This window comes from Argopecten irradians, chromosome 4 (genome assembly GCF_041381155.1).
Source record: "Argopecten irradians isolate NY chromosome 4, Ai_NY, whole genome shotgun sequence".
NCBI classification, from domain to species: Eukaryota; Metazoa; Mollusca; class Bivalvia; order Pectinida; family Pectinidae; genus Argopecten; species Argopecten irradians.
The window spans coordinates 49016308-49228985 of record NC_091137.1 but is presented as its reverse complement, the minus strand read 5'-3'; the positions used below and the strand labels follow the sequence as shown (position 1 = coordinate 49228985).

The 212678-nt window shown below is 35.6% G+C and overlaps 7 protein-coding genes and 1 long non-coding RNA gene across 21 annotated transcripts; 5 read left to right on the top strand and 3 right to left on the bottom strand.

Moving 5' to 3' along the window:
• Positions 1-1283: 1283 nt before the first annotated feature.
• On the top strand, positions 1284-28608 carry LOC138321911 (ral guanine nucleotide dissociation stimulator-like 1). Of its 4 annotated transcripts, none has more exons than XM_069265941.1 (16): positions 1284-1455; positions 12309-12401; positions 16315-16520; positions 16943-17011; positions 17144-17328; positions 18283-18416; positions 18542-18763; positions 19001-19104; positions 19920-20004; positions 20181-20270; positions 21623-21864; positions 22130-22198; positions 22617-22740; positions 23049-23192; positions 23373-23481; positions 24187-28608. In XM_069265941.1, the coding sequence occupies exons 1-16, from the start codon at positions 1429-1431 to the stop codon at positions 24336-24338; spliced, it is 2055 nt and encodes a 684-aa protein (XP_069122042.1). In that variant the 5' UTR covers positions 1284-1428; the 3' UTR covers positions 24339-28608. The 4 variants fall into 4 exon arrangements, with proteins under 4 accessions (XP_069122042.1, XP_069122041.1, XP_069122043.1 ...); XM_069265940.1 differs by lacking the exon at positions 1284-1455 and adding an exon at positions 7780-7969; XM_069265942.1 differs by lacking the exon at positions 1284-1455 and adding an exon at positions 9549-9700.
• Positions 28609-41519: 12911 nt separating this feature from the next.
• On the bottom strand, positions 41520-87342 carry LOC138321910 (uncharacterized). The gene is made up of 4 exons (XR_011208362.1): positions 87091-87342; positions 84752-84990; positions 47400-48485; positions 41520-44253 (listed from the first exon to the last, which is right to left on the bottom strand). It is a non-coding gene; the product is annotated as an uncharacterized lncRNA (long non-coding RNA).
• On the top strand, positions 50804-56045 carry LOC138321906 (uncharacterized). Its single transcript, XM_069265928.1, has 5 exons — positions 50804-50953; positions 51719-51828; positions 54766-54930; positions 55745-55791; positions 55927-56045. Exons 1-5 carry the CDS (start codon positions 50901-50903, stop codon positions 55963-55965), a joined length of 414 nt encoding a protein of 137 aa, XP_069122029.1. The 5' UTR covers positions 50804-50900; the 3' UTR covers positions 55966-56045.
• LOC138321909 (A disintegrin and metalloproteinase with thrombospondin motifs 6-like) lies at positions 65025-98060 on the top strand. 7 transcript variants are annotated; one of them, XM_069265931.1, is made up of 35 exons: positions 65025-65217; positions 69547-69610; positions 69990-70127; positions 71799-71938; positions 72869-73019; positions 73473-73633; positions 74580-74788; positions 75418-75561; positions 77198-77332; positions 77460-77625; positions 78020-78130; positions 78571-78722; positions 79010-79073; positions 80152-80248; positions 80715-80845; positions 83777-83897; positions 84266-84343; positions 84848-85002; positions 85491-85629; positions 86534-86663; positions 87572-87776; positions 88506-88662; positions 89604-89735; positions 90246-90359; positions 91166-91312; positions 91932-92111; positions 92747-92926; positions 93145-93324; positions 93523-93855; positions 94550-94723; positions 95016-95186; positions 95831-96004; positions 96253-96375; positions 96683-97354; positions 97649-98060. In XM_069265931.1, the coding sequence occupies exons 1-34, from the start codon at positions 65155-65157 to the stop codon at positions 97351-97353; spliced, it is 5490 nt and encodes a 1829-aa protein (XP_069122032.1). In that variant the 5' UTR covers positions 65025-65154; the 3' UTR covers position 97354; positions 97649-98060. The 7 variants fall into 7 exon arrangements, with proteins under 7 accessions (XP_069122032.1, XP_069122034.1, XP_069122033.1 ...); XM_069265933.1 differs by lacking the exon at positions 91932-92111; XM_069265932.1 differs by lacking the exon at positions 94550-94723.
• A 2038-nt stretch (positions 98061-100098) lies between these two features.
• LOC138321908 (zinc finger MYND domain-containing protein 19-like) lies at positions 100099-114886 on the bottom strand. The gene is made up of 7 exons (XM_069265930.1): positions 114692-114886; positions 107193-107252; positions 106282-106388; positions 105650-105854; positions 104726-104783; positions 104028-104127; positions 100099-103423 (listed from the first exon to the last, which is right to left on the bottom strand). Exons 1-7 carry the CDS (start codon positions 114740-114742, stop codon positions 103321-103323), a joined length of 684 nt encoding a protein of 227 aa, XP_069122031.1. The 5' UTR covers positions 114743-114886; the 3' UTR covers positions 100099-103320.
• Positions 114887-116012: 1126 nt separating this feature from the next.
• On the bottom strand, positions 116013-134622 carry LOC138321907 (serine/threonine-protein kinase TNNI3K-like). The gene is made up of 23 exons (XM_069265929.1): positions 134344-134622; positions 133570-133653; positions 133312-133420; positions 132772-132875; positions 131836-131933; positions 130633-130746; positions 130302-130400; positions 129753-129897; positions 128391-128529; positions 127884-127988; positions 127327-127421; positions 126297-126452; positions 125868-126011; positions 125397-125547; positions 124773-124899; positions 124458-124525; positions 124044-124201; positions 123510-123559; positions 123220-123352; positions 121633-121742; positions 121121-121341; positions 120704-120762; positions 116013-120454 (listed from the first exon to the last, which is right to left on the bottom strand). Exons 2-23 carry the CDS (start codon positions 133607-133609, stop codon positions 120279-120281), a joined length of 2601 nt encoding a protein of 866 aa, XP_069122030.1. The 5' UTR covers positions 133610-133653; positions 134344-134622; the 3' UTR covers positions 116013-120278.
• Positions 134623-140381: 5759 nt separating this feature from the next.
• Positions 140382-186776, top strand: LOC138321904 (uncharacterized). Of its 5 annotated transcripts, none has more exons than XM_069265924.1 (58): positions 140383-140831; positions 144514-144733; positions 145378-145608; positions 146315-146389; positions 147063-147167; positions 148024-148149; positions 149689-149807; positions 150454-150499; positions 152071-152301; positions 152812-152886; positions 153610-153717; positions 154473-154526; positions 154772-154906; positions 155361-155444; positions 156590-156681; positions 157091-157142; positions 157253-157483; positions 158414-158488; positions 158908-159036; positions 159318-159485; positions 159836-159919; positions 160760-160854; positions 161346-161421; positions 161587-161817; positions 162536-162610; positions 162947-163009; positions 163501-163584; positions 163881-164020; positions 164999-165074; positions 165734-165973; positions 166377-166451; positions 167377-167445; positions 167920-168003; positions 168513-168619; positions 169025-169076; positions 169423-169632; positions 170915-170995; positions 171443-171517; positions 172040-172146; positions 172718-172790; positions 173160-173399; positions 173822-173896; positions 174442-174510; positions 175003-175086; positions 175357-175463; positions 175834-175885; positions 176685-176894; positions 177612-177692; positions 178139-178213; positions 178731-178837; positions 179427-179499; positions 179867-180106; positions 180675-180749; positions 181131-181199; positions 182573-182656; positions 183247-183355; positions 185330-185381; positions 186397-186776. In XM_069265924.1, the coding sequence occupies exons 2-57, from the start codon at positions 144647-144649 to the stop codon at positions 185335-185337; spliced, it is 6078 nt and encodes a 2025-aa protein (XP_069122025.1). In that variant the 5' UTR covers positions 140383-140831; positions 144514-144646; the 3' UTR covers positions 185338-185381; positions 186397-186776. The 5 variants fall into 5 exon arrangements, with proteins under 5 accessions (XP_069122023.1, XP_069122026.1, XP_069122025.1 ...); XM_069265923.1 differs by having other exon boundaries at positions 185911-186776; XM_069265922.1 differs by lacking the exons at positions 185330-185381; positions 186397-186776 and having other exon boundaries at positions 140382-140831; positions 163881-163936; positions 163973-164020; positions 183247-185303.
• Positions 186777-186859: 83 nt separating this feature from the next.
• Positions 186860-193709, top strand: LOC138321905 (uncharacterized). Its single transcript, XM_069265927.1, has 4 exons — positions 186860-187508; positions 189224-189456; positions 191371-191570; positions 191939-193709. Exons 1-4 carry the CDS (start codon positions 187308-187310, stop codon positions 192091-192093), a joined length of 789 nt encoding a protein of 262 aa, XP_069122028.1. The 5' UTR covers positions 186860-187307; the 3' UTR covers positions 192094-193709.
• The last annotated feature ends 18969 nt before the right edge of the window (positions 193710-212678 follow it).

The window sequence follows — 212678 nt, the reverse complement described above, 5'->3', positions numbered from 1 at the left end:
GAAAAGAGCAGTCAAGACACATTTCATTTGCCAACAAATTAATTATACTAACGAAATTGGTCTATAATTAATTACAACATAATGTTTACTTTGTTTTCTATACAGATTTAGATTTGTTACAACCAAAAAAATGCAGTAAATACGAATTCCGAAATCAAGAAAAGATGAAAAGTAAATGTACTTACTTGTTAGGTCGAAGCCATAGGATATAGGATTATCGTAGGACATCATTGAATGACAAGAACGTTTCATAGGAAGACATTACGATTTGCCAAAAATACCAGTACATGGGAAAAGTTTGTGATACCTTGGCAATGGTATCCATATGTATACCACGTATACCACGTGTCTTCCTCATTTCCATTGATTCCGGCTTTGGTAGGCTGTTTTGAAACACGAGTTGTTAATTAAAACTTTTCATGAATTATAAATGTTGCTTTCACCCTTTTAGATTAGATAGTTGTTAAAATTAAGTAGTTTTGTAGACCTTCTTAGTTAAATCTCTGGGTGAAGTCCAAAATTATGATATGATTGCAACAATCTCGTCTGTAAATTCTTTATCTACTCATCGCTTACATAGGTTTCAACCAATATTTTCAAGATTTTTTATTCACAGTTATAGCGTGACAAGAGGTTCAATGTATAATACAGTTGATACAACATGTAGTACATGAGATACACACATATACGGTATAGAAATAGTATTTTGTTTGCAATTGTTATACATAATTAGTATTAGAGACAGAAAGAACAGTGTATAGAGCGTTATATGAGTAAAGACAATTTTTAGATAAATGAACAGCACCAAATATGGCGTGAAGCATCACTGGGAGAGGACAGTCTATCATTTTATAAACGAGGCTGGTCTAATCCCCGGGGGGCTAATTACTAAGGTAGGGGCGGTGCTCCAAAAGGATATCTAGCTTTAATATACTACACTAGTAATTGGCTTTTAATCCTATATTATTAATAAATAAAAATAACTGATCATACATGGGGACAGCATCGATGATTAAATGATTTCAATGGAAACCAAATTACAAGCAAGGAGCTGTAGGCCTAATTATTGTGGGTTTTTTTCTTTTTCTTTTAAATGTTAGAAGACATGTACGCGCATGATTAACATACATCAGTGATACATATGTATGTCAGTACATCCCTAGTACTAAATATTAATTATCATATAAAGTTACATGATATCTAGCGCACTTATCGATGACTCATCGTTTCCCCGTGGGGAACCGCATGCTAAATTTTGCCGAAGGTAACCGAGTACTTCCGGAATCTAATGAGGAATCATCATGGCCGACCGGAAGTAGGCTGCTGTGCATCATCTCAGATTCTTTTCTTGAGTTTTTCGATAAAAACAAAGCCATGTATTGGCGCTGTGGTCCGGTAGATATTGTGATGTGTTAAGATGTTGGAGGTATGGCCATAGCACGCCAGGAAGGCCAGGTAAGTACGTCATAATCAGTCTGTGAACAGAGACATTCATCCCCAAATCTGTCTGTTTCACTCCGTCCATCTTCGGTTCATCTTCACAATAAACTGTTATCTAGGCTTATGCTGTTATGTACAGTACTGTTAGTCGGTTTCTGTGAATTATTCAATGTAAATGTCAAAGTGTACGTTCGTATTTGCATTTTGTGTCTTAATTAATTCAAATTGATTATGATTTAAATATTTGTCTTCATCCCTATGACTATCTTACATGTAGGCTACAGTAAGCCAATAACAGTTAGGCCCATGTCAGAGTATATATTTGGACTAGACTTTATCCTTATATTGTCAGTGTTGAGTAACTTACAGGTCTATTGTTTGTGTTTGACAATATAGTTTTACTATCCTACCCGTGACACTATAGATGTAGTAGTATAGGATGGTTTATAACTTATGTTTTATTTAAAGAACCTTGGCATCTATAATTTCAATGAAAACTTTATTCAATGTGACATCACATTGAAAACAATGAAACCATCAATGGATGATATGGGCTTATTATGGAGGAAATAAGCATTCAAAAATTGCTATTACAAGTTACATCAACCGTTTATTTATATATATCGGAAATATTGAACTGAAGCTTTTAAGTAATGCACAGGTTTAATTTCATGTGGCTCAAGACTTATTCCATTCTATCATTTTTTTAATTTCAAATTTTGATGTTTCACTAAATTTTAGTCTGTTTTCAGCTTTGATGTTGAGTTATTGATCTAATTTGGTGTTATCATCATTTTCAATTTATTGCACTTTACATTGTAAATATTTAATTTGATATAAGATGCAACTCTTCAATCTGTTGTGTTTACAGAGAAAATAAGTAGTTTCATTGTGTATAAACTTTTTTTCGGCTTCCTGATTGCTGTGAAACCACAATTTTTTTTTTATACTATATAGTCCTAGCATTGTCACCAATTTTGATATACGGTAAACCTTCGGTTAGTTCGAACAAAATTGAATAAATATTGATGGACCAGTTCAAATTATCCGAAATTAAGCTTCAGGAAAAAATCGTGATTTCGAACTATCCGAGTTGAAATCGGTAAAAACCAGTTTTGTACCGATGTACCTGGCATAAGCAATGTAAGGCAGAAAATCTATAGTGAAAGTATTTAGTTTCCTGAAGATATTATATTCAACCATTTTCTCGTAAACATGAGCATTTAATTGGTGAATTTATAATTAATTGCGTAGCAGAAGCCGCATGCATATGTGCACGTGGACAAGGCCCCAAACAGCACCGTTCACGATCGTGGCCTATAATTTACATCGACGTCCGTTAACTGAGATAGAAACTTTATTTAAACCACAGAAAATCTAGTTAGATCTTTGTTATATTTCGTAACAAACGTAAATTTATTTATTTACTTTTTTAGTTAAAGAAAATCCGGTTGCATTTACGAAACTGCTGTTGAAAATATTTGTTTACATTCATTTCGTAAAATTAGGTCACAAGCGCACTGTGACTGTCAGATTGTCCAAAATCCGATTGCATATTGTCTGCTTCTAAAATTATGTAACTAGTTTTAACCTGATGAAAAGCTACGTATCTATTGTTCAATTACCCAACACGTGGATTGCTTTGGCTGGAGCTGAATATGTAATCACACTCACTTGCTGTGACCCAGCGGCTGGCTTTTGATGCTCGCTGTGACACCTCGTAACTGGCCTGTCCAAGCCAGCGTGAGGCACGTGTTTACAGGTAATTTAACACCTTGATTGGCTGATTAAAGATAGATTGAATGCATATTTTAATGTCGACTTAAACTGATATCCGTATCTAGATTGGACTTAACAAACATTGGCGATTTCTTCCACGTGTTTCCATCAGGTACAGCGAATTTAAATATACATTGTCGGGGCCTAAGATTAAACATTTGGCCTTGCTGCTTTGTGTACGATATATCGGCATAAATAATTTTTATTTATGGCTTAAAATGTTCATTACTTATCTGTCGTATGGTCATTATAATGATCATTTATACAATCTTTATTCCAAACATCAAAACTGTTGCAATATGCAAAATATATCGCCATTTTTAGGGACCCCATTGCGCCGGTTTGCCGACAAAAATCTTACTTTTACGTTCATAATTTGACGTGTTCGAACTATCCGAAATAGGATTGATTATAAAAAGTCAGTGTTCGAACTATCACTAGCTAAAAAATTACCGTTTTTCTGGAAAAAATTGTGTGTTCGAACTATCCGGCGGTTCGAATTAACCGGAGGTTTACGGTACTAAATCGGTAAATGTTTGTAGAAACAGGTTTATAGTTAATTCTTGTTATGTAATTTAGGAACGGGTAATAAAATTTTACTTTAGGATTAATATGCACAATATTAACTAATTATGGTCAGAGGGGAAAATAATTTCTTAGAGATGCTAATACCTAGGTAATTATTTTCACTTGTTTACTTTAAAGATAAAGAAAGCTAGATGGTCCAAATCTCCAACTTTACAAGGATGGTAAAAGTTTTAATTAAAACTTATAAGCATGCATATATGGTAAATGAAGACCAAAAAAAAATCAAATTTCTCCTTGTTTTTATTTCATAAAAATATAATTTGCAGTGTAGCATCTGTGTCAAAACGACATACATTAATTATCATATAATAGTTACAGAAATGCTGTATAAAGACAATGCTATTTCTGCTGTTCCTAAAATGATATCCGATTGTTGTGTTTCTAGATCTTTGACCTGAGATAGTTGGAGACAACAGTTTCTCACACTGTAAACGTAAAAAAGCTGAAGTGTCTTTTGGTGTTGTATGTAAATCCTGACACTTAATCACATACTCAAGTACATGGGACAGTGCTGTAGTGGTCTGTAATTGTCTCCCCTTATTGTACATTGATGGCACAGATTGAGACAATGTTTGGTCCAATGGACATGATGGGGTAGTGCTACACTGACCTAGAAACATCAGTATACATGTAGTTGTCTCCCCTTGTAATTATTGTACATCAATGATACAGATTGAGACAATGTTTGGTCCCATGTAGTGGTCTTGAAACATGGGTCAGTTGTCTTCCCTTATTTAACATTGAATTTGATGGCACATATTAATATTAATAATATGTTCTAATAGATGTATACATTAATAGCACAACACAGTATTGTTTTCCTTAATTCCTGTAAACTCTAGTCTTTTAATGTGTAAAAATGAACAAAAATGAAGTATAGGCCATCCATCTCTAGTAGAGCATTCATTTATGTAAACTAAATAAGTTAGCCATTTGTACTACAGTGATAGGTGTGGGTGTGCCAATGGTGTTAGTTATCACAATAGATAATTAATACAATGGTGCTGTGTTGATATGTAACACCTTATCAGGCCATAAAGGCTATACAACACCTTGTATCTGTTTACCTGTTAGACATGGTCGCACTGGATGGGTACATGATCAAACTTTAATTCCTTATTTATTTCTGAACTTAAGAAGTGTATTACATTGTATTTCAACAATATTTGTATATGATTTAAGTTGACAGATAAACCTCCATGCTTTCAGTTATCTTGCTAGTGATTGCCAGATTGTATTATTATTTTTGATGTTCATATGCGTGTGATCATGTCATTTATTTATATACCCCGGCCCTCCCCATGCAAGAAGTTAGTAGAGGGCTGTGTGTCTGTAGACAAAACATCAACTCCACAACTCCAAATTTATATTGAAATTAAAAGAAACAGATAGAAAAACTATTATTAAATTCCGTACATCTAATTTGCATTTGTCCATATAAACGGGGCGATGGGCAAATATATCTTGTAATGAAAAATTTGCCCTTTATGTTCAGATGGTATTGGTGACGAGTTTCATTATTTATTTCCCGGTACTTGTACATCAAATTTGGCAACTATATATACCAAAATATTATTTTACAAACTCAAATCTAACAAAAGGACAGGGGAGTACTAGTTACACCTATTACTTTGTTATTTGTTATAATGCATAACATAAAGTGTCATTGGATATCAACTTACTGTAAAACCTGTCTGAATAAAAACCATTGTTAATTAGGCCACACTTTCTCAGGATTCCAACTAAAACACAATTGATATAGATAGGTGGTTGATACTGACATCTATGTATAATTATATTCACAGTGTATCTTGTAATGATCACATTCTTTGTTTTGGTCTTTGTAACCTTATTTTGTAAGTTCATGACCATTAAGGTAACGACATTATCATGACTTTATATTTATGGTATATTATCAGTTATAGCTGACAAATTTGTATGGACTGGTGTTATATGATGTATACACCTGTAAATCTAGTTCAGAGTGTGATACAGGTAAAATGGGAGGTAATGCCGTCGTTAGTGATCTTGGTGTGACGTACATTCTGGGTTTACATGTGGTTTTGGTAAACAAGTTTTTAATGTAATTGATGTGGTTGATACTGATGATGTGGCAGTTTCTGCAATGGACACACCTGGCCTACAGGTAACTTATTAATTAACGAGTTTGACACACCTGTCGAGTCAGTGGTCGTGGGAGGTGAACTGTTCCTGAAAGTAATAAATATCAATGCAAGCATTAAATATTATGAAAAGATATTATAAAAACTTGTTTTTCATTGAATATGGAAATCTTTATAAACCACAATAGTTAAGTGACATCATACAACATTTGTTGACAATATTAATGATGTAGATCGCAATGTTGTGGTAATAAACTTCTGTTAGTCCTTATAAGTTTATTATATCCTAGAATGAAACAGCTAATTCAGTGGACTAAAGGAACTGCCTACTTAACTATTGTTCCCTTTCATACTAGGAAGCTGTTCCTTAACTAGGTGAAGTGTACACTTAATATTCACCAAGGGTCAGGTGGTCACTTGTAGGTCATTCCCTAACTAAATGCTCTGATCGTGTTAATATTATCTGGTGAAATTGTCCCCCAGCAATACTGAGAAATGTTACTAGTATATGTTTAATACTGACAGTGTATTAGATATAGTAGGATGCACATGTTGTGGGTGTCAGGTTTTGATAAGTATATCTGCAGTATTTCAAGCCCCCAGGACTGGTCTTTATAAGGTCACAAAGGTCAGGGTCATTATCAGCCAATCTAATAACTTCACAGTTTACCAGGTTCACAAAGGTCATGGTCATTATCAGCCAATCTAATAACCCCACAGTTTACCAGATTCACAAAGGTCAGGGTCATTATCAGCCAATCTAATAACCCCACAGTTTACCAGGTTCACAAAGGTCAGGGTCATTATCAGCCAATCTAATAACCCCACAGTTTACCAGGTTCACAAAGGTCAGGGTCATTATCAGCCAATCTAATAACCCCACAGTTTACCAGATGATGTCACTTATCAACACCTGATAACTTTTATCATTTCACTGATAAAAATATATACTTATTAGAGATAAATGTGAGACTTGTGAAAAGTCGAACACATAATGTTTTATTATGATGCAAGCTGTGACTAGATAATTTGTTTTTTTTCAAGTTAATTATGAGGAAGCAAATGGATGACAATTAATGTGTTGCGTGTTTGGGCAAAGAAGGGAGACAATTTATTCTGCAATTTAAATGAAAATTGAGAAACTGATTGGCAGTTTGAGTTATATATGTCAATTAAGTGAATAAAGAATTGTGACAAAAATGGAGATAATTTGCTGCCTGATTAGAAACATTGAGCTAAGATTCAAGTAGGAAAGAGATCATAGTAGATTAATTCCTTTTCCTATTTTACAATATCGAGTTGGAGAAGGGAGATAACTTGTTGGCTATATTTACATAGCAGTAACATACTTAAATGTGTTAAGGTGCAAACCTTCATAATAATAGCTGCATTGTTCATTTACAAACAACACATTCTTTACAATTTTTTTTTAATAAACAATTTTTTTTTAATAAAGTTAATTTTATCAGCAGGAGAAATCTTGATCATTATCTTCACATCACTCCCTTCCCACACAGCTTGTACAACATTGCAGAGACAAGCCTTACTATTAAACATTGACATTGTGTAGGCTTGCTGCATACACCTCCCTTTGATCTGCAGGTAAAAATTATTATGTAAATGGTTTACGATTTCAAAGCATCATCATTGCAATTCCACATAGGTATTAATGACAAGAAACCAATGTAGTGTCAAATTACCTGTTTTGATTGAGTTTGTGCAGTCAGGCTTGCACCTTGGAAAACAGGGTAGTTCATTGGCATGAAACTGTGATAGTTTTGTTAGGAATGACTCACGCTGTACAGGTAAACAGGTGGGTGTTTGGGTCGGGGTCACTGGTTGAGGGATTTGACAAATAAATGTTTAAATGTCTACATTAGACGTGTTGTGAGTGTGGCGGGACAGACATGCTCAACAGTCTGAAGTCATTCATCTTTAAAAGGGATTTGTTTTACTCTTTACTGTGTGGATCTGATAAGAGATCTGATTTGGATGAATATTCCAAACCACTTCCATGTGATTCTGCTGAATGTTACGCTGTAAGTATCACACAACGTGTCACAGAATAAAGATGTCACACAATCTAACATTACATACACCTTCCGATATCTCTTTGTCATATTTCAGTATGAGATTTTATGAATGCCCTACCACTACATCATTTATTTTGTAGGTTCTGTACTTAAGACTTAATGACTTATATACACTGTACATGGTACAATACAAAGTTGACAGTTTGCATTGTTATTAAGAAGGTCTGCATATGTTTCTTTCCAGTTTAATTTTGTTATTGTGGGAGGAGGGTGCTATATCCTCTGCGACGAAGTTAAGGTTTCCGGGGAGTTATACTGGAGTCAGGTTGTCCTTCTGTCCATCCATTTGTTTGCTGTCTGTGTGTCGAGATCTGTCTGTCTGTAAACACAACTTTGTCCGTCAAATTTCTCCTAAGCTGCCTCACAGATTTTGATAAAATTTGGTTCACTGAATCTTGACATAAAGGGGAGTTGAGTAACCTATACTGGGATCTGCAATGTCCCCTATTAATTGCATTATTACTAAATTTGTGCAGTTGTCCACTCTGGCGACTGTTCTAGTTACAGAAAGGATGCATCTTCATATCTAGGGGTATTTAAAATGTGCTGATGAGAAACTGAAAAGCATGCAATATGTCAGCTAAATTGTCTGGGGAGAAGAGTACAGTATTTAAAAAGTAACTTACATCACCATTATACATAGGTGTCAATTGACTGCACAAAGAGGTACTTATAAGGAAAACCTGGGCCAGTTTACAGGATTTCCCAGATTATTTCATTGTTTAAATGAATATTATCTCATTATGACGTGTCTGCATTATGTTGACTTTCAGTTTCAGTATACTTTCTTTTCCTAAGAGCTGGTATCCTTCGTTGGTATGGTGCACACCAATATAATACAATTATTTTTACCAAGTGACAATGAAACGAAGGGAATTATAGGAAGTTTAAAGTAAGGTTGAAATATATATGGCGATCTTGTTTTACATTGTTTTAATTTCTACATTTATTAGACTTTATAAGTGATTTATATAAGAGTAACTGGACATTCAAATCATGTCACCGTTTCATTATTTAAGCAGAGGTAAATTTATGTGGTCTTAACTAAAATGAGGAAAGTAAATTTAAGGTTTTAATTTTTTTAGATCTGGCTCTCAGATTCAACCATTTCTCAATATTTTGCTGAAAATGTTTTAGCAAATTGCAAAAGTATCCTTGCAAAAATAACTGGTTATAAGGTATGTAGACATATGGTATATCTTAAAAAACTAAAACACAATTTGACAGCTGAATATTCCAATCCTTTATGTAAAATATCAGTCAAATTTTGGGTGTGATGTGAATTGGAGCTAAGTACATTTAGCAAGTAGTTGTTGACCTTTGACCTCAAGGTCATGAGGCAGAATGTAGTCGGTTGTCCAGTATCGTTTAGTTGTCTATAATTACATCTTAAGTGGTTTAACATGTATGCATTATGAAGAAGAGCAGTCTAATCATATCTCAGTTTCGCTGAGTTTAAGTGTTAAATATTTATAAAGAGGTTTATAATCGCTATCAAAATTAGTGATGCTTGTAACTCATAGCACACACAGTGACAGTGCACATGTACTAGTGTGTAAATACTGGCTATTATTTGTTGATGACGAGCAGTGGGATATTTGTGACTTTCTGTTTCTCTATCAGACATTCTGTAGCTGGTGACCTATGTTTTAGATATCCAATATGCCATTCTACATGGTAAGTTATGGGAATTAGAAGCATGTTATACACAGAAGAGTATATTCTTTACATGAAGATGTCAAGGTTATATGCTATTTCATTACTGTTAACAGATCCATATTTATCATATCACCAAAGGAGAATGCTTTCTGAAATGGGATTTAATGGTAGTTTTATCAGGTTTATGTCTAGACAGTTAGAAAGTGTGTAATATATGTTCTACTTCACTAGGATATATAACGGGGTAACATGAAACTGATGTGTACATGTGTATCATATGAGTAAAACACTTTAAATACCTGGGTATTGAATATGTAAATTAACAAACACTTTAAATACCCGGGTATTGCATATGTAAATTAACAAACACTTTAAATACCCGGGTATTGAATATGTAAATTAACAAACACTTTAAATACCCGGGTATTGAATATGTAAATTAACAAACACTTTAAATACACGGGTATTGAATATGTAAATGAACAACACCCAGGTATTCTATATATAAAAACAATATACACATTTACATTTACACAATGTCATCATTCAGTGTTTCACTTCAGAATCTTTCTATTCTAATGGATTCTATTGATAATTATGTTATTAATTGAAGTTATATGGGTCAGTTTGTCAATGTCCTGGAAGCTTTAATCAACTTAAATTTGTTAATTGCTGTCTCAGATTTGTTTTAATTTCATTTTAATTATATAATTGCCTGAAGAAGACAACTTCAATTGTTATTGTCATACAATTATTTGTTTACTAATTACATATTAAGTATGATTGGTATAATTTGGTGATATCCTGTACAGGTATATATACCTGGTGTGATAACTGATAGGAGATTCACACCAAGGTGTGATTTACCTGGTGGTCACTGGTCAGAGTTAGTGACCATCATCAACACCTGGTGGTCAGTGTACCATCTGGTCAATGATTACTGACCACTGTCACCTGTAATGGTCAGTTAGCTCAGTGTACTGGTCAATGGTAAACTGGATCAGTTGATATATACACTGTCAGCTGTACATGTGAACGTCAGTGTAAATGTGACATATGGTGTGCTTCTGTAGATCTACAGATTTTCGTGTGGACTGCAGTGTTCAATTTCATAGACTTTCATCAGGCTAAAGTGTTTAAGACTTTACAAAGTGTTCAAGTTTATCAATATTCAGGACAACATATATACAAGTGTTAAGGATTATTTATGAAGTGTTTTTCGATTGTTGATGAAATGTTGAGAACATTTTTAGAGTGTTCAAGATTAGTGATAAAGCATTCAGGAATATCTACAAATGTGGAGGACTACATATCTAGTGTTTTAGGTATTGACAAGTGAAATTGACACACTAATTAATCACTTTTAATTAATCACTTTGTAAGATTGCTCTATAAGGACCGATACTGCCCAGTACTGACCGTTTGACCGACCTAGAACTTGTGATGGACAGGAGAAAGTCACACTTGTATAAACGCAGTGGAAAGATACTGAAATATACTTCGCCGTATAAGTCTTCCAAAAAAGCCTTCTCTGCTATCATTAAGAAGAGACTGAAAAAGCACTGCTCTCTTTCAGTTCTTAGTTGGGTAAGATCTTGATTATAGTGTTAAAAGTCAGGTTTACTTATTAGAGATTTTCTTTAGTGAAGTACACAATTTCAATTATGTCTACTTCAGTTGATTTTGAAAATTTTATGATTGTTTGTGGTGTTTGTTTTTGTTTCATATTTTATAAAATGTAATTTATTTTCAATGATTCCTAAAAATGCCTGGTAGCCTACTGCAAAAGGTACATGTGAATATATACATATCATGTATAGGTATGTTTTTAAAAGGAAAAAATTTGTGGATTGCAAATTTCGGAAAAAATGAAATTAAGTGGAATCTATAATTACCGGGGTATGTTATATTTTGAACCTATCATTGTTAACATACATATACTTTGATTATAAGAAATCCTCTTTTCTCAGTCTGTACGTGTAGAGTTTTAGTGTACCTGTTAACCCAGTGGGATGTTTGTCTAGCCTCTGTAGTAAATGGTACCAGTATCTATAGAACTCTGTAATTTTATATATCGCTATGTAATGTGGTGTGGGATGGTTTGTATGAGGTATACAGGGTCAGTGTATGTGTGTGATATAGCTGGGGATGTTTACTCAGACAATAGCAGGAACAAAGTCTTCTATAAGTGGCTCAAGTCGCCACAAATATGATACCAAATAAAGGATACTAATTATGTAAGCCTCGCATGTAGTGTTATTAGACTCGAGATTTCCGTACACAGATTAAATCAAAGTGGACATTAGATCTCATGATTGTGTCTTCGTGTAAGATATTACAGCTGAGGACAGAGTAAGTTATAGGGGCTGCACTTTAACAGAATTGATATCCTGACCAATGTAGTCCTGTTGGCTGTGAGGTTAGGGTGTCTGACATTTGACCACTAACACTTTATATCTAGATTGATGCCTATATATATATTAACAATAGTTTTTCCTTAAATGTCCTTGACTGTTGATAGGAGGAACATCAGATTTATATACCAAGTTGTACACACTGAACAGAATGAATTGATGTATGCTTATTGCTTAACACACAATGATTAACAATAATTGATCTTTTATAGGATGATGTAACTAGATTCTGGCGAGAGGAGCGAGAAGAAGGGGCCGTGTACAATGTCTACCTCAAGAAAGTAACCTACCACACATTGTCAGATGTAAGTATAGAGTTATCTCCCCTAGTGAGATATAAGTATAGAGTTATCTACCCTAGTGAGATGTAAGTATAGAGTTATCTACCCTAGTCAGATGTAAGTATAGAGTTATCTCCCCTAGTCAGAAGTTAGTATAGAGTTTTCTCCCCTAGTCAGATGTTAGTGACAATAAGACAACAAGATTGATTTATATTGGTTGTTGTTTTATAACACAAAAAGTTTATGTGCACTAGTGAATAGTAAAGGCAATCAAAGATCTCCCAGTTTTCGTATGTTATTGTAGTCATCTCCCTTGGGTCCTAGTATCTCTCTTTGTCCTGTGAATGTGTATCCTATGTGAGTGGGATTATCTCCTATTGTTATATTTCTTTATGTCACATTTATATCTCCCCCCAGGTGTTTACTTATCTTTTTAAAAAAAAAAAAAATTTATCTCCCTCTTTAAAGTTATTAGTCATTAAAGTTATCTCCCCTGATCATGCGTATAAGTATAATAAATTCTGATTTTTTGCCCATTATACCATGTTGTCTACTTCTTATACCTTCATCTCAAAGAATAAAGATTATTCCATGATACAATCTAGACTTTTTCTGACTTATCTTAAGGAATATTTATCTGGTTCAAGATAGATAAATATGTAAGGTCACATGTATATATCCATAATGTGAATGAACATTTTAAGGAGGGTGAAAAAAATTTGGATGGGACCAAAGGTTTAGGCACACATTTGTAAAATGTACCAACAAGTATTCTAAGTGATGATGTTCAGTATGTGCCTTAAAATGGCAGAAGTCTGGTAGGTGTGGGAGGGTTCCATTAACTACATATAATGATGAGCAGGTCTGATACAACTTTGATTGGGAATACAGCCTGTGTATATATGACTCACAAAATCCAACGAACCCATCACCTTAGTTTTTTGTGTGTTGTGGATTTCCCAGAAGATGTAGCACAAGTTTTTTTTAAAGAAGAGCAAACCACAACTAGCACTCAGTTGGAGCTTGCTTCAGCTTTCAAGTTTTGTAGTCGACCAGACGCTACAAATCATGCAACATCACACATCACAACATTGAAAAGTCATTTTCTGTATGTGAAGTGTTGCTTCTGACAGTTGCATGCTGAGATTGTCTAGTTGTGTATGTGTGCTACCACATCAAAAAGAAGTTATTTAGTGGTATGTGGGTAAATTATAAGACTGTCAAGACAACTTGAGGACAAATTCACATGTGTGTATATATATGATAGCCAAGAATTAAAATGATTAACTTTTAGCAACCCACGCTGGGTTTGACCACTCATTGAAAATTCTGACTGCGTTCACGGTTCTATGGTGTGGTATTTGTGATGATGTAATCAACAACACATGCTCATTTCATACCTCTGTTTCAGCTCTAGATAATTACAGGAAACCCTTCTATCTCTCACTACTGTTTTAACCAGCCAATCTCCAGCCACAGACTTTATTGTGGTGTATTACTGTGTCAGCTATATAGATTTATCAGGGGCGTTTGTTCATCTGTCTGTCATTCATATACCACCTAGGGGTGCATGGCTGTCCATTTGTCTGTCTTCTATTTCCCTTTTAATATACCTTATTCAGGGTGTTTATTAAGACCCTTTTAACTTGTTTGTTCATCTGTTTAGGGGTCGAAGTGGTTGATTGGTGAAGATATCTTGATATCTTTATATATGTTATATAACTACCACAAGCCCTCCACCTCTGTGTCACATGTTCAATCCCATATGGGGTAGTTACCAGGTACTGTCTGCTGGTCGATGGTGTTTCTCGGGGTACTCTGGCTTTCCTCCACCATCAAACTAAACCTGGCATATCCTTAAATGACCCTGGCTGTTCATAAGATTTAAAACTAAACAGAATAATCTGTTCATCATTTCAGGGGTGCTTGTCTGTCTATCTGTCTGACATTTCTATATCTGTATATTATATACTTTACTGGAGGTATTTGTTTGTTCATTTTGTCTATCGTTCCTACATGGTTGAACGTATACTCCACAAGGGGTGTTTGGCCTTGCATCTGTATCTCGTTTCTTGTAATCTTGTCATTTTTGCTCATCTGTTGGTGTGTTTCTGAGATACAATGTATCATGTTTGTACAGCGTGATAGCAAATTTTATCCTGAAATATTTTCAAACAGCACTTGTAGGCCTAGTTTAGAAGACCTCTCCAGTCTTGTTTATAAAGTAATTCAGCGTCTGATTTGCTCAATTTGACAGATCATTTTAAGATTAGACTTAAGTACACTTATTTTTGAGGGAAAATAAATAGAGTGGCATGTATATTTACAGTTTTGATGTGTAAGAGGACAATAAAGACTTCACTGTGTGATGTATGTGTGTGTATCTGATAACTCCCGGGCTGAGCAGTGTGAGGTGGACCTGTACAAGCTCACACCCTGGTGCAAACCCGTTATACTTGTGTTGTAAGAAAACCTAGATTATAAAGATAGTTAGGAAGAGTACAACAGGTTCACCGGCCCAATGTGGATACAGTAACCTGTGTGTACGCAGCAGCCTGTGCCAGTACATCTTATTCTCCTCACATTCTTTTTATCTGTGATTCTTCATTTCTTAGGATATTTTACAGCGTCTATTTATAGAAACTTAAGTAATCTATCACAAGTTGGTATATCATATATCTGGGTTTTCCAACGTTATTTTGAAGTCTGTTTTTCTTTTTTCCCCTTGAATATATGTTGTTGTTTTGGTCAAACATTGAAGTAATAAAAAGGGGTTTCCAAGGGGTTAACTGCAATTTTTGGGAATTTTGCCAAAAGTTTTAATAACACCGGTATTATCATGATGTAAATGACTTTAGAGACACCCTATTTCTAGATAGAACTGTTCGGTCACTCACTGTTGTGAGAAAATAAATTATAAAAGTTGTATGATATGAACTTTATCGAGATGCTTTATTCTGGTTAATAGTTAAAAGCCAACCATGATTATTATTACACCCCAACAACAATGTTAAGGGGGAGGAGGGGGGTATACTGGAATCTGTTTGTCTGTCTGTAAACACAACCTTGTCCAGCGAACTCCTCCTAAACTACTTGACAGATTTTGATAAAATTTGGTACACAGAACCCTGGCAAAAAGGGGAGTTGAGTAAACTATATAGGGTTCTGCAAGGTCCCCTATCAATGGAGTCATTTCTACATTTATGTAGCAGGGGTATTAGTCTGCCACTTGGGAGACAGTTCTAGTTGGTTCAGTTTTAACTCGCCTTACTACAGAACAACCTACTGCAAACAACTTATTTTCATGATGAGTTAATTTTGCATTTTCAGGGCTGAAGAGTTTTTCCTTAGAATTTAATTTCACGATTTAAATGCATTTGGTTCTACTGTACTTTAAAGTTTGATACATTTTTGCTGTGATGGAAGTTCTATCAAGTTAAACTAATAAATGATTGACCTCATCTTCAATTCATTCAAGGTTTTTCCACCTAATGTTATTTTAGGCTGAACAAGGCCATGACTTTAACCTGATGTTATTGTAGGCTGAACAAGGTCATGACTTTGACCTTATGTTATTTTAGGCTGACAATGAACAAGGTCGTGAGTTTAACCTTTATTATTTTAGGCTGACAATGAACAAGGCCGTGAGTTTAACCTTTATTATTTTAGGCTGACAATGAACAAGCTAGGCCGTGAGTTTAACCTTTATTATTTTAGGCTGACAATGAACAAGGTTGTGAGTTTAACCTTTATTATTTTAGGCTGACAATGAACAAGGTTGTGAGTTTAACCTTTATTATTTTAGGCTGACAATGAACAAGGTTGTGAGTTTAACCTTTATTATTTTAGGCTGACAATGAACAAGGTTGTGAGTTTAACCTTTATTATTTTAGGCTGACAATGAACAAGGTCGTGAGTTTAACCTTTATTATTTTAGGCTGACAATGAACAAGGTCGTGAGTTTTCCCACCTTATGTGGGAGACTCAGAAGATGCGGGTCATCAAGGTCGGGACTTTGGAGAAGCTGGTAGAGAGCTTGGTCACAGTGAAAGGTGAGCTGGACTCCACCTACGTTAATGTGTTCCTGGCCACCTACCGCACCTTTGCCACGCCAAGAGAGGTGCTTGACAAACTCATCGAAAGGTCAGTATCGTTTAAGAGTGGGAAGATGGTGGTTCAATCAGAATTCACCTTTTGTCAACAGTAGTTTTCTTTTATTAGGGCCTGGTTGTTCAAAGGGTGATTAGCATAATTAGTTTATTTTCACTTCTCTTTTGTTGCAAAACCTGTGGTTACATCTTCTCTAAAGTCGTTGAGCATTCATTCTGTATAAAATTTGGATACAGATCGGCAATGTATTGGAATATTTTGGATGAGTTAGTGATTTAGGAAATAAAAATCCATCAATATTGATTGTACCTCAGATGTGTTCAGTGTTAGATATACCAATTATCCCAGATTACTGTGAAGAATAAAACATAGCCTAAATGTAATAATGAAGCCAATAAAAACATATTGTTAACTTCATGTTTCGTATAACTCCATTTTGACCATTTATTTTCCAGATACAAATGGCTGAAAGTAAGTGGACAGGAAACAACAGAGAGAAAGGAACTCCAGGAAATTCAGCAGAGGTAAGGAGTTTTAGATCATACTTTTCTAAGTATAAAAAGAATTTGAGAATGTTCAATTTTAACATGTTTATAGTTATTTCTAAGGTAAATGTTTTCAAAATAATTTATGACAGGTTTATTTTTCTGTGACAGGACGGTGAAATCCGTGATTTCGGTGTGGCTGGACACATATTCGGAGGATTTCCGGGAGGAGCCTGATTATCCTTGCCTCCACACACTAGAGAAGTTCTCTACCCAGTACATTCCCGACTCAGACCTGGCTATGCGAGCCAGACACAAGATTGAACGCTTCCACAAAGAGGCTGTGGGGAAGTCAGGTATAGTCTTAATTGATGAATACAGAATATGAAGGGAAAGATCAGACACAGCTATATGAAAGAAGGAATTTTTATGTCAGAAAAAGTTGATAAAACTAGGGTAGTTTAAATGGTTTAAGGAAGTGTTTGTGTCAGGGCTACTGTGGCTGTGTTCCACATTACCTCAGTAGACTGTCATGCCAGGGATTGTCTTCATGGTACTGATTGTAGGTCTGTGACTTTTTCTTGTATACTCTGGCTTTACTCCACCACAATTAAGATGCAAAACAAAAATAAACCAATGTTTGCTGTTTTTGTTAAGACGTTGACTGTAGACCATACACTGAATATTTGTGTGGTTTGACTGTAGACCGTACACTTGTAGACAGTACACTGAATATTTGTGTGGTTTGACTGTAGACTGTACACTGAATATTTGTGTGGTTTGACAGTAGACTGTACACTGAATATTTGTGTGGTTTGACTGTAGACTGTACACTGAATATTTGTGTGGTTTGACTGTAGACTGTACACTGAATATTTGTGTGGTTTGACTGTAGACAGTACACTGAATATTTGTGTGGTTTGACTGTAGACTGTACACTGAATATTTGTGTGGTTTGACAGTAGACTGTTTTTGTTAAGACGTTGACTGTAGACCATACACTGAATATTTGTGTGGTTTGACTGTAGACCGTACACTGAATATTTGTGTGGTTTGACTGTAGACTGTACACTGAATATTTGTGTGGTTTGACTGTAGACAGTACACTGAATATTTGTGTGGTTTGACTGTAGACTGTACACTGAATATTTGTGTGGTTTGACAGTAGACTGTACACTGAATATTTGTGTGGTTTGACTGTAGACCATACACTGAATATTTGTGTGGTTTGACTGTAGACCGTACACTGAATATTTGTGTGGTTTGACTGTAGACCATACACTGAATATTTGTGTTGTTTGTTCTTACAGATGCTGGAATAGAGTTTCGATTTTCTCTCTGTGATGAAGTTGACCATATGATGGATACTGATTACCTCAAACCTCTCCAATTCATGGATATCCCCAACCAACGGCTTGCTGAACAGCTGACCTGGAAAGATGCAGTAAGTCATGCCTATTGTATTAAACCTGTACATAAAGTTTCATCAAAGATTAAACATGTTTCTCAATAGTTTAGAAGTAACCAAATGTTTTGTGTAATCACATGTTATATTGTTCTGTTGCTCAGGAGCTGTTCAAGCGTGTCGTGCCACATCACTGTCTTGGGGCAGTGTGGGCCCGTCGAGCCAGGCGCCTCGGCAAAGGAGGAAATGTTGCCGCTAGCGTTCTTGCCACCATAGACCAGTTTAATCGAGTTTCTCTCCGAGTGTCGGCTACCATACTCAAGAATCGTGACATGAAATCCTCTCAGCGATCCCGCATTGTACAAAAATGGATAGACATTGCTCAAGTATGATTTACATCTAATAACATCTGTATTAGTGTTCAATCGTTGCAGAAAGTGAACTACAAATTTTCATATAGTTTTTGTTTAGGTGTTAAATGTTGTAGTTTCATTTTGACCTTATTTTGCAAAATCGTACTTATTAATTGAGGTGAATAAAACGTTTTAACTGCTACTACTTTGTTGAAGTGTTTGATGTGGGTTTGTTTGTTACTTACCATAACCTCATGATTTCATCAACAGGAATTACGACATTTGAAAAACTTTTCGTCATTGAAAGCAATAATTTCCGGCCTCCAAGCACAAGCAGTCTACAGATTACGAAGAACATGGTCCTCTCTTCCAAAGTAAGAGTTACGTCCCCTTGTAATTGTCATAGCAAGAGTAATTTTCCCTCTCAATCATCCCTTCCTACTGAAAAAATGCAATCTTCCATTCCAAAGTAAGGGTTATGTCCCTTTATATTCCCATAGCCAGAACAAGGTCCTCTGGCAATCATCCTATTTTACTAGAAAAATCAAGAGTTATGTCCCCTCTTGTGATGTGTTCAGTTCTGTAGGATAAATATTATTGTCAGTCTTTGTCTCCCTTACAAAGGACTTCCTCTCCCCTCCCTTCCCCATTACAACCATGAGAGGTCTTCCCTAGCTATTACTCAATAAAAAATGGGCCTAATTCATGCACCACGTGATACCTGATACTGTTTGTGAGGGACTATTGTGTCTATTGGTGATGTAATGATGCCAAAAGATGATATCCTGCACTAGAATCATTTCAGCGGGAAGATTACAAAGGATTACGTTCCATTTTCACTGGAGATGCTAGTATTGTGCAAACGTTTTTGGGTATCACGTGGTACATTAATTATGCATATCATAAGGTCAAAGGTTTCCATTGCTTTCACATCATCTGTCCTCATATGTGTGTATTGGTATGTAACTAAATATAAAGTTTGTGACAGCGGAATACCAGGTAAACCTGAATAACTTGATGTGATGATGCTGTATACTTACTGTTTTAGTGACTCTTAACCATAGCATTAATATTGTGTGTTCAACTATAAGTCTGTTTATATTCTAAGGCAAATCGAGAAATATTGAAAGGTATCTATTGTTGAAGATGTTTATCCTATGATGTTTACCTTGTAACTGTTTGTTTACAGAGAGAGTATAGCTCTATTCCAGGAGCTGGCCGACATCTTCTCTAACGAGAACAACCAGATAGCTTCAAGGGAATTACTAATGAAGGTCAGTAGAAAACATTTGTGTATCATCACTGAAGTTATAATCTTAAATGTTATAGAATATCAAGCAAATCTTCCTCAATAGGACATCTGCTGTCATTGGTTATCTGATCTCAGTTTACTGGTGATAAAGAAATGTGTCATCGCTCACCTGTTAGTTATAATGTTTGTGTGTTACAGGAAGCCACAGCGAAATTCCCTGATGTTGATTCCAACAACAAATCACTACGCAGAAGAAACCTGGCGAAGCGACAGTCTTGGATAGAAAACGTGAGTGATGGTGTTGTGTTATTGAATTCAAGCTTGTGGAAACATGAAGTTTAGATTTTAGTCTTGTACTGTTTCAGAGTAGTCTATTTAGTGTTAGGCCACTGAAGTAGATGTTGTATGACAGCTGTCTGCACCAAAATGGCAGCTCTGACTGCTTTGAGCAACAAAATGGTAGCTCCAGCTACTGTTAGCGGAAACTGACAGCTCAAACTGCTTTCACAACAAATAGTTTATCCAACCTGCTATTAGCACCAAAATGATAGGTCAAGTTTTTCACAAATGAGTTGGAAAGATAGGACCTATTTGAGAAAGCTGGTTCACTCTGATTGTGAATTTGGTATAAATAATGATGTTACAGGGTATATTCATGGGTACCGTGCTGTACCTCAGGTTGTTCCTCACCACTCTGGTTGTGATTTTGGTATAAATATTGTTGTTACAGGGTATAGTACAGGGTACCGTGCTGTACCTCAGGTTGTTCCTCACCACTCTGGTTGTGATTTTGGTATAAATATTGTTGTTACAGGGTATAGTACAGGGTACCATGCTGTACCTCAGGTTGTTCCTCACCACTCTGGTTGTGATTTTGGTATAAATATTGTTGTTACAGGGTATAGTACAGGGTACCGTGCTGTACTGGGCGTCCCAGGTTGATGATATTGTGTTACGGATACGGTACGCTGTACTCAGGTTGTTCCTCACCACTCTGGTTGTGATTTTGGTATAAATATTGTTGTTACAGGTATAGTACAGGGTACCGTGCTGTACCTCAGGTTGTTCCTCACCACTCTGGTTGTGATTTGGTATAAATATTGTTGTTACAGGTAGTACAGGTACGTGCTGTACTAGGTTGTTCTCACCACTCTGGTTGTGATTTTGTATAAATATTGTTGTTACAGGGTATAGTACAGGGTACGTGCTGTACCAGGTTGTTCCTCACAGGTAATACAGGTACCGGCTGTACCTGGGACGTCTCACCACTCTGGTTGATTTTGGTATAAATATTGTTGTTACAGGGTATAGTACAGGGTACCGTGCTGTACCTCAGGTTGTTCCTCACCACTCTGGTTGTGATTTTGGTATAAATATTGTTGTTACAGGGTATAGTACAGGGTACCATGCTGTACCTCGGGTTGTTCCTCACCACTCTGGTTGTGATTTTGGTATAAATATTGTTGTTACAGGGTATAGTACAGGGTACCGTGCTGTACCTCGGGACGTTCCTCACCACTCTGGTTGTGAATTTGGTATAAATAATGTTGTTACAGGGTATAGTACAGGGTACCGTGCTGTACCTCGGGACGTTCCTCACCACTCTGGTTGTGATTTTGGTATAAATATTGTTGTTACAGGGTATAGTGCAGGGTACCGTGCCGTACCTCGGGACGTTCCTCACAGACCTGACCATGATAGACACAGCTATACCCGACTGTACAGACGATGGACTCATTAACTTTGACAAACGCCGTAAAGAGTTTGAGGTGCTAGCCCAGATAAAGCTGCTCCAGTCCGCCGCCCAGATTTACAGTCTCTATGAAGACCCCCAGGTCTGGCTTTGGTTCGACGCCGTCAGGGTGTATGATGAAAGTGAAAGGTAAGTTGACGTAATTTAAGATAATATCAGGCAGATATGTTTATGTTGTTAAATGTAAACACTTGTAAAAAGAACTTAAAAAATCAGTGATATAGTATCTGTATACTGTCAGTGAGAGTTAAACTCTGGAAGCTGCTACTGTATATGTATATGTAAATTTGTGACATAAATTTTGGTTTGTCTTATCAATAACATTACAAATAGGACAATAACAAATATCAAACTATAATGCAAAGTTAATCATTTTCACAATCTATTTTTCTAGCCATGACCTTTCTTGTGCAATAGAACCAATGAAAGATGACTCTGCCAAAATCAAAAAGAAATCTTCTAGGTAAGTGTTGAGATATAACAGTCTGATAATACCATTCATTTTTTTTTTTAAATTTAGTTCAAACATGTTATTAATGAAAGTAGAATATAGAAAGTATTTCATTACCATGCTACTTCATTCCCCCTCCTCCCCAAGATGCATTTTGTTGTGGCTGAGTGGTTAATGTGTTCTGAAATATTGCCACTAGCCTTCCACCTTTGATTTGTGAGTTTTTGAAACCCACATTGGGCTGATGCCAGGTGTTTTTCTCCAGTACTGTGGCTTTCCCCATCTCTTTGCTTTAGCATACACTTACATGATCCTAGCTGATATGATGTTGAACTGATTTACATTTTTATGCCAAATATTTCCAATTTGTTGTATTTCACTAAGTATTCCTTGTCATATGAAAACATTTCGTTACCTTTTGTTATTTCAGTCTAGGCCACAAGCCTGCCAAGTTTGATAGTTCACGGTTTGCTATGTTCGCGTGTGGACTAGATGACCGGTCCAGTGTGTGTAGTAGCTCCAATCTCGACTCACCGGTATCTCCCACACCAGGGGTAAGTACAGCACACATATTCTAATGTCTAACAGAAAAGAACACTGTAATGTCCTTATGCCCTGGGATAAGTCATGTCAATTATAACACTGCTGGAGAAGGAAAACCTTTAAAATCAGAGTTTTCAACAACAGGAACTCCTACTTCCATACTAAGCTCATTCTGTTTATATGTAGAAAGTACCTAGATTAACAGTTTATAAATGTTGTAATTTCAGATGTCTCATTACCGAAATTCAAAGTTTACAAATGTTGTATTTTCAGATGACTCATTACCTAGATTAAAAGTTTACAAATTTTGTAATTTCAGATGTCCCATTCTTCATCTACATCATCGTTGTTGTCATACGACAGCGACCCAATGTCTCCATTCAAGTCCTCCGACCACTGTGTAGTCCGAGTCAGCTTTGAGTCAGGAGCCAACGCTCAGACTCATGTATACAAAAGTATTATGGTATGTATTCTTAACAACCCCCTTGTCCGGGATATAATATCTTCAGGTTTTGTTGATACATGAGTAAATGATGTACACATTGATTTGAACATTGTTCTATACATTCAGCACTACAGTATTGTGTGAATTAATTTGGATTGTGTAATGATTTTAACAATGTCAACTGATTCTGTTAAATAGCTTCACAATGCTGACCACACCAACAATGTGATCGACAAAGTCCTGGAAAAATACTCAGTACAGGGAAAGCACAAAGACTACTGTCTTCTCCAGGTTCTACCTGACGGGGGTGAGTAGATGTTGTAGATGGCTGTAGATACCAGCTGGTATTAGAATGGATGAAATACATAACATACTACAAGTCTTATTATCCTACATGATGCATGTATTGTATCATATTCTATACTTTTAGGTAGGTCTTTTACAAGTACCTGAAGTAACCAGGTCTGAAAATGTGTACCCTGGTACCCGTCAATATAGGAAACATTCTGACATATGTCTGTGTATACGTAAAATTCAAAGTAGTACAAAGTCACTGTCCGAATTAAGATTACGTCACTCTATTGTAGTTCCTATTGGACTTGTGCATGAAAATAGCATGCGACGGACATGCTGGGCTCTGTCAACTGGGCCTTGTCAGCTTGTTACATTAAGATTGTCCAATGTTACTGATCGATATTTAAAAATGGATGCAACAATATCGTTTATCACATTGAAGAATACTTCTCTCACATATATTATGATTACATTGAATTTTGCTCAATCAAATATTCGCCCCAAACAACATCAGTAAATGTACCATAACTCACGAAGTTGATATGTTCATAAATAAATGTCAGGTACTAAAATTTGGGAACTGGGGACAAACTTTAATACCCGTGACAGCCCTATTTTTAATTAATAAACAGTGTGCAGAAACTTTACATTACCTCCCGTACATCATGTTTATTTGTCTTTGTATTGTATGTTTAATTTACTTTTCTTTTCCTTGTAGAAATGCTGATCCCAGATAAAGTGAATGTGTTTTATGCTATGAACAATAGTGGTTCTGAACTGAGCTTCATTGTCCGCAGTCGCGAGGAACAAGATGCACGCAATCACCATCGGAGGCGTGGGCGGCGACGACTGAAAAAACTGAGCTTATGACAAAGAGCCAAATCCTCATTCTTCCACTGCTGCTCTCGGCACTAACTTTTGTTGTGTTTGGCCGGGGATACCGATGATATCTTTTGTTGTGTTTGGCCGGGTTACCGACGATAACTTTTGTTGTGTTTGGCCGGGTTACCGACGATAACTTTTGTTGTGTTTGGCGGGGGTTACCGATGATGTGTGACCATGCGGATAAACAACATCCCTGAGTGTTTGAGTCAGGAACTTCTACAGATGGGAATTACTTGGTGGCATTTGGTCCTAATTAGTTTGGATCCTCTGGTCATGTGACCATGCTGCTTCATGTCATGTGACAATGTAACTCCTGGAACCATCATCATCAATAGGGTCCATTGGTCCTGTGACATTAGGGTCCATTGATCATGTGACATTAGGGTCCATTGGTCATGTGACACTAGTGTCCATTGGTCATGTGACAATTAGACTTCCTGTCATGTGACATGCTGCTTCATGTCATGTGATAATGTAACTCCTGGAACCATCAGCATCAGTAATCATAGGGTCCATTGGTCATGTGACATTAGGGTTCATTGGTCATGTGACAATTAGACTTCCTGTCATGTGACGTGTTCACATCTGTCTTTTGGTTAACCTGTCATCTTAGGTCATCTGGTCATGTTATAATGGAGTTCCTGGTCACAAGATATGGAGTCCACTTGTCATGTGACTTTGGTCTATTTGTCATGTGATTATGACCCCTGTAGGGCCTGGGCCTCCTACAGCACTGCTGGACAGTCTGTGGCCCTAGGATAGTGTAGTGTCGGTTGTGATATGTCAAAGTCCCTGTAGAGACTTTAATAGCTTGTATGGCATACATGTATTAGATTTTTTATGTTTCTGTTTTATTTTGTTTATTTAAATGATCCCCTTTTTATCCACCTGTACTATTGTTAAGATATACTGTTGTTACCCTAGATGTGTTCCTGTGAGCAGGGAGATATAATCCATGTGAAAGGGGAGATAATCCATGTGTAAGGGGAGGTAATCCCTGTGTAAGGGTAGATAATCCATGTGCCAATGTTGTCTTGATTGTAACTTTATAATTTGATGTATTTTACGGCAAGAGTATACAGGGTAGTTTTTTGTAACAATAGAAAGGTTAGGTCTCCAAAGTATATCTATAAAGTTAGTCTCAGAATATTATTTAGGCCAAAATCTGTATCTATATTATCCTGAAGTATATTCACACATAAATATTTATACATATGAGTATCCATTTAATTAAAAATAATAATTATTAAAAAAAAGTAATTTGCAGGTTGCTCATTTTTAAGAATTAAACTAAAAACATTTGCATGCATTGTAACATGTTTTATTAGTAAAAAATACTTTGTTATGTGATTTTTAATTAGAAGGTTGTATTTTATTGATAATAATTTTGTGGTTGTTACTATCTTATTATTACTTTAGATAGTCTTGTTGACTTTCTCTTGGTATTGCATTATACAAAGTTAAACGAAAAAATTGTCAAAGAATGCGTGAAACCTCTTTTCTAAAAATTATTTTGTATCTTCCTATTCTGATTGGACGAGTGAAGTTTGTCTGATACCTGTGGGATTTATAAAGTGTGCCTTGAAAGATTGAGTACACCTTAATAGTATATCCACTATGTAGGGACAATTACTGATTGAGATCACACATACGATAAACACCCTATACCTCTCTAGCTGTTCTGGGTAGACACTCACCATGGAAAATGTCAAAGTTGGTAGTTATGTACGATAAAAATAATTTAAAAACGACTGATGTGTACATTTATGTATTAATACCACAGAGTAAATGTGAAGTGTTGGTTTATACATATACAGTGTCAGGAAATAGTCAGGTACTGTATTTGACCCGATAAGCTCCCAGGGCTCTTAACAAAAAAAGGGGGCGCTTATTGTGTGGAATACATTAACTGATACTTTCCTGTTGGTATACATACAGGGACAGGAGTGAGCTCATTAGCTAACTGATATTTACATTTTATGTTTGTATTGATGACATTAGTGCTTGTAAAACCCTTCATGATGCTTTTAGTGGAGGCTGCAATATTTGCTGTAAAAGCTAATGAAATACTGGGCTACATTGGTCAAAGTCGTCCAATACAAACCATTTCATGTGTTCACGTTAACAGTAAAATCTTATATAATTTAGATCTATCTGGTTATCTTCATGATTTCTTCATCATCTTCATCTGTCACACTCGTTAATGATTTGATTTCCAGCATGCTTTAGACGTATGTTGCATGTTGGGGCTAATATGCGTACCATTACTTGCAATGATTTTAAATAAATATTGAATATTTTTATTGCTCAAAATATTTTTCCCTATATATTCATCAGACGACTTTGATCAATCGGCCTGTGCGAGGTCAGTATGCTATTTATTGTATCTGTATTTTAATTAGCTTCTTTCAACTCCTGTTCTACTTTTTATTTTTGGAGGAAGAGGATTTGAGATACAGAACCTATATATATATATTTAAATATATTTCTCAGTGATGCCCAAGTTTTACAAACATTGGGTTTATTTTTATGAAATATTGTGTCATTTCTATGCTAATTTATTACTGGTTTGGGAGTGATATATGGGGTATATGTACTACAGCTCGTTCCCCTGTGGAACTGCTGAAACTATCACTATTGAGCTTCCTATTGACAATGTATTATCTAGTCGGTCCATGTTTCTGTCTCATTGTGACATTGTAACTTTCCCATCGGCCTGTATGTAACAGGACTCCACGTGGAGATTTTATAAACTCATGATATAAAATTGTTCATATTTTTTTTTCCGTTTTAAATTAAATTATGATTTTATTATTATAATGAACCATTTCTTGAGATTGTAGTCTGTTGGAGGAATTTTCAGGACCAGTAACTGTTGTTAACAGTAGTAGCTCAGTCGCCTCCCTTAGATACAGGTGTCTCAATGTTTTGTGATAGAGTAGCATAATAAGGCAGCAAAGACCTATAGTTGTATTATCATTTCTAACCAGTTAACAAATTCACCCCTGAAATTTCGTAATGAACTGTTCCAATCTTTAATAGGAAGGGTTCAAACGTGGTCGACGGGGGTGAATAGGTTACACTAATGTCCGGTATCTCTGCAAACTTATTACAAAAAACTAATTAGCCTTTTGGTATGGTTAAAAGAAATCATGACGTTATTAAAACAAAAATAATTTTACTCTTAAAATATATTATAGTATGTGAGGCTCCATGAAGGGATATTTTGGTGCAACATAAAGTTGAGGTTCCTGGAGGGAAATTTAAGTCATGTCTCAGGCAAGAGAAGTCAGGCTTTGATTGATATTTAAAATAATTCAGATGTGTGATGTGTTCACACCTGTTGTAGATTATGTAATTCTATGTGTTAAAAAGAATCTTGTTGGAAATTGTAATAATCTGTTTTTCATTATTAGGAATCCCACTGTTTTATCTAAAACCCTAATCAAAGAGATACAAACAAAAGGAAATACAATTTATAAATTCTCTCTGGAAGAATATAATGTCAATAGATTGTTAAAAAAGTTTTATTCTGAACTATTACCATTGCACTCCATGGGGTGTGAGAGTACTCTCCCTTTAATTTGCCACTATAAAATTTGTCAACAAGACTGTTACCTAGCCCTCTGGGAGCCTCAAATCATGCCCTGTACACGGCCTTATCTGTACATTGTATACTGAACAATACTCAAGCTTATTGATTTATAAGTGTTTAGTTGTGTAGAGATCTAAAGCTCATTGCCACAGTCATAATACACTCATCAGTATATCCGTACCGAAAAGTTGTTCACATTTTGGTCTCTTAAACAGGGGCAGGTATTCATTTTATACAAAAGTTTTGAATCAGGTCTCGTTTACACATACACTTAAAATGCTAAAAATGATTGATTCGAAATCCTAGTGAAACTATTGGTTAATGATATTTGACACTGTCCGACCATCACAATTTTTATATTACAATTCCTCACAGCGTAAAAAAGCTGTCTTACATTTAAATAGAGAAATGTTGGTACTAAAACATAGACTAAATTATACAAAGCTGTTTACATGACAATCATAATTCATTATCAGCATCATCATCTCATTACCATGCCACCTGTCCAGTATTTTATAGCTGGGATGGTAAAAAGGCTAGTTTCATGTAATTTTTTTCTGAAATAATGACAACTTTTGTAAACTGTTGATGAAATATAATCCATGCCCATTGTGTAGATTTAAGATAGGACTAATGCTCCCATTAAATACATGAAATAAGTTTCTTGTCTTGTTATTTTTGGAATACATTTTACAGTAATACAAAACTAAATTTATATTTAAGTTTAGACTGGCCACCAGCCTCTAGAATATTGAAAAATCACTTAAAATTGGCTTGATTATTTTTGTCTCCACTACATGTCTGATCGTATGTTTAAAACTAGGGGGAGATAATCTAGTAAAGAACTTCTGAGAAAGTCTTATCAACAATTTAGGGTCTGGTGGTCGGTCTAATTTGAGCATAAAACTATCTTTCTTATAAAAGATGTCTGAGGTTTGCAGACAATCGCCGTAATTTCTTTTCAGAATTTTTTGTGAGGAGAGCACAGTTCCAGACTATTGTAAAGACAGTTTATCTGTAAAACTACACTCATGAAATGTTACAGAGGGATCACATTCTTTTTACATCACAGTCCTGAACCGAAGCACCATTAAAAGAATCAAAGATCATTCATATCTTATACTTTGAGCCTTACTGGACGAGTTAAGATATAATATCTTATTCTTGTAGACTTACAGGACGAGTTAAGATATAATATCATATTCTTGTAGACTTACAGGACGAGTTAAGATATAATATCATATTCTTGTAGACTTACGGGACGAGTTAAGATATAATATCTTATTCTTGTAGACTTACGGGACGAGTTAAGATATGATATCTTATTCTTGTAGACTTACGGGACGAGTTTAGATATAATATCTTATTCTTGTAGACTTACGGGACGAGTTTAGATATAATATCTTATTCTTGTAGACTTACGGGACGAGTTAAGATATAATATCTTATTCTTGTAGACTTACGGGACGAGTTTAAGATATAATATCTTATTCTTGTAGACTTACGGGACGAGTTAAGATATAATATCTTATTCTTGTAGACTTACGGGACGAGTTAAGATATAATATCTTATTCTTGTAGACTTACGGGACGAGTTAAGATATAATATCTTATTCTTGTAGACTTACGGGACGAGTTAAGATATAATATCTTATTCTTGTAGACTTACGGGACGAGTTTAGATATAATATCTTATTCTTGTAGACTTACGGGACGAGTTAAGATATAATATCTTATTCTTGTAGACTTACGGGACGAGTTTAGATATAATATCTTATTCTTGTAGACTTACGGGACGAGTTAAGATATAATATCTTATTCTTGTAGACTTACGGGACGAGTTAAGATATAATATCTTATTCTTGTAGACTTACGGGACGAGTTTAGATATAATATCTTATTCTTGTAGACTTACGGGACGAGTTAAGATATAATATCTTATTCTTGTAGACTTACGGGACGAGTTAAGATATAATATCTTATTCTTGTAGACTTACGGGACGAGTTAAGATATAATATCTTATTCTTGTAGACTTACGGGACGAGTTTAGATATAATATCTTATTCTTGTAGACTTACGGGACGAGTTAAGATATAATATCTTATTCTTGTAGACTTACGGGACGAGTTTAAGATATAATATCTTATTCTTGTAGACTTACGGGACGAGTTAAGATATAATATCTTATTCTTGTAGACTTACGGGACGAGTTAAGATATAATATCTTATTCTTGTAGACTTACGGGACGAGTCAAGATATAATATCATATTCTTGTAGACTTACGGGACGAGTTAAGATATAATATCATATTCTTGTAGACTTACGGGACGAGTTAAGATATAATATCTTATTCTTGTAGACTTACGGGACGAGTTTAGATATAATATCTTATTCTTGTAGACTTACGGGACGAGTTAAGATATGATATCTTATTCTTGTAGACTTACGGGACGAGTTTAGATATAATATCTTATTCTTGTAGACTTACGGGACGAGTTAAGATATAATATCTTATTCTTGTAGACTTACGGGACGAGTTAAGATATAATATCATATTCTTGTAGACTTACGGGACGAGTTAAGATATATATCTTATTCTTGTAGACTTACGGGACGAGTTAAGATATAATATCTTATTCTTGTAGACTTACGGGACGAGTTAAGATATAATATCTTATTCTTGTAGACTTACGGGACGAGTTAAGATATAATATCTTATTCTTGTAGACTTACGGGACGAGTTAAGATATAATATCTTTATTCTTGTAGACTTACGGGACGAGTTAAGATATAATATCTTATTCTTGTAGACTTAGATATATCTATTCTTGTAGACTTACGGGACGAGTTAAGATATAATATCTTATTCTTGTAGACTTACGGGACGAGTTAAGATATAATATCTTATTCTTGTAGACTTACGGGACGAGTTAAGATATAATATCTTATTCTTGTAGACTTACGGGACGAGTTAAGATATAATATCTTATTCTTGTAGACTTACGGGACGAGTTAAGATATAATATCTTATTCTTGTAGACTTACGGGACGAGTTAAGATATAATATCTTATTCTTGTAGACTTACGGGACGAGTTAAGATATAATATCTTATTCTTGTAGACTTACGGGACGAGTTAAGATATAATATCTTATTCTTGTAGACTTACGGGACGAGTTAAGATATAATATCTTATTCTTGTAGACTTACGGGACGAGTTAAGATATAATATCTTATTCTTGTAGACTTACGGGACGAGTTAAGATATAATATCTATCTTGTAGACTTCTTGTATACTTATTTGTAGACTTACGGGACGAGTTAAGATATAATATCTTATTCTTGTAGACTTACGGGACGAGTTAAGATATAATATCTTATTCTTGTAGACTTACGGACGAGTTAAGATATAATATCTATTCTTGTAGACTTAAGATATATATCTTATTCTTGTAGACTTACGGACGAGTTAAGATATAATATTATTCTTGTAGACTTACGGACGAGTTTAGATATAATATCTTATTCTTGTAGACTTACGGGACGAGTTAAGATATAATATCTTATTCTTGTAGACTTACGGGACGAGTTAAGATATAATATCTTATTCTTGTAGACTTACGGGACGAGTTAAGATATAATATCTTATTCTTGTAGACTTACGGGACGAGTTAAGATATAATATCTTATTCTTGTAGACTTACGGGACGAGTTAAGATATAATATCTTATTCTTGTAGACTTACGGGACGAGTTAAGATATAATATCTTCTTGTAGACTTACGGGACGGGACGAGTTAAGATATAATATCATATTCTTGTAGACTTACGGGACGAGTTAAGATATAATATCTTATTTCTTGTAGACTTACGGGACGAGTTAAGATATAATATCATTATTCTTGTAGACTAATATCGTAGACTTACGGGACGAGTTAAGATATAATATCATATTCTTGTAGACTTACGGGACGAGTTAAGATATAATATCATACAGTTGATAGATTAGTATGTAGATTAAAGGTTACACCCTTGTGCACACGGAGTGCACTACGTTTAGACTACAGGTAGACACAGGTAGACACGGAGTGCACTAAGTTTAGACTACAGGTAACACGGAGTGCACAATATTTAGACTACAGGTAGACACGGAGTGCACAAGATTTAGACTACAGGTAGACACGGAGTGCACAAGATTTAGACTACAGGTAGACACGGAGTGCACTACGTTTAGACTACAGGTAGACACGGAGTGCACTACGTTTAGACTACAGGTAGACACGGAGTGCACAAGATTTAGACTACAGGTAGACACGATAGTCACTACGATTTAGACTACAGGTAGACACGGAGTGCACAAGATTTAGACTACAGGTAGACACGGAGTGCACAAGATTTAGCCTACAGGTAGACACGGAGTGCACAAGATTTAGACTACAGGTAGACACGGAGTGCACAAGATTTAGACTACAGGTAGACACGGAGTGCACAAGTTTAGACTACAGGTAGACACGGAGTGCACTACGTTCAGGAGTCACTACACAGTAGACACGGAGTGCACAAGATTTAGACTACAGGTAGACACGGAGTGCACAAGATTTAGACTACAGGTAGACACGGATGTACTACGTTAGACTACGAGTGCACAAGATTTAGCCTACAGGTAGACACGAATGCACAAGATTTAGACTACAGGTAGACACGGAGTGCACAAGATTTAGACTACAGGTAGACACGGAGTGCACCACGTGTGAACACGGTGTCCACTACAGGTGGACATGGTGTCCAGGTACTTTGAGACCTAGACAGATAAGGTGATGTGTTACAGCTAGGGATCGGGGGAAGAATACATCCTTCACTTTGAAATAATACATAATTACAATTTTTTTAGTGTTTATTTGTTAATTATAACATCTACAATTTAGTGTACATTATATATAACAATATACGCTATTTTTCTTAGTAAATACATCTCTGTACATAAATAATCATTAGTTTCCATTTCATATCTAAAATATATTACGTTTTCAAAAGTCAAGATTTTATGGATAAATTGAATTAAATATATATATATCATTTACATGAAATACAAGTATTTTCACCAGTCAAAAATAACTTTGAATTGCAGCAAAAAGCAGTCCTGTTGTGCTTTTGAGACACTTTTTATTTTATAATAAACTATCAGTAATACAATCATATACCTTGTGATACATAGCTTTTAAATAAAAAGATTTGATTCATATCAATCAGTTATCTAGCGATACCCTTGCAAATCGTCTTTCATTAAAATATATACACTTGTTTATTATTTTTCTTTGCTGTTTAAGTTCTAAAAGTAGTGTACGTAAAAATAGCTGAATTATCCCTTATTAAAACTGATTGCTTATAATAGATCATGCAGAATTAAGTCCACTTCAAACTATGTAACGTCTGCCACTTATTGCAGGCTAGTCTACCTAAGTACCAAATTCTGCTTGTTTTAATTTTTTTATAATATATATATACAATACTGTGACAGTGTTACATATATATAGAGAGAAAAATATCTATGCAGCCAAACACCTGTGCATTAACTAAAAATCTAGTCAGTTCTTTGATTGGGATATGCTTTATTACTATTTTATAATAATTTTCTGCCATCTTATCAAAATTTGAAAGAAAAGAAGTGGCTGCATAAATCGTTTGAATGGTGAAGAAACCAACTTAGCTATTTATCGTTAGATATCAGCATGCATCTTAGAATGACATCTACAGTGCTGGTTACAGTAGATTTATATAAATCTGTAAAAAGACTTTGGATAGGTCTGATTCTTGTGCGTGTTTCAAGCTTGTGAAAACATTGTTTTAATTGCAGAAATTGGGAGGATTTAAAACCCAAATTTACACCCCCTCTAGATAGATTTTTTACACAGTTTAAAACCAAATATCACTGCTGCGATAGCGGGAATGAGCCTTATTAGATTTAGATTATACATTGTACATTAACCTTTTGAGCAATCTTATCTCACGCCGCGGGTATCAACTTCTAGACGTTTTTCGTTTTACACGCACATTCGGATACCCTCTGAACCATTAATCTCAAACACATTTTCTTGTATTTCTTCAGGCAAATTTGAAGCCATCATAATACTCTCAATATTAAATGCACCAATTTTAGGACATATACATTTTCTAATTTTTATGCATATAATTAAACAGGGGCTTTCTGCTTAATAAAAATCTCACCATTCGGTCTTACTGTACACTGCTACCTCAATATTATATGCACAAATTTTAGGACATACAAATGTACATTTAAAAATGCATGTATTAAAATAGGGGCATTCTGCTTAACTATCAATATCACCCATGACCAGTCGGTCCTACTGTACACTGTTACCAATGGCTCAAATCACGTCACGCGAGATTACAGATTATCCATGACGTCACAATGAATTAGTAACTACGGATGACGTCATAATTGATATCCTGAAAATCAACATACACACTGACGATATATCTATCAGCGACCAAAAATGGGCTGCTTTGACTTTTTGAAGTGTTTCAAGCGCAACCGAAGCACAAAAATACATCCATACATGACCGAGGAAGAAATGGAAGGGATGAAACCAGAAAAGCCCTTTGGAAAGAAGTGGTTTCGTCTGGAAATTGCCCCACCGCCGCGTGGACTAAGGATATTATTTACCTTACCTTTCACTGTACGGGAAATTAAACCCACTTGCTGGATTGTGGACAGGAACCCTACAATCTATCCGTGTCCGCCACCACCACCACCTTCTCCACTTCTGAAAAAGGAGAAGTCTGATGTTCCGAAATTATCTTCGATTCCACGCAAAAACAGACCTAAGAAGAATCCTCTGCTTCCGCCAGGTGAACCCTCCAAAAGACTGCGGTGTGTGTCCAAGACTCATGGCAAGACAGTATGTCCCTGCCAGCAATTTGATGTAAAGCAAAAGAAATGAAGGGACAGAAACAGCAACAGAACACCAGAAAAAAACCCGGTAGCAAATATCAGACGAACAACTGATGACTTTGTTAACTTACATAATTGATAATTAGTAATAATACAAATGCTATTCACTTCACATAAATATTTAACATACATCTTATATACGTTGTGTTTTTGTTATTTGATTTTCATACGTATAAACTTCATGAAGTTTAGGTTTTTTCGGTGATATTAATCACAATCGCCAAATTGTCTTTCATTGAATCCGGTCGTTTTTTTTTCTGTCAGATAAGAGTGTAAAATGACAACTTAAAATATCAAATTCTTGAACCACATAAAATATCAAATTCTGATCGAGGCATTATTTTTTTTACATAATACATATGAAGGTCTTTTTGAAGGGAATTTATGCAAGTCCACAAGTTGTGAATTTGACGTCTTGTGAGCGGTACGGTAGATATTAGGAATGGTGTAGTTACGTTTATTTTGGACAAAAATAATATGTAAATACATGTATACGCATAAAATAATTGGAAACCTACAAAAATGTATAGAAAACTGTGCCCGAGTGATTTTCGGAGGCAGTGCTCCACTACGACACATAGGGACCAATTCGTACCCGGCCGAAAGGTATAGTAGGCCGGGTACGTATATTCGTTCTATATTCTCGACAGTGATATTAATCCATGGATTATCGGGCAGCGGCGTAGGAAGCGGGGGGGGGGGGGGGGGGGGGGGGGGGCAACATGTCTTTTCGCCCCCACCCCCTTTTCGCCGAGTGAAATGTTCTAAAAATGCACATTTGAAAGAAAAAAGGGTCCTCATGCACATTTTTGTACTTCATATTAGAAAATTTTCGCTGCGCGGCGCGTTTCCTAAGCACGTAATGTTCAAATCTTTAAAGATGCTCCAGCGCCGACAGAGCATAAATGATATTCATCATATGAACAATGATTGGTGTTTAATTGTGTATATATATGTCTAATTAACACAAAAAATAATATAAAATAATTTATTTCGCCTTTGGTGCATGCTCCATCAGTGCTTCATTCCATATAGGATATAGTGCCACTCACTGATTTTTTTCGGGATGCAATTAATTATTCTTCATATTTTTAACTTGAAGTAAAATTAGAATCTCAAACTTTTCAATGGTGGTAATGGTGTGAAGTAAGTAACTTTTGTAACTGAAGCAAAATACTAAGTCGTCTGCTCGTGTTTTTGATAGTGAAAAAATATCATTTGTCAGCGGTGGAGCATCTTTCATAATGAGAATTCAATACACACGAACTAGACTAAAAATGTCCATCAAGGGATTATACTATTTCAAAAAATGCCTGTTAAAAGATTAATTTGTTTAAATGTCTTAGCAAGACAATCAATTAATTATTATTTTGAGTTACACAACAGTGTGCCGATGGTGTGAATCCGGTATGTTCAGATCGAGCTGGGTTGCATAATGGTATGACGACACTCACAATTATCATTTCTAAATGCAGGTAACTTTAGATAAAAAGTATCATGTTAAGAACGCTTTAAAATCATTAAAATACATCGTTAAACTCATCACAGCCATTCTAAATCGTCATATTTTCCCGAGGGAGACCCCCGGACCCTCAAACACCAAATTCTCGCGTCTGTGGCGCTCGCAAATTCATCAAAATGCATCGTAAAACTCATCTTAGCCATTCTTAATTGTAATATTTTTTTCTCGTATGAGACTCTCGGACCCCCCCCCCCCCCCCCCCCCCAAACACCAAAATATCGCACCTTCGGCGCTCGCCTGGTATTTTGCGTATTCATTAATTTCCGTTTAGGGACGCCAATGTCTATAAATATGTACAAGGATTCTACTGAACGATATATGAAAAAAGTGTATAAAGTATATAAGGTTGTGTGTTGAATTAAAGAATTAATCTCCTCCTGTGGGTGCGGGGCGAGGAGGGGAGGTCCAAATATTGAGGACATTTGCCCCCCTCCCCCCCCCCCCCCCCCATTACGTTTCATCTAATGTATCGGCTATAACACTTAATCAGGCCAATGTAACCGATAACGTATAAGTCTATATCCATTAGCTGGATGAGATTTTCAGCGACTTTTCGAACTCAGAGATGCACTCGGTTCTTTCCGTTGTTTCTTGTTGTGTTTGGCGATATTTTAACGTTGATAAACATTGCCAATATTTCAAATAAAATCTTGTAATTTTGAAAACTTTCTAATTTCAGGTATAAGATTGTTTGAAGGAAGTCTAAAAACCCTAAGAAATATATGTAAATCTAATGATTTAGTAACTTTAACTATATACCACAAGCTAAGAAAAACAGTTTTTACTGGGGAAAATGCGGGTTGAACTATCCATTGATGAGACATAACCAGCAGTGGTTTACCGTAACGACCTGTACGCAGTTAATTTGCTACGCAATTAATTTGTTTTTATATCAATTATAACTATTAAATGTCCACATTTATAAATTAAATAATATGATAATGTACTGATACATTTTACTTTATATGTATCAATTCAAATAAACATTACAGTACGAATGATTTTCAGTAATTAACGGCAATTTCATGTGTAAAATATTATGTTTCTGATCGCAATAAATACTTCTTTCTGTCAAAGTCTATATAGACTACAGAATAAATATATCTTTTCTCATATCTCCCAACACATCATCTAGTCTGTCTGTGGTCTGAATGTAGTGGACATATTACCTGGACACGATCTCCACCTGTAGTGGACACCGTGTTCACACGTAGTGCACTCCGTGTCTACCTATAGTCTAAATCTTGTGCACTCCGTGTCTACCTGTAGTCTAAACCTCGTGCACTCCGTGTCCTCACTCGTAGTTCATACCGTGTGCACTATGTGTAACCTTTTTCTACTACCAACTGAATTCTTGTAGACTTACGGGACGAGTTAAGATATAATATCTTATTCTTGTAGACTTACGGGACGAGTTAAGATATAATATCTTATTCTTGTAGACTTACGGGACGAGTTAAGATATAATATCTTATTCTTGTAGACTTACGGGACGAGTTAAGATATAATATCATATTCTTGTAGACTTACGGGACGAGTTAAGATATATATATCATATTCTTGTAGACTTACGGGACGAGTTAAGATATAATATCATATTCTTGTAGACTTACGGGACGAGTTAAGATATAATATCTTATTCTTGCAGACTTACGGGACGAGTTAAGATATAATATCTTATTCTTGTAGACTTACGGGACGAGTTAAGATATAATATCTTATTCTTGTAGACTTACGGGACGAGTTTAGATATAATATCTTATTCTTGTAGACTTACGGGACGAGTTTAGATATAATATCTTATTCTTGTAGACTTACGGGACGAGTTTAGATATAATATCTTATTCTTGTAGACTTGAGACTTACGGGACGAGTTTAGATATAATATCTTATTCTTGTAGACTTACGGGACGAGTTTAGATATAATATCTTATTCTTGTAGACTTTCGGGACGAGTTTAGATATAATATCTTATTCTTGTAGACTTTCGGGACGAGTTTAGATATAATATCTTATTCTTGTAGACTTACGGGACGAATTAAGATATAATATCATATTCTTGTAGACTTACGGGACGAGTTAAAATATAATATAATATTCTTGGAGATTCACTGATGAATGTAGCTTATTCAAAGAGAAGGTTGATTAATTAATTGTTTTATATACTGAGCGCCGATGAAAACGCAACACCTTTTAAGCGAATATTTTTTATAAAAAAAAATTGGTTCGAACCGAATAGATTATTAATATACAACCTTGAGCGCCTGATCCATGTAGCCAATAGTGATTCGCATGACTGAAATCGGCCCCGGGCCGTGACGGCCAGTTGTCGAAAACGTACCTTTCCGCGCGTGCATTCTGTATTAATGCACGTTTGGTCTATCTACCACACGTGTCTAGTCCTTGCTGATAGCAACTCTGTATTCCATGCTGAGATTTTGAAAACGCAGGTTAGTTTGGGAAACAAAGCCAGTACTTACGGACAACCAGCGTCACGAAGTTAGAGGTATGCTGGCAGGTTGATTTTCACGGCGTGTAATTGCACGTGTGCCGTCCATTGTTGTAAGACTTCCTTGAACGGTAGACAGCGTCCTTGGAGGCAACGAGTGACGTCGGCTCGACATGACCGCTATATACGGGTAACCCATCTCCTTGACCACTTCTAAACAGCTGCCCAAACGGCCAGAACAACGATTGGCATCAATGGAAGACGGATTTCCGTTTCTACCGTCCGCCGCCGTTTGCGACGTAGTGGTGGTTTAAACGCGCGCATACCTTTCCACGGAAACATGCTAACACGTCGACGTCAAAAATCGTCTGACTTGGACCAGACGTTATCGTCGATGGCTCATGTGGCCATGGAGACGTGTCCTGTTCACGGACGAGTCTCGCTTTCTTCTTCTCTGTGATAGTGACGGCAGAATTCGTGTTTGGAGGCGACGGAGAGAACTCTACGTCGATTCGTGCGACAATGAATGTGACAGGTGGGGTGTGGTAGCGTGATGGTGTAGGGAGGGATTTCACACGACCACGGAACGCCTCTAGTGGTCGTAGATAGTAATATGACGGCGCGACGTTATATCGACGAAGTCCTGAAAACTTCCGTCGTACCGTTCTTTCGAAATCATCCATGCCGTTGACGTTTACAAAATACAAGTATAAATATCTACCAAAATTTTAATAACTTTGCATTCAAAGTGCCTGTCATGATTTTATTTCAGAATGGGTTTTATTGATGAAAATGAATTTCAGAAATCGCTTGTACTTTCTGCCTTTTCATAGGTTTATTATAATGATACATTAAAAAGAAAAAATAAACTTAAAAAACTGTGTATTGTTTGCTTTCTTTAGTTTACCGTCAATTTTACTACGGACATATATATATTTTTCCGAATATTATGGTGTCGTTGTATACGTATTATATACAAAGGAGTCAATCTTACTCTTACGATGCACGAAACCCCCGTTTCTCCAATATTGATTGAATGTGCTCCTGTGATCCAGGCCCCATGCAGCCTAAGATGTAACAAACCCCTGTGGTTTCATACCCTATAACGCTCTATACACGGACTCATGCTGATAACCAAATACTAACTCGCGCACGTGCTCGAAACAATTAGTATTCAAATACTAACCTGTGTTCGTGCATTATAACAGGCAATACGTTTAATAACAACTCTAATCAAACAGAGGAGCTATACGGTAATGTAATACATACATGAGGTTTTGAAATAGCGTTACATGGAACACCTGTTTCTATGTGCCCCTGGGATCCAGGCTTACGATGTAACAAGTCCCTGTGGTGTCAGTCATGTACTATACCATATAGCTATGCACGGACGAAGATTGATAACAAAATACTAACTCGCACACGTGCTCGAAACAGGTTTAAAAATATTCTTGTAATATTAGATAAAATGAAGTAGTTTCATGATTTTAGTTTTTTGCCGCTGTGAATTTAATTGTACGTCAAGGTCATTCATATGAACAAACTTGGTAGCCAGTTATCCCAGCATGCTACATGCTCAATAACAGGTCTGTAGGTCTTCCAGAACTTGAGAAGAAGATTTGTTAATGATGTTTTTCGAATAATTGCACTTTTGAACTTTGACACTTATTTTAAACCAGAGGTTGACGTTTTACAGAAAAGTGTCACGCAAGGTGTTCCATTTTAATTCTACACAACATTTCCAAAAAAATGAAAGGAATTCGTCGAGCCGTTACTGGATTTTTGACCAACATAAAAATACCGCTGTCACACCTTCAACTCATGCCATACACTATGGTGACACGTCTATTGGCATATCACTTATTATTAAGGAGATTTTTTATGTACAACTTTGGACGTAGAATAATAATAATAAAAGAAGAAGACCATAGGCATTTTCATCCATAAGGCCTAATTACAAAAATACTAACCAGTCGCCCAAATGCTTTTATGATTAGCTTTTACCAGGAACAGAAACTATTACAAAAAGCAAAAGGAAACCAATCGTCTCATTCCTTTCATGCTGAATGCTATGCATATGTTGTTAGTATTGTAGACTTAGGTAACTTCTATTGTTCTGACGCTGATAAAAGTAGTACAAAGATTAGATAATGTTTTAATATGGAAATTTGTCCCATTTTTAGTCTAATAACATACGAATTTATATCTCTTTAAATTGAACACACCTGCTGAATCAAAATGACGATAAATATGTCTCTGGTTCCGTTGACGTCAGAGCTTGACCAATAAAGTAAAGGCTAAGTAAACATTGACAGTTAGCAACAAGAGGGATGGATTCGATGTTATATAATCGAACATTGTAATGCTTTGTTAAAATCCATTAAATTTTATATAAAATGTCAAATTGAATGAATTAGGAAGTGTTGCTAATGTGATATTTATTGATTTTCTAAATTATAAAAGTAATTACATTATATAATGGTATTGTAAACAATCCTCTTCTTTCTTTTGATAAGAGAGCCCTTTGTTCTATCAATAATGTCTTTGTAAAAGAGACGATGATCAATGCGCTTATAAATGGATTTCTTTTTTTACGTGTACAGTTTCAACACAGAACAGGAGACCAGTGAATTGATATTTTTTTATCAAAAAGCAGAAAATTACAGCCTTAAGTATGGATAAAACCCATATCTATAAATAGCACAAAATATACACATACAGATATATTAAAATATGCTTTGGCCTGACCCTATAGTGATATTGTTTATAGAATAAACAACTTTATAATCAGGCTAGCCTTAATACTACTATGGTAATGATTTTATAACACAACACATACGATAAACCATCTGTCTTTTGCTGCTACAAAATTTCACACGAACGTAGATCGCACGCGAAAGAGAAATGGTTTGGAAAGTAACAATACTGTGACCAATTCAGTCCATCAACAGTTTGTTTATAGATCTTAGATTATCTTACTTAACTAAATTCTGCTTCAGCAACAACAGTCAGACTTTATACTTAATTGTTACATCATTGCGTATTCTCAGTTGGTCGGTGGTTTTTCTCCAGTTACTCCGGCTTTCCTCCACCAACAAACGTCCTTACATGACCATGGCTGTTAATAGGACGTTTAACTAATAAAACCCAAAACCTGCGTATTCTCAGGTTTCACAAGCATCTTTCAAAGATAATTAAGTTTTTAACTATGTATATCGACAAAAACTCTAAAAAAGTAAAACCTAAACTTTTAAATAATGTCTAATATAATTTTTCATCAATTTCATCGAGCAATTGGAAATTGATTTGCCCCATTTTTATTGCTTATCATCATAGATAATCAAATTTTGTAAATACACTGTAGGTTGTCCTTCAACTTTTCTTCCCTTGTTTATCATTATACTTCAACATCTGAGGTTACAGTGCTGTATACACATAAACAGATTTATAAAAAAGCCTCGCCTACTAACACCGCATACACAATATAGTTACACTTATACCCGACATACAGACTTATATAAACTAATGTTAAAATAGGGAAATAGCTATGACGGTAATGTAAGAAGTTTTTTTCCCCATCTATACAAGAAATGCATAAAGAATACAAGCGTATAACGAATTCATGTGTATAACTCCCACTAGGTTAACAACATAACTTTCTTGAGAACCAAAATTGTCAAAACGCATAACACATTGCCTATAAAGGCTTGGCTATAAAGACGATTTTTAGTTACCAGTACCAGCCGAAATATTGAAATATTTGCCTGACAATATATGCATGTTTTCAGTTAAGCATCTGTAGCAACATTCAATTAGTTTGTACAGAGAACCAAAACACTGCCAGATATAATAATTTAGTTGGTATTATAACACTGCATATGTACTTTATACACATCGCACGAGGAATAAAATTAATTCTATAATTCACAATGGTTTGTTTAATATCTAGCTTTGTATTAGAACAATCGTGTATGGTCGCGAATAAATATTTGGCAAACATTCATTGTAGGCATTATGAGTTTAATGTCTTGATTCAAACTTATCTAAACTCTATAATTAATATGAAATTACGGGCGTGTCAACCATAACTCGACAAACAACAAAACACACACAAGCTTATATTCCTTCGCCATCACTTCACTCACAAATAGATTAACTTTCTCTCATTATCTTATATCAGGAAAATATTAAATCAGAAGGAGAAAAATGAAAACGATGTAGTCGTCGACGTCAATTACAATCACATCATCGTCAATCTATTCTCATGCGTGATTTGCTTGTCAATTTAAATTACAATGCTGTGCACTTTCTGTTTCTTTGGAGGAACTTTCCTGCTCCCCCACCTAGTGTATTAAGGTAGAGGGATATTTCATTAAAAATGAAATATTATTTCAAATTTTTTTCCCCATCTCCTTCCGTTATTATAGATTTACATTATCTTTGCAGGTCAAAACTGAACAAATTATTCCATTTTATAGATTGATTTTTTCGTTGTAATCTACTTTCTCTAGTTACAGCCATTTATCCTTATAAATATGTATATCAACATCAGAGTACCACATAATAAAGTCACATAACAACAAAACATAATCAGATTGAAGCGTCTCCGAGACTCTTATATGTTCTTTGGAAATTACATAGGGATATATATATAAAGTTCACTATTTGCTTCTACAGTTTCTTGTGTATTTACCAGTCATAGGTAAAATGGCAGTCCGTTTTGTGTCATAAAGAAAGTAAACACATAAGAAATGTAATGAAACATTGACACATTTTCTTATCCCATGCATCCCATATGCACTAGCGTCACTACTCGACACTCACAGCTGTGTAGACACCTGTCAACTGTATAGGCACCTGTCAACTCTATTGACACCTGGCAACTGTATAGACACTTGTCAGTTAAGAATACCAGCTTTATAAATCACCATTCTTGTTTATTTTGGAAAACTTTTTCTCACAGTACCAACCCCCGTCCACAAATGTGCTTTATAGTCCGTGTACAGTGGAAGGTTTCGCCAGGTATAGTTCCGAAAGTCGACGTAGTCATCACTTCTGTACCACCTCCAGCGTTTTCCACTGCTGGAGTGGGTTTCCCGACTCAGTCTATTGACAATGGCGGGTATCCGGGGGAAGGTCAGTTTCTGTAAGCCATGGTTTTGTGGAGGGTAGTTGGTGGTGTTAGGACGGGCATTGTATACAATATTTGCGGGAGAGCTTTTTTTTGGGACAGCGAGTTCCGCATCCGTGGTCCTGCCACTCGGGAGAGTCCTCTGGATCTGTGGTGTGATGGGAAGGGGCGGGATGGTGGTGGCCGACTTAGCAAACGCGGCAGCCATGGTTTTGTGGTGTTTTAATGGTCTGAAAATAAAAACACAAATTTTAAATGAAATAAACATAAAAAATAACATGTGATCACGAAGATAGGAAAATATCGACTAGGCCTAATGTTAGATAGATCATGACCGAAATCTGACAGAGCGGTGAAAGTGTGACTTGCTATCTAAATACTTTCGTAAAGAGGCTAGTGTACGGTGGAAATGATTATACTAAAGTCATATTTACAGCCAGGGCCAACACATCCTACCCAGTCACATTATATTGACAATAGACAAACTAGTCGTCCCACTCCCTTTACGCTTAGCAGAAGCAGAAACTACCACTTTTATAGATTATGGTGGGCCTCGACCACGGGACAGAAACTTTAGCTTTCTTTACAGGGCCGATCACTTAACTACAGGCCAAAATTGAGACGGTGTCAAGGAAGACGTTAGGTTAGGGAAAAGAATATCAGTTAGAAAGAAGAGAAAAAAATAAGATCCAAGATTTTGTCGTCTTTCACGATCGTGCAATATGGATAGAAAGTACGTTTCTGACGCCCATCCTTTTTGTGTCTACAATTGGCTTGTATGTGTACTACACATGAAACACAAATGTAAACTTCATAGATGCATGAATTCGCGATCGAATGGCATTTGCATAACTTACATAACAACATTTGTTTCTGAAATGTTATGTTAGAATTTGTTGGTTAGATGTACGACGTTCTTGTTATGTGTGTCTGTATTTCATTAAATACTTTTTTTGTTTTTGATCAGTTGCTTTGATATTTTGGGTTAGTTGCGTTGATGTTTTGGGTTAGTTACTTTGATATTTTGGGTTAGTTGATTGCAAACGCTTGCTTACCGTTGCATCGACCCCGGCTTGCCTTTCCTATATAGATAAACATTTTCGGGATGTTGCCGTATGGGGGACCACATACCTCTATCAACTGGTTTAATCAAATTAACACTATAGATATCTCAAATATTCTTCACACCTCTGCCAAACTATAAAGTTGGCACGACCCCTAGACATGTCACCCTGATCCCGTATAGCAACTGGTAGGTGGAACTCAATAGACTCAAAGACCAGTTTCAGTAAACTTGCCAAATGTTTCAACACTATTTCTCAAACCCTGTCAGTAGGAAGTCGTTTAGATTTCATCTGTGGTCCAATATCAATATGTACTTTACCTCAGCAATGAATGTTTTGTTTCTTTAATCCAACCATTTAACAGGAAAAAACCAACTGATTTACAATTCTCTGTTGACAGAGAGTGGTGTTCCTCCATCAATAGTTTTACTGTCTTATCTAAATATAAAGGGCATGGGACATTTAATAGTTATTCTATTATAGAGAGTGATATTTAATCGTTAAATGCCTATTATAAAACGTTACATTTAAAAAAAAAATACTAGAAGATTGTCACTGAGTGTAGTCGGTGTTCAAGGATTGAGAAAGCAGGATTATACAAAGAAATCCAATCCTACCTTACAGTCAATACCTAACAATACCGATAGTATCTTCACGACCATTAACGCAATAGTGGTACATTGTCATCGTATCCGACTCGTTTTAAGACGTCAAACTATTGCATTGACATGTGTTAAAACTTCCCATTGTTAACTGCTGTTTGATAACCAGATTTATAACCAGATCTACACAGTGTTATGTTTAGTGAGATTATCAGTATTTTATATAATACAATTTGTTATTTAATCATAGATCTATCTGAACGCATCACCGAGTTATGTATCTACTTCGCTTATTGTCCTGTCAACACCGGTAGGTGGTCTGTGATTGTCCACATTGATTATTTATCGGACTGGAATTATCTGTAATGTATACAGTTGTAATTGATTTGAATGATTATCGGCAGATTAACTAGGTGTATACGGGGACTACATATATCAGGTTTAGAGGGTTACTGTACAGTCTAGTATGTATACCTAAAACAGACATTCGTAATACGACAGGCGAACTCCTAACATACTGCGAGTACCGTCACTTCTCATTCTTATATTTGAATCCTGCATTTAGGATTTTGCTTTGTTTTACATTCAATTAATGGTAATTTTAAGGCTTGATAGGTTGTATTTATTGGCGGAGAAAAGAGTTTCCAGCGAAACAAAAACCATTAAAATATCACACCTAGATACCAAAGCCTTCATCCAGAGGTTTGTTTGTGGGAGAGATGAGGGATGGGTTACTAAGGGAAAGTTAAACCTTTATGTTATATTGCCAGCTATTTATCACTTTGTACAAAAATACATTACATAAACACTTAAAATCAAAGGCAGTGTCTACAGGATGTCAAGGGCCACCGGCTATTCCAAACTGAACACCTAGCTTCTACCAACATCCATATACGATTCTTACTGTTTCATAATTTCATCGATCGATGCAACACATTTTTCCAAACTCTAATTACAAGGGAATTTGTATTTTTGATTAGCTATCTGGACAACATATGTTTTGTGGCACAGACATAATACAATGGATGGGTCACACAGTGACAAACTCTTTGATGTAATCCAATAATTTTCCTCCATTTTCAGTTTAGTTATGTACATTATATCTTGGTTGATGTTTGTTCAGTAAAATAGTGCATGAAATACTACAACAGTATATCAGTAACTATGTTGTGGCCGATCTGTGTATGAATATTTACGACGATTTTTTATAATGATTGAGTGAAAACGCCTGTAAGATGATCTATTTACTAGGCATTATCATAAATCATCACTGATCACTAAAAACAGACATAGAATATAGGTTTATTACCTTACTTTATGATTTTCATTGTTTGGGTACCAGGTGCTAACACATCTTATATGATAAAGTTGACGAGGCAATTCAAAGTTTGGAATAAAATTATGTTAGATTTTACAATGATTCACTATGTACTTTTAAAACACAACCTTTTATACAGAAAATGTATCAAATCAACATAAATATTACATTGTATACATTTATAATATTACACTTTTTATGCATATCATTGATTTTGCATTGCATTTAGCAAGCAAGTACAAACTACATTTATGAAATTTATGAAAAAAATACTACAATATAAATGTGAAATATCACACAATTTAAAGACAATATTACACTTTGTACATATAATGTCATAATGTCTGTAAATAATTACATTATATAATCATATGTAAAGTGAGTGTTCCTACCTGATTCGACACCTGCTGTTATACCATTATCAACTCGCTATAGGTGGCCACGACTTTTCTCACAAAGTAAATTTATCAACTGGATTCCAATATATCCAATCCGCTACTGCAAATATTTAAACAAATTAAAGATTTACTTTAGTTTTTTAATCCTATTAACATTCGTCTGCTTAATCTCCTATAAACGGAAGTTGATTTTGTGAATGCGCGCGCCGCCCTGGTAACGGCATGAGACACAAAAGAGCATAGCAGCTATTAGCAATTTAGTTACTGTTGTAAAGTACATTATATGACATGCAGGTGTATTATCTATCAGATAATATTACGAGGTCACATGGGGTCACCGTTTTCCATACCCGGTAAGTCACGTGACCTCTCATTCACTGATTAGAGGCGAGACTGCGTAAAGTGACATATAGTTATGTCTGGATACCTGTACAATGAGTTAATCCTACAATAGCCATGAAGATTAACAACAGTTCGCATGGGGCAGCCAATACACCCCGCTTATCAATCCGTTATTGACGCTTAAGTGGGTTAAATAAAACACAATTGTACTTATAGCATGGTTAAGTGATTTACCGGTCAGAATAACGTGTGTTCTTCTAAATGTTTAAATATCTCTTGTAAATGTCAACAAATTACCGAAGTTCATTGTAAAATGGCAATATTCTATTATTATCTACACGTGCATAATCAAGTAAATAGCAGCCAAAACCCTTATTCTTAACCAGGCTTCATTCTATGGGGGAGTGACTTAAGAAACTCTTACATACACAAATACATTAAAAGTTTAACGTGCCAATTTTTTGATTAAGTTATCATAAATTATCAAATTTAGCTTAGACTGTGTGCATGAAAAAGAACAATATGTGGGACGAAGTATTTATGAATATTGATAAGGACAATATCGATGGGACGGATAAGAGAGGTATTGTGGCTGAGCAAACGACTTGATCTATAGCACATATATCTACCAACTTTGTAGCGTTTCTGATACAAAGAATTAACAATACTTATCCACTGACCCACATCGGCAGATCTTCGTTACGGTCGGGTGATATTCAATTTAATATCAAACAACACCTGTGAAGTTGTGATAGGGTTATATTCAATTTAAGTTGAAACAACATGCGTAATCAGGCCTGGGTTGATTTTTTATTCTACAACATTAATGTTTAATTGAAATATATATCTTTATTTATACTAATAAGGAATGTGTTTTGTGACCTTGACATTGTCGTATGGTGAAATGCAGTTTATAACCAGAGTTACAATGAAACATACATCTAACATCTAACATATATTATGTAAGAGAAGGGACAAGATTCACTAAAAAATCGCGACTTTATAGACCCCATGACTAAGGCAAATAAGTCTGCTGGCCAGTTGCAGGATATGATGGTCTGATAGCTGATGGTCATTGTTTCGCCTGCAACGCAGGGGCGACACTTAGGTATCACTATGTCGACGTCGGCGTCCGGGATATGGTTTCCGTGCGATAACTTTAGTACTTATTGTCCGATTCCAACATAATTTGGTATATTGTTTTATATTAATGTGATCTCGGATGAGGTCGATAATATTTAATATCCGTCAATATTTGAAAGAGTCACGGGACTTAAAATCGTCCAAAATATATGTTCATGGTTTCCGCTCGATAACTTAAATATTTATTGTCTGATTTCACCAAATTTTATTCATTGTTTTATATCAATGAGATCTCGAATGAGTTTGATAATGGTCAACATCCGTTTATATTTGCAAGAGTTACGAGGCTTTATAATTGTCAAAACAGATAAATCCATGGTTTACGCTCGATACCTTTAGTATTTAATGTCCGATTTCAACCAAATTTGGTATATTGTTTTATATCAATGAGATCTTAGATAGGTTCGATACTGATCAAAATTCGTCAGTATTTGAAAGAGTTACAGGACAAAACAGATAAATCTATGGTTTCCGCTCGATAACTTTAGTATTTATTGTCCGATTTCAACAAACTTTGGTATATTGTTTTATATTAATGAGATCTCGGAGTGTTTTGATACTAGTCAAAATTCAGCAATATTTCGAAGAGTTACGAGACTTGATAACTTCACCTAACTATTAACAATATTTTCAACTGTAATTTTTTAGTGATGCTTTGCAGGCGACATATCCACTTCCGCGGAATTCTTGTTTTGGTACTATGGATGACATAAGACTACTGTCAGTTGTTAGTAGTTATATAACTATTGTGTGTAATATGGGACTTATACCTAATTTCGACATGCTATTTTTTTCTTAGTAAATCTATTGAAAACCATAAGGTTTGGTGAATTAAGCTGTGAAAATCATTCAAATGGCTTCAGATGCCTTATAAACGTTAGTTACAACACAAAAATTACGTACTGTAAAATTGTTGTTTTTATGTCTGAAGTATGTTTAGATGGAAACAAATTTACAGACATCACTTTACCATAAATAATAACACTGAACAATGTATAAGGAAGTTGTAGACCACAATTTTGCTTCATGGTCTGGCCGTATGTACTCATTTCACTTCACTATTGATGTAAATATAATAATTTTGGCAGTAAAGAAATCATTTTCAGCTCTTATTTGTACGTGTGAAATTACAATCTTTGTATTGAAAGTACTGTAATTCTCCAAAGGTTGTAATTTGGTAATGAACAGCGCATTAAAAGCTCATCATGATTCGTGAATATGAAGAATACGGCACATATAACTTAAATAACATAAATAAGTCAGTGTCGCTTATATGTGCGGTGATTTTCATACTGATAAATCAAGAAGTTACCAACATTTTGAGAATTACAATTCGTACAATGCATAGGTTTTAATTTTACGGATACAAGTAAGAGCTCAAAATAAATTTCAGCAGTACTGCCAAAAATCATTATATTTAAGTCAAATGTACAGTAGAATAAGTACAATGATATGATCAAATCATATTGTTTATGACTTCATTTCATAGTGTTATTAGTAATTGTAAAGTATTATCTGCAGGTACATCTTTATCTAAACATACATAAAGTACAGAAACAAGAACTTTAACAGTACATGAATTCTGTGTGTTGCGCACGTGTTTAAAATTGTAACTGCTGCCTCTATTGAATAATAGTAAAATCAAAAGATAATTTCAAGTTGTTTCACAATGGTTTTTTTTATATTTACATTTTTTTATGTTTTCATATGAGTATGCTTTTACATTTTGTGTTTACGAAATCATCTGATTCTAGCAAACGGCTGCATATAATCAGTAGGTGCAATTGTGAACCGTCGGAAAGTGAAACAGACGTGCATTGCTGTGTATGAATATCGCAGTGCTGTCGTACATTGTCCATTATTGATATCTGAGGGTCAGATATTGTGTAAGAAGGTTAGCAATGAACGTCACGACTGCGACAAAGCTAATGATAAGACAGACTTCTTATATCTTGTTCTAGAACTTCACATTACCATTTTGACGATCACAACACCAACACAAAGGACATAATGAAGCTGCTTGTTATTCTGGTACTATGGATGACCGAGGTCTACTGTGTTTCGTTAGTATCTACAAAGTTACTCTCTTTACTACAGAAGCCATATTTTATGTCTTTTTCAAGCATTTTTTTCTGGATGATAACTTTACATTCCTATCCATGCCGATGAGGAATTATTGTTTTACCATGCGATACCATAAGAAGCAAGACGTCAAAGTTCTTTTCATATATTATCTTTTTAATGTACCACGAAAGACATTTTTCTAGCTCCGTGCTAGTTACATATTGACGTATCTTTTATCTTTTCCATGTTGTGAATTCTATTGCCTTCAGTTAATTCTACTCTTGATTCAAACGTTTACCTACCTATAAGTCCTATATTAACAAAACAGCTGTGATGAAGTTCATTTATACAAGTACTGAATACCATTTGTGTGAAGAAGAATAAGAAACGTGAAGAAAACAATTGGTCTTTTCACCATTGGTTAAAAGCCCTAATAATGATTATGGTATAGTGATTAAATAATGGTAAATTCTGTAATTAATTTTATTATTTCATTCAATTATCCGTCAGTTTCAGATATGTATTGTGGAGTGTATTGATTTGGATTTATTACTGGTTGTTTTGCTTGGCCTTAATATATTAGTTTAAATTAGCATTTTTTTATACCAATAGATGATTTTTTGATCAGTGACCTACATTGATATATCGATGGTTTAATCACAACGTATGCGCGCAGTGAACATAACACAACATATTCCATCTCTAGACATAATATTGTTATAATCTAAATTAATAGATAAACTAAAATTTCTATTTGTGATCAGGGACTTTACTCAGATGGCCACTGAGCTATTCACTACTACCGACCTAAATGGTGACTTGGAGGTATCCAGGACTGAGATCGAGAGCAGCTTCACAAAGTACGACGAGAACGGTAGGTAATCAAGTAAGCACTATATCAGTATTTAAAGGTAAGCTACTTCTCCAGTGAGCTCGCTTCAGTAGTATACGTAAGTAAGATATCATAATAGATTGGGAAATACAAAGAGGTTTTTTGTTATGATAGACGCACCACGTACCACAGCCACCCAAAACACATACACTCGCTAATCGCAACTATAGACGCACCACGTACCACAGCCACCCAAAACACATACACTCGCTAATCGCAACTATGCTTTTGATAGGACCTTTAGCAACACGTCTCCATAAATTAAGGAGCTAGTATGTCCACAGTAAAAATAGATTAAGTACGCCACTTTCCCCGTCATCACTTTACAGGTGTAAGTTTGGACGTCATTCGGGGATATATTGAATGAAAAAATGTGAATTTATATTTATGCATTGTAAAATAAGCATTGATAACAGAAAACTAGTGTTTCCATTCAAAACCTCAAACTGGAAGCCAGGATGATATACATTTGTAGTAAAGTATAGTATATGATAAAATTATCCCTCTGTCGGGTAGAGTGTGAAATTGTTTGCCTGATATCTTTGTGGAGTGATATTTTATATAGTTATGCCTTAATATTACGTCTTTCAATCACTTCCTTTCAATTATGTTGTAGTGACATTTCAAATTCTACAAAAAATATTGATTACTCATGCTTGATTCATTGCCATTCACTCAATACTATACAACGCTACACGAGCGCAAGGACAAATATAATGTGTTGATTATTAAATAGATTTAACCTATACTTTGAGTGTTAATAGGAAACTGATTCTAAAATGATTGCTAGCTTTACTGGGGGTTGTGATGAACAAAGGAAAAATGTCAGATCATCAGGCATGAATGTAGTGTACCAATTACAAGTTTAAATACTTTACAGATTACAGGTGTAATACAGGTTATTAGGTTTAAGCTGTTACCCAATTAATGGCTACAAAGATGTGTTATAGAATTACTGGATACAGCGGATAGTGTCCATGGTCATACACCGTAAAGAATTTTATTTTATTATATGAAAGCTATGCACTGTGTACACGAGGGGAATTTACCATAAATACTCAAATGCCATTCAGTCGCAAAAATAATACTAGTATCATGACGTTTGGTACTTAATGTGATAATTCATTTATAAAGACTTTGCAGATGTATCGTTTGCCGAAAAAAATCCGCATGCGAATAGTTCACTAAGTCCGAAAGTCGCGAAATTACCTTCGTTGATATATTAATTGTCTTGAAATAAGGTAAAATGGAAATACATGTATATGATACAAGTAATTAATTTTACATTAGGTATTGAAGAAACCAAAATGTCACTGTAACATGTCAATATATAAGACGATAAGCAAAATACTATATACAGTCAAACTTTGCTATAACGAAACCCATTGGACCAGACGAAATAATTCGTTAAAACAGAAATTCGCTATAAAGTTAATTAAAGTCATAGGCTGACAGCACACCGAATCAACGTTGTTACTAAGCTCACTCACAAACTCCGAAGTTGGCAATAATATCTTCTTCGGCAGATTATCCATTATCAATATTGAATTGTATACTTGTTTGATTTTATTTAGTTTTCCCCTTTTGGCTCCAAGTTTCACTTTAAATCAAATCTACATCAACACTCTCAGAACAACATTATGGAAAAAATTGCTATAGAGCAAATATTTGCTTGACGGGACCACGAAATCACTTCGTATAAATGATAATTTGTTATAAGCAAATTCTTTATACAAAGAAGTTTAAATAAAGAGGAGTCAAAGCCGGGGATTTGAATTTACTTCGTAATAAGCAAGAATTCGTATCTTACAGATTCGTCTGAAGAAGGTTTTATTGTACTACATATTATTTTTCCGAAAATGCATATGAAACAACCCAGCGAAAAGATGAATCCGTGCTTTTACCGTAATAATACAATAATTAAGTAATATGCCTTGCAACAAAACAATAACGTTTACATGATTTATTATGCATGTGCAAAGAAAGAGTAGACCAACGTCTGGGACTCTAAACTAAATAACGGCATCACATCAATGTCACCTTTGGAGTTCTACTGGATAAATTTCTGTTTATTATTATTTTTTGTTAGATGGTAGAGAAATGCTTATAACACTGATTGATTAAGTATTGATTTCATTTGTTTCATCATCCAATAATTCAATTTTGCTTGTAACAAGAATTTTCAATGGCTTAAAAAATACTTTTATCAGTCAATAAAGGAAAAAATGGCGTCGCCGTTTGTAACGTTGCTTCTGATTGGCTAATATAACGGCGTAATGATTTCATAGAAATAAAGAATCCATAAATTAATTCGGAATTTTGAATACATTATCGTTAGTAAATTGAATTATAAGAATTTATTTGAATGTATTTTATAATATGTAGATATAACACAAAAATATCGCTTTGCGATTTATTAAGAGTACACTCAGATTTTTGTTGTTATGTGTCCATATCATAAAAAACATATTCTATTTAATCCTTAATTATCAACATATACATCCTCCATATAACTGACCGGTCAGGAGGAGATGATGGTATCACTGTTTTATTTGAAAGTATTTGTCATATTGTCCAGAGCAACGGCGCATGAATGCTGAAGAGTCGGAAAGCCCTTTGATGTCGAACCTAACAGTTTTTGTTATTTTTCTAAAGTAGCTCATCCTCTGTATGTGAATTACTCCGTTTGATCACGTTTCAAAACCATGAACATTCCTCAATTTAAAGAAAATTCCACATGCAATTTTGCGAAGCCAATTGATGTAATTCATAAACATTGTATTCCAGCAAGGAAGTCTACAATTATGAATTATATTTTTGGTTAAGACATCATGAGCTTCGTATGTATGGTTTATACTTGGGCAATTCCATAATTACTGTAAACATTAATTAATTATTTCTTTTTTGATATATCTGTAGGTGATGGCCGAGTAAGCCGAGTGGAGTTTATGGACTTTGTTGACCGATACACGCCTGATCTTCACGATCTCGGACGGGAACTGTATATTGATTACGATAGTAACCAGGACCACCACATAGACTTAGCCGACTTCGAGGCTTACTTTAATAAACTCGACACGAGCGGTGAGTTTATTGTGTTATCTAATCTTAAGTGTAATAGCCATTTTCATTGGCTGATCTTGACATATGCTGCAGTTTGTTTAAAGTCACTTTTGATTGGCTAAATCAGCGGAGTAATAAGTTAATTGAGAAAAAACTCAAAAATCAATTAAAGTTAATTTCTACAGAAATTTTGAGGATAATCATATCGCTGTAAGGAGTAACTTACAAAATGTCTTTGTGATGAAATTAAAGATCAAGATAAGACTTTTTTGTGATGACAGTGTATATATGTAGATGAACAAAATGTGGAATTTTAACACAGAAAGGGAGATAACCTCTAGCGTGAACCTCCTGATCTCCTAACAAATGCATATTTTATCGCTCGACACAATTTCAGAGTAAAATGTATCAGATAAGACGGAGACAAAATGAAAAAAATTTCATCGCTTCTTCTTCTGAAAGAAGTAATGACGAAACTCAGAAAATAAATTTCGTAGATGATGATGTCGACCATAGATATCAAAAATTGGTAGTTGACATTGCAAAATAAAAAATATAACTAAATTACCTAATGCAAAATAAGTAATGTATTTAGAAAACTGTAGACAATATTGTACATGGTTATTCTTTGTAATGCGACTCATTAGTTGAAATAACATTATTATTAGAATGTTTAAAATATAACAAAAACATAATTTGGAATTCTTTTCCAAAGAAATATAAATATGACAACACAGATGATGTTACAGATTGCAACTGTTTATTTTATTTGTTTATTTTGATGAGTAATATCAATGTTCCATAGTGTTGTTAAGACGTGTCTTTACTCTTCCAGGGGATGGTCGTGTGACCAAGGACGAGTTTGTGAACTACTGGTCCAAGGTAAATACACATAACTTAGACATTCCAATGTCAACTTACAAACGTTATCGTAAATAATATTCGTGAATGAAGTCAATAGACTTTCGGAAGGTTAATTCTTACTTCTGAAAACAACTTTCCTTTTTTTCTTTACAGCTGATGGCCGCCACTGCCCATCTGCACCCAGTAGGATAAACACACCAGAAGTTCAGGATCGGGAAAAATAGTTATCATATACCATGTTGTCATTATAATATAAAATATTCTGAAACTAACATTTGAATGACTCGTCATTTGCTTGTTTTATTGGATAATTCCAAAAATATGTTGATGCTAAGGAGACATCATAAGCTAGGATAAGTACGTCCATAAAAACATCAACAGTTAGGGTCGGATATGTGGAGGGTTGTCAGACACCAATACCCAGGATATTATGAGGATGGTTTCCAAGTGGACCAAACCGTTGGTGTCATATAGGACTGGTACCAAAGTAACATGAATAAGGTTAATGAAGGACTGGTGTCGAGGAAACATAAACGGCTAGGGGGACATATATAAACGAGTTTCAATGAGGTACAAACAACTAGGGCATATAACGTAGGATTTAAATGAGGCACACACATGACTGATGCCAAGGTGACAGGAATTAGGCAGAGGTAGTAGAAGACTGGTGTCGAGAAAGCACAAAGGCTGGGTGACATAAAAACTTCAATGTGGCACAAACAGGCGGCGGCTAGGGGCATACCAGGAATGGTTTCAGTGTGGATGGGTTTCAATAAGGCATCCAGAGAACAATGATTGACAACAGACAAACGTCTGTGACCACTCCTAGATTATAAAGATGTACCCTTACTCTCGGCCTCATCAAAGTTTAAAGATGCTCTACCGCTGACGAATGTTATCTATCAAAAACACCATTATCATCATTTTATTTCAAGATTAAATATTACAAAAAAATAATTGCGTCCAGAAAATATTCTATGGCATTATGGCTTATATGGAATGAAATGCTGATTGCGCATGCACTAAAAGTAAAATAGATTGTTTTGTATTAATTTTTGTGTTAATTAGATATAAATATACACGATTAAACATCAATCATTGTTAATATGATGAATATCGTTTTTGCTCTGTCGGCGGTGGAGCATCTTTAACATTAAAACTAACAAAAATATGGCAGGACAAAGAAATATCTTTCAACAAAGAAGAAAAGGTCAATGGAACAAACAAAATGGGTAATTATATACACAGTTAGTTTTGATGCATGATTCCGATTCTCCAGGGGTTACTGTCACTGTCGTTATATCCACCCCTGGACTATATCATAGTAAAGCTTAAGGCAAGAGAATAGAACAGGTAATTTAGTCCTTTGATGTACATCGAAACAGTCGTACTACGGTACACTGTGGTTGACTGTGACTTAGAAGTTTGAGTTCGCTCTAACTGTAGTATTCAAAGGAAGTCTTTGCAAAACCTGTTATTTTTTTTCTTCTGAACTGCATTCAGGTTTACTATGATATAGTCCAGGGGCAATGTAACGTCAGTAATAATTATCCCTGGAGTATCGAGGGTAATTTTGATCCAGGAAGAGACATTGACCAGTATATGCAGTAAAACGAATACAGGAACTTCAAATAGTACGGCATAATCCCTTCAACAATGAAAAATAAACCTAAGCTACTAACTGTGTACATGGGTAATAATGTAAATTAGTCACGATTTAATGAAGGAGAGAAAGAGAAAGTGTTTGGCGCGGCGGACACACAGACAGACATACCTTGGCCTGGAGATGGTGTGAGTTATGGAGAGACGATCAATAGTGCACAGCGATACCTTATCTAGCCCGCCTCTGAGGGACGACGGGTAGGCCCAGTATTTACGTCATCACATGCAAGTTATGATAGTGACAACCATCAAACGAGTGTTACTTGTCATTTAGAACTATTATACCCTCGTCCAGCGCTGGTCATCAATGGGCTCTAGGCGTGGTACTAGGCCATTTAAACCGCTTTGATGTTTTTCTCCACATTCCTTTCCTGATCCTCCCCGGACGTATATGGCAGTGAACAGTAATACCTAATGTAGTGCTTATAAACAAATTAGTATCACTCATCATCAGTCTGCTTTCATTGTCAGATTATCGTCAGTATGATTACGTAAATATGTAATCGAGAAGTTAGGACCCGCTTGTTTTTTGTTGTTTAAATTACATTTTTGTACAAACATTTTCAATGACGCGCGTATGTAATATTTGTAAACAAATGCAGTTTACACAACAGTAATTAACAAAAATAAAAGTTATTTTTTGTATTTACATTTCAACAGAGATTTTTTTTTTTTAATTTAAAACAATTTTTTTTCAGCGTTATGCGATAAATGTAACCGCACGTCAATCTATGGAATCCTAGAACAGCTGAATTCAATTTGGCAGGAAATGTTGTCAAATTTAGAGAGTTAAAAATAATCTTCCACAACAATCTAGTTAATTTTTCACACCTGTTTCATCACTTTCATTAGGAAGTCCATTAAGTCCGAATACCTTTTAAATTGTTGGGCATTAAAGTTACAAACAGCATCGTAAAATTAGTTTCTCTATTTTTGGACATTTATTTTTTCCTATTTGGTTGTTTTTGATTTCTAGAACAAACTGTACGTGAAGGCGTTTGATGTACCCTGTTAAACTGTTAATGGAAATTAGATTAAAGTTGAATTTGCTCTAAAGCAAAGCTTACTGCACCAATGCGAAGGAGTGATTTCATCGCATGAACTGCTAAATTATTATTACCAATAAGCATATCACATGTTTGATTTTCATTAATAGATAACAATTATATGATATAAACTTAAGACTCCCACGAAAACATTCTGGTACATTTTATTTGTAACAAAGGCGTGCATAGAATTATCATACCTATTTGGCGATTTAAATATTTAGTGTGTAATAAATTGCGAAATATTGTTTCACACGAAATTTCAGACAAACATGGATTATATTTGTCAAACTTTGTGGTTATGTATTTCAACAACACACCCTTATAAAATACTAAAACACCCCATCTCCACTTACTCATCGGTTCACACCCATCTTTGTTGTTGCCGCAAAGTATATCAACCTGAATTATTATGGTTTGATTTTTAAAAAATATCAAAACAGATGTTTGTACCTATGGAAGTACACCTACATATAATAAAAGCAGAGGGCTGGGAACTTTATATATCTCTCTTTGTGGTATGGTTATTAAAATATAATGCTGGACATTTAACGTTATTAATGAAATAATATTAGCGATATCGGGGCTATATCACGATTTTACGATAATTTATATTATTTCAAGGGAATATGTCACGATTTTTCCGATAATTTAAGGGGATTATATAACGATTTTACGATAACTTAAAGGGATTACAACACTATTTAACGATTGAAAGTGCACCCTGCCAAGCAATCTCTATCCTTTTATAATGTTTCGGTCTATATAAAGTATATTGTTGGAATTAATAGTACATGTACGTGTATGTCTTTTAGTATATTAAAAGTCAACTACTTTCCGAAACAAAAAATGAAATTTCTCAAAAAAAAAAATAATAACACTAGAAAACCTATTTCGATGGAACAACAAGTCATCTGCCGCAGTGATACGGTATTTAGGAGGACGGTGGGAAACGTAAGACGACCCGCGTTATGAAAATTAACATTTGTTTTATTTTGATTTAATTGTTCAGAAGGTGATGATTAGTGTAGAATAAACAGTAAGCTAATAACTTTTGCGACTCCACAAAAATATCAATCTCGTTTAATATTCCCATTTTGAAAATTATTAGCCGTTTCGGAAGGGTAGTGGTCCTTTCGTACATTTAAATTTAAATGAATCCAATATTTTGCCTGAAACCCAATATTGACATCTATTTCCGACAGTTCAAGATTTACACACATCGTTCGACCTACATATGAAAAATGTCCAGTCCTTCTACCATAGAATAAACAGTCTACAACACAAAAGCGTCTGACATACAAAAGTGAAGACGTGAAATTCCGATGTGAGTTTATCACCATTTTGTTTGTAGATCTGAAGTTGGTACAATGTTAAATGAAATGAAATCGCCTCACTATCAGCTCTATGACTACGTATCTAATACATTGGCGAGATTAACAGTATTATTAACTTTCTGTCCGATAACTTAGCAGACTGATGTTTCAACCATATTGTCCTCGATGGACACAAGACTATATACAGGTAGATGTGTTTCCGTGGGTTCTTCTAAATAGGGAACTGACCATCTAGATAGTTCTAGAAATCTCATTTGTCCTTAAAAGGACTCGCCAGGTTTAAAGTTTGGACTAGAGGCTCTTGGTTTTAGATTTCAGAATTCTCTAATGTCTTCTACAAATTCTACTTATAAACTGGAAAACAGAAATGCATCTGTGTTTATAACCCACTTCAATTAATACTGCATAAAACTAAATATGGGTCAAAGGACGTTGTCAACAGTATATCCCGAGTAACAAGGGGTCCTGACAAACGTATGTCTGTAGGATACGAATTACTTCATATAGTAAATATACGGGGCAATGAAGTTATTCTAACGGTGTAGACAAAAATATCAAAATTTCAAGGCAGTTTTCCACACATAACTAAAAGTGGTAACATGATATAAATATTATACAAATGTGGTATTTTTATTGTACATTATTTATCATGTGATCGTGATTGTTGCACATGTGTCCTATACAATAAATAGAAAAACAAAAACCAATAACTCAGCGCCCTACAGCAATTGTGTCCATCATGTTATCTTATATCATGTAAGTGTAATCAAAGCTTGGGATAATTTTAACTATCATTATAATCATCCAGTTACAAGTCACCTCTCTAAAACGCTACGACTTAAAGAGATCTCAATAATCGTAGAAATGTATGAAGGTCGAATCATAGAGGATAAACATTTGTTTTCCACGAAGAAACAATGATACATATAAAGTGATAAGGTCACAAGAGTAAATGTTAACCTCGTGTTTTGTCTGTCGAATTAATCATAACCAATGAATCACGATTTCTATCCCTTTGAAGTTTTGTTAGATACTAACTTCAACGTCATTTAAATTAAATAATATTGTGCATAGCTATTTTTTGCACTATTAACTTTTTAATGTGCTAAAATTTTGTGTTGTGTCCTAATAGAGGGGCGCCTGTATGCCAGTGTAAATGTGAAATAGAAGGACATATCTCTGTGTAAAGGAGATATTTGGTGGATTTGTTGACATAGATCTAACCAGATTGTTTAAGACAGACTTGTACACAATTTAATGCATTTTAGATGACCTGCTGCGCGTTATATTTATGTTAAAGGTGTACCTTATACAAGACAGTCCTTTTAACGGATTAAGGGATATAAAGTCAACTACGCAGGCTAGTTTGTATTTGTGAGTTACCGAATAATCGTAAATAATGTACAGCTAAGAATGATATGGTAATCCTTAAGAAACATATGAACACGGACGTCCTTTCGTAAGAAGGAAAAATACAGTTGCATATGTATTTATAACAAACATATGTATCTTCTTTTACGGCTTAAATGTGAGGGGGCCAAATACATTACCATCGTGTGCGTTTTTGACATTTGAAAAATTGACCTCTGTACTTTTGTGAAGATCACAGTTGGTATTTGAATTGCTGGTTGAACAAATCCATTATCAATTTCTGAGTGCTTAAGAGAGAATAAATTACCTAATTTCAATTTTAGAAAAAAAATATGGGTTTTGATTATCCACTGTGCGAGTGAAAAAAATGACCAATTTTGCATAACACCGCAGAGGACCTTGATTGCCAACGTTTAAAACGGTATCTATATGGTTTAAAAATCTATGCAGAATCACAGAAATGTACAAGAAATATTATCGTTTTTACTATGACCTTGATGGCTCAATGCCAAAAATGCTGCATATTGAGTTTAGACGATGCAATTATACTGCGAGTTTTATTGATGTGCCATCAGCGATTGTGAGCGGGTGGAACAAAGAGGGCAATATTAGATTTCAAGAATTCGGAGACCGTGGAACAAGTACCTAAATGACTGCTTCCTGGTCTAAGAAGAAGATACATTATGACAAGAAAAAACAATAAGAAGTGATTTAGAAAATACTAAAAACTCAAGTAGTATAACAACACGTAAATTCTTTCTTGGGAAATAAAAACAAACGGAATAAAAAACAACATCTTATTACACAGTAGCTGTAGGTGACTCGAAGAGGAATTATTGAACTTATTATACACTATTGATAACAACATGTAGTTAGTCAGGTTGAGCCGTTGGCTAGTGAAAGACATTATGGCAACACTAAATATGACTGTCGCCATCATATCTATACAAATGTATTCACATTTGCGTTTGTACTACAAGTCGCAATTGTCTGTACATGTCTAAAAGACATTTTCTAATTAGATATATTATTTAGCCAATTGTTAAGAGTTTTTAAGTTCCAAGTGTATATTGTTATCTAACGTTTACGATCAAATTCACTTCGGACGGTAAGAGGTAAGACCGACCAGTTGTTAAAATCTGAACGACGATAAATAACGACTTCTGACCCTCCATCACTGCTAGTATCTAACTTATTCTATTGCAACGGTAATTATTTTTAATTATAAATTTATCAAATAATTACGAAATGACCATGTGGGTTTATGCCCTTTTTGGCCAACAGATCTGTCATATTTTCAAACCTGATATTTAATGATTGAATTGTTGAATTTTAAGTATCGAGAATTTCTTTAATACATTAGGTATGGTAGCTGTGTATCATTGTAGCTGCAGCTGCCATGGTATCCATAAATAACAAGCATCAATTATGCAAATTGACATTTAGAAATTTTATATCATATTGGCCCTTTTTAAATATTGGCTTTTTAAGCAACCTATATTTTTTACTAAAGATGTAGTTAATGTATCAAAATTTCAGTAAATAATTCATTCAAGGTTGCAATCTATTGTTTTTAGAGACAAAATTAATAAAAAGGCCAAAAATGACAAAAATTAAGTTCTTAGTAACAACGATGGATTCAGAGGCTAAAAAGTGTAAAAACTATATACATAACCCTGTCCAGGTATTGTCAAAACTCGAAAATCGTTCTTTCTGTATCAAACTCGTTATATAACCTAAGAAACGTTACTATTTTTTGAAACCTGGAAATCACAATTTTTAAGACGAGATATATTTTGTTTCATTTGGCATTAATTTCGGGCACCTGAACAAACCTATAAACCAAACCTTTTGACTATATCTTTGAATGTGTTACAGTTTTTATCACCCACTTGTGTACCACTGAATGCCTGTGCACTCCCTGCATCTTTCAAATACTCGTAAACTCTAGTTGTTTATTTGTGTTCGTGTAAAATATGTGTTAACCTGCTTGACTCACAAAACTCATTTCAGAACCATTACGACAATAAAGTAAATACAAAAGCCGGGCTGCCTCGCATAAATTTACAATACAAAGGCGCCACACAAGAGAAAAATGCTTGAGTCAAAACACTAAATCCAAAACAAAGACATTAGAAATTATAATTTGATTTTCAGTAAAAAATGAAATTTATAACGCGAATGCGCAGGTATAAATGATTTGATAGAAGTGGCATTTGGAAAACTGTAAAGGACTTTTCTATGTTTTTGAAATACTACGCCATTATCGTATACTTGGACAGGACAGATGCGATGAACGTCAACAGAAGACAGTACAAGTATATATTTTGATAGCATGTTTAGGACACGTAAACTTTTGTTTTTCATCGAAAACTTTTAACAATTCCATATCCTAAATGTACAATCTTAATTTTTACAATGCAAAATTCAGTTCTGTGTTAGAAAACCTAACATAAACAAATACATGTTTTAAGAAGTGTACAAAATGTTTGTTTACACACCCGTTCATTGCACTACGTATTGTCATCTTGGTATGAAAAAGTAAAAAAAAGTCATTTTTATATATTAAATTTCCGTTGTCAATAATCGACATACAAAAAGTCAAAGGACGTTGGAAATCTTCAAAATTAAAGGATTATATGTAAAATGGCGATCAATAGGGTACATATAAAACAATTGTATCAGGGAGTAAAAACCGGAAATACTGACGCAACGCCAGCAAAATCTAATCTTTAAATTAATAAAATCGAGGATGAAGTAATAGGCAAGATTCTTTTATCTAAAAGGGAACTACTACAAGGAAGTATCGTAAATCTCCTTATAGATCTGAAAAATATTGGTTCGGAAAAAAAGAGTCCTTATTTCATCAATCAAACGAATCGGGCTGAAATCAGGATTAAGTCATAATTTCTAACGGAAATTACGTAATGATGACCGAATCCCTGAAAGGGGAACTGAATAATTCTGATGAGACAACTGTAACGTTTTTGGTGATCAGATTTACATCTTTATCAATGATATCGCGACACATCCGATTCGCTTAACACAATTTATTTCTACATGTTATTTTTTTTTCCACTTTTCGTTACTATTATGTTAATGTCAATAATTTTCTATTGCATGTTTTTACGTCATTCCTATCAAAATACATCCTTACACAAACGAACTAGAAATAAGAAATATGCTTTAATATTAATTGATATTTAAACATTATAAGATAAAAGCGCTTTATACTTGACAGAGGACAGTAACAAAAGTTGTTTAAAATTTTGATAATAGGGGCAACAGCAATATTCTAATCCTTAGTACTACTTCGTACTTCTAACACAAAACAAAAAACAATTGATTGTGTTAACAGATAATGGCATAATATGAAGCATCGTATTTCCACTAACAAGCAAGCGTTAATTCCGAACCATATTGATTCCTATGAATTGGACCAACTATATATAATTACCACAGCTTGTACAATAGAAACAATTAATTCAGAATTTAATTTTACAAAGTGAACCACTGAGAAAACTTTATGGTACAAGCATACTTTAAATTATTTTTCAAGGTTTTGAAAACAGGTTGTATCGTGATGATACCCCACGTTACGTATGAAGGAGTGATGGGGAAGAGAGATAAGGTGGGTGGGTGTTTTATGCTGAATGGACCAATGGACAGCAAGGAGTGTTAGGTTTGATATAAGGAATAGCCTTCTGTGTGACGGTGGTACGCAGGGTGCCGTTATCTTACCCCATTATTTACAAACTGATATGAATGAGCATTGTTGAGGAATTTATAGCCTTTAATTAACGTCTTACATATATATAAGACCATAAGATGCCTCACTACTCCAGTGAATTGGCCTAATACAGTCAGAATCATCAGACACTTCTCCCGGACCAGGGAAGAACAAGAACATTGTTCAGTGATTCAAATGCACAAAGGATAATTGATTTTTCGTTTTCGTGACAAACATGAAAAGTTTGCAATATGCATTAGTGATGATGATTCTGGTGTTAGCAGAAGGTGCTAATCAGGTAAGGAAATACGGCATACCGCATACTGGTTTATTTTGTGGGAAACAAAGTTAATGTGATTTCGGAAAACATCAACATGACCACGAAATATGAGCCGTGATCTGATAACAAATAAATTGTGTAGGTTTCATTGCAAGACCCGGTCAATTTTAATAAATTCAAAGTTTAAAAAAAAAAAATCAGTTATACAATTATTCCTGATGGCAGAAGCGTGGAAACTGTATCAAAATCTTAAAATCTGTTTAATAACTATGAAAATGAATGCATTAATACTCTCTAGTACACAGTACATTTTGATTTTTTTTTAAATTCAATTTCATCAAACAGTTAAAAATTGTGATACTGTCAGAACTTGAACAATGCAGTTCACATCATCCTCAATTCCCTTCTAAATAGTTTGGCCTTAAGAGAATCACTAAATGATCCTAGAACGATGTAACTGTTATTTAGATATATGGCGCAGACTTGTTGCAATAAACAACGCAAAGTTATTTAGATAGGATCTATTTTATTTTGTGTTTTATCCTCTGGCGGTACTAAGTAGAGGTAAGATGATTTTCTGTTTGTAACCTTGATGTATGTTAGCAGTGTAACGTTATATAAGTGTAACGCGAATGTAGAATTTAGACGAGGACGCGTTCAAAATAACCTCACTTTTAGAATCCCCATGGGTGGGGCAACCCATGTTTGCTAAATGACATACATTTAATTTAATCATATCATTGAATTGATCCCATTGTCATTTTTTGTCGGTGGAGTGTTGTAGGTTATCTTATTTTAATTAAGCAATCGCCGGGAATCGCTTATAAACTATAATTCTTTCACTAAAGCATTGATGTCACTATTTTTTTTTAATTTCATACCCTTATGATATTAAAAAAACCCATTCAATGCTTGTAATTATTTTTTCAAACTACTTGATGAAATACGATACGTTTAAACATACGACTCCATTGATTTTCTAAGGGATTATTTTTCCAAAACAATACGCAAAACAATTGTCTCTATTGTGACGTCACGATAACTTCGTGTTTTCGCGTCATTCTCAGATCTTTCTTCATATAAGCTATGAAGAAAAAAAAACATTCGGTCAACCAGGTCGGATTTGGTATAAAAACAAAGAAAAGATATTATATTGATAAATCATTGTAATTCTTTTTATGACTTGAAATTGAAAAAAAATTAAATGAAAATAAAAAGTCATGAAAGAACAATCACAATTTTCCTCCATTATACGCATGAAAGCGTTACCAAGATCTCCTCTGTTCATTTAAATTTAGCGATAATAATTTTCTAAATCATTTTTAATACAAAGCCCCGTAATTTTATCATAGTTTTTCATTAAACCTATTTATATTTCTTTTCTCTTCTTTTTTCTTCTCTTATTTCAAATTTACAATAGTTGCTATGACAAAATTATCGTTCGTATAAAATATCTCTATCAACGTTGGATATGATTCTTCGTTGTATTATCACTGTACTGTAGGTTTGAAGTACTGTAAAGGAATCCCATATTTATATCTGTCCCATCTAACTCTACACAAGGAAAACTGATCACAATTATCACTGCTAAAGAAATGGCGTGTACCTAAATATGGTAATATGAAATTTAATTAATATGAAATTTTGTCAGAAAATTCTGTGTCATTTTAAGAAATACTTTGTTCTTGGTAGTTAAAACTTTGGAAAGCTGTTAATAGATGTTACGTATTCTGTAGAAAAAAGGTTATTGCTTTTGACATTTCTTAAAATGATAGTTAATTGAAGAAATCTTAACGTGCTTTTTTCGGACACAAATTCAAAATAAAATAAATAAAATACTTCTAAGAACAGGTGATAACTTTATCTGCTTTAATAGAGGTGTATGCTTTCCGGCGTCCATTAATATACCCATAACTATACAAAATGGTAGTGTTTCATGTCATATTCTAAGGAATGGCGTTTGACTCATGACACCAAAATTATCAATGATAGTTATGTTACAGTTTGATGCATGTTCGTTACCTTTGTCCCAATACGTTTCTGAATCAATTCCTAAACCTGGCACGTCTTTAGATGACCCTAGATGTTAATGGAACGTAAACAAAATAAACCTAAAATACCTACCATTTAAATAACAAATTGAAATTTAAAAAAAAGCCAGTCAAAAAGTTAGTTCGTATTAGGACTAAGCGGTTATCATAATGACAGCACTAGTGAATACAAATGATATAGAAAAGGGATATTGATTCCCATACTCATTACATATTACGATTATTCATTTCCATGACTCCACATGTGTTTATTGTAGTAAGTATACATTTATGTACTATAAAAGTGAAAATTTGAGTTTTGTAAATATATAAGATGTCAAAAGGCCGAAGTTATATCTAACGTGAAAAATACACAGACGCAAATCGCGAAAATACGTACTCGCAAAAATATCAACGTTTACAGTAATACTACTAGGCGCCATAAACAATAGAAAAAAAAAAATAACAAAAGTTTTAAAAAATTATATATAAATATAATAGATCAATATAAAAAAAATAAGTAAAAATGTATCAATGAATTGTTTTACTTTTGTTGCATAGTCATGTTTTTCTAAAAGTTTTTATTTTAGAATTTAGGATATTTCATTAATTTCATTTTATCTGTCCGTTTTTATTCGATTGATACATTCATAACAATCAACATTTAATTTATTTAACCTTATCATTAATATTCAAAACTCTAATTTAAGTACCTTTAATCACTTTCGGCATAGAAATATGCAAAAAATTACCATTTTCAATTTGTTACGTTATTGCCAATCTGATGACGTCACAATAACGTTTATGTGTTTATGAAAAGTTAAATGTCTGGTGACGTATACTTTAGTTGGGCGCTGTGCGCACACACACGTATGTAACCAAACATTAGAATGACGTATTTATTTCCTAAATTGAGAACAAAAATATTTGAAATGATGTGAAAGTTTCCATCAACACATTATTTATTCTACCCGATACAATCTGACGTTGAATCGTGGACCAATCTATGTCTGATGAGTTGAAAAATACCACAAACCAATGATGACGACAGAGAAATTGTTGAGGTCGGAATCATTACTATTCTACTCCCGGAAGGATAGTTGGTTAGGTAGGACTATCGTGCGTCCTAAATCTCCGTCCATATATCTCGGGTTTAGCTGATTAAACCAGGCCACATCAAACGCTGCGTCAGTCAATACGAGTAAGCTTAGTTTACTTACACTAGTTAAGTCAACACGTAGACATCTGTGGTGACAAGGGGACGGGATAGCGACCTAATTAGCATGTCAGGGTCCTGTCCCTGGTGACGATGAAGTAGGATAGCAGACTGACTACGCACTACAATTCATGACTTTATTTACCTGTCAACAGGAACAGTTTTACGACAAGTAAATCACCGAAATTTACAGATTATCAATGTGTGCATTAACGTGAAAATCCTCATTTTAATCTTCTTTTGTATTACCTGGTTTGTATAATGTAAAATTGACTACTGAAGTTTTCTATAATGTAAAAAATTGACAACTGTAAGGTTTTTTACTTATAACCATGACTTATTATTATTCCAAACTTATTTTTATAAAATTTACTTATTTTTTAAATGAAATAATTTCTACAGATAATTTCATCCAAGCTGATATGCTATAACTTTCTATCGTCTTTTTAGAACTTGCCAATAACTCCTTGCACTTAACGTGCTGAATTGTATAGCGAAGGTCGTCGATAAAGCAGTTTAAGAGTAAAGATATTGCAAGATAAAGAAATGTTTACTTTTTTCAAGTCCTCTGATATTATTCTTATAGTAACCGTTTTATATTATTGTCAATACAGTTGAATCACTGTTTGCTTTTCCAGCCAGATATATTTCTATATTTGATACAAATATAATGTTTATTTAGTTTTGTCATGCTATATTGTAAATGAAGAATACGATTTAATGGAATGGCTAGAAATATGGAGTTTTTATATGACCTATTGCAAATGCCAAAGTATCTATTGTTCCTCAAATCCTTTGTATTCAAATTTGGTTTTCGTTTTATAATTAGTTTTTTGTTTGTTTTTTTTTTTTTTTTTAAATCTGTGGATGCTTCTGTGATATTTCGTTTTTTCCAATCTCACATGTCTTGGAATGAGAAATAGTATGGCTTGGATGTTATGTACGATAACAAAAGTTTAAATACCATTGTCCATAACATCACATTTGCGTATTATGTCGTACATATTACTTGTAAGAAACACACTTTCCTTAGGCAGCGTCATCTTAGGTCACGGCTATGTTTATAAAAACAGTTTAATGGACTGTTATCTATCTTTACAGTTTCATGAAGGCCTTACAGAGGATCACTTGACACATTATTTCGGCGCAAAGTCAAAACATGAAGGTAAGAAAAGTCAGTTTAAGTATGTATTCGTCGGAGGTGTCCAACCGAGTCCATCAATACTCAGAAAACGGTACATTGCCGTTAGTAAATTGGTAACAAAATTTCTGATTTGAAGAAGCAGATAAAAGAATATTATACTTTCACTTTATAAAAAATAAAGTTAAGACAGACACTAAGCAGCCTCCATTTGTCCGAAGATTAATGAGTAAAGCTGGTTTGCCTTGGTTCGTGCAAGGTATTTTAGGATGTTGCAAGGTTTTAGTTGAAAGCCAGTGTCTTGCCGGAGTAAACAACCATTTTTTTTAACAATACCAGACAGTATTGGTAATTTTTATTGATGGTTCATACCATTACCTATATATGACTTGCTATGTTTCAGTACCAGATTATGAGATTACCAGCCCAACTGACGTGACGACAAAAACCAAGTCATCGGCAGGGCCTCAGTATACGATTAAAGCTTTTAACAACAGCTATCATATAGTTCTACAGCGAAATGAACATCTCATAGCACCAGGTAAATATGTAGTTCTACAGCGAAATGAGCATCTTATAGCACCAGGTAAATATGTAGTTCTACAGCGAAACGAACATCTCATAGCACCAGGTAAATATGTAGTTCTACAGCGAAATGAACATCTCATAGCACCAGGTAAATATGTAGTTCTACAGCGAAACGAACATCTCATAGCACCAGGTAAATATGTAGTTCTACAGCGAAATGAACATCTTATACCACCAGGTAAATATGTAGTTCTACAGCGAAATGAACATCTTATACCAACAGGTAAATATGTAGTTCTACAGCGAAACAAACATCTCATAGCACCAGGTGAATATGTAGTTCTACAGCGAAACGAACATCTCATAGCACCAGGTAAATCTGTAGTTCTACAGCGAAACGAACATCTCATAGCACCAGGTAAATATGTAGTTCTACAATGAAACGAACAGCTCATAGCACCAGGTAAAATATGTAGTTCTACAGCGAAACGAACATCTCATAGCACCAGGTAAATATGTAGTTCTACAGCGGAACGAACATCTCATAGCACCAGGTAAATATGTAGTTCTACAGCGAAATGAACATCTTATACCACCAGGTAAATATGTAGTTCTACAGCGAAACGAACATCTCATAGCACCAGGTAAATATGTAGTTCTACAGCGAAACGAACATCTCATAGCACCAGGTAAATATGTAGTTCTACAGCGAAACGAACATCTCATAGCACCAGGTAAATATGTAGTTCTACAGCGAAACGAACATCTCATAGCACCAGGTAAATATGTAGTTCTACAGCGAAATGAACATCTCATAGCACCAGGTAAAATATGTAGTTCTACAGCGAAACGAACATCTCATAGCACCAGGTAAATCTGTAGTTCTACAGCGAAACGAACATCTCATAGCACCAGGTAAATCTGTAGTTCTACAGCGAAACGAACATCTCATAGCACCAGGTAAATATGTAGTTCTACAATGAAACGAACAGCTCATAGCACCAGGTAAAATATGTAGTTCTACAGCGAAATGAACATCTCATAGCACCAGGTAAATTTGTAGTTCCACAGCGGAACGAACATCTTATACCACCAAGTAAATATGTAGTTCTACAGCGAAACGAACATCTTATAGCACCAGGTAAATATGTAGTTCTACAGCGGAACGAACATCTTATACCACCAGGTAAATAGATGATGCACCAGGTAAATATGTAGTTCTACATCGAAACGAACATCTTATAGCACCAGGTAATCGTTATATGACACAAGCAACTAAATTATTACTCGTGACGTTTCGATGACTTCACACTTATCTTCATCAGACGTAAATGACCAGTACATTATGTTTTACACTGAGGTGGTATGTTGGTACGAGATGGAAACCTCACTGCGGTAGCGTGTACGAGATGGTAAAAATTGTCGACAGGTGAGCACATGCTTGTAGTAATAAAGTAAAAGCACTCGGTCTGCCCTTCTCAGTAAGTCAACTCGGCGTCTGGTGAAGATAACAGTGTAGTTATCGAAACGTCACAATTAACAATTTCGTTGGTTGTGTCAAATAACCATTTTTATATATTTAAAGTCTTACATGGACATACTTCTACTTCAGAACTATTTCTTAAACTGAAAATTATGAATATTATCCAATAAACATACAATTCAGACTAATGATTATTTTTAGGTTGTCTTGTGCTAGAAAAGCAGGCCAATGGTACCAGTGATCTCTCACCGTGTCATCCAGACGGGGATCATTGTTATTACCATGGTCACGTGATCGATCAGACCGACTCAGCAGTGGCTGTTAGCACGTGCACAGGAGTGGTAAGTTGTAACTCAGTTGCATAGGTGCACTACTTTGCCTTAATTTTTGGGCTTATTTAGCAGATTTTTTTTATGAATCTGCGAATACCTCTAAACCAATATAGCCCTCTGAATTTTACACTCTTTCACCCCTATGTAACTTTAGTAGACTCTACCATGCATTGTCTTGGCGTGTCCATTATGATCTACAGTGGGGATATGGTTTTGTTTAAGGATGATAAGAGAGATGTTCAATATTTCTTCTTAAAACTAAAATCAAATATCGAGCCTTTTAACGTACTGTGAATGATGTTTCAATCAAAATCCCGTTACTAATTTTGCGTCGCCTTAACACAATTCCGCTCTTAGCGTCTGTTTCTTAGTATAAAATAAGTCGACTTCGATGGACAAAAGAGGAGTATCACTTTGGGCCGTTTTACGGCCACCCAGTGATAAGCAAAATATTTCGCATGACGATACCTTAGGAGCAGCTGGATATTGTATACTATTAAGAACATCCATTTTTTTCTGTGAATATGTGGATGAGAATTCTCTCAATGTACCAGAGTTATTGAATGCGGCCAGTTCTTAATGTCTGTCAAACCATATACACATGATATTTTGTAGAAATTATATACGATGTCCTTGTACAGTTTGGTTTAGTGTATTAGTTTTAATTAACGTCCTAAGCCTATCTTATGACGGCCTTCCATGTATGCATTATATCGACGGAGGTGGATGGCTAGTCAGTGAAATAGACATTTCAGTTGCATAGTCTTCATAGCTAGTGTTTGTCGTTATAGGTTGAACGTTGTGTCTGTGTCTTGAAGTTAAGCAACGTTAAGCTTTCATTGAAACCCTAGCTTAAGTTATAATAGTTTGAAATAGGACTTGGATAAAGGCTAGGGTTAGGGTTAGTTAGAGTGATGTTCATGTATTCTTACCTTTCAGCAAGGACTGCTACAGATGGTAGATCACGATCTGGTGATCCAGCCAATCAGAGAAGAGCACGTTCACCGTGTCAGGAGGAGTGATCACGTGGGACTTCCACATATCGTATATAAAAGACGACGATCGTCCTCAAACACATGTGGAACATCAAGTAAAGCTAACACACCTCATTATATTAGAAATATATTGCAGGAATATTTTATTCCAAACGCAGAACATTCCTATGAAATATCGCGTCACAGATTACTGTTAACCGACTTCTTTTTGTAGGACTTCAATTTTTTGCGTGTTTCACGAGTGACGAAAAGTCGCGAAAATAAGTTGGTCATTAGTACTCAGATTTATGTCTAGTAAGTTATAGATGGATTCTATTTTGCTTACCACGCTTTACTTCAAATAAATAACGTCAATATGAAGATTTCACGTCTTAAACCATAATGCTATTTAATTCAGGATTAAAAATAATCTTTACAGGAAATATTATTTTCTTTAATTGACTTCAATCGATGATTTTTTTTCTGTAACAATAGTTATGAAGTAAAAAAAGCTGCATGGCAATCTTTTTCATTCACAGTTTATAAAGTGTCCTTTGTTGTATTTGTAGAATACGTAGACAACGCGCCATTTGAACCCGTCACTGCCAGAAGGACAAAGAGAACTGCTGGGGGCGCTCACTACATGGAACTACGGGTAGTCATGGCTCCCGACGCTACCAAGTACCACGGCTCGGACGCCAGAAATTTCGCTCTCACCTCTCTCAACATCGTAAGCACTAATACACTAAAACATTGTAAATTACATTGTATAGCATAAACATAAAACAATGTCGGTTATTTAATATCTAATAACATTAACACCCCATCATTCTAAGTTACTAATTAATCATTATCCCATTATTATTAGATGCTAATTAATTATTCCATCATTGTAGGTTACTAATTATTTTATCATTGTAAGTTACTAATAAATCATTATTCCATCGTTGTAAGTAACTAATTAATTATCCCATCGTTGTAAGTAACTAATTAATTATCATTGTAATACCCATCATCCACTTGTAAGTTAACTAATTAATTATCCAATCATTGTAAGTAACTAATTAATTATCCCATCATTGTAAGTAACTAATTAATTATCCCATCGTTGTAAGTAACTAATTAATTATCCCATCGTTGTAAGTAACTAATTAATTATCCCATCGTTGTAAGTAACTAATTAATTATCCCATCATTGTAAGTAACTAATTAATTATCCCATCGTTGTAAGTAACTAATTAATTACTAATTAATTGTCCCATCATTGTAAGTAACTAATTAATTATCCCATCGTTGTAAGTAACTAATTAATTATCCCATCGTTGTAAGTAACTAATTAATTATCCCATCGTTGTAAGTAACTAATTAATTATCCCATCGTTGTAAGTAACTAATTAATTATCCCATCGTTGTAAGTAACTAATTAATTATCCCATCGTTGTAAGTAACTAATTAATTATCCCATCGTTGTAAGCTTCTAAATATCCTAACATCGAAATCCATCCAACAATTTTTCGTTTTTCTGTCCTAGAAGGAAGGAGGTAAGACCAAGTAAGTCTTACGGTAACAACCACATGCGTACATTATTAACGTGCAGGTTTGCTTATAGACATCTCTGATCAGTGTGTAATACAAGTAATACACAGTAGTATTAAAGAGGAAACATTTAATTTCAGGCATCGCAGAGGTTCATGGACCCGACCTTAGGTCATGAGATAAGAACGGCTGTTGTTCAAATATTACTTCTACAAGATGATCAGCCAGGACTGTCCTTGGTCGACGACTCGGAACAACTGTTACACAACTTTTGTTTCTGGCACGAGAAGCGACAACCGGCCTCAGAATCCGATGACAGATATGCCGACGGAGCGCTACTCATCACAAAGTAGGTGTACCATTAGAGATATTCGTTATTGTGTATTGGCCATCAATGGTTTTCTCCACAAACATAACTTTTGTATATTTACTGCGTTATGAGCCTCGTAGTAATACCTTTATCAAGTAACTCAAATTATAAGTAATCAAAATACATGAACATATTTCGGTTTCGGGATTATTACAAAATTGGTAATTAATTTACAATTAAAACCAAGTTACAAATTCAAAAAAAAAATACTTGTAAACGACTGTTTCCATTGATGAACCCATGCACATTTGCTGTTTGACCCCTTTCTTCATTTTCTGTTGTGTGCCTTATAAATGATACTAAAACTTTATTTTACATGAATTAACAACAAGTTATATAACCTATACTATTCCCTTTTAATGACCCAAATGTAATCGTTCAAGATGCCTTAGAGTGGTATGAAACCGAAGTTCTCTGAGAAACCCTAAATGATCAGTCAGGTGATCCAGTTGACCCCTGACCTTTTCACGTTCCCGCCGAAACCCGGCCGGCTAGGTGAAAGGCGAGTTTCATAACCACTACAACACCCGATCATACTATTAATGCTATGGTGAATTTGGAAGGGTTGATTTTCCTTTTTTTGTGTTGATGCCATTTTGTCTGTTTAGATTAAATCTGAAGTACCAGGGAGACATATCAAACCTAGGACTGGGACATGTCGGTGGCATGTGTAAGGTCAATTACAGATGCTCCGTCAACGAAGACAATGGCCTTGACCTTGGACTTACCATCGCGCACGAGACCGGTCACTTGTAAGTTATTGCGAAAGGAATTCCTACGAATGTGTTTGTGAATACATTTTGAATTTCTTGTCAAGTGATATCTGTGCGATTTAGCTGAGACTTGCCTGAAATAATCCTGACACGGTGCTATTTTTCGGGGTCAGTTTTCATATGGCGAACCAAATTAAGGTAACAATTGCAAGTTAAAAAATTTTGCAGAAAAAAAATTAATTAAGATTTTTTGTAAATTTATATTTTTTTCAAAATTCGTTTCTGAGACAACCCTTGCAACATTATAAGGACGGGCAGTGACCCATTTTGTTTTAACTCTGCTTGGATAAACACGCGGTACCGGCCCTATATAAAGCGCGTGAACCACACACACGTGCAATCAGTCAAACGCTTGCTGTTCTCAAGTTGTAATAACTAACACCTGACCGGCTCTAGATCTTCGTACTGTACTATATACCCAAGAGTAATGATAATCAACTAAATCATTTGCACTTTCAATTTTTTCTCAAATAAAGTGTTTAAAAAACATATGTGAAGTCTGGTTAATACTTAGTTAAATTAAAAGGTAATGAATGAATTCATACCTTCTTTCCACTCATGTGGCGAGATCAATTTTGATTATAACGTAAACAAACACGGAATTCCTAATAGGAGATAAAATTGTCAAACTAAAAATAAATACTGCACTCACCTGACAAGGTTTCATTGAAGTAATATTGTCAGCTAGATCCCAAAATATGTCAAATACGAGCAAATAAAACACTTCAATATACATTAGATATTACACGCACATGTACACGTGTGTGCCTTTGGTAGTTTACATTTGGAAGCGTCTATTGTTCGGGACAGGTGGTCACGTGTAAGTGGCCAGTCGAGTTCATCGGGTATGATAGTATACGTGGAGATATGTGAACGGATTATTATCAGGATTTTTATTCATATTTGTAGAAAGTTAAATTTGTGAAACATCTAAATGACAGCTTAGAAGAGTTGACATGTTTGTTTGCTAAAACAAGCCCTACACATATTTACAGGTAAGGGTTTTTGTTTATGTATTAGTAGGCGATACACAGTGGACAACTGCTAGGTGTATATGTACATAACTGAGCGCACGTGTGTCGATTCACGCGCTTTATATAGGGGTCGGCAGGCGTCTTGTATCCAAGCAGAGTTCAAACAAAATGCGTCTGCCCGTCCTTAGAAACGCAACGGGCTGTCTCAGAAACAAATTAAAAAAAAAAAAAACACTGCATTATTTTTTTTTAATCTCAAATGTACATTTTTTAACTTGCATTGTCAGCTTTAAGATAATAACTTGCAAACAACTAAGTAAGATTTTAAGTAGAATCTCATTGAAAACGCGATGTAAAAATATCAATACGATTTGGCATTGCCTTCCAACATCTATCTCTTGACAAACACATCTGAGGTCATAGGTTATACAAAGCGGCCACCATGTGTTATTTTATCCATGTGTCGAGTGTGGCATCAACAACGCGAACTCATGGAATTTCCTGGTGTTCCTCGTATTTATAACAAACCTGCTTCACTGCAGCATTTTTCATAAGGTTATCAACTCTATCATTTGACAAAATTTTGTGATTTTACACTTAAAATATTACAAAAACATACTGTGAGTCTGAATACCTTTTAGGCTTAATATGGTACATGACGGGGATAGCAATGCCTGTACACCTGGTGTCAACCTCATGTCTGGCAAGGGAGCCAGTGGTCATCCCAGTATCAAATGGTCAACATGTAGTAAGGATGCTCTCACCAAGTTTCTTAGGTACGTACCAGGTTGCCAATAGCAACCACACATTGACGTATACATAGCAGGGATTGCCGTCGTTTTCTTCAGATAAAAGAGAAACTAAATTGAAATAATCTCATCTGGATCTCATCCCTAATTGCAGTACTCCGACAAGCAGTTGTCTGAGTGACCAGCCGCCAGCCTGGGCCTTCTCACAGCTAAATATTGCCCAGAAACCAGGACTAGTGTACTCCGGAGACGAACAGTGCCGCCTAGCTATGGAAGATCCTGATAGTAAACTCTGTGAAGGGACTTCACTGACAACAGGGGTAAGTGAGGGGTCAGGGCGAGCTCAATAGTAAACTTTATGAGGGCGAGCTCAATAGTAAACTTTATGTGTTGACGACAGTGGAAAGTGAGGGGTCAGGGACGAGCTCAATAGTAAACTTTATGAGTTGATGACAGGGGAAAGTGAGGGGTCAGGGACGAGCTCAATAGTAAACATTATGAGTTGACGACAGGGGAAAGTGAGGGGTCAGGGACGAGCTCAATAGTAAACTTAATGAGTTGACGACAGGGGTAAGTTGGAGGGATGTCATCCCTACTCAAAGATTTAGGTAATAATTAGATCTGTGAGTGTCTGAGTACTTAAATAATGAATCGTGTGCAAAAAAAGAGTAGAATTGTCTTTCAAGTCAGTTTTATAATTATGTTGTTATTCAGAACGAGTGTAAGATGCTGGTGTGCTATGGGCCTATTGTAACTATCCGTCAGAGATCCTGTTACCGAGGCGGACCCGCTAGATTAGACGGTACAGAGTGTGGAAACAGAAAGGTAGGCATCGACTGGTTAACTAGGATTGAAGAACAATATATGGTTGCATGTAACAAGCATTTTCATTGGCTGAAAGTAATATATCATCATATGACAAAACAATGACTTTATTTTTATATCATGGTTTCTGATTGGTTGAAAAACGTAAAAATAATAGTGGAACAGGAATGAATCATTATATTGCTATTCCTAATATAAAATATGCTTATCATCCCACGTCACATTTTTCTGACACTGGGAACATCTCGGAAAAGTGTGTGTGTGTGTGTGTTTTTAAACATTTGCGAATAAAAAACATTACCACGTGGTATACAGCTAGCCAATCACAGTCGTAGACAATTTATACATCTAGCCAATCACTGTCGAAGACAATTTCAAAGACAATTTCATAAGGAGACAATTAATGATATTACAATATCTTCTAACCTATTATTTTCCAGTGGTGTATAGGTGGGCGGTGTGAGGACATGGGGGCCGGGGGCCCCACACCTGTTCATGGGGGCTGGTCCTCGTGGAGTGGAGAGTGGACACCATGTTCCCGGACCTGTGGGGGCGGAGTCCGACTCAAGACAAGGACGTGTTCCAAACCAGAGTAAGCATCATTACACGTCATTGTTCAGTCATTCAAAGATTTAAAATTTTATGAATAATGTGAAACACATAACATTTCATTGCTAAGCCTATACTGCTATTGTTCAACAGTTTCGGCAAAAGATTTAGAAAATGCATTTATCACGAGAGTAAAAATAGAAAATCAATCTATAAGCTGCTATAGTTTTAATCTTAATTACATAATCCAATTATGAACAAGACAGAACAATCATTGACTGTTCCATGTGTGTATTAATCACATTCACTTAGCATTGTCTTATATTTCAGACCTCGATTCGGAGGTCGACAATGTCCTGGAGAGCGCACACAAGCTAAGATGTGTAATATGAAGGTAGGTAACGCTTTGGAAGGTCAAACAAGTGGGAATATAAAAAATTTGGAGGTACAGCATAAGTAAATATGAATAAGAAAATATAAGTAAGAAAAAAATTAACCCCCCCCACGAAAAAAAAGTATTTCACGGGCGATCAGATCTCGTGAAAGATAATCGCCACGAAAGGGAATGGATGCAAAATGTGATATAGATTTGTATAGCAAATGTCACTTTAACCTAGATTTATACGACGGCTGTCGTTTTAACCTAGATTTGTGTGATGGATTTTACTGTGACCTCAATTTGTATGGAGGTTTCACTGTGACCTAGATTTGTATGGTGGGTATCGCCGTGATCTAGATTTGTGTGATGAGTGTCGTTGTGACCTAGATTTGTATTGCGGGTGTCACTGTGACCTAAATTTGTATGATGTGGGTCGTTGTGACCTAGATTTGGATGTCCTTGAAAATGCGAGTGCTTAATTTGCGTACGCATATATACCCTTGATGTTTTCTTCTTTGCTGATTTTGTTTTCATTATAACATTCTCTCTGTATAAGTGGTCGTTATACTTAATATTGGAACATTTCGTTGTTCATACATTAATAATTAATATTTATTTGTTTTTATACTAAATCCAACTCTCCGATTGGCAGATTATTTTTCTTCATATACTATGAAGAAAAACTCTTCATATATTGTGCAGAAAAATCCGAGAATGGTGCGAAAATCCGACGTAATCATGACGTCAAAATAGGGACGTCGACGTTGCGTATTGATTAAGAAAAAGATAATCCATTGGGAAATCTATAGAATCGCACGTTTAAACGTATTTTATGTCTGACAAATTGATTATAAGCATTGATGTAACTATTTTTTTAACTTCATCGGGGTATAAAATAATTTTTGTTTGCATTTTTTTTTCGGAAATGCGCGGAAATGCGCTTTCGCGGATTTGCAAACAGAATTTCTTTCATACTACTATGAAGTAAAAAGAAACCCAGTAGCAACAATTCTTAACACATATATTTCCTGTAGTGTGGTGAAATTATTAAGGTATTGATGATATCGATAATAGATATCGTATGTGTTTTCAGAGCTGCCCTGTCAACACAGACTACCGAGCAGAGCAGTGTGCATCAACCAACAGTATCCCTGTAAATCATAAAACCTATAACTGGTTGCCATACAATGGTAAGTAAAATTACAATGTAAGATTACAATGTAAAATTACAATGGTAAGTAAAATTACAATGGTAAGTTAAATTACAATTGTAATGACAAAGGAAGTAAAATTACCTTGGTAATATATTACAAAGGTAATTAAAATTACAATGATAATTACAATGGTTAGAAAATTTACAATGGTAAGTAAAATTATAAGGTAAGTAAAATTACAAGGTAAATAAAATTACACGGTAATTAAAATTACCAGGTAAGTGAAATTACAAGGTAAGTAAAAATACAAGGTAAGTAAAATTACTTACAATATTAATGGTATGTGAACTGGGGTTCTCTTATGATGAAATTAGATTGTTTTTATTTTTTATACTTGTAGAGTAAGAGTGGATATCATCTTTATATTGATCATCCTTTTATTCCATGCTTCCATCCAGATTCTGATTGTGTTTTACTGTCTTTCTGATGTCGTACTTTACAGACGATCTCTGTAGCATGAGGTGTTATGACAAGTTTGCCAATATCGTGGACTATCGTGCGGACAAGTACACAGACGGGACAGAGTGCAAGACCACCGGGGACTTCTCTCGCTGTGTCGACGGACAGTGCAGGGTAAGTAAAAGTCGACGGACAGTGCAGGGTAAGTAAAAGTCGACGGACAGTGCAGGGTAAGTAAAAGTCGACGGACAGTGCAGGGTAAGTAAAAGATGACGGACAGTGCAGGGTAAGTAAAAGTCGATGGACAGTGCAGGGTAAGTTAAAGTCGACGGACAGTGCAGGGTAAGTAAAAGTCGACGGACAGTGCAGGGTAAGTAAAAGTCGACGGACAGTGCAGGGTAAGTAAAAGTCGACGGACAGTGCAGGGTAAGTAAAAGTCGACGGAAAGTGCAGGGTAAGTTAAAAGTGCAGGGTAAGTAAAAGACCACCGGGGACTTCTCTCGCTGTGTCGACGGACAGTGCAGGGTAAGTAAAAGTCGACGGAAAGTGCAGGGTAAGTAAAAGACCGCCGGGGACTTCTCTCGCTGTGTCGACGGACAGTGCAGGGTAAGTAAAAGTCGACGGAAAGTGCAGGGTAAGTAAAAAGTCGCCGACGGGACTTCTCTCGCTGTGTCGACGGACAGTGCAGGGTAAAGTCGACGGAAAGTGCAGTGTAAGTAAAAGTCGACGGACAGTGTTAAAATCAGGGTAAGTAAAAGTCGACGGACAGTGCAGGGTAAGTAAAAGTCGACGGACAGTGCAGGGAAAGTAAAAGTCGACGGACAGTGCAGGGTAATTAAAAGTCGACGGACAGTGCAGGGTAAGTTAAAGTCGACGGACGGTGCAGGGTAAGTAAAAGATGACGGACAGTGCAGGGTAAGTAAAAGTCGACGGACAGTGCAGGTAAGTTAAAGTCGACGGACAGTGCAGGGTAAGTAAAAGTCGACGGAAAGTGCAGGGTCAGTAAAAGACCACCGGGGACTTCTCTCGCTGTGTCGACGGACAGTGCAGGGTAAGTAAAAGTCGACGGAAAGTGCAGGGTAAGTAAAATATGACGGACAGTGCAGGGTAAGTAAAAGTCGACGGACAGTGTAGGGTAAGTAAAAGATCGCCGGGGACTTCTCTCGCTGTGTCGACGGACAGTGCAGGGTAAGTAAAAGTCGACGGAAAGTGCAGGGTAAGTAAAAGATGACGGACAGTACAGGGTAAGTAAAAGTCGACGGACAGTGCAGGGTAAGTTAAAGTCGACGGACAGTGCATGGTAGGTAAAAGATCGCCGGGACTTCTCTCTCGCTGTGTCGACGGACAGTGTAGGGTAAGTAAAAGATCGCCGGGTATTTCTCTCGCTGTGTCGACGGACAGTGTAGGGTAAGTAAAAATCGACGGACAGTGCAGGTAAGTAAAAGTCGACGGACAGTGCAGGGTAAGTAAAAGTCGATGGACAGTGCAGGGTAAGTAAAAGTCGACGGACAGTGCAGGGTAAGTAAAAGTTGACGGACAGTGCAGGTAAGTAAAAGATCGCCGGACAGTGCAGGGTAAGTAAAAGTCGCCGACTTTTCGCTGTGTCGCGGACAGTGCAGGGTAAGTAAAAGATCGCCGGGGACTTATCTCGCTGTGTCGACGGACAGTGCAGGTAAGTAAAAGGTCGCCGGGGACTTCTCTCGCTGTGTCGACGGACAGTGCAGGTAAGTAAAAGTCGACGGACAGTGCAGGGTAAGTAAAAGATCGCCGGGGACTTATCTCGCTGTGTCGACGGACAGTGCAGGGTAAGTAAAAGATCGCATGGGACTTCTCTCGCTGTGTCGACGGACAGTGCAGGGTAAGTAAAAGATCGCCGGGGATTTCTCTCGCTGTGTCGACGGACAGTGCAGGGTAAGTAAAAGTCGACGGAAAGTGCAGGGTAAGTAAAAGACCACCGGGGACTTCTCTCGCTGTGTCGACGGACAGTGCAGGGTAAGTAAAAGACCAACGGGGACTTTTCTCGCTGTGTCGACGGACAGTGCAGGTTAAGTAAAAGATCGCCGGGGATTTCTCTCGCTGTGTCGACGGACAGTGTAGGGTAAGTAAAAGATCGCCGGGGATTTCTCTCGCTGTGTCGACGGACAGTGCAGGGTAAGTAAAAGTCGACGGACAGTGCAGGGTAAGTTAAAGTCGACGGACAGTGCAGGGTAAGTAAAAGTCGACGGACAGTGCAGGGTAAGTAAAAGATCGCCGGGGACTTCTCTCGCTGTGTCGACGGACAGTGCAGGGTAAGTAAAAGATCGCCGGGGACTTCTTTCGCTGTGTCGGCGGACAGTGCACGGTAAGTAAAAGATCGCCTGGGACTTCTTTCGCTGTGTCGACGGACAGTGCAGGGTAAGTAAAAGATCGCCGGGGACTTCTCTCGCTGTGTCGACGGACAGTGCAGGGTAAGTAAAAGACCACCGGGGACTTCTCTCGCTGTGTCGACGGACAGTGCAGGGTAAGTAAAAGATCGCCGGGGACTTCTCTCGCTGTGTCGACGGACAGTGCAGGGTAAGTAAAAGATCGCCGGGGACTTCTCTCGCTGTGTCGACGGACAGTGCAGGGTAAGTAAAGACAGCGGGACTTCCGCTGTGTCGACGACAGTGCAGGGTAAGTAAAAGATCGCCGGGGACTTCTCTCGCTGTGTCGACGGACAGTGCAGGGTAAGTTAAAGACAGCCGGGGACTTCTCTCGCTGTATCGACGGACAGTGCAGGGTAAGTAAAAGACAGCCGGGGACTTCTCTCGCTGTGTCGACGGACAGTGCAGGGTAAGTAAAAGTCGACGGACAGTGCAGGGTAAGTAAAAGATCGCCGGGGACTTCTCTCGCTGTGTAGACAAACAGTGCAGGGTAATTTAAAGATCGCCATAGTTTTCCCTCGCTGTGTCGACGGAGAGTGCCAGGCGAGTATAAGTTTCCCGGGGATTTCCCTATTGTTGTTACCTGTCCTTATTTTAATAGATGCTCTGAAATTGTAAGTAAGCGTTTGTAATTTTTGATTTATGTTTGGAAATGTAGCGTGCCTTTAAAAATTACGATTTTATCTACTTTTATCATTTGTAGAAATTTGGGTGTGACGGACATTTGAACTCCGGAAGGGAATTCGACAAATGCGGAGTATGTGGAGGTCAGGGCAACACGTGCACAGCCCATCGTGGTACCTACGACCGGGGACAGGCCAATGGTAAGTACCCGGATGTAATACTAATGTAACAGAAGAGGAGAAAATGTAGCGACCAGATCGGGGTTCGAACCCGAGGCGTCTTAACACTAGCCGAATGCTCTACTGATGCAGATGCCTGGTCATGGATGTTTGGTTCGGTCAAGTACAGCAACAAAATCAGCAGGTGTATGGCCAATCGCGACAACAAATTCAAGTTGTTGTAATATCCAACATCCACCGACATTTAGTAAGGCGCTCCAATGTTTTAGTTGGATATTATAAAGATGCTTTACATTAGATAGTATCTTTATTTTGGAATATCTGCCTACTTCTATCAATATGATATTTATAAGATTTGTCTAAGATTTAAATATCAACCACTTTTTCAGCCTATGTGACTGTGATTACGGTACCAGCTGGATCAACAGGAGTGGTCGTAACCAATGGCAACAGTTATTGTCATATGAGTAAGTATGTTACTTGGTTGTCAGCAAAAACACATCAACATTATTACGTATTCCATAAGCTAGTCTTATAAGAATTGATGACATTAGAATCAAACTTACAACACCAGCTTTATAGGAGATAACAAGATGGCCTTTGAAAACGCACATAATTGCCTTTCTGTCTCAAGTATTGGCAATCATTTGGAAAAGTGTGCTGGAAAACTTGCATTATGATGGTTAAATATGTTATAAATAAATCATATAACTTAGACTGAACACTGTTCGAAATATGTCATTAATGTGACTTATTGCGTGTTAACTGTGTACATGTACTGGGAGACTGTAGTATGGTTTTGCAGGCTAAAGGGATAAAGCATTTGTACTGATACATCTTTTGTAAATGTATTTTGTGATGAAACTTTTACTTACTTAATTCAACTGTATGCCATCCTGCTCAGTGTTTTGTCTTGTATAGGTGTGAAAGTCATACAATATTACACTGCATGCCATTTATTGTCTGTATAGGTGTGAAGGTCCAGGGCTCCCTGATGTTCAGTCCAGCCAGGTCCATTTCATTATCAGGGAAGTATGTGTCTCACGGTGTGGATGTACAGTACCGACGGTCAGGACCAGAGAAGATCACAATCAAGGGCCCCACACCTGTGCAACTGGAGATACAGGTAAACATAACAACCAAATACGGTCACGAAATATCAAAACCGTCAACATGTCATGTGCCAGATAGAACTACCGTATGAAAAGCGTGATGCTACCATATTTCATAGTGTTATGATCATCTGAAGAGTATCAAAGGTACATTTACACAGATATACGTATTATCATTCAGATTCATTATTCAATTACAATTCAACCTTAATAGCTGACAAATTATGCAGGCCTATACATATGTCTCCATAGTGTCAAGAATACTAATCTTTATACGATAAAAAAGAATATTCACTGGTGTCGCCATTTGGTAGTCATTTTACAGGTACAAGCATTGCTGTATTCATTTCCATAGTTTTTTCGTTGGGGACAGTATATTCAACTTGAATTAAGGACCAACTTGACAATATGATCGCTGATAAGTTAAACATATTTACCTTTGTCATCGTCTAATAATAATTCATAAAAGTGGTCTTGGTTTAACGTCTGCGTCGTTTAATAGGTTTGGCGAGACTATGGTGATGGCTACAAAGGTGTTAAACCTGATATCGCATACACTTACTTTACCCCAACTCGGAATCCATACCAGGGATTCATTTGGAAGGCCACACAGGGACCATGTAGTAGAACATGCGGTACAGGTAGGTACAGCGGACATCCTACTAGGGCTTCATCTAGAAGGTACAGGTAGGTAACACGGACACCATACCAGGGCTTCATCTGGAAGGCCACAGAGGGACTATGTAGTGGGACGTGTGGTACAGGTAGGTACCACGGACAACCTACAAGGGCTTCGTCTGGAAGATCACACAGAGACCATGTCGTAGGACGTGTGGTACAGGTAGGTAACACGGACATCATATAATAATATACCAGGGCTTCATCTGGAAGGTACAGGTAGATACCACGGACAACCTTACCAGGCCACACAGGAACCATGTAGTAGGACGTGCGGTACAGGTAGGTACCACGGACACCTTACTAGGGCTTCATCTGGAAGTTCATACAGGGACCATGTAGTTGGACGTGTGGTACAAGTAAGTAACATGAACATCTTACCGGGGCTTCATGTGGAAGGCCATACAGGGACCATGTAGTGGGACATGCGGTACAGGTAGGTAACACGGACACCATACCAGTGTTTCATCTGGGAGGCCACACGGGGACCATGTAGTAGGACGTGCGGTACAGGTAGGTACCACGGACACCATACTAGGGCTTCATCTGGAAGGCCACACAGGGACCATATAGTGGGACGTGCAGCACAGGTAGGTGCTATGGAAATTTAGTATGAGGTGCCAAAATGAAAGCAAATAGGAAAGATACACTATGCTATAATCGAACTGTGACAAATTTCTTTCAACTTTCAAAATTTTACGTTCAGCATTTAACACTCGCGTTTAATGACAATACTATGTCCAAATGAAGGAATATTTCTTAATTATATGGTATGACATTATCATGATGATTGGTAGTCAACCGTATCTGGACTGTAGTATATCTGTTGATGAATTTATGAGCCATGTCCTTTTTGTTTTGCTGCAGGTCATTCGCTGGTCAATGTGCAGTGTATACGAGTCTCCAGTAACAGCCGGGTGGAGGACTTCCACTGTGATATCTACAAACGACCACAGGAGACTTTGTGGGACTGTAACACCAAGGACTGCCCACCGCAGTAGGTTTTGTTTGCCGTACTTTATTCTGTAGTTTTTGTCCAAAATATTATATAAATATTGTAAACCCATAACCTGTATATAAATCTCCCTACCACCCAATCATTGCCGTTTTACTTTCCTGGAAAGCTGAAATGGGTATTTTTATTACTATCTGTTGCCAACTCAAGGCATTTATTCTTGGTCATCCAGGCGCTTGTACATGGATTATATTACACATAGCTTTCAAACGTTTAAGTCATCTGTTGTCTAAATAATCAACATCAAGAAATAACTCGGCCTACAGGTTACAATACCGATTATATAAACGTTTTTACTTAGTAATACCATTATCATATTAGTTTACCATTCCAAACATTTCAGAAATACTTCCATTATATTTTCAAACAAAAAGTTAATTAAAGTGGAAATAAATTAAGAAACAAATACCTTATTCGACCATTTCCTGAGTACGAAAGGAAATCCGCCATGTTTCCAACTAATGCAGTGCCAGGTACCGACCCGACTGGAGGTCAGTAGGTTTCCTTCCGTCTCATGATCCTGACAGGACGTTAAACATGAACCGAATCATTTTATTTGTAATGTTGTAGGTGGCACTCGGACGAGTAGATCATGTTTGTAATGTTGTAGTTGGCACTCGGACGAGTAAATCATGTTTGTAATGTTGTAGGTGGCACTCGGACGAGTAAATCATGTTTGTGATGGTGTAGTTGGCACTCGGACGAGTAAATCATGTTTGTAATGTTGTAGGTGGCACTCGGACGAGTAAATCATGTTTGTGATGGTGTAGTTGGCACTCGGACGAGTAAATCATGTTTGTAATGTTGTAGGTGGCACTCGGACGAGTAAATCATGTTTGTGATGGTGTAGTTGGCACTCGGACGAGTAAATCATGTTTGTAATGTTGTAGGTGGCACTCGGACGATTGGTCCTCCTGTTCCAAGTCCTGTGGGACTGGGGCTCAGTCACGTGTTGTCCAGTGTGTTATAATTCAGGGTGATTCGTATAGCGTAGCAGGCGACAGTCACTGTAACCTCGCGCACAAACCCTCACCAACCCAACAATGTAACACACAGCCGTGCCCGGGGTTCTGGAAGTCCGGGGCATGGGCAACAGTAAGTATTTATATATATACACTCACAGCTAACAGTACCCAATGTGATTTATTTACATGTATAAGGAATGTAAGGAATGAATATGAGAATAAAATACGCATTTTAAGATAAAATTATTTCAGGTTTAACTTGAATAGATTTTTTATGTTATGGAGATATAAATTAATCCTTATAATTTAATTTACTAAAGGTAATCTCTTCAATATTCAAAATTCATTTTGGGACTCTTTTGTCTATTAAATCATTACGCCGTCATCTCAGCCAATCAGAAACAACGTTACAAACGGTGATGCCATTTCCCCCCTTTAATGGCTGATAAAGTAAATTTTTAATAAGCCAATGAAAATGCTCGTAACAAGCAAAATTGAATTATTGAAACGTATATGTACTTATTTTAGAGGTAGTTTTATTTTAGCGTTTGTTGTGCTGTCTTTGAAGCGCTTATTCATATACAGCGCCTAATTTTGTATATGGGTATTTCTGATGTTGAACCACTGAATTATGCTAATTTATATCATTACTTCGTTAAAATTCGCTTTAGCACTAAATTTTGTCTGGTTATTTACAGTAACCGAGATATTCTGAGTATGAGAGATGCATTGCTAAAAAAACATCAATAATATTTCATAGTGTTTCGAGATTATGATGTAGGAGAACCAGGACAGATAGTTGTATTGTTTTGATTTTGAGATCATGAATATAAAAACCAAATTGATATATCTGTTGTAGTGTTCTAGGACGTGTGGGCGTGGCACCCAGACACGTGACGTCAACTGTTACGCCTCCGAAGAGTCTAATACGAAGGTAGATGCCGATCGGTGTCCAGGACAGGAGAAACCATTAGCATCAAAACACTGCATGCTTAAACCGTGCAATACAAATATAGGTACGTAATGACGTTACTACATCAAAACACTGCATGCTTAAACCGTGCAATACAAATATAGGTACGTAATGACGTTACTACATCAAAACACTGCATGCTTAAACCGTGCAATACAAAATATACGTATAGTAAACCGTGCAATACTAATATAGGTACGAAATTATGTCACTACGTCACAACACTGTCGATACACAAATTGTGTATTTGATTGGCGGAGATCCGTCACGTGGTAGTCCCCTGATACTTCGTAGGAGGATAGTAAACTTCATGAAGGTGCAGTATTGCGGCTCTCGCCTGTCTTTCGAAGTTAAAACGCATTCCCTTCAATTTACTGTTTCATTTTACTATCATCATCATCATCATCATCATATCATCATCATCATCATCATCATCGATAAATCGTCCTTTTAGTGTTTGTAATCGCTCTTAACAGTTTAAACAATATTAAACCCATTTTCCATACGAGTTTTTCCCTCTATGATAGTATTGGGGAGTCAATAGATACATAATGATATGAGTGTTGTGACTTAAATACCAGTACAATACAGTCAACCACATGATGACGTCTCTATATGTAGATGCATATATGTTTAAATCATGTAATATATGGTACGCCAAACCACAACCACCATGACGTCTTGACACTACATTTACACTGCATACGAGTAATTACAACTGCGATTAGTGTGTTACTTGAACTAGATATGAAGTTACTTTTTATTAATTCCCTAAAGTAATTAGCGTTGCTTGGGAAAAGGCCCTAATTAAATGATTATCTACATAAATATGACTTAATCAAATAGTTGTTCTATTTTTTGTGATATTTGGCAAAATTTAACCGTTCTTATTACTTAACTTGTACAAAATTAAACAGAAATTCTGTTAGTTTTATGCTTGCTTACCAGTGTTAAGTAGTAGCTCAATATTTGTTGTTATGCTAGTTGGAGATGCATGCCATAACAAAGTGGACTGTACCCGATATGCAGACAACTTCTGTGAAGCCGAAAGCTATCGCTCCTGGGTCAGCAACAACTGTTTGGAGTTTTGTGGTATCTGCGCCAAGGACCCGACAGGTGGGCAAAATTTCAGTTTTTTTTTTATTACAGACTTGTTTTAGTATCATTCAAAATGGAGCATTACTTCTCCAGAAAGTCAGTAGCGGAGCCCTGTTTGCATTTAATTACCATTTACCAATATCTACACTTTACTTCTCTTATGCTTTGTTCCTGACGCACACATATTTAAAAGTGAGTCTAACTCTTCATTGAGTCTCTGAGACAGCTATTGCTTTTTTATGTAACTTTTCATTGAGTCACTAAAATATTATTGTTAGTATTTTTATGTTTCTTTACATGGATTCTCCGAGACAGATATTGTTTGTGTTTTGCTGTTTCTTTACATGGATTTTCCGAGACAGCTATTGTTTGTATTTTGATGTTTCTTTACATGGATTCTCCGGGACAGCTATTGTTTTTAGTTTTAATGTTTATTCACATGGAGTCTCTGAAACAGCTATTGTTTGTGTTTTAATGTATCTTTTCATTGTTTTTATTTAATGTACCTTTTCATTGTTTGTGTTTCAGTGTACCTCTGTAAGGACAAGGTACGTAACTGTGATACATACGAGGTCGGATTCTGTCAGAGTTACAAGGCCTGGGCCGAGTCCAACTGTCAACGTACCTGTGGTTTTTGTGGAGGTAATTTATTAAAATCATATGTAGAAAAAATAATGCTTCCTTGTTAACATAGATATAAGAAAGAATAAAAAAATATAGATCAGAACGCCTTCTCTAACTTTACATGCGGATACCCATGAAAGCAAATGGGCATTTAGGTCTGAAGATACCTATGAAGGCAGAAAGTCTTTGTGGCCTTATCTGTTTGTTTTGTGTAATATATATAAATATACACGTGTTGAATATATTCTTGCAAAAATTATTATCTTTCAAAATTTAAACACTCAATATTTACTTCATTCTGATTCAGTTGATGGCATTATTATGGGTAAGCTACCTTCTATAAGGAAGAGCTTTCAATATAAAACGAAACCACAAGCTTTATTGCTTTTGGTGGCATTGATTATTACAGTAAACTAGAGCACAGACAATGGCTTAACATAAAGATATGTGCATTTTGCTTGTGAGAAAAGAAATATATTTTGGCTATCATTTTTAGTCATTTTAGCTGATTTTGAGTTTATTTCAGGATGGGAAATATATCATTTTGTAAATTATTTTCACTTGTACTTGATTTTTCGATTGATTTTCATTCGCTTTTCATGTATGACGTTGGCCACTCCTTATTACATGTTATTATGAATGTTTTCAATATAACCAGTATTATTCATATCGTTAGTAAAATAATGCAACGACTATTTTCATTTTAGATTTCAAGCTTATCTCGCTTTTGCAACAAAGTAATGCGCTTTATGAAAATGCTTTAAGGCTAACAACAAATAATTACTTTTGATATATGTAAATTCTTTAGTTATGTGTGTGCACAGGGAACTTTACAGATGCAAAAACCACAAGCGAGCCTTGCGTTGACAAGCTTTACTGCGCTGTTTACCAGAAAGACACATGCACGAACCAAGCGTACCGCTCATGGGCTGAAGAACACTGTCGGAAATTCTGTGGGTTTTGTGGGACTGGTAAGCCTGCAGTCTCGAACTTAGTGTTGTAATCCCATGCCTATTGGAATGTTTGAAAAGTCTGTCTACGATAAGAAAATTAGACAGGTGTCAGCATATATTGATGCAAGTATTTGATAGAAAAAAGCAGATTCTCGGTATTTGTATACAATTAAATTTCGTTATTTCATTTAACTCAGTAATTATGTTTAAATACTTCTGAATTAGTTTATTACCTTTAATTTTTCATCAAATAATCAATTGTACATATAACTCGAATACTGAGATAAGTCGATGTGTTATGGTCCCTTGGACTTTTATATAACGAGGTTTCAATATGATAGTGAGCACCAAGACCCAGCTAAATTTAAACAAGGGGAATATCAAGGGAAAGGGCCTGTAGATAGAGGGAATTGGGCTATTATGTACATTAAGGGGTATTGTTACGTTTTAGTGGGATTAGACGAAAGACATATATCAAGTCTCAAAAAAGTAAATATTTCCTCTTATGGTGATGGTCAAAGGTCAAATAGTGATTTGTGTTTAGTTTTCAATGCTGACGGTACCTGCTACTGGTATCATGGATGGTTAACATTCGTGTGTTAAAAATATTATTTGATTAACTTAAATTTTTTTCTAGTAACCTCTCGTTATACTACTCAGCCGACCACTACAGAAGCGCCCGAACATGCTGCCACCAACTGTGTCAATCTCGTAGATTGTGCCAGTTATGGCGCCGATATTTGTACGAACTCTAAATACAGTAAATGGTCTCACCAGAACTGTAGAAAACATTGCGGTTGGTGCTCTTATGGTGGGGGTAAGACAGCCTTTTACAAGGTAGAGCACTACATTTAAATAAGAATGTTTTACTGACAGCAAAGTAAGAATTCTCGTACAGAATTTCGTTCATGGAAATCGAATATATTTTACCACCGCCAAAACCTCTAAAGTCTCCGATATTGGTTAATGTGAAAGGCACACTACCTTTCCGAAACAGCTTTTAATTTTTAAAATGGATAATTTTGTAGACTCCCAAAAGTTATTATCTTACAATTAATAGTACACTCATCATCATCTTCTGAAAAAAAAATAGTCAAAAATAAATAAGATATTAATTTTCGTAACGCAGGTCGTCTTATATTTACCGCCATCGTCCTAAATACCCCGAGAATTTACTGCGGCAGACGGCAAAACAGTGAAATGAATATCCACAGTTATCATACATTACGCAGGAAATTTTGCATATGTTTGATGTTGTTATCTCATCTTAGACCATCGATATGATTTTCCTATGTAACTAATGATTTTTAAGAAACCTTTGAATAATGCTCTGGAAAGGTGGGCCTTTAATATTTCATAATAATCTTATTAATTCCTTCTAATGATAAAGTCATACACGCTTTCATGGCAACACTTTAAAATGACAATAATAAGTACCTTGGTTGTTTCCAGTGACGATTCCTCTTACCACACAGCCGACCACCACAGAAGCGGCCGGACATGCTGTCACAAACTGCGTCAATCTCGTAGACTGCGCCAGTTACGGCGCCGATATTTGTACAAACTCTAGATACAGTAAATGGTCTCATCAGAACTGTAGAAAACACTGTGGTTGGTGCTCCGATGGTGGGGGTAAGACAATCTAAACACACAGCGATACTTTTTCTCATTATAGTACTTTGATGGCATAGGAACTGTCACTCATAAATTTTCCAAGAGGTAATTACAATATCGACATAAATATCAGCTGGTCTGAATTTGATTAAAACAGTTTTTTAGGAATAATAAAGAACCGACAAACTAGACACTCAGTATAGATCTACCATGCTAAAGTATTTTGGTTGTTTTAGTTTCAACTCCTCCTGTAACCAAGCCAACCACTACAGAAGCGCCCGGACAGGCTGTATCAATCTGTGTTAATCTCGTAGACTGTGCCAGTTACGGCGCCGATATTTGTACAAACTCTAGATACAGTAAATGGGCGCACAAAAACTGTAAAAAACACTGTGGTTGGTGCTCTACTGGCGGGGGTAAGAACTTAAATGGAAAACTGATATTTTATGATAAATGTCAACTTATATTCAAAGGTATCAAATAACAGCAATATAGCGTTTTTACGGATTGCAACTTTTGAATCTCATTTTAGATCATTTAAAGTCGCGAGTTGATCACATGAGACATATTTAAGGAAGTAGGTATTAATTCAATGATGTGATTGACTGACACAGTGACCTCTACCGTGACCTCTGTGACCTCCGGCTGTAGAGATCTGCTGGACTGTAGTTCCTACCTGTCAGACATATGTACCAGTTCTAAATACTCACGATGGGCCCATACAAATTGTCCGGACCGCTGCGGTTGGTGTCACCACTCCCCCACCTCTACGAAACCTGCTATAACGACCGTGCGTACAACTACACCGGTAACTACCACAGAAAAGTCTTGTACCGACAAAGTCAACTGCGCAGCGTATCAGAGTAATATATGCACTGCGTCTGCCTATGAGGGATGGGCGCACATCAACTGTCGTCAACACTGCGGCTGGTGTGGCACTAACGGGGGTAAGCGTTTTGATTGGTGGAGGGACTTATAACTCAGGTCATTAGCTAGAGGATCCCTTATTATTCCGGACTCAAGTTAGACCAATCATCATAGATCAATTACATAGGGTGATGGTTCCTGATTGGTGGAGGGAAGTCATGTGACAAATCCTCACTGGTTAATCAAATCAAAGCGACTTACATAGGATGATAGTTCCTGATTGGTGGAGGGAAGTCATGTGAGAAATCATCATCGGTTAATGAAATCATAGAGTAATTACATAGAGTACTGATTGGTGAAGGGAAGTCATGTGACAAATCATCATTGGTTAATCAAATCATAGCTATTTACATAAGGCGATGGTTCGTGATTGGTGGAGGGAAGTCATCTGCGTCTTGTTCATTCAAAACATAGTTTAATATACAGGTATAGTGAGAGGATTGCCAATGGAGTGAAATATAGTTTAGTAACTGGTGATGGTAAAAGCTGACAATGACAGTTTAAAAGCATGCATTTGAAATTATGAAATAAAGACTTCTTACTTTGCATTGTTAGATTTAAGTTTGGTAAGGTATTGTAAATAGTGGAGGGATATACTATGGACTAGAATTCTGATTGGTTAAAACTGTTTGTGTTATTTCAAAATCAGGATTGGTTTCTGGTAGAATAAGATCTGATGGACTAGAGGTTTTGTTAAATGATATACTTTACCAGGGGTGTCCTCCACGCAGCAACATGTCACCCATCATACGACTCCCATCCCCTCCACATCTGGTACACAGTGTAGGGACACGGTTGACTGCGCAGCGTATCAAAGCGACACCTGTACTAAATACCGAGGCTGGGCCTCTACTCACTGTAGAAAATACTGCAACCTGTGTGACGCGGGTAAGGAGTACCGTTATATGTATTACTGCGGTGGTGGCGATGTGGGTTATTTGATGATGAACTTCTTATGCATACATGAAACCTAGACATTAGTGTGTGTGTGTGCTTATTTTACTGCTTTATTGAGATTCTAGGTGATGAGCTGATACTTGGATTTAATATTTCTTTGCTTTGCAGAACATTATACAAACAACACAACTTTTTAGTTAATAGATGACATGAACATGACTACCACATAACATAGTATTAGCAACATTTTGCTTTAATGCGGCGACTACATTTTATGCAATAGGTGCACATGCAGCGGCAACCACAGCTAGGCCGCATTCTGCTTCTGGAACTTCTGCTTCCTGTATTGACAAAGTAGACTGTGACTCCTACCAAGGGGATATATGTACAAATTCGGCCTACAAGTCTTGGGCAAAGTCCAACTGTCCTAAATTCTGTAATGTCTGCGGAAGTGGTAAGTCGAGAGAAGTGTAGAATCCTACATGGATCTGTGAAAGAGAAAAAAATATCTGGTGAACATTTTGTGAAAGTCAACTTTCCTCGAACGGACCGTGAAGATGGAAGATGTTTTTTTTTTTTTTTTTTTTTTTAAATATTTTTGTGTATAACTGATTTAGTTATGCCAGAGGAAGTATAAAAGACGTGCATGAACGCAACGGAACCGTGATGACAACAGATTTAATAAAAAGACAAAAACAATTGCTTCTTAAAGTGTTGATAAGTGTTAAACAATTGGGTAAAATAGAAAGAATGCTTCTCTGAATCTGAAACATACTACATGTACGTGCAATGCGAATGCAGTGGTTAAAACAAATACCACGAAACGTTAGAAGGAAAACTATTGTAGCTTTTCTAACTATAGCTTATATAAAACAATACAAAAGTAATAACAACCCTCGTGTGGAATGATGTTATTATTCTATCTCGATCTGTAACTGTGTTTATACTGTATATGATTATTATAGCCATCACCTTTTAAATGTTAGGTGATAGTAAAGAACACATAAGAGAAATGTCACTATGTCTGACATTTACCTTCGAACAAGAAACTTATATCAATATCTTAAAATCACGAAAAAAATCCCCTTAACATTCCAGATGGGAGTCAAACTAGTTCTTCCTCCTCCTCCTCGTCGTCGTCTGCCTCTGGCTGTGTCGACAAGCTGGCGGACTGTTCCTCCTTCCAGGCCGATACGTGTACCAACCCCAGTTACCAGTCTTGGGCCAAAACAAACTGTGCCAAGCACTGTGGTCTCTGCGGTGGCGGGAGCAGTAAGATATAATTTGTATCATGGATAAATCTTCTTGTATTCAATAAATAACCATGCAGAGTTCTGCAATTTCTGTTTTAGAAATAAGATCTTGAATTCTATTCATCCATTGACTTTTCGACTAAAATTCCATGCGACAAATTTCGGAACAAATATCAGTTATCCTTCATCCATATCTCCGCTTCTATTCAATTGGTCCTTTTGCCCATTCCTCTGCTTCAATTCATGAATTATTCCCTATATCAATAGGCTGTACAGACAAAGTGAACTGTGACGAGTATCAAGGAGACATTTGTACCAATCCATCCTACAAGAGCTGGGCTGCCAGTAACTGTGCCTCCACCTGCAAACTCTGCGGATCCAGACGTAGACGTATGTATCACTCCAGACCAATTTTGATTCATTACAATTAATTCCTGGTTTTTTTTCCATATTACAGTTATCTCCCTTGTAGGTAGCTATAAATTGTGGCATCACTGTTTTATGAGAGATGTTTACGATATTTTCTCTGAAAAGTATGACATTACGCTTGAAAACACATGACGTCACAAGCAATATCTACATCCAAAGGCAGATAACTCTGTAATATGCAAATACAGAATATCCTCATCAACATCAACAGATATATTACTAACTTGTGTCTCTCAACCATAAACAATACTTTTGTTTCTTCTGACAGGTTCCTTGTCCAGCCTGCTTGAATCAGTGGATGACTTGGAACCGGGTTTGAAAGTTCCACAGCTGGAACCAAGATATCGTGTCCCAAAACGTCTCTCCCCAGGACAGGAACCGACCTTTGCAGAACTGCCTGAGCCCAGACAAATGTTGCCAGCACAGGTGCCAAACTTTTTGACAGTGGACAATGAAGTGATACAGGAAACGTATTCCGAGAAGTCTATTCCAACTCTAGAGCAAGACGGAGAGCTTGTCCCGATGCCAGCTTATGATGGAACGCATCTTGTACCTAAACAATTGGATGATCTAAATGAAGTGCTTTGGCTGAACGAACAGCAGCATCCTGACCCTGCAGTCTCGGCGACAAACTCAAGAGTTTCATCGGAGATAGAAGTACAGGTTCCAAGTAAATTGTCCAACAAGTCAGATCTACCGAACGTCGAGGGAGGTCAGGTACAAATTGCTGTACCAGCACCCAAAGTCAACCACGATCTGCCGCCTCTGCAGGAGAATATCGACGTCGAAGGACCAGAAGCAGTAGATGTTACAACAAATAAAGAGGTCGGGTCAAAGGTAATGGGTCAAGGGGTGACGGATGTCATGGAGATCAAAACCGAGAGCAGTGACAGTAAACAGCTAGTGGATGAACTGGACGCACTCAAGGAAGCTATGTAATGTAAGCATGTCGATATTTGTATACATCTTCAAAAGGTACCTCTCTTACCACTGCTGTTTAATAGTGACATACTTACTTTAGTTCTAACTTTAGTACAGAAGTACCCGAGTGAAATGCGATAACTACGACCATCGCCAAATTACGCGCGTTCGCATCTAAGAGACAACCGAAATCGAAAAAAGACAATTTTACGACCACTCGGTGATAGGCAAAACATTTCGCAAATGTATGCTTTCCATAAAGTCTTGAATCTAACTTTCTCAATCTTAATTCTGATCATTTCGTCTTTTCCAGGTGTGTTGGTAAATCTAGAAGAAACGACAAAGTTTTATTTTAAACTGATTCTGGAAGAATAAGCTTTTGATGAATTTGACATGTTGATCCGCAGCTATAACAAGTCCTGTGTGTGTGGAGAACTGTGACAATATCGAGTAGTTTATAGGAAGTAACTACATAACCGACTGTTCTATAGATTTAATTATGTTTGTAAATTAAAAGGAAATATTTGTAGATGTTTCATAGTATATAAGGAGTATCATAAGTAAACTGAAGTTCATCTGCCTTATTCAATATTTGATCAATTGTCTAGATAAGAATTAGTTTCCTGTAATTACTGTATTGGTTATGTTTAAAATTGTTGTATTTATGGTCTGAAATTTCAGGCTTTCATAATTGTGCGAATCTCTCATAAAAGGCTGTATGTCATTATCATATTTAGATTTATTTTTCTATTGAATTAAATGTCATCGACATTGAAAACGAAAGCTGAAAAACATACCACTAAGAAGTAATGTACTTATTTACATTAGCCTTCCAGTATGTTTTCTGTGAAGAAATAATCTTTCAAGAACCAAAAATCAAATAATTCAATATTTAATCAATAATGGACCTTTGCTGAGGTTCATATGGTGTGACATCACTCTGAAGATTCTCTGATGTGCGTGTTTATTACAAGAACCATGGTGATAAAATGGCACCCTGAATAACTCAAGTTTTGACAATAGAGTCCACAAGCGCAATATCGACTAAATTGTGACATCACTAAACGAATTTATTGACTTGGGTGTTTCTAAAAATGGAAACATAAAGTTGGTATGCAATATATCAAACTCCGAGAATAGTGGAAAATCAGAGGATTTACCTCTATTTCCCCTATTGGGCCCCGCCCCTCATGCCCCCCGGGGACCAGAGCCAAAATTTATACAAGTTCTGTTCCCCTTCCAAAAAGGATGTTTGTGGCTAATTTTGGTTACAATCCATGCAGAACTCTAGGACAAGTAGCGATTTAAAGGATTTACCTCTATTTCCCCTATTGGGCCCCGCCCCTCCTGCCCCCGGGGGGGTCAGAGCCAAAATTTATACAAGTTCTGTTCCCCCTCCCCAAAGGATGTTTGTGGCCATATTTGGTTACAATCCATGCAGAACTCTAGGACAAGTAGCGATTTATAGGATTTACCTCTATTTCCCCTCTTGGGCCCCGCCCCTCTTGCCCCCGGGGGGTCAGAGCCAAAATTTATACAAGTTCTGTTCCCCCTCCCCCAAGGATGTTTGTGGCCAAATTTGGTTACAATCCATGCAGAACTCTATGACTAGTAGCGATTTAAAGGAAATGTTGACGGACAGACGGACGACGGACGGACGGACGAGACGACGGACGACGGACGACGGACGCCGCGCCATGACATAAGCTCACTGGCCCTTCGGGCCAGGTGAGCTAAAAATCAAATAATTCAATATTTAATCAATAATGGACCTTTGCTGAGGTTCATATGGTGTGACATCACTCTGAAGATTCTCTGATGTGCGTGTTTATTACAAGAACCATGGTGATAAAATGGCACCCTGAATAACTCAAGTTTTGACAATAGTCCACAAGCGCAATATCGACTAAATTATGACATCACTAAACGAATTTATTGACTTGGGTGTTTCTAAAAATGGAAACATAAAGTTGGTATGCAATATATCAAACTCCGAGAATAGTGGAAAATCAGAGTGTATCTGATTTGTCCCCTATATAGCTGAAAAATGGTAATTTTGATGTTTGGTAGAAGATTTCTGACTTCTTCATTATCTTGAAAACGATGCATGAAATAAACAAACAAATATAGGAGTAGGAATTAGTTTTAATTTGGTAATTATTAGAAAATGTTTACAGAAAATGGTGGAAAGTCAGGTCAATTATTGTAAAGGAATCAGATAATTTTCTGAAATATAATTTGGTTTGACCTGGAGCAGAGAACCAATATATTGGTTGTATGTAAATACAGGTACGGAATGTTAAAATCATTAAAACACACAATTATATTGCACTGTTAATTGTTAAAATCACAATCACCTACTATAAATGGCACGCTCTAGTGAACACATCTACCTAATTGTCACCATCTCAGTCTGCGTAGTGTTAATGGCAAAATTTGGCAATAAATACAAATTTCACATGTATCTGAAATTTCATCAGATTTCTTGGATCATAATAGCACTCATAAGGCCCACTACCTTTCCGAAACAAAATAAAATGTTTTTAATAACATCTTTTCTAAACAAAAAGAACTTTTTTTTAATAACATAGAAATGATTTTGAGCTTAATTAAGAAAATTGATTTTGATGGTCTTAGATAAGGTTACAAACCTAACAAAATGTCAGATATCCTGTGTACTATTTATTAACAGTGAACATTCATTTTGCTGTTTTGCCTGTCGTGTAGCATCTTACAGTGAACATTCATTTGCTGTTTCGTCTGGCGCAGTGATAGTCAACTTCTGCGCAGTATTTAGGGCGACAGTGGGAAACATATGACGACCTGTTTTATGAAAACTAACATTCAATATTAAATTTAACTTTAAGTAAGTTTTGCAACAAAATATCAATTGCATTTTAATTCTCGTAAAAGCAGTTTTGGAAAGATAGAGGGCCTTTACAATCAATTTTATTTATAGTTACTCAAGTGACTTTTGTTTAAAAGAAACCTAATACCTTAACAATTTTAAGAAATCTTGACTTTCAGACTTTTTAAAACAGTAGACTCAAAATATCAATTTGGATAGTTTGCCCATTTTATTGGCAATCTCTGTTTGAAAGAGAATTCTCACATCTTTCTATCGTTTGAATTTAACATTTAACAAAACCACATTCTGTGGTAACTTCAACTAAAATATCTTTTTATAAACATGCAAGTTGTAAATGGGATAATTTGCTAAAAGAACACATTGATCACACCTTGATTAAGTAAATTAATTATATGATTAATTGCACACAAATGCGTATTTGCTAGGCCAGGACCATGGCATTGAAAATATGATTCTCATTTTAGTTTTAAACTATCTTTCGAATTAATGTCCAGGTCCAAAACCTTGCCAATACCACACATAATTACACAAGTTAGCTATTTCAAATATTAAATAAAATCTTTAGGACAAAGAAAAATCACCACACTATTTTGTTGGAATGCTGCATGATAAGTAAATGAGTTCTCTCCCCTGATGAACATGTAGAGTAATCTCCCCTCCATTGGAAACAATATGGCGTCTACCGCCCAACAATGGAATGACTCCTCTATAGGAATGTACTAAATATACAACTCTTACAAGTAAATAATTTAACAAAACTAAATAATGGCGGCATTTATAGACTACATTTTGTAGACTGCCATAAATAAATAAATGTTAATGTCACAGGTTTAAAACATAAAGAACAGTGTTTACTACTCACAGTCTCAATCAGTAACAAGAAAAACTTAACATTTAAACGACATCTACAGATTGACACGGGCCAAGTATTGAAGGTGAAGCCCGAGTGTGAAGCTGCTGTTGGTCAGGTGACTTACATGTAAACACGGACATATCACTAAATAATTCTATAAATAAAACACAATGTTAGGACTAGTGTGTACACATTGTAAATAAAATACTGAACATACAAAAACTTGGATGGATGCAAGGGAGATAATTACAGTTAACAAGACAACTCTTGTACAGGTTTCAATGTCGTCCGGATTACCAAGTTAAAATTTAATTGATGCCAGCACAGCACAAGTACATGTATATATATCAAGATAATTGAAATTAATAGGTAATAAATTATTGTTTGATTTACATTTGATAATCAGACTTAGCTCTAGTCAGATCCTAATTGCCTGTTAGAATGTTACATAGCTGTTAGTTAATTGACAAAGGGAGACAATCACATCAATAACAACAACAAAAGACAGATGTAGCTACTATAGTAGTTACAACACTAGCATTCTCTATACAGATCTCTATATCTGTAAAACATATTATATCTTATACAGATCTATATTATATATATATATTCGTCTGTTAACCAACTTGTCTAAAGAACAGTTAATTTCTGAATTTTTTAAGGGTAATCATAAATTTTCTGAAATTTTTCTGTCACTCAATAATTCCAATCATAGCTAGAGTAGTTCTTTTATAATGATATTAGACTTAAATATCGAAATTAAAAATTTTGTAAATCAAAATAACTTGCTAATATATCATAAAAACCTTAAATTATTGAAATGAAGTTTTTTGTAGTTGGTTTCCAATAAAATATGGGCATGATTAGCTATCAATTTTAAATATTAACCAGTTTCATATCCCCATCCAAGAATGTAGCCTGGATAATTAATATGAAGAAGTTGTACCAAGATGGAAAATATCTGATCTTCCATTATCATTCTAAACAGAGGTCTACAAAACCTATGCCTAGGAAGAACTGTAAATGTAGCTATTCTATTGGTAATTTTATTTCAATATTTTTTTTTTCGTTTTTTTCCTGTACTGCCCAAATTAATTTACAGTGCTAAATTTTGTGAAAGGGTAATTCCGGTAATAACAACTGAATTGCACTATTAATTTATATCCACACTTTTTTTTCTTTTTACAGTTTTTCGCATTTGCGTTAAAATTAGACTGTGAAAAAAATAGTTCAATTTACAGTAATAGGAAGATCTTTTATAAGAACTCAACATCCATGATATAATCTAAGATCACTAAAACTACGATTAACAGGAATGGACGATATCACACACACTGCTTTCTTACTTAAATAATTTACCATTCTCTCAATGTGGCGACATGTACATTTAAACCTAGAAACTTTCTCCTTTAGCCAAAAATGTGCTTTTGCCTTCTCAGACTGAAGGTATTACTCTCACTTGCAGTGTAAAGCAATTCTGCCACAATGATTTCTTCACATTGTCTTCAGTGGGTGAAATTGACTGAAATGATTGGTGGTGAAAGTTTTTAGGTTAATGTACAGAATGTGTTTGTAGTGACCAAAGGTTTGTCTAAGGAGAATAACTTAAGTATATTCTCTCTCTCTCGACTGGATTTCTGGGTCCTCTTTATAATGACTGACAAAAGAAATGGAATCAAATGAAGGGGCAAAAACAAACAAGTACAGTGAATAATCCAACCCACATGTCAGAGGTCACCGATGTCCAAGTGGATACAAATTCGTACATCTGTTTGGGTCGATGAGATCGTAGATTAATCTGTGATGACTGTTGTCTACGCTGTGTTGGTCTGAGCTCAACTCGATTTGCGCTCTTCTAAGAAGAAAAGTCTTTCCAGAAGATCTTCCAGCCTATAGAAGGAAGAGCTTCCAGAAGTAGAATAGCTACAATCGAGTGAACGGAAGTTATATTCTGGAAATAGAAGAGGGCAAATCGAGTTAGGCTCCTTAGTGTATAGAATACTGGAAATACAAGACATCAATCTAGTCTATCCTAGTACATAAGGTGTGTCTGTGGTGTGTGCCTGGTTTGGTAAGACTGATGTTGGCCACCGTTTTTGACATATTTTTTTGGAAGACAAAATCTTCCAGATGAGTCTGAGTCCATCTGAATCGGCTGATGTTGACTGTACTGAAGGACCATAATGTTGTGATAGCTTCCATACCTCATGCCCTCTTCCTCATTCAAACTGTCATACTGTCAATAAAATCTCTGACCTTGACCTTATCGGTCTGGAGGTCGTTCACACTGGGAAGGCCGTAACCGTTCACGACAGTACCTTTTGTGAGTGGGCCAGTCTTTTTGCTGACAGTAGATGCCGCAGTACCTAGAAATAGAGAATTTGTTGTATCTTAGATGTATGGATTCAATGGTAAAAGTTCAAATGATTATCTCCATAGCTGAAGTAAGGCAGTAGAGAAGGACATTTTTGACAAGTACACATAAAAATACTCCTGTGGCAGTAATTATTGACAAGCAACGTACAAACACCATCAGCTATTTTTCTAATTTATTTTTGGAGGCTGCATAAGCAACCCTTTTTCCAATAGAAATTGTTCCCCTCGAAAGCAAAGTAAATAGGCTTGACCTGGAATGTTGAAAGTGAAACTAGAAATAAATATCTCTGCCTATATCTGGATGGACAGGATGGGAGAATTAAGTGTGTATACTGCATTTTCAGGATTCCAAGTCGCACCCGTGTACAAGCTGCAAAGACCTTTTATTTTTTTTCTCTCTCTTTTCTTGTGTGTTGTACATATATTAGCTGCACTGGAGTACAAGCCGTAGCCAGTACTGACTGTAAACTGTCAGTAATATGAAGAAACCTAGCTAACTTTCAGACATATAAGTCGCACTGGAATACTAGTGGCTTATACTCCTGAAAATATGGTGGCCCATTCCCATGTTGTGGTAAAGCCTTGTGGACCTACCTGACTTCTTGGCACCTCCCACAAATACTGAACTCGCGGATCTGTTTCTCCATGTTTGTACACGGGGGATAGTGACACTCATAGTACATAGAGTTCTCATCTGAAATAAACATAACTCATTGTACAATCATAGAAGATTTTCATGTGAAATAAATTTAACTCGAAGAAATTGTACAATATAATATTCATAGACCAGTTTTTATATGAAAAATATATACTTCAAAGTCACTGTACAATCAAATATTCATATAAGATTCCATGTGAAATAAATATGTCTATGAACAGGATATGAAAATTTAATCCAAACCATATCTATGAATGTTTACCCCAGGGCTTTGTGTAAGTGTCCCCTGTGTACCATTGGAATAATGGGAGGAAACCCAAGTTGACCTTTAGATAGATTATAATCCTATTCTTAATGCATTTTCTTACCAATGATAACTCAATTCTTGGCAGTTGGTGTAGTGGTTACCCCACTTGACTTTCACCTAGCCTGTCAGGGTTTAATCCTAACATGGTGTAAAAACGTCACCTGCTAGATCATGTGGATTATTTTACTCCTGTAACAGACCCCTCGGCTAATGTCCAGGCCATTGAAAGTTTTTTGTATATAAACATTGTATAACTTGTTTCACAATTGATGTAACACAGAGTTCATACGTTTTATTTTTCAAAATTCTTTGATGTCATTGACATACCTTCACTGACACTGTCTCCGTTACAATTATAGACCTTGTGATAGATTGGTTCAGCAGGCTGCAACATTAAATAGAACATTCTACTCCAACATTGTCAACTAAGATAGGGCAAAATATAATTTAATCTACATATATCACATTGTCAAGTGTATTGTTTTTATATCAACCTTGAAATACTCCAAAATGTTTGTTGCTTGTCACTATCTTTAGAAATCCTTGATGATAAAATAAAATTCTCAAACACTACTGAAACTCATACTGGGAATTAAGTGTACAGAGACTCGGGTGCAGATGGTTGATATGTCCACATATTTATCAATCACTACTCACACAGTCGAGTGTACTCACAAATTTATCGATTGATACTCACACAGTCGAGTGTACTCACAAATTTATCGATTGATACTCACAGTCATGTGTACTCACAAATTTATCGATTGATACTTACAGTCGTGTGTACCCACAAATTTATCGATTGATACTTACAGTCGTGTGTACCCACAAATTTATCGATTGATACTCACACACAGTCGTGTGTACTCACAAATTTATTGATCACTACTCACAGTCGTGTGTACTCACAAATTTATCGATCATTACTCATACAGTCGAGTGTACTCACAAATTTATCGATTGATACTCACACAGTCGAGTGTACTCACAAATTTATCGATCACTACTCACACAGTCGTGTGTACTCACAAATTTATTGATCGCTACTTACACAGTCATGTGTACTCACAAATTTATCGATTGATACTCACACAGTCGAGTGTACTCACAAATTTATTGATTGATACTCACACAGTTGAGTGTACCCACAAATTTATCGATTGATACTCACACAGTTGAGTGTACCCACAAATTTATCGATTGATACTAACACAGTCGAGTGTACTCATAAATTTATCGATTGCTACTTACACAGTCGAGGGGTTCCTCCTGTAACTGCTGAACAGCTAACCAATACAGACTCTGCTCTCTATTCGACTTGGTAGATGGCTGCTCCTCAAAGTATGGAGTACTGTTTTCAGGGACGAGGGCCAGATTTTCCATTCTGTTGTCCACAGTAACACCATTTTTATGTATGACCTTCCAACGGGGAGCGATTCCTCCACAATGTCTTTCCCTATAGAGAGTAAAGCACAAATGGTAAAAAGGTATGTGTATATGTCAAACAATACTGAACCATAATTATAGCTCTGCCACAAAACAATTGCTGATTTTCTACTTGGTCATGATAAACTTTGAAATATTTCTGTTTAACTGGGGCCTATAACCAGTAAATATTAAGTGGGATATTCCGTCTTAACATATTACAGAGTTATCTGCCCTTGTGGATAGGTCTTGATTGTGATGCCATTTTTGTGTGAGAGTAACGTCTTACTTTTAAGAGAAAACAATGAGAATTTCGCTCACAAAACAATGACGTCACAAAGGATACCTACCTGCAAAGGACTAGGTAAGTCTGTAATACGCAAACTTATGTGTAGAGGTTGGGCAGTAGATTTCCTACGATGTGTATGGCCTATAAATATTCAGTGGGATCTACTCACCACAGAAAGTTGTGAAGAGGTTGGGCAGTAGATTTACTACGATGGATGTTATGCGTGTAGGCAAAAATGGCAGCTCCATTGCCATCAGGATCTACTTCCATGCGAGCCTGAAACAGGAATTTGAAGTATTCATTATACGATATTTGAAAATTTTCAAATCATTTTAGAATAATATAAATGTGAAAATTTAGCACAGCATTTTGTGAAATAATTTATACCATCTACAATAATCTACCATATTTGACCCAATAAATGCCCCACCACTATAAGGGTTTCTCTCCCTTTTTGTGGCCTAAATTTCACATAGAATTACCTGAAAATATAAAAACTAGTTTTTCTTTATTGCAAATTTAATTATATGGCTTACTTTGAGCAATGATCTGATGGTAAGTCCAAATTTGGATCTATTAAGCCCCCCTCCCCCTCTAATTCTTTGTTTAATCTTAAGAGCCTTAGCGCTTATTTGGATCGAATACGACACTTGAAAAAAACAAAAGGGTGCTTCATAGGACTAAATTTGAACTAACCTTTCACCACATGTACATTACTGCAAAAAGTATGTCAAAAGCCAAAAACAAACTTGCGATAGAAGTCAGTTATTGGTTTTCATATTTTTGGTGTGCATTTAATTAGAGTTAAATGAGTAAATTGGGGCTTCCAACAAAAAAGGGGGAGGGGGGAGCACTTATAATGACGGGGGCATTTATTGAGTCATATATATGGTACATGAATTTCTTATACCCATGCCTGTGTATTAAAACAGCCAGAAAGGTTGGTAAAACAAATATGTGTAAGCATAAAACAACTCAATTCATATCTGATCAATTCATAAACTTAAAATATACTAGACAATAATACCCTTGTTAAGTTTGATAAGTATTGATGCTAATAGACATTAATTGGAAAATTACCTCAAAAGCATGGTTTTCTACCAGGGAGATGTCTCGTTCATCTAACAAAGCGTATTTTACCTGGGAAAAGAAACAAACATGATTGCAGTTAGGAAAATTAAAATCACCAAATCCACACATCAATCATTATCATAAAATGTTGATCAATCCAGGAAACAAATGTGACATGTTTAATAATTTTTTATTTATACCAGCACAATACTGTTAGTTCTTGTAACACAACATGTAGTCTAACCATATTCATATTTTAGGAGAAATTGAGAAATACAAGCATATTCCGTATTTGCATATAACAGAGTTATCTAAGCTTGTGGTTAGGTATTGACTGTGATGTCATGTGTTTCATAGTGTAACTGCATACTTTTACGAGAAGACGATGTGAGTTGATGTGAGTTGCGCTCACAAAAATAATGACATCACAATTAATGTGACTTACTCTATATGGAGGACACATCATTTACATCCGTGTGAGCTATCAAGGTGTGTGTGCCTTATATATAGCTATATATATACATGTATATAATTATATCCTTATCTAGTGTTGGACTGATTCTCATTTTAATTGATAAAAGATCGATTCTGATTTTCCTAAAGATTATGGATTCTGAAAGTCAATTATCGATAATCAAAATGGGAGATAACTTGTGCTTATTTTGTATTGTTCTGAACCTTTATTATGTGAATACATATTGGTACAAAACCACATTTCAAAATGTCTTAGACATGTTCAATAAACAATAATTTGAATTACAAAAATTACTTCATTGAACTGTTGGCACAGGATATCTTTCTAAAATTCTTCAGAGAAAATAAAAGGTTATTAATATAGGAAATTTTTCTATAAATGTTATCCGATTATAAAATCGATAGTTAGTAGAGTGTCCTAATTAACCGATCATTGATTGTGATTTTACAAACGATTCCCAACACTATTCTTTGCCTAGAAACTGATAATAGCCAAGGTCCTAATGTCCTTCAGATCAATTACAGGAAGTGGTGTAGCTTAAATTTCCTTTTGTTTACATTCAACGTTACGTTGCGGACAACATCAAAATGGCTTTAATTAAGAAAAGGTACGTAGCATTCATTGGATTTGGTTATATTTTGCTTTATCTGGCATCCATCTCAAAAGAACTGTAATTTTAATTGACAAACAATGATATTTGTAAATAAGGCAACCTTTTTTATTATCAAATGAAAACTCAATCTATGCTGAATATTCCCGTCAAGTCATATATGGTCTCCTACCATCATCATCATGGAAAACCCTCGTCGGTCTGAGATATGACCTCTCCACTTCAACCTTTAAACCGGGTATATATAAATTACCATCACTGCTTTTAACAAACAACACATGTCCTTACAAGTCTAGATCTATAATCAGGCTCTCCAGTAAACTTGTGTTTACTTTTCCTTATCAAATTTATAATGCTCGGTGCTGCATGACTGGAGAATATGAAGGTTTGGGTTTAAATAGAACAATACTACAGCTAGTGAGACTGAGATTATAACAAACATGTAATCAATATCAAGTTCACGCCCTTTTGTATAATTAACAATAGCTGATCGATGAGAAACTGTAGCATTGTATTCAAATTTTTAACTGCAACAACCTGCCCAATTTAAACATTTAAAACTTCATACAATGATATATATAGGATACATAGCCTATTAGAGACTTCCTTTTGCGCCCCTACATATAAGAGGCGGGATCTAATTTCATGGCAATTAGCAAACTTTAACATCTTTCTGATTATTTCAGCAGCTACAAGTATATTCCAGCTCAGAGAATTCAATAACTGTGACAGGATTTTAATTATTTCATTCGATCATTCGAAGTTGGTAACGAAAAGGATCATTTATTATAACATCTACTGGCCAATGGTATACGTATATCCACATATTACAGCAATGGAGTTTGTGAATTGTTACTCGTAGTATTACTATGTACTACATTTTCCTAAATACACACATTTACTACATAATGACATTTGACATATCCAAGTGAACCTGTATCTCATTATATCATAACAACATATTATCCTCCTACAATGTTCTCAGTATACCCTACCAAGCTAGCTATGTATACGTTACATGTAGCCAATCTGTATTTTAGGAATATTGAACATTTTAAGACATCAATCGTTAGGACAGGTCCATGAATAATAAATATGTAATAAGGAAGCAGTGGGAGCTTGGTAACTGGTCATAAGTCTTCATTAACACCCTCGGTAATGTCACAATACATACAGCACTGTCATCCGTATGGTTATCTTACTATGGTGGACATCCATAGAGCTTTGTTTTACCCACCTTTATTTAATTTATAAGCAGGTCTCTTGTTTATTGCATGGCTGATATGTTCAGTTACACTGTCATATGTATACATTTTGGGAAGATTTTAGTTACAATGGAACAGATATATCTAGTTCATTTTGTATATACAGTGTAGTATAGTATAGCTTATATAGCTATATACAGACTGTATATATGTAATTACATCTCTATAATCAGGCTAATACAATAAATATTAAGTATGGTTAGCTTACAGTTATATAATCAACTACTATAATAAATATAAGTATGGTTAGCTTACAGTTATGTAATCAACTCCTACAATAATTATCAAGTATAGTTAGCTTACAGTTATATAATCAACTCCTACAATAAATATTAAGTATGGTTAGCTTACAGTTATACAAGAACATTAAAATTTGTATATATATCGGAAACCCCCCAGTTCTAATGCAAATTAGATCAGTCGGTTTTACTGTGATATGTCAGAAAATCCCATGGTGGTGAAATGCGTGTGAAATGTTCAAACTCACTCGCTGTCCGCCATTACACATTGTGGTCGAATATCTTGTATGCCGAACCCAGTCCCTTGCTCGTAGAGTAATGCTACTTTTGTCTAGAACAGCTCAAATCGCTCTGACAGAAGTGTGTTTACCTTATTAAGTGAATTGTCTTGCCTAAAAAATCATTATATCACCGCCACAGTGGTTATGTAGTTCATTTGTTTAACGTGCGTGACTTTGGCTCGGATATTGGTACAGCGTACATATTGTACCTGCTTAATCGTATTGATCAATGATTGTAATTACAACAACGTATCAATTAAAATACTAAACAATGACGTGGAATTTGTCAATATCTTATGTTATATGTTTCATAAGAAATGTAGAACAATACATTTATGCCATTATGCCATATTTTGCTTCTTGGTTATGTAAAAGAATTAACGTGAGTGAATTGTCCCTTTAAGTATAGTTAGCTTACAGTTATATAATCAACTCCTACAATAAAATTTTAAGTATGACTATCTTACAGTTTGTAATGATAATCTCCTACAATAAATATCAAGTATGATTAGCTTACATATAATAAACTAAATATATACTTATAGTAACACTGACATCTCATACCCAGATCACTGGTTAGCTTGATATATATTTCATTATTTGTCTAAAAAAAAAAAAGAAAGTTTAAGTTACACTTGAACAATTTTTTTATTGTACCTTTAAGATTCAAGTCAGATTTGTTGATTACAATCATTTTTCAAAATTATGTATTGAAGATTCTAAACCTGATACTCCAATCTATTGGTTTGTTATATAATGTTAGAGAGTAAATATCATTAAATAAAGCACCTAATATTGCTGAGATCCAACACACTTATATGTAACCGTACTACAGCTGTATGTACGTATGTCAGAAACATTCAATGAACTAAACTTGTTATTTTCACTTTCACACTGCAGCTTCGTGCATGGATATGAAGCCATCTGTTCTGCTACGATTTTTTTCTGTCTCCAGTATTGATGTGATGTCCTAGCCTTAGACTTAAGACTACCGAGAGTAAGATACACAGATATACCCCATATATAACAAACAGTCGTGATATTTCAGCCAGATGTGTGTTTCCTTATAGACAAAAAAAAAGCTCAATATAATTATAATCAATCCTTATAGTGTTCCATTACAGCAACAGCCATGTTACTATACATGTCAAGGTCGTGTGATTATTGATCAAGTTTGGTTGAAGCAGTGCAGTTATATAATCATCATTTCAATTCATACTTCTCACATTCTCTGATAATATACCATAAAATCCTGTAAGTTTTTTTTATCTTAAAGAATGGATAATATCTCACAAACATAAGTGACCATGCAAGGGTGACAATTTTTTGCCTGCATGTTCCTCAAACTCACGATCTACAGTGCGTACAGCACCCATATGCCAATTGCCTATATTTTGGACTTAAATACATGATGGTTTTTTCTTTAAACAATATGTCTTTCTAACCTACTGATTATACTAATTATCTTGGCTGATATTACTAATTATCATTCAATCTTTATCTACTATACAGCTGGAGCTTTATAGATAACCCCAGGCTAATTGGCCTGGTAGGTTTATATTTATCTGTGTCTGAAGTCCTACAGTCGGGAGGATTAAACCACTGATAGGGGTGGGGCTTAATCCTACATAGGACTATAGATATGACATAAACATACGACTTATACAGAGAGTATATGTACACATTACATCACCCGGCACTTCGATTAATCTCCCCCTCTATAGACCGATGGCCTGGATTACTAGATACAGAGTAACTCGGTGTCCTTTCGGCACATAGTTTAATTTCCTCATCAAGTTTTTATTTTCTCAAAATTTGTGAATGAACAAATGATCTTATTGGTGTTGTAAACAATACACCAAAAGCATATCACTTAGGCCCGTGTTTTATATTTAGTTTCAATGGAGCAGAATCATCATGTGATATCAATTAAAATATGACTAAGCTTCGTGTTTTTGTACACTTTTCTCTTTTCCTTTTTTTTGCACAATCATTACCAGTATAGCTCATTCAGTTTTAATTGTATCGTAATTAAGCTCCATTACATATAATTACAAAGTCGAAAGATGAAAGCTTTCTGATTCAGAGTAAATATGGTTCTATTTTGTAACCTAGTATCTCTAAGGTAGCAGAGATTTTGAGAATAATGGTTTGATAGTGTTCTATAATAGGCCACGGTCATCATGTAGTTCAGAAAACTACTATAAACGGTGTAAAATTCCAAATTATCTGTTTATTCAGCCATAAAACATGTGGAATAGTCTAACACAAGGAACAATAAAACTGTTTCCCCTGCATCAAAGTATTTTTGATAACGGCCTAGTTAAATCACTGAGGAAGGAAATAAAGTCCAGAATTTTCCTAAGTGAGCAATATTTTAAATCCATTGTGTACATATATACAAATGCATATAGCAAAATCACCCAACACAGTTATAAATTAGAGCCATGTAACTACATGTATAAATTGTCGAAATTGTTTCAAAAGGAAAAATAATCTACAATATGGGTAGAAATACAAAAAGGCAATTACGGTACTTACAAGTTTCCTCCATGAAGGCTATGTAGCTAAAAATTTTAAATAGAGATATTTAGTTCTACAAATATCTATATTTATGATGGGTATATCTATAAAAGTAAAATGACATGACGTGGTGGCTCAGTCTGAGTGGTTATATTTAAAATGTCCAAGTTGCGAGTTCGAACCCATGTGGGGCAGTTGTCAGGTACTTGCTGCTGGTCGGTTTTTCTCTGGGTACTCAGGCTTTCCTTCACCATCTTAATCTGATAAATATCCTTAAATGACCCCGGCTGTATAAAATACGATGATAATTATAATTAATGTATTAAAACCTCCCCAAACTAAATAAAATAACTTTGTTTAAAACCTGAAACTACCCCAAACTAAATAAAATAACTTTGTTTAAAACCTGAAACTGAGTGTGAAAGCCATTTTTGAAGTGTTGTTGACACATCATCCAGTTAGGTGACGGGTGAACTACCAGTGACACATGTCACCATACATTAATAACGCTTGTTACCATGGAAACCTTCACAAGTTGTTTAAATGTACCAGGTATACACAGAAATCGACACTCATAAATATTCATAAATACAACTGAAACAGGGGTTTTCAATGTCTGATAATTACACTCAGTTTGTAACCGACACAAGTCTTTAATAAAATATTTATCATTGAACAGAAGACTAAAACAACAAGAACATATGGCCATAGTTAAAGTTCTAGTTTGTTTAATAGGAACACTCAGGTTATATAATTACTGTACTAAGATACCCCTGACTTGTATTAGTAATCGATATTGCATTTCAAGTTATAATTTCAAGTTAAGGTTACCTGATAATTATATGAAATTTCTTTATTTATCCATAATTTTGAACATAGTCATTATAATTTATAAATTAACATTCATTGTATACATATATATATATATGAGCTAGTACTGAAGCCTAATATCTGTATTATAAAATACTCTTGAAAAATGAAATTTTTGACAAAGAATTTGAAGTTTATAAATAAAATAAAACCATGATTAAGACTCATGATCAAATCAGCTATCAGTAAAAATTGATATCATTTCTACAAAGGTACATTACTATATGTAATATGCCTGATAGATAATGTGTGATAATTTGTATAACTTTAGCTAAGGCTAATTGTATTAAATGATAATTAAATTTTAATTATGATTGGCAAACGTAGGTCTATATGAGAGCCCTGTCATGTCATCTAAAAAACAAACAGTTAGTTGCAAAATTACTGTACTGCAGATATAAATTGACTAGGAAATTGAAGTTTTTTTTTCAGTATGAGGGCAATATAAGGCTTAGGTTTATAATATTGATGATGAATGACATTTTTTCACAGCTTTATATGACAGCCACAAGGTGTGACAGAGGCCCACATGTTGTCTCCGTATATAACAATGTAACAAAGGCAGGACCTACCCACCAGCTGTTACTGAACCAGACACATGCCTTTGTTTTGGTGTACCTATCACCTAATATAATACAGTCATGATGGAAACAAAGAATTTTCACTTCTATAAAATAACATGGTATTACACTATAATTATAATTACATTAATAATTAATTTTAGTTATTTACACGTGGTGAAATATAAAGATTTTGACAAGTACTGATGCTGACCAAGGCTCGACTATGAGAACAAATACGGTAATATTGATTTTCAGGTCCATAAATAGAACAGTTCATTAATCTCTCTGTCAGCTGGATAAACAATAAAAGTCTCTCATACGTAATGTCATTAGACAGACGTCGGTGTGTACGACGGTCATGTACAGTCAGAGTACCAAAAAATCCCGGGGGGAGGGGGTAGATGAAAGGGGGACATGCCGGTGACGTTACGGATTTGACAGCTAATAACGGTACTTTTTAGACACCTCCTACACACAACAAGGGTAGGAATCTATGGCCATTTAAACAACATCATCATTTACCATATAGATTCACGAACAAGATCTAGGAAATAACAGAATCAGTCGGAGCATCACAGCTATGATCTTTAGATAATTATTGACCGAAAAATGGCATGGCGGTCGGGGTTGCTCGGCTCGCCATGTTGATGTGGCCGAGGAGACAAGTGCATGCTATACTCACTTTCCCCGCTGTTCTGCCAAGGCGGACGATCCCGAGTTTGAAGCCCGCCATGGTCGGGCACAGTTTGTATCCTCCCAGTAAAATCTCGCGGCACACAGTTGTCCCGGTATGGGGCAATCCTTCGGCCCGCGTACACCGATCACTCACTTTCCCTGTCTTCTCAGCCTTTGTGTGTTATCGCATTGTTTCCCACGTGGTAAATAGACCTCGAAACCAACCAATCAGAAGATGGGATCGATTCACTTCCGCGAGAGGTCAAAGGTAATGTTTACACTGAGCACATGGTCTGTGTGACACTTGCCTAGATTATGTGGGTTTTTTTTTTAAAAATATATATCCGACAAAGATTTTAAATCTTGGTACATTGAAACTATGCAAATGAATAAAATTTGAAAATTGAGTTAGAAGAGTTAGATAAACATGATAAATAGCAGGTGTTGTTTATCCCATATATGACTTTATACCGTGGTAGTCAGTTGTTTCTCAACTAACATTCAGCGAAGCTAAACACTGCATATTGCACCATATCTTTCTGTCAAAAATAGAACGAAACTCTGTTTAAATGTATATTTACTTTAAGTGAATAGTTGGGCACAGGAAGGTTAAAGTCGGTAAAAATGGTGTTATTATATATATATATACAGTAGAATTTCTTATGAAGTAGAAAAATAAAATTTCTTATCAAATTGCTCTGCATGCGAAGAAATAGATTTATATTTTAGAAATCTTAAAAAGTCCTCCTAGCTGGCTGTGTCCGTTTTGACATTTCCACACAGCCTCGCTTTCAAAGAGTTTGGTGAATTTATAATTAGCACTGTTCTATATTTACATGGGGCTTTCCCATAATTTCAATGGTCTAAACTGGACAACATAAGCAGACATTGACTGTCGTTTTGATATGCAAGGACGTTTGGAAGACCAATTATGAACACATTTAGACTGGTTTTCTTTGCTTGACTATTCACTTTAAATAGACAATTTTTTCCTGCCAATTCTGTCATCTGAATGTGCTACAAAGAGTTTCAAATACATGTATATTAATTTGTTCTAGTGTAAATAATTACTAGTTTATAGCCTCCATTATAATTACTGTATTTATTATACAATGCATCTTACTGACTATAGTGCTCTAGTATGCTGTAAATCTGAAAGCCATGGAGAAGCTAGGAAGTTGTTGTTTCAGCTTTCTAAACCGTAAAGGTAAAATGTATTACTCATTATGGGTATATAATACAAAATAAAACTAAATTTATTCCTAAGCTTTTGATATCCATCTGAAGTAAATACTGCAAATTACAAAGGATAAGAAAATATCACTGACTGGATGTTGATTGCATTTTATTATGAATACATTTTCTAATGTATAACAAAATAAATATATTACATTGTGTAAACTTTCACAAATACACATATCAGCAGAATCTTAACTAATTCATCCCTGTAAATCCATAATGAACTGTTCCAGATTTAGGAATAAGAAGAGAACACATGTCTTAAGGGGCAAATAAACCTGTTTTTATAACTACTACTGTACCATGTATTATGGTCTTGATGTTTGGGGATGCCCATTCAATTTTTGTCTATACATGTACAATATTCCAATATGTCTTTTACAAAACTGTATAAAATAGGCCTGCATTAAACAGAAAAATGGACTAATAAATATATACAAAACAAAGGCCTAAAGGGCCTGAATCGTTCATGTGCTATTTTGTATCCTAGTTAATGCTATAAAGTAAGTATCAAACCCAAAGGCATTTAATGGAGACTTTTTATCCTATAGGGGCAGTGTTTGACCATTGTGAGCCCTTTTCAGATATCAGTGGCCACTTGGTATTTTCAGATGTCAATTGAAGGAAAAAGTTGATGTAGGACTGAGACTGCCAGACTGCCGTACACTGTACTGCAGAAAAGGCTGACTACCGGTAGTCGATTGAGCTAATGACAACAAGCATACATATATGTATTGATAAATGAACATTTACTTTTCTAATTGCAAAAAAAGCAAAAAAAAACCCAGCTACATTCACATTTAAAAGGACCTGGCATATCATTATCATACATTTTATAAAGTGTGGAGATTAATATTGATGCTATAACATAGTCTGTTGTATAGACACATATTTATCACATTTAAATACACACATTTACCATATTTACCGTACTGTTCATCTTGTTTGCTTTAGTGTTTGGAATTACAAATGTGCACAAATAGCTTGAGGTCACACATGTGACTCCATATAGAAATCAAGCAAATCCAACCTGGGCATGTATCACTATCGTTTTTTGTATTTTTTTTTTTAATTTAGTATAAAAAATTTTAAGGAGTCAGTATAAATATTTTTTAAAAAGTCCAAAAATAATGAAAATAAAATGCTTATCAATGAACACAATAGTTAAGATACTATAGGTAAATGATAAAATTCTTCATGGAAGAAAAGTTTAGAATTTGCATATTTATGAGTTTCTGCACGAAGGTAACAGTATTGGCTATTATTTGATGTAATTGTGGGTGTAGCATAAAAGCATTTTAGCATAATATTTACAGAGAAAAGAAAACAAATCTAATGACTATCAAGATGTACAATCAAAAGAAGAGTACATTTCAGTACATTTTGACAGAACAGAGAATGGGAAAGTCAAAGAAGTGAAAAAAAGTACATTGGGACTGGTAAACGACACACTGGTGAACGGCAGACTGGTAAACGACAGACTGGTGAACGGCAAAGTAAAGTGACAGATAACGTAAATATTGCACATAAATCGTATAACACATACCTGGGTACATCATACTAACTGGACCATGCTTCCAACACTCACAATATATTGCGTTATGTTTACATCAAGCGTCAGCTTTTAAGTATAAACTTATAAATTATAAGATTCTCCACTAATTAACGTGTAGTTGATTTATTGAAAATTTCTACTATGTCAGACTACATTAAAACCTGCAGAAAAATCAAAAAGTATAAAAAAAATTACCCAAAACCAACCCAACATGGAGAACCCTTCCCTATTGATTGTGATAACGCTACATTATCATGTACATAAAGCAAGTCCATTCAAATGAATGAAACAATTAATTTTTAGCTCGCCTATTCGAAGAATAGGGGGAGCTAATGTTGTCACCCCGGCGTCGGCGTTGGCGTCAGCGTTGGCGTCCCATTTCACGTTAAAGTTTTTGAGCAAGTTTCTGTTTCGTCAATTGTTTAAGCTTAAGTCATCATAAATGTTTATGATTTTATTTTCCTAATGTGTATGGATGCTGAACGTGATAATACAACCAATTTTGGGCCCTTTAGGAGTTTTTGAGTCTGTTAATTTGTCATATTTCCATGTTAAAGTTTTTGAGCAAGTTTCTATTTTGTCTATTAATTAAGCTTAAGTCATCATAAATGTTTACGATTTTATTTTCCTAATGTGTATGGATGCTGAACGTGATAATACAACCAATTTTGGGCCCTTTAGGGGTTTTTTGAGTCTGTTAATTTGTCATATTTCCATGTTAAAGTTTTTAAGCAAGTTTCTATTTTGTCAATTGTTTAAGCATAAGTCATCATAAATGTTATGATTTTATTTTCCTAATGTGTATGGATGCTGAACGTGATAATACAACCAATTTGGGGCCCTTTAGGAGTTTTTGAGTCTGTTAATTTGTCATATTTCCATGTTAAAGTTTTTGAGCAAGTTTCTATTTTGTCTATTGTTTAAGCTTAAGTCATCATAAATGTTTATGATTTTATTTTTCTAATTTGTATGGATGCTGAACGTGATAATACAACCAATTTGGGGCCTTTTAGGTTTTTTTGAGTCTGTTAATTTGTCATATTTCCATGTTTAAATAGTAAATACTTGAACATCAACTTCTTCTGAATAGGCGAGCTTTGCTGTTCTCCACCAGCTCTTGTTTAAAAATATTTTTATAGCAATTCTCATGATTTATTGATTAAAAATCCATACCAAATATAATAATTTCTCTAAATTATTGACTATTCTAACAAACTGCGTTCAGTAATAATAATATATCATGTAATTAGTCAATTATCACAACACAGCCATTTATGTTAAAGGTCCATTACCTTTCCGAAACGGCTTTGAATTTCTAAAATGTGAATGTAAAACGAGATTGATAATTTTGTAGAGTTGCAAAAGTTATTAACTTACTGTTAATACTATATATATTTATCATCATCTTTGGAAAAATTTAATGAAGATAATTTTCATAATGCGGGTCACCATATGTTTCCCGCCGTTGTCCTTAATACTGCGCAGTAGTTGACTATTACTGTGCCAGACGGCAAAACAGCGACATGAATCTCCGCAGTTATCCTATATTACACAGGAAATCTTGCATTTGTTTGATATTGTAACCTCAACTTAGGCCATCAATATGTATTTTCTTATGTTATTAATGATTTCAAGAAGCCTTTAAATTTTGCTCCAGAAAGGTAGTGGGCCTTTAATATGGCATCAAGCATTTGATTAATTTGGCAAGTACTTGTATGGTGTATATGAATTAGAATTTAAACAGTAGTAGAGGCTATCAAATCACATACATTAATATGAGTCAAAGAAATTAAATTTTTAAGGCACCAGATAAATTAATGTGACTTCAACCCTGTGTCCATCATCTGTCAATCAACCATCATATTAATGGTGTATAATAAAGGGCAGTAACTCTGACTAACCAGTTAACAGGATGTATATAAATATACATAAAATCAACTAAAAGTAATGCTATTGTAGTAGTCAAATCTCAATATCATCCTTGTTAATACAATTAAAACACAACCTTATATTGCATTTCTGAATATTAACTCGAGCAGTCACATAAAAAAGTACATATTTTTTCTTCAGTTTGTAATCACCAAAATCAATTTGATTAGTCACAACCATTTTAAAGGTTTTTTTCTTCTTTTTGATATAACATGTACATTATGTAGTTTGGGAAATCACTTAAGAATGTGAACAAACCAGCTGCTCGTCACAGTTAATAAATACATATTATACTACTTAAAATTTGAACAAAAGGTTATAAAAAGTATGTGGTTTTGGCACATGTGAAGATATCATTTCAAAAGTTTTTATCTGAAACACCATTGTCATTATTTGTATGTAGACCTATTTCTAAGAGGTGTCACCTCTGAACAATACAGGTCTCATACAACATTATAGAAACTCCCTTGTCTGGCCTCAGATGTTCTGTAGTTTTAAATAATACAGAAAATATTTAGGCCTAGGTTCATGTTCCTGCCAGACTAGGTACTACTGGCTGGAGATTCTGACCACTTCTACGCATGCTGCAGTGGTCAGAGTATGATGTCGTTTAAGGAAGTACTACTGAACGGAGGTTCTGACCAGTTCTAAGAATGGTGCAGTGGTCAGAACATGATGTCGTTTAAGGAAGCACTACTGACCGGAGGTTCTGACCAGTTATAAGAATGGCGCAGTGGTCATAACATGGTGTCGTTGGAGAGAGTACTACTGACCGGAGGATCTGACTAGTTCTAAGATGGCACAGTGGTCATAACATGGTGTCGTTGGAGGAAGTGAAACTGGCCGGAGATTCTGACCAGTGCGACTGTCGTCAAGACGTGATGTCGTTGGATGAAGTACTACTGGCCGGAGATTGTGAGCGGAAGCCATTACTAAGATTATTGACCGCTGGTGGGGTGAACGGCGAGTCTGCCTTTGGAGGTTGTTCAGCTGGAGGAGCAATGGTTACTGGGATCTGTAGTGTACTCAGCGGGTCTGACACATAACCTACAGCAGATCAAAGCAATATCATAATACTAGTAACTTAGAAAGTCTTCTCTGCATATAGAACAGCTTTATACATTGAAGTGTAATTTACTAAGTCAGTTAGTGGACTTCTACACAAAAGTCACTTGCCTTTATAAGTCTGAGAGAAACTTGCAGGCAGGTCCCAGAAAAAATTGAAAAACTAAAAAATTAGAAATTTACAGCAATACAAGAACTGTGTTTGGATCATTCAATGACACCTTAACTTACCATTTTTGTCTATCTGTGGATACTGGAGACGTCGTCTCAGAGCGTCGTCAGGAACAACACTGATACAGAAAGAACATCATAAGTAACAAGATATAGAAAGATTTGAACAGTGACAGTCAGACCCATATATAATGGTGAGTTTACCAGTTGACATAGGATGAAATGTAGATATGTGGCCCTCCTCTTTGTAGGTCTTCATTGTTACCTTGAATCTAAACCTGCTTGTGGCCCTAAACATTACTTTCTAGATAACTGAGGCCATGACTTTGAAGTTTGAATATTATCCTACTTGTGACCCCTAATCTGAACATCTATGAGGCCATAAATCTTAACCTGTTAACATTGGTGTGAACCGTATCAGGTTCAGATGGACCAGATTAAGATTCATGGTCCCAAATCAGAAACTGTCTTGGTTACCTGTGTCTAGTGGCCTCCTGTTCCCAATGTGACCTTAGGGCTGTCACATGACCTGCAAGGGGCGGAGTGTCACGCCCTTCCTCGCCTTCATCCTCGTCTCTGATTGGTGATAGTCGGGACACAAGGGACACACTCATTGGTGAGTTACCGAGGAGAGCAGCACCTTGGGATTGTTTACATTCCTCCAAGATCGTGACAATTTCTTTAAATTCTGGCCTATCCTGTAACCAAGGAAATAGTTATACTCTGAGATGGTACGGAATTCAGGTTTGACCTTTAACCAAGAAAGTACAGCTCAATCACAATTAAAGTTGAGTCTGTTACCATGGAGACAGTTAAATTCTCACATACAAAATGTGCAATATAATATCCGATCAGTAAAGGGAGATAACTGTGTGCCAAGGAAATGTCAATTAAAATGAATGATACTTTATTGCTTACCTTTCTGATCAGTAAGGGGAGACAACTACATGCCAAGAAATGTCAATGAAAATGAATAATCTATTGCTTACCTCCGCTGAGGCGTTCCAGCCACGCTGTAGGATAGCCACAAGTGGTTTGGGGAAGGTCACGGCTATTGGAGGTCTTGTATTGTGGTAGGCCATCTCTGCTGCTGCAGCAGCTGAAAATATAGTCAACATTCAATCAGACAGATAAATAGCTAAGAAGATGAGGACGTTAAGCCATTACTCATTTATATGCTATCCTGCAGACATGTCAGATATTGCTTAGAATTATAATTGCTGCCCTCCTTGCATGATTGTAAATGGCACCTAGTAAACCATTAGACCTACCTGGTTTGAGGTGACCAAATGGTAGTTCTCCGGCCAGTAGTTCTCGGACACAGGGACTTGTAAACCATTAGACCTACCTGGTTTGAGGTGACCAAATGGTAGTTCTCCAGCCAGTAGTCCCCAGACACAGGGACTAGTAAACAGTCACACCTACCTGGTTTGAGGTGACCAAATGGTAGTTCTCCTGCCAGTAGACCCCAGACACAGGGACTAGTAAACCATTAGACTTACCTGGTTTGAGGTGACCAAATGGTAGTTCTCCGGCCAGTAGTTCTCGGACACAGGGACTTGTAAACCATTAGACCTACCTGGTTTGAGGTGACCAAATGGTAGTTCTCCAGCCAGTAGTTCTCGGACACAGGGACTTGTAAACAATTAGACCTACCTGGTTTGAGGTGATCAAATGGTAGTTCTCCGGCCAGTAGTTCTCGGACACAGGGACTTGTAAACCATTAGACCTACCTGGTTTGAGGTGACCAAATGGTAGTTCTCCTGCCAGTAGTCCCCAGACACAGGGACTAGTAAACCATTAGACCTACCTGGTTTGAGGTGACCAAATGGTAGTTCTCCTGCCAGTAGTCCCCAGACACAGGGACCAGTAAACCATTAGACCTACCTGGTTTCAGACCAAATGGTAGTTCTCCTGTCAGCAATCCCCAGACACAGGGACTAGTAAACCATTAGACCTACCTGGTTTGGGTGACCAAATGGTAGTTCACCAAATGGTAGTTCTCGGACACAGGGACTTGTAAACCATTAGACCTACTTGGTTTGAGATGACCGAATGGTAGTTCTCTGGCTAGTTGTCCCTAGACACAGGGACTTGTAAACCATAAGACCTACCTGGTTTGAGGTGACCAAATGGTAGTTCTCCAGCCAGTAGTTCCCAGACACAGGGACTAGTAAATCATTAGACCTACCTGGTTTGAGGTGACCAGATGGTAGTTCTCCGGCCAGTAGTTCTCGGACATAGGGACTTGTAAACCATTACACCTACCTGGTTTGCGGTGACCAAATGGTAGTTCTCCTGCCAGTCGTCCCCAGACACAGGGACTTGTAAACCATTAGACCTACCTGGTTTGAGGTGACCAAATGGTAGTTCTCCAGCCAGTAGTTCTAGGACACAGGGACTTGTAAACCATTAGACATACCTGGTTTGAGATGACCAAATGGTAGTTCTCCTGCCAGTCGTCCCCAGACACAGGGACTAGTAAACCATTAGACCTACCTGGTTTGAGATGACCAAATGGTAGTTCTCCAACCAGTAGTCCCCGCACACAGGGACTTGTAAACCATTAGACCTACCTGGTTTGAGGTGACCAAATGGTAGTTCTCCGGCCAGCAGTTCCCACAAACAAAGCGAGTAACTAAACATATCCGCTTTTATACTGTATTTTGTACATTGTGTAAATATTTCAGGTGCCATCCATCGTAGGTTCTGCAAAAAATAAAATAATTTTATTCATATTGTTATATTAAAGGTAATTAAAAAACGTGATGATATTTCACATGCATACACAAATATTAATTATACCTTATACATTTAAGTCACAATCTATGTTTGACATGATGGAGTGATGAAGAAATATACTCACACCAGGTTGTTTTGTCATATTGTCTTCTAGAGAACGAAGGAATCTGGATTCTGGAACAAATGATAACAATGTCATTGAAACACATAATAACACATTGATGAGTTCTAAAAAATAAGACTGACAGATACTGTAAACCAACTTTCTTTTTGCAGCTACTAAATTTTGCAATTTCTATTTCAAAACAAGTTTGCAAAGATTAACATTCACAGATTTAAAAATTTGCTGGAAATCCTATCAATAACAATGTTGTAAATGTTAGCTGTGGAGATAACTTTCGTGTATTTACTATTTAGTAAACTGCACAGGAAAAAAGTAGGTTTACAGTAGACAGACTACAAATTGATATCAGTGTGGTGGTGGGTGGTGTGTAGAAAAAAATATTTATAATTATATATATCACCATTAATCTCACAGTCTCAGCATTACAGTATTTCTTCTGAAAATTGGAACTCCTCCTCAATTATATATATCATAGAACATATCTGTCATGATCTCTCACATTTATCCCCACATACACCCAACAAAACAACTTACCACCAAAATCGGCCACCAAAGCGTGACCGTTCTCGTCTAGTAAGACATTGTGACTGTTTAGGTCGCGGTGTATGATCGGCTGAGGCAGAGTGTGTAGGTAGGCCATTCCCTTGGCGATGTCCACTGCTATCGTCAGTTTGGAATGCAGATCTATAACTCTGGGAAGGAAAAACAAACCATCAGTTGGAAATTTTAAATGTTTTATTTTTTTCTTCTTGAATTAAGAAAAAATTCACATGAAACAGGGAAAATATAGCAAAACTTCTCTTGGGAAAGGAATTTTTAGTTGCCCGGACGCACCCAATAAATGTCACCGAGTGAGAATACGGATGGGTTCAAAAGTGGTGAAGAGAACACCCAGTTATCTCCCTTTGACTAAATGGCTCCCAAAGAGGATGTGCGTAGGTTTGTTACCTTTTCTGTTCATGGAGTATACTGAAGAGGGAGCCACCTGACACAAACTGTGTTACTATGGCAAATTGCTGTGAAAGAAAAAATTGCATGTATTTCAGTATGTATTTTAAAACCTTTAATAAGTGATCTATTTGAGAAATTGGTTTTCTTCCAAACACTGTAGACGTACTAATTCTTGAGCAATCAAGTTCAAGTCCAAAATAAATTTTTAACAAATCAGTGCAATGATGAAACCTTGCAATCACAATATATTATTAAGTATGCAGACAATGGAAATAGTGCAAATTTCTGTCACAAAAAGTGTTTTTTACTTACACTAGGATCGTCCAGGCATGCTCCCACGAAGTTGATCACATATGGACTATTTAATTTGGACAGAATAGCAACTTCTCTACAGAACATATCCACATCAGATTTAGCACCAAACGAGTTAGCCCTGTACCTGGACAAGAGAGCATACACATTTAGTGTACTGCTATAGTACTTTATATGTACATATCCACATCAGACTTAGCACCAAACGAGTTAGCCCTGTACCTGGACAAGAGAGCATACACATTTAGTGTACTGCTATAGTACTTTATATGTACATATTCCACATCAGACTTAGCACCAAATGAGTTAGCCCTGTACCTGGACAAGAGAGCATACACATTTAGTGTACTGCTACAGTACTTTATATGTACATATCCACATCAGACTTAGCACCAAATGAGTTAGCCCTGTACCTGGACAAGAGAGCATACACATTTAGTGTACTGCTACAGTACTTTAATTCTGTCACAGTGCTTCAAATACCTAATTCTTGGTTAAAATGTAGTATATTAAATACCTCATCAAGGTTCTTATAAAATATTTGTAATATGTTTTTAACATTTTTACTAAATTCCTTGATCCCAATCTATTATAACCATGTTTTACTATAAACATGTTAATTACCTTTTAATAGCTACCACCTTGCCGTCGTAACGCCCCTTATACACTTTGCCGAATGATCCACTGCCGATGACCTCCTCAAAGTCAAGGTCACCAATGTTCAGGTGGTAGTGACGAGGTAGGGTGGACCTGAGCTGTAGGACATCTATCTTCTCTGTAAAATAGTAATAGTTTTTAATACCAAGGTTTTCTTAATGAATAGGAAAATCATTCAGTCTAGTAAAATAGCATAAACAACAGATTATTTCATGCTTCAGAGAAAGTCAAATAAAAACACTAAGCACTTATATAGTTAATTTAGTCACACTTACATTAGTTTTCTGCATCAAAGCCGTAAATCTCTTTAACTAGAAAAAGCACTTCTGAGTTTGTCCATGGAATTTTTAAACATTTTTGAACGCTGGATCACAAAATATATTCACAACTACGTAGACACAACATGTTTGACCTCTGCTGACCTTGATTAAGACTAACCTCGTGTTATACTTTTGAGCTTGCCCAGTGGGGAGGGGACGGACACGTACGAGCCTTCTTGACCAGGCTGAGAATAGTCCCCACAGGCGGATTCGTCCTGGGGCCGCTTGTGGTGCTTCAGAAGTGTTACTATATCATCATGTCCTGGAAAATACGTTACAGATACAGTCACGTTACAAATCATTGGTTTGATATACAAAATAAGGCAAATGTAATATATCCAAATACAGCCAGATATACAAAGAAATTGGTTAAAAATATCCAGACAAAAGAATCTACAAAAAAACTTCAATTAATTTTTTCTGAAAGAATATCTAGTGATGTATATCAATCTCAACCACAACAAACAGTTAACACTTTACTCTCAATTCATCTGTCATATTTTGTAGGTACATAAAAAGGTCAATATATAAAATCTAACCATCTTACCTTGTTCGTATGCCCACATGAGTGCTGTCTGCTCCTCGACTTTCTCACTGCCCGAGCTTTGGTCTGTCATGGTGGACACGAGGTTCATGTCGGCCCTACACTCCAGCAGGAACTGGACAACGCGAATGTGGCCATGGTAACAGGCACTGTGTAGCGCTGTGTTGTAATAAAACACACAATTAATAGGTCATAATTATCATAAAACCATATCTTATAGAATCATTACATACCATGGTTGTATTCACAGGGCTATACTGAACAGTAAATCTGGTATCTCAATTAGTGTAATTCACATGTTTTCGCAGTGACATGATTTTCATTTTTGGTGTGTATCCCAAATTAGTTTTCCTTCAAACTATTTTACTTGTACATGTATGTGTACTATTTTACCTGTATGTGTGCTATTTTACCTGTATGTGTGCTATTTTACCTGTATGTGTACTATGTTACCTGTATTTGTACTATGTTACTTGTATTTGTACTATTTTACCTGTATGTGTACTATTTTACCTGTATGTGTACTATTTTACTTGTATGTGTACTGTTTTACCTGTATGTGTTCTACCTGTGTACTATCTTACCTGTATGTGTACTACCTGTACGTGTACTATTTTACCTGTATGTGTAATACTGTATGTGTACTACTATTTTACCTGTATGTTTACTACCTGTGTGTGTACTATTTTACCTGTATGTGTAATACTGTATGTGTACTACTATTTTACCTGTATGTGTACTACCTGTGTGTGTAGTATTTTACCTGTATGTGTAATACTGTATGTGTACTACTATTTTACCTGTATGTGTACTATTTTACCTGTATGTGTACTATTTTACTTGTATGTGTACTGTTTTACCTGTATGTGTTCTACCTGTGTACTATCTTACCTGTATATGTACTACCTGTACGTGTACTATTTTACCTGTATGTGTAATACTGTATGTGTACTACTATTTTACCTGTATGTGTACTATTTTACCTGTATGAGTACTACCTGTATGTGTACTACCTGTATGTGTACTATTTTACCTGTATGTCCATCACGACCCTGCTGATTAATGTTGACGCTGGGCTGCTCCAGTAAATACTTGATCAGTTCCAGACTACGGCCACTAGTACAGGCACTGTAAACAACAAGGTTTCCTCATCAATAGCTATAATATAAGTTCTTAACAGCTAATCTGTTAAAGCATCTACCTCACTACTGGAATAGCCTATAACTACTCCTGGTGTTCTGGGCAGGGAACAGAGGATTCATAACAGTATACTGCACAACTCTTAATTCATTTCGCAGTTTTCTATCGGATGTGATTTATGGGGAAAAGTGTTTGTGCATTATCAAGTTCTAACAGAAATACAAACAGAAATACGCCATAAGTTTATATCTTTATTTGTGTTTTAATCAAAAAATTAAAGTTTGTGAAAAGTAACTTGAACAAAAAATCAAAATATAAGATACTGAACCGTAGCCCATTGTGATAATCACCACTATGACATCAGTGAGGTACATTATTGTTTTACTGACCCTACCACTAGCTGATCAGCAACCTTGGGGGCTTTAGGACATGGATATATAGTGTACTTACCTATGGAGAGGGAACTCACTAAAAATGTTTTCTACTGTCAGACTTTCAGCGTTGGTCAGGGCTACCAGCTGCTTCACCACCTCTACTTTAGCATTGTAACAGGCACTGAAACCACAACATCATTACAATAGGCAAAATCTTTTCAAAGGTTGATTGAAAAAAAAAAAACACTCATAAACCTGCGAATGACTTAAAAATAATCAATTTTTAACAAGAAGCCCAACATTGGGCGCAGTTGAATGGGAAATGAATTACATATTGTGTCATGGTAGCCATGAAGGCCATGTTGGATTTTGGTTCTACTCGAAAAATAACAACACTTGGTCAGGATCATGTCAGAATCATTTCAGGCACGTTTCAGCTAAATTCCACAAGTAGAATGTAAGAAAAAGTTTAAAATGTGAAAAGTTAATTGGCGGCTCACAGCGCACAATATACTGCAGACAATGACAGACAAAGCACGATGACTATTGGTCATGCTGACCCAAGTCAGATTTATATACATACAGATGAAGTGGCGTGTCTCCATATATATCCCTGACATGTGGTTCTGCCTTGTTTTCCAACAGGAAGTACAGGACCGCCAGATGACCCGATTTACAGCAGAAATGGATCGGTCTGTGCTGTTCATCATCAGTCACATTCACTGAAACCAAAAAAAAGTTTACTTTAATATTGTGGTAGTTATAAGGTTACACAAACTTATGGTTGTTTTTTTTTTTCAGGAAAAAATTTATTTCAGAAAAAAATTGTACAACATGTATATAAATGGTATACAAATACAAATTTTGTATAATAATAATATTTTCATCAATTTGTCACCAGTAATTCCCTTCAAAGATTATTGCTTATTAAATGTATTGTAATAAAGTTGAAGTATTTGAATATATAAATTAAAAGTTTGTCTCATTGCAATATCATGACATTAAAAAATGTGAGTTTGGATTTTAAATAAAATATTTTACCATAAAATGGGTCATAACTCAGACAAAATGCGAATGAACTATACAATGTATGAAGTACTATTTTTACAACACATAAATAATACAAAATATATTTTGATTTTTATAGCAGTTTAATAACGAATTGGTCGATGACCATAATAAAGCAAATCGAGAAGAAAATTTTTTTTTTTATTGAATTGATGAATAGTGTAAACCGGAAGAAGATAACTCTCATTACCGGAAATCAAAACGAAAACAACAAAAAAATCTGGTTTTTTCGTTGGAGGAGTACTAGTGCTCCTCCAACGAAAAAAACACACTTATGGTTGTTATACAGTATGTATGGTATTTCAGTAAGAACCTCAGTCGAAACAGTTTGATCTAGATTTTACACCGGATGAATATATACTTAAGTCTCCAGAGAACAACAGATCTTGATCCACTAACAATGTATATACATAACAACCAGATTTAAAGGATATGATCATTTTCCTCAACATTTGACTCTGAAATCAGAGTAAACTTTGGAAGGGTGTCAGTTTGGACCCTCTGATGATATTGACGGTTAAGTATTACTTTTTGTTACAGATACCTGGGGGCTAATAGATAGGGGTTAAGTCATCATGATGTGACGTACGTAGGTCAGGCCAGAGTACCATGTGTGTCACATCATGACCACCTAACCCCCAGGAATCTGTAAATAAATAATTCTTATTGGTCATGGTCATCAGAGGGTCAAAATTAACACTTCTCCTTTGCTATGTCACTTTAGTGTTATTACGACGGTCTTCAAATATTTATGATGTACTCTAATTACATGAAAGATCAAGCCAGTTATTAGGTAGCGTGACAATAACCCTGAATCTCTCCTGCTATCCTAGTAGAACCATAAGAACTAGCTAGTTTTGTAATTCTAATGTCTCACCATCAGCCTTTTGTTGGGAGGTGCCCTCGACCAGTAGTTTTGTGATCTGAAGGTGGCCCTTAGCGCAGGCCAGGTGTAGGGGTCTATCCCCGACCCCTCCAGAGATGTTTACGTCAGCCCCATGGGAGATAAGCAGCTCCACAACCTGTCATAGAATTGGATATAAACTTTATACATGTTCTCAAAAATCCTGTCTCAACACCTGAAAGTTTCTAGAGCGCAATTCATTTTGAAATAATTTTTGGTTTCATTTGCACTTCTAAGAGAAAGAAATATGGAATATGATTACTTGACACAATGTTTACACAACTTAATCATTCATGGCCGAAGTTACAGACAACGTGAAGTGGGGAGAACTTACCCATCACGGCTGAAGTTACAGACAAACGTGAAGTGGGGAGAACTTACCCAGTTATGGCGAAAGTTACAGGCAACATGAAGTGGGGAGAACTTACCCGATCATGGCCGAAGTTACGGGCGACGTGAAGAGGGGAGAACTTACCAAGTCATGGCTGAAGTTACAGGCGACATGAAGTGGGAAGAACTTACCCGATCATGGCCGAAGTTACAGGCGACGTGAAGAGGGGAGAACTTAACAGCATCCTCCACATTAACCTTCGCTCCATTCTCTAGCAGTGCGTTGGTAATCTGCAAATGATCAGTTTACAGGAATTAGTTTCGCCGACTTAAAATTAAAAATTATTTCGCCGACTTAAAAAAGAAAACGCCTCTCAAAATATTTGTGGAAGATATCAATGAACGGAAATAAATTTTCACGAACTTCCCTTGAATGTGAAATTCAAGAAAAAGAAATGGCATGTGAAAGAAAGTCAGTAACCATTATGACACGACCTTGATGACCTTGGTTCTGATGACTTACCTCAGAATGGCCACATTTAGCAGCAATGTGTAGAGGGGTGGCGCCACTGTTTCCAGCTAAATTTACATCTACAACATTGCTGTCCAGCAAGTATTGTACACACTCTGTGTCACCCTGTTCATATAATAAGAACTTGTTAATTTAAAGTCAAAGGAATAACATGACTGTAAAACATGGGTTTATTAAATGAGATAAGTGTACTTAAAATCTTGCACATATATAGCTAGATATTTGGTCATTTCAGCCATTACAATGCTGTAGCATAGTGTGGTATTCTCAGCATTGCCAAAAACGACATCAAACATTGATCTTCAAAAATATGGTAAAACTATGAATGTGTAAAAGAGTGTGATAGAATCAATGTGTATATTGTTTTATGTACAGATGTCTGTTTTTCATACGGGTTATTGTGTCTAGTTGAGTCCGAAGTGAGTATGTTATCTGTGTGTTGATTGGCTGGCATGAACGTGCATTGTATGTGAGCGGGTATAAAATCGGGTGTAATTCGTGTACAGGTAGAGAGTGGTTATGAGCACCAGTCGTGCTGTCACTCTCTCACCTGCTGTCCCAGTATACAATGCTGTCTTGTGAAGGTGCGTTGTCTACAATGTAGGGAAATTGTGATACTAATTATGTAGTCATTTGGTTTGGTGTGTCTGGAGAATGGGTGTGTGAGCTGATCGTTGTCTCGTATACTTGACTGTTAGTTTTTCATGTTTTGTTGATAAATACTTAATTGTTTGTCTGTCTCTGTCTTATTCACGGATATTCACATCCTTTGGACCTGAAGGACGGGAGAGATAAATATCCTCCTGTTACAAATATGCATTCGAGGTAAGTGAAATGAAGGCCTCTAAAAGGGGGAGGGGCAGTTATGTGGACAGGGGAGTGTAATAGTCAAATACAGTTACTGTAATAATTTTGTACACATCTTATTACTGCACTTTGTAGAAGATAATTAAATTCTAATTAATATGGAAACTATAGAGCTTTTTTAGTAAATAATTCAGCCCATTAGAGGAACCCCGGTGGTAACCCAGGAGATTTTAAGATTTTGGCAGTAAGAGGAAGGAATTCCACCTCCAGATAGAAATGAACAACCTCGGAGTTCAGAGGAGAGCTAGAATTTTGATGGAATAGATTAACTTACTTTGTACAAAGAATGTATCTTTACATTTATTTTGTAATGTTACATATCCTTACCTTGTATGTTGCTAAGTGAAGAGCAGAAAAGAGGTTTTTACTGAGGACAGAGCTCTTCACGCCTTTCTTCAGTAGTAAATCTATCAGATTCTTACTTCCTACAACAGACAGATACATTTATAGTATATGAACAATTTGACTAAATAGCTTTTTAAATTTATGAAGTATTTATTTTAATGCTTTGTTAAGAGAGTTTTGATCAATTAGTCTTGAAAATGTATACTGTATGGTTGGTATGATATCATTAGCTATATCCATTATATCCTGTAAACCAAAAATCTTTCGCAGCGACTTAATTTTGTGATTTCTGTTTCAAAACAAGTTTGCTAGGATTAGCATTCGTGGATTAAAAAAATGTCCAAAAATTCCAATCGGAATCAATGATGTAAATGTTTATTTGCGGAAATCAACTTTTGTGAATTTACTTGAATCGCGAAATTAGCGAAAGTAAGTCGCACACGAAAGAAAGTTGGTTTACAGTATACGGTAGACAATGTATTGTAATCATGTTTTGTTGCTACTTTCCAAAGTATATGAAGCACTGAACACCATGCTATGTGAACTATTATAAATTATTGATTACAAATACACTAACCAAAAATTACAAATATACATGCTATGCTATGTTTTGCATGTATATCTGTTTTTTATTTAAAATGATTTAACATAAGTTTATGTCAAAATACATGCTCCTTGTGTCTCATGTTTATTGTTCATACACATTCAACAATAATATGCTTCTTGTATCTTCCTGTATCTTGTACATCTAATGTGAACCAGTTTTAGAAATTTACTCATCGCCAAATATACACGCTATGTGAAGCAGTGTTACAACTATACTTACCGCCAAATATACACGCTATGTGAAGCAGTGTTAGAAATATACTCACCACCAAATTTACATGCTATGTGAAGCAGTGTTAGAACTATACTTACCACCAAATATACACGCTATGTGAAGCAGTGTTAAACCAGTATCTGTTCTCTCGTCTATATTTTCCTCATTCAACAAGTCTGTTACACTGGAACAATCGCCTCTTCTGTACACACAAGTGAAAAATAGTCTTCAGCAACGGAATAAAGTTAATATGCAAAAAACAGGTACAAATGAAACTGGCTTTATAATTATATGCATGTCTAAAACTACATAATTTTGTAAAGTTGTAGGGTTATTGTACAAATGCACAGCTTTCAGCATTCATATTTGTGACACTAATTGTGATTATTATTTCTAAGTAGCACATTTAGTCATTATTCATTAAAAAACTTGAAAAGCTATATATATATATAGCTATCAGTTTTGAAGTTTAACAATAACTTTGCCAAAATTTGTCAGATGGAAGAATACGGTCCATGGTAAAATATGAGCCAGAAAATTATTTCTGTCATGTTACAAAGGGGTTGTTAAGACATAAATATATGAATTAAATTATTATATACCCTTCACCGATAGGAAGTCAAGATTTTAATACATACCCACAAGCTAATTGTAACTCTGTCCAATCCTTTTCATTTGGACGAAGTTCTTCAATAATTTTTGATCTGAATATTGAGTAACTTTCACTGATTTTCTTTTTTAGTTCATCTGAAATAAATTGCAAAAATATGTACATTTTAGTGATGTGAAAAATAAGATTTTTAGGGATAAACTACTCCACTATCCCAGTAACTCTTTCACCCTATACACTTAAACTTTAAGGCAAACTTGTTTTGAAAACTGTATTAACTAGTTACCTGCACACGAGATGGTTGGTCTGGATTTGTAATTCCCCATCACGCAACATGGCTGAAGTATGCCTAAGGCTGGCAGAGGTTTATCTAAAACAAAGAAATTAATGTAAACAAATTCTGGTAGAAGTTTCTGTGACATTAACATATAAAATATAGACAGGATGGTATAAACTCAAAACCACTTTTACACAATATATCACAAGAGAGTCTGTATGTATATCATTCAATCAATATATATGATGTGCCTATGATACATTTATTACAAATGAAATGCAACACTTTACAACTTACTGTAGTCTCTGGTTCCTTTGTAATTTGTATTATCTTTAAAATACAAGTATGGTCTCACCTTTTAAGGTTTTTAAGTGTTCAACTCTTCTCTTTTTATATTTTAGTATGACTTTAAAAACATAAAATTAAAATGTCATTTGTAAGATTTCATGTTATTCTCCTGTATTCGGATGGAATTTCCCAGCTACTGTATATGTCATTATGTCGATGGTCATTAAAAATGATCATTTAAATCTGGTGAAATGATTTTCATATCCTTCATTAATATTTAAATAAAAAGGCCAATACAAGTGAAATCCGATTCTGGTGTCAGCCAGCCCAAAGGGACGAACTGACCATTACTGTCAACATCAGTACATTTTTTCACATCCCATCCATAAACACGAGCTAAGTTGGTATAAATCTGCCATTTATTAATTTCATCATTAAGATCAAATTAGGCCTAGGTTCTACACATAATAAAATAAGTTAAAAAGTGTTAATTACCCCGCTCCAAACTTTTCACAGTCCTGTCTGTATTTCTTACACCGGAAGTTATGATCGTGCGGTCGAATCACAGGGGCACGTAAATAGACGCTGTTAGCCTAATATAAAATTGTTCTTCAAGAGTGTTACCTATTGCCCCATTGGTCGAATCTAAGACGACGACAGAGTAGGCTATGTCATCCAGCTGAAGGATATAAATACTCGTCGTTAATTAAACCAGAATTGGGTCCTTACGACGTGCAGATACGAGATACTATCTACGATGTACATGTAGTTCAACACTGTTTATCGACTATATTCACCTGGATACAGTGTTCTTGATTATAAAATATAACAATATGGGCCTAATATCCATCATATATTTAAATTAATTGCTTTATGATTCTTTGTTTATATTTTAGCAAAATAGTCTAAAATAGACATAGTCTCACATAGATAGTCTATATACTATCAAGGAGCAATGACGTTGTGTGAAATCATCTAAATATGCATGATCTCACTTAAAAAATCATTGGCATGTACCAAGGACTTAGGTGTATTTACTATATAAGAGATAAAAGAGGACCCAGTATTGAACCCTGTTGGGTACCTGAGTTCAATAGAAAATTTGAAAAAAAATGTTGCTGAAGGTAATTCTTGAATGTGATCAGGGTTTTTTTTTCTATTATTTTTTGTTGGTTTGTCCCATGCACCTTTTAAATCAATGTGACTAAATTAAAAACTGCTTTGTAAACCACTGCATGGTGAAGATACCGGCGACAACGACTAGACCACATCAGAACCACAGGGATCTGATAATTAGTTACAGATTATATAATCATTGACCCACCATAATGCCCTAAGACCATTTTTAGACGTTTTAGAGGTCTAGACAAAAACGATAAAATCCATACTCTACATGTACGATATAGGACCATGTAGAGTATGGTTTTTATCGATATTTAACTAACAGTAAACATAAATATATATATTCTTTGTCACATATATCAACACTAACATGTTCACAACAACATCACACTTCATTCAATCTTCAGTAATTTGAAAGTTATTTTGAAAGTTTGCAAATTTCGTTGTTGTTTTCAAAAACGAGTGTCATCGAAACACACAGTCAGAAATTCAGATTGTATCCTTTTTAAGCATTACTTATAAATGCATATTTTCCCTTTAAAGCGTTAAGTTATGATCCGAGTTGCTAATACTCTGTGAGTGCATCAAATTTATGATATCGTTTACTTCTGTATCTGGGGAATACTATTGATAGTTTTGCGTTCACAAGCAATAATTATTGCGTTCACACGCAATACTTTTGCGTTCACACGCAATACTATTGCGTTCGCACGCAATAATTTGATTTATTTCATGTCCGCTCCCAACCACCGTAGTTATAAACCCTTGGTAAATAAGATTTCATATGATTATGGGTCATTGGGACTAAGTGCCATGAAACAAATGTCTCATAAAAAAAAATAACGAGGAAATAGATTAACTAGATCGCACCGCTTGTTATCCCTACTTCAGCATTAACGTAAGGCAACATTCCAAATACACTGGGTAATTTAGTTAAAGACACAACTTGGTCCATTTATAGGCCATGGGCTAGGAGGGTCCCACATGCACCCCCCCCCCCAAACCTCCGAACCAATATTTTTCTGAACCCTTATGACCCACTGATCACAAATCCAAATGTTAACATTGCATAAGTTGGGATGAACTTCCGGTTATGACGTCACCAAGATGGCCGCCATCTCGAATTTCACTAAAAATTGAATAATAGTCATAACATTAACATTTTTCAACCGAAGTAGACAAATGATGTATCAAAATGACCACAATAGAACGACAAATACATATCAGGACCAAAAAACCCAATATATGTAGTGATTTCTACGCAGGAAATGAAAAAATCGGATTTAAAGCTCAAAAATGGTGATTTTTCAGCAAATTTTTCATATTTTGTTTGACGCAGCAAAAATGTTTCCCAACAGCAATCAATTATTTCTAATAGGTTTTTTGACCACTTATCAATCAGTGTAAGCAACGAAAACAACCAAAACCAATGTTAACATCGTGTAAGTTCCGGTTATGACGTCATCAAGATGGCCACCATCTCGAATTTCACTGAAAAATGAACAATAGTCAAAACATTGACATTTTTCAACTGAAGTAGACAAATGAGGCATCAAAATGACCACAATAGAACAACAAATACATATCAGGACCAAATAATCCAATATATGTAGTGATTTGAACGCAGGAAATGAAAAAAATAATATTTTCAGCTCAAAAATAGTAATTTTCAGCATTTTTTTCATATTTGGCTTGACGCAGCAAAATTGTTTCCCAACAACAAATTATTATTCACAATCAGTTATTTGACCTCTTATCAATCGGTTAAAACAACAACAACAAAAATATATAGAAATGCAAAAGAAAATTTTTATACCATCATTTGGTTTAGAAAACATCACCGGATGCGGCATATGATTATTTTTTCCAAACCGCTAACACTACATTTTCCTGGTGTCTTGGAATTTCCTGAATATAACATTGGCTATTGACGATTTATATCTTAACAAATTTGAATTTAAAGTTGGCTGAATATCTAAGTGGGACTTCAAAATAATCCATTTTCATATTCGAAATTTTGTAGACTAGTAGCCTCTCAAACTGAATTATTATAGCAAAACGCTAACTAATAGCTATAGGGTATCAAATTAAAGTTCCGTAAATACCATGACACTTTTCTAAACATATTGTGTCTTTTAGAATGAGCACATCCATTGTTTATTTCCTGTGTAAAACGCAAGGAAATATAAGATGGTTACTGCAGTGTCACATATTTCTTAATGGTAATCATTTTCGTTGTGCGTGCTTTCTCGCCAGAGTGTCGTCTTCGACCTCGGTGACCTGATGTGACATTACATTACCGGGTTACCATCGTGGTTCTAACTTATCAACTATCCATGGTCAGAGTTAAGATCAGAAACATCGGCTTCAGGGATGTGGGAGCTCTTCCTTTTTCCAACGTAGTTTCACCTAGATTCACATATCGTATATGATGTTCCAGACTTCCCTGGCATGATGGAAAAGACACCAGATCAACATTCTGCGGAGGGTTGAGTTGGTTCTCCTTAATTCGTATGAAGCACAATTCCTCATTCTTGTGAACCTCAGTGACCATAAGTGGCACAGGTGGATTCTTTGAGGTCATAAATGAGGTCTGCAGTGAAGTTTCACTCTTTGCCAAGTCTGGAAAGCACTTTAGAGAACTCTCTACTGGAGAGTCTTCAATGGTCTCTTTGCGCATACACCAGATGTGACACAACCAGCACCTTCAAGGGAGTGGGAGAAGTCAGACCAATGAAAAACATTTAACATTTATGCCCTCATTAATGACCTCGATGATATCACCTGTGTCATTTATGGTTGCACGAGGGTCCACAAGATTCTTCATACGAATTATGGAGTTATGTGCTAAGGAGAACCAATCCACCATTGGAAGAATGTGCATCTGGTGCAATTTCCATTATGCCGGAGAAGTCTGAAACAGCATATACGTACGATATGTTAGAATCTGAAAGAGATCCCACATCCCTGAACCTGTTGTTCCTGATATGAACTCTGGCCGTGGATGGGTCATAAAAGGCTAGAAAAACACTGGTAATGCAGTGTCACATGAGCTCATCGACATCGAAGACGTCGATCTGGATCTCGAGTACTCTGATTCGGACTGCATGTACCAGCTACCAGATATGCCGTGTCTCTTCAATGGATAGGTCAGTGAGGCGAGAAAGCACGCACAATGATAATGGTTATCATTGAGAACCAGTGAAAGACATATGTGACATTGTAGTAACCATCTGACATTTTGCCTATGCTATGCATAGGAAATAAACATTGAATGTGCTCATTTTCGAAGACACAAACGCTTTGGGAACCGTTAATGATATTAACGGAAACACAGGCTTAGCTTAGGTTACATTTGTCAGTAGGTGTTGTGTTATTTTTGAGACGCTGCTAATCTACAAAATTGAGGGTATAACAATAATTCTTTTTTTTTTGCATTTCTATATATTGTTGTTTTTGTTTTTACTGATTGATAGGAGTTTAAATAACTGAATACGAGTAATAATTTGTTGTTGGGAAACATTTCTGCTGCGTCAAGCCAAGTATGAAAAATTTGCTGAAAAATCACCATTTTTGAGCTTAAAAGCTTATTTTTTTATTTTTTTCCGTACAAATCACTACACATATTGGATTATTTGGTCCTGATATGTATTTGTCGTTCTATTGTGGTCATTTTGATACCACATTTGTCTACTTTAGTTGAAAAATATCAGTGTTATGACTATTCTTCATTTTAAGTGAAATTCGAGATGGTGGCCATCTTGATGACGTCATAACCGGAACCTATACAATGTTAACATTGGTTTTTGTTGTTGTTGTTGTTTAAACTGATTGATAAGTGGTCAAAAAACTTTTTTGAAATAATAGATTGTTGTTGGGAAACATTTTTGCTGCGTCAAACAAAATATGAAAAATTTGCTGAAAAATCACCATTTTTGAGCTTTAAATCCGATTTTTTCATTTCCTGCGTAGAAATCACTACATATATTGGATTTTTTGGTCCTGATATGTATTTGTTGTTCTATTGTGGTCATTTTGATACCTCATTTGTCTACTTCGGTTGAAAAATGTTAATGTTATGACTATTTTTCAATTTTTAGTGAAATTCGAGATGGCGGCCATCTTGATGACGTCATAACCGGAAGTTCATCCCAATTTATGCAATGTTAACATTTGGATTTGTGATCAGTGGGTCATAAGGGTTCAGAAAAATATTGGTTCGGAGGTTTGGGGGGGGGGGGGGGTGCATGTGGGACCCTCCTAGCCCATGGCCTATACCTTATCCACGCAATCGAATCTATAGACAGGATCGAGTGAACTTTAAATCAGTTATAGTGTTAACACAGATTTGAAATCAATTTATTCCCGGACACAAAGTCAATAAATAATAAAAAATGAAATGTAGATTTTAACACAAATTACGGTGGAGTTTCCTTACATTTAAATAAACTCATTATGTTATAGATATCAGTACTCAAAGGCCCACTACCTTCCCGGAGCAAAATTTAAAGGTTTCTGAAAATCATTAATAACATAAGAAATATATATCGATGAACTAAGATGTGGTTACCACACCAAACATATACAAGATTTACTGCGTATTCAATGATAACAGTGGGGATTCATTTTACTGTTTTGCCGTCTGACGCAGTGATAGTCAAATACCGCACGGTACTTAGGACGACGGCGGGAAACATAAGGCGACCCGCGTTATGGAGATAACATTTTATTGATTTGAAATAAAATGTTCAGAAAGTGATGATAAGTGTGGTATTAACGATGAGTAAATAACTGTTGAGACTCTATATTCATTTGAAAAAATAAAAGCCGTCTCGAAAAAGTATTGGGCCTTTAATACCAGAATGCCCGGGAATTTGATATTCAGTTAATCAAATGCGTAATGGAAGTACTATGGTAGTAAGTTTATATACTTATGCTAAATCTCTTATATTAAAAAAATAAATAGATAACTAATAAAGATAAAAAATTAAAAAAGCAAAAAACAAACTAGCAAAAGAAAAGAATAAAGTAATGAAAGAACAAACAAAGGAATGAATAAGTTAGACGATATAATGGATGGATGAATGAATGTCCTATAAATAGATGAATATGAATAAATGAATGAACGAATAAATAAATGAATGAATGGAGGAAAGAAGAAGGAAGGAAGGAAGAAATGCAGCATATTTGTGATTCTTCTGTTTTAGAAGACAATTAAAGAAACCAGTGAAACCAAGAAACCAATTTAAGAGTGGACAAATAGATAAATATAAGAAAAACAATTAAAATGACATGATACTCAAGATACGACATTTTGTTGATCGGTTATGTGCATACAATATACACAAACACATATAGTGTCACAATTACTCCAACAAGTAAATACATGAACTAGGCGAACAACGGCGCACTAATAATGATTGGCGTTGCGTGTTGATCAGATAATCTGTTACAAATGCATAGTTAGTTCAACATGGTCTCTAAATTAACTGGATATTTGAAGAAAACAGGATAAAAAATCTAATAATACCATATGTGGCGGAGTCTGACGTTTAATCAACATTCTACAGTATACATCGGGAGCAGACGACATCATTCACAGAAAATTTAAGTGGAACAGAGAAGCGACAATTTTTTCTCGGTCCAAGCCTCAATATTTTCTGTATTTAAAGAGCGGACCCCTTGTTTAATGAGGTGAAAAAATAACAATGGGGCTTGTTACCATATAGAACAAGGAAGTAAAATTATTTATGTGTTATTTTGTAACAGTTCAGACATTGGTCAAGCTGGCGGTGACGTCTGACTAATGAAGGGTCCAGATGTGGGCACCCGATACTTCACACTTCTGCATCACCTACATGGTAAGTAATTGTACAGATACTCTAGCTGATTGGTTACAGCATAACAATGTAAGCTTCATTTTGTTTTGTGTAATTAGACAATCTCAACTTGGCAACAAAACCACGTGTACCAACAACGATATGTGTTTTAGCAGCTATATAGTTAACGGTATCGTCAGACGTGCAGTCAATTACAGGTTGCTAAATCACATAGATACAAGTCATGTTACTTCGTGTAAAGATATCGATACTTTTTTCTTCGACACAACATGAATTATCAATACCGTAGTAAAATTGAGATGAATGTACATGTATTGGAAAATTGCGATGCAAATACTGATGATTTGTGATACGAGTATTGCTGGGTGATTTGAAATACGGCTTGGTAGCTAGGTTATACTATTCTCATCCTCGATACTCCAGGAGTTCCGATCACTTGCGATATCTACACCCCTGGACTATCTCATAGTACACAGGAAATATGTCTTCAGGTCAATTTGACCTGAAAAAATCTTGACTAGAAATTCACCTGAAATTCACCTGAATTTGAGGTCCATTTTACATGAAGTTTTTTTCAGGTCAATTTCACGTCAATGTTTTGACCTGAAATGACTTTTAAGTTGCTCTTTTCAGGTCAATTTCACGTCAATGTTTTGACCTGAAATGACTTTTAAGTTGCTCTTTTCAGGTAAATTTGACCTAAAAAAATTCACCTGAAATTGACCTGAATTGACCTGAAGACATATTGCCTGTGGAAAGGTAACAGAAAAGAACAGGTATATAATATAGTCCTTTGGTGTACATCAAAAGAGCCGTATAACGGTTTGAAGTTGGGCGTCGCTCTCTCTATATTCAAAGGGTTTCCGCTGAGCATATTTTTTCCTCACTGATGCCTTCAGTTTTACTATGAGATATTCCAGGGGTGAAGAGTTCGTAAGTGATCGGAATCCCTGGAGTATCGAGAATGTAATATTCTATGATCCAAGCATTGGTATAATTTACGATGCAAATACTTATGATTTAATTTTCGATATGGGTATTGAGGTAGGAGTGGATTGGGATACGGGTATTGATAGTTTATAATACAGATATTGGCAGTCTATAATGCATGTATTTGCAACAGGAGGAAGATAAATCAAATAAGAGTGCAGAAATTTAGAACAATAGATGTACCTATCATTCTATAGTCGTGTTTTTAGAATTTAATGTTTTACCACAATCGTAACAGATCGAAAGTGTAACTAAAATGTGTGTATATCTGTATAATGTTTCTCATTCTCTACGAGCTCCCCTTCTTGTAAATTATTTAAAGTGTTAGGTAATTGTAAATTAAAATTCGAAGGTCTTGTGATATATTGGGTTTTAAAGTAACATGTTTTTAAATAGAATTGAAATATGCAATGTTTTGTGTGGTAGGACTGTAATTTGACACCAATGCGTACCAGCAGATTATACCAAAACACACTTAAAATTCTTCACGCTAGGTGCAAATAATTCCTTTGTGATGTGTTGTCCTCATTTGTACATTTAAACTTTAAATGACTTAACAACATGGTATAGATCTAGTTATAGTAGTACGTTTTACGTGAGATGATATTTGAAAATCTGATTTTAGAAGAATTCATGAAAAATACACCTTAAATCCATCTCCTATCGCAATATGCTATGCTGCACCCGTTTTGAAGTGTAACTAAGACAGAGTACAGACACTGCATGTATTGATGATGTTTTATTGAGAGTACCTGCTCTCTACTGCACACGTTGTTCACGTTTTATTAGAAGTACCTGCTCTCTACAGCACAAATGGGTAATGTTTAATTGAGAATACCTGCTGTCAACCGCACGCATTATTAATGTTTTAGTTCTAAACCGCATACATTGGTAATGTTCTATTGAGAGCACTTGCTCTCTAGATCTACCGCACACATTATTTATGCTCTATTGAAAATACCTGCTCTCAACCGCATGCATTGGTAATGTTTTATTGAGAGTATCTTCTCTCTACCGCACACATTGTTAATGTTTTATTGGTAATACTCGCTCTAAACCGCACATATTGATAAAGATTTATTGTGAAGTAATTGTTATCAACCGCATACATTGATGATGTTTTATTGAGAGTACCTGCTCTCTACTGCACACATTGTTAATGTTTTATTGGTAATACTCGTTCTAAACCGCACACATTGGTAAAGTTTATTTGTGAAGTAATTGTTATCAACCGCATACATTGATGATGTTTTATTGAGAGTACCTGCTTTTTACCGCACACGTTAATGTTTTATTAGAAGTCCCTGCTCTGTACAGCACAAATGGGTAATGTTTAATTGAGAATACCTGCTGTCAACCGTACAAATTGTTAGTGTTTTATTGAAAGTGCATATTCTCCACCACATACATTGATAATGCTCTATTGAGAGTATCTGTTCTCAACCGCATGCATTGGTAATGTATAATTGAAACACCTGCTCTATACTGCATGCATTGGTAATGTTTTATTGAAAGTACCTGTTCTCAGGGGTACATGTCCTTTTCCGCACACATTGGTAATGTTTTATTGGGAGTACTTGCCCTTTACCGCACACATTGGTAATGCTCTATTGAGAGTGACCGCTCTCTACCGCACACATTTGTAATGTTTTATTGGGAGTACTTGCCCTTTACCGCACACATTGATAATGTTTTATTGGGAGTACTTGCACTTTACCGCACACATTTGTAATGTTTTATTGGGAGTATCTGCTCTAAACCGTGTCTCTTTAACGGTGTAGCCCGTTAACATACCACTACTTTAAGAAATGAAATATGGTTTTGAGAACTGCGATGGGACGTCAAAATTCAATAAATTATAGCCACACTATTCTCTGTCACTGAATCAACTTAACCATGTCCATTTTGAACATGATATTTAAGGTTTATATGTGTATATGTAGGTGTTTACCTTTTATTTTTTTGCCTAATAAATATTAGGCAAATCTAAAAAAGAAAAAAAGAAAAAAAGCCTAATAATATAGGCAGGTTTAGCGGACTAGTGTTTACTATACACAACGGAGAGCGTATGCTAATGAATGCACGATGATAACTGTATATTTATACTTTGTCATGTTTATATACTTTAATAAATGCCAGCATGTTATGCAATAGTGATGTCAATAAAAATATGATTGCATATCATGTGAATTTGGGTTTATGTAATCAAAATGGCCAGGATTTAAACAGACAGCGAGTGATGTTAGATTATTTGAATACTTAATGATATATCAAAACTTGTAGATCTCTCCTTCACGCAGATTTAAAGAACTGAATTAAAGACCCAAATAAACTTCCCTCTACATGTTTTGTAAACAAACATTATTGACACTAGTGCGGCTGGTGAATGCTGCGGGGTCTCGGGCCACGCCCACCAATAAGACAAGGAAGAGACAACTGGAGTTGTTAATTCACTTCTCAAACAGAGATACACATTATGGTGATGTAGGTAAAATCTAGATTAGTTTTAACGAAACATATTGAATTATCAATCATAAAAAAACCCAACAAAAAACAATTGACAAAAGAAGAAGAAGAAACACAAAAATACGCCTGAGTTATTTATTATTAGTTACCATGACAACCAAACCAGTCAAATAACTTTTTGATATTTTGAAAACTACAAAGAATGCATTTGACAACGTCTATAAACATATGTTTTTTGTTCTTACAGTTACAATGTGTTGGGTTAGAGACGAGTGAATCCCGGTAGAATCTGGTGGAGTAGAGACGAGTGATTCCTGGTGGAGATTTTTGGAGTAGGGACGCTCTAGTGATCTGAGTTTGTGAGACTACACTATCCTATAATGACGATCGTTAATACTAGTCCACAGTTGAAGGGTCGCTGTACCAAGCTAGCACACGCCATATATGTCTGTATAGCTCTTCTCAGGGTAAGTAAAATATATTATATCCGCTTCTGTAATAGATCTAGATGTATCTAATACTTATTTTATCATTTATTATGATTGATTGTTTACTTTTTTTGTTGGACATGTTTACGTCTGTAATTGCATGGCTGTATCATCATACGTAACTGGTGGTGTGTAACCGCTTCAGTAAGTAATTAGTAATTATATATACACCCATCTTTAATTAGTTTTTTAAACCCACATCGGTATTAAGGTTTTCTGTAGATATGTAGGCACTGAGTATACTTACAGAAATGTATTTAGGAAAGTGCAAATTTTGTTCAAGTATGCCCTGTATGTTTTCTATGCAACTTTGCATAACAAATGGTCAATATTGACAGTATATTCATATTTGCCTAATTTATGCATATTTAGAATGGTTACTATATATAAAAAAACCTCTTGCAATGATACAAAACTACCATGCAATTTGTATCAGGGATGTACTAGATATTTGAAATTCAATAGTTTTAGCTTTAAATAAAAGATGTGAAATTTTGTTTGATTTGGGGGCCAAACGGAGACAGATCATATATAGTCCTTCAATTTTTCCGAATGTATCTTGTTGTTTATATTATGTTTTCTTTTATGCCCTCAGATATTATTTCGTATGTTCTGTTTTGTAGCTGATCGGGGTGCTGTACATCGTTGTTGGGTCTGTGCTGACAGGGAAAGATGGAGTATTCAACATCGATGCCTTCCCTCTCCTTAACCAGTTTGTGGTCCATGAAATGCCACTCGGAAACTTCTCAGCAGCGATTGTCTATAGTCTTTTCTTCATGTTTCCTATTCATTCGGCATTCGGACTCCTCGGATTCCGTGGGGTCATTTATCACAAAAAACGCTTGATCATAATAGTAAGTCACCTTACAGATATTTCCACTGTTCCTGATGGAGTTTCACTATATTTCTAAACGGAAATAAACTAAAAGTGAATCAAGACATGTTAACGATTTATGTTAGATCAGAGGTGATGATTATGATTCGTTTAATGCTGCTGATATCCCGATATTTCACCATGCTGGTGATAAGGCCACGTGATCTATCCTGAATTTATACTTATTTGTTATGGTAGATATAGGATATTGTGTTGATATTCCGTCCTGGCTTTATGTATGACGTTGTTTTACTGAATAGGTTTTAAATTGCGCGGATGTGAAAATTTACGATTTACTGTTTGAAACTTCTACGCGAGGTTTTATTCTCGTGAATTATCTTTGTGACCTTTGATAGCGTCATTCACACTAGAGACTGTGAAACCATGCAAAACCAATAGTTTGACCAATATAGCAATGCATTGAATGTTACGAATTTGGTTGAATCCTTGAATTATAAACAACTATTGTTTGTCTCGATTTGTGAACGGATTGCCTCAACAATTGACATGTTATAGGGATAACATAACTGTGTTTGTTATACAAATAATTGATATCTGACATGAATAATTACTGTTTCCTTATTACAAGGTTCTTATTTAAGAATTAGGTGTGTCGACCAGAATGGAAAAAGGGTAGTTATGATTCTTTGTGGAATAATGACACTCATTTTATATTTGCTTTTCAGTTCGCCTGTTTTTTGGTATTTGGTATTGTTTCTGACGTTACCTTCATAACTCTCTTCTCCTTGATACTAGATGCGGTAAGCTGACTTCAAAATTGTCTCTTAGATGGAGAATAGAAAATACATTTTGGCGGTAATACAGGTGTCTTTCTATCACCATACCAAAAGATACAAACATAAGTAACATGCAGACGATTCTACGGCCTCAATGTTTATGCACATGCTCGATAAAGACAGAACAAAGCATTTCGTAGAATAATATAATCTTACATGGGTCTGTCAAGTTGACAGGGATATCTCAACCCGAGTGAAAGATTTTGGCTTGTCAACCCGAGGCTTGCCGAGGGTTGACGGCCAATATCTTTCACGTGGGTTGAGATATCCCTGTCACTTGATAGACCCATGTTTGATTCTTTTTCTCCCATACTTTGTAATAAAAACACGAAATTCCTGTTTGTTTCCAGCTGTTTCGTTGCGCCATTATGCAGGAACGTCGTTATGCGTCAAAATTGATGACGTCAACTGAAAAGAAACAGATTTTGTCATAAGAATGAACATATTTTTTATGCTTTAAATAAGTTTTCGTAGTTAAGTACCAGTCGCAATTTGTAACATGGCTTTTAATGATGTAATATAGTAGTATATAACTCCGACGATGAAATCAAAGTTACTCTATGATAACGTAAATTATTTTTACTCTATGATAACGTAAATTATTTTTATGACATCTTTGACGTTTTTCTTGTTTCAGATAAATTCATGGATAGGCCCTCGATTTATTGCATATTACGATGACTTTGCGAACTCACGCCTGAACGAAGAGGTGGAAGAAGCCTTCGGATATTTGTTTGCTGCCGTAAGTTCGTTTAATCAAAATGTTGTGTTGAACTCTTTTGTTAATAAAAGTATGGTTGTTACTGACTTAATTACCTATCTTCATTATTAATTAAAACTTTACTTTTAGTTAATGTAAGTCGTTGGTAGTTATCTAACTTGTTTGGATTTGGCAATTAATGCTTGGGTCACAACCCCTTCCGATTAGGCTTAGGAGGTACTCCTGGCATGATTTTGAGCCATTTTAGCCCGGTTCCCGACCGGACACCAGACATGGCCGGTAGGTGGCCGGGGCTTTCAAGCAGCATCGGGAAGGTGTCCGAAGAGTTTTAACTCGAAGTTAAAATCTCTCCGATGTCCCGTAGATTTACATAACTGGCCACATATCCTTCACACATCGTTTAAGTATCGTCCGATATCCGGTCGGGAATCGAGTGGCAATTACACCACCTGACATCGGCCGGGCCTGATACAACTATCGTTCATTATCCGTAAGATATCCGTACGGTGTCCGGAAAATAGGCCGGTTATCGCCCGGACATCTTATGATAATCGGCCGATTAGTATGAGATGCTCGGTCGGTATTCACTGCTTCGTTGTCCACAAAAATTCTCTTCAGTGGAAACAGACGCCGTACGATTACCGCACGGCCTCCTTTTTATGTAAATGAGGTGTGACACAATTTTTTACCGGTATTGTCCGATGTCGGGAAAATGGCCAAAACCAGCAGTGTACTCCCGATTACCCCATATACCCGGATATCGGCCGATCATTGTGACCCAAGCAACAACTGACTACTGGTTTATATACCATTGTGATATATAGCTGTCCATTTGATAATGACATGATAAATATAACGTTTAACGGTATATTGTCAGATGAACTGTTCCGTAGCCGTGTCCAGTCCTGGTGATGGAGCTGGCTGTTGGGATAAATACTATGCTGTGATGAACGGCAACATTCGTGTGTTCATTATGTTGTTAGCTTTCAACATCGTGCTGGAGGTAAGACAAAAGAATCATTCTAATAGTGGTCAAAGTGAAAAAGGAATAATTTCAATAGTGGTCAAAGTCAAAAAGGAATAATTTCAATATTGGTCAAAGTCGTAAAGGAATAATTTCAATATTGGTCAACGTCCAAAAGGAATAATTTCAATAGTGGTCAAAGTCGTAAAGGAATAATTTCAATAGTGGTCAAAGTAAAAAAGGAATAATTTCAATATTGGTCAACGTCCAAAAGGAATAATTTCAATATGGATCAAAGTCAAAAAGGAATAATTTCAATATTGCTCAAAGTCAAAAAGGAATAATTTCAATAGTGCTCAAAGTCAAAAAGGAATAATTTCAATATTGCTCAAAGTCAATAAGGAATAATTTCAATATTGATCAAAGTCAAAAAGGAATAATTTCAATATTGCTCAAAGTAAAAAAGGAATAATTTCAATAGAGGTCAAAGTCGTAAAGGAATAATTTAAATATTGCTCAAAGTCAAAAAGGAATCATTTCAATAGTTCAAAGTCGTAAAGAACTCATTTCAATAATGATCAAAATCAGAGGAATGAGATAACTTATAATATAAAGTAACTAGGAATGAAGGCAGCCTTTATCATATATACCTCGACAAATTGACATTCAAAGTAATGTCGGATTAAGAAACACTAGATCACAGCAATTATTGTATTGATATTATCTTTGTTTATGAATGTACGCTACGAGGCTCAATTCTGATCATCCTCGATATTCTAGGGGTTCCGATCACTTACTCTCTCTACACCCCTGGCCTATCTCATAATAAAATTGTAGGCAACTCAGGGGAACAAATCTGAACCAATCATAGCCTGCAAACATTTTCTTTGAAGACTACAGAGAGAGCGACGCCCAACTTCAAATCCAAACAATCAACCACAGTGTACCGTTATACAACTCTTTTGATGTATATTAACGGACTAGAATACATATTCTGCTCTGTTGTCTCCAGTTTTAATATGAAATAGTCAAAGGGTGTAGAGATCGTAAGTGATCGGAATCCCTGGAGTATCGAGGATGACTCCTGATGAAATCGACACGTATGTGAAAATCATATTTTACCAACGAAGGTTTTAGCTCTCCCTTAAGAACTGATGGTATATTCTGGCAAACCTATTATTTACTCTCATAGATAATAGATTTGTTGTCTTTGATTAATATTACACAATGATACGGGGGCGGACTGCCTCGAAAATCACACAATATATTTTGTAACAGTTAGCTAGGATAACTTCTAAGCCTTACACACTGTATTTGCATGCATCTTGCACGAGTACAGACATCGCTGCATACCTATCGGCTCGGTTTTAATTTTGTTAATTACATCTCTGAAAAGATGAATCCAATGAGACATAAAATTTTCTTCTTTTACAATTTTTAAACATGAAAGACATCACGGATATTTTTTTAAACAAGTGATGACCAGAGGAAAGACATCTCCCCGAACCTTATTAAAGGTAATTTTGTCTTTATAATGATGATTTGTATATTACAATAATTCTACACCGATTGTTATAGATCCTGAGTTATGTGCTACTGGAGCTGATCTATCGACGCCTGGGTAAAGAGAGACATCAACCTAGTTCACCAATAATGTTTATACAGTTCCTTTGTTTTATCAGATCTTCATTCAAAACGTAAGTAAAAACAACAACAAAAACTATTGTCAACCTGCGAAACACATTTTAGGCATTCTGTACACTCACGCATTTTTGTTGTGATTGATTTTCGCGTTTTGAATTGTCAGCGATTTAATGGCCCAATCTGTAGTTATAATTATAGTTCAACTAAAACTATGATTGGAACCATTTTGTAGCGACTAAATTTTGAGAATTCTAATTTACGTGAAATGTAATCTCACACAAAAATGAATTTATTTACAGAACAACGTAATCATCATACATGTAAATGTAATACATTTTCCTTCGCATCAGTTTAACGCTTTCATTGGCTGTATGTGATAAAATCAGTAATCGACCAAAGCAAGATTCAATGCTTATATTTCAGTTAATCAAAATTTTTATTATCTTATTTTTATCAAAAACGTTTTCGAGTCTCTTGGCTTGTGCAAGTCTACAACGAGAGACGTAATAAAATAAACCGTCATTAGAATAAAACAAATTAAAATAAATAGTGCAAATATATTATCAAAAAATCAGTGATGGTATATCTCGAACGCCAGAAATTAAAATAACTGCTATTTTACTTTTCAAAGAATCTCTTTTTCCTTCAGCTGGATATTTAATACGATTTTGAATTCACGGATATTAATTGAAATTGTAGGAATAAAGTGAAGTTTGCATTTGCTATGGTGCAGTTTGCTGACGTGGTAAGTATAAGTTCTGTGTTAAATACCGTTGTTCATATATAGACATTGAGATTTATAGGAAATCTGGAGTTTTGATTAGTTATAAGTCCAAGTTAGAAAAGTTATGGAGAATCTGTGACCTCAATGCTGATATTTTGAACATTTGAGTGTACAAGGTTACAAGCTTTGTTTGGGACTAAAATTGCGTCATTATAATATAAATATCTGGTAAGCAATTATAGTCAAGCCGTTAGCTGCAGTGATTTTTTTCAAAAGAGCCGAAAAAACCAAAATGACTTATTCATGATTTGATTTTAAAATTAATGTTAATTGGGCTTTTTAATCAACTCGATATTCTGAGATATGAAGTAGTTATGAGTAATTGCAACGATTTGTCAGTGATATATTAGACATTGTATATAGATGCAATATTAAAAGAGGGATGACAGTTTGGGTTCTGCTTAATATCAAAAATAGTTTAAGTTTTGCAAATCAGTAGGTCGATGAAGCTGGCCAAATGTGGCATGAAACTAAGGTCAGATCAGTGACCGTTTCAAGTCGTGAGATTATAAAATGGAGGGTCAGTTTACTGCTTTGTTTCAAATGTCTCTAGTTTGAAATATTTATTCGACTCCGTCTTTATATTTATGAATTAGACACGATTAAACAAACGAAGATGAAAAAGAATAATCTTATGGAGAAAATTAGGTCGCAGTGACCTAAAAACGTGTACATGTACATTTTCTACTTTTGTGTTGTGCTCTGTAATGAGACTTATATACACAATGTATGTTATGAAGTATGCCATAATCATAGTATATTTTCATCAAAAATATTTTTGACCCTTCACTTTAACTCCTCATAACTCGGAATAGTCCTTGATCAGACAGAATTTATGTTATATCATAACCACATAATGTTAATGCATTAATAAACAAAACTAAAACTTATTGAGGATAACCACCAACTGAACTCGGCACCCCGCCTTCGCGCCAGGCACACATCATTATATTTACATTATGTTTCGTCACTATATATGAATCAACCAACTGACGAAAACAAATATTTGCATATGAAAACACTATGAATACACTATAAATACAACGATTCTCGTGCATCGATCAGCTGATTTCAATCACGCCATTTTCATATCAATAAAAATACCCCCCCCCCCCACAATATTTTAATGTATAATCTTTAATGTGTAGTTTCTTGATACAGAATCAACTAATGTTTACTGTAAAAAATCAATTTAATCTTAATTTAACTATATTTCTTGTTTATCGTTTCTCATTCGCTAAACAAGGTCTACCGGAAGGCGGAAGCTTGAAAACGCGACGTTGTGGAAAGACTTTGTGTTCCAGCTATTCCATTAATGTCATTTCTCGTCGTATATGGGTGTCATAATTTTAAATATAAAATAATAACCTTTCAATAATTTTTATTTTCATAAATTTTTCTAATGTTAATAGATGGATTGAATGTATTTTTCTTATTTTCATAGCGGCTATGAATAGCAGAAGCTATCTACATATCATAACTGCTATGAAAATTAGAAAATACGTTAAATCCATATATGAATGTTTCCGTAGGTTTTTTCAGCCATGTTGTTGTTCGTTGGAGTCGCCATCAGTCAGAGCAGAATGGTGACGGATTCCTTTCTACTCCCCATCTTTGAGAACATGCGTTTCAACAACTACTACCTCCCGGGCATTGTCCTTAGCCTCGCCGTGACGATGGTTTTGATTGGCTGTTTAAATGGCGTTTCCTGTGGTGTTGGCTGTGCAATGTTGTGTTTTAAATCCAAAGCTAAATCATATGTGGTAAGGAAACAAAATACAAAGTAAATTAGTCTTGCCATGCAAATGAAATCAAAAGGAAATGCATAACTTTAACAATGCGCATCATTTTCTGATTGTTATATATCTACATGTATTGTTATGAAGCGTTTTGTAGGTTGAAGTTGATTATAAATGCAAACATTTTTTTTTTCATTTTCGTTTTGTATGAGATTTAGATATATCAAACTTGAAATTATAATCTCGTCGTAAAATATTCTTTGTTTCTGACATTAGACGTCTTAGAATGTGATTACCTTGAATGTATCCAATAGTTGTTTTCCCAAATTAAATTAGTGTATAATTGATGTATCTTCAGGAATCCTCTGTTCAGACCTATAATACTTGTATTAAGAATCGGCTGTGACCCAATTTCTGTACTCATTGACATTTGACCCTTTTGTATTATTTTTGCAATAATTTCAGCAAAATTTTACCATATATATCTCAATGTTTCAATGACACTTATCTTTTGAATACTCACTTTCCTTACAGATGTTGGGGTGGCAGTTTCTCATGACAATATTGTTTATCGTTGCCTTGTGTTTCTGGATTCACCTCCTGCGCGTTGTGAGTATCATACCGCGCGTGAGCTAAGAGGGGCCGCGTCCTCTCCCAGTCTGCAGCTAACGAAATTTACATTATAACTACATTACTTATTACTCGTTTAATAACCCACCCTTATGACTCACATCCCATTTATACTAGTTTAGATATATATATTTAAAAAGTGTTTTTTTATATGTATGTACTGCATTGTTTTTGTGTTTATGTGTGACATCTTTTGTGGTTACACTATTGTCAGACGGTTTTCCAGAGTTTTTATTACGTTACAATTTTTATCTTTTTTTTGACCCTGGACATGAAGACAAGGTATTATATATCATCATGTTAGCAAGATGGCAAGATTTGTAGTTTTGTACCCCATCCTTGCTGCTTTTCATTTATAATGCTGAATTGAAATGTAAATCAATTAATAATTTTATGACAACCAATATTTTGAAACGATAATTACGTCATTAACAAATGACCATTTGAACAACATCACTTTGATTATGCTGTCTTTGATTGCAGTTAATTACAAGCTACAAATGAGCTCTAGGTTCTGATCAGAGTCAGGCTAACATGAATATACATCTGTATATCACCACTACCTATCGTTAACACAATCACAGAACAGTTACACTAACTTTTGCAAACATATCAAATGTAACTAAATTCACATACCGTACTTACAATCAAGTAATGCTGTATGGCTGCCTCATTTATAAGAAGCTTATAAATTTCTTTTAGGTTTGTGAAGGAATGTTTTATCAGCTGTATTGGGAGTTTTTGGTGTATGGAGGATCAACGTATATACAAATGTACTATACGCGAGCCTGGAACGCTCTCTTCGTCACGGTAGGTCAGATTGAAACACATTATTGGTCAAAATAATCGACCACGGAACACATGTCAGCGCTCATTTTTGACATTTCGGGTTCCAGTTACTTTCACTGTAGTTATAAACGATCCCTGGGATATTTCATAGCAAAACTCAAAGTCCTTCGATGTACATTCAAAGAATTAGATAGGTTTGAAGTTGGGTGTCGCTCTTTCTGTAATATTCAAAGGAAGTGTCTGAATGCTTATATGATTGGTCAGTTGTGTTTTCTTGAACTGTCTTCAATTTTTCTTGAGATAGTCCAGGGTTGGATATAACGACAGTGAAAGTAACTCCTGGATGAAATAGTATTTTTCTAATATAGATATAGAAAATAAATAGATATTCAAATAAATGATAAATAAATGACAAGTATTTAGTATGGTATGTGCTTTATCTGATGAAATCGTTTCATTTGTTTAACATTTTTGTATGTTTTGATGCTTTTAATTAGCCATACCGTTTACATTAAAAACAAGATAACAATTCTAATCGTTCAAATATATGATCGTTTAATTTTGATATCTCAATATTTCAATTCCACATTTTGGGGTTTTAAATATGATGAATATCAGAAATCCTATTGTTAGCCAGTCCTATGATAATGTAATCGAAATAACAAAGTGAACAATACCAATAGTTAATTATTTTAGTGAGCTACGTCCGGTTTCTTGATGTATAAAACATACCATGAACAAAGTAAGTAATACGTTATATGTTCTGCTGGTTTCAGTATTCCTGCTGCGGTATTGCTGAAGACGCGAAATTCTATGATACGGAGTACAGGGTATGTTACATTTATCATCATCGAATGATTCAATGTTTTAATGAAACTGCTCAGCTTTTATATGTTACTGAAGAAACGATGTATGCATACATTATGTTAGTGTTTTGTGCTCTACCTGGATATGATATTTGAATAAACTCCTGCGTCAAGTTATTCCCGGCGCAATCAATTTTCAAAACTGTACTTGCTGTAAGTATGGTTTGTTAAAATACTGAATTGCCAGTAATAATTTTCTATGTGAACAGTCATTATGGTGGTGGTGGACGACAAATGAATACATTCCGACGTACTGTAGATCTGGGGCGAGCGTTAGCAATTCCGATCTGACCTCTATAACCGTGCCACCGACGAAATCTTCATTCGTGGAGCGCTACAAAAGGGTAAATGGTTACAAATATATATGTAAAATGATAAACAGTAGTATGGTAAGAACCTATTGGCTCATTTGGTCAATTTGGGCATATATTGCTTTAAAGGATTACTCCTCTAAAAGTTATGAATATCGCTTATATTTTGTATGTGACGTCTCAATGGTATGTCGTTTAAATTGTTTTATTTTTTCAACGAGAAAGTTTCATGCTTATTGAATCCATAACATGAGTTTTTGTCATATTTTGTGTCTGCTGAAGTACCAGATGGGTGATGCAGACCCTGATAAGGGCCTTTTGCTTTTGTGTTTATGTAGGTAAAGACAATCATAAGATGAATACTATCTAAAATAACCACATACACGACGTTTAGTGTTGTGTTTATGACGTTGCAGACGTGAACAAATGTTCGAATCAATGGGTGCGGACACGCCTATTTTAGTAATATATATTTCTCTCATTAAAGGGATGCGAGACAGCACTGACGGAGGAAATAAAACTATACCTGGGCTTATTCGTTGGAATGTCTTGCGTTGCTTTACTGTTCAAGGTAACTTGTTTTTGATTTTTTATCAACAAAATTGATTTTCTATAAACATTTCGGGAAAGTAGAATCTCTAGTTATTATATATTGGAGCCACACAATATCAACATTAATGGTATTTAATTAGAAAAGCTTAATTATGTATTTATTTTCTTATCTATGTTTGATATATTTCTTTCATTTATAAACTGAGATCAACACAGAAGATTATTGTTCATTACTAATTTAAAGGGTTGTGAAATTCCATTGTATAACTAATAAACCACTTTGAATGCTAAATGTTTCATGATCAGATACGTTGTTTGCAGAATGTGTCTTTTGAAAAGTCTAATGCAATCAGAATGATAGAGACATTCTTTTATGCACAAATGGTAAGTGTGGTCTGTCCCATCGTCAACGTCAATATTATATTAGAGATCGCAGTGGCCGAGTGGTTAACATGTTCCAACATACTACCACATGCCCTCCACCTCAAGGTTGCGAGTTTGAATTCCATGTGCCAGGTAAAGACCGCTGATCGGTGGTTTTCTCTGAGTACTCCGGCTTTCCACCACCAACAAGCCTGGCACGTCCTTTAATGACTCTGGCTGGTAATGGGACTTTAAACTTAAAAAACCAATTCCAAAGCCATATATATAAAATGTGCGTCGTCCTTGCGTCACGTCCATCCGCCGTCCGTCTGTCCGTCAACAATCTACTACTTCTTCATAACCTCTGGATGGAATTTAACAAAATTTGACTTTTAGCATCCTAATAGGGTACTGACTGAAAATGTACAAATGATGGGGCTGACCACCGGGGGGCTGAGGGGCTTGGCCAAAAGGGTCAATTTGGCTATTTTCACATTAACTACTACTCTGAAACTAAGCATTGGATAACACTCATATTACATTAGTAGCATCCCTATAGGGTGGGGAATCAAAATTGCACAAATAGTGGGGCTGACCCCCGGGGCCTGAGAGGTGAGGCGAAAAGGATCAATTTTGCTATTTCCAATTTTAAGAATTATGGCGATAATTACCGTAAGGTCGATTATTACCGCGAAGATGATATTTTCGCGTTGATATACTCTTAAAGACGGACTATGAAATCTAGTTCGTCAAAACTCACTTTTTAAATTAAAAAATAAAACGAAAATTATTTCTTTACAGTTGTTGAACTTACTTTTACTGCTGAAATTTAAATTTGGGTCTGAAGAAAGTGAAGCGTCATCTTCGAATAATCCAATCATAGAATTTATAAGGTAATTCTTGTTCTTGTTTTGGAAATGTAAAATCCTGACATTTGAAAGTAACACGGATGACATTTAATAGGTGGTGTCGCCCAATATTTTGTGTTATCTTTTATTTGCTTTGAACTCAATTTTCGTGGATTATGAATTTTTTTCATATTCGTGAAGAGGATTTACATTGCATGTAAATATTTCATTGGTAGGAGATTGATTAAATTAGAAACCAACGAACGTGCTACAACAACCAAGAATAATACATATTTATACATATAATTATATATAGTTTACCCATTAACGATATGACGATATGCTTGTGTGGTGACGATGCATATAATCATCACTCAGTATTAATTTTTGCTGACAATGTTAGCCATGTTTATGTTTGGATCAGATCATGATTGACAACTGATTTTGATTACAGGGGAAACAAATCGATTGTGCTGGTTGGTTCAATATTTTTTGGATTAGGTCTGGTATGTATTACACATTTTCTCATTATTCTCGCCATAAAACTATGTTTACTCAGCAATATTTCCTTTCTTGTGGGAAGTCGTTATTACTTGTTCCTTATTTATCCTTTCAGCTAATGTCGTGGGGAGTCGTTATTACTGGAGTACGGATTAACTTTGATGACATATTTGGACACAAGGATATCAAATTACTGTTTGAGCATATTTATATATTTGGACGTGATGTGACGTCATGGATAGCCATCATGTCCAAAATCATGATAAGCACCGGCACTGTATCTTTCTTTATATTTATTATGGCGATCGTGAGTGCATCGACAAACGTGGCAGTTGTTCACTACGTGGTAGGTATACTTCATTCTCGTGCTTTTAGGGACGTCTGTATCTACGTAAAAGGTAGGTATACTTCATTCTCCTGCTTTTAGGGACGTCTGTATCTACGTAAAAGGTAGGTATACTTCATTCTCCTGCTTTTAGGGACGTCTGTATCTACGTAAAAGGTAGGTATACTTCATTCTTCATTTGCAGGAGTCGCCTCTATCGTCTTGCATCTCTGCGTCAAAATAATAGGTTACTTAAAGCTGACAATGCAAGTTTACACGTATTTAATTGAGATTTTTAAAAATAAGTACACTTGTATTTCATGAATCTTATACCAGTCATTCCCTTGTCGAGGTCAGCCATTTTTGTTTTTCTCTCTACCAGTATTCTACCGCACTCACCAACCCCTATATAAAGTGCATGAACCGACACACGTGCGCTCAGTCTATACATATACATATACACATATCACCTCGGATACGACACTTTCATAACTGAGGGGTTGTGTCAGAATCGAATTTTGTAAAATATTTTTTCATTATTTGTTTTTAATCTCAAATACATGCTTTTTAACTTGCATTGTCAGCTTTATTCAAAGATTCAGTCATACCATATTGTGTGTACATTATAAACGCCAAAACGATTCAATTACTGTTATGTCTATTTAAAATACAATCGATGCATATAAAATATAAGCACTATATCTTAATTGTCTTTGAGAAATTTCCCAGTGGTACACAAAACAAAGTGTCCTGATATTAACTTAAGTCGAAAGCATTGCATAGTCTTTTAAATGTATCCGGAATACGGTATGGGTTACTGCCACTGTCGTAATACGCAGCCATGAATATCATATCTAACACAGGTAAACGATTGTTGTTTGACTACACTTTTCCACCATGTTTCAAACATACTTATCAATAATCTTGTATTTATATCTCTTTGTATTGTAGGCAGTGATAGCACTTACAACATCCTTGCTATTCAAACTACTTTCCCTCTTTTTGTGGATTCCACTTAAAGCTGCGGTAAGTATTTCCTTCATTTGCCATCTGGCTTCCACTTAAGGTTTCGGTAAGTATTTCCTTCATTTGCCATCTTTCTGTTGTGAATACTACTTCTGGTGGCAATAGGTAACAGATTAACCTTATAAACAACGTTGTCAAAACTGAGGTTCAACTTAGCAACGATGTTATCCCTAGTTACTGTTGTCAAACATGGTGTCAACAAAGTAATGAATTATCCCAGTTTTGTGTTGTCATTTCTGGATTAAAACATGAAGATAGTGCATCGTCACCACAGAAAGGTTGCATTTTACTTGATTCTACCTTGCTGTTTCAAACTTAATTTTTTTCCCCTTTTTTTTGTCTGTTTGATACAGTTGTGTTGGGCAAGATATTGTATTACATTACTTGGTTAGGCTGAATTTTATGATTTTTTCCCTCAGTTTGCCTGGAATCTGCGAACAGAGCTGTATAGTGCATTACACGCGTATTACATCACAGACGATGCGCAGACCGATGTTTATCTATACGTAGATGACAAGAACCTTGGCTTCAATTCACTCTTTTATCAGGTATGTGTGCATACATAGGTTGGGAAAAGAAACAAATGACATACACGTTTTATATAAGATGATGATGCAAGACAAAACAGATATGACACCGCAGCTAAGGCTTATATATAATGGATTTGATTATTATCAATAGATACAACCTAAAACGCCGTCAAACATTGTTCTATGTTCATATTTTGTCATGAAAACTGTTCCATTATATTATATTCGTTACTGATATGGCGACCATATGCTAACCAATATCGAGGATTTATAGAAACGAAATTTTTTATCTTTATTAGGGAAAATGTTGTTTACAACAATCCAGCGTCTTTGACAACCTACCAAGCGGACGCCTGTCTGGCACTGTGCCTTGGACATGTAGACACTGTGAGAATGAGATGGGGGTTCGCTGGCCATTTCTGAGGGGTTCTACATCAAATTTATGTCCAAGTTCTGCTTATACAGAGGTATATGTGTGAATTAAAGCCAATGGAATGAATTCATCATTCTAATATTAGAAAGTTTCGTGCAATTTCCTGGCTGACAATAATATTCCCGATAAAACAAATAGAGCAAAGGCAGTTGTTCTTCCTCAACCAATTTGCAAATAAAATTGCTGATTGTTTTTTGTAAAGTGCAAATATTTGTTTAAGGTAAATCATCTGTTATTATTTTCGTTATTTTTCTATGCTGATATTACCGGGTTTGCTCCATCTATTTTCTTTGTTGAATGGCAATTTGAAGAAATCAGATCATCTATTGTTATTAAATGTTGAGTTCACATAAACTTTATTTTAATAGTTTGTATCTGTTACAGGACTGTACGACTACCGTGCTCGACACACTCTGGAAATACGACGCGTCAGCCTTAGCTTTTTCAATCGTCATGATGATACTGGAAGTAAGATATATAATCATACAACCCGTGAAATTGACCATTAGCGCAGCCCCGAAAGGCTCTATTTCTGTTTATTTACCAAGCGATGTGTCAATACATGGTCTTGCAATTATTGGGTTAGCTTAAATAAATGCATATTGATAGATAGGTGTACATCCGTTTTCAAAATTTATAAAATGTATAGGTAATGCATATTGCTCAGTGTTATTAGAGCTACCATGACGGTGAGGGTTATACATACTTTCTCTCATTCCTACATGTAATACTGGCTGGTCTTGGGCAATACACTCATGTCGCCTAAGGCTTTATTACATGGCTATCCATGTAATACATCCTCGTGACGGCACAGCGCCAAACAAATATTTTTTTGAGAAACTTGGCTGGGGTTACTTTAAAAGATAAATTGACTTGCAGTCATTTTTTTCGAATTTATTTAAAAATGGCGTATAATCATAATAGTAAAATTGTAATAAAACGGCGAGGTATGAGAGAAAAATACTCCAATTTTCGCGAGGGGGACGCTATTGGCGATTTCGCGCGAAAATTACCTGCGCTTGTAATATTAGGGATTTATATGAAACTATGTTGCCAAACGTGAACAGGTGCATTTCTCGAGAAAATAATATCGTGAAATGATTACACACGCAAATCACTGAATAAGACACTCGCTAATAAATATCAAGGATTACAGTATATAGTTTATAATAGGTCACGAGGAAGCGTAATACCTATGTTAAATTAGCATTCTTTACCTACCTTTGTTTGTAGTTACACGGTAATAAATACTACAATATAAATAATTTTGATGTATTTGATGTTAAAGTTCAATATTCATCATTTCAGGTACTTCTCATCATAGTCATTGATCGGGTCTTTAAGTCTCGAGTGTCGCCAGAAAGTCAAAGAGGACTTTTCTCGGAGGTTTTTCTTAACAACAGGTAAAGTGCCCATCTCTGGTAGTTGCTCGTAAACAGATGAAAACCATTTTATTGGCTTCCTTACAGCAAGTCTGTTATATTTCTCAAAAGATGAAAAGGAACAGGTATCAGGAAGGATACTTACATATCCTGAATAATACCATTTATGCTTTATGCTTTTAGTTGCGACATTCAATGAAGAATGGGGCATCGAGTTCCCATTTGTTACAAAAATTCATGTAAATAACAATGAATTTCCCCTTCTCAGAAGTGCTTTCACACCATTTTCCATATTCAAAGTATTATAATGTATGTCATGTACATACTTTTCACAACCTAGATTTCATAGAAAAAGAAGTCCCTATGGAAATTGTGAATTTCAGGAGTTTAGATTGAATAATAAGAATTAAAGATGTTGCTCTATCGACATTTTAGTGTATTTTTAACATTTGGAGTTAGATAGAGTTTGATAAAGGTTTACAGTGTTAAAATTAAAATGTTGTTTCTTTCAGATTCATCAATGAAAATCGGATGCCAAACTTTAAGATTATCGCATTAGCGATCTGTTTACTCAAGATGGCGGCACAGGTAAGTCTTTTATTCACATTTAAAAACATTATTGATAAAAATTATATTAAAATTTGCAAGTCTTTCCAGAAATTCATTTAACTCTGAAACATAAACAAAATCTCGATGATCACTAATATGACCACTTCCATGTATGTCTAAATAATCACGTCCATCGTTTTACAGCTGTTACAACTGCCGTTCACCGTCGGTATCATTTTAGAGAAAATAGACCCTGGCTATTTTGATTATACAGAACGGAACTTTCTAAATAATGTTTTCTCTGGGGACACCAGTCTTGGATACGTTACGCATGCGCTTGGAATCCTGCTTTTAGTCATTACTCTCTTATCGTTTCTACTCAATATTGCCATCATCGTTGTGGTATTGTTGAAATGGAAGAGATTTCTCTTTGGTGTAAGTATACGATCCTTGTAGGGGGGAAACTCCATAGCAAAAAAGACATATATTTGACTGTTTCACAATATACAGTATCTTCGATATTTATAGTATCTTCACATTATTTTAACTCTTTGACAGTAATTTCTTTGACTGTTTCCTAGTATATCTTCTGTTTCTCGGTATGTTTGACTGTTTTGCAGTAATATCATGACTGTTTCACAGTATATTTACCGTATCTCAGTATATTTGACTGTTTCGCGATGTATCTTTGACTCCTTCACAGTAAATATGACTGTTTCACATTATCTCTCACTGTTTCGTATCAAATATGTTTGTTATTCCTTATTATATATCACTGTTTAATATTTTGTGTGTGCATGTTCCGTGTTCTTGAGGAGTACTCTGTATAATTTAGGATTGTTTTGTATTCCATCCTATTATTTTGCACCGTATGATATCACTGTTCTATTGACTACCTCATTGAATTGTTTGTTATTCTGTATTTTTCATATCTGTTCCATATCCTATATAACAGTTCCGTATCACTTATGTGTCTTTTCAATATCATACAGATATAGATTTTCAATAAATCTTTTCCCTGTGCGTAATGTTTATGAATGATCGTTATAATTTCTTCCTTATCGTTTATTGATGTTTTAAGTGTGATTGTCTTTCCTCTTCCCTTTAATTAAGTATCATATAAGACTATAATTGATCTATATGTTAATTGTAGCTTACATTTGTGACTATTCCATTTATACTCTGCAACACTGTGATTCTCGGACTTCTGTGTCGGGTCCTAGACGTGGTAAGTAGTCTCTCCTACCTGGTTTGATCAGGTTACACTGAATGCCCACAACACAGGAATTTGTATTGTAGAAGGGAGAAGGTAAACTATTTGTACATATATACATACTATATAAAAGGACAAGGGAATCGGTTTATATATTACAATTCCCTGTGGTGTAAAAGACTACTCTGAATAAGTCCACGTACTTACCTCGCGGAAAAGCTATCATTTGATATAAATGTAAAAAATATTCTGAGCGCACTATAATTATGTTTAATGTTTCTCTAGAGCCTACAATTCTGACTTGAAGTCAATGCATTTACTAAATGCCCAATGATTCTGTGTGTTGTACAGGCTTACTGCTGCGACAAATCCCCTGACTGCTCGTATAGAACAGATTCAGGGACATTCCAGGAGGTAAGTTCATCACAGTTAAAAGAAATAATGTCATAACCTAATTTATCACATTCACTTAAAAAGTTTTTGTTGCGTATGTATCTCCTAGATTGATGAAATGATCTTTTTATATCCCAGTAATAATGGAAATTGGCATCGTGTGAAAGAAATACTAGTAATTCATTTATATGAGATGAAGTTGCAAAAAATATGTGCCATGTATGTTTTGTTTTGTCGAAGATTTGCACTTTCTATTTAAAATTTAAGTCGATTTTGTACTGAATCTACCGACAGAATTGTGATCAACTCACAGAAGAAATGTATATATCATCTATCACCCTCATCAAATATTCACTTACATGCTGTATTGTCACAGATAAAATATATGTATCTCTATCCTTCCTCACGAAGTCATTCATCTAAGCAATCAATTGCTGAAAGCTTAGGATGTCCTAACAACGAAAATATCACCTTAAATGATATTGTGTATAGTTTTTGTTCGTGTTTTCTAGTTCTGTCAAAAGACATTCAGCGACCCCATTCACAAAGTACTCGGAGTGTCTATTGCCTACATAATCACGATCTTAACGCTACAGGTATGTGGGAAAATAAAAACAACACAACACAGGGGTTATAAGTAAATAACTAAAATTATTTTAGAATAATAGTAGAAAGTGTGTGTTTGAAATGAAAAATAATCGATGATAAGCCCACATTATTCCTGTCCATCATTTCAATGTTTGATAATTTATCGTTGTTTTTATTCTTTGTTTTGCGCTGAACAAATGTGAGTCATATCAAAGGTATTCCGTAAATTAAAGCATGACAAACGAGAGTGAAAAAATACAATATCGAGCAATTTTAGACGTATGTCCGTTATTCTCGCCGCCAGATTGTGTGTGTAGTGCTGTCAGACCGCCTATACAAACGCCTTCATGAACAGACAGACCCGAAAGGTGAAGAATCAGGGAAATCAAAAAGTGAAGCGTCAGGGATTTTTAAAACTGCCTGGTTTTACGCTACGAACAACAGGTAACGATTTTCGTACCCAGGTAATATATTATAGTTGTACTCTGTACTGTTCTACAATCATTACACAAACGCTCTACGAAAAATATAGCATGAATGCTTCTTTAAAGGCCCAATATACGTAACTTTTCAGTTTTATTATCACCAACATATACAATAAACGAACATTGTACAAATGGTCTAGAATAAAGATGAAAGACGTGTATTATGATATTATTCCACGCTAATAAACCTATGATATCGAACTGTCAAATATCGTCTTGTAAACATACCTGCCATCTTGAAACAGTCGGCATTGGAAAACCGACAATTTCCGAAGCGTTTCGTGTATAGGCCTACAATTTTCTACGGCCGATAACATGTTTGTTTCTGTTTTTTCCGTGGGAGTCGATCGGATCACGTGATATTTTCCGGAAATCGAGAAATTCTGTGAACTTCTTTGTATCGTTTCGGTTTGTATTCATTGTGGGCCACAATAATAATTTTTTTAAAGACATTTTTTTCGAAACTTCGCAGTTGGTCGCAGTAACACTTACCTGGTTTTAGTCAACATTTTATGCAGAGAGAACAGGGTAATTTTCTTGTAAATGTTTGTGATTACAAAAAAGGAAAAGTATATTGAGCCTTAAACCATCTATAGCATTTACATCATAGTTCTGAATCTAAATTGCTATGTAGGAATACGTATATATCAAATTATCTAGAACAGGGTTTATGGTTGTTTAAAAGTATAGAGTTTTGTGTGCATTAGGAAAAAAACTTAACCAAATGTTGTTTCATCAACCATGGTATGTCATTGTATCATGCCTTAACCCATCTATCAAAGAGCATAAACATGCCTTTGACACAAAGAAAAAGATAGGAGTAACCATTAAAAGAGTTTGTATATTGTTTGTATACATGTTCGTTTTCGTTCTTAACTGCCTTTATATTTATTAGTTGTTTTATGGAAATGGTGATAAACAACGTTATATTTAACAGATGCATCAACAAGGAACGAATGCCTGAATTTACGAACATTGCCGCAGTGTTTAGCTTGTTAACAGTCGTAACAATGGTAAGTCAGACCGTCATAAGTCACACCCTGAATCATCAATAATTAATAATCAATATTAAAACATATTTTAATTATGAAATTCAGAGATAACAGGTATATGTGGTTTTCTCATGACCAAGAAACAACAATGATTTTAACTTGATAAATTGGATTTGGGGTTTTGAATGTATTCATCGAAGAACGTATGAGATTTGAAATCTTGAAAATAAAGCGATGCGTCACATATACCTATTTACAATTTTAGCTTGAAAAACTAGATATTTAAGGTAAAATACGTCTCTATGAAAACCCTCCATTTGAGGAAAATGGATATGAATAATATAACACACACATAAATATTCTCCTGTATTTTCATGAACATATATATATATCTTTGTATGAAAAATTTAGCATTGATTTCACCCTACGTAGTTATACTTTTTAATTTATTACACATAGAATAGTAAGTGTTTGAATTGCGAGTCTCAATTCAAGCCATACAATATATTTTGATTTCTATAAGTCTTTATTCATCAGAGTTGTAGTTATGACTCTGACTTTATTGGAGTAATTGTAGAATCAAAACTATGTTTTAGCTAGATTACCTGGTAAAGTCTAGCAGTAAACAATGCCTGCAGTAGCCTTTACATGAAAACCTATCACGCAATTTTAATAATTAGGTTCTGGAAGTGGCTGTGTTTATTGGAATCATCCTGGAAAAGTTTGGTCCGGACGGCCCCGAATACTTCTACACGACTGAACAGGTCTATCTCAACAACATAAAATCGGGAGAGTTGACGTTAGGCTACGTCACACACGTCACGGGTATAATCATGTTCTGTGTCCTCGTAGTATCGGCAGGACTCGGGCCACTCAACATCATCAGTGTCATAAAGAAATGGCAGAACGTGTTGTCTGTTGTAAGTCTGATCTTACCATTTAGTTATATCAACACAACGAATATTTGAACAAATAATTTTTTGTCATAGTATATAATACTTTTAAGATTATCTTAATAAAATTCGGTATTTCATATCAACGTGTCCGTAAAGAGTAGTAAATGGTTACATATGATTATGTTATCAACACAAGCAAAACAATAACAAAGTTAATTTATTGGTGGAACGTGGATCAACAGTTGAATTGACGCACTAATTAAGTGTTATTAAAATGACTCACTGATAAAGTGTTATAGAATAACATGCTTATCAAATGTTATCAATAACTACTGATGATTCGAAGCACTGATTTGGAGCTCAGTTTATGTCAGATTCCAGAGGTAGTTATTTTCCTTGTAAAATAGATTTTGTTTTTGATTTTCAGTCGGTTGTACAGACGTTGATACTGATGGTGGTAGAACTAATCTGCCTCGGGTTACTCTCCCTGGTCCTCTCGGTTGTAAGTATATATAGAGGTTACACAACGAGTGGCTGTTGAATATGAAATTTACGAGTGTGGAATAAATTCCATATCCAACAACCACGATTCGTGTGACCTGTTTCAACCACAATTATATCCGCTTTTAGCCGATAGAAATACGACGAGGATAAGTACGCTATCCAACAGCAGTTTTGGCGTCAAGCGGCGATCACAGCATTGCTTGACGTCACCCGATTATTTATGACGTTGACAAATGATGACACGACACTCAGAAAGACGTAGTTCGGTCAAAGTTCACCGTGTCAGCCAATCAGAATGCTTACAGAGTTTATACCACGTGTGGTATAAACAAATTGTTAATCAACAGCTGCATCGTTTATTTGATACCCTGATAGTTGAATAACACTGACTATTGTGGTAGAAAGTGTTTTATACCCCCGCAACGACTTTAAGGGGATATACTGGAATCGGGTTTTCCGTCTGTCCATCCGTCCCTCCGTCCGTCCGTCTGTCTGTAAACACAACATTGTCTGGTGAACTCTTCCTAAACTATTCGACAGATTTTGATAAAATTTGGTACACAGATGACTGACATAAAGGGAAAGTGGGGAAACTATATAGGAGTATGCAATGTCCCCTTTTACAGGAGTAATTACTAAATTTGTGCAGCGGGAGTATTAGTCATTCACTATGGTGACAGTTCTAGTTTTATATTTTTAAATCTATTGAAGCCGGCGTGTTAAATTAGACCAATAATTATTTTAAAAATAAGAGTAAAAAATAGAATAAAATAAAATAAATATATCCAAGGTGATGTACCAGACATCCATCGTGATGATATTTTCCTATGGAATTGAAGTAAGATATGACAGTGGCTTCTAATTTTTCTTTCATTAGATTTATTATGAAGAATCGTCAGTGATAATTTATGTTCCTGTTTCAGGCTTACTGCTGTGACTATGGTACATCCTGTACATTTTACACCTCTGTGAGCTCGCCTGCCTTTGGAAATGTAAATATCACAGTTTCTTATATTTCTTATAACCTAACTCTAATAAAAGGAATGCCCTACAAGGCATAATAATATTTTCTTCCTGGTAATATACCAACTGTAATGCTAAAGTAAAAGAAAATTAGATTCTGATAAGTGTTCACATATAGCCTGCATTTTGTGATGTAAAATGTAAAAAAAAATTGTAGTACATAGCATATAGTGATATAACTGCAGTATTACTTCGCTCTTTCGTGAGTATTATTTTTCGCGATTTCCATTTCAAAACAAGTTTTAAAGATAAACATTTACGGATTTAAGAATTGGATGGAAAGTCTATCAACGAAAATGTTGTACATATTAATTCGTTAAGATAAACTTTCCGAAATTAATGCAATATGCGAAAATAAATCGCAGGCGAAAGAAAGTGTACAGTGTTATTTAATGTATTTTCGAAAGACTACTTCTTGATATCGAACACACTTCACTTCTTAGATGTGTAAGCACGGTTTCCATGGCGCTGTCTATAATGTGGTTGGTACCTTCATTGGTTTCATGGTCGTCCACTTAGTGATTAAGGTATGGAAATAACAGTAAATACAATTAATCTTTATTTTATTTTTTTTATTTTACGTTCTCGTTTCTAAAGGTATTCACAATTTGATTGTTCATCATTACGCTTTTTGTGTCGCCTGCAACGCAAGGGCGACACTTAGGTATCACTATGTCGGCGTCGGTGTCGGCGTCCGGGAAACGGTTTCCGTGCGATAACTTAATTATTGTTTGTCCGATTTCAACCAAATTTGGTATACTGCTTTATATCAATGAAATCTCGGATGAGTTCGATAAAGGTCAAAATCCGTCAATATTTGCAATATTTTCAACTGTAAATAACTATTTTTGTGTTGTGCTGTGCAGGCGACACATCCACTTCTGTGGAATTCTTGTGTCAGTATTGTATCACTATAGATAATATATGTTTTGAAAAATATACATTTTTATCAATATTAATGCCGCCAAGTAGGATGATACCGATTTCCGTCTTCCATTAATTAAGAAATGTTTACGTGTTAATTCTGTGTTTACAGGTTGTTACTATTGTTCTTGCTGATCGTATATACAAACGTATGTCCGATGATTATACCACTGCCATAGGCATGTTCCATACATTCTGGAGGCCATTTACTAAAGACGGGTGAGAATAGCTTCTTACTATGTATGCTAAATTTTATATAGTACATAATCTACGGGGCTAATTCATAACAAGATTTTACAGAACCTGTTTCGATAGAAATTTACTAAGTAGTGAAATTCTTGTGTGTTCAAAGTTATCTGCGTCACACGTCTCATTCATAGAAATGATATAAGACTAAAATCTCTCAATGACGTATAAATCTGTAAAATGACGTAACGCAGTTGCAAAGTGACGTTACTCAGCAGGTTTTAATGTGATTTCAGTCTATATAATCAGTAATTTACGCACGGAAATAAAACCATTTCTTAATGTATCGCGGATCAAATCCTCGCGATCATAACAGTTTCACTCAAAATCACAAAAAATATTTTCCCCGTGAAAATAATTGATGAAATATGTTTACAGGTATTTCTCACTGATGTCGTTCTTGTTCGTGATTGGCCATAATTTTATGTTTGTAAGTACATTTGAGGAGTTTCACCCGAAAGATGGGTTCCAGTCGTACAATTGTATGGATAAGTATTGCCTGTTGCCCACAGCGTATACCCCATAACAGTAATGTCATTATCATTACCCATGTACTTTGTGTATATCTTACTGTTATATACTTTATATAAATCGCTGATTGTATGGAATCTTATTCATGGCTTCTGCTTTGCATTGTGAATTGGGTTGTAAGGTCAATGCACGAGAATAAGAAGTTGCGCAATTGATGTCGGGTCATATCTACTGGTGACTCATGTAGCAATATCTTTATAACGTAACAGATTATTAATCAGCTATGCAATACGTTGACTTTGTAGACGCTGAACTTTTCCGCCTGGGTAGCGATAATGGTGTACACTGTACGAGGAGACTCCCAGGTAGATGACATGTACGTGGGGACGCTGTATTTTGGTGAGATGATTAGAGGGACCAACATTACACTATTGGTGTTCATCCCTTTCTCAATTATGTCCGGCGTCTGTCAAATGTTCTGGTGTCTCTGGAAGTGGAACACTGGATTAGTATGGGTACGTTGTTTGTATGTTTGTTCGTTTTATTCACGTCCTGTTAACAGCCAGGGTCATTTAAGGACGGCCTCCCATGTATATATAACAAGGGAATTTTTCACTTGTTATACAAAATGTTGATTTCGTAAAAGAAACAAGGATCCGTAATGATTTCTTTTGACGGTCTTTTATTACACTAGCACTTTGGCCGTGAACGGTAGGCATATCCTGGATATTCCAAAATAGTGCCGTGTTGTCCGTTCGGTGGTCGTGGCCTTCACTAATCTTACAGAGTATAAACATAAGCTTAAATGAAATACAACAGATAAACAAACACCTGACATTTACTGCTCTAAATTCATTGGTCAGGCGGGTAGGCTAATTATATTTAATTGGCGTGTCCATTGCCCTGAGGCTAAGTGTCATACACCTGGTTGCCCCGTGTAAGTAATATAATTACTTAATTAATTAACTTAATTTGACAAGCAGATATAATTACCGCGGTTAATCCAACAATTAAATCAAGGAAATTTGTAAAGCAATGTCAAATATAGTGTCTGAAATAAATATATACATCCATCTGCCTTTAAAATCATATGTAGGTACGCGTTCACTGTCCTTTGTTTTACAATATTGTATTCAAGCACTAACATCCTTATGATATATACAATGTATTTTTGTGAACATCTGTATATTTATGAAGGCTGTGGTATGTTCTTATGGGTATATAGTTACTATATGATAGGTGACTAATCATTTGTTTTTCATGTTTTCATTGGTCACTGATGAAAGATTGGTTTGAATATGTTTCAAAAATGCATAAATTAGTTTCAATTACTAAAGATACTCTTATAAAGTCGCTTAATTGCACAGAAAATATCCATTAAAAAGTGAAATGAAGTTGATGCCAAAGAATAAATCCATTATAAGCTGAGGACTTTAATGATGGGTTATCGCGTATCTGCGCTAAGCTTTCATTTTCCTCAACATATTTCATGTTTTATGTTTTGTAACTTAGCTGTAACGTATTAACATGTATATTTTATCCTTACAGTCATTTCAATAATGAATACAAAAAAGCGAATAAATATACACGTACTTAATTACATATACTGTTTGTTACTTAACAAAGAATTATACCTATCACACAATTACTTTTTCAAACCAGAGAATATCAAAAAAATTGTTAACGAGGAATGAAAACTGAACGTATTTACGCGGGGACCCATCTTTAAGAGACCTAAGTATCACTAAATAGCAAGTTAATCGTAACGCACTAACACCTTAAACGTATTGTTTTCAGAGTACACTGCCGGACACAGTGCGTCTCATCGTCGACATCGTAATTTTGGGGCTGTACGCACAACTGTTAGAAAGCGTCAGGGTAGGTGTACAATGATTATGACTTTGTATAAATATAAAAGAAGACGATATTATGTGATTAGTCAGTCTTTAATACTGTTCATTGAGATGTTAGCAAACCGCATCTTTCCCTTAACTCCATGTTGGTATATTTGCTGTTAATTTCATGCAAATCGTTGATATCTCTTCTCATTAGCTATATATTAACAGACCAGCGATGAAGGTCACCAAGCACAATAAGCCCGGTCTTGTGGGGTTCTTTGTTCATAAATCAAACTTTTCGTCATTGTCCCCGTGTGCTAGTTAGCATTTACCAGCGAGTTATGTACTGAACTGCAATCATCATACAATGATATGTATTAGGCATGGGCTTCAAGGAAATCGTCTGATCATACAAACCTACGTGCTGTTAATCCGAAACGGTGAACTAAATAGCCGTCACAATAATATCTTTGTTTTTCTTCTTCAGTTATCCAATCTAAAGATCTACAGGGTGGATTATGAACTGATTCTGGCATTCCTTTGTATTAGCATATCAGCTCAGGTAATCACCCATTGAAACAGAAAAACAGGAAATCACAATGGTTTTGAACACACAAACAATTGTAAATTATTAGTTGTTTTAGATGCTTAAGGATTACGAAAACAGTAAGGACTTTTCATTTTCTTTCAGAGAAAAATTGAAGTTCTGAACGATGAGATTTGTTAAGAAAATACTTTTCACTAGTCAGGAAAAGTGCATGATTTCAAATAAGTTAAATTTCGGTAATCGAAAACGGCCTCAAACAAAGGAATGTGCCTTTAAGGAAAATGAAATTACATCATGTAAATTGATCCTGTCCATATGATTGTTAGGTATCCTATTTGGTTATTACAACTACCAGTGTATACATGTAATGACACCATTTCTCGTTCGTTATATATTGATTTATTACATAGTAGATATATAATTTCTGTAATATTTATCTGTATCTGTTATTGAAAAACGACGGTTGCATAGTAAGTAAAGGTGCATAGCGTTAGAAATGGTTATTTTGAAAAGCAATCGAGGCTTAATTCATTTCAGATTATTTTATTTGTCCTCAAAGACCGATTGCACAAACGAATAGAAATGAGTAAGTCAATAACAGATTCTGCAGGGATGGTGTCACGGCTATGGGGAGAGTTTATAAGGTAAGGCACATACTCGAGGTATCTTAACTTTCTAGTATGCTAGAAATGATGTCGAGGCTAAGGTGATATATTTTATTTTAGAAAAGTGTAGAGGGTAAATTAGATAAAACAATGAATTAAATGTGTGAATGTTTCATCCACACTGGACCGTTGTGTTGTAGTTTTATTGTAAGTCGAGCAGTGAAATTACACAGCTTTTTTATTTTCAGTAAACACTGAAGGGGTACTTTCTATATCGACACCTAAGTTGGCGTGTTCTAGGAACTCTTAAATGAATGCGTAACACATATTAAATGCATGCAAAAACAATATCAAGATAACCCAGAAAAGAATATGGCTCACAGGACAATGGATATAACTGATAGCTAGTCAAATTTCGCATATTTGTTACACGTATAGCTAAATTAACTGCAGTTATTAAATAATTTCACTTTCTAATTGATTTACGAATTTTTTGTCCGCAAATATGGTTGAAAGGGATGCTAGATAGAGATCACGCAAAAGAGATATAGGTACAATGTTGTAATTCAGTAAATATCAACATTAATATAATGACTTTCATGAATTCCAGGTACCTCAAAACAGACTCCGGTAGAATTAACAAGACCGCCCTCGTGTTTTGTTGTCTCTCCTGTATTCTTGTGGTATGTATTGCTCTGTGAAAAGATGAATGAATTACAGGCTTGTTCAGTTCATGCTGTAAATTTGAAATTTATGACAAAAAACTACAGTCTTTGGGCATCTCTTTATTTTGATTGTATTTTGCTGTTATTTAAACAGTTTCTAATTTAAGATAATGGAATCTCCTATATCTGGCACTTCCTTAGATTACCCTGACCGTTGATAGGACGTAGAACATAGCCAACCTATCGTATTAAGGTAGTTAATAAAATTCGGAAACAATTGAACGATATTTTTTTAAAGATTAATTTGTTGATGTTTTGTGGGGACCTTATCACTAAAATAAACCGAGAGCAGTCTTTAAAACAATATTTTCGTTGTCTTTACACTAGGTTCTTGAAGTGACTGTGTTTATTGGAATCATCCTGGAAAAGTTTGGTCCGGACGGCCCCGAATACTTCTCCACGACTGAACAGGTCTATCTCAACAACATAAAATCGGGAGAGTTGACGTTAGGCTACGTCACACACGTCACGGGTATAATCATGTTCTGTGTCCTCGTTGTGTCGGCAGGACTCGGGCCACTCAACATCATCAGTGTCATGAAGAAATGGCAGAAAGTGTTGTCTGTTGTAAGTCAGATCTTACCATTTAGTTATTTTAACACAACAAATATTTGAACAAATCATTTTTTTGTCATAATATATAATACTTTTAAGACTATCTTAATAAAATTTGGTATTTCATATCAACGTGTCCGTAAAGAGTAGTATATGGTTGCATATGATTATGTTATAAACGCAAGCAAAAGTGAATAAAGTAGTATTGAATTTAAAATATTATTGATTGGTGGAACGTGGATCAACTGTTGATTTGACGCACCAAATCATGTGTTATTTAATTGCCATACAGATAAAGTGGTATAGAATAACATGCTTATCAAATGTTATCAATAACTACTGATGATTCAAAGCACTGACTTGGAGCTCAGTATGTGTCAGATTCCAGAGATAGTTATTTTCCTTGTAAAATAGATTTTGTTTTTGATTTTCAGTCGGTTGTTCAGACGTTGATACTGATGGTGGTAGAACTAATCTGCCTCGGGTTACTCTCCCTGGTCCTCTCGGTTGTAAGTATATAGTGTTTTGTACCCCCGCAACGACGTTAAGGGGGTATACTGGAATCGGGCTGTCCATCACTCCATCCGTCCGTCCGTCCATCCGTCCGTCTGTCTGTCTGTCTGTAAACACAACTTTTTCTGGTAAACTCCTCCTAAACTACTTGACAGATTTTCGAAAATTTAATATACGGATACCAGACATAAAGTGAAATTGAGCAAGCTATATAGGAGTATGCAATGTCCCCTATTAAAGGAGTAATCACTAAATTTGTGCACCGGGGGTATTAGTCATTCACTATGGCGACCATTCTAGTTTTATATTTTTAAATCGATTTAAGTCGGCGTGTTAAATTTGACCACCAATTATTTTTTAAATACGAGTACAAAATAAAATAAAGTAAAAATAAATATATCCAAGGTGATGTACCAGATATCCACCGTGATGATATTTTCCTATGGAATTGAAGAAGTATATGACAGTGGCTTCTAATTATTCATTCATTAGATTTATTATGAAAAATCGTCAGTGATGATAATATATGTTCCTATTTCAGGCTTACTGCTGTGACTATGGTACATCCTGTACATTTTACACCTCTGTGAGCTCGCCTGCCTTTGGAAATGTAAATATCACAGTTTCTTATATTTCTTATAACGAACTCTAATAAAAGGAATGCCCTACAAGGCAAAATAATATTGTCTTCATGGTAACATAACAACTGTAATGCTTAACTGAAATAGAATTAGATTCTGATAAGTTTTCACAGATAGCATGCATTTTATGATGTATGATATAATATAGTACATAGTGATTAAGTTATGGCAGTACTACGGTATGACTTTGCTCTTTTGCGACTACTGATTTTCGCGATTTCCATTTCAAAGAAAGTTTGCGAAGATTAATATTCACGGATTTAAACATTGAATGGAAATTATCGAATCATCGAAAATGTTGTAAAAATATTATTACGCTTAAAAAAGTAGAAAAAATAAACTTTCACAAATTCACGCAATTAGCGAAAGTAAATCGCACGCGAAAGAAAGTTGGTTTGTACCATTATTTGATGTATTTTCGTAAAATTACTAGTTGATATAGAATATACTTCACTTCTCAGATGTGCAAACACGGTTTCCATGGCGCTGTCTATAATGTGGTTGGTACCTTCATTGGTTTCATGGTCGCCCACTTAGTGATTAAGGTATGAAAATTACATTAAAAACAATCAAGCTCAGTTGATAGTTTTATATTTTACAATATGGTTTCAAAAATATTTACAATTTAATTGTTCACCATTACGGTTTTGCATGTAATGTATTACTAAAGATAATATATATTTTGAAAGAATATACATTTTTATCAATATTAATGCTGCCATTTAGGATGTTACCGATTTCTGCCTTCCATTAATTGTGATACGTTTACGTGTTCATTAAATATCTAGAACCACAGAACCTTTGTACTTTTACAGGTAGTTACTATTGTTCTGGCTGATCGCATATACAAACATATATCCGATGATTATACCACTGCCATAGGCATGTTCCATACATTCTGGAGGCCATTCACTCAAGACAGGTAAGAATAGTTTCTTACTCTCTATGCTAAATTTTATATAGTACCATAGTCTACGGGCTTATTCATAATAAAATTTTACAGAAACTGTTTGGTTAGAAATTAATACGTAGTTAAATTCTTGTCTTTTCAGAGTTATCTGCCCTTCGTTTTTTACGTCACACGTCTCATTTATAGAAATGGTATAAGACTAAAAACTCTCAATGACGTACAAAGTGACGAAACTAAGTAGGTTTAAGTGCGATTTTAGGCCATGTGATTCAACCATTTCATAATGTATCGCGGATCAAATCCTCGCGATCATAACAGTGTCACTCAGAATCACAAAAATATATTCCCCGTGACAATAACATGATTTATGTTTATGTTACAGCTATTTCCCACTGATGTCATTCTTGTTCGTGATTGGTCATACTTTTATGTTTGTAAGTATATTTGAGGAGCTTGAAAATGGGTTTCAGTCGTACAATTGTATGGATAAATATTGCCTGTTACCCACAGCGTATACCTACATAACAGTCATGTTATTATAATCACTCAAGTACTTTTGTGTATATATTACTCTTATATAAGATAGAGCTATACTTTATATAAGAATTCCACGGAAGTGGATGTATCGCACATCAGTTTAAAACATCGCAAAAATAGCTATTTACAGTTGAAGATATGGTTAATAATTAGTTGGAGGTATCAAGTCCCGTAACTCTTGCAAATATTGACGGGTTTTGACCAGTATCAATCCAGTCTGAGATCTCATTAATATAAAGCAATATACAAAATTTGGCTGAAGTCGGACAATAAATACTTGTTATCAAGCGGAAACCATGGATTTATCTGTTTTGATGATTTTAATGTCCCGTAACTCTTACAAATATTGACGGATTTTAACAATTATCGCACTCCTCCAAGATCTCATTGATATAAAGCAGCAAAGTTAATATGGTTGAAATCGGGCAAGAATTATTTAAGTTACCATTCGGAAACTTTTCCCGGACGCCGACGCTGACAGAGTGATACCTATGTGTCGCCCTTGCGTTGCAAGCGACACAATAAATCGCTCATTGTATGAAATCTTATTCATGGCTTTTGCTTGGCATTGTGCATTGAGTTGTAAAGACAAATTATTGAAATTGCACAATTGATGCAAAGTCATATCTGCTTGTGACTCATGTAGCAATAACGTAACAGTTTATCAATCAGCTATGCAATACGTTGACTTTGTAGACGCTGAACTTTTCCGCCTGGGTAGCGATAATGGTGTATGCTGTACGAGGGGACTCCCAGGTAGATGACATGTACGTGGGGACGCTGTACTTTGGTGAGATGATTAGAGGGGCCAACATTACACTATTGGTGTTCATCCCTTTCTCAATTATATCCGGCGTCTGTCAAATGTTCTGGTCCCTCTGGAAGTGGAGCACTGGATTAGTATGGGTACGTTGTTTGTATGTTTGTTCGTTTTATTTACGTCTTGTTAACAGCCAAGGTCATTTAAGGACGACCTCCCATGTATACAATGTGTTTGTGTGAATATCTGTATATTTTGGAAGGCTGTGGTATGTTCCTATGGGTATATAGTTACTATGTGATAGGTGACTAATCATGTTTTCATTGATAACTGATGATAGATTGGTTTGGATATGTTTCAAAAATGCATAGATTAGTTACAATCACTAAAGATCCCTACACTACACTCTTATAAATTCGCTTAATTGCACAGAAAATATCCATTAAAAAGTGAAATGAAGTTGTTGCCGAAAAATAAATCCATTATAAGCTGAGGACTTTAATGATGGGTTATCGCGTATCTGCGCTAAGCTTTCATTTTCCTCAACATATTTCATGTTTTATATTTTGTAACTTAGCTGTAACGTATTAACATGTATATTTTATCCTTATAGTCATTTCAATAATGAATACAAAAAAAGCGAATAAATATTCACGTAGTTAATTACATATACTGTTTGTTACTTAACAAAGGATTATACCTATCACACAATTACTTTTTCAAATCAGAGAATATCAAAAAAATTGTTAACGAGGAATGAAAACTGAACGTATTTACGCGGGGACCCATCTTGAAGAGACCTAAGTATCACTAAATAGCAAGTTAATCGTAACGCACTAACACCTTAAACGTATTGTTTTCAGAGTACACTGCCGGACACAGTGCGTCTCATCGTCGACATCGTAATTTTGGGGCTGTACGCACAACTGTTAGAAAGCGTCAGGGTAGGTGTACAATGATTATGACTTTGTATAAATATAAAAGAAGACGATATTATGTGATTAGTCAGTCTTTAATACTGTTCATTGAGATGTTAAGCAAACCGCATCTTTCCCTTAACTCCATGTTGGTTTGTTTGCTGTTAATTTCATGCAAATCGGTGATATCGCTTCTCATTAGCTATATTAACAGACTACCTATAAAGGTCACCAAGCACAATAAGCCCGGTCTTGTGGGGTTCTTTCTTCATAAATCAAACTTTTCGTCATTGTCCCCGTGTGCTAGTTAGCATTTACCAGCGAGTTATGTACTGAACTGCAATCATCATACAATGATATGTATTAGGCATGGGCTTCAAGGAAATCGTCTGATCATACAAACCTACGTGCTGTTAATCCGAAACGGTGAACTAAATAGCCGTCACAATAATATCTTTGTTTTTCTTCTTCAGTTATCCAATCTAAAGATCTACAGGGTGGATTATGAACTGATTATGGCATTCCTTTGTATTAGCATATCAGCTCAGGTAATCACCCATTGAAACAGAAAAACAGGAAATCACAATGGTTTTGAACACACAAACAATTGTAAATTATTAGTTGTTTTAGATGCTTAAGGATTACGAAAACAGTAAGGACTTTTCATTTTCTTTCAGAGAAAAATTGAAGTTCTGAACGATGAGATAAGAAAATACTTTTCACTAGTCAGGAAAAGTGCATGATTTCAAATAAGTTAAATTTCGGTAATCGAAAACGGCCTCAAACAAAGGAATGTGCCTTTAAGGAAAATGAAATTACATCATGTAAATTGATCCTGTCCATATGATTGTTAGGTATCCTATTTGGTTATTACAACTACCAGTGTATACATGTAATGACACCATTTCTCGTTCGTTATATATTGATTTATTACATAGTAGATATATAATTTCTGTAATATTTATCTGTATCTGTTATTGAAAAACGACGGTTGCATAGTAAGTAAAGGTGCATAGCGTTAGAAATGGTTATTTTGAAAAGCAATCGAGGCTTAATTCATTTCAGATTATTTTATTTGTCCTCAAAGACCGATTGCACAAACGAATAGAAATGAGTAAGTCAATAACAGATTCTGCAGGGATGGTGTCACGGCTATGGGGAGAGTTTATAAGGTAAGGCACATAATCGAGGTATCTTAACTTTCTAGTATGCTAGAAATGATGTCGAGGCTAAGGTGATATATTTTATTTTAGAAAAGTGTAGAGGGTAAGTTAGATAAAAAATGAATTAAATGTGTGAATGTTTCATCCACACTGGGCCGTTGTGTTGTAGTTTTATTGTAAGTCGAGCAGTGAAATTACACAGCTTTTTTATTTTCAGTAAACACTGAAGGGGTACTTTCTATATCGACACCTAAGTTGGCGTGTTCTAGGAACTCTTAAATGAATGCGTAACACATATTAAATGCATGCAAAACAATATTGAGATAACACAGAAAAGAATATGGCTCACAGGACAATGGATATAACTGATAGCTAGTCAAATTTCGCATAATTGTTACACGTATAGCTAAATTAACTGCAGTTATTAAATAATTTCACTTTCTAATTGATTTACGAATTTTTTGTCCGCAAATATGGTTGAAAGGGATGCTAGATAGAGATCACGCAAAAGAGATATAGGTACAATGTTGTAATTCAGTAAATATGAGAATAGGATTTATATATCAACATTAACATTAATGACTTTCATGAATTCCAGGTACCTCAAAACAGACTCCGGTAGAATTAACAAGACCGCCCTCGTGTTTTGTTGTCTTTCTTGTATCCTTGTGGTATGTATTGCTGTGTGAAAAGATGAATGAATTACAGGCTTGTTCAGTTCATGCAGTAAATTTGAAATTTCTGACAAAAAACTACAGTCTTTGGGCATCTCTTTATTTTGATTGTATTTTGCTCTTATTTAAACAGTTTCTAATTTAAGATAATGGAATCTCCTATATCTGGCACTTCCTTAGATTACCTTGGCCGTTGATAGGACGTAGAACATAGCCAACCTATCGTATTAAGGTAGTTAATACAATTCGGAAACAATTGAACGATATTTTTTAAAGATAATTTGTTGATGTTTTGGGGGGACCTTATCACTACAATAAACCGAGAGTAGTCTTTAAAATATTTTTTTCGTTGTCTTTACACTAGGTTCTAGAAGTGGCTGTATTTATTGGAATCATCCTGGAAAAGTTTGGTCCGGACGGCCCCGAATACTTCTCCACGACTGAACAGGTCTATCTCAACAACATAAAATCGGGAGAGTTGACGTTAGGCTACGTCACACACGTCACGGGTATCATCATGTTCTGTGTCCTCGTAGTGTCGGCAGGACTCGGGCCACTCAACATCATCAGTGTCATGAGGAACTGGATGAAAGTGTTAACAGCAGTAAATGTTTTGTCTACTGTTTTAGATTCTGAATGCGCATATATGCAGTTAGGTATTGCGCTAACGCTTTGTTAACACTGCACATATCCATAAAAATAACCTGCACCTGATTGCATCATATCATTACTCTAATCAATGGCAAATTCTAAAGGAAATATTCGGAAATTTTGCTTTCATTATATAAGTAACCCTGGTCAATACTATCCACAATATACCTTTCGGCTAGGGCTAGGGAGAACTTCTTCTAAGCTCGATTGTTTGAGCGTCAAACGTAGTAATCCGGAGGTCACAAATTCTATCGTTGGCGGAGACGACGATTCGATTTAGTTAAACTCATGCACTCTGTTAACATTGGCGCCCACGTGCACGTAGGGAATTAAGAATGATACCTGCAAAGGAATTTCTGTGACACCTAGAATAGAGTCCTGTAATAATCATCTCAGGTTTCCAACTCAAATTTAATGTTATATCATTCCTTGTATTTGAGACAATATGATCAATATTTATAATAATGCAGTTCACTAGATCGTCCTTTGGAAATAATATGTTTTATTTTCTGAATTTACAGACGACAGTGTTGACTGTCATACTGACAGTTGTAGAACTGATTTGCCTTGGATTATTGTCTGTTGTCCTGTCAGTTGTAAGTACCATGAGTGTTGTGGATTGCTAGTCTAAGACTAGCCCATCATTGGCCCATATTAGGCTATCATTGGGCCAATCATATTGAGCCATCATTTCATACGTTTGTGTCGATAATATGTAAAAGACATGACATCGACTGAAAATGCTGATACAGACCTGAGACGATGTCGGGAAGCAAACATGCCAATGTTGCAGGAAATTGTTTACTAAGTAAATTGCACAAGATCCAAAGAGAATAATTTTTACTACCATTTAATTGTCCCATAGAACTGTTTTATCCTTTGAGAATTTATCAGTGCCAAACCAGCAAGAATCGCAGAGTATAAAAATGAGGATTTTTGTGATATGGTATATGAAGACATTTTTATTTACGTTTCAGGCGTACTGCTGTGACTTTGGAGTAACATGTTATTTCTACACTTCTGTTAACTCGCCCGACTTTGGAAATGTAAACATTGCTTTGTTTATTTTAACAATTTTTCCTGGTTAATTCAATCATATTTTGTATAATTTTGTATACATATGTATGTTCCACATTGCACTGAGACAAAATGTAATTTGAAAATAAGTTTTGCTTAATTTGAAATGAAAAATTATCCTTGTTCAAATGTAGTTATTGCCTTTTTAACTTAAGATAAATCTGAATAATTAGATATTTACCAAGCACTGCTCGAAAAGTTACCATGTTAAAGTCGGATAATTTATATCAACAGCCTTCAATGATATTGCTGTACAAAAAAATGGTTCAAATCTGATTAAAATTAGACTTGCAATTCCGCTCCACTACGATGCTCTACGTTACGCTCCAGTACAAGATCTAACAACTCCTCTTTCGGGGTCACCTCAGCATGACCCCTAGCTGTGGTTAGCCAATCAGCGTCTCGCCTACGGAATCTTCGGTGTGAATGATTCATTTGGATATATAAACGGCTAACAGTACGTCCCAAGATGTTCCGATTCTAGGCTATGGGTCACAGGGGGCCAACTCAATGAAAATGGATGTTGTCATACATTTTTTGTATTTGGAAGATGGACTGATGAGTATATATAATGAAGAGCGATTAGAGTGACTTCCCCTGCAGTGTCATTCAATGGGTTTAGTCAGAGGTATTCCAATACGTTTTATATTCAAATTTTCCGCGAAAATAAACTATCGGAATATCTCTGATTAAACCCATTGAATTACACTGCAGGGTAAGTCACTCTAGTCGCTCTTTACGAGGACGTTGCTTTCGATGTCACAAGTCAGAAAGCGCCGGTAATTTTGGATTAAAATACTGCGTTTGACTATATAGACATCGTTTATATGCTTTTGCATGGTATGTGTGTGATTATGGATTATCGGAGGACTGATGCGTGACTATGACTCTAGGAAAAAAGGTATACTATTGTGAAAAAAATAACTTTAATCGAGGTGGGGGTAAAAAATCCAATATGGCGACTGTAGTCCCTTTCTCTGTTTTATAGTACATACAGAAGTATCCCGATTTTTTAATAATTTTTCAAATCTCGTATTTAAAAAAAAAATTACATGACTGTCATATATACTCATCAGTCTATCCTCCAAATACAAAAAATGTATGACAACATCCATTTTCATTGAGTTGGTCCCCTGTGCTATGGGTCATGCTTAGGTTACCCCGAGCGGAAATTGTTACATCTTGTATTGGAACGTCTAATTTTAGTTAGATTGACATCATGGCGTGTCCGTAAGACGTATTGATATTCAACTAGTATTCTGTCTTAATCATAATGACGTCACGAATACGATGATATTTCAGTTGTGACCTTGACATTTCAGTTGTGACCTTGATATTTCAGTTGTGTGCAGACAATTTCCAGTCGGCTGTGTACGATGTGATCGGAACCTTTATTGGTTTTCTGGTCGGACATATAGCGATTAAGGTATTAACTTGACTGTATACTAGCATTTTTCGGATTTATCATGTTTGACAAAATAATGAGACAATTATGAAAAAATTCACTATAATATTGATTGAATTTTACTTTCTTAAAGATGCCGACAGAGCATAAATGATATTCATCACCTGAACAATAATTGGTGTTTAATCGTGTTTATATGTGTATGTCTAATTAACACAAAAATAATATAAAATAGTTTATTGTGCCTTTGGTGCATGATCATTCAGTACATATAAGATATAGTGGCACGGATTTTTCGGGATGCAATTTTTTTTTTTGTAATTTTAACTTGAAGTAAAATTAGAAGCTCAAACTTTCCAGTGGTAGTAATGGTGTAAAGTAAGTAACTTTTGTAACTGAAGAAAGATACTTAATTGTCTGCTCCTGTTTTTGTTAGTGAAAAAATATCATTTGTCAGTGGTGGAGCATCTTTAATTTGTCGGTCTTTACGTATAGACTTCTTTAATGGCTTTCTGCTTGAGCCACTATGGTCTCTCAGGCGAGACGACATATTATTGCCATTGTGTCGAGTAATTAAACATAACATCTAATCAATCATTTTTGTGTTTTAGGGAATCCTTCTTGGTATCAGTATTTACATGATCAAACCCATGGCTACCACCATTTCACCTGCGGAGGATGTGACTATACCATCAGAACGAAAGGGTGTAATAATCAATGGTAATAGGAACCAACCCACAGGCTCCGACATAGAATCCGTCTCTGACGTGGAGCAGGGCTAACAAACACTAACGATTACTAAATGTATACAGTAAAACCTGAATTTACTGACAGACTATTAAAAATGTGTCGAATAAGACAGGAGTCGGTAACGTCAGTGCATCAGGTGCATGATCTTGTCTGAAAGTGTGACTTTCTCTATCAAACAATTCCTAGATATTTCTGTTTCTTTTGTATACCTGGCGGGAAACAACCTGTTCGGGAAATATAGCGCACACATTGTACCTACTTGATCGTATAGCTACAATGTACTTACGATAAGAAATTTTAATGTTACTCGATAAAATCGTTAAGAATGCCGTGTAATGTTTCAATAATGTTTTTTTAGTTCTTCATTAAAATATACGGTGTTATGTCTTTTAAAGAATTAAAGGTGAAATTCTAATTTTATAAAATACGTTTCTGTAAAAGTTCGTATAAAATAGATACATTTTGATGGGAGCCATTTTCGGTTTTTTTTTCTTTTGTAATGGTATCAGGTCACATATAAGCAGCTTCTTTCTAATACAGGGAAAAGACTATTGTTTTATATTGAATATCTTACTTATGTTGACATTTCCACTCATACATATCCGATTTGTTCCGATTGGCGTCACGAGTGGTATAGCGTTACATGACCATTTTATGAAGAGAAAAAGAACTTGTGTGCGAGTGTGTGTTTGTATCTTTTGTCTTACTAATGTTAGGTTTACACTTCGTTCACGGTATAACATAAATATAGCGTAGTGTTAACCTAGCATAACATAACATAATATTTACAAAAAGTTTTGTTATTTTCTACTGCATAATCCAATGTGTTGTATGATACCTTATTCTAACATGACATGCCAGTCTGTATAATTATACTTAGTCATCATTACAATTTGTTTGATGAAGACATGTTACAATGAAAATGATTCATTCTCACAAACAAAATGTATAAAAAATTACAGTTTTTATTGCATAATGGATATTAGTTTAAGTTGGTATTAGATATAATACATAATGTATTCACTTGATCGACCAGGATGGTATAATAGATTTATATATTTTTTATTGAATTTCGTTACTGATCTGAATTCATCAGGATTTCTAAAATTTAATGAAGTGTTGAAAGTGACAAGTCTCCCATAATACTGTAGTATCTAAACATATTTAACTTATTTCTTCTGATAGTAATATGATGCTAGATACAATTTAACAAATATAACGAAACTCATCAACTATTTCCATTGGATGATACATAAGTTACATATTTTAGTATCACGTGATATGTGTGGCCGCTTCAATTGGCAGTTAACCATTACAGTGTCTACATAAACTAACTTTGTAGAGGTTTCAAGTAGATTGATTTCTAATCATATTTTAAATTTATAAAAGAATAATCAATATATTTTAGAGAAATTTAGAGAAATATATATATTTTTTCTCCAATTGAATATATCTTAGCTTTAAGTTTGTGACATATGGTACATTCAATTAAAATCTTTGGAGTCAAAGATTTTTGCTTTGATTAATAAATGTTGGCTATTGCATGAACTTGCTGTTATAACCTTCCAAGTTCGATCTGAGAATAAATATAACCTCTAATTCTGTTTAAATCTGTTTGATGATCATGTGTATTTGTTTGTTTTGGTGTTTTTCGTTTTTTTAAACATTAAACTAATTTTATTATTTGTTTACATAGTACATGTATGAGTTATTATACAAACTTATAATGCAATAATACTCTTCTGGGTCATTTCACTCACCAAATTATCTGCTTACCTGTAACTTTATATTATAAAAACGAGTAGATAGTTATTTCGTGCCTATATATTTTAGATATTAAGATATTAGAAGTTAGTTTGTTGATAACGTTGGTTCTTTTGTTCTCTCTTCTCTTTTTTTCTCGATAATTTATTAATGATTTTAATTAATTTCCATTATTTTTAGATTTTTAGAATCTGGTCGTGTAAGAATTGGAGAGTGTCTTTACGATACAAAGGTATTTATTTAATGCAATACTATATAATTTGTTACATATTTAATTAAAATTTAATTTATTAAACTGTGCGTGCAATCTGTATGAGTATTCGCAGTTTACAATTAGTAAACTGAGATGATTTCTTATTGATTTCTATATAACAAAACAAATGTAAATAATTGATACTAATATTTTTGTGAATATTGCAATCAATGATTGCAATTTCAATGTGAAGTTAAACTTTCCATGTATAAGTGTATTTAGCCAATGAAAACAATGTAGCATCTTCAATATTGTAAGGGTTGAGAGATTTCGATTTTTATTATTTTATTCTATGGCGTCATCATGCAATGATTAATCCTCGTTTGAAATCGTTAACAAATAAATGTATATGTCGTGATAAAATGTAAGTCTGTATTTCTTAATGTAAGCGTCTTTAGTGAGCGTCACTGTGTAATTTCTGCCCTAAGGAAAATGTGTTTGCGTATCTTTATCCAAACACGTCGTGTGCTTTGGTGTTTGTGTCAAGTTGTATTTTGTCCTTTTTCAGGACGCCCTGTTTCTGTGAGGTTTGAATTGTCTTTCTATTTCCTGCCTCGCACACTGTCTTGCTGGACTAACCACTGTTATCACCATTGCAATGCTACAATGGTGTATTTATGTATTCCTTATGCTCCGATTAAGCTCTAAATACATAAAAAATACAATATACTTACAACGTGTAAGAAAGATGCTCAGTTTATACAATCTGCGGTGATGTTAGTTATTCACTGTTTTTTATCGTCTACATGTCTCCGCCTATTGCTAGGCTTTGTCTCGTATGTGTGTGATATGTGAAGGAAGCTACAAATAGGATTGACTTTGATCAACAGACATCTGTGATAACCTTTTTAGTTGAATCTGTGATACAAATATGTGATAACTTTTCAATCTGATTTCTGATATTGATGCATATTTTAGAATATTAATATCATATATCCATATCATCCTGACATGTTATAACATTTTTACCGCTAAATATTGTTTTTATTACCAGCTGAAAACCACCATCACCATCATCACCTCCACCATCATCATCGTCATCAATTCATGGTACATACACTTCATATTTTTGAAGAATTGCCAGTAATTGTAAAAGATATTTTTGACGTGGGATTTCAGTAACGTGTTATAGGTTGTTGTTTATGTGCATGGTGTTGTTTTGTTTGTTTTTCGAATCTGGTAAATAAGATGTCCAGTAATATTCCGTCCATCTCTACTGTTCTGTAGTGGTTATTCATCACACATTATTTTGTCTATTAGGGATGTTTACATAAAGTTTTATAATGGTGTGCGTATGTTTGATTTTTGTGACGCTCTAATTTTGTCTTCATTTGCATAAAAAACGACAATGCTTAATAAAGCACATTAACTTAAGTCTGTTGTGTTCTGTTTCTGTGAATGTTTCGGCTGAGATGAATCTACAAAGTGTAATACGAGCTCTCTCCTTTGATAGCTAAACTTCAACTCTATTTTAAAAAATCTCATTTTGCATTACACTATATGCAATATTTTATTCACAAGAACTGAAAATTTACACTGTATATGATATATTATAGTGTAAAAATCCCTGTAAATATTATACTTAATTTGGTCACCCTCCCGCCTTCGTTCACAAATCTGGTGAAATGTGGTTTTCCTTTCCAGATTTGCATCAGCAAACTAAAGCGGTTGACACAGGTTTAGATTCCCGTCGAAATCTTATAAACACAACTTATGAATTTTCTTACTTTGAACATAACTAGGCCTAGTAATAAATGTTGTGTTACTACTAAAATATAGGAAAGTGAAAGTAAAACAAGAGTGAAACACTCGTGTGACCACGATTTTTCACTTCGGAGTTCTCTTACTTTTAGACTGTTTATATGGGTAAGGCCTAGATACGAGAAACTCGGAAAACGAAAGGAGATGGCATCTGTATACAAGCTACATGTAAGCTTGTGTGTGTATATTCTTGGATTAATCATTATTACCTACGGAAGTCCTGAGTCTTTTTGTACTAACCAAGATCCATGTACGTGTAACACTGCACACGGACTGATCGACCTCCGCTCTGTAGGTCGTAGTGATAGAACTGCCCGATTCTTTATCAGTAGTTCCGGGATCCAGGTAAGCATATGGTTCATTGCGAAATAGTGCATGTGTCTAGTGTAATTACATGTAGATTGGGATGTCATATTTCAGTTAAATAAAATATATATCTAATAGGTAGAATAGATATTTAGACAAATAGATGAACAAATAGAAAATAATTTCATTTAATTGCAGAATATTGGACATGTCATTAATAATTTAACAAATCGTCCTATCAAGTGTATGACTCAGTGGAAATGGCATCTCAACAGATAACGAGAACAGTGACCACAAGCGATATACTATTTTGTTTAAATACATTCCTATGAATATATATAATAATAATGATCATTTTATCATGAAGCACATTTAAACACTGTACATGATGTACCTCATTCTCATTAATCGAGAGCTTGTAATACATTTATGATATTCACGTCTATTTTATTGTTGTGTTCTTCCTTTATTTTTTTTTTAAAAATATATAAGTAATTACCACATTTCGTTTTTCACGATAGCCTAAAGCAAACTTGAAAATAAAATGTAAAAGAATGTTCGATGTTGCAGTCGTCTTATTTAAGAGTTGCTCCCCTTCGTACGCCAGGTATATGAAACGTTTGGACGTTTACGCGCCTTAGGAGAAATTATAAATTTTATATTTTCCCTAAACGTCGTGAATTAACTCAGATCAGAAAATCCCGTTTCAATCACTGTATTGAACTTACAAATATCTTACATATGATATTGTAAGAAATTTTCATTAATCATAATCCTAAAAAAATATTTTGACATAAACGCAGTAAAAACTAGGGTAGGTAGTGATGCCTGAAACATATTTTTTGGCCTAAATGCAACAATTGTCAATTGTTAAGAATCACCCACCGGCGCCTTTTTGCATCTCCTAGAACACTTCACCAATGTCTGAATATTCTATATGCCATGGAAATTAATGATGTTGTTAATACAGACATTTCATGATACGATGTTTAAACACAAAATTATTCAGTAGCTTGCTATTGACCTATCACAGTTTTATCCGATATGAAATAATGATAGTATCAACACAAATACATCAGTCTATTTCACTCATTCATAATGAATGTTACATCAAAACAACAAGTTTTTAACAAATCAAATGTGCTGCTTCGTCATGTGTCATTTAACATCCAACCATTTCGACATTATGTGTGTACAACGTACAATGTTTTTCATTAAACGTCAAAAGCTTTACCGTATATGTGCTCGTGTAATACTCTTGTATATGTATTCAATAAATATCGAAGGCAACTCCAGTCAAGTTGATATACTTTATGTCACAGAAACACGATTGAGTCGAACAATGGGATAAATCGCGTATTTTGCCGTTATGTCGACTTCGACTAGGATAAATCGAATATTGTGCCTGGTTATGTTATGTCGACTTCGACTAGGATAAATCGAATATTTTGCCTAGTTGTGTCGACTTCGACTAGGATAAATCGAATATTGTGCCTGGTTATGTCGACTTCGACTAGGATAAATAGAATATTGTGCCTGGTTATGTCGACTTCGACTTAATTTTCCGTTGTACTTCACATATCTTGACAAAGCGACAAATGAGATGAAGTTTGCTGTATAGACGGCAATAATTGGGTCACGGTACACGTGCCTCTAAAAGTCTTATTTTGATTTATATTCGCCATGACCAGTCAATTAGTTTCGCTGATGTCTCGAACTGACCATGTATGTGTTTATTTGGTCACATTTGTTAGGGTGACGATTTAATTGCCATAGAAGACCACCAGCCTTCCTATTACTATAACCCGTGTTACCCGTTCGATGTGGGACCACCATCACAGACTGACGAGGGCTGTAAGGATGTGGCCGTTTGTCAGTACAACTCGAATGAGCCTCAGTTTGTAGACATGGGGGATCAGCATCAGGTAGTCTTCGGATACAGCACAGACAGAGGGATGTTATATATCAATTACACGACAAAAAGTAAGTGACCACAAGGATCATACGTACCCGTATATCGAGTATATTGAAAAATTAATTCTCCCATTTTATGTGTCTCTGTAAAAGAAGGCTCCTTAGTCACAGTGCACCCACATGTACATACCGGCGATTGGTTTTCTTATCTGTATATCAGTCTAATTGATGATGTCTTCTGAATTGCTCTTTTCTGTAACAGATGTTTATATGAAAATTAATCGGTGTTCCTTGATTTCTCTAAAGACCATGAAGCATCTTACCCTCCCACAAACGAGTTCTAATTTCTTAGGTGTTTCCTTAGTTTCGTTTGCGTTTTGTTGCGTCGAGCTTTTTTCGTCTCTGTGTGTTTTTGTTCGTTTACATTCCTATTTTACGTTCCTATTCGTTTGCGTGTATTTGCGTTTGTTCGTGTTTTGCGTTGTGTGGGAAAATTTGACGCTTCAAGGTCTACATGTGATATTAAGGACATCCTTTGACACGTGTATCTTGCGACAGAATAACATTAAAATGTAAATTGTTTCCCTTCTGATACAGAGAAGCATATACATATTTAAGTACTGAATCTGTTTTTCCTGTGCGGCTTTGATATGTGGATTTAACTAAAAGTCAGATTTTATAAATTGCTTGAGTACTGTACTGTAAACCAACTTTTCGCGTGCGATTTATTTTTGCGAAATTTTGTGATCCAGGTAAATTTGCGGAAGTTTATCTCCGCGATTTAATATCTAAATCATCTATATTGATAGGAATTGTCATTCAATTGTTAAATCCGTGAATAGTAATCGTCGCGAACTTATTTTGAAATGGAAATCGCGAAATTTAGTAGCCAAAAAATGGTTTACAGCATGTCGAAGTCATGGCTATCTGCTCCTTATATTTAATACAAAATACGCGCATTTTATTTTAATTATGCCTTCTAATATTAAACAGGGGCGTAGGAAGCGGGGGGGGGGGGGGGGGCGGGGGGGCAGGGGGGGCAACTGCCCCCCCGTTCCCCAGGACGGGGGGGCAAACATGTCTTTTTGCCCCCCCATTTTCGCCGACTGAAATTTTCTAAAAATGCTTATTTGAAAGAAAAAAGGGTCCTCCTGCACATTTTTCGTACTTCATTCTAGAAAATTTTCCGCTGCGCGGCGCATTTCCTAAAACGTTCAAGCACATATGTCAAACCTTAAATAGTAAAAATTCAATACACACGAACTAGACTAAAATGTCCATCAAGAGAGTCTATGTACTATTTAAAAAATGTCTCTTAAAAGATCAATTTGTCTTAGCGAAAAAATTATTCATTTTTTTATGTTACACAACAATGTGCCGATGGTGTGAAGCCGGTGTATTCAGATCGAGTAGGGTTGCATAATGTTATGACGACACAATTATCATTTCTAAATGCAGGTAGCTTTAAATCGAAAAACTACCATGTTCAGAACGCTTTATAATCATTAAAATACATCGTAAAACTCATCTCAGCCATTCTAAATCGTATTTTTTTCCCGGGGAGACCCCGGACCCCATAACACCAAATTCTCGCGCCTTTGGGCGCTCGCAAATTCATCGAAATGCATCGTAAAACTCATCTTAGCCATTCAAAATCGTAATTTTTTTCCGGGGGAGACCCCCGGACCCCCAAAACACCGAAATCTCGCGCTTTCGGGCGCTCGCAAATTCATCAAAACTCATTTAAGCTATTTTAAATCATAATATTTTTCCCGGGGGAGGCCCCGGACCCCCCAAACACCAAAATCTCGCGCTTTCGGGCACTCGCAAAATCATCAAAATACATTGTAAAGCTCATCTCAGCAATTCTAAATTACAATATTTTTCCCCGGGGGTCACCCTCAGACCCCTAAAACACAAATATTTCGCGCCTTCGGCGATCAAACGCTAATTTGGCCAATTTGCGTATTCTTTAATTTCCTTTTAGCGGGGGGGGGGGGGGGGGGGGGCTGGTCTGTGACAAACGGACTGACAATACTCTGGAATGGAATGGTCTGGTAGATGACGCTCCCACCTTCAACCTTCTCTCCCCCTGCGCCTGTTACGATGGATGCGTCCGTACCGTCAGTCCTGGTACCATCCTTTGTGTGGTGTTCGTCTGTCTCGTATCTACTTATTTAGTTGTAGGTAAGATCAGGCTGTGATTGATTTCTTTATCATAGTTTATTTTGATCATAATTGCTTGCACTGCTTCCTATGCGTGTATTGATGCAATGCAAGCACAAAAGGCGATTTCGATGGTGTGTGGCTTGCACCGCGATAAATATATAAAGATACAAAAACTGGCAAATCATGTTTTGCTTCCTATTCTGGCTGCCATGGTTACGAAACATGAAACATTTGACACCTGGATTACCTACCTTGGTGACGATTAATTCCTCTAGGTTGCGCTCATAAATACTGAGCCGCGTTCAAAGAGAAATCGCCAGGAGTATTATACAGAATAGTTGACTGTGTATTTTCTATGGTACATTATGTATATATTCTTTTTACAGGGGTATTATACAGAAAGGCTGTACACGGAGCCACAGGGGTCCAGCTACTACCTAACCTCAGTTTCTGGACCTCACTGCCAGGTCTTATCAAAGATGGCTACCTATTTTTCGTAAGTCCTTGTTGGACTTCTTCAGTACAATATGAACAGCTATAGCACTTAACTTATATTAATTCTGTTTTAACTCAGGTGGGGTTGTTGATCTAAGAGATAAAGTGTAGCATGGAGCAGTGATCTCAAAATCTATGGCTCACTAAAGAGTCAGGGAGCATATACTCGGGCAACTTCGCTAGTCAATGGTATTAGTCCGATATACCCTTGGCTAGCGAAGTTGATAGTCAGGTAAAATAGAGTGTTGATTTCCTAAATGTGATAAGAGTTAACCATTCGAAAAAAAAACATTGGTGTTATTGCACAGGGGCCTGAGAAGTAGTTACAAATTATATCATTTTGGACTCAACAGAGCGTCAATAGACCGTTTTAGGGTGTAGATCAAAAATCGTAAAATCTAATTTTCTATATGGCATATATTACTGGAAGGCAGGAACGCTCACCGACAATTTTTTTTCCACTCCAGCAAGCTTTAACATCTAAAAAATATTCCAGACCCCTGTGTGTCACTGTAGAAGTGGTGAATCTCACGGTATATAGAATATGATTCTTTGTCATTCTTTGTACAAAAATGAGATCTCTCTTGATTGCGTCCACATAAGAATCTTAAGCTAGTAGATCTCATAAATAATATACCCACAATTTCCAGTGAATTAAAGAATCGAACTTGCCTTTGTCGGAGACGGCAGGACTAATTTATTTTACCTATCAGAAACTAAATGGAACGTAGTTTGTTTCTATACATTTTTAATCTAGTCGGAACTTTTCATAACTGATAAAATCAGAGGTTATTTTTTATCTTATTTTGTCACTGCTCTCTATTTATATCAGGTGATGTCATGAATATGTTTTTTCGTCTTAATACGTCAGGGATATCTATTTTTAGATAACTACGTCAATGATAAATACTTAAAATCTAAATCAAAAGATGCACACCATGTATATGATTGCAATAAGGAATCTGTAATTCTTCAATGCATTTTTACATTTGGATTTCTTTCATTCATTCTTTAATGTATTTTTACATTGATATTTCTTGCTATTGGTGAATTTCTTACGTGACTATCTGTTTTTTTATCTATATTAATGTATATGATTTATATATTTTGTCGTTTTGAAAGGATACTGTGGACCATGTTACTTTCGCGTAACGACCTTTCTGGTTGATTTATAGATCTATTTGACTTTTAGTTAAAACGCGTGCGAGATGAGTCATGAGCACCTCAATATATATCTCTTCCGTCCGTCCAAACACTCCGGACCCCACATACACACAATATCCTATCCCACTCAACACCCTCACATATATCGCACCCTCACTCATAAACATCTACCCTCACACACATAAACATCCCGCCCACTCACACACAATCCTCCTACCCTCAAACATCCCACTTTTACACCTCACACAAACAAACACTCACCCACCCTTTCACACACAAGCATCCCACCCTCAAACATCTAACCCTTACACCCTTGCACCCTCACACACAGAGACATCTACCCTCTCACGCACAAGCATCCCGCCCTCAAACATATCATCCTCACAACCTCAAACACAAATATTCCACTCTACAGCATCACACATATATCCACCCTCACACACAAACATTCCATCCTTACACACACAAACATTCCGCCCTCAAGCACACAAAATCCCATTATACACTACCACACATACACATACATCCCGCCCTCACACACACAAACCCCACCCTCATACACAAACTCCCAACCTCTCACACACAAATATTCCGCCCTCACACATAAACTCCCACCTTCACACACAAACCCCACCTTCACACACAAACCCCCACCCTCACACAGAAACATCCCGCCCTCACACACAAACATTGCGCCCTCGCTCACAATATACCCATGTGTGTCATACTTAACCCACACCTTTATTCCGCCCTATACCCTCGTGTATTGCGTTTCTCTGTGCTGTGATGAGGTCACGGATGTAGATTTACAGTGAACATAATCTTTATCTGAACATCTGTATGTAGAGCCCTGTGGGACGTGTATAGACAAATGTAGACTTGATTGTCTGATTTCTTACACTGATTACACAAACAATATACTAATTTAAAATGAACCGTGCATGTCAGGATTCCAGTCCCAACATTAATGTGCGCCCCTAGACGTATATGTACATATGTACAAATGCATATATAATTGTTACGTGGTTTTATGGTTCTGAAAACAAATGCCGCGTGCGAAAAAGGAAACTTTGCGGTAATTAGGAATATTGATATATGAAATTTTAAAGTAAATGTTGTTCAGACCAAAAATTAATTTCTGAAACTCATGAAAAATTGACTGGGCACGAAATGGTAATGGCATAACGAGAATAAAGGTGGTTCAATCGTGAAGAGTACGCAGGTCCGGGAGTGTCCGCCTGGCCATGCGGGACTTGATTTACGTAAACAGAGAATAAGGTTTAAAGAACTGTTATATATGGGATTTGTACCTGTGTAAAGTGGCATTTTCATCCTTACTTCGACCCCTTCCTGGACCAACCTCCCTCCCCCCTAATCCCCTACTCGGGTCCCTTCCCCGAGCGAACTTCCCTATCGCTCCGACCCCTTCCTGGACCAACCTCCCTCTCCCCTAATCCCCATCTAGGATCCCTTCCCGGAGGGACCTATCCACTCACTCCGACCCCTTCCCGAACCGATCTTCCGTCTCACACCGACCCCCTCCCTTCCTCCGTCTGGGACAACCCCAGATTGGACCACATGGAAAGTATTCATGCGTGACGCACGACCGACACTGTGTGACAGAAACTATTTTGCTGCGGTTGGTTATATTTTAGGGTGGTGAGCACGAAGCCTTTCAGTAAGGAAACTTCGAAACATAATTATGTATATATATATATTCTCATAGAACGCTTACAAAACGAAATGTTTTATTGAGATTTCAAAAAACTAAATCTTGACATTTTTGTCACCGAGTGAAATCCTAATATTGATGTCACCGAGTGAAATCTCGACATTGATGTCACCGATTGAAATCCCGAAATTGATATCAACGAGTGAAATCTCGACATTGATATAAACGAGTGAAATCCCGACCTTGATATCAACGAGTGAAATCCCGTCATTGATGTCACCGAGTGAAATCTCGACATTGATGTCACCGAGTGAAATCTCGACATTGATGTCACAGAGTGAAATCCCGACATTGATGTCACCGAGTGAAATCACGACATTGATGTCACCGAGTGAAATTCCGACATTGATGTCACCGAGTGAAATTTCGACATCGATGTCTCCGAGTGAAATCCCGGCATTGATGTCACCGAGTGAAATCCCGATATTGATGTCACCGAGTGAAATCTCGACATTGATGTCACCGAGTGAAATCTCGACATTGATATCAACGAGTGAAATCCCGACATTGATGTCACCGAGTGAAATCTCGACATTGATGTCACCGATTGAAATCCCGAAATTGATATCAACGAGTGAAATCTCGACATTGATATAAACGAGTGAAATCCCGACCTTGATATCAACGAGTGAAATCCCGTCATTGATGTCATAGAGTGAAATCTCGACATTGATGTCACCGAGTGAAATCTCGACATTGATGTCACTGAGTGAAATCCCGACATTGATGTCACCGAGTGAAATCTCGACATTGATATCAACGAGTGAAATCCCGACATTGATGTCACCGAGTGAAATCTCGACATTGATGTCACCGATTGAAATCCCGACCTTGATATCAACGAGTGAAATCTCGACATTGATATAAACGAGTGAAATCCCGACCTTGATATCAACGAGTGAAATCCCGTCATTGATGTCACCGAGTGAAATCTCGACATTGATGTCACCGAGTGAAATCTCGACATTGATGTCACAGAGTGAAATCCCGACATTGATATCACCGAGTGAAATCACGACATTGATGTCACCGAGTGAAATTCCGACATTGATGTCACCGAGTGAAATCTCGACATCGATGTCACCGAGTGAAATCCCGGCATTGATGTCACCGAGTGAAATCCCGATATTGATGTCACCGAGTGAAATCTCGACATTGATGTCACCGAGTGAAATCTCGACATTGATATCAACGAGTGAAATCCCGACATTGATGTCACCGAGTGAAATCTCGACATTGATGTCACCGATTGAAATCCCGAAATTGATATCAACGAGTGAAATCTCGACCTTGATATAAACGAGTGAAATCCCGACCTTGATATCAACGAGTGAAATCCCGTCATTGATGTCACCGAGTGAAATCTCGACATTGATGTCACCGAGTGAAATCTCGACATTGATGTCACAGAGTGAAATCCCGACATTGATGTCACCGAGTGAAATCTCGACATTGATATAAACGAGTGAAATCCCGACATTGATGTCACCGAGTGAAATCTCGACATTGATGTCACCGATTGAAATCCCGACCTTGATATCAACGAGTGAAATCTCGACATTGATATAAACGAGTGAAATCCCGACCTTGATATCAACGAGTGAAATCCCGTCATTGATGTCACCGAGTGAAATCTCGACATTGATGTCACCGAGTGAAATCTCGACATTGATGTCACAGAGTGAAATCCCGACATTGATGTCACCGAGTGAAATCACGACATTGATGTCACCGAGTGAAATTCCGACATTGATGTCACCGAGTGAAATCTCGACATTGATGTCACCGATTGAAATTCCGACCTTGATATCAACGAGTGAAATCTCGACATTGATATAAACGAGTGAAATCCCGACCTTGATATCAACGAGTGAAATCCCGTCATTGATGTCACCGAGTGAAATCTCGACATTGATGTCACCGAGTGAAATCTCGACATTGATGTCACAGAGTGAAATCCCGACATTGATGTCACCGAGTGAAATCACGACATTGATGTCACCGAGTGAAATTCCGACATTGATGTCACCGAGTGAAATCTCGACATCGATGTCACCGAGTGAAATCCCGGCATTGATGTCACCGAGTGAAATCCCGATATTGATGTCACCGAGTGAAATCTCGACATTGATGTCACCGTGTGAAATCTCGACATTGATATCAACGAGTGAAATCCCGACATTGATGTCACCGAGTGAAATCTCGACATTGATATCATCGAGTGAAATCTCGACATTGATGCCACCGAGTGAAATCTCGACATTGATATCACTGAGTGAAATCTCAACATTGATATCACCGAGTGGAATTTCGACATTGATATCGCCGAGTGAAATCCCGACATTGATGTCACCGAGTGAAATCTCGACATTGATATCAACGAGTGAAATCTCGACATTGATATCACCGAGTGAAATCTCGACATTGATATCACCGAGTGGAATCCCGACATTGATATCACCGAGTGAAATCTCGACATTGATATCACCGAGTGAAATCTCGACATTGATATCACCGAGTGAAATCTCGACATTGATATCACCGAGTGAAATCTCGACATTGATATCACCGAGTGAAATCTCGACATTGATATCACCGAGTGAAATCTCGACATTGATGTCACAGATTACAATATCTGTGGAGAGTACATGAGCATATATTCAAATTTAATCGTGATGTGACAATATAACTATGTCTTGTCATTGAAAAAATAAGATCTTGACATTGTGATGTCAAAAAACTAAATCTTGACATTGCTATTTCACAAAACTAAGTCTTGATATTGATATTTCACAAAACTAAATCATGACATTAAGATTTCACGAAACTAAATCATGACATTAAGATTTCACAAAACTAAATCATGACATTAAGATTTCACACAAAAAATTTCTGTACATGAAATACCCGTTTTTCACCACGTAAAATCATAACATTGATATCATATGACGATCTCCTTAGAAAGGTTGAACAAATTGATAAATAAAAAAGCACGCCCAAACAAGATCACCATGCTCATTTCACCGTCAGAAATAATTGATAATTCCTAATTAGTTGTTGCTGCAAGCCCCTGATGTGTTCATATTTTGCTAACTAGTGTTTATCATGCAACGCTACATTTTGTCACCTGCGGACGAGTGCCTAGTCTAATGTACAGAGTGTATTTACCACCAGGCACCCTGGCTATATGTCTAGTTGTTGTACAGCTTACTGGGTTGTTTTCGTGATTCGTTATAACACTGCTTATTTGATAATCGTTGTGAGATGACTTATTGGTCTATCTTTATGTTTCATTTAGCAAAATTTGTGTTTATTTATTATGTAGCTGGTTTGATTATCTTCGTATCTGGCTATAATCTAGCTTATTTAACAACCGTCACGTTATAGAATACCGTAATGGAATGTCTGTGTGTTAAGTTTTAAGATGGCTTATTGAATTATTTTGTGTCTAAGTTTAATATAGTATCTTTATATTTCACTGTATCATCCTTGTGTCTTGCTTATTTAACAGTCTTTATGTTTAGTTATGATACAGATTATTGGACTTTCTTTCGAATGCTCCCCTTTATGATGTAATTGCTGTGCCATAAAGCTTTGTTAACTTATGCTAGCAAATATCATTCATAATCATTCATAGTTATTTCATATTAAAGCGTGTTCATAGACATAAATTGTACATTTATTTTCATTGTTGGGTTGACCTTGACATTTAACCTTGATAGTCACCGATTGATCTGTTCAAATATGGTCAACCTTAACATAAAATTCGATTTTGACATATAAATATGATCTTGACATATAAATTTGATCTTGACATATAAATTTTGATCTTGAAATATAAGTTTGATCTTGACATATGAAATTGATTTTGACATATATTATAAATTTTGAACATTTAACTTTAGCCAACGATTTGGCTTAACATGATTTGACACTGCATGGTTTACTTTAAGTCAGAAACCCCCGAGTCACCGCTCTACATGACAATCTCGTGGACCTTTAAACATCTTTCGACATCGAGATACGCTTTAGTTCAGGCAAAATTTATTTGTATTTTATTTGCAGATTGACCTTGACAGATACAGATTGACCTTGACAGACACAGGCTGACCTTGACAGACATAGGTTGACATTGACAGATACAGATTGACCTTGACAGACATAGGTTGACCTAGACAGACACATGTTGACTTAGAGAGACACAGGTTGACCTTGATCGACATAGGCTGACCTTGACATGCAGAAGAAGACCTAACAAACACATATGTTGAACATGATAGGAAGAGTTTGACTTAATAGAACATAATAGGTTGACCTTGATAATATAATGTAAACGCACCTCGCACAACATACACGCAACACTCCGCATACATGGGAGGCTGTCCTTACATGACCATAGCTGTTAATAGGACGTTAATTAATCAAACAAACAAACAAACAAGTGTACATGTATATTGTGTTAGAAGTATGTGAGTTATTGTTATAAAACTTGGTTTTGAGGTGCTAGAAATGTGTAATTTTTTGTGAATCCTTCATTAATTAGTTTAAATACTGCCATTCTAACTCCAATTAATTATGTTAAGCTGTGTATGCATAATTATGTTATTTAAGTTTTGTGTACTAGTTGGAAAATAATCGAATATGATTTTTTATGTAAATATCTAAATCCAGATCTGTAATTTAAATTATTGTTTTGATTTATACTTTATACGTTAATTAATGTTAAACAGAGCTTTAAATTGTTTATTTGGATATTTTTGCGTTTGTTTGTTTCAAAAATAAACATATGACGAGTACACTATTTGTTTTTTGTCCGTTCATTCTTGGTGAAATCTATATTTGAATTATGTTTATTTACATCGGTAGCGAAACAAGTTATGTAACATCTAAACTAATAAACACAACACCATGGGTGGTCCAGGTATGGGCGAGCGAGTAGAGGGAACCGGTGTGCCCGAAGAAAGCCCACGTGATCAGGCAGATGACCCCTGACCTTAACCACCCGACCACTCGATTGATTAAATAAAGTTAGAAAAATTACGATACAGCCTAGACTCCTCACCTTTTTGGTAGTTATGTGTTTTACCATTCCCACTTATCTATTTAGCAATCTCGACGTCTTTGCTTTCTCATAAAAACAAAAGAACAAAGACTTAACAGTGAAAAATACATGGCACAAATAACACGCGGAGGGGCCGATTGATTTGACGCAAGCTGTGAAAATCTCCCGTTTTTAACCTCTTTTGTTGAACTGAATAATAAAATACCCAAGTTTTCTGTAGAAAAGAACGAAGAATCCGTCCAACTTAATTAGCTTTCTTTTCTGGCGTTACTGGATTCTTTGAACTTCTGACAAATCAAATTAAAATCCGGACAAACATTGTAAACAAAACCGTGTCTGTTCGCTGTTTAATTTTACTTGCGTTTTTACAGCCCAGTAAAGATTCGTTCGCTGCACTATCGAGTGTGTTTTTATGGTACTCTGCTGACACGTGGAAGGATTGCTTTGAGAAGGGGAATACCTGAATTGATTAATTATACAAGCTAGGTATCAATTATACACAGAGTTAAGGCCATAACCACATCTTATTATCGCCTTTCTTTGTATCCAGGCACCTTGATTTGTAAAACAGACAATGATTAGAGAAGAGGTTGGCACTCTGAGCCCCTTGGGACTGGGATGGAAACCAGAGATATTTGTCATACAAATCGTAGTCAAGGTTTGGATATGCTATATTTGTTTCTTTTATATATGCATAGTTATTTTAATAGAAGACTAAAATTGTAGTCGTTTTAATAAACTTTTTTTCGAGATGGTAAATTACGTTACCGTATAGCCGTATCGCGGGGATGATATTTTCGCGATTTCGCGGCACATTGCTATGATCGTGAACATTTGATCGCCGAAATATTGAGGAACGATTGAATCTGATATACCTTAAAAGCCAGATCGTGAACATTAAAAAACCGCTTAAATTTAATTTTCTTGCATTAAGTTTAGTTCAAAATAACCGGTTGTACGGTATTGGAAACAGGTCATCAAATATATCTTATGTCTTTTGTTTCCACCAAAAGACATTAAAATTGTATCCGTCAGTAAATCCCGAAGAAATATTCAGAATCCGAGTCGCTGCAATAGACTTTCACATCAACAACTTCTCCTTGCATGCAAGATCAACCAAGAAGATGGAAAAATTGTGAAAGTAACTAGACTAGGAAGGTATGATAATTATAAGCAACAGCAGAATACTGATGAAGGGAAAAAGAAACCTAGACCCATGTTAGTAACCCTAGAGAACGGTGAGATCAAGAAAGAACTTTTCAAAAACATAGGAGAAGCAAAGAAAACTGGGAAGTATGAAAATGTGAGAATCAGTAATGATCTGACAAAAGCAGAAAGGGATCAAGAGAAAAAGTTGTGGGATGAAGCCAAAGCAAAAAATCAACAGAACCCATCGGGGGAATATGTGTACAGAGTAAGAGGACCACCCTGGGCAAGGAGAATAACCAAAGTCCCAAAAAGTGTCTAAACAAGATTTTCGGGCAGAACCAAAACAATGTAAATAGTGTAGATAGAGTTACTATGTTTGTTGAAAAACTTAAATGCTGCTATACAAATGCAGACCAGTTTAAAAATAAAATGGAGGAGTTTGAAGTCCGAACTAGGGATATAGAACCACACATTATTGGAATTACAGAAGTCAAGTCAAAAAACAACAGAAACAAAATGAATCAGTCCGAGTTTAATATTGGCAGCGGTTCAAAATACAATATGTTTACTAAAAATCTTCACAATGACACGGGAAGAGGTATGATACTATATGTCCACAATTCACTTTCGGTAACAGAAGTGTATACAAACACCAAATTTCAGGAACACATATTTGTGAAAGTACAAGTAAATGGTAAGGATGAGCTGCTCATTGGACTCATATACAGGTCACCTACTGACACTGGTATAGACATAAATAACGAAAATCTGTGCAAACTCATTACAGAGGTAAGTAGTATGAAGTTTTCACATTACCTACTGATGGGAGATTTCAATTACCCGGCTATAGACTGGATCAACTGGAATACAAAAGGGGATAACACAAATTCTAGAGAATACAAGTTTATAGAATGCCTCCAAGAAAACAACCTTTGGCAGCACATCAACAAGCCTACTAGATGGAGAGGAGCAGACAATCCGAACGTACTAGATTTGGTAATCACAAATGAAGAGCACATGATTAGAGACCTCGAAATCCAAAGTCCCCTGGGTAAAAGTGACCACAGCTTTATTGTCTTTGACTTTCAATGCTACACTAAGACATATGGGTATATAAAACATCGGAAAGCCTATGAAAAAGCAGATTTTCTGAAAAATCAACCAAGAAATTGAGGAAATTAATTGGGAAGATGAACTACCAGAATCTGAAGATATTGAACATAACTGGAATAGATTTGTGTCAAAAATAAAGGAGCTCGAAGACAGATATATACCTGTAAAGAAAGTACATCTAGGTAACCCCAGGAAACCCAAATTCCCACTAAATAAAACAATCATACAGAAAATAAAAATAAAAACTTCCCTAAACAGAAAATTTATCCGAACGAAAGATGAGAATGTAAGGAAAGAGTACAATAGAGTGAGAAACCAAGTTGTTAAGGCAACACGTAAAGCTAGGAAAAACTTTGAAATGAACATTTCAAAAAACACTAAATCTAATCCTAAAGCAATCTGGCAGTATGTCAACTCAAAAAGTAAGACCAAGGCTGGGATTGGAGATCTATGCAAAGATCCTGCGGATCCAAAATCAGAAAAAACAAACAACAACACGGAAAAGGCTAATATTTTACAGGAGTACTTCATAGTGTGTTTACATTAGAACCAGAAGAGGAAATACCATGTATTGAACCAAGAAACATTCAAACACCACTCAACAGTATAGAAATAAATGAAGTTGAAGTTGAAAAGTTGCTGAAAGGTTTAAATCCCGAAAAATCTCCGGGTCCTGATGGTATACACCCTCGGCTAATCAAGGAAACAGCTGACACTGTAAAGATCCCAATTACAAGATTGTTCAGGCAATCATTAAAAAAAGGAAAGCTCCCAAAAGCATGGCGTACGGCAAACATCAGTGCTATACACAAGAAAGGAAGTGTCTCAATTGCAGGAAATTACAGACCTATAAGCCTCACTTCAATACTATGTAAAACCATGGAAAAGATCATTCGAACACATATTACCAAACACATGTCAGCCAATTCACTTTTCACAAACAAACAGTATGGATTTATGTCAGGACGATCAACAGCATTACAACTCCTTAATGTCCTAGAAGAATGGACAGAAGCCCTAGACAGAGCCCTGGATATAGAATGTATATACCTAGATTTCAGAAAGGCATTTGACACCGTCCCCCATCACCGTCTGATGAAAAAACTGGAAGCTTATGGAATCAATAAAGAAACCCTCACATGGTTGGAAGACTTCCTAGTAAACAGACAACAACGTGTTATTTATCAACGGCGAAACATCCAAGTGGGGCAGAGTGACATCGGGAATACCTCAGGGTTCGGTTTTGGGGCCGCTGCTGTTTGTCATCTATATAAATGATATGCCTGAGATGATTAAGTCAACTGTTTACTTATTTGCGGACGACACAAAAACTATTCCAGATAATTAACTCACAAGAAAGCAAAAAGTCAATACAAGAAGATTTGCTGCAACTCACACATTGGAGTGAGACTTGGCTACTCAAATTCAACGAGGACAAGTGCAAGTCACTACACGTCGGGAAACACACTGGGGGAACACTGAATATGTGCTTAATAATACAACATTAGAAGAAGTGGAAGAAGAAAAGGACCTTGGGGTCATATTTGATAAAGAGCTTACATTTGACAAACACATTAGCGAAAAAGTACAAAAAGCAACTTCAATTTTCGGTATGATCAGAAGAACATTTAAGTTCCTAGATTCTAAACTATTTATTCCACTTTACAAATCTTTGGTAAGAACCCATCTGGAATATGCAAGTGTTGTCTGGAGACCATATAAAATGAAACACATTGAACAGTTGGAAGGAGTACAAAGAAAGGCGACTAAACAACTACCGTGAATGGATACCCTATCTTATCCTGAGAGGCTTAAGAAGTTAAAACTCCCAACCCTGAGTTACAGACGTGTACGAGGTGACATGATAGAAACCTACAAGGCAGTTACAGGGAAATACGACAAAGGAGCAACCCAGTTCATAAGGATGTGGTCCGACACATCAGAGAGGTCTAGCACTAGGACAAACTCGCTGAAAATATTCCCCCAGCATACTAAAACATTGATCAGGAAGAACTCATTCTCCGTTAGGATTGCTTCAATATGGAACAACCTACCAGACCATGTCGTTACATCTAAGACATTGGACACCTTCAAAAACAGATTGGACAATCACTGGAACGAACAGGAAATCAAATACAATAACTATAAAGAGAATATCAGCTAGGAAGTGACTATAATCATAATATGTAACTAAAAATATTACGAGTCCAGCAAAGAGGATCTATAAGGAGCCTGTGCTGGAAAACATCATTAAGAATCATTAAGAATCATTAAGAATTGCGCTATAACCCAAACTACTGCTGGGACGCCATACGAAATCTCGCGCGAATCGACGTGATTAGCAACATAAAGGGTTAATGTCATAAAATTACTATACTAAATCCATCGAAGTAACGGAATGTCTAAAAAGCATCCACAGTTATAGCTTTAGAACAACAAAAAGATTAATTCGATTAAAACAAAACAAACTTTTTTGTAATTCAATAAAAATCTTGAGTAAAATGTCTCGGTCACAAAGTGAATTATAAAAAAGTCAAAGATAAGTCGTAAAACAAACTTTACATGGTTCCCAGATAAAGTTTACATTGAAAGTACACGATGGCATCCACAGTTGTAGTTTTTGTGATTTCCTGTCATGGTATCTTCTCGTTTCATGCCCATGGATGTTTTTGGTTCGTATCATTTCCGCTGTGTGAGCTTCACGCAGATGAAAACATGGTCGACACGAATGATCACCAAAACTTTGAACAATTCTTTGTAGCTTCTTCGAACACGCTTTCTCCAGGTTGGTATGTACTCTGCTGTTTCGTAAGACTGTCTTGCATAATGACTCAAACTAGTATTTGTTAACTCTTTTTATGCAAATACATCGGCATTAAATCACTTATTTTTAAGCCAAATATATCATAAGAGTTCGAATACGATTATTGGTTTTTGACGAAGATGAGAGCGAAATATCAGAGTTTTATCAATAGGTTGGCACTCGGACTAGTCGAACAGTCCACGGGATCTTACTTTGGTATCATGTCGCACTTGTTATCCTGGAATGCATGGGTCTATTTCTCTTGTACTGTTTAAGGCTTCGCCGTGTTTTAAAAAAATAGTTTGTATAAGTTGGCGCTGAGTTTGGTTTATAGAAGTTGACAGTAAAGATGCTCCTCCATCGCCGACAGAGTATAATTGATTTTTAATCGTGTATATGTTTCTAATTAACACAAAAATACATATAAAATAATTTAATTTGCTTGATGAACATGCGTAATCAGTCCTTCCTTTCATATAGGGCAAAGTGGCGTGGATTTTTTCGGGGCGTAATTAATTATTTTAATCAATTTATTTTGAAGTAAAATAAGAAGCTAAAACTTTCCAGTGATGGTAATGATATAAAGTAAGTTACTTTTGTAACTGAGGAAAAACATTACCATTCATCAGCGGTGGAGCACCTTTAAGTCACTATTTTTATCACTTTGTGACAGATGTAATGATATTGATTGAGAGTCAATCAACGTTATAGAATCAGGAAAGAATACAGCAAACAGTATAGTAATTGGAGGGGTGCCAATTTGGCTATTTGTTGTCTACTGACGATCATTTTTGTTTGTCAATAGTTTGATGAGGTCAGGTCCATTTCTTCATTATTTCGATATATTATAGGAGACCACATATTGGAAAAAAGTGGGACTTACTGAGAAATGTTTGTTAGGGATGATACAACCACAATACCATGACTTTACCAGAAATTCTATTCAATGTAATAAAATGTCATTTTAAAATTGAGGAAGGGAGGTGTTGCGATTATTTTTTGATATTTTAAAAATTAAAAGATTGAAAATTATGTCTACTGTAATATTTCATGAATTACTGTGTTACCAGTTAATTTTGCGGGGATGATATTTAAGCGATTTCGGGGGACATGGCTATGATCGCGAAAAATTAATTCGCGAAATATAGAAAAAAAATGTTCACATATATACCCAAAATTCAGATCGCGATAATTTAAAACAACTGAGATATAATCTTCTCGTTTTTAGCTAATATCGAGACAAGTTTAATCTGCGTAAATATCCGACTCTACGGTACGTGAAATGCTGATAAATACAGATTACTTGTGAAGACAAACCGTCATCTGTTAAATACGTTCCAACGTCTACATACATGTACCACCAGTGATACCAGAGTTAATGTACTTTTCGGTACGAACCAGAACTTCATTTTGTGTGATATCACGATCACCTTACGTCAATGGTAAACAAAAATGACTTACCGATGAGGGCCATCAAGGGTCTCATATCGCCATCCTTCCTATAGGCCATGCCAAACAAGTAGGGTGTTAGAATTGTACCTGCTGTCCCCAGTGCATGATCGTAGAAGGCGACTAAATTTTGTATATAATGTTTTCTCTTTTTCATAACTTACACTCTTCTTCCTTATACTTCCCTTAACACCGCATCGGTCTTCAGTGAAGCGTTCGCCCTTGTGAGGAAGGCTGTGAGTTCTGACCATTGGCCGAGATACATCATAGCCTTTAAAAAGTAGTAGTTTCTGTCCCTGCTTAATGCTCAACAAAAAAGGAGGTGGAACGGCTGGTTTGCCTGTTGTCACTAAAATGTGACCTGGTGGGATGTGTTGTTCGAAGTCTTTGGCAGTATACTTTATTTAGATAGCACTATAAAAAGAGCAAGAATCCTACCATTCCACTTGTATGGCCGATTGGATATTTTTCGACATTCCTGACTAGTAAAACTTTTCGATAGGAAAATTGGTATTGGTTGTTATAAACTGTTTTACATATAGTTTTACTGGTTGTATTTACAGACCTGAGGAAGAATTTTACCTGTACAATGTATCCTATGTTTGGTATGGTTTAATTGGCTTCACTTTGACTTTGGTCATCGGTACCCTAGTAAGTCTTCTCACTGGTACGTAATACAAATGACGGGAGTGAAGTCTTTATCTGTTATTCGTGTTTAGGGCTATATCTTTCCCATTAAGAAATTGTTAGAAGCGGAGGATGGGGAGGTTGGGTGTGAAATTTGTTTGTTCTTCCTGTGTTCACGTAACCACTGGTATATATTTGGTATATATTATGTTTCCCTTTCCTGCGTATCAGGTATTGGTTTTCCATTGCAGTACATCCCAATTGTTATACGATTAATTAATACTAATTTTTAACTTACATTTTTCAAACAATGCGATATTATTTGCAATTCATGTGAAACTTGTACAGTAGTTGTTATTTCCAGGTTTTTTTACCTCCTGAGTTAAGCATTTTATTAGTTGAAAGTTGTCAAGATTTAAATCAGGCCCATGCTTGAGAGGAAAACGTTGTTTCTGTGAAAATGAAAAAAGATAAAGATATCTTCTCAAGATCAGAAAATATGACAAAACTGAAGCTGAGACCTCTATCCTACTTTGTATCCCTTCGAGCAGAAAATCTCATATTCCATAGCTGCCTGTGAAATGTATGATCACACAAATTTATGTTACAGGCAGTAATGGTGGCAGCCAAGTGGACCCTTGTTTGATTTTCCCAATCTTCAGGAAGATGTACGGTCTTGAATCTAGCTGTAAATACAATAAAGCTGACACTGATGACAATGTACGTAATCCAAACAAAATAAAAATTCTACAAAATGTTAAAAAAAAGAAAAAGAAAAAAAAAAAAGAATCCTACCATTATAAAGAGCAATAACAGGAGAAAAGCATAACCTCTCTCAAAACATATATTCACACGCACAACGCATTGCATTTTGAGGAGGCCATCCTTATTGTGGTAATTATATATATGTAAAACAAGACGGCTCCCATATGGCCCTCCAACCAACACCCTCAAGGGTGTAGATAGTACGAAAGCCGTTGTGGCTTATTTTTGAAGAAAAAAAAAATCGCGTTATTACGCGAAACTAGCTTTATTACGCGAAACTTTTGCGTTATTACAGGAAAATTGTGCGTTATTACGAGAAACTTTCGTGTTATTATGCGAAACGTACATTACATGTACAATGGTTAGCACACATTTTTGTAGCAATGAGGAAATAATCCACAACTTTCAAACCAAACGGTTATTATATGACCAATGTTGCAAAAACTTGTGCATTTGTTGAGGTAAATATTTGTTTTATGTGTTATACCACCCTGATTACTTTAAATTATTACCAAGGAATTGAAATTAACAAAATGGAAACTGCTAGTTTTCAGATTTAAACGATGTTTCAACATTTATTTTGAGTGAACCTCAGCATTCCGGACAATGCCATAGGTTAAGCATCCTCGATACTCCAGGGGTTCCGATCATTTACGATTTGTTCCCCTGAGCTGCCTCCAGTTTTACTATGATATAGTCCAGGGGTGTAGAGATTGTAAGTGATCGGAACCCCTGGAGCATCGAGAATATGGGAAAAGAGCTAAAAAATGTGATATATAGTAATTTAGCGTAATAACGCCAAAGCTTCACGCAGTAACGCCAAAGTTTCGCGTAATAACGCGATTTACTTTCTTCTTCCAAAATGAGCCCATCGACTTTCGTAAGATAGCAAGTTGTACTGTTGTGCTCCTCCAAATCAGGACTAATTGGGCTATACTGACAGGCAAATAATATCAACATCTGTGAAAATAAGACACTTGGACATACTGACACTACCAGAATGACACGTTACGGACACTTGATATACAATTAATCGCTGTTAAATAGTCCATTATTATACAACGAGGCCAACATATCACTTCCTGATACAGCATTGATTCATTATTGCTAATTAAATCGTCCTAAGTGTTAGCGTGTCTGTGCTATTTATTGCATTGATTCATAATTGCTAATTTAATTGCCCTATTTGTTAACATGTCTGTGTTATTTGTTTCCTCGCTTTCTCTGCATGTCTAGAGACCATACAAATTGTGATGGATAATTCAATTCAATTGAATAAATGTTTAAAGCTTCGTTCTATATGGAAATATTTGACAGAATTTAAATAGTATTTCATTCAGACACCACTGAACACAGGGGAGGATAAAGCAAATCAATTACAAGATCGGCGGGTAGTGATTGAAGTTATATCGAGTACCATAAGGGATGGCTGCCTGGCCAGGCCGTGCGTGACGGGTTACGCACCAAATGAAGTTACTGTTGTCTCTACCATAATCCTCCGTCCATCTTCTACAGGAGAAACAATTTTATATGACATGCAGTACTCGGGGAGATCTTCACAGCTTCCCTCACCAGGATCTGTTGATCCCATCTCTTCAGTTATTTATTTATGAATGTCTACCCCTTGCCAATTCCGTATCTTTGGTAGACAATGCCAAATTCAAACTGCACTGCCGATTCTGTGATTTCCCAGTTGCTATCTGTAGAATATGGAATGGCTGTTTGTCAGCATTCAGTAGCCGTGCTCTGGAACCGACCCAACCAGCCAGACCGAACCAGCCTCCCCGTGTTCGTGCGTTCAAGCTCCAGTGAACACGCGGATTGAATCTATACCATGTTCATTCGTGCGGAACATAACGTGGTTTCATGGACTGGAACGCTTTGTTCTTTTGTGCTTTAAATCGTACTCGCGTCAACACCGTGATGAAATATTCAGTAGTGAAACCAATCTTTCTGCCTGCTTCGTTCTTCTATAAATCAGACACATGAAAAGCGACAGAATACACATCTATATGTCGCCGTTATATATTAGTGTATATTACATATTCATGTATCCAGCTATCTGATATTGCATCTCCTGCTTTGGCAGGTAGAAATAGAATTATAGTTTTTGTATGACTGTGATCGATCTAATCAGATGTTTGTACGCACTTTATTGTTTTTCTGTCACACCCCATGATGCCGTTACCTTACGATTTCGTTGACGACACACACATGACGACTCGACACTGATATGCGAACGTGGCATGTTCAAATGTTATTAATCTAATTACCAACCACACCTGTAGGAAGTTAAAGTAAAATCTTATAATTTTTTGCGAAATATATTTGGAATGAAATGGGGGTGACATGATTTAGATTTACACAAACAATCGCAGCGGGTACCAGTGATGTGTTTTAAAATCAATGATTTATGTATATCCACTAATATTTGATCAGGTGTTAGTGGGTATAAATGTTTTATATAAACCGTCTGACTTATCAAAATACACCACTTAACACTTTCTCTCAATGAAAAAGTAAAAAGCAGATATCCTATGGTTGTTATAGTGGATACAAATAGAAGAATATTCAGAAACGTTCAGAAAATATCAATCGTAAACAACAACATCAAAACCAGCTAAAATTATAGTTGTTATATTATTGATAAATTCATGAAAAGAGACATATTGATGATTTATAACATATGTTTTGAGATTTTATATTGAGTGAACTAAACTTACTGTAAATTATGTCATTTTCGTGTCTTAAAGATGCTCCACCGCCAACAGAGCATAAATGATACTCATCATTTAAACAATAATTGGTGTTTAATCGTGTACATATATGAAATAATGTGTTTTGCTTTCGATGCATGCGCAATCAGTACTTCATTCCAGATAAGACATAGTGCCACGGATTTTTTTCGGGATGCAATTAATTATTTTTAATATTTTTATCTTGAAGTAAAATTAGAAGTTAAGCTTTTCAATGGTGGTAATGGTGTAAAGCAGGTAACTTTTGTAACTGAAGGAAAAACACTGAATCGTCTGCTCCTGTTTTTGATAGTGAAAAAATATCATTTGTCATTGATGGAGCAACTTTTTAAGTATTCTAATCATATTCGTGAATATCATATTCGTGAATACGTAAATTCGGGATCAAGATATCTTACTCACACTCCTGCATGATATGTACTTTATTCAGTAATTCGCGAATCTATCCAATTCGCTTTCTAGTTATCTTGGGAAATTACGCGAAAATATGTACCTCACGATAATGAAGTGACTCACATCATGTCGAATGCTCAATATATTCATTTTGTTGTTATTTAAATTTACAACTATAATACCTTGTAATGAATTTTCATGTATCTGCAGAAACCAATAAAACTTTAGAACTTGTTGCTGTTCCGACTTTCTTTTGGTAGGATAACCTACTTTTACATGTCGAATGTGTTTGATAAAGCAAACAATACTATTTCCTTTTTCCTTCCTCAGCATTTTTTTTTTTTTTAATTTTTTCTTGACTTTAATTTATGAATCCAACAATTTTGGTATTATTGTACTCAACTGATTTGAACTCAATTGACATTTTGTGATTTTATACATTAGATAATCGAATGGATGTTCCATATACATTTCACATTGGTATCTAAATCAATTCATAATCAATTCTTCTAATTTCGATTTGTATAAAACCGTCCGATCATCATCTTTTCTGAATTAGAATAGAAGTAGGTCATTATTTTGTTATTACTAAATTAATTAAAGATGCTCCACCGCTGACAAATGGTATTTTTTCACTATCAAAAACAGGAGGAGACGATTTAGTATTTGTCTTCGGTTACAAAAGTTACTTACTTTACACCATTACCACCGTTAAAAAGTTTGAGCTTCTAATTTTAATTGAAGTTAAAAATATGAAAAATAATTAATTGCATCCCGAAAAAATTCCGTGACACTATATCCTTTATGGAATGAAGTACTGATTGCGCATGCACCAAAGGCGAAATACATTATTTTATATTATTTTTTGTTTTAATTAGTCATATATATACACGATTAAACACCAATTATTGTTCAAATGAAGAATATCTTTTATGCTCTGTCGGCGGTGGAGCATCTTTAATCAAACCTTATCATCAGAATCAACCTATTTCTATCTTATGAATCAATGCTACAATACACTACAATTAACACTAGACTGTTTATTGTGTGTCTTCTTAAAATTAACATTTGATGTATAACTTACTGTTTTCACTTTTTTTCTGAAATCAACTTCAAAAACCTTCAATACACACTTCTTCAAACATGTAAATAAAATACTTACTCATTATTTTCATTTTCTTCTCGGATTTCTAGATTATAACACTTCATGCTTAGATATCAAAATATTAATCTTTTTTAATGAAATTAATTGTAACATTTAAAAGCCATCAACTTCATGTTTGCTTCACAGTGATTTAATTCTTCAAAAGCATAAATAGCGAAACTTTTTATTACATCGAAAAATGATATAAGATTGTATGAAAAATAATGTAAACAATGTGAAAATACACACAAGTGGCTTGAAATGGAGAAATTATTGAGATACTGAAAGAACATGTCTTTCGGTATTTGTGGAATTTTGCTTACTAAACTCTATGAACACCTAATGATAGGATACAATACTACGTGATTTGCCCTTGTAAAGGATATATTACATTTGGTTCCGTTTTTTATCCTACAGTATATCACGGTCAAAGAGGAGATTGCTCCTTTCTCATAGATAATTGCGTTTCGCTTT

Excerpts from the sequence above, each read along its gene's own strand:
- LOC138321911 (XM_069265939.1), top strand. The coding sequence starts at position 11,126 with ATGGACAGGAGAAAGTCACACTTGTATAAACGCAGTGGAAAGATACTG. Across the intron at positions 12,402-16,314 it reads CCTACCACACATTGTCAGAT|GCTGACAATGAACAAGGTCG; the intron begins GTAAGTATAGAG and ends TTATTATTTTAG. Across the intron at positions 18,764-19,000 it reads AATGGATAGACATTGCTCAA|GAATTACGACATTTGAAAAA; the intron begins GTATGATTTACA and ends TTTCATCAACAG.
- LOC138321906 (XM_069265928.1), top strand. The coding sequence starts at position 50,901 with ATGAAGCTGCTTGTTATTCTGGTACTATGGATGACCGAGGTCTACTGT. Across the intron at positions 51,829-54,765 it reads CACAAAGTACGACGAGAACG|GTGATGGCCGAGTAAGCCGA; the intron begins GTAGGTAATCAA and ends ATATATCTGTAG. Across the intron at positions 54,931-55,744 it reads TAATAAACTCGACACGAGCG|GGGATGGTCGTGTGACCAAG; the intron begins GTGAGTTTATTG and ends TTACTCTTCCAG.
- LOC138321909 (XM_069265931.1), top strand. The coding sequence starts at position 65,155 with ATGAAAAGTTTGCAATATGCATTAGTGATGATGATTCTGGTGTTAGCA. Across the intron at positions 70,128-71,798 it reads TGAACATCTCATAGCACCAG|GTTGTCTTGTGCTAGAAAAG; the intron begins GTAAATATGTAG and ends GATTATTTTTAG. Across the intron at positions 79,074-80,151 it reads CTAAGATGTGTAATATGAAG|AGCTGCCCTGTCAACACAGA; the intron begins GTAGGTAACGCT and ends ATGTGTTTTCAG.
- LOC138321908 (XM_069265930.1), bottom strand. The coding sequence starts at position 114,742 with ATGGCGGGCTTCAAACTCGGGATCGTCCGCCTTGGCAGAACAGCGGGG. Across the intron at positions 105,855-106,281 it reads CCTCTTCACAACTTTCTGTG|GGAAAGACATTGTGGAGGAA; the intron begins GTGAGTAGATCC and ends TACTCTCTATAG. Across the intron at positions 104,784-105,649 it reads AGGAGGAACCCCTCGACTGT|CCTGCTGAACCAATCTATCA; the intron begins GTAAGTAGCAAT and ends TTAATGTTGCAG.
- LOC138321907 (XM_069265929.1), bottom strand. The coding sequence starts at position 133,609 with ATGGGGAATTACAAATCCAGACCAACCATCTCGTGTGCAG. Across the intron at positions 130,747-131,835 it reads TTCACTTAGCAACATACAAG|GGTGACACAGAGTGTGTACA; the intron begins GTAAGGATATGT and ends TTATATGAACAG. Across the intron at positions 125,548-125,867 it reads GCTCAAAAGTATAACACGAG|AGAAGATAGATGTCCTACAG; the intron begins GTTAGTCTTAAT and ends ACTATTTTACAG.
- LOC138321904 (XM_069265921.1), top strand. The coding sequence starts at position 144,647 with ATGACGATCGTTAATACTAGTCCACAGTTGAAGGGTCGCTGTACCAAG. Across the intron at positions 164,021-164,998 it reads TTTTACGCTACGAACAACAG|ATGCATCAACAAGGAACGAA; the intron begins GTAACGATTTTC and ends TATATTTAACAG. Across the intron at positions 177,693-178,138 it reads AACTGTTAGAAAGCGTCAGG|TTATCCAATCTAAAGATCTA; the intron begins GTAGGTGTACAA and ends TTTCTTCTTCAG.
- LOC138321905 (XM_069265927.1), top strand. The coding sequence starts at position 187,308 with ATGGCATCTGTATACAAGCTACATGTAAGCTTGTGTGTGTATATTCTT. Across the intron at positions 189,457-191,370 it reads AATTACACGACAAAAAGTAA|CGGGGGGGGGGGGGGGGGGG; the intron begins GTGACCACAAGG and ends ATTTCCTTTTAG. Across the intron at positions 191,571-191,938 it reads ATCTACTTATTTAGTTGTAG|GGGTATTATACAGAAAGGCT; the intron begins GTAAGATCAGGC and ends TTCTTTTTACAG.